At 40.2% G+C, this 288,358-nt stretch overlaps 1 protein-coding gene and 1 pseudogene across 2 annotated transcripts; both read right to left on the reverse strand.

The window, feature by feature from the left end:
- Positions 1 to 67,650: 67,650 nt before the first annotated feature.
- HIVEP1 (HIVEP zinc finger 1) lies at positions 67,651 to 232,348 on the reverse strand. Its single transcript, XM_080655043.1, has 9 exons — positions 232,220 to 232,348; positions 228,946 to 229,088; positions 135,759 to 135,812; positions 99,088 to 105,035; positions 95,863 to 95,996; positions 94,956 to 95,131; positions 90,406 to 90,507; positions 71,370 to 71,875; positions 67,651 to 69,357 (listed from the first exon to the last, which is right to left on the reverse strand). The coding sequence occupies exons 2-9, from the start codon at positions 228,983 to 228,985 to the stop codon at positions 68,182 to 68,184; spliced, it is 8,136 nt and encodes a 2,711-aa protein (XP_080511169.1). The 5' UTR covers positions 228,986 to 229,088; positions 232,220 to 232,348; the 3' UTR covers positions 67,651 to 68,181.
- Positions 116,302 to 117,565, reverse strand: LOC308241533 (pre-mRNA-splicing factor RBM22-like; annotated as a pseudogene). The gene has a single exon. The product of its transcript is annotated as a pre-mRNA-splicing factor RBM22-like (transcript).
- Positions 232,349 to 288,358: the final 56,010 nt, after the last annotated feature.

The raw sequence follows: 288,358 nt of genomic DNA on the forward strand, positions 1-288,358 counted from the left end.
GCCAGTTTGGCTCAGTGGATAGAGCATCGGCCTGCAGACTGAAAGGTCCCAAGTTTGATTTTGGTCAAGGGCACATGCCCAGGTTGTAGGTTTGGCCCCCAGTGGGGGGCATGCAAGAGGCAGCCGATCAATGGTTCTCTCTCATCATTGATGTTTCTATTTCTCTCTCTCTTATTCTTTCTTTCTGAAATAAATAAAAGTACATATATATTTTTTAAAAAAAGAAGAGGAAGAAACAGACTCTGGCTCAATGTCCTAAACCATATTGTAGAACTAGAATCATATGTCCTCTGCCAGAACCACAGCCTGCCAAATGAACTCCTTTATCAACCTCTCTCTACTCATGCAACAGCATGTAAAAACCACCTCCCACATATATGTCTGGTAAGCAGAAGCCAAACCACTTCTAGAACCCAGCTTCATGGGAGCCTGGGAAAGGCAATTTTAACCTAAGTTCCTGACTTCTGGAAAAAGCCCAGAATGCATGTCAAGGAAGCCCACCAAGCCAGCCATAGCCATCAAGGAAAAAATAAGAGAAATCTAGGAGGGGATAGCATGAGATATCTACTTTAGATTGGATAATAGAGAAGGCTTTTTGAGAAATCTGCCTCTAAGGTTGAGTGCTGAGGAAGGAATAGGATTTAGGCAGTGTGTGCAACGGCCCTGAGGTAGGAATTTGAGAGTGACAGCAAACCAGAAAGTAAAGAAGGAGCCCTTGGATGGGGAACATAACGCCAGGCCTGAGAGTACTTGGGGAGGTGGAGGGGTTGATTGTGCAGGGGTTGGTGAACCAAGGAGAGGACGTTGTACTTTATTCTACACAAAAGAGGAAGCCCTGAGAGACCTATAAAAGGTGAGATATAATTATGCATTTCATAACAAATATGTTGTAATTTATTGTTAATGATCTCTGCTGTAAGAAGCAAAATACCTGACTAAAAGAGACGTAGATAAGTTCATATTTTCACCTAACATGAAGCATAGAGAGACAATTGCAAGACTAGTTCAGTTGCTTGGTGATGTTCAGGATCTGGGTCAGCATCTTTAGAATCTTTGGGGCTGTTCCCACAGTCACAAGGCAGTGGCTGCAGTGTCAAGCATCATATGCTTCTTTCATAGAAGTAAGGAACGAGGAGAAATTAGGAAAAGACAGAAATTTCTCTGAAAGCCTCAAGTTTCTGTGGCCAGGATTGGGTGTCATTGCTCTGCTGAGCTGCAAAATACACCAAGAAAATGATTATCTGACGTTTTCAGGAGGCAACCTCTGCCAAAAAAAGGGGAAGAAAGGAGTAGGTTTTGATGGGGAGCTGTAGCAAATGCCGGTTATATTTTATTACAAGAGTAATACTCCACACATACTCATGTCATCCACAGCGAATGAGCATTTCAGATTGGAGCTGATTAAGAGCAAGAGTGATATTAGCCTAGACTTGCCTGGCTAGAGAACACGGGAAACTCCCTAAGGCATAGAATGGGATGGTTAACATAAATCCTCACTTGCATAAGTCAACCATTTTCCCTGTGTAATTGTGCTACTTATAAACTTTGTCCGTAAATGTTTCTACGAGCATATTCATAGTGAAATGCATATCCATGGCACAGTGCTTGTAATATACTCTGCCTGGGCATTAGACACAGGACTGGGCAGAGGGACACTTAAATGCAACCCTGTGTCTAGCTGGGGGCTTACACATAACTTCTCTTAGTCTTCTTGGGTTACTGTTGTACCATTTGCACACATTTGTGTGTGCCAGACGTCCTTTCCCCTCTCTGACAGGATGATAGTGTGAGAAGATTCTACCTGGATGATTGTACTCTCTGCAGTTAAGTGTTAATGAAGATGGATCTCTTTTCTCTTTTTCAGGCCCAGAAGAGCATTTTGATCTCTTCATTGAGCTCCATTCTTTCACCGTCTCAGAACAGTTCCAAATTTCTCTTTCCCTCCTGGGTAGGGGACTAACTCATATGTTCCAGGTGCTGTTTGCCTAAGACAGAGGCAGGCAGACTCACCCCTGGATATTTTCTGCTTCTCTCTTGTGCTCATTGGAAATATGCTAATGACTTGCCAGGCTTCAGGCAAGGACAAATGGAGTGCTTCACTCTTGCCCTCTAGGATGGAGAGGTGAATAGTCATCTGCTCCTTTTGTTCTCACCACAGACTTGCCTAATGTATTCCCAACTCCCTCTACTAAATCCCCACTCCGGCTGCTCTCCATCTGGGAGAGCAAGACTTACAGCTGTCGCTGTGTCTGACAGTGAAGTTCTGTGACTCCAACTGCAGGAGGGGCTTATTAAGTGGAGCACTAGACTCCACTCCAGAGACTTGTTTGTGAAATGTCTAGCAGAACATGTAGAGAAAAGGAAGGAGACAGAGGGATAGATGAGCAGAGAGGCGAATTTCTTTAAAACCCTTCAGCTAAATTAAAGAGAAATCGTAGAGTCGCATAAGCATAATGTGCCTTAATGTTGAAAAGTAAGTGTTAATTCTCCTGCTCTCTCCCCTGGGGCTGTGATGCAGTTTAAAGCTTCAGTGTTAAAAATCTAACTGAAGGCCCTACTCCCTCTGTGATTCCAAAGGCTGGTATGAAAATGGAATGGGGGTAGGAGGAAGGGAAGAGAAACTTCAGGTGAGGTGAGGAGAAAAGGAAAATGGATATAGGACGAGAGGGAGGGGAAAGGAAAAAAATAACAGGATCATGATTATAAGTGTCATGGGATGAAATTGCTGGGAGAAAAGGATTAGTTCAGATTGAAAACCCCCCTGGTATCCTGCACTTAAGTGCCTACTAAATACCAGTCACTCTACTAGACACTGAACACTGAATATACAGTGATGATCCAGAAAAAAAAATGCCCCTGCTCTCATGGACTATGCATTCTAGTGAGGGAGACTGAGAATATGCAAATAAATAAGTATATGATAGAATATCAGGAACTAACAAGTATTGTGAAGGAAAATAACACACAGCAAAGAGATGGAGGGTGATGAGAGGGTGGAAGGAGACAAAAATCTAAGGAGGTGATATTCGAGAATAAAAAGGAAATGAGAGAGCAAGGGACTGAAATAACTGGGGAAAGAGAATAGCAGGCTTGGAAGAACACAGAGCGAAAATGCCCAGAGGCAGAAACACGCTGAGTAAATGCAATGCCTTGGTGGAGCAGCCAGGCTGGCAGAGCAGAGGAGGAGGCAGGAGCAAGGCCTGGGCAGACAAGTCCTGCTGTAAGTGTGATGAGAAGCCACTGGGAATTTTCACCAGGAGAAGATGTGCTTTGACTTTTATTTTAAAAAGAGTGCTGTGACTCTAAAGAATGACTAAAATTAAAGTGTTAGTGAAGATGTAGAGTAACTAGAATCTTGATATCTTAGGTGGGAGTGTGAATTGGTAAAGCCATTATGGAAAACCAACTTGCAGTATCTACTAAAGCTGGTCACACATATACCTTTGACAAAACAGTTCCACTCCTATGCATATATCTAAAAACAAACAAACAAACAAACAAACAAACAGCTTATGTCCACCAAAAAAACATGCACAAGTACATTCATGGCATATTGATTAATAATAGCCCCAAACTGGAAACAACCCAAATGTTCAACAACTGTAGAACTGATAAATGAATGGTGATATATTCATACAATAGAATATAACACAGCAATGAAAAATAGCAAGGTATAGCTGTATACAACAGAATGAATTATTCTCACAGACCTAATGTGTTGGTGAGAGAGGCCAAATGTGGAAGTATACATTCATATAAATTTTAAAGAGCAAAACTAATCTATTATGATAGACTTCATAAAAGTTGTTATATTTGGGGATTATTGACTGGGGGTTAATGAGCAGGGCTTTTGGGGTGCTGGAAATGGTCTTCATATGTGGGTCCTTTCATGGGTAAATATACATATGTCAAAATTAAGATTCGAACACCTTACTAAATGTAAATTTTGCCTTAATAGATGTTTTTAAAGGGGAAAGAAAACAATAAATCATTAGTCTGATGTTCTGTAAACATACTGTGGGATCAGAGTGGAGGCAGAGAGACGTTTAGGAGGCTACTATAGAGATTATAATGGCTTGGACTAGGATGTAGTGGGAAAGGTTCTGAAAATGGTTCAGATTTAGGAGATGTTTTTAAGTTTGGGATGATAAGACATGCTAAAAATTTTGTTATGAGATGTGAGAGAAAAAGAGGACTCAAGGATGACACCTAGTTTGTGGCCTGGGAAACTGAGTGGAGGGTAATGCTATTTGTGGCTGAGGATAAGACTAGGGAAGTAGGCTTGAGGCAAGCATAATCCAGAATTCTGTTTTGTATTGGTAAGCTTAGAGGGGCCTGATGGGTATCCCTGTGGAACTGTGGAGTAAATAGTGGGACATATCTGTGCCTCTTAAAGGGGATGGTAGGTATACTCTTGGGAGTTACCAGCATCTCAATGGCATTCAAAGCCATTGGACAAATGAGGTCTTCTTGGAGGCTGACTATACACAGGGAAGAAGCAAGATCTGAAATCTGTGGTGCTTAAACCTTTAGAGGTAAGGAGGGAAAGAGGATCCAGAGATGGAGAAGCGGATCCAGTGAGGAGCTGAACAACAAGGAGAATGTCTGAAAAGCCAAGTGAAGAAAGTCAAGTAGAGCCACATATTCTAGACTGAACTTGCAGACTGACTCCAAAATCCACATCTTAGACCTGGATCAGCAACTGAGCTCCTGCCTCTGCCAACATTAAGAGACCACTGACTCAATTGTTCCTGGAAGCTTGATAAGTACTGAGAGCGGACCATTAGATTTGGTAACACAGAGATTATCGGTGGCTTGGCAATTGTGGTTTCACTGAGTAGGTCAAAAGAGATAGGATGAAAAAGTGGTGATAATCCGTTTTAGATAACTCTTAAGGAGTTCGCTATAAAGCAAAGCAGATAGCTGAGGACATGAAAGACAGGAACATGAGAAATTTCCTTTTTATTTTAAGACTGAAAATATTATGTCATGTCTGTGTGCTAATGAGAAAGATCTAGCAGAGAAGGGAGGCGGGAAAATAATGATGTGGGAGAAATGGAGAACATTAGAGTAGAAAACCTTTAGTTAGGTCAGAGAGAAGGGATACAGTGCCTCAGAAGACAGGTTGGCTTTAGATAGGACCAAGGACAGGTCTCCTATTTTGGCAGGTGGGCAGGCAGAGTGTACGGATACAGGAGCAAGAAGGCTGACACACTGGGAAGTGGGAAGATGCAAAAAGTTCTCCTCTGATGGTTTCATATTGTGAAAGGAAAATTATAAAATTCATTGTTTGAGAGTGAAGAGTTAGAAGTGAAAGAAGGAGCAAAAGAGTAGTCTGGGAGAGGGAACTGACCAGGGAAATGCAGTGGATGGCCTGGTAGAACTGAGGGTGCTCCAGAGTTGCATAGTTGCACAGGTGAAGTGGGTCCTTCAGCAGAGTTGTGCTGTCTGCTAGGTTCAGCTCAGAGGGAAGAGCAAAATAATAAGGATTTGATTAAGCCAAAGATGGGGTTTTTCTAGTGAGATTAAATGAAAGGAAAAAAAAGCAGGTTGGCCATACTATATGGAAGGGACTAATTTATTTATGGGTCAGGAAATCTGAACTGGGTAAGAAAAGAAAGAAGGACAAGATCTGTTTAATGGGACATAAAAGGTGCTTCAGATGTTTTATTGAATATAGTTTACAATGAATGTTTACAGAAATGAACTTCCCTAAATAAATAAATTATTGATAATCCACTTTATTCCATGCCTAGCATTATTTTTTTTCCAGTGTAAAATAACAGTGGTATTTTGGGCATTATTCTGTTGGACACACACACACACACTCACACACACACACACACACACACACACACACACACACGTCTATCGTGTACAGACCATTGTGTCCTTAGAAAATAACTCATAAGTAATTTTACTTCCACAAAGGAAACAATTACTAGTACATATGTACATGATTTTATGGCTGACTGTCACCTTCATGTTCATGCCTACAATTTTATGTCAAATGAAAGCATCTTGAACCAAGAGAGAGGACGAGTGTGACAAGTGACTCCTGGATCATTTGTGCTGACTACAGCATCCAGACTTACAAAAGTGGGGGTGGGGGGACCACAAGGCGTTGTGTGGTGGGAGAGAGGAGACCTTTTGTAAAACTACACTTTAAAAGGCACTTTATAGTAAAAGAAAATGTTCAGAGAGAGATAGATATAATTTTTATTCAAAGTTGCAAACAAGTGGTGATCAAATATTAAAATCTGAATATTCTTTTATTGGGTAGTTTTGAGCCTGAAGAAGTGTTCCCTTCCTGGAGCTCTAGTCACTAGTCCAAGTCTCCTTGCCAAACCTGGAGACACACATTTTCACCCACCGTGAAACCCAGCACCTAACACAGGTAAGCACAGGTTGATGTGCTTGTGAAGTCCTGGGGAAGGACTGCTTTCAGGATGTGAAAAGCTTCTTTGCTGACCACCAGCAGCGTCTCAGTCCTATTGCTCCAGGCAGCATACTACTTGTTGAGTTTGATCTATCTGTGATCACAGAAAGCACAATTCTAAACACCAGGGATGAATGAGGCAGGAGGAATAGATATGCCAAAAGGTTGAGAGGTTTCTAGTTCCTTGAAACACTTAAAAGCTTTCCGAATTGATCTCTGTAGTCTTCAGTTACATTATCTATCAGATGAAAGAATTAACTGATCTGTAAGCTTTAAAAAATATTAAATTCCACCTGGCTGGCATGGCTCAGTGGTTAAGCATCAACCTGTTAAACCAGAGGTCATGGTTCAATTCCCTGTCAGAGCACATGCCCAGGTTTCGGGTTTGGTCCCCAGTATGGTTTGTGCAGGAGGCAGCCAATCAATGATTCTCTCTCATCATTGATGTTTCTATCTCTCTCCCTCTCCCTTCCTCTCTGAAATCAATAAGGTATATTTTTAAAAATACATTAAATTCAAAAAATCTAACTGGAGACACCATTATTTAATAATGCAAGATATTAATATATAGTGTATGTGGCTATACAAACATACAATTATAGCCTCATGATATAGGGTAGCATATGACTGCTAAATTAATGATATACTTATAATTAATATTATACCTGAGAATTTATGAATCATGCTATTTGAATAAATAGAAATTTTATGTAACAATTTTTTGGTAGAATTTATACTAGCTTTAAAGTTATAGTATTCAAAAGAGTATGGTACTAGCACAGACACATAGATCAGCTATTTTCCATCTTTTTCATTTCATGGCACATGTAAACTGATTACTAAAACTGTGCAGCACACCAAAAAAATATAGGTATAATTTTGATTCATTCACACTGGAAGGCTATTGTTTTGTTGGCTGTTGTCATGTTTTATTTGACAATCTAAGGGAAAAGAATTCAGTGTTTCTGACTAAATAGTCAGGAATTGCATGTTTTAAAATTTTTTGTTGCACACTGGTTGAAAATCGCTGACAGATCAATAGTATAGAATAGAGAGCCCAAAATAAACTCACACATATATGGCTATTTAAAATATGGCAAAGGAGGCAAGAATATACAACGTGGAAAATACAGTCTCTTCTAAAAATGGTGCTGGAAAACTTGACAGACACATGCTGAACATGAAATTGGACCACTTTCTTACACCATATAAAAAATAAACTAAAATTGATTAAGGAGTTGACTATAAGACCAGAAACCATAAAATCCTTAGAAAAAAAAATAAAAAACAGGCAGTGAACACTTTGACATCAGTCTTAGAAATATATTTTTGGATATGTCTCCTCAGGCAAGGGCAACAAAGCAAAAACAGACAAATGGAATTACATCACACTAAAAGGCTTTTGCACAGTGAAGAAAATAATCCACAGAACGAAAAGACAACCTACTGAATCTGAGAATATATTTGCAAATGATATATCCTATAAGGAATTAATATCCCAAATATATACAGATTGTACAACTCAACATAAAAGGCACACAAACAGTCCAATTAAAAAATGAGCAGAGGACCCAAATAGACATTTCTCCAAAGGTGACACACAGATGGCCAACAGACACCTGAAAAGATGCTCGACATCACTAATCATCAAGGAAATGCAAATCAAAACCACAAATATCACTTCACACATGTTGGACTGGCTATTACCAAAAAGACAACAAATAACAACTTTTGGCAAAGGATGTGTAGAAAAGGGAATTCTCATGCACTGTTGGTGGGAAACAGGATGGTGGTTTCTCAAAAATTTAAAAATAGAACTACCATGTGATTCAGCAATTTCACTTCTGGGTATCAAAGAAAACAAAAACACTGATGTGAGAAGATCAGCATGCCCCTATATTCATTCCAGCATTATTTACAACTAGAGGCCCAATGCACGAAAATTCATGCAAGAGTAGGCCTTCCTTCCCCTGGCTGCTGGCACCAGCTTCCCTTTGGCATCCAGGACCCAGGCTTCCCCCTTCTGGCCGCCAGCAGGCACCTGGGACCCAGGCTGGCTTCCCTCAAGCCCCAGCTTCATCAGGAAGGATGTCCAGAATGAAGTCCAGAAGATGTCTGGTCTAATTAGCATTACCCTTTTATTATTATAGAAGATAGTCAAGATATGGAAACAACGTCAGTGGCCACTAATAATGAATGGATAAATAAGATGTGGTATATAGACAAAACAGAATATTACTCAGCCATAAAAAGAAGGTATTCTTTTTTTAATATATTTTATTGATTTTTTTACAGAGAGGAAGGGAGCGGGAGAGGGTCAGAGAGTTAGAAACATTGATAAGAGAGAAACATCGATCAGCTGCCTCCTGCACACTCCCTACTGGGGATGTGCCTGCAACCAAGGTACATGCCCTTGACTGGAATCGAACCTGAGACCCATCAGTCCTCAGGCTGATGATCTATCCACTGAGGCAAACCGATTAGGGCAAGAATGTATTCTTGCCATTTGAAAAACATGATGGAACTAGAGGGTATTATGATAAGTAAAAGAAGTCAGAGAAGGGCAATTATGATATAATTTCACTTATGTGTGTAGTCTAGAGAACAAAACAAATGAACAAACAAGACAAAACAGAAACAGATTCATAGATGTGGAGAACAAATCAATGATTGTCTAAGGAAAGGGGGTGGGAGGAAGGGTGAAAAAGATGAAGGGGAATAAGAGGTAAAAAAATTCCAGTCATAAAATAAATGTCATGAGCATGTAATGTACAACATAGGGTATATAATAAAAAATATTATAATCACTTATCATGGTGTCAGATGGGTACTAGACTTATCATAGTGATCACTTTTTTAGGTATGTAAATGTCAAATCACTATGTTGTACACTTGAAACTAATATATTATTATATGTTAACTATATTTTAATTTGAAATTTAGTTGAGAAGATTTTCAGATAAATATGGCTAAATGACATGGGGTTATAGAAATCACTTTCTCTGATACCTTTTAAATAAAAAAACAGTTTTTAAAAAGGCAAAAAAGGAGGAGGAAAATGGCGGCGGAATAGACAGACGTGTTCTGAGCCTTGTCCCGGAGCAGAAAGAAAGAACAGCTGAGGGTCGCACGAGGAGTGTTTGTTGGCAAGTTGGGGGACAACTGAACTCCAGAAGAAGGTGGGAGACTGCTAGACGGGGTTCCCCTGACCTGGCAGCCCCCACTGTGGCTGGGTCCCCTCCCGGAGCTGCGGGCTTGGATGCGGAATCTGCACCATCTTGAACCGGAAAGTGGGAAAGTGGAGCTTATCAGAAGCCTGAGAATCCACAACTGCAGCACCCACGGAACAGCTGCGAGCCCCAGAACACCGCTCCCCAATTGGCTCAAACACACGGGTTCAGAGGAGCTCTACACTCCACAACAGAAAGGTCAGATTTCGCCTGGGATAAGGTGAGGTCTCTGGTCCCGGCAGGAGAGAGAAACGCGTGTTTTGCGGGAGCTGGATGACCAGGGAAGTCTGTGCCTAGAAAAATCGGTGGCTGTTGGGGCTGGCGTGATCTGTGAATGTGGAAGGGGGTCCTCAGAGCTGCTAACGGAAGGGCTCTCTAAAAAGGAACCCATTTTGATCTGACGTGCAGGGACACCCTAAGAATTTTAGGGGTGTGCCGGCTGCCTAGACTTACGCACAGCCCCGAGTTCGCACACTTGGGCTTTTTCCTCTTCAAATCCTTGCTTCTGATTACTAAGCCCAATACATAGGATCACCCAGTTAGGGACACCCTGGGAGACTGCAGGGGAAAGTGTTTTTCTGGAACCTGGGGATCGGAGCAGGGAATGACCATCAGAGAGCCAACTCTGAGGCAGCCCACTCCCACAAACCGGTAGTGAGTGCCACAGGGAAAGAAGACTCTAACACTGCCTAGAGAGGTCATAGATAGACCCGGAAGTCAATGCAGAAACACTGCCACCCAGGGGCTGAATCACAAATTGACTCTTGTGTAATCAAAAATAAAGGAATACGAGAAATTAAGACAAACCGCCTGCTTAAAATCAGGACTGGCTTACAACACTGAAGAGCAGTGGAACGCAGGGAACTGCAATACTGTCCGGACTGAGAAACAGGCGTGCTAAACAGAACAACAGAGGAAGTGAATGACATTCACTACTCCACATTTTATTTTTATTTTTTATTTTTTTATTTTTTTATTTTCATTTTTTGCATCTTTTACTCAAGAAACTAATTTTTTTTCTTTTTTCCTCACTTGATTTTACCTTTTTAATTATTACATTTTTATTTTCAATCTGTATTATTACTACTGCTATTTTATCTTTTTTTTTTAAAGTGTCATTTTATTTTCTCTTCATTTTATTGTGGGATTAGTGTTCTACATTCTATTTTTATCTTTCCTTTAGCATCGTTTTACTCTATCTCAACTCTACCTTTATGCCATCACTCTCTTCCTAACCTTCCTCTTTTCGGTGTCCTGTTTATCTTACCTCTTTCCTGCTTTAGATTTTCCCTATTCTTTCTGTTTACCCCTTGTTAAAATTTCACCCTACTTACATATCTAATCTCCAATCCCCTGCTCCAAGTCCATACACACCTCTCTCTTCGCTGTCTTAACTATCCAAAAAATTGTTTTTCTCTCTGTCCCTATGTTGTTGTTCGCTTGAATGTAGATTATATCGAATTTTTATGCTTTTTTGTGAGATTGTTTTGCTTATCCTTCTTTTGTTCATTTTTTTGTTTGTTTTGTGCTTCTGTTTTCCCTTGCCTCACTCAATATTAGTTGGTGTTGTAGTTTGTATTAATCCCCAGGTACTTGTTGCTGGCATTTGCTGGGATTAGTGATTGTTCTATTGGAGTTTTATCCCCAATATATATAGTCTGTTCCCCTTTCTCTCATAGTCTCTTTCTTGTCTCTCTTACTTTTTTTTCCCCTTTTCCCAATTTCATTTTGACACTCCTTTCTTCTTCTTCTTCTTCTTTCTTTCTTTTTCCTCTTCTTCTTTCTCTCCTATCCCCTAATTTGCCTTTCTCTGGTGGTCATCTTTATTGGAGGTTATTAATATCGTGAATACATTTCTGTTCAGTGCCTTGTGTGTTGTACCTGGTAATGCTGTATTTTGTGCCTTTAAATCAACGCAGGAGAGAGAGAACTACATAACCAGACACCCAGAGAAGAGAGACCATGGGGAGACAAAGTAACAGCCCACATATGAAAGAAAAGCAGGCATCACCAGAAAAGGAAGTAAACAAAATGGAGGGAAGCAACCTTCCAGAAAAAGAATTCAGAGAAATGGTCATAAGGTGGCTGAAAAGAATGGAAGACAAATTCGACAATATGAGTAAGAACCAAGAGGAAATGAAGAAGAACCAAGAAGAAATAAAAAAATGACATTGCTGCTGTAAAGAACTCAATAGAAAGCATCAAGAGTAGACTAGAAGAAGCAGAAGACCGCATCAGTGAGCTAGAACACAAGATGGGAAAAAATACCCAAGTAGAGCAACTTCTAGAAAAAAAAATTAAAAGGCAAGAGGAGAGCCTAAGGGAACTTTGGGACAACTCGAAACAAAACAACATCTGCATAAAAGGGGTTCCAGAAGGAAAGGAAGCTGAGAAAGGAATAGAAAGCCTCTTTGAAGAAATAATGACAGAAAATTTCCCTGATATAGGGAAGAAAAAACCCACACAAATCCAAGAAGCTCACAGAGTCCCAACCAAAATGAACCCCAAAAGACCGACGCCAAGGCACATTATAATTAAATTGGCAAACACCAACGACAAAGTAAAAATCTTAAAAGTGGCAAGAGAGAGACAGAAAGTTACATACAAAGGAACCCCCATCAGACTAGCAACTGATTTCTCAACAGAAACTCATCAGGCCAGAAGGGAATGGAATGAAATATACGAAGTCATGCAAAGGAACGGTCTGAATCCAAGAATACTGTACAAAGCAAGGCTAAAAATCAAAATTGAAGGTGAAATCAGGAGCTTCACAGACAAAAAAGGACTAAGGGAATTTATTACCACCAAACCAGCAATGCAAGAAATGCTAAAGGGTCTGCTGTAAAAAAAAAAAGAAAAGAAATAGCAAGCGAAGAAGGAACACAGGCGTAAAGAATAGGAATGGCGACAAATAAGTACCTATCAATAATAACTTTAAGTGTAAATGGATTAAATGCCCCAATCAAAAGACATAGGGTAACGGATTGGATAAGAAAACAAGACCCATATATCTGCTGTCTACAAGAAACCCACCTCAGAAAAAAAGACGCACGCAGACTGAGGGTGAAGGGATGGAAAAAGGTTTTCCAGGCAAATGGAACTGAAAAAAAGCTGGGGTAGCAATACTTATATCTGACAAATTAGATCTCAAAGTGAAGGACATAACAAGAGATAAGGAAGGCCACTTCATAATACTAAAGGGAGCAATCCAACAAGAAGAAATAACTCTGGTAAACATATATGCACCAAATACAGGAGCACCCAAATACATAAAAAAAAACTCTTGGAGGATATCAAGGGAGAGATTCACAGCAATACAATCATAGTAGGAGACTTTAATACCCCACTATAACCATTGGACAAATCCTCTAAACAAAAAATCAGCAAAGAAACATCAATCCTAAATGACTCACTAGACCAGATGGAATTAATTGACATCTTCAGAACATTTCACCCCAAAGCCACAGAATATACATTCTTCTCAAGTGCACATGGGTCATTTTCAAAGATAAACCATATGTTGGGACATAGGCAAAGTCTCTTCAAATTCAAGAAGACAGACATCATATCAAGCATCTTCTCAGACCACAGTGGCATGAAACTGGAAATCAACTACAATAAAAACAACCCAAAGAAATCAAACACATGGAGACTAAACAGCATGCTATTAAACCATGACTGGGTTACCAGAGAGATCAAAGAAGAAATAAAAAACATCATGGCAACAAATGACAATGAACACACTATAATCCAAAATCTATGGGACACAGCAAAAGCAGTCTTGAGAGGGAAGTTCATAGCTATACAAGCCTACTTCAAAAAACAAGAAACAATGGTAATAAATTACCTAACCATACAACTCAAAGAGTTAGAAAAAGAGCAACAAGAAAAGCCCAGTGTAAGCAGAAGGAAGGAAATAATAAAGATCAGAGTGGAGATAAACGACATAGAGACCAAAGAAACAATACAAAAGATCAACAAAACCAAGAGCTGGTTCTTTGAAAGGATAAACAAGATTGATGAACCTCTAGCCAGGCTCACCAAGAAGCAAAGAGAGAGGACCCAAATAAACAAAATCAGAAATGAAAGAGGTGAAATAACAACAGATCCCACCAAAATACAAAGGATTGTTAAAAAATACTACGAACAACTCTATTCCAACAAACTGGACAACCTGGAGGAAATGGACATATTCCTAGAAAAATATAACCTTCCAAAACTCAATCTGGAAGAATCTAAACAGCTCAATAGGCCAATAACTATGGAAGAACTTGAAGCAGTCATCAAAGAGCTTCCGGCAAACAAAAGCCCGAGGCCAGACGGCTTCACAGGAGAGTTTTACCAAACATTCAAGGAATAACTAAAACCTATCCTCCTCAGACTATTCCAAAAAATTCAAGAGGAAGGAACACTTCCAAGCTCCTTCTATGAAGCCAGCATCACCCTAATACCAAAACCAGATAAAGACAACACAATGAAGGAGAATTACAGGCCAATATCCCTCATGAATGTAAATGCCAAAATCCTGAACAAAATTCTAGCAAATTGGATCCAGAGGTACATCAGAAAGATCATACACCATGACCAAGTAGGGTTTCCCCCAGGAATGCAAGGATGGTACAATATCCACAAATCAATAAATGTGATACATCACATAAACAAATTGAGAGATAAAAATCACATAGTCATATCAATTGATGCAGAAAAAGCATTTGACAAAATCCAACACCCTTTCTTGATAAAAACTCTCAACAAGGTGGGAATAGAAGGATCATACCGCAACATAATAAAAGCTATATATGATAAACCCATAGCTAACATCATACTCAATGGGCAAAAACTAAAACCATTTCCCCTAAGAACAGGAACAAGACAGGGATGCCCACTCTCACCACTCCTGTTTGACATAGTACTGGAAGTATTATCCACTGCAATTAGACAAGAAGAAGAAAAAAAAGGCATACAAATTGGAAAAGAAGAAGTAAAGCTGTCCTTATTTGCAGATGACATGATATTGTACATAAAAAACCTGAAAGACTCCATCAAAAAACTAGCAGACTTAATAAATGAATTCGGCAATGTAGCAGGATACAAAATTAACGCCAAGAAATCTATGGCATTTCTATATACCAACAGTGAACTTACAGAAAGAGAGACTAAAAAAGCAATCCCATTTTCCATCGCACCAAAAAAATTAAGATACTTAGGAATAAACCTAACCAAGGAGGTAAAAGACCTATATGCGGAAAACTACAGGACACTGAAAAAAGAGATAGAGGAAGATGTAAACAGATGGAAGAACATACCATGTTCATGGATTGGTAGAATCAACATCATTAAAATGTCCATACTACCCAAAGCAATCTATAGATTCAATGCACTCCCCATTAAAATACCAACAGCATATTTCACAGACCTAGAAAGAACTCTCCAACAATTCATCTGGAATAAAAAAAAGACCCCGAATAGCCACAGCACTCCTGAGAAAGAAGAATAAAGTAGGAGGGATCTCAATACCAGATTTCAAGCTGTATTACAAAGCCACTGTCCTCAAAACAGCCTGGTACTGGCACAAGAACAGACATATAGATCAATGGAATAGAATAGAGAATCCAGATATCGACCCAAACCAATATGCGCAATTAATATTTGACAAAGGAGGCATGAGCATACAATGGAGTCAAGACAGTCTCTTCAATAAATGGTGTTGGGAAAATTGGACAGATACATGCAAAAAAATGAAACTAGATCACCAACTTACACCATACACAAAAATAAACTCAAAATGGATACAGGACTTAAATATAAGACGGGAAACCATAAAAATACTAGAGGAATCCACAGGCAGCAAAATCTCAGACATATGCCAAAAGAACTTTTTCACTGATACTGCCCCTAGGGCAATGGAAGCCAAAGAGAAAATAAACAAATGGGACTACATCAAAATAAAAAGCTTTTGCACAGCAAAAGAAACCATCAACAAAACAACAAGAAACCCCACTGTATGGGAGAACATATTTGCAAATGTTATCACTGATAAAGGTTTAATCTCCAACATCTACAGGCAGCTTATACAACTTAATAAAAGGAAGATAAATGATCCAATAAAAAAATGGGCAACAGACCTAAATAGAATCTTTTCGAAAGAAGACAGAAGGAGGGCCAAGAGACACATGAAAACATGCTCAAACTCACTAATTATCCAAGAGATGCAAATCAAAATGACAATGCGATACCATCTCACACCTGTCAGAATGGCTATCATCAACAAATCAACAAACGACAAGTGTTGGCGAGGATGCGGAGAAAAATGAATCCTCGTGCACTGCTGGTGGGAATGCAGACTGGTGCAGCCACTGTGGAGAACAGTATGGAGTTTCCTCAAAAAACTGAAAATGGAACTCCCATTTGACCCAGTAATCCCACTCCTAGGAGTATATCCTAAGAAACTAGAAACACCAATCAGAAAGGATATATGCACCCCTATGTTCATAGCAGCACTATTTACAATAGCTAAGATTTGGAAACAGCCTAGGTGCCCGTCAGCAGATGACTGGATCAGAAAACTATGGTACATCTACACAATGGAATACTATGCTGCCATAAAAAAGAAGAAATTACTACCATTTGTAGGCACCTGGATGGAATTAGAGAACATTATGCTAAGTGAAATAAGCCAGTCAATGAAAGAAAAATACCACATGATCTCACTCATTTGGGGATAATGAAAAACATTATAAATTGATGAACAAAAAGATAGATACAGAGGCAATAAAGCATCAAACAAACTGTCAAATTACAGCGGTAAGGTTAGGGAGAGGTGGGGGAAATAAGAGATCAACTGAAGGACTTATATGCATGCATATAAGAGTAACCAACGGATGCAAAACATTGGGGGGTGAGGGCATGTATGGGAGTGGGGGGGGCAATGGTAAGATATGTACACATATAATACCTTAATAAAAAAATTGAAAAAAAAATAAAAATAAATAAATAAATAAATAAATAAATAAATAAATAAAAAGGCAAACAATTCTTCAGCAGCAACCAAACAAGGGCATAGTATTATGCCAGGAACATTAAAAAATCATGGTCAGAAACAGAAGCAGAGGGTTCTGAAGTGCCATGGTTCTTAAGCACACCTCCATCCTCAGAAGTACTAAGGAAAGAAGAGGATTATAATACTCTACAATTTTGAGAAAAGTGGATTAAGGGGGATAAAGTCTTGAGATAAATCAAGGGGAATAAAACTAGAGTTCAAATCTTCCAAAAATAGGAAGCCAATCCATCTCATCTAAAACTGAAACACATAGTTAAAAATATAGTCACAGTTATAAAGTATCCAATCTCTTAATGACATTCATAAATTTATTTCTGGAGTTTAGAAAAATTTTTGTTGGTGAAGAAATGCTTAATGCAGGTCAGCAACTTTTTAATTTTAATATCAGTTTATTTTTCTTCTACCAAGTTTAAATAAAATTGTGATTTTAACAAAGAAGTAGCATCTATAAGATCATTTTATTTTGAAATAACTATATGCTGGTTACTTTTCTTTTTATCTTTCTTTTTCTTTTTCTTTTTTTTTTTTGACTAATCCTCACTTGAGGATATTTTTCCATTGATTTTTAAAGAGAGTGAAAGGGAGAGGGAGAGACAGAGAGAAGCATCGATGTGAGAGATTGGTTGCCTCCTGTACACACCCCGACCAGGGTCAGGGAACCTGCAACCGAGGTACATGCCCTTGACCAGAATCGAACCCAGGACCCTTCAGTCCATGAGCCAACGCTCTATCCATTGAGCCAAACTGGCTAGGGCTATGCTGATTACTTTTCTACAGGCCTACCTATCCATCCAACTATCTATAACAAGTATCAGTCAGCAAGCTACATTCCATATTTCATTTCGTCTGCACAGTATTTTCAAGCCCTTATGAGAAAATACTTCAAAGTGAGGAAGCTTCAAGTACAAACACACATGTCTCACATGTTCTAATGAATCAGAAGGTCTGACAGCACTGGGGCCACATTCCCACTTCTAACAATCTGGTCCCCCTGAGTGACACATTCCTACTGCCAGGCATTCCTCTCCAGTTGGCCACCGCTTCCACCACTCCCAGCTCATCCCCAGCAATGAGGAGAGCTTTGCTCTTATTCATCATTTCACTTTCACTTTGACTTTTATTAAAGTACAGAAATAGTTCTTAACATCCATGTGGAAAATCCAAAGGAAGACAACAGTTGAGTGAGTTTTCTTAAACACAGCCCATCTCAGTCATTGGAGCTCCATTTGACCCAGAAGACATTTCAGTCTGCAACAGTGGCTTAGAGAGAGATGTAGAATGATGTTCACCAAGTGCCAATACTGAGTTTTTGTCCCTTGGGAGGTATGATTATATGTGAATTGTTACTTTATTTTTATCTTTAAAAAAGGCATTATATTTGAATATATAGATACCTACATGAATATACATATATCATACATAATTACATGTTTATATACATACTAGTGGCCCTGCGCACGAATCCGTGAGCAAGTAGCTCACTGCCGCTTGCCTCAGCTACCCCTCCCACCACTGCTCATAGCTCTCTGCCACACATAGCTCACATAGCTCGCTGCCCTGCCTTCCTGCTGATAGATCATGTCATGGCGTAACGACCATTTGCATGTTACTCTTTATTATGTAAGATAAATGCTGCAAAGTGGTGAAGGAAAATGATGCAAAGTATTCTTGTAAGAAAGAAGAGTGCAGACCCTTGGAGACAGCCTAAGTACTTTGCCCTGAGTGAAGCAGATGGATTTTATTATAATCTTCAGACACCAGGGAATCCTCTCTCCTATACATAAAGGTAAATGGAACTTGTATATGAAGCATTTATTTATCAGGCATTAAGACTCTTCAGGATTTCTAAACAGCAGCAGAAAAATAATATTTTAATAAAAAGGTCAATTCCAGTGGAAACCACCTAGAATTCAAATTAGGGAGATATTTTTTTCTTTCTTTCTTTTTTCCTTTTTGAAATTTTAGTGGTTTTTTTTCAAAATTGTATTATTTTATTACTTTTTAAAATCCTTATTGTTGAGAATATTACAGATTTCCCCTTTATTCCCACAGTTGCTCCCCTCCACCCAGTTCCCACCCCACCCCAGGCCTTCACCACCCTACTGTCTGTGTCCATAGGTCAGATCTTGGGTTAATCTCTTCCCGCTCCCTCCCCTCCCCCTTCCCTCTGAGATTCCTCAGTCTGTTCCATGCTTCCATGCCTCTGATTCTGTTTTATTCACCAGTTTATTTTGTTCATTAGATTTCTTATTCGTTTATTTTGATTTTTAGATTCAATTGTTGATAGATATGTATTTGTTACCATTTTATTATTCATATTTTTAATCTCCTTTCCTTCTTTGTCTTCTCCTTCTCCCTCTCCCTCTTCTCCTCCTCCTCCTCTCTCCTCCTCCTCCTCCTCCTTCTCCTTCTTCTTCTTCTATATAAGGTTATTTCCAGCTGCCCCTGTGTCTCTCAGCCACAATCCCTGCTGGTTTTTATAGCCCATAGTTACAGAGACTTCTCTTCACAGCTCCAGAACCCTAGGCTGGAAGTCTGGTGTGAGGCTCAGACCCCTTGCTCCTCCCAGGAGGCCTCTGCAGAGATGTCCTCCCTCCCAATTAAAAAAAATGGCCCACGTGGGTGTCGGACCAGCATGTTCTGGGCCTCCACCCCTCCTACCAGTCTTAGTGTGCTTTCCTCTTTACTTCTCTAGTTGTAGGACTTCCATTCAGTCAGATTTCAGATGGTTCTGAATGATGGTTGTCCTGTATTTTAGTTATAATTTTGATGTGGTTGTGGAAGGCGGTGAGTACAGGTGTTTACCTATGCTACCACCTTTGCATTTGAGTCTCTTTCCTTTTTTTTTTTTTTTTTTTTTTTCCTCAAGAAAGGCTGACAAGGAACTTTGGTTGTATAATGAGGTTTTAGTTAAGTTCTATTTGATTAATCTTCCTGATGATTGTGTTTCACTTACAAATTCATATTGAAAGGGGGCTTCCATTCAGCCCCCTGGGGATGGAATTGAATTTGGGGAACCAGCTAGTATTGTAAGAAATACTAATCATGCTCTGTTAACCATAATTGTTTTATTCTGATCAGAGAAGGCACAATTCTACCCTGGCTGGAGCTGACCTGGAGATGTAGCCCTTCCTCCCCATTTAGAGCTGCCTATTATCATGAAAAAATTAACGAAGATTTGCTGCAGAAACCAGAATCGCCAGCCCTTTGAAGATCCCCCAGCCCTTTTTGCATACCTGCAGGCCTTTGCAAACCTCCAGCCTGCTTACCTGTTAATTTTGGTACTCCCTTTGTTTATTTCCTCTGGTAACTCGTCCTTGCATATCACTAAACCCTTTAAAGACCCCTAGTCCTTTTGCATATCTGAAAACTGCCCTTTTGCCTACTTTTCCTTTGTGCTTTTGCTATATAAACCATTGGCTTATGGTGAGCTGCAGAGCAGATTTCAGTGGACGACCTGCTGCTCTCCCACACTGCTGGCAATATTGGAATAAGCGCTCCAATATGATTCAACCCTGTCTCTGCTTCATTTGGCTCAAGTAGTGACAGCACAGACCCATTGTTTGTCCAGTTACAATATTATTTCCCCTTTTAAATTATTCAATTCTGTCCCCAGGGATTGTAACCAACATCCTGTAGCAGATGATGAGAACACCCATTAGGAGGAAAGGCAGCACTTTTCACACCTGTTGTGCTTTAAAATTATATGTGTTTCTTTTTTAAAAAATCTAACAGTGCTCTTGATGTTTTCTGCATTATAATTGACCTTAGCAACTGTAAACTACTCTAACTAGGTAATAAATAAGAATCACAAAGCAAAAAAAAAAACAAACAGAAATTGAAATTTAGTGTTTCCAAGATATTTGCTTTAAAATTACACCAGCTAATCAAAGGGCATTTCCTATTTTGGTAGTTATGGTAAGAAAGGTAAGGATTATTTGGACTATGGCATAATTTTATACTTTTTAATTCAGTCTTCATGTTTCTTCTCTGCATTTTCTCCTTTGCAGACTATGTTACCCCTTCTCTTCCTAGTCCCCAGGCTGGACTTCTTCCCACAGAGTGAGTGCTCAATCTTTGGTGTCTGATAGACACCAGGTCCCATTTCTCATAATCTCCTTTTGAGAAGATAAATCTTTCTTTGTCTTGGATCAAGGTTTTCCTATAAAGTTTCCCTTTATCACCAACTCTTCCACTTTGAATGAATACCTTAGCCTCTCTATTTCTTACACTCCCATAATATGCATTAAAGAGAAAAATGTCAATTTTTTTTACCACAGGAATATTTTGATTGTATGCAAGAGGCAGTTATATGTCATATTGTATGTAATATATTAAATATATGCATATTTAATAAATCATTACATGTAAAGAACTTGGTATTTGGCACACATTGCTTAATGCATGTTAACTGTTAATATTATTTATACATCTATTCCACAAATATTCATTGAGTGTCTACTACATACTGAGCACTACTGCTGTAGTGCTGGGTATATATCAGTGAATAAAATAGACTCTCTTGCTTCCTGAAGCTTATATTCTAATGGAAAAGTCAACCAATTAAATAAGTATATTATATTGGATAAGCACTGTAGGAAAAACTGGAGCAATAAAGAAGAGTAAAGAATATTGAGGGAGGGTAGGAGGTAGTTGATTTGTAATCTTGAATGAGGTGGCCAGAGAAGGCCTTGCTGAGAAGGTAAGATTAGAACAAAGATGTGAAGGAAGTAAGAGAAGGAGCAAGAAAGATATCTCGGAATGTATGTTCATGGGAATAGCACGTGCAAGGAACAGTGAGGAAGCCAAGGTAGCTAAAGCAAAGGGAACATGGGAGCAAAAAGAAGGGTTTCATTCTGTGAATGAAATGATTATGTAAACCCAACACCACAAGGTTAGATTGCTAGGGCTGCCATAACAAAGACCCACAGATTGGATGGTTTATACAACAGAAATGTATTTCCTCACAGTCCTGGAGGCTAGAAGTCTGAGATCAAAGGTTGGTTTCATCTTGGCTTGCAGATAGCCATGTTCTCCAGTGTCCTCAAATGGTCTTCCTCTGTACATGTCTGTGTCCTAATCTCTTCTTGTAAAGACACCAGTCCCATTGTATTAGGGCCCTCCCCAAATACCTCCCCATTTTAAATTTAATCACCTTGGTATTTATTTATTTTAAAATATTTTTTATTGGTTTTTAGAGAGAGAATGGGAGAGGAACAGATGGAAACAGGGGAACATTGATCGCCTACTTCTGCACACCTCCTACAGGGAATAGAGCCCACAACCAGGGCCTGTGTCCTGACTAGGAATCAAATTGGCAACCCTTTGGTGCATAGGACAATGTCCAACTAACTGAATCACACCAGCCAGGGCTTAATCACCTTTTTAAAGGCCTTATCTCCAAACTAGAGGCCCGGTGCACGAAATTCATGCATGGGTGGGGTCTCTCAGGGTGGCCTGCCAAGATTGGGCCCTAGCTCACACCCCCAGCCTCGCAGCCCCGCAGCCCCTCCTGGCACCATGCCTTGGCCTGGTGACACCCACTCATCCTGCCCCCTCCCCCCCCCCCCCCCCCCCCGCCGATGCTGGTCACCATCTGCAGGACAATCGATCTGGGCCCCCACTTGCACCAGCCTTGGCCTGGTGCTGCCTGCTCACCGGCCCCGCCCCCTGCCGCTGCTGGTTGCCATCTGCAGGGCTATCAATCGGGGCTGGGCCAGGCGGTGGTGGCATAATCTTTTGGGGCCCCCACTTGCACCCACCTTGGCCTGGTGCCATCTGCTTATCTGCTCCACCATTTCACCGTGGTCCCACTCTCATCAGGGCCCATTGGGGCCGGCAGTGCCTCGACTACTGCCTGCTGCCAGCACCAGGGGGGGCATTGCCTATCCCCACCATGGTCCATGCCGCCCCCTGGTGGTCAGTGCATGTCATAGTGAGCAGCTGAACTCCTGGTTGGTCGAACTCCCAAATCAATATACAATTTGCATATTAGCTTTTATTATATAGGATATAATCACATTATGAGGTGCTGGGGGTTTAGACTTCAGCATATAAATGTGGAGAGGGGCACGCAATTTGCATAACAGTCCACAACACCCACAGTAATTTCCTTCATGGTTACACATACTGTGGTGGAATGCCTTACAAGGACAAGGTTTCCTGCCTACTTCCAAGTCTGGTTGTGGGATTCTAGTGTCAGATGATCCCACTACCTCACTTTGCACTTATGGAATTGCTTGAAAGTTAGCATATATTTTCTGACTGCTCTCACCAAGTTTAGGAATGTTTCCAAGGTTCACAGTAGGAAAAGTTGAGGATCATGAGTTGTCTATGTGAAATGAAGCCATATATAACCTCTGTAGAAATGTAGGAAGGCACAAAGACAACTTTTGAGAGAAGAGAAAGAATGTAGTTGTAAGGGAAAACAGCTACTTAATAGGTTCCTAATTTTTAAGACCGGTACTAAAAAAAAAAGTTCTAATTTAACAGCCATAAATTCAGCACATGAGCAAAGTGCTTGATAAGCTTTTCTCTTCAGAATGTGTGACAAAAGTCAGCCGTCTCAAATTCCATGCCTTCCACTCTCTCCTGCTTTGTGGAGCCCGGGGAGTACTCATTCATCAGGAGCTCTAGCTGAAGGATTGCTTTTCACCCTGTTAACGGAGCCCAGAGCTCATGCTCTGAACAAGCATGGTCTAAATCACACCATTTTTTGGGATCTTCCCTTCAGTTTGGGGTGAGCCTTTGGCCCTACAAGTTCTGCTCTTACCCACCACTCCTGGGTTCACAAAACTCTCGTTTGTCTTTTTCTTTTCTCTGTACTGATTCCTTAATTTGAAAAATACCTCACTCCTACCTTCACTCCACACATTCAGTGTGTCAAAGCAAGTCCAACTAAAATAAAATTAAAAAGTGCTAAGTTTGTAAACCATTTCTTTGGGATTTTTGCCCAAATTTATTATATTCTAACCATGTGATAAAAGGTGCACACAAGCTCCTCTGGGTTCTGGTGCTTTGCCACTTACCCGCTGTGTGTGACCTTGAGCAGGTTACCTAAGCTCTTTGTGCCTTGGTTATCTCATCTGAAAAATGGGAACAGATGTGCCTACTTCATAGGGTGACTTAGGAGGATTCAAAGAGTAAATATACGAATTAGTGACTGGTCCTGGCAAGGAGTATAGAAATGTTAGTTGTCACTTTATTATCTTTTTCTGGGAAATTGTCAAAAGGCAGAAGGACATTGGGTGTTGCAAAGCACACATCTGAGTTAACGGAATGTGTAAGTCAAAGAATTGGCAAAATTAACTACTACTGTTAATTATTATGGGCTTCCCTTCTTTTGTAATTAACAAATGCTTCTTAAGAGGAAAAATATATTTATTATTATTATTATCTTGGGGGAATAGCTTCAAAAGGTATTTCTAAAAATGTTAATCAGTTAATAACAGCTTGTAGTGAATAATAACTACACTAGCTACCATTTGAAGAGTGATTGTTCAGTGTCAGGCACTTTACATATATCATCTCATTTAATTTTCAGGAAAATTACAACAGAAATATTATCATCCTTATTTTACAGTTGAAGAAACAGAAGCCCAGGGAGATTCAATAACCTGACCAATAACTAGTGAGTGACAGAGCTGATTTCAAATCAAGTCTGTAGCCTTCCACACCCATGATCCTTAAACTTAGATTCTTGATTGCAAAGTAATGAAATTACTAGACAATGGCTCTGATCTTCCATTGGTTGTCCCTGTCGGCTTCAGAGGCTGTTTCACAATAGTTACAGGGCAATGTTTCAACTATTTCTAGAAGAGTGTGCAAACTGTAGGAATGCAGTGGAAATCCTTAGTTCATTATTAACATAAAAATTTTAAGTACTCCAGCCAGCCTGGCTCAGTGGTTGAGGGTAGTCCTATGAACCAGGAAGTCATAGTTCTATTCCTGTTCAGGGCACATGTCTGGGTTGTGGGCTTGATCCCCAGTAGGGGGCATGTAGGAGGCAGCCAATCAATGATTTCCATCATTGATGTTTCTATCTCTTTCTCTCCCTCTCCTTTCCTCTCTGAAATCAATAAAAATATATATATATTTTAAATTTAAGTGGCCTATGAGAGGAGATCAAGGTTGAGGGAAAATATTAAGTGTAATCATAAAAATTTTATTTATTAAGCGCTCATATGCCACTGCTCGGTACAAATGTTTAAAAAATAAAGACGCGGTCCCTGCAAGGTCTTTTTAACAGAGAGCTTAGGGTGGTAAACAACCATCCTCGGCTGGCACATTACCTGTCACTGTGCATGCTGTAGGAATCATTTGAGGGAATTAAGCTCTCAGACTGAAAGGAAACCACACAATGGGCAATTAAAACAAGTTGCCACCAGACTACCCAGGTGCCAGCAATCTTGACTCATCAGGGATGATATGTCTTACTTAAAAAGTCAGCAGAATAAGAAGAGATTGTTTTAAATGCTTCTGATACTTGATGTGACATTTTCCCATGGGATCCAATTTCCTCACTTTTACTTGATCAATGTTGGCAACCCACTAGGTCTATTAACAGGAGGTGCTGACAGGTTAATTATAGGAGGAAATTAACGCACATCAGAGGCCTAGGTCAGTGGTTGGCAAACTCATTAGTCAACAGAGCGGCAAACCGCGGCTCGAGAGCCACATGTGGCTCGTGAGCCACAGTTTGCCGACCACTGGCCTAGGTCCGTGGTCGGCAAACTGCAGCTCGCGAGCCACATGCAGGTCTTTGGACCCTTGAGTGTGGCTCTTCCACAAAATACCACGGCCTGGGCGAGTCTATTTTGAAGAAGTGGCATTAGAAGAAGTTGAAGTTTAAAAAATTTGGCTCTCAAAAGAAATTTCAATTGTTGTACTGTTGATATTTGGCTCTGTTGACTAATGAATGAATTTGCCGACCACTGGTGATCACTCCTACTTGCAGTCACCTTGCTTTGTAGCTGATTTGCTACATCATCTACACCTTTTGGGCAGTGCTTGGAACACAATGAAGTTGCATAGACTCTGGACTCTTAGCTAGGACTATGCCTTTGCTAGAAACTTGGCAAGGACGCATGTGAGTGTATAAGACATTAACAATAACCTAAACACAGCATATTAGTTTCCTAGGGCTGCCATAACGAAGTAGCACATGTTGAGTGCTTTAAACCACAGAAATGTATTGTCTCACAGCTCTGGAGGCTCCAAGTCTGAGATCAAGGTGTCTCCAGGGCCTTGCCCCCTCTAAAGGCCTGAGGGCAGAATCTGGGCCAGGCCTCTCTCCTAGCTCTGGTATTCCTTGGCTTGGGGCTTACAACTCCAACCTGTACATGGTGTTCTCCCTTTTTGTGTGCTCTATGTCCAAATTTCCCTCATTCTAAGGATACTCTGATGACCTTATTTAACTTGATTACATTTGTAAAGATCATATCTCCAAATACAGATACATTCTGAGGTGCTGGGGGTTAGGACTTCAACACAGGAATTTGGATGGGGGATTCAACCCATCACACACAGTGTTACTATCCCATTAATGATGTCTCTGAAGTTGCTGAGGGAAAGGGGCAGGTACCATGTTGTGTGGTAAAAGGTGGGCTTCAGGTTCACGAAACCTGGATATAAATCCTGACCTCGTCTTCTATGAGTTGTGGCCCTCGGGAAGTTATTTATATTACTTGCTGAAAGGTGGGTAATATCTACCTTGCAATTATTTTTTAAAGTGATCCTTTAAAAATATATTTGTTTTATATACTTAACAAATGTGTAGTTTACAAATATTTATATGATCCTTATAACAGCCCTAGGAGGTAGATACAGTGGTCACATAGAGGGCATGCAAAAGCCAAGTAATGTATCCTCAGTCATACGACTAGCAAGAAGCAGAGGCACATTAGAAACTAGCTGCCTGGCCCAAGAACTAAGGACTTCACGAGCAGCGCCAGTTCTGCCTACCACAAATGGCCCACTGGGCCTTCACATTGCATGTAATACATCATTAACTTTGATCTGACTCAGAAGGAAAGCCCAGGTCCTGACTATGGCCTGCAAGGCTCTGGGAGATCTCAACATATGGGCTTTGTGACCTCATCTCCTGTTATCCCCCTCATTCTTTCTGCTCCACCTAAACTGCAGTTCCTCAGCACTCGGGCATTCTGACTCAGGGCCATTGCCTTCATTGTTCCTTGCTTTGACTGTACACTTTTCCCATTATATTTTCCACAGGATTTCCTCCAGTCCTTTGCTCAAAAGGCACCCATCTCTCCACCTGGCCACCTTCTATGCACCGTATGCTGTTTTACTTTTCTTTATGTCACTCATACCACCTACTGTAATAATGTTATTGTTTGTTTGCTTATTGTTTCTCTTCCTTCATGAACATAGATAATCTTTGGTTGTTTACTCACTGTTTACCCAGTTCTTAGTGGAAATCAGATGCTCAATAAGTATTTGTGAATGGATAAATGAATCAATGAATTAGGTGACACTTGGAGGCCCGATCATATTTTATAAATAATAATTGCAATTCTTAATTTAGAAACACAAATCTTTTGAACATGGTAAATAATTGGGCTGCGAATCAAATGATTTTGGTCAGGCGATTTTTTTTTTAACATCTAGGAGGATGCATGTTGCTGAAACTCACCATGTTTCAGGCTCTCCACATTGTACCTGGGCACAGCTCCTGGGATATAAGAGGACTCAGTCCCTAAGGGTTGAGGAAGAAGGATCATGATAAGAAGAGAAAGAAAAGAACAGAGGAGGAAGGGGTGGTGAATGACAGCAAAGGAGAAAAATAGGGAAGAAAAGAAGTTTGAACGCCCACCTGTGCTGAGCAGTATGCTTGCTATGGTGCTGGTGATGAAGATGAAAGACCAGGATGGGCCAGTGAGACGCTGTCCCTTGGTAGATGGTGCAGTGTCTACCTCTGTTGGTCTGGTTGTCTGCAGGGAAAAGGACGCTGAGTGCCTCCGTTCTTTGTTTCTCCTTTGTGAGAAGACAGGATTTTCTCAGAATCCCTGAGCAGCATTTCTCTAAGCCTCAGCAGTACCAAGATCCGCAGTGAAACTTTTAGACATGCAGTCACCTCCGGGGGCATTTTCTGTCCTCAGTGACAGGGCAAGTTGCTCAGCCTTGTGTCAGTACACTTTCTTATCGGCTTGCAAAAGTCTAGATAAATTACTCTCTGAAAGGCTTTTCTGTCTCCAGCTGTTCTCAGCAAAGGAAACAATAGCTTACTAGTGACTCTGTGTGCCTGTGTCACCCCTATAATAATAACCTGCCACTTGGAAATGGTAGCAGAGGCAAACTCACTCCACGGGAAGGGCATTTTGGTTTGCAACTCCAAATGTTATAAAGAAAAAAAAGCCTGGCCCAGGTCATAGCGTCTATGACTAATGAAAACTACCAGCCACCACTCTCCACTGGACTGAAACAAGAGCCAGTGTTTATGGGTGACTGTGCCGCAGTGATCCTTCCTCAGCCGGACCCCAGCATTCTCCTGAAGAATGTCCCTATTGGCCTTATTAGTCGCCACATTCCATACTGATCTTCCTAGCAAAAGGGGTGTGAAGCAATGCTACTATTTAAGGTTATTTCCAGCTGCCAAGGTGGTGCTTTCATGACAAAGCTTCGTGTGTCGGACCATTCTCCCCCCAAATCAAGGGCAAGAGGGAGAGATCTCTTGGAGGAGATCCTTTGGGTGTGTGACCACAAAATGTAGAAATGTGCTGCCAGTAATGATGTCTGACATCAATGTGTATTGGACATTCAAAAATGCATGCCCTTTTTTTGGAATCTAGAAAGACAACTCTTTGGGGTCACAGATGCACATTCTATACTTATATTCACTGTATAGATGTGAAAGGGTGCCCCATGATTACTTCATTTTCAGAAAATAGAAAGAGGACAGAGTTCTGATTTCCAGTTTAATTTTTTATATTTTTATTGATTTCAGAGAGGAAGGGAGAGGGAGAGAGAGATGGAAACATCAATGATGAGAGAGAATCACCAATTGGCCTCCTGCACACCCACTACTGGGGATCGAGCCCACAACCCTGGCATGTGCCCCTGACTGGAATCAAACCCAGGACCCTTCAGTCTGCAGGCCACACTCTATCCACTGAGCCAAACCAGCCAGGGCTCCAGGTAATTTTTTAGTAACTATCTTTCCTGATATTTAACTCAAGGTTCACACTATGGAGGATGGATCAAGGGAGGACACAGAAATCCAACATCTGTTGTATCTGATGCAGGTTGTAGAGAGGAATGCATTTACCTTTCTTGGGGTAGATTTTTAAATTTGACATTACAATGAATTCATCAGCAACACATTCTGCTGGCGTGAAAGGTTTGAAGGAAAGAGAGAAGATGCAGGAAGGGGAAAGTGATCCAGAAATGCCCTAATTAAATTATGGGGAATAATTAATACCAAAAAAAGTCAATAACTTTGTATTACTGAAAACAGAGCATGAAAATAAAAAATGTATTTTAAATGGTGAAAAGTAGAAAAAAAATCTTTCAAAGTAATAATAATAAAAAAACCCTCTATGAGAGAAAATAAAAAGTGTCCCCTGTAGTATTTAAAGTAGTTTGAATTTATTTTTACTCCTAGGCAATACTAGAAATTACTGGTTTAGATAAGAGTGTTTTTCCAAATCATTGAATTACAGAATACACACACACACACACACACACACACACACGTGTGCACATCCAAGCAGACACACACATACTAATGGTTCTATTTCTCTGGAGAACTTTGACTAATATAGCCTCCAATAGTCTACCCTCAACTCAGTCATTAAACTGATCCTTAAAATCTGTCGAACCTTGTTCCTCCTCTGTTCGCCTCCCAATGGATCCCATCTCAGTCAGAGAAAAGGTCATGCTTCTTACAAGGACTTACAACTCTCTGCACGATCTCTGTACCTGTCCGGTGCAGTCTGCCCTCCCCACACCCCATTCTGCTGTAGCCACACTCCTGACTGTTCCCCGCGACTCAGATTATCTGCACTCACTATTCCCCTATCTAGAACATTTCCCCCAGATGTCTGCATTACTCTCTCCTTCATCTCCTTCAAATTTTTGTCAGCTCCTCAGGATTCCTCCTTAATCACTATTTAAATCGCATACAAAAACTCTCGCTGCCACACCCTGACCTCCTGAAGCAGCCTTATTTTTCTGTGTAGCACTTGCCCCCTTCTAACATACTTCTTGCTGGCTCTCTCTTGTTACCACTGGAATGTAAGCTGCATGAGGGCAGGAATCTTTTATCCCTAGACTAGAGGCCCGATGCATGAAATTCGTGCAAGGGGCTCGACCCTCACAGCCCCTCACAGCCCCTCGGCTGGCTCTCACAGCCCCAGCTTCGTCCGGACAGTCATCAGGATGGTTGTCCAGAATGTCATCTGGACAGTCGTTCTGCTGTTTGGTCTAATTACCATATTAGCTCTTTAATATACAGGATTCCTAAAGGCCCTTAGTAAATGTTTGTGGAAATGAATGAATGTCTTCTGTCCTCTCAGAAAAATTTCTCTAGCACTTACCTGGTCTCCTTTGTATTTTTGAATTTTCTCCTTTGGCTATTTCCTCTCAGCACTAAAAAACCCCAAAAAGTTCCTGCAAAAGCCTCCATATTAACAAAACAAAACAGTAAAGACCAACCATGAACTTTCCCTCTGCTCCATTCTGTCCTCTGCTCTACACCACTCCCTGAGTCACTTCATCAAACCCAAAGTTTCAGCCATGATAACAGGTTGATGATATCCATCTGTATCCACACCTCTAGCCCAGCCCACTCCCCTGGAGTGGCAAGTCCTTTGGGACAACTGCCTAATACACATTCCCCCACCTGTGTTTCACAAACATCTCAACATTTCCAACACTGAGCCATTTCATTCCCCAAACTTACCCTTCTCATGTGTCCCCTGTATGTGTTATTCTTGTCCACCTAACTTACCCAAGCCAGAAACTCAAGTTCCTTATACCTCCTCCCCATTCCTCACCCCCAATTACACATTTTCATGAAGTTCTTTCCATTGACTTCCTAAATCACTCTAAAATCCATCACTTCTCTTCAGGGGCCTAGTTCAAAACCTCACCACTTTCTGTAAATATTACTAACTAACCCCTCAATGGTCTTTCCTTCTTCTTGTCTTTTTCCTGCTATCTTAATCATCCGTGGCTGCCAGAAGTAGTCCCTCAGAAAAGCAAATGAGATCCTATCATAGCCCAGCTTAAAGTCCTTCCTTGGTTCCCCACAGCAATAAGAAGAAAATTCTAAATATTGCATGATCCAAAGCCCACCTACCTTTCTCACATTTGTCCCTCAGCCCTCCCGACCTACACTTTCCCTGTGGCAAACTGAATGCAGTTCCCAAAATGTCACCTCATCAAGCCTCTTGCCCTTATTCATGCTGACACTTCCTTCTGGAAACCCATCTCCTTTTTATTTACACACCTGCCTTGTACTCATTCTTAAGTCTCACTTGTGCACAGCCTTCAGCAGTCTGGTTTAGAGACTCTTTCTTTGAGCTTACAGCATCACATCTGTACTTCTACTAGCATCTCCCATGTATTTGATTTACTTTACTTCCATCTTTCTAAACTTACCAATTTTTGAAGGCAAGGAATTTGTCTTCATGCACTTTTTATTCCTCGTTCTTACCTCAGTTCCTGACATAGAATAGCTGTTCAATGGATCTTATTTAAATGAAATGACCAATTTTCTTGTCAGTCCCTAGCTAAATAAATCTAATTAAATGAAATAAATGGACTGTGACACTCAGACAGCTTGTGATTAACTAAAAGAGTGAGGCTACGTTCACCGGGGGCCGAGGAAAAGGATTCTACCATTGATGGAATGAGGGTTTCTCCTGGATCTCCACTAGCGCATGTGTCGGAAATGGAAAGGGCGATAGAGGTGGCTAGTGATGATGGAGGTGGGGGGAGAGAAATGAATGATTTGGAGCCAGGAGTTGTGTCATTGTGACAGCAACTAAACCCAAAGTCACTGCAATGTCAGTTCCCATTGGCAGGAAGAATAACAGGGCAGTGGAGATATTCTAAAGTGGTCAAATAGAGAGAACAGGACTCTGCAGCTGGAGAGGAGAATGCTTGTCCACATCCAAAAATCCTTTCTGGAGTAATGATAGGAATGAGGAGACTAAGATTCTCTTGATTCTTTCTTGAGGACTACAGAGCCCAAACTTTCTGAGAAGTGCACATGAAGATGCATGGATTAAACATCAAAGCAGAATGCACCTTCCATAGAAACTCCATTCAGGGCACTTTTTGTTGTTCTATAGGAAGTAGAAGTAAAAAAAAAAGGGGGGGGATACATGTAAATGGGAATGTATAGGTTAACTGTCCAGTATAGGAATTGATATAAAATTGTGTCATCAGCTGAAAATGAGAATGTGATTAGCCTCATAAAAATGAGCTTTATGCCATATGACTTCCTTTTAGTTTCATATCAGTTCATTAATTCACACTACTTGGGGCCAGTGGTTCCACATACTACTAATTGGTCAGATTGTCACAATCCAGCCTTAGCTGCAAGACTTGTAAAAGCAACTTTATCACTTGACCTGCTGAAATCTGATTACACTTTCATTATGGCAATGGATTATGTTCTGCAAAGGTGAATGGGTAGCTATTTGGATAGGCCTCTGAACCTCTGTTTCATGCAGAATAACTAGAAAATTCTACTAGGAACTTCTTTATATATTCAGATTTGGGGTATTTCCCTGCTTTTTAAAAAATTGTATAAATTTATTATCTATGGCATCAACCAATTTAGCACCCTGATTTAAAAGGAAATTAGGAGAGCCCTTGCTGGTTTGGTTCAGTGGATAGAGCGTCAGCCTGCGGACTGAAAGGTCCCAGGTTCGATTCCGGTCAAGGGCACATGCCCAGCTCGATCTCCAGTAGGGGACATGTAGGAGGCAGCCAATCAATGATTCTCTCTCATCATTAATGTTTCTATCTCTCTCTCCTTCTCCTTTCTTCTCTGAAATCAATAAAAAATATTTTTTTTTTAAAAAAGGAAATTAGGAGAGTTTAGCACTATCATTCTTATTGTGAATATGCCAGTTCAAAGTAATCATTTCCCTTTCCAAGGACAACTAATAGAGTGAAAATAATGACTTTGGAGTTAGTAGGTGTGTTTTGTGTGGCAAATTTTCTGCTTACCAGCTAGATGAACTGTAGGCAAATTATTTAACTTCTTTGGGTCTCAGGTTTCTTATCTGCCAAATGTGTACTAGTATAACACCAATTAATGGCTTTGTGGATTAAACTAGGTGTACAATTCTAGAGGAATCCTGGCATATCATGAATTTTTTTTAGTAAGCCACGCTAAATTTTTTTCCACTATTGACCTCTTGTTTGTATAATCTAGACAATCCAGAATTCTCATTACCCTCATTTTGAGGATCTGAATATGTTTCCAGTTTTAATTATCTGTCAATTCTATGTTCTCTGCTCATTTATTTTGCAAGTATTTACTAAGTACTTGTTATATGCCAGTCAACGTTGCAGTGAATAAAAGAAGTCAAGTCCATGTTCTCAAAGAACTGATAATCTAGTAATTGGATGAATTCAAATTTGGAACAAGTCAATTACCAAAGACTACTGATGATTTCATTACCCAGAAATAAAATTTTTCTGCAATTAGAGACAAACACTTATTTTTAACACCTGGATGTTATCAAGTGTCTCTTTTTTTATCTTGAGTTCATTTTTCTCTTGAGATTTTGTCTCTGGTTTCCAGATTGAAGATCATTCTTTTTAGGAGAAGCAAAATTGGGGTTGCATAATTCTATCTTCTCTCTCTCATCTAAATACAGAAAAGGCTAATATGCTAAGTGTCCCTCTGATCGTCTGCTATGATGCACACTGACCACCATGGGGCAGACAGTCAATGCAGGATCTGCTGTGATGCTCACTGGCCGGCACCATGGAGCTGGTGCCGACAAACCAATACTCGGCTTCCTCCAAGTGGGACACAGGCCCCGCCACCACCCCAGAGTGACAGCTCACCAAATTGCAGCCAACGCTGCCAAGACCCCATGGTGCAAAATGCAGCCTACAGCCCAGCCCAGACCAAAAACGGTGGCTGTGGGCACCAGGTAATGACATCACGTAGCAACACCCAGCTTCCTCTCCCCAGCAACAGGCCATTTAACAATAAGCGGCACTATGGACCTGGCCCCCACAAACCAACACTCGGCTTCCCCCAAATGGGACATAGGCCCCGCCACCACCCTGGAGCAATACCCCACCAAATTGCAGCCAATGCTGCCAAGACCCCATGGCACAAAATGTGGCCCACAGCCCAGCCCAGACCAGAAATGGTGGCTGTGGGCACAGGGTAATGATGTCACGTAGCAACGCCTGGCTTCGTCTCCCTAACAACTAGTATCCTTGAAGTTTCTTCAACCCAGGAACCCTACTTGCTTTATAGCCAGGTGCAAATATTTTACACTTTAACCAAATGTTTGTGAAGCATTTTCCCATGCTTCATCTCATTTGATCTTCACAGAAGTCCTGGAGTAGGTAGATAGGAGACTCGGTAGAATCCTATTTTCTTTTCGTTAGCCAGAAAACGGAGATTTAGGAAGTTTAGAAACTTGACCCGACGGAAAAGAAGTAAGAAATGGTGGACCTTGAAAATGACTTCAGGTTTTCTCACTGTGCAGAATATAGTCAAACACTGCTGCAGTTAAATATTTTACCCTTTGTTCTCCTTGCGTGATCTACAATAATAATCAACTTTGTGTTGATATTTACTGCTATGTTGCTGACAATTACCTGAAAGAGAAGTTGGGGTGCTTCACTGAGCTGGAAAAAGTTTAGCTAAATCAGAAAGCAGGTCTAATTAAGTAAGTTTATTATATATATATTAGTGGCCCAATGCATGAAATTTGTGCACAGGGTGGTGTCCCTCAGCCGGGCCTGCACCCTCTCCAATCTAGAACCCCTCAAAGGATGTCCTACAGCTGGTTTATAGGGATCAGGCCTAAACTGGCAGTCAGACATGCCTCTCGCAATCCGGGACTGCTGGCTCCTAACCGCTCACCTGCCTGCCTGCCTGCCTCCTTGCCCCCAACTGCCCCGTGCCACCAGCCTGCTCACCCCCAAATGCCTCCCCCACCAGCCTGATCACCCCCAACTGGCCCCCTGCTGATCTGCTCACCCCACCTACCCCCCCCCCACTGGCCTGATCACCCCTAATGGCCCCCCACTGGCCTGAGCAAGCAGGAGGCTTGGGTTGCCCCTGGCACTGGAGGAAGCCGAGCTTCCCGCCCACTCTGGCTTCCGCTCAAGGAGTGGCTGGGGGCCTGGGTCGCTGGGAGAAACCCAAGCTTCCAGCCTGCCCTGACCTCCGCTCAAGGAGTGGCTGGGGGCCTAGGTCGCTGGGGGGCGTGGCCAGCCTGAAATTGGCCCTCAGCCCCTTACCCAGGCTGAACACACCCCAATGTGGTGAGGGTTCCCACTGGGGGGCTTGGCCAGCCTGCAAACAGCCATCAGCCCCTCACCCAGGCTGGCCAGGCACCCCAGCAGGGTCCCCCATCCTGAAGAGGGTGTGGCCATCCTGCAAACAGCCATCAGTGTCTCACCCAGGCTGGCCAGGCACCCCAGTGGGAACCCCCACCCTGAATGGGGTGTGGCCTGCTTGAAAACAGCCCTCAGCCCTTCACCCAGGCTGGCCACACACCCGCAGCAGGGACCCTCACCTTATTGGGGCATGGTCGGCCTGCAAACCACCACAGGCCCCTTGCCCAGGCCGCCCCATTCCCCAAGGGAATCCCTTCCCTGATCTGGGACACCCTTCAGGGCAAACCAGCTGGCCCCCACCCATGTACCAGACCTCTATCTATACTAATAAAAGGGTAATATGCTAATTAGACTGGGAGACCTTCCAGGAGACCTTCTGGACGTTCGTCTGGACAAAGCCATGGTGGCAGTGCCGAGGTAGAGGTGGTTAGAGGCCAAGAGGGGAGGGCAGTTGTGGGTGATCAGGCCAGGATGGGATGGCAGTTGTGAGTGATCAGGCTGGTGGAGGGCGGGGCTGTTGGGGGTAAGCAGACCAGCAGGGGGGCCAGTTGGGGGCAAGCAGGCTGTCAGTGGGGTCAGTTGGAGGTGATCAGGACAGGGGAGGGGGCAGTTTGGAGTGAGCAGGCCAGCAGGGCGGGCAGTTGGGGGCAAGCAGGCCAGCAGGGGATGCAGTTGGGGGTGAGCACATGGACACAGGGGGCAGTTGGGGGTGATCAGGCTGGTGGGGGGGCATTTGGGGGCAAGCAGGTCGGCAGCGGGGGGCAGTTGGGGACAATCAGGCAGGCAGGCAGGCAGGTGAGCGGTTAGGAGCCAGCAGTCCCAGATTGCGAGAGGGATGTCCGACTTCTGGTTTAGGCCCGATCCTTGTAAACTGGCAGTAGGACATCCTTCAAGGGGTCCCAGATTGGAGAGGGTACAGGCTGGGCTGAGGAACACTCCCTCCCCCATGCATGAATTTCTAATATATACTAGAGGTCTGGTGCACAAAATTTGTGCACAGGGGAGGGAGTGTTCCTCAGCCCGGCCTGCACCCTCTTCAATCTGGGACCCCTTGAGGGATGTCCAACTGCCCTTTTAGGCCCGACCCTACTGGGAGGGTCGGGCCTAAAAGGGCAGTTGGACATCCCTCTCACAATCCAGGACTGCTGGCTCAAAACTGCTCGCCTGCCTGCCTTCCTGATTGCCCCTAACTGCTTCTGCCTGCCAGCCTGATCACGCCCTAACCACTCCCCTGCCAGCCTGATTGATGCCTAACTGCTCCCCTGCTAGCCTGATTGCCCCTAACTGCCCTCCCCTGCAGGCCTGGTCCCCCCCAACTGCCCTCCCCTGCCAGCCTGGTCACCCCTAACTGCCCTCCCCTGCAGGCCTGGTCACCCCTAACTGCCCTTCCTTGCAGGCCTGGTCCCTCCCAACTGCCCTCCCCTGCTGGCCATCTTGTGGCAGCCATCTTGTGGCAGCCATCTTGTGTGTTGGAGTGATGGTCAATTTGCATATTACTCTTTTATTTGATAGGATAAAGGCCTGGTGCATGGGTGGGGGCCTGCTGGTTTGCCCTAAAGGGTGTCCCAGATCAGGGTGGGGGTTCCCTTGGGGCATGGGGCGGCCTGGGCGAGGGGCCTGTGGTGGTTTGCAGGCCGGCCACACCCCCAGGCAACTCAAGCGGAGACCCTGGTATCTGGGATTTATTTATCTTCTATAATTGAAACTTTGTAGCCTTGAGTGGAGGCCTAGGCCAGTCAGGGTGTGTGGAAAGGTTGGCTTCCTCCATTGCCAGGGAAACCCAAGCCTCCTGCTCTCTCTGTGGCCACAGCCATCTTGGTTGGGTTAATCTGCATACTCGCTCCTGATTGGCTGGTGGGCGTGGCTTGTGGGTATAGCAGAGTGATGGTTAATTTGCATATTACTCTTTTATTAGATAGGATATGGCTAAGTTGACTCGCACATACACAATACATATAAAGCTCCGCTGGTGCCAATCGCACGTGTGTGTTTCGATCTGTCATTGTTGATCGTGAATTTGGTTGACACTTCTATTATAGAGAAAGGGCAAATAGCGATATTAAAATATTTCTTCTAATTCATTTCCTTTCAATGTGCATGAATACATGCACCAGGCTACTAGTATAATAATATTTTCCCAGCGTTTCTAGCCAGTATCTGTCCTTCTTTGCTCTTTTTGGTTTTCTGGACATAGTTTTCAAAGCCCCTTTGGCTTGTTCTAGCTCATTCTATGTAAGAGTCCTGAGAGTAGCTGGTTATGTTCTTCTATGTTTGTCTTTTGTATTTAAGTCCTTTAAAATCTGAACTTATGAACAAATATCTAAGCTCACCAGAGCCCTCCTTGCTGGCCATATTGGTTGCTGAATGCCACACTCTTTACTTAATTTAATTACATGGTGCATTCAGTCTCTCTCTCTTGAGTCCTATACCCATTTAGGTCTCTGGACCAAGTACTGAAATTTTGTAAAAGCTTTTCTAAAATCTGAGATTGTAATGATTTTTTAGACCTGGACTGGTCAACTTGCCATATATGCAATTATAAATATTCTAGCAGCCACATTTTAAAAGTAAAGTAAAATGAAACAGGTAAAATTAATTTAATAGTATGTTTTATTTAACCTAATATATCTGAAATATTAGCATTTGAAGATGTAATCAATAAAAATTATTAATGAGATGTTTACATTATTTTTGCACTAAGTCCTCATAAGCAGGTGTGTATTTTGTACTTTCAGAGCATCTCATTCAGACTAGATCCCTTTCAAGCATTCAATGGGTCCCTGACCTACTGACTACCTTATTGCCCAGCACAGCTGTGAACCCATCATGCAGAACTTATTCATGTATTCATTATTTTCTTTTAATATTAAGTAATTCCTTTACTTAATGCATTTGGTTTGTAAAAACTTTGACAAAGGATAAAAGTACCTTAAACTGAGCCAATTAGAGGTAATTTTCACTATATTATGAGCTCAAGTCTTGTGATTTTTGCTTCCTCTTTCTCATAATTTGCATATTAATGTATCTGACAATATTATTTGAAATAATCAACAGCCTTGTAAGGGGTCAGTAATCATTTCTGCCTCTGTTTTCTTCATCTCCACTCTCCATTGCTTTTCATCTTTAGTATCTTAGCTTGTCATAAAAAAATAGTAGCTTAATCTAGCTGTAAAAGATATCAGGTAAACAAACAAATTGGAAAATGGTTGATCTCATTAATAAGCAAATAAATGCAAAATAAAAGAACATTTGGGAGCTATTTTGCCCATTAAAGAAGTGATTTACTTTTAAATGATAATACCCAATGAGAATAAAACCTTGTAAACTGTTTCTCACACACTATTAGTGATATTGACACATCCTTTGAGGTAAACCCTTTGACAATGTGAGTCAATGATGTTAAAAATATTCATTCCATTTGATCCTCTAATCATCCTACAGGGAATACTAATCATAATACTCAGAATTATTCATAAAAGTGAAAACAACCTCAATGTCTAAAATGGGAATGAGATAAATTATACTATGTTCATTAGGCAGCATATTAAATATATATTAAAGTGATGATTACATAAATCTTTCAAGAATAAAAATATAAGAATTACATGTTAAGAATGAAATTATATATGTATATACTTCTATGAAACATGCAAATCAAAGAAAGATACTAGAAAATAATATACAAAAATGAAACAATTGTTCTATTTCAGTAGTGGGGCATAAATGATCTTTTTATTGCTTCATGGTCCATGTTTTCAGAAAAAAATTTGCAATTTATTTAAATAAAATAGTGCATTTTAAAAGTCATTAGTATGGTGTTAAAGTGTTGCAGAAGCATGTTCAGTCATTTTCCAGTTGCTCAAGAAAGGACCTGAATCCAGAGCCTAATGAGCTCTGAGACCTGAGCTCACCTTTATCATGATTCTTGGCCTCAGCTTTCTTCTCTATACAAGCAGCAACAGAATTAAATGACATTGTAGATTTTTCAGCTCTACTAGCAAAATTCTATGATTTTCCAAAAGCATGGACCAAAATGATCTCTGCTGTTTGTTTATAATGAGAATCAAATGAGATAATGTTTATGAAAGCAATTTAAACTATAAAAAGCATTATACTATTTTACATTGGTACTAATCATTCAAATTTAGCTCTGTAACTGCACTGTGTATTGGACTTTGGCAAAATAATCAAATATTGAGTGTCAATTTATGTACATATTTTATTGTTTCCTTTTTCTTTTTTTAATATATTTTATTGATTTTTTACAGAGAGGAAGGGAGAGGGAGAGAGAGTTAGAAACATCAATGAGAGAGAAACATCAATCAGCTGCCTCCTGCACACCCCCTACTGGGGATGTGCCCGCAACCAAGGTACATGCCCTTGACCGGAATCGAACCTGGGACCCTTGAGTCTGCAGGCCGACACTCTATCCACTGAGCCAAACCGGTTAGGGCTATTGTTTCCTTTTTCGATTGGATGACAATAAAAGGTGCTCAACAAATTGATGGAGATGAAATAAGTGCCCTCCTATACAAGTGTGGTTACTTCACAATCTACATACATCAGCAGGCCTCTTACTCCACTGCCATAGGAAACCACATTTCAACACCAGTGTACCAATTAGTAAGACATTTATTCTAACTTGTTGTAAAACTTTTGGGTTTTCATGCATAATTTGTTCAAGAAATGTATGTATTACAACCATGTTGGAATGTGTCAGGCACTATCATAGGTTTTCACCAGAAAATAAAATAGAAATGGTGCCTCATGCAGTTTATAGTCCTGAGGAGTGGTGTAGGAAGGCACTGAGCAAGCCAACCAACAGATTAAAAAATCATATGTATAGTATATATGCTACTCTGTTATAAGTTTGAATAGAAAAAAATTAGTTGCCACAAAAACATGATTCAGAGTGGATGGTTAAGGATGGGATGTCTCTGAGCAAGTGACCACCAGAGCTGAGAGAACGAGGAAGAAAGGCAGGCAGCCACATAGAGTTGGGGAAAGGAATTGCAGGCAGAGAGCAAGCCCAGCCGGTCTGAAGGAGGATAACTGACTTAGTTCAAGGAACTGAAAGTAGCTTAGCATAGCTGAAAACTTCAGTGTGAGGAGGACAAAGAAACAAGATGTGATTGAAGAAATGGGAAAAGCCAGGAGGTCTGGACCTCTGGAAAGAAGTCTGACTGGTACTCTGGGTGTGATGTAAGCCACTGAAATGTGAAACTGTGCGCTTTCTGTGGCTCCGGTTACACATATGTCTACCACTTGATGTGTCTCACAGGCCACTTAACTTTTAAGAAATATTTTTTTTCTGTGTGTTTAAATACAGATTTTCTGAATTAAATTTACAGTTACTTCCTTCTGTATTTTCCAATCTGCTGTTCATCCCATTTAGTGAAATTTTCATTTCTGACTTTTTGTTAGTTCCAGATTTTCCATGTATTTAATTTTTATGATTTTGATTTCTCTGTTGAAATCCACCATCTCTTCATCTAAAATATCTGTTTTCTTTTTTATGTCTCAAACATATTTATAATACTCTTTGAAAGGTTTTATTTCATAATTCTACCTTCTGGGTCATCTCAGGTCTGTTTCTATTGACTTTTTTGCCTTCTGATTATGGCACGCATTTTCCTGCTTCTTTGCATGCCTAGTAACTTTTTATTATATGTTGGGTATTACAGTTTCTATTTTGTTTGGAGTCTAGGTTTTGTTGCCTCCCAAATAAGGTTGAGCCTGGCAGGCAGTTAATTTACTGGTGGATCAGATTGACTTTAGGCTGTTTAGAATGGCTTAAGAGTGGCACTTACTCTTTGGTTAATACAGACCTATTTTTTTTAGCAAATCAACAATTTTAGTAAATTTATATAATTGTATCATTATCACCACAATCTAGTTTAAGAACATTTTCATTATCCCCCAAAATTCTTGTGCCATTTATAGTGAATTCTAGCTTCTACCTTCATTCTTAGGAAGATACTGACCTGCTTTCTAACTACAATTTTGCCTTTTTTAGATATTGAATATAAATTAAATAGTCTTTTGAATCTGGCTTTCATTTAGCAAATTTTCAGCTTAATATATTTTATAGCATATATCAGCAGTTCATTCCTTTTAATTGCTGAATATAATTTCATTGTATGCATATACCTATTTTGTTTATCCAATCACCAATTGATGGACATTTAGATTGTTTATTGTTTTCTGGCTATTATTAATAACTAGAGGCCCAGTGCATGAAATTCATGCACGGGTAGGGTCCCTAGGCCTGACCAGCAATCAGGGCCGATTGGGGCCTTCCTTCCCCGGCTGCTGGCCGGGGCCTTCCTTTGTTCCATGCCACCCCCTGGTGATTAGTGCACATCATAGCAAGGGGTCAAACTCATGGTTGATCGAACTCCCAGTTGGACAATTTGCATATTAGCCTTTTATTATATAGGATACTGCTATAAACATTCACATACATGTCTTTGTATAGATCTATTTTTATTTTTCTTGGGTAGGTTTCTAGAAGTGGATTTGCAAGGATGAATGGTAAATTTATATTTAACACTTTCAGAAACTACAGAAATGCTATCCAAAGTAACATTCTCATTTTCACCAGAATACATGAATTTTCCTGTTTCTCCACATCCTTGCCAACATTTGGTAATGTTATACTTCTCATTATAGCCATTCTAGTGGATATGTAGTGGGGTGCCTTTATTATTTACTACATCTGATTACTAAGAATGTTGACCAAGTTCTTGTGTGCTTATTAGCCATTCATATATCTTTTTTTTAATGAAATATATATTCAGATCTTTTGTTAACTTTTTGATTTAGTGGATAGTGCTACTTTTAAGGTGTGGCTTTTCTATGATTTCAACAGAATGCCTAGGGTACTCAGTGATGTAACTGCACCCTGACTGGTCAGAACTCCAGGGCCACCCTGCACTGTGTAACCTCCAGTATCCCAGTGCTCACCCTTTGGTAGCTCTTCTTGGCTGGTAATCATGGAGTTTCACCCTGAGCAAAGCCAGGTTGGTACTGGAAAAACACTCAAGGAACCTATATGCAGATCTCTAACACTGCTTCCCTGGGTAACTATTTCCTCTCTCGATACTCTTCTCCATGAATTACAGTTGCCTCAGCAGCCTTGAACTTTGATATCCATCTCCTCCACCTAGCAAGACCACTGTTCTCAACCTTGTTTGGAAAAGTGCCCCAGGCAGAAAGCTAAGGAGAATGTAAGATGTTATCTAAATTCACATATTTTCCTTTTCTTAAAAATGGCAGACCTGTGTGGTATATGGTCCAACGTCTGAAAACAGTTACTTCATATATTTTGTTCAGTTTTATAGTTGATTACTTTGGGTAGTTAAATCCAATACCTATTACTTAATTATGTCCAAAATTTTACTGAAATATTTTGAAAATTTCCACTGCTTTTATTTAAAAAAAAATAATGCTTTCTTCTGGGAAGAGTTTGAATTTTTCAATAAAATAATAATGCATGTCACTTTCCAGCTGAACCTTTGCTCTATGGGACAATTAAATTATCATTTGCAAAAGTCTTGATTTAATTAATGGAATTTAAACTTATGATATGAAGTGACTTTATTCTAACTGCTTCATAGATACTGAAAATGCATGCCAAATAAAATGCATGATCTCACAAAATTTGTGAGATCAGATTGATGCACAAAAGGGCCACAGTTCAAATTTAAGGCGCTATTAAAATGGAAAATGGAAGAAGCCATCAATAGCCTCATTATTCTAAACACAATGAAATTCAAAATGTAAATATAGTCTGCCAAAGTGGAATTGTTTGTGAATGCCACAATTATAGATGGCAATGAATGCAGATCAAAACAAACTTTGTGGCCCTGGCTGGTGTGGCTCAGTTGGTTGAGCATTGTCCATGTAATGGAAAGTCCAAGATTCAATTCCCATCAATTCCCCATCAGGGCACATGCTCAGGTTTCAGGTTTGATCCCCAGTTGGGGTGCATAAGGGAGGCAACTAGTCGATGTTTCTTTCTCTCTTTCTCTTTCTCTCTCTCCCTTTCCCTTCCTTCCTCTCCCTTTTTCTCTAAAATCAATAAAAACATACCTTTTAAAAAAGCATACTTTGTGTGAAGCTCTGAAATAGAGGAATGAAAAGACGTTTGTTTAAGGCCATATTTAGTCTGATGATACTATAAATGTAAGTTGTGTTAAGAAAAAAATTGTATATTTATGCTAAATGTTATTTCAGGGATTAGTATCTAAATATTGTAGGTAACATTCTAGAAAATTCTACATCAGCCCACAAAGTAGAAAAAAAATATCATCTGCATTCTCAATACAAAGGATCTTTGCTGAAAACACTCTGCCTATAGTCTCTGGAAGCCAAAAAAGAAAGGGCATCCCATTATCACGGATAAGCATTCCCAGTGAAAGTTAACATGACAGGATTCTCACTGCCCCCTGTTAAATTCTGACAAAGAGCTCACAGTTCTCCAAAAGGTTATGTATCTATCTATTAATATTAATAAGGGTGATTTAGTCTAGAATCCCTGCCACTATACTTTCTTAAAGTAATGTTGAGTATAATAATCTAAAATTTTAAAATTTTTATTTTGTTAGCAATTTATATTTCAAACTTTTTTCTCTGCACATGGAAAAATAGAAGCATAGATTCTATCCCTTTTGTTTGTATCTCTAATCTCAAGGAATATACAAAATTATCAAGATATAATTAATTTTTATTCATGTCCATATATTGGAAGTTTGTGCTGCAATATAATTTTGAGTAGTGATGGCTAGATAGTATCCAAAAATGGATTTTAAAAACTGTCTAATAATTAAATGATCATATCTCATAAATGTGAAAAATGATGAAAGGCAGCAAAAAGATTAGGAATCTGGAAATCTGCATTCTAGTCCAAACAGGACAAGATCAAATGGAATGATTAAAGCTTAGTTATCTCAGTTATCCTTCTCATCTAAAAAGTACAGGCTTTATCAACAAGATCACTGTAGAGCACATAATGCAGCCTGCAGCTCAGACATCTGCATGGAATAGCTAATAAGCACAAGAGGGTGCTGAGGCCAGAATTTGCTCCACATAAGAAGCTTATCCTTTAATTCTCTCTCTCTCTCTCTCTCTCTCTCTCTCTCTCTCTCTCTCTCTCTCTCTCTCCTCTCCCACCCCCTCTCTTTCTCTGGCTCTCTCTCAATTCGCCCTGAATGTTTAAAGTACCTGATTAATACTACAGAAAACATTAAGACCAGGAAAAACAACAGCTTTGTTTTATGATATTTATGAATTCATTTTTTCTCAGGGTTTCCTGTTTTTCAAATGATTTAAACTAGAGTTGGTATGCTCCTAATGTTTCTTTTGTTTTCCTTTGTCTTAAAATTTTCCTGGAGTTTTCAAAAAACCCCATCTCTCTTAGCTGTTCTACTTGAAAATAAATTTTCTTTTTAATAAAGTTTCTCCTCTTAAATGTCCTGTGACATAGCCTCCCTCACAGGTAACATTACATTGTAGTTTGGTCTCTGGTACTGTTTTTGCATCTTCACTTTTAAAAAGTAGGTCTCCTTCTGTGTTAAGATGTCACACTCATTAGTAATCACAAGGGAATTCCGATATTAACAATGACATTTTCTACTTGTACAGTAGTGAATTTTTTTAGGTGATTCTAATATATCTCTTCATTAGATCTTTCTCACAAGGCTCTTTTGGGGCAGGCATGGCAGGCATTACCCTTTAAGAAGGAAGAAATGGAAGATGGAAGATAGTGAGTCCCAAAGAAGGTAGACTTGGAGGGAGAACCCACATTCTCTGTGGTCCCTGGTCTGAGACTCAATCCACTATCCCAACTTGTCCCTCTAAAGAAACAGGCGTTTCATTTCCTTCAGCCCTGAGTTAAAGTGAAAACTGTATTGGACACATCTGTGAAATTCCTGTTTTCATTTGGCTGTCACTTGATCGGAACTTTTGCTACTAGTTGGAAGAACAGCAGACCTCTACTAGTTGCCAATAATCTGCTTGCTTGATGATGGGCACACAGATTGCTCTTATCGTTTTGCTTCACACCCCTGAGACATGAGGAAGCAGTTTCTGAGTGTGGTGTTTCATATACTGGTGAGTGTTTTCTTTGTTCTAGTTTTTTGTTTTCTTTAAATGAAATAGAACAAAATGAGGGGGTGAGGAGATGGTACTGACATTTTATGTATGAATTGTTCTCTCTGACTTCTCTACATGACAAGTTCTAAAATAGATTTCTAAATATCTGACTTAATCAGCATCTTAAATTGCCTTCTCTCTTGTGTAATAACTTTGTTCCCTATTATTAATGCATAAAGCAGTGGAGCTTTGGGCCCCGGGTATAAGCAGTCTAATCCCCAAATTTTAGGAGCTCTAAATAAATGACAGCATGATTGGATTTGGGTATCTGGGGAGTCAAGTTTTAGGAGAAGAACATGAGGTAACTCATAGTTTCCATATCTAGCTTTGATTATAATCCCAGTCTTTGGCAGATGAAAGAGTAGCTTCTTTTGTGTGTACCTCAGAATATATTATAATTTTATTTAAAGAGGGGAAAAAGGGAATTTAAAGGTGAGTCATCAAGCTAGTAGCTTCCATATTTTATGATATAAGAACCAAATCTGCGCTTGGACAAACATAAGCTTTGCACCCTTGCGTCAGCACAGTGTCACCCAGGATGACATCCTTGTTTTCACAAATGGACGTTAGCGAGGGACTTATGCTTCAGCGTTGGGTGTATATCCGTTGGCTTGAGAATCTACTGGAAGTCCCCAAATACTTTTCTTTCAGATTATCGCAGTTCTTCTCTGGAAAAACAGATTAGGTAAAGTTCACAGCCAAGCTAAATAGATGAACAATAGGAATTATAAAACAGTCTGCAGGTTCAGAGAACCAGCTCTTACCTGACCTGACATACCTTTGTTGGCCGCTGCATCTGACCAGGCGGCCATCATTGCTATCCAATGATACATACCCTAATGAAGCACATTTTGTTTATGCCCATACTTTATCTATCCTCTCAAGCTTAATAATGTTAAACAGCATTTACAATAAAACAATCCTTTACTGCAAATAAAATATATGTTCATGTATTTGAATATTAATCTTTTGTGTAAATTTCCACCATCACCGTGTAAGATCTGAGGTAATCCAGAAGCACAGTAATGTGTGTCTGCTTCCAGTACAGCCTCGTGTGGCCTAACACTGTTTCATATCCACAGATGGAAATTGTGGTGACTGGAAATTTACGATGTTTGTGAAATACAGGAAACACTGAACATCTTTCTCATTTTTCATACCAAAACATCTATTTATAATGACTTCTGAAGAAATTTAGGAGATAATAGTAATTTTGGAGAAGCTGACAATTAAAGCAAATCTGTAGGTGATTATTAAATACCTACCATAAACAGATACATTTTTTCCTCTAAAAATATTGAAGTCTTCTAATTATAGTTTATAAGAATAAAGGACTCTCTCTTCTCAGTAGATATTCAAGTTTGTGAATTACTGCAAATGGATATGCCAAGAAAACAACTTAATTTATTTTAATTTAAAATGCATATATTCAGCTTACTCAATGATGGCCTGGACACTGGAAGAGAATATGGGTGAAGAACAAGAGAGGTAAATACGTAGTTGAAATGGGCTCAAATTTTCTGGGACCTTGAGCAAATATTTAACAATTCTAAGCCTTCATTGCCTTAACTGAAAAGAAGCGCTGACTCCATAGTGCTAATAAAAGAATTAAGTGGGAAAAGTAAAAACATGTAAAATACATAACAGAGTACATGGCACACAATAAGTGTTTATACATTTTAATAATTACTGTTTTATTATTTTGTAAATTATTTCACATGTACTTTTTAATACCTTGAATGTATATCGACATTGATTTAAAGCTTATGAAATTCTGTTAAATTTCATAGAAATTATTTCTAGTTTATTTATTTATTTAAAAAATATTTTTATTGAATTCAGAGAGGAAGGGAGAAAGAGATAGAAACATCAATGATGAGAGAGAATCATTGATCGGCTGCCTCCTGCACAATCTGGGGGATTGAGCCTGCAACCAGGCAAATGAACTGGGACCTGCTGGTTTACAGGTCGACACTCAACTACTGAGCCATGACAGCTGGGCTATTTCTAGTCTTTTGAAAGAAAACTCATGCTATAGCTACCATTTTGTTTTCTATCTTAGTTTTTATTTTATTATGTGAATGTAACATGAATATATTTTCTACTAGGAAGCATTAAAACGTTAGTTATATGTGACTGCTGTTTGGCCGCAAGCTTAACTTCCAGTGTAGATTTCTATTTAATGATGGCTTTGTTCACTTGAGTTACAAGAATACATTTCCTTTTTTTTTTTTATGCATTAAAACATTGGTTGTTAGCAATACTGTTAGGGGAAACACATCACCCTCAAAGAACATTGTAAGCGTAACAGTAAAAGCAGCAATAATAAGAGCAGTCTTGCCTTGTGCCCTTCCATCCTCACTTCTCCTGAGGCTCAGGAGAGAACTATGTTACCTAACTGCTGGGTGACAGCCATTGGTCCATGTTTTTAAGTAAGGTGGAGCCAACCTAATGAAAGGTTATGAAATTGAAGAACCAGTCCCTTCATTCTCCTTTCTGCTCTGAACAATATGACATTATGCAGAACTAAGCTCCCCTGCAGTGGACCTTCCCAGGGCTTAGACTGGTGTAAAGAGGGGACATGCAGGGGAAGTAAAAGTGATGGGAGGTGGGGGAGCAAGACCTCAGCAAGCCCATTTGGTTATGAACCTAAACCATCTGACATTTTTGTCCCCATCTATATATTAGTTTGTTCTCAAATTGGGTAGAAAAGGGTGCATTATTTCTTGGCCCCTTAAAACCCAATCACTCCCTGAACACCTTTCCCACAATCCTTAGCTTCTCTTCAGTGATGTCCAGTGATATGCATTGTATTTATCATCCAATGCCTTTCCTATGCTTTGACGTCAAGACAGAAGACTCCAAAAATCTACACTCTATTTGTTTACATCTATTTATATTTTATTAGGTTGTACCTATTTTTAATCATTTGAGTTTTTAAATTTACAAACTATTCTAAAAGATTATTTATTTATTTATTTATAAACCTTTTGATTGCCCTTCACCCATTTCTCCCACCTCAAAACTCCTACTTCTGACGACCACAAATCTGTTCTCTGTATGAGGTTTTTTGTTTGTTTTACTTCATTTTGTTTTGAATTCCACATATGAGAAAGATTATATGGTCTTTGTCTTTTTCTATCTGACTTATTTTACTTAGCATAATGTCCTCGAGGCCCACTCATGCAAATAGTAAAATTTTATTCTTTTTTATGGATGAATAACATTCATATATATATCATAATTTATTTATTCATATATTGATGTGCATTTAGGTTTTTTTTTCCATGTTCTGGCTATTGTAAATGTGCAACAATGAACATGGGGGTATATATGTCTTTTCAAGTTAATATTTTTGTTTTCTTCAGATAAATACCCAGAAGTTAAATTGCAGGACCATATGGTAATTCTATTTTTAATTTTTTGAGGAACCTTTATAATGCTTTCCATAGTGGCTTCACCAATTTGCATTTCTAGCAACAGTGCTCAAGGGTTCCCCTTTTTTCCACATTCTTGCCAACACTTGTTAATTCTTGTCTTTTTGATAATAGCTATTATAACAGGGGTGAGGTGCTATCTCATTTTGTTTTGATTTGCATTTCCCTGATGATCAATTATGTTCAGCATCTTTTCAAGTAACTGTTGGCCATCTATCTGCCTTCTGTGGAAAAATGTCTATTCAGATCTTCTGCCCAATTTTTAATCAAACTGTTTGTAATCTTGCTACTAAATTATATAGGCTCATAAGTTTTGAATATTAACCCCTTATGAGATACATGATTTTCAAGTATTTTCTCCCATTCAGTAGGATGCCTTTTTATTTTGTTGCTTTATTTCAGAGTGCAGAAGTTTGTAGGCTTCATGTACTCCCACTTATTTTCACTTTTGTTGGTTTGACTTTGGATGCTAGATTAAAAAAATCATAGCAAAGACCTATGTCAAGAAACTTAGTGCCCATTTTCTTCCAGAACTTTTATTGTTTCAGGTCTATATTCAAGTCTTTAATCTGTTTTGAGTTAATTTTTGTGTATGGTGTAAGATAGGGGTCCACTTTCATTCTCTTATATGTGGCTGCAGGTTTATCAACACCATTTATTAAAAAGACTATCATTTCTCCTTTGTATGTTCCTGGCTTCTTTGTTATAAATTAATTGACCATATATGCATGTTTATTTCTGGGCTCTCTACTCTGTCCCACTGATCTGTGTTTTTATGCCTGTACCACACTATTTTGATTATTATAGCCTTGTAAGAGAGTTTGAAATTAGTGAGTGTGTGGGCTCCAGCTTTGTTCTTCTTTCTCAAAATTGTTTTGCCAATTCAGAGTCTTTTGTGGTTCCATGAAGATTTTAGGATTGTTTGTTCTGAAGTATATCCATCGTATGAATTTTTCTGTTTATCTTAAGATATGTGTTGGGGATTTATCTAATGCTTTCCTTTTTATTCATGCTTAGAATTCCAGAGAAAGAATATAATATGGTTTATTTGGGCATTTCTCTACTGAAAGACTTTAGGTTGTTTATAATTGTTCAAAATAGAAAAATATCACATAATTAATTTTTCAGTTCATGTCTCCTTGCTACATGTTCTTCTATGGCTGATATGGAGAAATGAGGCATAGACCACATTTTTAGTTCTAATAAATATTGCTAAATTGTCCTTTCCAATATCTCCATCAACTCAGATTCTGTGAACTGGGTTTGAAAATTCTACATCTTCCACAGCCTTACCCATACCAGACATGATTAGTAAAAAACCATATCTCATTTTTATTTTTTAACTTTATATCATATATTAATTTCATAAAGCCAGGGTCAGTGTTCTGGGCCTTTAGGAATCTGCGTTTTTAGTTTTCTTTACAACCAAGGAAAGCCTCTAACCCAGCCATGGGCAAACTACAGCCCACGGGCTGGATCCGGCCCGTTCAGCTGTTCTATCCAGCCCGCGGAGCCAAAAGAGCAGAGGGTTCTCTTGCTCTCCCCTCCGCTCCTTTACTTTGAATTTATATTAGTTCACACAAACACTCCATCCATGCTTTTGTTCCGGCCCTCCGGTCCAGTTTAAGAACCCATTGTGGCCCTCGAGTCAAAAAGTTTGCCCACCCCGGCACTAACCACTATTTAATATTTTAATATTTGTATCATAGAACAAACTCCTTTATGCTGTGAATCATAGTTTTATGCAAAATAGAGCTCATTATAATGCCATAAATGTTAGCAGAATTCTCCTCAGATTAACTAGGAAGCAGCTCTTAATTCCAGACTAATGAGATATATTAAGGCATATTCTTATTTATAAATCATTATTTTCCTTATTTTTTATATATTTTTTATCTTTATTGTTGAGAGTATTGCAGATGTCCCCCCTTTTCCACAGATGGCCCACTTCCACCCCAGTCCTTCACCACCCTATTGTCTGTGTCCATGGACAACACATATCCTCCTATCTAATAAAAGAGTAATATGCAAATTGACCATCACTCCAACACACAAAATGGCCACCCCCATGTGGTCAAAGATGGTTGCCCCCATGTGGACACAAGATGGCCACCACAAGATGGCCAGCAGGGGAGGGCAGTTGTGGGTGATCAGGCCTGCAGGAGAGGGCAATTGGGTGGGACCAGGCTGGCAGGGGAGGGCAGTTGTGGGGGACCAGGCCTATAGGAGAGGGCAGTTAGGGGCAACCAGGTCAGCAGGGGAGGGCAGTTAGGGGCAATCAAGCCACAGGGGAGTGGTTAGGGGGTGAGCAGGCTGGCAGGCAGAAGCAGTTAGGGGCAATCAGGCAGGCAGGCAGGCAAGCGGTTGGGAGCCAACAGTCCTGGATTTTGAGAGGGATGTCCGACTGCCCGTTTAGGCCCGATCCTCCCAGGACTGGGCCTAAACAGGCAGTCAAACATCTTCGAGGGGTCCCAGATTGGAGAGGGTGCAGGCTGGACTGAGGGACAACTCCCCCCCCCCCCCCTTAGTGCATGAATTTCATGCACTAGACCTCTAGTATGCATATAAATTCTTTGGTTAGTCTTTTCCCACCAAAATAAACTGATGCATAAAATAGAACCAGTGGCATGGAAACATGGGACAGACTGATGAATTAATTTGCATTTTTAGATTTCTATTGAGACTGTACATTTTAAAATATATTTTTGGTTATTTAGTTATTTTTACTATGAATTTCTTACTTTTACCTTTTGAACATTTTTCTACTGGGTCTCTTGACTTTTTATTACTGACTTATAAAATATTCTAAATACTTTTTTTGGATGAGAAGCTTGTTAGTTATATAAGACAAATCCCTTTCCTTATCTAAATTGTATCTTTTTAAATATATTTTTATTGATTTCAGAGAGGAAGGGAGAGGGAGAGAGAGATAGAAACATCAATGGTGAGAGAGAATCATTTATTGGCTGCCTCCTGCATGCCCCACACTGTAGATTGAGCCCACAATCAAGGCATGTGCCCTTGACCAGAATTGAACCTGGGACCCTTCCTTTCGCAGGCTGATGCTCTATCCACTGAGCCAAACTGGCTAAGGCTAAGTTGTATTTTTTTTTTAAAATATATTTTATTGATATTTTACAGAGAGGAAGGGAGAGGGATAGAGAGCTAGAAACATCGATGAGAGAGAAACATCGATCAGCTGCCTCCTGCACACCTCCCACTGGGGATGTGCCCGCAACCAATGTACGTGCCCCTGACCGGAATCGAACCCGTGACCCCTCAGTCCGCAGGCCGACGCTCTATCCACTGAGCCAAACCGGTTTCGGCATAAGTTGTATTTTTTAACAGTTTAATGTTTCTGTGTTGAACCAAAGTTTTGCTTTTTGATGAACTTGAATGTGTAAGTCTTCATGATTTTTTTTGTTTGTTTCTTGCTAAGAGCCCTTTCCTACCTCAGTGTCTGTCATATAGTATCATATTTTTCCTAGATTTATAACTTTCCTTTTTCAGTTATACTTTGAAATATTATCTTAAGCATTTCATATTAAAGTCACAAAAAACATAAACCCAACAAATCCTTTCAAACAACAATTAAGTTATTGTAAATACTTAACATTACAAGCATAACTTTTATGTATCTAATTCTGTCAAGTACATCCAATACTGACCTGGGAGACATACAAATTAAAAACAAAAACAATCCTAAGCATAAAAATTCTCCTTATCATTAAGCTAGCTTATTAGAGGTTTAGAATGACAGTTTCAGAGCATGAAGGGATGTTTGATTTACAGTCATTTTCTTCTGGTTTCTTTCTAACTGTGATTTCCCCAAAATAATGCTAATAAGTATAATTGTAGTAGTAGTAATAATAAAAGTAACTTTGACTGAGTCGCTTATTACAGCAAGGTAAGCCCTTTACTAAACATACTGCTTTGATTCCTTACACTGACTTCTGAGGTCAGTATTGTTGTGTTATCATAGGTAGCTAGGTATTAATAAAGGAAAGGAGCAAATGGAATCAGACATTATTAAACATAATCAAGTAGGGAGCATAAACCTGCTTGCTTCACACACTCCCCAGGAACCACTGGGCATTCCCTGCAGATTACTGAGGGGAGAGATGGAACAGCACAGGGGAAGTCTCTCTCTGGGTGCATGCTCAGTAGAAGCCAAGATGGCACAGGTGGAGGTGCTTCTACTATGGGGCATGTGCGGTAGGAACTAAGATGGCAACCATAGAGGCCTGTCTGTCTAGCCTGGAAAAAGGATCAGATTGGAGAAGGGACACAGAATCCCAGAAGATCTAGGGAGTGGATTGGTTAGGGGGAGGATCCAGCACAAGCCTGTGAAAGCTTGGGAAGTTGATTGGTTAGTTATAGAAGCGCCTGGTCCTTCCCAAGCCTGAGATAATATCACCCAAGGGTAACAAAGCTCTCTTGGTCCTGGGGTACCCTGTTGGTGTGCTCATTTTCTCTCCATAGTAGCATGTGACCCCAGCAGCCACCTGGGGCCTGAGGCAGACAGTGTGACTCTGGGTACATCAGCACCAGCCAGAGCACAGCTGGGAACAGACTAGCTAGCTGGATGGGGACAAAGACTACACTGGACTAAGCTTTAACATGGACTGAGCCAATGGTGCAAAATATCTGGACACTGGCCATATTTCTGGGCTTGATAAAGACAAGATTGGATTTTTTCTATGGCTGGACAGAGGAAGATGAGACACTGGGAACCCAGGGGCAGTCCTTTGATTTTGCTTCTACAGTGAATTTTACCATGAAACCTCAACCTCCTACACCTGAGTCTCCTGAAATGCTTAGCTTGAGACTGTAGAAGGACCCCATTTCCACCAGCAGTGATTATACTCATTTTATAGATCAAGAAATTGAGGTACATGGCAGTTAAATGACCTTCCCAAGTTTAGAAAGCTTGTAGGAAGAAGAAAGATATAATTTTAGACCAGTGGTCGGCAAACTGCGGCTCGCGAGCCACATGCGGCTCTTTGGCCCCTTGAGTGTGGCTCTTCCACAAAATACCACGGCCTGGGCGAATCTATTTTGAAGAAGTTTAAAAAATTTGGCTCTCAAAAGAAATTTCAATCGTACTGTTGATATTTGGCTCTGTTGACTAATGCATTTGCCGACCACTGTCTTAGACACTGTCTCCAGAGCCTGAACTGATGGCCATGCTGTGGTGTTCTTAAAGGATGTACAGATAAGCCTCAGTTCTTGAACATCTCCCATTTTGAACAATTTGGTTCTCAACTAAGTTGTTCTGGGGTGGGGTGGGCTGGGGGAGTACCTTGGTTGTCAAACAAAACTTTGGTTCTCCACCTGACAATCCTTTCATGCTGATACCTATCTGATCAGTCACGTGTCTCTCAGGTGACAAACAAAGGAGATAATGCATGAGTATGAGTCAGTTTACCACTAAGCCTCATGTTAATATCTCAGGAAATTGTGCTATGAATTTCTTCTTCTTCTTTTTTTCTTTTATTGCTACTTATTACTATTCCTAAGAAGGCTAGTGATAGTGATAGAAGTAAAATGAAAAGGAAAGTTGTGAGAACAACAATAGAGCTTTAAAAAGAAATAATTGCAAAGTATGACAGAGGTGTTTACATGTCTGGTCTGCTTACTGAGTATGACATGGCTAAATCGATGATTAGCACAATTTTAACACATAAAGAGGCCACCAAGAGTGCTGATGTTGCCAAGAGTGTGACATGCTCATAAAATAATGATCACAGGTTTAATTGAGAAAGGTTAAAACATGGAATCATTTGGGGGTCTGGAACAAATGAATGCAATTTACATTATTTCTAATGGAAAAAAATGATTCCATTTTCGAACAAATCGCTTCTCAAATAGCCTTTCAGAACAAATTAAGTTCAAGAACTGAGGTTCTACTGTATTTCCCTTCTTTATATATAATTTTCCTCACTTATTAAACGAGGAAATTGGAGGCATTATCTAGAGTTACTTCTGACATCAGAAATTTTATGGTTCTTAAAAACACTCACGACTTTAAAAATAAAATTATCGAGATCTACCACATAGCTCTCTGACTAATCAAATGTTTCCAATCCCTGCGTAACAATCTGCTTCCAATATCCTCCTGCCCCAATTGAGAGTAACCTTGAAGTTGCCAGGCGATGAAAAGCAACCCCAATTTCAGCATAGCTAGAAATGCTGACAGGCACCAGCCGAATTCTGCTGACATGGGTTCCCCACGCTCCAACAGGCTTAATCATTATTGCATGCTGATGCTGTGGGCAGGCCTGGCATCCACGGAGGGCCCAGCTGTGAAGAAAACTCTCTGTGCCCATTCCTGCTAGACTCCGCCAAGAGCAAGGGCAACCACAGGACAGCCTGGGAAAGGTGTACCTTCCCTTCAGCATCTGCAAATATCACACACACTTTTTTTTGCCAGTTTACAGCCTATCTTCTTTGTAAGAAAGAACAGGAATACTCTTTCAAACTATTAGAAGAGTTCCTGTAAGCTGCTGGAGGCGACCTGCTTGGTTTACTCATTTTACTTCCATCTTGTCCTGTTTTCCTGCAAAGCAAAACAACAGAAAACATTTTAAACATAGCCCAGCATTTAAAAAGGGTGCAAATGGTTTTCAACATAGTCTCAGACGAAGATCTGACCAATGTCTTGTATCATTAAGTATTTGTTGGATGACTTATCATCTGTCCTATTGCAAAACATATAAAAAATCATTGGACAGCTCTAATAGTCAGTGCTAATATTTATTCAGATATTACTATGCACAAGGAATTGTTAAATGCACATACTGTCCACTTTAATTTTCCCCCAAACCCTCTGCGTTGGATACTTACCTCTGACTGAGGCAAGGAAACAAAAAATTTGACAATTAGCTGACAAATTGTCAACCTGGGATTTGAATTTAGACAATCTGTCCTTAAGACACTTGTTTCCATATGCAATATGCTGTTTCCCTATGTAATACTTAAAAATAAGCACCAAAATTTTGATGCTTTGACAGATAAACTATAGAACACCAGCACTATCTATACTAATAATATTGTTGCAATGTGTAGATCACAAAGCTTGATATATTCTTTACAAATTCATTTTCTCTTGTCTATACCACATTGAGTCATAAATTTGTGAGATGATTGACAACAGTAGAAATAAGCCTTGTGCAGAGTTTAAACTAAAGGTTCAATCACACTCCAGCCAACAGGTCTATTGTCCCTTAAATCTGGACTGAATTAATGAAACATGTAGGTTTTACAAGTCATTTATTTACAAATTATTTCCATTACATTACAAATCATTTACAAATAAATCTAGCCTGTACTCTACATGCTGCAGACTTACTTAAATAGCAGCAATAAAAACAACTGTACAAAGCTGTATTTCTAAGAAACAATAATGAAAGTCTGTCATGAAACATTTTGTCTATTCCAGCTGAAATTCTAAAGAATATGACTCTACCTATAGCAACTATTTTAAATGTTTTGTCGCCTGAATCTATTTTGTCTTCTAAATCTCCCCTTTTTTGAAGGATTTAGAAAAATGACAACAAAGAGTTCACAGGAATTTGTTTAGTTACAAAAAAGAAAAACAAACAAAACATTTTCCAGGGTAGGCCCCTGGGGTCCTCCTGTCAGTTCAGATCTTTATCTCCATTTAAAGGGCCTTCAGCAGAACATTAACCTGCAGGCATGCAGGGTTGCTTAAGCATCAAAGAGCATTGACAGACTATGTACTAAATATTTTGCAACTATTTCCAACAGAGGCTGAGACAAAGAAAAATATCTCTTATTAAGGATTTAACTTGATGGAAATTTACAAAAAGAAGTTACTAGTGATTTGGTTCTGAAATTAATAAAAAAACAAGTTTTAAAAATTAGTTTTCCTCCTCATAGATTGGGTTCTGAAATTCAGTTTCTTATTATCAACATTATAAATTAAAAAGGTTGGAGCCCGTTGTAGACTATGAAATGATGCAAGTTAAACTATCAGAATAGTTAATATATTTTTAATGAAACTGGATCTTTTGATCAATAATCCTTATCCTGTACACGGTTAGTTATATATAAGCAGACTCTGAATGACATTGTAAACTACTTCTAGGTATTGACTTTTAAAGAACTGAGTATCAAAGTAATAAAACATCTCAATGTATAATGTATAAAGGTGTTCCAAAATAATAAATTCAAAAATGTCAAAGGGTACAACTGCTGAACCCAAACCAGTCTTAACATTTGACCCTTCTGGACAAAAATAAGCCTTGCGATTAGCAAAGAAAACTAAGCATGCCTGGCTAATTGACTGATCCCAAAGCTGGCTTTTCTTCCCATGACTGACTTCCAGGAATGCAAAGTCCTGCCATCTTTCACCTAACATGGTTTCTTTAGACCCTATTTGGAAACATTCATAGATAAATAACTAAATATATCATCTTTCAAGTCACTAAAAACAGATAAATGAAAGATGTCTCAAGCAAAACCAACAACATAACAAATGTCCTTTAGTCTTCATATCTTTTTAAAACCCACAAATATATGGACATCATAAAAGGTATCTAATTATTTACCTCTTTATTCCAGATGCCAAAAGTAAGAATTAGAAGAGAAAAAAAGAGCTGTAAAAAAGAGGGATCTCTTACCCTTTGGGACAGCATGGATGGACCTGGAAATTATTATGTTAAGTGAAATAAGCCAAACTGAGAAAGACAAATATCACATGATCTCATTTATTTGTGGAATCTAGTGATTAAAATGAATTGATCAACAAACTAAGAGCTGAAGCAGGGAGGCATGGAATAGACTGACATAACTCGATGTGCAGTTGGGGGACAAGAAGAGATAAACCAAAGAACTTACACTGAGTGGCCAGATTATTATGATCTCTGAACGCATAATATTCTGGCCACTCAGTGTATATCCTATATAATAAAAGGCTAATATGCAAATTGTCCCCTTGACCAGGAGTTCAACCAGCAGGCAGGCCAGCCAACCGCCCATGTCCCCTCCCCCTGGCCAGGCTGGCTGGACCCCACCCATGCACGAATTCATGCACCAGGCCTCTAAAAATATATATACTAGAGGCCAGGTGCACGAAATTTATGCACAAGGGGGGGTGTGTCCCTCAGCCCAGCCAGCACCCTCTCCAATATGGGACCACTCGAGGGATGTCCGAATGCCCGTTTAGGCCTGATCCAGGTAGGATCAGGCCTAAACAGGCAGTTGGACATCCCTTTTACAATCCAGGACTGCTGGCTCCCAACTGCTTGCCTGCTTGCCTTCCTGATTGTCCCTAACCGCTTCTACCTGCCAGCCTGATCACCCCCTAACCCAGGGGTGGGCAAACTTTTTGACTCGAGGGCCACAATGGGTTCTTAAACTGGACCAGAGGGCCGGAACAAAAGCATGGATGGAGTGTTTGTGTGAACTAATACAAATTCAAAGTAAAGGAGCGGAGGGGAGAGCAAGAGAACCCTCTGCTCTTTCGGCTCCGCGGGCTGGATAGAACAGCTGAACGGGCTGGATCCAGCTTGCGGGCCGTAGTTTGCCCATGGCTGCCCTAACCACTCTCCTGCCAGCCTGATGGATGCCTAACTGCTCCCCTTCTAGCCTGATTGCCCCTAACTGCCCACCCCTGCAGGCCTGGTCCCCACCAACTGCTCTCCCCTGCAGGCCTAGGTCCCCCCAAAATGCCCTCCCCTGCAGGCCCGGTTGCCCCCAACTTCCCTCCTCTGCCGGCCTGGTCACCCCTAACTACCCTCCCCTACAGGCTTGATTGCCCCCAACTGCCCTCCCTTGCAGGCCTGGTCCCTCCCAACTGCCCTCCCCTGCTGGCCTGATCACCCACAACTGCCCTCCCTTGCAGACCTGGTCCCTCCCAACTGCCCTCCCCTGCTGGCCATCTTGTGTCCACATGGGGGCAGCCATCTTTTACGACATGGGGGCAGCCATCTTGTGTGTTGGAGTGATGGTCAATCTGCATATTACTGTTTTATTAGATAGGATAGAGGCCTGGTGCATGGGTGGGGGCCAGCTGGTTTGCCCTGAAGGATGTCCTGGATCAGGATGGGGGTTCCCTTGGGGCGTGGGGTGTCCTGGGCGAAGTGTCTGTGGTGGTTTGCAGGCCGGCCACGCCCCCCAGGGACCCAAGTGGAGGCCCTGGTATCTGGGGTTTATTTATCTTCTATAATTGAAACTTTGTAGCCTTGAGTAGAGCCAAGCCTCCTGCTCACTCCATGGCCGCAGCCATTTTTGTTGGGATGTATTTATCATCTATAATTGAAACTTTGTAGCCTTGAGTGGAGGCTTGGGCCAGCCAGGGTGGCAGGGAAGCTTGGCTTCCTCCATTGCCGGGGAAACCCAATCCTCTTGCTTGCTGCAGCTGCGTGGCCGCAGCCATCTTGGTTGCATTAATTTGCATACTCGCTCCTGATTGGCTGGTGGGCGTGGCTTGTGGGTATAGTGGAGGTACAGTCAATTTGCATATTACACTTTTATTAGATAGGATACACACACACACACACACACACACACACACACACACACACACACACACACACACTGAGTGACCAGATTATTATGCGTTCAGAGATCATAATAATCTGGCCACTCAGTGTATATGCTTAGCCCATGTACATAGCAATAGGGTAGTGAAGACCTGGGGGTAGGTGGGGAGGGGATGGGAGGAGAAGGGAGGAGGGGGGAAGGGAATGGGAGATATCTGTAATACTATCAACAATCAAAAATATATTTAAAAAAATAAAAAAGTTAAATTCTATATAGTTACCTCTATTGGCTTATTCTGATATGGGATCATTTGCTAAATAGGTCAATGATTTCTTTTTCTCTCTTATTGCTTTCATAAAAGAATTTATAAATGTCTTAATTTCCTATATTTGCTTTCTTTACATTTATATTTAAATGTACACAGTAAAAAAATAGTATGATTTCAAGTCCCCTCTTATAGAAGAAATATGTTTAAATAATTTTATTTTCTATCAAAAATAATGGAAAATTGCTTTATTTGTTTTTGGAAATATTTCCAAAAGGATCAAATCCAGAGACTTTAGAGTATTATGGTATCTGTGCTCATGCTTGTCTATATCCAAAGCAATGCTCAGCTTTCACTTTTTCAATCTAACTTTTACCAACAGAGGATGTGTAACAAAGACATTTTTCTGAATAATGATTAATAATTGAAACATGATATACTTTGGAAATTTACATTTTATACTTGGTTAGGATTATCACCTTAGATTGCCATTTTACCTCCTGCTATATAAATTAAATATTTCCTCACTGAATCTTTCCATGGCTCCTATTATATCAATTATGAGGAAGGTCGTAGAAAAAAAGTTATAAAATCTATTATCCATACAAATATGAATGGCACTGGACATAGTCAATTCAGTATGAAGTTAAATGGGATATTTTATGAATAATAAGTAGACTTTCACCTAGAAATGAAAACAGCACAGTCCAGTTACCATAAATCATTATTAAAAAGCAGCTTGGCACATTAGGAAAAAAACAGACCTCACTAGTTTTAAATTCCAGCCTCACTATTTAATTTGCTTTGTAAACCTGAGACAGTTTTTCAACCAGAAAATGGGGATAACATCATCTAGTATTTGTTATAATTGTTAAAATTAATATACTATATTACATATTATGTGACTTGTTCATAAAATACTCTGTTATTGCATCAATGGGCATGACCTGCCTATAATCTCAAAACTTAAATCTATGCAAATACCTTGATAGTTCAAGAAAATTTACCTAACTTAAAAAACATAGCATACTTTTTTTAAAAAATATATTTTATTGATATTTTACAGAGAGGAAGGGAGAGGGATAGAGAGCTAGAAACATCGATGAGAGAGAAACATCGATCAGCTGCCTCCTGCACACCTCCCACTGGGGATGTGCCCGCAACCAAGGTACATGCCCTTGACCGGAATCGAACCTGGGACCTTTCAGTCCGCAGGCCGACGCTCTATCCACTGAGCCAAACCGGTTTCGGCCATAGCAGATACTTTTAAGCCAGAAAATTTTCACACTTTATTTGAAGCTTCATTATAGTTACCTAAGTCAGTTATATCTTTTCAGAATTTGATATATGACCTGGATGGTAGGGAAATAAAATTGAAAACTTACCTAGATACTTAACATTCACTTTTCCATTATTACCCCAACATGTGGTCCCCACCTCGACCAAAATCAGTGCCTCAGAGGAATAATTCTTCAGTGTGTTGGCATAAACCCTTAATTTATAATGTAATCCTCAGGCATTATGGAATGAGATAGCCCTAAATTCTTAGGGAACAAAAGCAAAATAATAAGAAAACTTTCGTTATTTGTCATAGGCACTTAAAAAAAATTCTAACTTGAGGATATGTTTGTTTGTTTTTTAATTTATTTTAGAGAGAGGGAGGGAGAGAGAGAAATATCTGATTGGTCGCCTTCACCTGCCCTCCCCCTCCCCCTTCCCCCTCCTTCTCCTCTCTCCCCTCTCCCCCCTCCCAACCCCCACATGTAACCTCACTCCAACGGGGCATTGAACTTGAAACCCAGGTATGAGCTCTGACCAGGACTCAAACCCTCAACTCTTTGTGGAGTAGGGAAGATGTCCAACTGACTGAGCCATGTGACCAGGGCTGGTCTAGGCACTTTTTATTTGATAAACGACCCAAACTGCAAAATAAACCGAATAATTCTTGCCTTTGAGAGAAATATCTCCTTGGTCCTTCTCTGGATATTAGCACGCGGGTGGGCCACCCATAGGGCCTGGGGCTGGCGGCTGCCTCTGCTGTCCCAGAGCAACCTGGCCCTGGGCCAGGGAGAGAAAGTACTGCTCTTCAGAGTCAAGTAGAGGGAAGCACAGATAAGCATTCCCACTCCTGGCTGATCCCGATATCTTAAAGGATTGGTGTGAAAAATACTAGAACCTTCCCTCTTGCAGTCTCTCTTGCAGATAAATAGGTTTCTCCATATTTATGTCTGACTATTATGCAAATATGAGTTTTAGTTTGTGAACCTTGAATTTCCATTAGCTCCTTGCTGAGAGGTTAATCCTGCTTTTATACAAAAATTAATAGAGACTTTCTCTTTTCCTAATCCCCAAACTCTCTGCACTACTGGAAAGATAACTTACTTATTATTCTTTATTATGATTATTCTTTCTTACCTCTGCTGCTGTGACTCCCCTGAAGTGCTTTTTCGCTGTCTTCACGAATCATCCCAGACTGCCTCCCAGTCCCCTCGTGGGGACCATTCTCCAGGAGTGGCCTCCAGGGCCTGATGGCCTCGAAATGTCCTCATTTGTCTCTATTTTGTTCAAGCTTAGAGTCCATTTATGAAGGATACTCCCATGATGCTCTGTTCATGAGGGAATAGAGCTTGGCTATCTTTTACCTGGGTCTAAATAATCTATTTCTAAAATCCCCAAGATGACAAGGTAATGCTTTGAGGAGGGAGGAGGGTGAGGATGGCAAATATTGAACCGAGTGTAAATGAAACTGTTATATTTCTAATAAGGTTAATTTTTTCAACACAGGTGCCAGAGCATCTTGTTTCCCTGCTAAATTTTGTCTTATATCCGGCTCATCTCTCCAGTTAGTCACATCTTCCTGGATGCTGATCCTCACCTATTCGGATCAACAACAAATGACTCCTATAATTTTGTTGAGTCCAATTAAAAAGAAAAGATACTGTGGTCAGCTTGGTAATGGATCATTTGTGTTTGCCTTCTATATTCCTAGCATCATTTCCCTCTCCTTCTCACTTTTGCTGTTCTCTTATTGCCACCACCCTATACATCAAATTATTACCACATTAAAAAAAAATGACACTTCTTTTTCAGCATGACTATGACTCACTGGGTAAACTTTCACATGAAGAACCCACACAGTTCTAATCAGCTTTCAATCTATCTCTTGTAGTATCATGGCTTTCTCAGATGCTTGCTAAATCCCCCAAATATTGTTTATTCCCTTCATTGCAGTATTTCTTCATGCTTCCTGCACCTTTCTTATGTTTAATGCTGTTGCACCACACAATCCTGGGTTCAGATACCAGTGGCTGCATCAGCATGAAGAGGATCCAAATGGCTGACATGCAACCTCCTTGTCAGTAAAATGGGAGAATACTTGCTTAGCGGATTAGATGACATTACAAATGACACGTAATAGGGATAAATATTGGTCCCCCCTCCCACATCCCTTGTGTCATCCCTTACATCTGTCAACCTCAAGACCGAGCTTAGATGCCACAAACTCCATAAAGCGTTCCCTGATCAACTCAGCCAGGGGAGCTCCCTTATTTGCACTATTAACACTCTTGGTTGAACTACTTTTATGTCACTTAATATACTTTGCATCTTGTTGTATTTACTCTTTTTTTTCTAGATGATAAGCTCATAAATGGTAGATGTCATTTAATTGGCATTAAATTTACATCTAGGTATGTTCCCTGGAACAATCTATATATACAAAACCCTAATATGCAAATAGACTGAACGGTGAAGCAACCGAACAACTGAACTACCAGTCACTATGGTGTGCACTGACCACCAGGGGGTGTGCGTGGACCATGGCAGTCCTCGGCTGGGGTGGGATGGTTGAGCAGGTGAGTGGGGGCACCAGACCAAGGTGGGGCTCCAGTCGCTGTCATCGGGGTAAGCCTCTGGTGGTTACTGAAAATTCTTTGCTCCCACGCACTGCGGTCCCACCTGGTGCTCGCACCTGCTGCTGGTGCTGGTCCCAACTGCTTGGCACCATCAGCAGGTACAACTGGTAGCTGCCAGCCCCGATCGCCCCTCAGGGCTTCTCTACCTCCCCCTGCTCCTGAGGGGTGATCAGGGACAGCAGCCACCACATGTATCCACTGCTGGCGCTAGCCCCACTCGCACCCGCTGCTGGTGCCGGCCCCAATCACTCCACGCCACCAGCAGGTGCGAGTGGGGTTGGTGCCATCAGCATGTGGGAGTGGCGGTGGCAGGAGTGGGGCTGCCAGCAGAGAGGGGACCAGGGCCACGGTGGGAGGGGCTGGGCGGGGGTGCGGAGGATAGGCTGAGACCCACCCCTGTGCCCACCGCAGCCTTGTGGCCCACAGTTCCTTTTAAAGTGCATGAATTTGTGCACTGGCCCCCTAGTTTTAAATAACATTCATCTCAAACTTCATTAGTCTATTTTTGTTCTGCTGCTTAGCATTATTTCTGTTATAAAGCCCAAACACCATACTTCCTTCAAAATACAGCAAATTTTTAAAATACTAAACAAATGTACAAACAAAACAAGCAGACTCAAAGATACAGAAAACAAACTGATAGTTGCCAGAGGGTTTGGGCGGGGGCGTCAGAGGGCAAAAACGTGAAAGGGAATGAGGTACAAACTTATCGTTTTAACATAAGTAAGTCATGGGAATGTAAAGAACAGCATAGGGCAGTGGTCGGCAAACTCATTAGTCAACAGAGCCAAATATCAACAGTACAACAATTGAAATTTCTTTTGAGAGCCAAATTTTTTAAACTTAAACTTCTTCTAACGTCACTTCTTCAAAATAGACTCGCCCAGGCCGTGGTATTTTGTGGAAGAGCCACACTCAAGGGGCCAAAGAGCCGTATGTGGCTTGCGAGCTGCGGTTTGCTGACCACTGGCATAAGGAATACAGTCAATAGTACTGCAATAACTTGTATGGTGACAGATGGTTACTAGACTTCTTGTGGTCACTTTGTAAGATTATGTATATATATATATATAGTCAAATCATTATGTTGGCACCTGAAACTAATATAATATTGTATGTCAACTACACTTTGATTAAAAAGAGCTTTACCTTCCATAATGAAAATTAAAAAAAATACACCAATTCCCAACATATAAAAATTGTCCTTTAATTACTTAAGACAATAACTTTCTTAACTCTTGCAACATTTATAATCTAGTATGTAGTATTATTACCTAGTTTTTATGGCATAAGTCTTAAGCAGACATGCTTCTTCAAGGTAGAATGTGTGCCTTCTAATTGTTTTTGTATCTTGCGTAACAGTATTGGGGTTGGTTGGTATTTAAACTATTACTGGATTTTGGTTGTCTATCTTCTTCAGGTCCACCCCTGATTCAGAGAACAGTTAACTCTTAAGGGAAGGTTATGGCTCTGCTTTAACTTATTCCTGCAGTGCACAGAACTTGCATGCGCAAGGTTCTTGCTGATTCCAATATATGCAATTAAGGGCCTCATGATTTTCAGATTATACAATTTGTAGAGAAAAATATTTTGCTCTTCTTGTTTTAAATTGTTTTTTCTTCTTTTGCAATGATAGTAGGGAGTTACTGTCATTAAAACACTATATCACTGAATATTAAATAGATAATTCTTCAAAGTCATGGGAAGTCAGTTTGGAAGAAAATTCGTATTATAGGGAGCTTTAATATCCTGTGTTTAGGATTATGGATTGTTTTCAAACAAAGTTACTCCAAGGAAAGTCACTTTTTGGTGTTGCTTAAGCTTGATCTCAAAATGTAATGTTAAAAAGAGAAAAGTCAAGCCCTAACTGGTTTGACTCAGTGGATAGCATGTCAGCCTGGGGACTGAAGGGTCCCAGGTTTGATTCCAGTTTGATCCCTAGTCAGGGCATGTGCGATTCCAAGGCAACCGATTGTTTCTTTCTCACATCGATGTTTCTTTCTTTCTCTTTCCCTTCCTCTCTAAAAAATCAATAAAAACATATCCTTAGGTGAGGAAAAAAACAACTATATGGCCCTATTAACCAATTTCATCCTAATAAATTTAATAACATTTAAAAATATAAACTAGAAAATCCTCAGTGCTAAAATTCTGAGCATTACTTTTGTTGTTGTTAATCCTCACCCGAGGATATTTTTCCAGTAATTTTTAGAGAGAGTGGAAGGGAGAGGGAGAGACAGAAACATCAATGTGAGAGAGACACATCAATCGGTTGCCTCCTGCATGCTGGGGAACCTGCAACCAAGGTACGTGCCCTTGACCAGAATCGAACCTAAGACCCTTCAGTCCGCAGGCCGACACTCTGTCCACTGAGCCAAACCAGGTAGGATGAGCATTACTTTTGAATTAGAAGTCACATAGACTTAAACTAGGACTATGGAATAAGAATATGCTTATTATATGCCTTTAAAATTTTAGACCATAAAGGCATGACACAAACATTAATTTTGAAAAACTTGACAGAGAATAGACCTCAGTTTCTACAACTGTTTTGATAGAGTAATGCAATTTCTATAATAGGAATTTCCAGAATTATCTTCAAAATCTATCTTGAATACAAAATGCAGTGTTATTTTTGAAATTTTTGTTGCATAATCTGTGGGAAAGTGTAAATGTAAATTAAAGTATGTATGGAGAGCATGGCAGATCCATCAGAGCCTGCTGGTGCTGGAGCACATCCTAGAGATTACAATTAATGGTCTCCAAACTCCTTAGAATACTTCCCCCATGCTCTTCTTTTTCCCATCTTTAAAAAGATATATTATCTTAATTTTTCAATTACAGTTTATAATAATAATTCAATATTATTTTGAATTAGTTTCAGATGTACAGCATAGTGACTAGACATATACTTTACAAAGTTGTTCCCCTTGGTATTTCCAGTACTCACCTGGCACCATAGTTATTACAATATTATTGGCTATATCCATTAAACTGTATTTTATATCCTAGTGACTATTTTGTAATTAATTTATACCTCTCAATCCTTTCTCCTTTTTCACCCAGTCCCCCAAGTCCCCTCCCCTCTGGCAACCATCAGTCTGTTCTCTGTGTCTACGAGTCTGTTCACTTCGTTGGTTTATTTATTATACCCTTTAGATTCCACATATAAGTGAAATCATATGGTATTTATCTTCCTGTCTTGACTTATTTCAGTTAGCATAATACCATCTCAATGCATGCTGTCACAAATGGTAAGATTTCATTATTTTTTTATGGCCAAGTAATACTCCATTGTATATATGTACCACAACTTTTTTAACCACTTGTCTATTAATGGGCATTTGGGCTGTTTTCATATCTTCGCTATTGCAAATAATGTTGCAATGAACATAGGGGTCCATATTATCTTTCAAATTAGTGTTTTGGGTTTCCTTGGATATATACTCAGAAGTGGAATCACTGGGTCCCCACGCTCTCTTGTTTCACCAACTTCATATCCCTGAAATTTTCGCAGGCTTTTAAAAATATAAATACATTGTTTTAATGATGTGCTAAGTATTCAAATTCCAACATTAAAATATTTTCTGACAAACCTAGCATCTGTAATGCTTAGTTAACAATGCAAATCACTGCAGTGGTAACTGTAGGCTCCCCGCCCAATTTTTCTGAATGAGTAGGGATAGGTAAGCCTCCCAAGACAGGAAGAAATCATGTCTAAAGATAGTCATTAAAGTAATTTAAAAGTTTTGTAACTTATTTTACATTTACCAGAATTCATCAAGATTGAGGGACTTTGCCCACTTCAGACTATATGCTATAAATATGTAAGTTCTTAAATACCAAGTCTTCTAGTAAGTTAATAGCTACAGGATTACTCATCAGAAATAAGAAAATAGGCCTCTCAGCTGCCTGGATTGCGGTTTCACATGGTGGTAACACCACTGGCGTCCTGGTTTCTCAAATAGGGTGGAGGTAAGTGTGGAAAGAATGTGACCTAAGGCTATTTTCTGACTGCAGATGGCTGGTCACTCACCAGATGATGGTAAAGAAAGAACAACTAAAGCAATGTAAAGTCAGTAAACAATATTTTACTGAAACATTTCATAACACAGAAAATCTGTTTGAAGTGTAAAGTTACTGTCTTACATAAGAAGGACAGACTCATTTCAAAGACTAATATGAATACAATAAATATGGAGTTTACGTACTAATTTTACAGACACTCTGCCCCACAGCCATAAAAATTTATACTTAACAGTGCAACATATAATTTAATCAGTTGATTTATTTGACAGGTTTTTCTTACTAAACACAAATAACTACCTGGTTTTCATATATATAATATATTTTTATATATATAGATATTCAACAATCTGTACAGTTTCTAAACATAAAACTCCTAAAAGGCACAATTGTCTATACAACATGTACAAAAATGGCTGGAGCTGACACAAAACAACAATTATTGGTCAAAGTTCATGATTGCACAAAGATTAGTCATGAGTTTATGTCAGAAAAATGTGCTTTAGGGGAAGGAGGGCTTTCAAAAAAACCTCTAAGTGTTATATAAAAAAAACAAAAACCCCAAAGAAGCAGCCACTAGGTTGCTATCACAAGCCGGTCCTCGTCATCGTCACTACTCACGTCGCTGAACTGGGCAGTGGCCTGCCTGCGGGGCACGGCCGCGGGCCTGGGCACCGGCCTGTCTGGAGCGAGAGTGTGCTGGCCTGACCGCTCCGGGAAACCTTCAGGATGTGCCTTCAGCAGAGGCTCTGCCGTGGCTGCTGGTTTGCCCTGAATGGGAGGGAGTTCATGCGTGGGCTTCACCTGACTGACCGAGGCAGCCTTCCCTGTGTCCATTTTACTAGCGCCATCAAGCCTTGCACGGTCTCTTGCAGGGGCAGGTGGATCGAGCACTTTTTTTGCATTTTCCCGCTGGACTTGAGGTGACCCCTGAGGAGACGCGGTCCCGCTGCCCTGGTTCCCACTGGCTATAGAAGTTGGCTTGGGGAGCACCTCACGTGCCCTGTTTTGGGAAGCTGGTGTTTCGGGGGCTCCCTGTGCATCCATGGTTACTTGACTAACAGAGGGAATTAAAGTAGGCAATGCTATGTTCAAGATCTGGAGGCCGGGGATGGGTGCCTGAGGGGTGGTGCTGCCCTGGGATGAAGGGTTTGCGGTCAAAACCTGCAGTCCGACAGCATTGAGAGCCAGCCCTGGTGGGTGCCCCTGTGGGGCCATGTTGGCATTGGCGAGGCCTAAGATGTTGACTGTTTCCATGCTCAGTGACGGAAGTGACTGCAAGCCCGGGGTGCTGAGGTTCTGAAGGCCTGGCACACGAATTTGGCCAATGGGAATACATGGCACGACACTGCTTAATTCAGCCACTCCAGTGGGATTTGTAGTGCCAGAAACTTCTGAGATCGGATCCCCAGGAGTACCCACAGTTCTGTGAATTACATTGACAGCAGGAATTGTAAGTTGCATTGGCCCAGCTTGGATGGGTACAAAGGTAGAATACGTGAGGCTGGCAGGTACCACATGGATTCCCCCGACTGGAACCATATTATAAGGTGTCCTTGACTGCTGCTGGGAGTGCAGAGGAAGGTGGCTAAACAAATGAGTCTGGGGAGAAGGCAGGCCTGGAGTCGGTGGGAGAGTTATTTGCTGCTTCTGTTCTTGAGTGTCAGGATGAGGTGAGGCCCCTGGAGGACTCCCCGTGGCCATCTGGAGGCTGAGCTCGGCTGCAGGAGGAAGGCTCACAGAGGATGTTTTCTAAAAGACAAGAGAGACGAATCATTCAGGACAGGGCTCTCTTAGGCACTCAATTAAAATGCTATTCTTCCTAATGAGGTGAAGGAATGCATATTTGTATTTTATAAAATTATGAGTTTGCTAAAAATTCTATTTTGGTTAAAAATATAAATTTCCAATAGAAAAAAAAAAGATTGCCCTTTTAATCTATTTTCTAGTACAAATAGCAGCAGCACATTTTTGTACAGTACTTTGCATTTTTCACATTTCCTGGATATCACCTCTTTTATACTGTAATTGACCCTGCAATGTGGCCATAATTATATTCAGCTTTTTGTTGTTTTTATTGCTGGCACCACCTGCTCCACCCTATTTTAGAGATGAGGAGTCATTGAGAAATTGAGATATTAGTTGGCAATAAGTATAAACTCAGGTAAAAATTAACTGGAGAATCATCTATATATATAAAAGCCTAAGCGACCATTGCAACCGAATGGATGACCGAACAGGCTGTGTGGGGCAACCAGGCCAGCAGGGGGGTTAGTGAGGGATGACCAAACGACCGAGCAGCAGGCTGCATGAGGTGACCAGGCCGGCGCGGGGGAGGGGCAGTGAGGGGCGACCAGGCTGGCAGAGGAGGGCAATGAGGGGCGACCAGGCTGGTGGGGGGGGGGGCAATTAGGGGCAACCAGGCCAGGGGGGGGGGGCAGTTGGGGCAACTAGGCTGGCAAGTGGGGGCAGTTGGGGGTGACCAGGCCAGCAGAGGGGGCAGTTAGGGGCGATCAGGCAGGCAGGCAGGTGAGCAGTTAGGAGCCAGTGGTCCCGGATTGTGAGATCGGGCCTAAATCAGTAGTCGGACATCCTCCGAGGGGTCCCGGATTGGAAAGGGTGCAGGCTGGGCTGAGGGGAACCCCCACAATGGACAAATTTTGTGCACCGGGCCTCTAGTTCATTTACAAAATAAAGAGTAGCCATGGATAAAAAGTTCTGTTGGTGGTTCATCCATTTACAAGTCTATGAATTGTCTACTGAAAAGCAGGTTTCCAGGCACTGGCTGGCTGTGAGAGACTCTGGGACAGAGAAGCTTAAACCCATATGAAAGTAATGAATGTTAGGAGGAAGAAATCTTGTCTATCCTCTCATCCATCCAAGATTATCATTTAAATATCAGCTTCTTCTAGATATGTATATCACAGAGCTGCATTAACTTACATAATAATTTACTCTAAATATTTAATATTTAAATGTTAATTTAATTAATTTAGGGTAATCTACAGCAATGCATGCTTTCAAAGTTTTCATTTTTTTCCAGTGTTACCTAGTAAACCAACATCTGCCACATGAAGAAATAAATCTTAGTGCAATTGTCAATATATGCTAGAGGACAGAGACCTGTCAATGGCAGGAGAATGCCTTCCTCACAGAATTAGACAGGGAACCATCACAGCACCTGCGTGACTTTCCTGAGGCCTGTGTTTGGCCCTGAGCTGGTTCTTGGGCAGAAAGCTTTCCCAAGTGACCACAGTAAGTTGATCATTCAAGCAAAGTGAATTTCTTGATACGTTTGTTTGGGTCACATTAACTTTGCCATAGAAACCGGTAGCTGTTTTGCCAACAGGGAAAAGTATTAAACATTTGAATAATCTAGGGCAAATCCATCAGATCGATGTCATTGAAAAAACAACTCAGAACAGCCACAGATAAATATGTCCAAGACTCACATTCTCAATAGGCACATACACGTTTTTATTTCAAGATGTTAAAAAAAAGCAAATAAAAATAAATGATTATATTTTAAAAGATCCATTTGGTTCTTTCACAGATTTATAATACACTATGTGAACTCTGACTAAAACACCTAACCAGAATCAGAAGGAAATAAATATCCTTTGCCCTTAAATAAAACAAAGTAACAAAAAGGCTTAAACAAACTGATTTAGCCATAAATGAATAATTTGAGTACATTATTTTCTTAAGCTATTAGGCTCCCATATTAAATGGGTTAAATAAAAGGAAAACAACAAACAATTTACCTGTGTTAAAGCAATAGCCTTTCCGGCCACAGAACTCAGAATTTCGTCTGATTCCGGGTAGTCCACAGACATTTGATGACATGGAGACCTAGGTGCAGCTTCAGGTGACCGAGAAGAGTCTACAGGAGTAGGTGTCCCATCCTCCTTGTTTGCATGCTGCCTGGTCCTCAGGGGGGACTCTGCCTGCCTGCTGCGGTCTGACTGCACTGTGCTAAGTACGGTCATCTTAGTGGGCAACGCTCTGGGCAGAATGTCCATTGGGTCCATGTGGACCCCAGAAAAGCAATCGGTGATTCTGATGTCCTCGTCAGCACCCACAGAGTCCTGAAGGCTACTTCTAGATGGAAGATGCTGTGGGCTTGCCGTAACGGAGGGAGCTGCCGAAAGAACGGATTCTGCCTGGCTGTCTTCATCATCATCTTCATTTTCATTATCATCCTCATCTAGGCCATCAGACTCCTCAAGATCGTATCCAGACCGCTCGTAACCGAATCTTTGTCTATCGTCTAATAAAAACAACCAAGAGGGTATGTTACAGAATGTTTTACAACTGGACAAATGCAATCTTTTATTTTTTTCATAAGCTTGGCAATACTGTGAGGAATATAAAAGACAAGGACTCTACCCACAAAAAGCCTGCAATTTAGTCAAGGAGAATGACATGGGGCAAAATGAATGAGTCAATCAGTGCAGCAGGAATCAGAGAAGTGAGGCACTAATAGAGAGTGGCATGGCCAGGGCAGGCTTTGTTGTGGATGCAGAACATGAAATGAACTTCGAAAAAGTAGGCAGAGGGTCATATATAAAATACATCAGCAATAAAGATCTCAAATATTATATTTATAAAATTCCCCCAAAAAGACTGAACTGTATTAAAAAAATTTAACAGATTTCAAAACAATTCTTTTCCTGAGTTCTTTTTTTATATATAGGTTTTTGTATTTCCCTTTTATTGAACAAATTAAAAATAAACGAAACAAAAATGAAATGGCATTTCATATTTATAAGCAAAGTAATTTTCCTTAATACTTGAATAGTATTTTTGACATGTTTGCATTGTTCTCTGATTAGTAATACTCATATTTAAGTCTCCTTTTACTTTCTTTTACTTAGGTAAAATTTTCCCATCATTTTTGTTCTATGATGATTCAACCCACCCCTCCCAGGATGGGGAATCTTTTTTTTTTTTTTTTTTTTTTTTGCAAGCAGACATTAAGATGTTTGGATTTTTTTTTTTTTTTTAGGCAGATATTAAGACATTTGGATTATTTATCCATATATTTGACTCAATTTAATCATTTTTCAAATAACTGCTCCTTTGAATTAAATTCTTGCTTCATTTTAAAAAAAACTGGTAAAAACACATGAAATCTACCCTCCTAACAAAATTTTAGTGCAAAGCACAGCATTAACTATAAGATCTCCTTTCTTTTTTTATTATCTAAAGTTTTACATATGTCTCCTTTTCTCCCAATTGATCCCCCCTCCCCCAGCCATTCCCACCCCAGGCAATCCCCACTGCCCATGTCTGTGTCCATTGGTTATGCCAATATGCATGCATACAAGTCCTTTGGTTGCTCTCCAACGCGCACCACCATTTGTCTCTGGATCTATTCTTGTTTTTCAAATTATGTTGATCATTATATCCCACATATGAGTGAGATCATGTGATATTTATCTTTCTCAAACTGGCTTATTTCGCTTAGCATAATGCTCTCCAGTTCCATCCATGCTGTTGCAAATGGTAAAAGTTCCTTCTTTTTTTATAGCGGCATAGTATTCCATTGTGTAGATGTACCACAGTTTTATAATCTACAGGAAGGGGAATCTTAACTAAAATTCATTCACAACAGCTTCAGAAGGTCATGTGAGACTGTGTCCAACAAGAAATTTTCAAGATGGTCCAACAAAGTCTCATAATTTTCATTAGATCATAAACTTTATCTAGTCAACATCTTGCAAAGTTAGAGGCTCTTTCCCTTAGAAAATGAACTTTAAAAGTTAAATAGGAAAAGAATACAAAACACCTACGGGCATTTCTTCCTCATTGAGCTGAATTGAGAAGATACCAGACCGTGTGCAGCTTCGCTGTGATACATTGTGCACTTACATGTACATTTTTAAAGAGAAGAAAATGTAAATAAAGAAATACGCAATCGGTATATCTCCTGGCTTCCCCAAATGGTCTGTGTATTCATTTATTTTACCATTTTTTTTTCTGTATTACAAAGATAAGTTCCTTAAGAAAAGTTTCAAAGGCTCGGCACCAACATTTGCAGATAATAATTTCTAAGGTGGAGCAGACAGCAGCTTTTATGTTGTTTATCTCAAGCATGTGTTACTTTTATCATTAAAATGATCAAAGATAAAATATATGCATATAGGTTCATTTAACATGTGATTTCATAAGCTTTTTGTTTTAAGGGTTCTACTATTTTGTTGTAAAGTAATAAATAAATAATACTAACTTATTGAGTCCTAGTAGGTGCCAATGCTGGAAATGGAATGGGTGATTTCTGGCTAAAATCCTGATCTCTGCTTCAATAATACCTCCCCTATACTGTCTGGTATTTGAAATTCTAAAATTAGAGTCATTCCCAATTTGTTTTAAATTTGCCACAGTAGTGCCAAATCAGGTATATTTTTAGAGACCTTTTCTTTTAAAGGGGAAAGTAGAAAATAACAACAGAAGAAGCTGGATGACTGGGAGGACAGGGAACCACGAGGGGGCTGATTTCATTACAGACCAACCTGCTGCAAAGTCTAAGTAGGCAGTTACTTTACCTTAAAAACTACTAAGCGGACCTAACTTTAAACTTATGACTTTTCTAAAACTCATCATAAAGCTCAGGTCCCAGGTAATCAAATAGCTCAAACTCTAAGCAGAGTCAGTGTCTATAGGAAGACTGAAGACACAAGCTTCTGTCATTGGGGGTAGACACAACAGGATACTGGGCAATGGAAGTCTGCTAAGTAGCTGAAAGATTGGTCAGAGTCAAGTGTGGGCTGGCAGGATTGTGTACATCCTGGGGCTACACTCTCTTGCAGGCTCAACGCCATGAACCCCACTGAAGTGTTCACAGAAAAGAGCACCAAGTGTCCACTGTGATCCAGAGCAAGGAGAAAAGGAGCAGCAGCCACACAGGAGGTCAAGGAATTCCATCTGGATCCATCTCCTCTCTCTCCACTAGAGGAGAAAAACCTTACCCTGTATTGGGAAAGGCAATACACATGGTTGCCCTTAGCACATCGGTGAAAACTCACTGTAATGAGGAAGGGAAATGAATAGGAGGGAAGATACAACACTACTCCTTGAGGAGGAATAGATTACTAGCTGAAGGGGGGATAGGAAGGAGAACAAGAGGGCCACAGCCCAGAAATTTAAGAACACAGTACCTGTAGAAGACTGAGGTTAGATCAACACAATGATGGCATACAATCTCCTCATCACCCCTTAATGCCAAACTAAAGAACTTTATGTGACTAGTGACCACAAAATACTGTTAGGAGAGAGGCAGCAGAACAACAATGTGTAGAGCAACCCTCTGTGAGGCACTATACAAAGAGAAGACTTAAAACTAGAATTAAATAGGCACTGGTCTTGTAATCCATCTTCCAATATAAACACAAAGTGTCTCTACAGGAATTTGATGCCTCTGGTGCACTAAGGGTAGCCACATCAAACAAGAAATCTCTCAAACCCGGTCCAACTAGAAAAATTCCCACACTAGGCCTAGCAGAAGGAGTGGCATGCCCATTACCAGGCAAAAATACTATTTACATTAGTCTGTACCACCTTGTACAAGATGTCAAACTTTCAACAAAATTACTAGGCACACAAAGGCAAGGAAAAAACATTGCTTAAAAAAGAAAAAGCAGTCAGAACCAGTCAATATGACACAAATGCTACAACTGTCAGATAATTTAAAATAGCAGTAATTCGAATTAATATGTTAAAAATGTGAATGGAAAAGGTGGACAACATACAATATCAAATGGGAATTTCAGATGAGAGATGGAAACTACAAAAAAGAACTAATGAAATGCTACAAATGAAAAACACAGTAACAAAAGAAGTCTCAAACCCAGAATTCTATCCCCATTGAAAATAATTTTCAAAGATGAAAGTAATTCAGATTTTCTTAGAAAAACAAAAGCAGGAGATTCACTGCCAGCAGACCATAATAAATGTTAAAGAAATTTCTTTAGGCAGAAAGAATATGGTAGCAAATGGAAACTTCGATCTACACAAAAAAATAAAGAGCATCAGAAATAGAATAAATTAAGGTAAAATAAATTTTTATAAATTTAAATTGCTCTTAAGCTAACTGAATATTTACAGCAAAGCAGTAACAATGTACTATATGTTCACAGCATTACATGCAGATGTAAAAAACAAGACAACAATAACACAAAAGAGGGAAAGGAACTGTGAATATACTGTTATAAAGTCTTTATACTACATGTAAAACAATGTAATATTACTTAAAGGTAGACAACTAAAATTTTTAAAAGGTATAAATAACAAGTCAATAAAGAAGATAAAATAGAATCATAAAAATGCTCAATTAAGGTATAGAAAGAAAATGAATAAAAAATAGCTGGCAAGATGGTAGGTTCTAATCCAAATGCATGAACATTAAAAGGAATGGTCTAACACATGAATTAAAAGAGCTTGCCAGATTGGATAAAAAAGTTAAGTTCCAGATATACACTATGTACAAAAACTCCATTTTAAATATACATATATAAACAGATTAAAAGTAAAGTTTGGAAAAAGATACACTTTAAATCAGCGGTTGCCAACCTTTCGGATCTCGTGGACCACCAGTGTTCCACGGACTACCAGTTGGTGAAAATCATTAACTAAATGGGGAGACAACCAAACAATCCCCAGAGGAAAGAAAAATAGGAATCTCCAAGAAAGAAAATAAGTGAAACTGAGGCATGCAATATGTCAGAAAAAGAATTCAGACTAAGGATAATATAATTCATAGACTGGATGGATAAGAAAATCACCAACCTATGCAAACATCAAGAAGATATCAAAAGTGATATAGCTCCAATCAAAAACACAATGGAAGATTTCAACAGTAGACTAGGAAAAGCAGAGGATCAAATTAGTGAGTTAGAAGATAAGGAGAACAAGCCCCATCTGAACAACAAACCGAGAAAAATATTAAAAGCAGGAGGAGAGCCTAAGGGAATGTTGGAACAACATGAAACGAAGTAACATATGCATAACAAGGGTGCCAGAAGGACAAGAAGAGCAGCAAGGATTAGAGAACCTATTTGAAGAAATAATAACAGAAAACTTCCCTGATATGGGGAAGAAAAAGTCACACACAAGTACAGAGAATCCCAAAAAGATAAACCCAAGAAGACCCACACCAAAGACACATCGCAATTACAATGGCAAACATTAAAGACAAAGAGAGAACCTTAAAGGCTGCGAGAGAGACAGAGAGTTAGCTACGAAGGATCTCCCATCAGGTTATCAAATGATGTCTCAACAGAAAAAAATCAGGCCAGAAGGGAATGGAATGAAGTATACAAAATGATGCAAAGCAAAGGACTGAATCCAAGAATACTCTATCCAGAAAGGCTATCAAACAAAATAGAAGGGGAAATCAGGAGCTTTGCAGACAAAAAAAAGGCTAAAGAAGTCTATCACTACCAAGCCAGCAATGCAAGAAATGCTAAAGGGAATGCTGTACAAACAAGAAATAGAAAGGAAAGAAGGAACACGGGCATAAAGAATAGAAATGGCTACAAACAAGTACCTATCAATAATAACATTAAACATAAATGGACTAAAGGCTCCAATCAAGACATAGAGTGGCTGAATGGATAAGAAAACATGACCCATATATATGCTGTCTACAAGAGACCCACCTCAGAACAAGGGACTCACACAGACTGAAAGTGAAGGGATGGAAAAGTATCTTTCAGGCAAATGGAAATGTAAAAAAAAGCTAGGGTAGCAATACTTATATCTGACAAAATAGACCTCAAAGTGAAGGCCATAACAAGAGACAAGGAAGGCCACTTCAAAAATCTAAAGGGATCGATACAACAACAGGATATAACTCTGGTAAACATATATGCACCCAATGCAGGAGCACTCAAATACATAAAAAAACTTCTGGAAGATATCAGGGGAGAGACTGACAGCAATACAATTATAGTAAGAGACTTTAATACCCCATTGACATCACTGGATAAATCCTCAAAAAATCAGCAAAGAAACAGCAATCCTAAATGACTCACTAGATCACATGGACTTAATTGTTATCTTTAGAACATTCCACCACAAAGCTACAGAATATACATTCTTCACAAGCACACATGGGACATTTTCAAAGATAGACCCCATAAGGGGACACAGGCAAAGTCTCTCTGAATTCACGAAGATTGAAATCACACCAAGCATCTTCTCAGATCACAATGGCATAATAAAAATAAACTACAATAAAAACAATCACAATAAAAACAATCACAAAAATTCAAACACTTGGAGGCTGAATAGCATGCTATTAAAGAATGATTGTGTTACCAAAGGGATCAAAGAAGAAATAAAAAGCATCAAGGAAACAAATGACAATGAAAACACAACAATCCAAAATCTATGGGACACAGTGAAAGCAGTCCTCAGAGGAAAGTTCATAGCATTACAGGCCTACCCCCAAAAAACAAGAAAAACTGGTAATAAACAATCTAATTATGGAACTTAAAGAATTAGAAAGAGAGCAACAAGAAAAGCACAGAGTGAGCAGAAGGAAGGAAATAATAATGATCATAGCAGAAATAAATGACATAGAGACCCCCCCCCCCCAAAAAAAAATACAAAAGATCAAAAAAAGCAAGAGCTGGTTCTTTGAAAAGATAAACAAGATTGATGAACCTCTAGCCAGGCTTACCAAGAAGCAAAGAGAGAGGACCCATATATACAAAATAAGAAATGAAAGAGGCAAAATAACAACAGAACCCACAGAAATACAAAGAATCGTAAAAAAATACTATGACCAACTCTATTCCAACAAACTGGTCAACCTAGAAGAAATGGACATATTCCTAGAAAAATATTACCTTCCAAAACTCAATCAGAAAGAATAAAAAAATCTGAATAGACCGATAACTAGGGAGGAAATTGAAGCAGTAATCAAAAAACTTTCAACAAACAAAAGACCTGGACCAGACGCTTCACAGGGGAGTTTTACCAAACATTCAAAGAAGAAATAAAACCTATCTTCCTCAGACTATTCCAAAAAAATTCAAGAGGAAGGCACACTTCCAAGCTCTTTCTATGAAGCCAGCATTACCCTAATCCTAAAACCAGATAAAAACAATACAAAGAAAGAGAATTACAGGCCAATATCCCTCATGAACATAGATGCCAAAATTCTCAACAAAATTCTAGCAAATTGAATCTAGCATTACATTAGAAAAATCATACACCATGACCAAGTGGGATTTATTCCAGGGATGCAAGGATGGTACAATATCTACAAATCAATAAATGTGATACACCACATAAACAAATTGAGAGACAAAAATAACAGAATCATATCAAGTGATATAGAAAAGGCATTTGACAATATCCAACACCCTTTCTTGATAAAATCTCTCAGCAAGGTGGGAATAAAAGGATCATATCTCAACACATAAAAGCCATATATGATAAACCTACAGCAAACATCATACTCAATGGGCAAAAACTAAAACCATTTCTCCTAAGAACAGGAACAAGACAGGGATGCCCACTCTTACCACTTCTGTTTGACATAGTACTGGAAATACTAGTCATAGCGAACAAACAAGAAGAAATAAAAGGCATCCAAATTGGAAAGGAAGAAGTAAAATTGTCCTTATTCGCAGATGACATGATATTGTACATAGAAAACTCTAAAGACGCCATCAAAAAACTACTAGACTTAATAAATGAATTCGGCAATGTAGCAGGATACAAATTTAATACCCAGAAGTCAATGGCCTTTGTATACACCAATAATGAACTCACAGAAAGAGAAACTAAAAAAAACAATCCCATTTACCATTGCAACAAAAAAATGAAGATACCTAGGAATAAATTTAACCAAGAAGGTAAAGGACCTGTACTCAGAAAATTACAGGACGCTGAAAAAAGAGATAGAGAAAGACATAAACAAATGGAAGAATATATCATGTTCATGGATTGGTAGAATCAACACCATTAAAATGTCCATACTACCCAAAGCAAAGTATAAATTCAATTCAATACCAATTAAAATACCAACGGCATACTTTAAAGACCTAGAACTCTCTAAAAATTCATCTGGAATATAAGAAGACCCCAAACAGCTGCAGCAATCTTGAGAAAGAAGAAAAAAGTTGGAGGGATCACAATACCAGATATCAAGCTATACTACAAAGCCACTGTTCTCAAAATTGCCTGGTACAGGCACAAGAACAGACATATAGACCAGTGGAACAGAACAGAAAACCCAGAAACTGACACAAGCCATTGTGCTCAATTAATATTTGATAAAGGAGGCAAGAGCATACAATGGAGTCAAGACAGTCTCTTTAATAAATGGTGTTGGGAAAATTGGACAGATACATACAAAAGAATGAAACTAGACCATCAACTTACACCAAAAATAAATACAAAATGGATAAAGGACTTAAATGGAAGATGGGAAACCATAAAAATCTTAGAAGAATCCACAGGCAGTAAAATATCAGACATATGTTATAACAATATTTTTACCCATACAGCTCCTAGGACAATGGAAACTAAGGAGAAAATAAACAAATGGGACTACATCAAAATAAAAAGCTTCTGCACAGCATAAAAAACCATCAACAAAACAACAAGAAAGCCCACTGCATGGAAGAATATATTTGCCAATGTTATCTTTGATAAGAGTTTAATCTCCATAATGTACAGGGAACTCATACAACTTAACAAAAGGAAGTTGTTAAACAATCCAATCAAAAAATGGGCAAAGGACCTAAATAGACACTTTTCGAAAGAGGACATACAAAAAGCCAAGAGACATATGAAAACATGCTCAGTCACTAATCATCCGAGAGCTGCAAATCAAAACAACAATGAGGTACTATCTCACACCTGTCAGAATAGCTATCACCAACAAATCAACAAACGACAAGTGGTGGTGAGGATGTGGAGAAAAAGGAACCCTCTTGCACTGCTGGTGGGAATGCAGACTGGTGTAGCCACTGTGGAAAGCAGTATGGAGTTTCCTCAAAAAATTAAAAATAGAACTGCCATTTGACCCAGTAATCCCACTTCTAGGAATATATCCCAAGAAATCAGAAACATCCATCAGAAAGGATATATGCACCCCTATGTTCATAGCAGCACAATTTACAATAGCTAAGATTTGGAAACAGCCTAAGTGCCCATCAGCAGATGAGTGGATTCGAAAACTGTGGTACATCTACACAATGGAATACTACGCTGCTGTAAAAAAGAAGGAATTCTTACCATTTGCACAGCATGGATAGAACTGGAGAGCATTATGCTAAGCGAAATAAGCCAGTCTGAGAAAGATAAATATCACATGATCTCACTCATTTGTGGAATATAAAGAACATTATAAACTGATGAACAAAAATAGAGAGACAAAGAAGCATCGAACAGACTACCAAATTTCAGTGGGAAGGCAGGAGAGTGTTGGAGATGGGTAAGAGATCAACCAAAGGACTTGTATGCATGCATATAAGCCTAACCAATAGACACAGACACTGGGGGTGGTGAGGGCATGTGCTGGGGTGTGGGGGAGCCCGGGGGAGGTCAAAGGGGAAAAAGGAGACATATGTACTACTATTTGTAATACTTTAAACAATACCAAATAAATAAATAAATAAATAAATAAATAAATAAATAAATAAATAAATAAATAAATAAAATTATAGCCAATAAGCTAGCTTATAAATATACATGAGTTGAATTAGGTACAAACATTAAAAGCTTCATATAATTTTTTGATTATGAATAGAACATATGCAATGCAGCCTCTGTACGCGTGTGGCTCTCTGACTGTAGTTGTAGATAGTTTTACTGGAACAGCCAGGCTCGTTAGTTTATATGTAGTCTATGGCAGGTTTTGCACTATAACCACAGTTTAATGGTTACAACAGGCTTTTGTATGGCCCCCAAAGCCTAAAATAGGTGCAATTAGGTCCTCTACAGTGAAAGTTTGCCAACATCTATACTCTATTTCATGATTAAACCTTACAACCACCCTGTGATGGAGCTGAAATCAAACTTACACAAGGAAGTGAAGGAATTTATATAGGACTAGAAGACATGGAAGCCAGAATTTAGAACCAGGTTTTTATATTTTTAGGAATCCTGTCATTAATCCAATTAGATATGCTGACTTTTCAGCATTATATTACAATTGTTCTTTCTTGGCTTATACAACAGACTGTAAAACTGCAAGAGGATAAGCTGGGTTAGCCCCTTGCATCCCCCAGGCACTCGGGGATGGAAGGAACCCACACACTTGCTTAACACATTCATAAATACATGGCCCTTTAAAGTTGTATTTAATTTACAACCTTCAAATACATTCCCCTTCGTTATAAATAAATCCTTTCAAAATGCAGTATAATTTTACGTAAGTTAAATTCCTTTATTTTTGTGTGAATTAAGTTCACGAAGAAAAAGAGCTATGCAATGCAGCAATACTGTTTCAAAAGCAAATGTTTTGATAAACTTATGTCAAATATCTTCCTAAAGATGTATTTCAAAAGTATCTTTTGAAGGTCAGTTGGATGAACTGCACCCTGCCCTCCCAGCACTGCCGGACAGTGACACCTGCTGGAAGAGTCTGATCCAGAGGCAGCACAGGAAGCCTTTCAGGACAGGCTGCACAGGGTCCTCAACACTGTCCCCAGCCCCAGCCCCAGCCCCAGCCCCTGCCCCTGCCCCTGCCCCCAACTCCCAGCCCCAGCCCCTACCCCCAACTCCCAGCCCCAGCCCCTACCCCCAGCTCCCAGCCCCAGCCCCTACCCCAACCCCAGCCCTAGCCCCTACCCCAGCCCCTACCCCAGCCCTAACCCCTACCCCAGCCCCCAGCTCCCAGCCCCAGTCCCCAGCCCCAGCCCCAGCCCCTGCCCCCAAGCTCCAGCCCCAGTCCCTGCCCTCAGCTCCCAGCTCCCAGCTCCCAGCCCCAGCCCTGGCATTCTTTGTTGTAGTTTGCTTGTTTTTGTTTTTCTCATCTGTCTAGAAATATTACTTTGAAATCCAGATAAAAACAAAAGCAACCCGAGAAAAATAACTTTTTAAAAGCATATAACTGCTGGAGTAATACTTTTTTTGTTTTTAAAGATGAAAAAATCATTAAGAATAATGGGCCAGAGTTTAATGTTTTTCACTTTAGGAAGTAAACCATAATAAGACTATCACATATTTGTCATTCATTAATGATATAATACTTTATTTTAACTATAACTCCTAAGGCCTATCTATTAGTTTCATATTGTGCATGAAAATTTTTCTTAAAAGGAATAACAGTTTTCCATAAAAACCCATTCTATATAAAAATAAATTCTACAGCTTTTATTTGGATGTTTTAGAAACATCACTTAGATTATTTTTAAGGGCCAGTGTGATGAAGGCTTTAAATCCTGTGATCTAAGATCATCATCTTACACACATTATCAAGAATGATGTTTCTAGTTATTCTGCCGTGTTGAATGGCTCTCTCAATTTGACAGTTGAAGGCACATTATTAACATTCCTTGTTTTGAAGTCTGCATTCTGTTGACAAAAACATTCTCTGGATCAAGGCATGAAAAGTAAAAAGCTGGCAGTATGACTTTTGACACAAAAAGTGAAAAGGAAAAAGTTTTCCTAATTCCCCAAGAACACGGGAAAAAATTCCCCAGACTATATAATTTTTCATGGCAAGAATACAGGGCATGTGCAGCTGGGCTGGAAGGATTTCATAAGCACATACTATAATTACAGCTTGAATTGCCAGTTTTAAACTAAATGGAAACTTCTTTTAAATGCCAAAATGTACAGACTTCAATGGCTGGCTTACAAAAATGTCTAATTCCCTCCACTTAATTCAAAATAAACATTTCCTAATGTCTCTAAATTTAGTCCATTTAAAAATTAGAACAGGAACTCATCTGCTAAAGGAAAAAGTAGATAACCATTCAGCCCGCTGTTGCCAAAGGTAATGAAGCAGTAAAAAGACCAAGGGTCTCCTGAGTCTTCTGGCCCTTCATCACACAACTTGCACAATGACCTCTAATAAGCACTCTTTATCACCAGGGAACTTGCACATTATGCTGATAAATGACATCCTGGGTATTGTGTGGTTGGTACAGTGGAGAATGAGTTTAGGATCCTTAAAAAAAGGAAAGACTGTAGACAATGCCAGGAAAAGAAGTATTGAAGTCATATAGAAATAAATCTGGAGTAAACCTTTGGTAAAAATAAAACAAGGCAGATATAAAGTAATAACTAAATACAAATGCAGCATAAAAAGACTTAAGCCATAAGCTGACCAAGACATTACCAAATGGTAATGATGTTTACAAAATAAACATTATGATGGGATACTGTGTAGCAATACTCTCTGGCCTTTGGTGAGCATTTAATGAATTTTGTTGAATGACTGAAAGCTCAAGAGATGAAATTTCTTGGTGATGATTATGTGTGTGCTACAGAAAAGATCAATTAAATGACCAAGCCCCAAAATTTATCCTATAAGCCTAAAAACACTGTCCTTAGGTTTCTGGGTGCTGTTCTGTGAAGTCTGGCAGGGAAGAATCCTGTCTCGCAGATAACACTGTGCTGGTGGTGGTTTGTTTTTTTTGTTTGTTTTGTTTTGTTTTCTTTGAAAAGATTTACTCATTCCCCAGATGTCTGAGATAATAAAAATTTAAATACATGTAGCAAGTTCTTGTAGATCTCATTAGTTGACTGGATGTGTGACTGTCACACAATGTGTCAAATCCACCATTTCTTCAGAAGGTGCTGCAGGACTCCACTGCTGAAACTCCCACCACATTTTAAATGTGGAATGGGAAGTGTGGCTAGCAAAGCTACGTAGGAATTTTATTCAGTGTCCAGCGAAGACAGTGTCACAAGTTTTCATGCAATTCAAGTCTTAATGTTTTACAGTACTGGTTTCCTAAAAGACACATGGCTCCTGAATTTGGCTACTTATTTTTCTTTAATGATTCTGTATTATTTAAATGGCATCTGTAACCTACTGGCATAATTAAAGGACAAATTTCAACTGTCTAAAAATAACTTGGTGGTAAAAGATATTCTGTCCATAGTTTTTTTCTTAATTATTTTAGACTCTCACTTTTCACGTGGCTAGCCCACGTCCCTTATGAAATTAAGTGCAGTTGTGGAGGCATAACAAAGGCATCCAAAAAGCTGCTGTAATCACTACCCTTTTGGGATGCAGGTTGGAAAGTAAACGGTGATAACTGCTGGGCACCTTAGCATGTTCCTAAATTTTGACTAGACCTGCACCAAATGGAATCTTAGTGTGACTTCCAGGAGTGTACTGTGAGGAGGGCTGAAGGTCAGGTTTGTGTAATCTAACACAAAATATGAGAAATGACCTCATGACCCCAGGTTGCCACAAAAGCATTTGAGAAAACTGTTCACCATAACAGCAAGTTATGTGTCAAAAGATCCTACATTGCCCAATGCAATTTTACCACTTATTTTCACTTACTGGGCTAAGAAAATGGAGAATACGTTGTCAGGCAGGAACTTCACTATGGAGAGGATCCCATGTGGCGGCTGAAGTCTCAGAGGAGACGCTGCCATGCACCTGACTGTAGACAGTGAGTGTGCCTCGTGAGCAGGGGGCAGAAACTCCCATGGGCAAGGAGCATGCAGGGAGGAGAACCAGCATACAATGTCACCTGAAAATGACCAGCCTCTGAACTCCAAAGCTTTGTCCCCCAAGCAGACACATATTTCAAAACTTTAAACTATAAACTTAAAACTGTAAACTTAAAAATATTTTCTCCATTCTAATTTTTTAAAAGCCAGCCACTTCATCTATTACTATACCTACTTATAAAAAAACTAGTGGCTCAGTGCATGAAATTCATGCACGGGGGAGGGGGGATAATCCCTCAGCCGGGCCAGCACCCTCTCCAATCTGGGACTCCTTGGGGGATGTCCGACTGCCAGTTTAGGCCCAATCGCTGTGGTAACAGGCCTAAACTGGCAGTCGGACATCCCTCTTGCAATCCGGAACCGCTGGCTCCTAACCACTCACATGCCTGCCTGCCTCATCGCCCCTAACCACTCTGTCTGCAGGCCCGATTGCCCCCAACTGCCCCCCCTGCTGGCCTGCTCGCACCCAACTGCCCCCCTCCCCCATCGCCCTGCTCATCCCCAACTCTACCCCCCTCCACTGGCCTGATCACCCCCAACTGCTCTCCCCTCCTGGCCTGATCGCCCCTAACTGCCTCTGCCCCGCCACCATGGCTTTGTCCGGAAGGTCTCCCGGACTAATTAGCATGTTACCCTTTTATTAGTATAGATGTGTATTTTTTCTTGGAAAATGAAATTGAAAGTAAAATTGAACACTTCATAACACGTTGCTAATCCTTTACTGTCTTTATGGAGTTAATGAGAGCAATGTTTTAAGACATATGGAAATATTGAAGTAGAAATAAATCAAGTCCTTATCATTCATGATAGTTTATTCTATGAAGAAAACTATACCACAGTGATGCTGGGCCAGAGTAGAAATTAATTCCAGGGGGAGTAATGCCCCCTAATTTAATAAATGAAGAGTGAGGTTTCTGAAAGTTGCACCAAACTTTCCACCCAAACTTGTAAACTCCATCTGGGGGAGAGTGAGGAATGGACTTTGTTTATAAAAACACCCTTCCAGACAAAGATTTTTTTCTCTATGGCATTATTTATTTTTGTTGGTGGTGAATATAACTTAATGAAATCACGTTTCTTTTAGTCATTATTGTCTAAATTCCCACCACAAAATAAAACAGAAGTGGGAGGGAAAAAATGCAAAAACCATAGCAATGAAAATTCCAGGATCACAGATTATCATTTATTTCCTTGTTTCAAAAAACATTTGAGAAAATAATTTGGATTAAAAATCAGAAATATATGGGCCTAAAAGAAATGGCTTTAAATAATACACATGAAAAACTCGGGCTTTCTTAAAAAAGGAACACTGTATATCCCTGAATGTTTACAAGAATACAAATACTAGAAAAATCATACCTAAGAGATAATGACTTTCAAGTGTCCAAACATCAAGAAATTGATATAAACTGCCACGGCAGAGACTGGCTATATCTAAGGAGATGTGAGTATAGCTGAAACCTAGAATGATCGTTTCCCATGCATAGGATGACCTATTCACCAACCACTGTGCCAGGGTGTGCCCTGTCCAACTTTCTCAGCCTGTGCCATTTACACTTTTAATGTCCTATTCTTGTCCAACCTCTGGACATTTGCTCAAACAAGTCCAGAATACCTGCCTTCCTTTATCCTATCCCAGGGGTGGGCAAACTTTTTGACTCGAGGGCCACAATGGGTTCTTAAACTGGACCGGAGGGCCGGAACAAAAGCATGGATGGAGTGTTTGTGTGAACTAATATAAATTCAAAGTAAAGGAGCGGAGGGGAGAGCAAGAGAACCCTCTGCTCTTTTGGCTCCGTGGGCCGGATAGAACAGCCGAACGGGCGGATCTGGCCCGCGGGCCGTAGTTTGCCCACGGCTGTCCTATCCCCTCACTGATACCTTTTGAAATAAAACAATGTATGAATAAGTAACTCCATTCCCTTTCCTCTGGGACATACTTAGTCACCCTTCTGCAACCAACTAGGCTGTCACAGCTCCCTCCCTGATCCCAGGCTTGGGACGTGAATCCTGCCAAGTCAGAGCAAGCTCCAACCTCACGGCCAGGGCGAGGAGCTCTTGGGGGCATGACCACACCTATTAAGCAGTGCTGGAGTGCTAAATAAAGGAAGGAATCTGAAAGGGAATTAACTTTTCTTCTCTGGAACTACTGGAAAAAAAGGAACAAATTTTATCAATCTGGAGAGATCATTATTGAGGATGCAAAAACGGAATAATCAGATAACTTAAATTATCTTCTAGTCTTCTAAGCCAATGACCAAAAAATAAGAAATTACCAAACAAATGCCTACACTTTAACAATATCTATATTGACTTTGGCCATATCATGTGAACACTATTTGTAAGTGAAGGCATTAAATATTGTATTATAGCCACCATTTGATTTTAGTAAAGGAAGTTAATGGATCACTAATATATCAAATTCTAAAAATAATCTTGAATTATTTCCTGACAGACTGTAGGTCATTTGTTCCCAGTCATACATTCAATCGATAATTATTTACTGTTATCACTAGTTGCTAGGCACAATCCTAAGGTGCTGGAGACGGAGCAGTAAACACAATGATATCCCTGTCCTCCCCTCTGGTAGCACTCAGGGGGTGGCGCGAAACGCAGGAAGGCCCCAGCCAGCAGCCGGCAGCTGGGGAAGGTAGGCAGCCAGAAGGCCCCGATTGGCCCTCATTGCCGGCCAGGCCTAGGGACCCTACCCATGCACGAATTTCATGCACTGGGCCTCTAGTATATATATAAAAGTCTAAGCAACCATCCAACCAGTAGCTATGATGCACACTGACCACCAGGGGGCAGACACTCAACACACAGGCATAGAAACATGGAACAGACTGATAAATCTCAGAGGGAAGGGGGCAGGGGGAAGGGTGGGAAGAGATTAATCAAAGATCTTATATGCATACTAGAGACCCAGTGCACCAGTGGGGTCCCTTAGCCTGGCCTGTGGGGATCAAGTTGAAACCGGCAGTCTGACATCCCCTTAGGGGTCCTGGATTGTGAGAGGGCTTAAATCCGTGCACCAGGCCTCTATTTTTATATAAGATCCCTCTTCTTGAAGAAGTAGAACATATAAGAGTATATATAATAATACCTTTCATATTTACATATGTTCAGGCATCAGTATTTCATATTGCAACCTCTATGCCTTTTCTCTTCTGAGGGTAATAAACATACTTGCTGAAACTGTTACTCATTTTTCCTAGCCTTTTACTTATAAATGCTCAGCATAATAGAGACACCGATACAGAATTAAACAAAGACACTGACACACAGTTAAATTCCTAGCAATTAAAAAATTAGCTTTTATATATGGAATTAAAAATACCAAAAAGCCCCCAAATAAAAAAACAAACCCATAGAAAAAGAGATCAGGTTTGTGGTTACCAGGGGCAGGAGGTGAGGGGAGAAGGAATTGGAGAAAAGGTGGTCAAAAGGTACAAAGTTCCAATTACAAGAGAAGTACTAGAAGTACAACATGATAACTATAGTTAATAGTGCTACATGGTATATATGAAAGTTGTTAAGAGAGCTATTTGCTTTCTCTTTTTGTTATATCTATTAAGAGATGATGAATTATAAATAAACTTATTGTGGTGACCACTTCACAATATGTGTTTAAGTTAAACAATTGTGCTGCACATCCTAACCTTACTCAGGGATTTATGTCAGTTATATTTCAATAAAGCTGAGGAAAAATCAGCTTTTAATAAATATGTTCCTTGGACAAAAAAGTTACACGTTAATTGGGTATGTATTTTTAAATCCTAACTTTGCCATCCTCAATATGTATCAAAGCATCAAATTGTACATAAATCCTAAAAAGCTCCATATTGTCCTAAATTTGTTATGATTATCTTTTTTCTTCTTTTAAAAATACATCAGTTTATTCTCCAAAAAAAGGGTTAAAGGCAATCCTTTCCCATGCTTACATATTACATAATTTCAACTGTACCACTTAAGATGTGAGTCCCTTTTCTAGCATATTTGGAAATTAATTCAGACTGATTCATTCAGTGTGCTACTGATTGTCAAGTGGAATTAGATGCATTTGGTTTGTTACCTATATTTTCAATGATGTCCTCACCTTTTTTTTCTTTGGAAAACTTATCTATATCAAATTAATGTTCATTAAATAAAACAAGCAAGCAGGTAAATGTTTAGGACATTTTTCAAAAAAGCAGTTGGACAACTTTTTTCTTTTGTTAATTTCTTGGGTTTAAAAATGTCTTAGGAAAGAATAATTTTATTCTGTGATTGGTCAGAACAGATAATCAGGTTTACTTTGCTTCAAAGTTGATTAAAGATAAATACTTTCATTTGTTGAGTTAACATTGTTAAGAAAACAACTGGTTAACTTTTCCAAAATAGGAAACACTTTGGGAAGCAAGCAAATGTTTTATTCCACAAATATTTCTGGAGCAGCTACTAGGAGCCAGGCACTCCGCTAATAGCTGTGGGTGAAGCAAAGATTATTCGGTCATTGATTCTGCTCATGTACGCTCAACAGTTTCAGGGGGGAGGTAAGGTAAGCATGTCAATCATCACAAAATAAGGCAGAAAGGGATTCAGTGCTTTCAGGAGGAAAACGAAAATATTTTAGGAGTTCAGAGAAGGGAAAAATTGCTTCCCCCAAAAGTAGTGTGAAGGGAAAATCAGAGAAGGCTTTGTGACAGCAGTGGTATGAGCAGATCTTGAAAGAAGAGAAGACTTCGACCAATGCAGACTGGAGCCAGGTTTGTGTGGGGAGTGAGGGCAGGGTGCAGGGAGAGCTGAATCAATGACAGGTAAGCAGGAAATCCAAGCATTAGGGTAGGTAAAAGAAAGAAAGGAGAAAGAAGGGTGAAGAAGGACTTAGAGGCTATAAAGTCAAGTGGCTCATACTTTATCTGGTAGGCAAATAAAAACTAATAAAGACTTGAGGCAGAGGAGTAATATATTCAGACACATGCTTCAGGAAGATTAATTGGACTGTGGAAGACAAATTAGAGATGAGCAAACTGAGGAGTCTATCGCATAATATAATGAGAAAATAGAAACTAAGCAGTATCGGTGGGAATGGGAAGAAGAATATGGATGCAAAAATAGTACATTATAAATAGCATTTATGAAAAATATGGAATAAAGCCTTACCTGATTCTTCTGTATCTTGTTCATCTATTAAACCTACTGAGACGCCTAAATCCACACATTTCTTGCTATGTGTCTTGGACTTCATGTGTTTTGTCAGATTTCCTTAAGGGAAAAGAATATTTACTAAGCTTACATAGTATTATTTTGCTATTGCATTTGTCAACACTGGCAAATTCCATTCCTATTTCAAGTGAAAGTACAGGTTGTGGTCATACAATTCCAATGATTAAAATTTGGAAAAAGAAAATATTGGTATCTATATGCTGTAGAAACCTTGTTATTTATTAGTAAGAGTTTCATTTTTCAAATCTGACTCTTCTACTTTGAATAATGTCTTCTTTGGGTTAATTTTCCAATTGCTTCTGCTTGGGACATAAACTGTTTCATACCACTGATTCTGGACCTTGTTTTGGCACAGGTATAGGGTTTTGCTTTTCAGCAGGTAGCTTTCCCCCAACATGGTCCACAGTCACTGGACAGGGGAGCCAGGCTTATTTCAGAGGTCTTGAATGCCACTTCAGCACCAGCATTAAAACTCCCAAGTCTGTAGGCATATATCTGGCTTTGATGTCCCTATGGGCTTTTTTTTTTTTTTTTTTAAGCATCTGTTCAACATGCTATCTTGGAATTTCTTTTTTATTTTTGGTAGCTAGGAATGAGACTTTTTCAACTTCGAGCTTGACTATTAGAAACTATATTTGGTTGTTATTACATTATAAATAGTAATTCTCAGTGTTTGGAACCTAAGAAAAAATTCCCTGCATTAAGTTCACTTCACCATATTGACTACAAGTCTTACAGTAGTATCTCTAAAGGTGTGTTTCCTCAGGCAGCTGGTGTATGGACCTCTGTAAGTATTACCAGGATAAGTGGGAACCACTGGGCATCTTGCCCCAAGCGATCATTAGTGCAGGGGAAGAGCTCAGATTCCTCTGGGGATACCAAGCAGAAGACCACACACACACAAAACTGCCATAATGGGAAAATCATCTCCTTTGAGAAAATAAATATCTACATACTGAGTTTGGTAAGCAGGGCAAATTAGCATTTGAGAATAAGTTTTTAGAAGAGCTAAAAATGTCTGAATCATCGGTCTAGGTGTTGGGTTTGCAATAGTTGAAGGACCTGCAAAATTGCTATATTTACAGAGCCTTGGTTCCACGAAAAATGCACTAAGCCCATGGAACTGGTCACACTTGTTCAAGCCAATTGTTGCACTAGATAGTATGCACCACATCCCATAGCTTAGGGCAGTGGTTGGCAAACTCATTAGTCAACAAGCCAAATAGCAACAGTACGATTGAAATTTCTTTTGAGAGCCAAATTTTTTAAACTTAAACTTCTTCTAATGCCACTTCTTCAAAATAGACTCGCCCAGGCCATGGTATTTTGTGGAAGAGCCACACTCAAGGGGCCAAAGAGCCGCATGTGGCTCGCGAGTCGCAGTTTGCTGACCACTGGCTTAGTGCATCAGGGGTTCAAGTGTAAGAGGGTGCCCAGGCCAGATAATGTCTAGGATTCATCAAACTCTGCCTAGCTCTATGATTCCAGAGATAACACCTGGCTTAAATAGGTTGGTCACATCTGACATTTACTTTAAATACATTTAAAAATAAAATATAAAGCAAATATGACAAAGTGTCAATAATTATTTTAAATGATGGGCATATCAGTGTTTATTATACAAATCTCTACTTTTTTGTATGCTTTAGAATTTTCACATTAAAAAATTATAAAAATGGTTTGGCCATGTTAATTGGCTGAAATTTCCACTTATAAGTCAAAATACTTTCTAGTACAATAAAAATATTACCCAGATACAACATCCACTAATAATTTCCTTTCAAATGCTTTTATTCTTTAAATAGATAGCCAAAGAAGGGTATTTCCTTTCTAAAAAGTTAATGTATAATTGTAACTAGGCATATTTGGGAATATAAGTTTTTAATAAGCAAATTTTCTCATAGCTTGAGCTATTACTATTAATCAATTTCTTAAATAATTTTAAATAAACAAACAATTTGCATTTAAATAAGCGTATTAAAATGCAAGTATCCCCTAGCAATGCTATAAACTTTGTGCATTAATTTAATAGATAAAATTATCAACAAATTTAATAAACATTCATCTAATTCCTCTGGAAAGTATGAGAGATTTAGTTTCTGGGTTCCTATAGCTACAAATAGAGTCTAGCTTTCTATCATATACATGGAACTAGCTCCTACAGAGATGCAAGCTCACTGTGTAGTTCCTGCTGACTGACCTTTAAAGCAGAATAGTGAAAGCAAATAGATTATTTTGAGAATGTACTCATAAATAAACTATGAGCACAAATGATGGAGGATAGATTTCTAAGTGTTACCACCAGAAGCATCAATTTCTAACACTGCAGATCATTCCCTTGGTAGTATTTTGCTCTCTTTGCATATGCATGTATAGCTCATGTTATTTCATCACTATTACTTTTGCTTAATAACCAGACACGTTCAATAAGTAGAGTGGAAGTGGCTAAGAAATAAAAGTAAATGAGAGTAGGGCAAAATCTACAGCCTAATATAAAATAAGTCTATTATTATTTAGCTACCTTTAAAAGGTACTGTGGAATCTCTTTCACATGTATTTATAAAATCTAGACTGCTACCAGGGAAACTGATCGTCATGGCAAGGAAGGGGAAATACTGAATTTCTAATATTTTCTTTACCAGTCACAATAGCTAGGGTCACTTTCTTCAAATAAATATTTAGCGCATAATACCTATGAATTATCTGACAAAACAAAAAATTTAATGTGAATTCAGATATGCGGCATATTAGAGAAATGAGAGACATGAACACTGCTAATATACAATGATCACTTCTCAGGGTCATTACGCTCTGTCTACCATTTAATAAACATTTATCTAAAATTGCACATTATGTTGTTTTGAGTTATTTCACTAAGATTAATATACGTGGTGATTTATAATATTCTTCTTTGCCAAGAAATCTCTATAGTCTCATTTGCTTTTCCACAACTAAGTTTTCCTTCCTTTCTTGACCTTATTTTATGAATATACTTTTTTTTTAATATCCTAATTCCTTTCCCTCCTATTGAGAAAAACCCATTTCATATTAGACTTTGATTCTCTTTATTGGTAACATCATTCTGTACTTGGTAATTTTTTATTAGTTATATTGTCCCATTATTAGTGTTCTGATCTCATAATAGAAATTAATGGGTGTTTCTTAACCACAGAATTAAAACCAGTGAAAAAAAGCAATACATTGGGTTAAAGATCAAAGTACTTTATCCTATTAAAACCTTCATACAGGACCAGAAAAATCATCCCGAAACCCACCCTCCACTTCCAGAAGGATCTAAATCACAACCAAAGGATTATAGAACTACTATTTAAGAACTATTTTGAAGCTACTTAGATGTTACATATTATAACTCTCTTTAAATGCCAATAGATACTAGTCAAGCAACATAGTAAATTTTGCTAAAGAGGTAATCAATCTTTAAGACAAAAGCTGCAAAGACAACCAATAAAAAAGCAAAACAAATGCTAACTCCAAAGAGATAAAAATTGATTCTGTAAAAAATTATCAATTAAATATTTTTACAGATATAATCCTTTCAGACAGATAATTTTATAATTGCATTGTTTTAGAAAGATTCTTACTTTTTAAAGGGTGTTAGATGAAATTACAACTTTATGTAACAAATTTTCACATAATGATTCATGAACAAGAGGCCTAATGGAGAAAGTAAACATTTTATAGTATTCATTATATGCACCAGAAAATTTGTATAAGGTAAAATTACCTTATTTATAATAAAGGCTTATAATTTAAGTAACATACAAGGTGGGGCAAAAGTAGGTTTATAGTTTGTGAGTACACAAAACAGAGTTTATTTGTGTATTACTTATTAATTATTGTATTATTTTCCATGAGAACAACTGTAAACCTACTTTTGCTCCACCGTGTATAAAGAATACAGAAAGAGTACTAAATATAATTTTAATGACTAGTTATGAGTTCTATAAACATTGAAGAGTACAAAAATTAGAAAATTTTTGAAGCTGAGATTCAACAGAATTTGGGTTAAAAAAAATCATGAAAAAGAAATGGCTGCATGCCTAAAATCAGATAATAAAACATGAATGTAATCATAAGTATAATGCAATTATTATTTAAAATGTTTCCAATCTCTTAACACCTAAGTAATCAAGAAAATTGTAATCATGAAAATTTATTTTTCTTCTTCAGCCCCAAATTAAGTATTTTTGAAAATGCCTTAGTCATCATACTATGCAACTGTAATTTGGGGAGTAAAATAAAAGAAGGCAGTTGCTCCTTTTAAAATGTTATTTTTATTACATATATATTCTAAAAGCATGTAATTGAAACTTTTTTTTCCCCCAAGAGGTCCAAAAACATAAAGAAAAAAAGCTACAATGTTGACAGGATACTGCATCCCTGGTCAAAGAACATATAAAGTTGCTTCTTAGTGCAACTAGCTCAATGCATATAAAAAAGAACCATGAAGGAATGTCATCTCGTACCTTTTGTCTTAAAGGAGAAGTTACAGTAAGTGCAGTGGTAGGGGCGGACATCTGTGTGGGTTCGTATATGTTTCTTTAACATACTAGGTTTCTTACAACGTATTCCACATTCTTCACAAATGTACTTTCCTCTTCCCCTGCCTCGGACATATACATACTCTTCATTTGATTTATATCTAATTTAAAGAAAGAAAAAAGAATAGGGAAATTGGATACTATATCTCTGAGAAAATATTGATAATTAAAATTCAACCTAAAAAATAAAACAAGGCATAATTTTTAGACTCAGGCAATATAAATTTTATGCATGTACAGTAACACGATATTCCAGCTTTTCACATCAACACTCAATATTCTAATAGCTAATTCTAACCAAACAACCTTATTCATCAACACTAGACTTAATTTAAAAATATTTCCTCTTTTAAGTCACTGGGTTTAAAAGTATTCTTTTAAACTTTTAAATTCAATCACAACAACTATAAATACTGAAATTTTTCTGAGCTTCACAATAACTACAATTGACTTTTACCTTTTGGGTTTCTCAAAACCAAATACACAAAAACATCAAATAGGCAATAAGTTCATCTCTCTTAAGAGCAGGTATTCCAAGTCATTCTTTATTATAAATCAATGTGAACCACAAGGTTCACTCTGAAAACTTTGTTCTTAGCTGCCTCCTAGGATCTACAATGTTTCCTAAATAGTTCTTACTTCCTTGAACAAAATGGAATTATTTTACATAATACTAAATATATATTTTGCCATGAAGATTCTGTTAATAAGCTGAGATACCTTATAATCTTTATGTAAAACTGGCACTGATAATTCTTTATTCACATGAAAGCAAATGTACATTTAAAAAGTAAGTTTAAATGTACATTTAAGAAGTAAAATTTGTACTTGCCCTCCATCAAATATTTTAATTCTTCTTGGTTCACTTTTGATTAAGGAATTTTCTTTATCTTGCTCACTGTTAATTTCAGAGGCATCTTTATTGCTGAATTCAACTACTGTGGACTTTTGATTACCTAATGCTCTCTGGAAGGAAAAAAAAAAGAGAAACTAATTTAATAAAACTGAAAACACAAACACGCTAATTTTTCACTTGGAAAATAAACAGTGTACACAGTTAACTTCAGGAAACACATTCCAAGGAAGTAAGAGGTTAAAGGTTATCTGCTTTATCTCCTCCCTTATCTTTAATATATCTGTGGTAAATCATAGCAAACTGATAAATCTTATACTATTTTAAAATCCTACCACAGTCCACTGACATCCCAAAATGAAGGCTTTACTCTGGCACAACATGAGTTTAACAGGAACCTTTTTAATAGACTAAATATATCTTCTTTTTTAAAAAAAAATATTTTATTGATTTTTTTACAAAAAGGAAGGGAGAGGAATAGTTAGAAACATCAATCAGCTGCCTCCTGCACACCCCCTACTGGGAATGTGCCCGCAACCAAGGTACATGCCCTTGACAGGAATCGAACCTGGGACCCTTGAGTCTACAGGTCGACGCTCTATCCACTGAGCCAAACCGGTTAAGGCTAAATATTTCTTCTTATATCTAACTAACCACTCATACTGCAATTTAATTGTATTTCTCAGAGTTTGTTCTTTGGAGATGGCAAAGAGCTAGTCACCCCTTGTGGTATAATAATGTCTTATACTACCAAGAAATATGCCTAAATCCCCTTCAAATTCAATGAACTGCTAATTTAAAGCAGTTAAGCCCCACTTCCCAATATTTTATTCTTTCCCTTCGTAATTTAAACCATAATCATGTTTCCTCTCTGTATCTTCTCCAAAATTCCTGAGTACTGAGAACTATGAGACACAGAAACTGGTTGGGTTTTGGCTTGATAATAATGAAATCTCTAGAGAAAGGTAATGAACTCAAAATGATTACACTGTGCACTCTTCTATAGAAACATTATGGTAACACCACCTTAATTATAACTCTACACAACCGCACCATTCACAAGTTTCCTCAGTCCTCACCCCATTCCACTCTGACATGTCTGTGAGGCAGGCAGTGCAAGGAGATTATATAGTCATTGTCCAAGGTCAAGTGTTAACAGCAAAGGCTTAAACTCCAACCCCCTGGCCAATTCCAAGGCACAACGTTTCTAATGAAGGGCCTCTTTGTTACAAACCTGCTTTAAAAATTATATCACCATGTGGACAGCTATCTATCTCACCAAAATGACTCAATAGTAAGTGATCATGGACAGAGGGCCTCTGTGGCCTCAGAAAGAAGACCCTGGAAAGCCCCTGCTATTATAAAACCTGAAATAAAGTAAAGCTGCAGGACTGAGTTTCTCAAAAAAGGCTGTAACACCTTGTTTCTCTTAGTAATCCTTTTACTTTAGCATTTATCTGCTCTTTTCCATTTTGAATTATAAGCACATTATTAACATTTGGGTTGTGAATTAACAGTCAACCCAAGAGCTAACTAATCCTCCATAGCCACTTTCCCATATGACTCAAGTCTCCAGTGGTATTGGAATTGCTCAGTCCAAACACCGTGTTAGTCTTCACATTTATTTGACCTCTCGGCTTAAACAGCTTTCCTTGAAATACCTTCTTCCTTGATCTGCATGATACCACTTTCTCATAGCTCTCCTCCTTCCTCTATTAACAATCTCTTTCAGTTTCTTATGTGGACCTGCTTCATCCATTCAAACCCTTTACATAGTAGTGATTCTCTAATCCATTCTAGGCCCTTTCTCTTTACATGTTCCCTGAGCAATCTCATTAATTACACCTACACACTGAAAAATCTCCACACCTTCTACCTGAGCTCTCTCCTACTTCCAAATCTGGATATGTGCATTTCCAGAGGCATTCCTACCAAGGCCCTTGGTACTGAAGAAAAGCTACTGTTCAAAGGCACTTCAGGAATATACATGAAGCTCTGTTTAAAGTCTCATGATCAGGTCTCCTCTTCCAAGATTCTTATTTAGTACATCTAGAGTAGAGTCTGAGCATTTAAAAATTAAATTCTGAATGGTTTGGATGCACCCTCCTTCACTGAGAAAGTATCAATAGCTCTCCACCACCATACATATTCTTTGGTTTTTACCTACACTTCCAACTTTGAAGTATATCACCGTTTCAAACTTACAACACCTTCTAGTCATGACAGACTCCTCACAGTTCTTTAAATGAACCCAGTTCCTTCTCACTTCCATGTCATTCATCAGACTATCAAAATTTCTCATTCTTATTTGCGTAAAAAAAAAAAAAAAAATCCCCCCCCCCCGTTTTTTTTTTTAAAAAGACTCAGCTAAAGTCTTTTGGAATACTCCTCAACCTAGTGGTAGTATCAGAGACTTCCTTCTTTTAAAGTTGTGCATACTTCTATTATAATGCTGAACTATGGAATTTTCCTATTGATGAGCATATTTCCCTAATTTATGAACCTATATTATATGCTGTGAACCTGCAGAAGTCAAGGTCTTAAAGTACAATTCTGAATGTTCAGAGTCCAACACAATTCTCTATCTACCCATTTATCTATTTATCCATCTATCCTTAATCACTTATTTTTCTTATTTTATAAAGCCAACAACTCCAATAAGACTGAATCCACCTTCCTCTATAAATCTTGAACAAATCAAGTAATTATCAAGTGTATGAGTTAGTTATGTTGGGAATCCTCTCTAGCACTAAGATGATTCTGAGAACTGTAGAATGGCTGTCTGCTTATATTTCAAAATGATATATAACTATTTTCAATTACACCTCTATTTCCCTGCATTAGTAAGGGTAAAGCATAAACATAATCTCCTCCTACTTAATAAAAATAAAACCTTCATGTAGGAGGAAGATGACCATGATTACTGTACCATTAAGTAAAGATTTAAATATTCATCTGAGAAAAAAAAAAAAGTACTCAGGGCAAGTTATAATTTTCAAAATGTCTCGAAGTAGAAAGGACTCCAGCCAACCCTTATCAGTATAACTCCTGGAGCATATCCATCATCCTTTCTTCCAAATAACTACACACTCATGAAGCTCAATGTGTCATTCACAACTTCTAATTAAAGAATTTAAAGGCATTAAGACATGTTAAAACTCATTTGCACAAACTATTTTTAAAGATAAATAACATTTCGAGTACCTTGCTTAAGTTGCTTTTCCACTTGCTTGAATAGACCAATAAATCTGATTTGGAACGGGTGGTTATTGCTTGACAATACAGTGATTTTCCAATCTTCTGTTTTGAATTCAGGAGGGAAAGAGCAACTTTTGTAGGCAAACCAAGTGGATTTGGATTACTGTCGCTCACTGTCCAGTCGGTATAGGCTGACGTTTTCTGGTCAGTCTGAGGCAGATGCAATGTTTTCTGTCTCAGCAGATAACACCATGTAAAGCTGGTTGTGGTCTTCAGGCTGGGAAAAGACAGCTGCTGCATGTCTCCGGCTTCCAACCCTGAAAGAGTGGTGGTTGTAGGTTGATTTTGTTCTTGGATGTTCAATTTGTCACCTTGACTTTTAACCTCTGAAGACTTCCTTTCTTGGTTATTGTCTACACGTTCCAAAGGAGAAATGAGGGTATTTTCTGAAGAAACAGGTGAATTTCTAGCTGTAAGAGTTAATGATGTGGATGACTTGATGTTTTCAAATTCTTGCAACTCTTTTATAGGTTCTATAACTACAGACTTAGAGTGCCCTGATGACAGATTATCTGCTGGTAAAACATCTGTCAAATTAATAGCCTCACTACTAATTTCAGGTTGAGAAGAAGTACCCTGTTCCAATGTCACACCATCAAGGGGCTCTGTAGTACAAACCTGCCTCACTAACACAGGTTTCTTCTGCTTATTAACTTCATTAGCTCTTGAACTCAAAAGTTCGAATGGTCTAATATCTGTTGCACAAACAGCTCCATATTCATCTTTAGCTCGCTTTTGGTGCTTTTCCATAGCAATGTCCAGACTATTTGCTGGGGAAAGCATCCTTTTACTAGAAGCTGAAGGTTCTTGTTGGGGGGAAAGTCTACCAATAGAAATTTTCTGAGTTTGAGGCAAGGATTCTGATAGAAAAGAATTTTGGCCCATCTCTGAAAAAACATTTTCACAAACAAGTTCTTCCTCTGGGTTTGGCAAAGCATTCTGGTTAACTTTTTGCAATTTTGGCTGGGAATTTTGTTCTTCACTGATTGGCACCACACTACAATTAGCCTGGCAAATAGGCTGACTAGACAGATCCTGGGTCACAAGGATTTGTGGCAGAGGTGTGACTGTGGCAAAGCAATACCCTGGAACACTACTCTGCAGATGCACAGGCAGCGCAAACGAAGACGGCACCTCCTGCACCTGGCCACTGAGCGGCCCGGGCTTCAGTGGCGGTGGAAGACATGAAGCAACCATGGCATCTACTCGTTCAGTTGATAATGCTAATGAATTCATTCGATGATCAGCCCCAACTGGATTTGAAAGAACTTGCTTTGGCAGAGAATGGACAGGATTAGAAGAGCAAGACAGGCTTGAAGTGAAAGCCTGACACTGCAATTGGTACTTGGGAGCAAAGCAATCCTCACTTTTGGAAGATACACACACACTGGGATTTGCATCTGGTTTGACACTCTGTGCAGACACTTGCAGAGACATCTGTGTGTTTTGGTGGCTAAGGGGTGCATGGATTTGATTTACTAATTTAAGACCAATAAGCTGTTGAACAGGAAAGATGCTAGTAGAGTTGGAATTTGAAGATTGTGTTTGCAGATCCTTAACTTGAGTCTGGGTGTGCATAGTATTTGTGGGAAACTCGGCTAAGGATGTATTAGTGAGCTGAGGCCCCTGAAGTGGCACTGCATTCACACCAGGAATAGCAATGGTTTGGAAAGATGATGGGTTCCCAGGAGACAGGTGACTTTCTGGAGCAATGTTTAAAGATATCTGCCGTATCAGTGGGCCCCTCCTTCTTTCTAAGAGGGGCACATGTCCGCTCACCCCCGTGCCAGAAGGGGAGGCTGAAGGCTGCAAGTCAACAAGTGGCGTTGCCTGAGGTGGAGTTATGCTTCCGCAGTCGAATGACTTACTTCTGAAGTCAGAGACCTCCATGGATGTTGGCATGCAACTAATCTGTTCTGAAGCTGCTCGCCTCATTTCCCGGTGAGCCCCAGGAATGCTCAGTGTATGAGAGCCAGCTGGGATCATGAGGAACTCTGTTTTATTGAGGAAAGAGAATTGGGGGGAGGCCTCGGTTTTAGAAACGTCCTCTACATCTAATGAAGCTGAGAAACTTGAGGTGTGAGATAAACTACTCTCCTTACTCAGACTCCTGGAAAGAGTGGAATCAAAGCTGGACTCAGTCGAAGAATGCTCTATCTCAGCAAGACGGAGCCTCTTCTTTTTGGGTGGCAGTTTCTCTGTCGGCAGCTTTGACAGCGTTTCACTACGCTGAGGCCAACTGAACTTCTCTGATTTTTCCTGATCAGGAACTTGGGTTCCAAGGTCCCGATCTGGCTCTTCTGTGACCAGAATTTCTGGGACTTGGATGCTGAGTTGCCGAACAAGTCTTGAGGGCTGTCCTAACACATGCCGTTCACTGGAAATCTTTCTTGAACCTTCCTGAAATTCTGCTCGAATAACATCTAATAGTGCAGGCTGTTGAGGATGAGATGTGTTCTGAGAAGGGTAACCTTCCTCTTGGGAAATTCCTATCACTTTCAGGGACCCAACCTTCACTGTTCTACCGAGTTCCTGGAAAGAAGCTGGAGACTCAGGCTTGTCAAGCGAACTGGGTCTGCTCAGTGAGTTGGTGTGCTGGATGACTGAGATCCCAGCTCCGTGTCTCTTCAACTCTGCCTTGTCCTGGGTCGCTGAACCTACCTGTTGTTCCATGATGGTAGACAGCTTTGGATCCATGATCTGGTCAGGGCCCCTGCCAATGAGCTGTATTTGGGGGCTTTGCAACTGAATATTTCGATGCTGCTGCTCACTTGTTAAGACAACAGTATGTTTAGGCAAACTGGAAGCAGAGCCCAGAGTATTGTGAAACTGAAGGCCTTCAGAGCTTTTTGGAGAAACTCCACTTTCATTTTGCTGAACTTCATCATCATCTCCAACACTTTTCATTTTCCTCCTTTTCCTGATCTGGGGCGTCTGTTCCCAGGCCCCCGTGGAACCAGCCACTCTGTAGTGCAGAATCTGGGGTTGTGTGCTGCTGGGCAGAGGGCTGTGTTCAGGTTCTCTCACAGCTACCTTCGTTTTTGGTCCGTGTAATTCTGAACAGTAAAATTTCTTATGATTTTCAAAATTTTCCAGTTTTCTATACCTGTTTCTACAAGTTTCACACTCAAACATTGTCCCTCGCCCTTGATGAGACTTCTTTTTCTCTACATGTGAGCCGGGAGCCAGGGACTTGTTCCTTGCTGCCCCAGTTTCGTTTGTGGCACTGCATCCCTGATAGCTCTCCTCCAAGGACTGCCCAGTACCCAGCACCTGGTTTTCACTTGCTGAAGAGTCTTCTACTGCTGCCTGTCTGACAAGGGTTCGGGGATGTCCACTCTGGGGCACAGAAGTGCTAGGTCCTGATACAAAGACATCATCACAGAGAGCGCCAATTTTGTCATCAAATGACTGACTTCCTCTCAGTGGGTGAGGGGGAGGTATTATGTTTGTAGGTACTGCTGAAAAACCTGTGGTAGGCACAGAATTACTTCTCGTAATAGGTAAACAGTCAAGGGAAGGTACAGACAGAAGAAACACTTGCTTTGATTTCTCAGTAGGGGTGAAAGGGGACTTTGGTATATCAGAGCTTGAACTTGTTCTCCGTCCCATTGGTTTTAAATCAAACTGGAAAGAATCCTTAAATATGTATGATTTGGGGGAATCGATACTTCCTCGTCGTGAAAGAGAGGTTCTCCGTGGCTTCACACTATCCAACTGCTTATCATCTACCAAGGCTTCATTGTCTGAGATAAGCTTTGATATCCGTTCTTCAAGTGTTTTTGTTGCCAAAGGTGGGCGCATCTGACCTGGTAAAATCAGTGCTTTTTCACCTGCTGGCCCTGTAGAAAGTGCTGGTGGACTAGCACGAGGTGCAGAGAGCCCGTTATTCTTACTTGAGTCTTGTTCCGTAGAAGGTAATGTTCTGGTGAAGGGGGCTGGTGGACTCGCTGTCTGATCAGCACTTTCGGACCGTGAAAAGTAACCAGAATCTGTACTTCCTAAACTTCGAGGACTCAGAAGTTTGCCTTGTTGCTCTTGGGAGTAATCGGTAGCCTGCTGCCTTTGTAGTTGGGCATGTACTGTTCCTACGTGGGATTCTTGCTTTGCCTCTGGCTGACTCATGTCCCCTTTCTGACGGGACTTTTCATCAGTCTCCACGGAGGACGTCCAGGATGAATGTGACCGTACACTAGTAACCTGAAGGTCCTTCTGTTTCTGTGCACTGGAAAGTTCAGGCTTACAATCCGTAAACTTCAGGCTGTCAACTCTCAAAGGGGTCACATTGACAGAGTGGACCACAACTTTTGGTAACTCTGTCACAGTTTGTGATTCTGAGGCTTTGTCGTGCAGTAAAACGTCACCTACCACATGATCTAGATTGCCTGGAATGGAACTTGATTTTGGTAAAACTTCAGAATTTGATATCATTTTCATTAACTGCCCAGGCTGCAGGTCCACAGAGCCTGGCTCATTCTGTCTTTCATCAGCAGCGCTCTCGTCATCGCTGTCCCCGCTATCTTCTGCATCTGAATGGATACTAAGTGCTTTGGGGGACTCGTGTGAAGAGAACAAACCACCAGCATCTGGCTGCAAGACAAGACCCAGCTTGATAGTGTGTGCATGGGATTTTTTGTGCTTGTATAGATTACTTTTAGTCTTAAATGAAAATCCACAGGTCACACAGGGATAGGGCCGCTCTCCAGTGTGGGAGCGGATGTGCTTTAGAAGCACACTCGGCTTTGCACAAGCTCTATTGCAATACTCGCAAATATATTTTCCTTGCTTTTTTGGCTTCTGATCTTTCAGAAGTAGATTGCACATTTGCTCTACGCTGTGATTCACAACAGAGGCGACAGGAGTTGAATTATACACTGGAGTCGGGGGTGACTGTGTAGAGTGGGCTGGACTTATTGACATGGGCAAAGCAGAATCCAAGTGCTGGTTTTGAGGAGTAACCTGAGTTCTACTGGAAGGTGAAGTTAGACCTACAGATGATGTCACTGCTATATGATACATCTGTTCAAGCCTGGGGTTCTCTTGACTGTGTAGGTTTGTCAGTGGTTTTGTGAAACCTGCAGAAGCTGGAAGCTGTTGATTTTGTTGGTTAGATTTAGAAACAAAGTGTTCATGTGGATTATATGAATGAGAAACTGACTGAACCGATGCTTGCCCATTCTTCTGAGCAGCAGACACATGCACTGTGTATGAGGTACAAGAAGACACTGATTCAGAAACAAATTCTTGTGAAGTCTGATGTGGGGCATCTATTGAGCTGTTTTGTAATTGAGAGGGGATTGGTACAGTTTTATTTGGTCTTAGTTTTTCTATTTTAACTGCACAAGATGAGCTCTTTTGTGACAAGGTACTCAGTTCTGGCTCCATTGCTTTCAGTAAGACATCGAATGCGGTATTTGCATATGAGGAGGAAGTAGGACTACAATTAGAGGAGATACATTCACTATGGTCAGTCCTGGTTTTACTTGACAAAAAACTAGAGTCACATTTTCCATGGAGGAAATTTGACCTGGGGTCAGAGCCTTCCGAGCTCCACCTACGCAGTTCAGAGGGATGCTGCAGAAACAAGGGCTTCTTTGGGGAGACAGGGTCTTCGGACTTGGCGGCCTCGCCAATCATCCCAAGTGTTTCTCCATTTTGTTTAGTAAACTGCTTTCCATTTTTTACAGGACTGTGATTCTGTTTTTTGTGAGACTCTGAAGTACTCTGAAGAACAGTGAGAGGTGACTCTTCTGTATTTTGTTTATGTTTTGCCTGAAGAGGATTTCTCAGGGGAGATTTTGGTATTTTTTTCAGGTGATTCTCAGCTACAATCTTTTTTCGTTTCACACCTTTAAGTGATTCGGAAGTTCCTTTAATACCAGCCTCCAAGATTTCTGTTAAAAAAGAAAAAATAATTGGTAAAATGGTACATAAACCAGCTATATATATTTTTTTAAATTAAGGTTACATCAAGAGAGTGTTATGACAATTGAACAAGGTAGTTTAAGGAAAGCCTATTTTGGATAAAACTTCATTCTAACGTTTTTAAGAATGTTGTCAATCAAAACCCATTAAATCAATTGCACAAAGACCTTAGCATTTCTAGAATGCTGTATGAAAGGGCGGGGAGACTCCATGTTCCTTTTGTTCCATGTCTTCCACCTCGTGGAGTCAGGTTCCCGCCCTAGAACCTCTCTAAGAGCCCAACCCACACCTTTGAATTAGCCAATAGAAATGCAAGGGAAAGTAAGCCGCGCCCTGCCCCCATGTGCAACCTGACCCCAACCAATCAGCGGAGGCCACACTACCTCACCCCTCCTACCTCTCCCTATAAATCAGCGTGTTTGGGGTCTTGGGCTCTCTCTCTCTCTCTCCACCTCGCCGCTGTGCCAGTGTGTGTGTGGGGGGAGACTGGGCTCGAGCTAGCTCGATTAAAGGCTCTTTGCTTTTGCATCAGACTCGGCTCCCTGGTGGTCTTTGGGGATCATGAAATCTGGGCATAACACTGTACCACTCTCTTGACCACCTCCCTCCACACCAAGCCTTGGAACCAGATCTTTTTAAAACTAAATTATGCTCCCCCTTTATATTCGGTGCAGAGAACTCTGTCTAGACAGAGTGAGCTGGCCCACAAATAAGAAACCTTTTTAATGCAGCGTATCTGACCATCTTATCATAGTTTCTTTTAAAGCAAACTTCTTAGCAAATTTTAAAATAACATTATTATTCAAACTATGCAATACTGATATTCTTATAAGAAAGAGGACTACTAATACATAATCATTTTTAGAGCAAGCATACCAAATTATATCTCAAGATAATCATGAGATATTACCAGAGGAAACCATGATATATTGCTTTATTAGCAATTATATCAAGAACAGAAATATAGGAAAGTAAAATAGGCCATTTATTTTTTGGCTCTTCACCAACAAATTAAAAAGTCATAATGTTGTAATGTCCCTCAGTTTAAAAAAAGTCACCAATGTAACTGAACAAAATATACAATGACTATGTTTCTTTGTCATTAACAACAGGTAAGTAGGAGGTACATAGATAGGTAGAGCTTATTGCAGAAAAGGTAAAACCACCTCCATTTCTGGCTGTGCTGGAAATAAATCATTATTTAAATTGTATCAACAACCCAAAATTTCTCCCAACTATTATATTTTTGAGCAATAATTACTTGCCATAATTTAGTTTGCTTCCATTTGTTGACTCCTTAGGCACATAAGCAAAAATTATTCAAGTTCATATTACTTATTTGTGGAAGAGCCAAATACTCTAATTTCTCATTATTTTCAAATAGCAGTTACAATGTACATAATTGAAATTCATATTAAACCAAAATTTATACACTATAATAACTACTTTGCATTTACTAAAGATACAATTTACATAAAATAAAAAACATTTTGGTCATCTTGTGACAATTTATGTGCTATCATGCATTTGTTTAATGAAAAAAATACTACTAATCCGATAAAGTTACCTCTTAGCAAACTCTAAATCATAATCTGGTTATGCCCACCATAATCAGAAGAGCAAGAGAAAAAAAAAGGTGGCAGAAATAGGGTGTCATAACTAAAATGTTTGAGCTAAAGAATAGAAAATAGTATCAGTATTGTTGCTAACTCTACAAATTGATGTTGAGTTATTTTTTTTCAATCCACTCATTTATGAAATGCTGTCTTTCCACTGATTTTCCCTGTTCCAGATGAATGCAGCGAAGTCATCATGTACTTCAGACCTCTCATTAACTATATCAGGAAAATAGGCAAAAGGAAAAATGATGATCATCCAGGGTGAGTAGTTTTGCCCCTCAATTCCAAAAAGCTTGGAGTGGGTGATAATGAAAATGAAAGCCACTAGGCTGTTAAAATAAGTATAAAAACAGAGAAGAGAAACCAACTGGGAACACCAGTGCCCACGCCACGCCCCGTCCAGAGCCCTGGTTGGGGTAAATATGTTTATTTGTTATGTTTTACATACTTTTTAAAATTAGCTTTTATTTTTAGATAAACTTATCTATAAAAAAAAATAATCTCTTATATTAAAAAAAGCAAAAATTCAACCCACATGCAGAACATCTAGAAATATCACAATGTTTTAAAGAAATTGTACTATTAGATGTTTTAAACAAAAAGAGTAAATTATAAATTACGTCTTTGTACTTAAATGTAAATTAAGCTGAAGTGAAAATAAAGGAAATACTAAACTGAAGATCCATATTTCTTTAGCGATACTATTTCGTAAAATTTCCTCTGGAGTTAAGAATTTGAAAAACCCTATCTTAAATAGATTTTTGAATGACATGTATCAGTTTTAGGTGAAGACTGATTCATCTTTCTTTTGTCAAAGTTTATGACATTTACATTCTATTTGTCTAATTATTTATTCTTAGTTCTCTGTTTGAATTTTAACATTTACTTGGTGTTAATAGACTATTTCTGTCCTTCAAAATTTTGTACACACACTCCTGTGCCTTCTGGCAATGATGCTCATGAGAAGCCTGGTGCCGGCCTGACTGATAGTTCCCCCTCTTTGAGGTGATTTTTGCCTATTTTTCTTTATAGCTACAGATTTTTTTTTTTTTGAAGTCTTTATAAATACAACTAGGAGCCAGCTCAGAGTTAGTCAATGTACAACTTTTAATTTTTTTCCCCCTAGAACACATAATCTTCTAAGATTAGTTTAGTATACATTAGAAAATTTTTCTTTTATTATATCTTCAAAAATATTTTCTGGTCAACATTTTTTTAAGAATGAGCTTCCTTACTTTATGAACATCAATTATCTTTATGCTGTACCCCCATTATGATGATTTATATTGCTTGCATCTATTTCTTTTTTGCTTTTGCTTCTAGAATTATCTAAAGTTTTTCCCTTATGACAATTCAATTTCCAGGGCATTAAGTTCCACACTGTTTCAAATTTATTTTAGTTTTGGACTGATGTTGCTTCATTCTCATTTTGTTCCCTTAGTTCCATATTTCCCACTTCATCTCATTTTATTGCCTCACATTATGTTTGAGTTCTTGTTTTAATAAATGTATGATATTATTAAAAGTTCTATGCTTAAAAACTTGTTTCTGAGGTAATGTTTTCTTTAAGGCTGAGCTTTTCGTTTGTCTTTTCATGTTCCCTCTGCTTTCAATTGCCCAAGAAAAAGGGAAATGGTAAGGGGGTGGCATTCAACTTAGAGTATGTTCCTAACAGTCTTTTTCTGAGTTTTATTTATTCCTTCTTCTAAGATTTTGTTGGATCTCTTTTAGCAGGGTTCACTCTCCTTGAACAAGGGATAAAGCCTTTGGGTGGGGATGACCTGGGATGTTAGACTGGTCTGTAAATTCATGTTGTTACGAGGCCAAAGGATGATGGAGGGAATGAGAGATAGATGTAAAAACAGGGAGGGTACCAGGCACATAGATGAATAACACACTATCATTCTAGAGGTTGACTTGAAGGAAGTTTCGTGCCTCACTACTGATTGTCAGACTTCTTCCTTAATTCTCCAGATTTGGGACCTTAGTGTACGAAGTGGGTAGTTAAACCATCTAAGAATTAAAGCATCTGACTAAAAGCAGTGTCCTCTTGGGAACTAATGCCCTAGACCAGGGGTGGGCAAACTTTTTGACTCGAGGGCCACAATGGGTTCTTAAACTGGACCGGAGGGCCGGAACAAAAGCATGGATGGAGTGTTTGTGTGAACTAATATAAATTCAAAGTAAAAGAGCGGAGGGGAGAGCAAGAGAACCGGATAGAACAGCCGGATCTGGCCCGTGGGCCGTAGTTTGCCCACGGCTGCTAGACTATGAGGTGCCAGACCCATGGGTCTTCAAAGAATGATATACCTGGAGTAGTATTTTAAACTCACCTTACTCTTGATTAATTTCATTCTAACAGGGGTCCTCAAACTACAGCCCGCGGGCCACATGCGGCCCGCCGAGGACATTTATCCGGCCCGCCGGGTGCCGCTGCCTATCCTGCTTAGCAGCCGACTCGTCCAGGGCCTGCAGTGCGCATAGGAATTTGTTCATAGTTTTTTTGTTAAAACTATAGTCCAGCCCTCCAACGGTCTGAGGGACAGTGAACTGGCCGCCTGTTTAAAAAGTTTGAGGACCCCTGCGAGAATGACTGATGTTATTTTCTCCTGCCCACTTCCTTATCTACAGAAAACAGCACAATCATCAAACATTGTAACTGTATCTACAACATCTAGCATAGAGTTACCATAGGCCATAGAGTTTAGAAGATGTATGGACCAGAATGCCTCAAAGCACAAATACAATTATATAGTTGGAGCAGAGGAAGGTGGGAGGGAAGCAGCTATTTACCATGATCATTTGAGTTTTTCAATAATTTTCAAGACACCTTGTTGTTATGATAAACTAAAATAAAAATAAATTAGAGTAAGCAGAGAGAAACACAAACCATGCAACAAGTGATAGAAGACAGCCCAAGAAGGTGTCTCTTTAATATGCTCACTCCCTCCTCAACCAGTACACACACAGGCCCAACTTCTGCCTTATAGAATGGACACTGCTTTATATTTGTCACCTTATGATTACGCAGTGCTTAAAGAAGGAAAAGAAAAACAATACTGCCCTGACTGGGTGGCTCAGATTATTGGAGTGTCATTCGGTACACCAAAAGGTTGTGGATTCAATTTCCAGACAGGGCATATACCTAGGTTGCGGGTTTGATCCCCAGTCAGGGCATATATGAACCAATCAATGTTTCTCTCTATATATACGCCCCTCTCCCTCCCTCTCTCTCTTTTTCCCCATCCCTTGCTCTCTCTCTCAAATCAATAAAAACATACCCTTGGGTAAGGATTTAAAAAACAACAATACTAGGGTTGGACATGCTTGGTGAATATAATCCTGTGTGTAAAAGAAGAAACACAACCCTCTTTCCTTATGCAGCAAGAACATACAGTCAGATTGGAAAGCAGGTGGGAAAGGCTCAAAAAAGGAATCAACAACTGCTGAAAATTATATTCTGGTCAATGTGCTACTGGAAATGGCTGACAAGCAGGCAGAAACTCTGAGACATCAAACTGTCAGAAATTCAAATAGGATTTCACATAACACACACAAATCACACTCAGAAGAGGAACCAAAGGTGGCAGTGTTGTCACCTTCAGAATATTCTGATCTATTGGGCTTTGTAAAAAAAAAAAAAACACCAAGAGTTCTCCACAGGTTGGCAGTAGATGACAGCTTGGAAGAATCTGAGAGGCCACTTGACTGGAGCAAGGTGAATGGTAAGGATACTATGAGCTAAAGTTCCTCTGTGTCCAAGGCACTGACACTTCATTTTCTCAGAACAAGCCTAATCATTATTAGGGCCCCTATATTTTTTAGAGAGGAACCCCAAGGAGTTTAGAAAAGCACCCCCAGCTGGTTCCCAAATTACTTCTACAGAATAAAAGATGAAAAAACGAGCAACTTTCCTGGCTCAGGAGAGTATCTGAGTTAAGTGTGACAAAGAATATTGTCAAGGTTGGTGGTAGGCAGGTAAAGTACAACCTAATACTGTGTTTAAAATCCTGCCTTGACTGAAGGTGAGCTTCTTGTTTAGCTTTACTCAGAGACACATCAGTGTGAAAGACTTTAGATCTCTTTTGGGTCTTGGCGACATAAGGATGACATGTTTTCTAACAATTGAGAGCATGTTGGGTCAGAGAGTCAAGAGGTCAGAGAGGGACCATTTAGAAGGCCTTTCAGTAGCTAGGTTGACCTACCTGAGGTCAGTGTTGGCTGACTCAAAGCAAGGAAACCTGAAAAGGGTTTGCCAAAGACTTTCCCATTTTTATCAGGAGAACAGAGCTAGTTTGGGAGAGGGGCGGAAATCAATTCAGGAGAACAGAGGTAGTTTGGGAGAGAGAAAAAAAATAAATTCACTTTCCATTCCACCAAATCTCAAACTCAGTGTACATGTATAGACTTATAAATTGTAGCTGCAAGTCCAGGACTACAAATTTTCAATAGGGAAATGATTAGGCTAATTATGACATAGCCACTTAACATGACATTATACAACCATTTAAAATAATTATGAAAAGTACATAGCTATATGAAAATTATAACTTATTAAATACACTTGCATTTTCTTTTCTTTCCTAGAGAGAATTGTGGGCTCCAGGCACAGATCTGAGAATACACAGTGATAACTATTCTTGTAAAAGTTCATAAATGACAAGCCAGAGAGAACATACAGTAGAGAGAGAAATCAGCCCTCAGAAACTTGGGTAATCCCTATATTTAGGAGTGAGCTAAAAATGAAAGAAACAAGGGGTAATAAGAAAGATAAGACAGAACATGTGAGAGTGAAGTGCCCAGGAAGTCAGGGTTTATGGACTTACAAGATGGAAGATGCGGCCAATAGTGTTAAAGCTTACATTCAGATAAACAGGACTAACCCAGAGGGCGCTGGATTTGATGGTCACTGGGACTAGGAGGACATCTCAGAGAGCAGCTTGTCAGTTAGAACGAGGGTAAAAGCCATATTACAGAAGTGTACAGAGTGATGGAGGGCATGGTGACACACAAGAGTCAGCAAATACAGACCACTCTCTAAGAATCTGGCTGTGAAAAGAGAAAGGCAGGAGGTCAGTAACAGGGGAAGAGGTTGAAGGAAGGTTTCTTTATGATAAGGGGAACTGACTGTGCTTAAAACAGGAAGTAAAAGTCAACAGTGAAAAAGAGATTGAAAATGAAATATAGATAATAAATTTATGTGCGATAAAGAATTATTCCAGGTGTATAACAAGAAACTACCACATGGATGTGAGAACAACTAATTTAATTTAGCAAACAACAGGTACCAAGCGATTCATCCCCAAGTTCTTCCCATTCCCCATGGAATGTAATTCAAATATCTAACTTGGCCGAAGATGGCATGGTCATCTGGCTCTGAGCACCTTTCCAAACGCCCCCATACCATTTCCCTCTTAGTCACTGAGTTTCAGCCACGTGGGTAAACTTTCTGATCCTCCAACAGGCCTATCTCCTTCCTGCCCCTGGGAATTTGTACTTGCGATGTCTTAAAAAGCCCTCTCTACTCTCAACTCTTTAAATTGACTGGATCATTTCCCACCTTTAACTCTAACACACACATGTTACTACTAGGCTGTTCCTGTCCACCCTACTGCCCACCCACCCTGTTGATTTCATTCTTAATTTCGATAACAATCTAAAATATTCTCTTTATCTATTTACATATTTTGTCTACCTTTTGATTAGTAAGATCTATAAGACCTTATCTTTATTATTCACTCCTATACATCCAGCCTTTCTTTGCTAATGAAAGAAGTCTTCAAGTAAGAGAAACTAAGGAATGATATTAGGCAACCTAATGATGTATTCATATTAGGAAATATTAATTAGAAATTCACATGACCATTTTAAATAAGGATGAATAATATTTAATAAAATTCAACAATCATTCCTTATTTTAAAACAAATGAAAACAACTCAATTTGCTTCCAGATGTAAAAGTTAGAAAAAGTATTGCTCCTACCCTAACAATAAAAAAGCCAGAAACATTACAAAAAATCAAACTTCTCTTGAGTCTGTCAGAAAGCCAAGGCCACAGAGCAACCACACAGCCTGAACTCCATGGAGACACATGTGGACTGGGTCACTGGGACTGAGCAGGGCAGAGGATGTGGAGGAAGGCAGGGCAGCCATGCAAATGAATGAGAAAATATGCACTAAAATTGTAACAAATACTGGAGGCTGGACTGGCCTGGACTCAGACATGATAAAGTTCACCCTCACTCCCAGGCTCTATTCTGTGGGCCCGCAGCAGGTGCTCACACAGGTATAGGGCAGGAGACCAGGGAAAGAAGTCCTCCACATGCAGACATGCAGGAGTGGTCAGCTGCCATTGTGGAAAAGGCACAGAGCCCCAGGGCCTGCTTGAGCAATTCTCTCATACTGAGCAAAAGCCTTAACCTTTAAACTGCTGTGGAAAAGGAGTTACAGATATGCCACCCACAGGGCATGGGCAAAACTCACTGTGGCTTGGGAAAGGGTAAGCACTCTCTACTCCAGGGGAGGTAGGAAACTGTCCTAGTACCAGAATCCCATACCAATAACAGAAGTGTGCTACCATGGGTGAGGGGCAGGAAACACTAGAACTGCCGAAGACAGGCCAGACCAGGATAACAGCAATCCTCACCTATCTCTACTACCAGCCTAGCACTGAGGAAGAAGCAAGTCGGCTGTTAGGAGAGGGACAGGAGGATGGAGACTCCCACTGCCACCAGTGGCACAGGCAGCTGAAAGCTAAGCATGCAGCACTAACACAGAAAAATCCTCCAGGTCCCCAGCCCCACAATAAGCACAAGGAAATGGCAGGTCATCACTATGAGAATTAGAGGCCAGTGTGATACACTGAAGATGAACATAGCAATAACCTAGCCCAGTGGTCGGCAAACTGCGGCTCACGAGCCACATGCGGCTCTTGGGCTCCTTGAGTGTGGCTCTTCCACAAAATACCATGGCCTGGGCGAGTCTATTTTGAAGAAGTGGCGTTAGAAGAAGTTTAAGTTTAAAAAATTCGGCTCTCAAAAGAAATTTCAATTGTTGTACTGTTGATATTTGGCTCTGTTGACTAATGAGTTTGCCGACCATGACCTAGCCCGACTCCTGAAGAGGCTGCCTCAACTCCCTGCCTGGTGACCTGACAGAAGAACAGTGCCATTTGCAGCCATTAAAAATTACTGACCTCAGTATCTACTGTTATACACACACCCAAAATTCAATTAAAGTTTAAGACACACACATGCATGCATTTAAAAGCAAACCACTGTCAAGAGATAAAGTAATCAAAAGAACCATATTCCAAGATGATTGAGAAGCTGGAACTCTCAAGGAATCTACACTAATAAAAGAGAAACATGCAAATTGACCATCACTTCACAATACCCACCAGCCAATCAGGACTATGCAAATTAACCCAACAAAGATTGTGGCGGCCCCGCCCCCCAGCCGCTCTGGGCCTCTGGGCAGCACACAGGCAGGCGCAGAGTGGCCAGGTGGGGTGGGACCCCTGCTATGAGGGAGAGGGCGGGGGTGGAGGGAGCTACAAGAGCGGTGCTTTGGCTGGAGCAAAGACTGAAGACTCCAGCCGTAGCGAAGACGGAAGGCAGTGGCCAGAGCAAAGGCCTGGGTCCCGGGTGCCGGAGGAAAACTGGTGCCGGCAGCCAGGGGAATGAAGGCCTACTGCACGAATCTTTGTGCAATGGGCCTCTAGTTTAAAATAACTGTTATTAATATGTTAAAAAATCCCGAGGAAAGGATTGACAACATGCATTCAGAAAAGGGAATTAAAGCAAAAAGGGAGGGAAAAATGAAAATGACAGAACTAAAAGATAAAGAAAGCCTTTGATAACTCATTAGTAGACTCAACAAAACGAAGGAATCAGTGAACTTAGAGATAAACCAATAAATATTAACCAAACAAAAACATAAGAAAAATAATATAAAAAGAAAAGTGCATCCAAAAGCCACAGGACAATATCAGATGGTCTAATGTGTACCATGGGACTGCAGAAGAAGAAAGAACAGAGTAGTAGGAATATGTGAAGAAATAATGGCCAAGAATGTTCCAAAAATAAACACATAAGCAATAGAACCAAAATGCTTAGACAACCCCAAATGGATAAATAAAAATAAGAATAAGGATAAAAAAGAAAAAACCAAAAGTTAAGTTAAAGAAAAAAACACACCTAGACACAGCATATTCAAACTGCCAAAAAACAAAGATAAAGAGAGAACCTTAAGGAAACCCATAGGGTCGAAAAATGTGTTACTTACAGAGAACCAAAGATAAAAATTAAAGCAGGCTTCTCAATGGAAACTATGAAGTAACATTTTAAAACTATTGTGAAAGAAAAAATAAATTGCTAACCCAGTATTCTTTTTTCCTTTTTTTTTGACATTTGGAAAATTGACCTGTTTTAATTAAAAAACAAACAAACAAACAAAAGAAACAAACAAACAAAAAAAAACATAACATCAAATTATGTTTTACCATCTACAATTCAGTTATATCCAAACATTCTAAGACCAAACAGAGTTCCCTGCCAGAGTGGGGCATTAAAATGAGACACACGAAGGTGAATGCTGAAGATCAAAGTTCCAGCCGAGGTCACAGTCTTCCATTCAAACACACTCCAAAGCTTTTCGCTTCAGTCTGTTAAAGTGTTTTACAGGAATTTCTCTTTTGTTTTTTAAATATATTTTATTGATTTTTTTACAGAGAAGGGAGAGAGATAGAGAGTCAGAAACATTGATGAGAGAGAAACATCGATCAGCTGCCTCCTGCACACTCCCTACTGGGCATGTGCCCGCAACCAAGGTACATGCCCTTGACCGGAATCGAGCCTGGGACCTTTCAGTCCAAAGGCCAGTGCTCTATCCACTGAGCCAAACTGGTCAGGGCTACAGGAAGTTCTTTAAAATAATTTCATCCGAGTCACCACGTTTCTTCATTGATACACAGCTTCATGACATTTGTTTCCATCCAAAAGGAATACAAAGTAATTTTTATTTTTGTCTCTTTTGGTAGCATAGAGAAGTAAAAGTATCAGCCAGATTCCTTTAGTAACCCATGAGGGAAGGAGAGGTTTAGAAGAGACCTGGGCAGAGCTGCCTGCTGGATTCCACTTGTCTTTCTGAGGGTGTGACTTCAGAAGTGTTAAATCACACTTATGCCACTACAATGATTAGTACTAGTAATCTTTTTTATGATAAAAAGGAAAATACCTAATGGACATAAAAAATTGGTCAAAAGATTCTTTCCGCAGGTTAATGCCCCCCCCCCTCCAAAAAATAATACAAAATGAACATATAATTGGAATGGTAACTCCATTAGATACTCCAATTCACCCCATTGCTTGCTCCCCATAGAAGAGGAACAGGCATTAAATTTTATTAGTAACGTTATAGTAGTAACCAGATGTGTCAATGGCAGCTTAAGGTCCATCAATCAAAGCATGGCTATTGTTTTCTGACTGCCAACATCTGAACACATTCAGCTACTATGGAAACTACAAAGGAAGGAAAAATGTATTTATTCCAAGATTCGTTTACTGAGATTTTTAAGCGCCCTGTCTTCTGTAGAGCCCAGAATGGTGATAATGTGCTAGGGGCTGCTGTGTTTCCCAGCATGAGCTCCCATTCTCGGAGGGTCCACAGAAGGATAGTAGATTGGTCCTGGATCCCTCATGAAAGGAGGAGGTGGTCCCATTGGGTGGAACATATGTGGCCCAAAACCAGGGGGTGGGGTTAGGGGTGGGGCAATTCCAGGGGGTGGCGGCAGGGCGATGTTCACCACAGCTGGTGGGCCACTAGGGGGCAGGTTGAAGTAGTTGGCAGAGGCTTCTTCCTCTGCTGCAGGAGGAGGAGGAAGAGCTCCTGGCGGGCCTGGAACAGGCTCCAGCTTGATGCCAGAGTCTGTGTTCCATCTGTCTCTTTTTCTTTTCCTTGGGCTGCTTGGGACCTTCCCCATTTCACATTAAGTCAAAGGCCATTGACAATTAGCTTATTAAAGGACTTCTCCGCAGCCACTTCTGCAGCCTGCCTTGTGGCAAACTGGATGAAAGCACATTACTGTCTCTGCACCACGGTGACTGGCCGAATCTCTCCAAACTGGCAGAAATGATTTCTTAGATCTGTCTCAGTAATGGTATCGCCCAGACCACCAACATATAGTGTGGTGATAGTCTTGTCCTCTGGTGGGTCCAAACGAGGCACTGTTGAAGCCCGCTTTAGAAGCTTATCTGCCACAGGGTCATTTATTCCATAATATCAGTCTTTAATGTTCTGATAAGCAAGGGGGTCATCTGGATCTGTAGGCTTCTCATGTCTGTATGGACACTCCTCTCCTCTCTTACATTCTTTCACCTAGAAGGAGCGTATGTGGGGTCGATTCCTTCTGTAATAGGGTGTGGTCCAGGCCAGTTTGAGCAGCATGCCACTGGTGGATGTGGCTTTCCCCAGCATGCCAACTGGCCGTGTTCCCTCAGAGTGAGAAATCTCCCTCTCCATATTCCGTGTGTAGTACTCTTTGTTGACATCTGATTTTGGCATGTCATCCTTAAAAGACAACCCTGCATCACGAACCTGGATGGCAGGCCATACTCTAGATCCAAGAGGCAAGTCTCACAGACATTCTTCAATTTACTACAGGTTTGGCACACTTCAGTCTTCTTGAAATGCATGTGGACTCCGGGGCACTAGCAAAACACTGTGAATGGCCTGGCACAGATTTTGCATTCCTTCCCATACTTTTCTTTGGTCATTCGGATATATGGGTTTTCTCCAAGACACATCTGGCACAGAATGGGGAAGTCCGCATCCTCCCAGTTCTGCCTGTTGTAGGTGTTGGAACCCAGAGAAGTCGCCATCTTGAGAGCCTAACCCAGTATTCTTTATCAAGAAATAACAGCTCTCAAAAATGGTCAGTGTTACTCAGTGGTTAGAGCATCGGCCCACACCCCAAAGGGTCTCAGGTTCGATTCCCAATCAAAGGTACATGCCTGGGTTGCAGGAAGCAACCAATCACACTGATCTCTAGCTTGCTCTCTCTCTTTCCCTCCCTTCCCCCCTCTTTCTTTCCTTCCCTTCCACTCTGTCTAAAAATCAATGGAAAAAATATCCTTAGGTGAGGATTAACAAAACAAAAAAATATTTTTAATGAAGGCAACTTAAAATTTTTTCAGAAAAACCAAAGCTGAGAAAATTCATTCCAGTAGACCTGCACTGAAATGTTAAAATTTTAATTTGGATCAACACATCCTATATAATAAAAGCCTAATATGCAAATTGACCGAATGGCCGAACAACTGGTCGCTATGACATGCACTGACCACCAGGGAGCTGCCCCCTGGTGGTCAGTATGCTCCCACAGGGGGAGCGCCACTCAGCCAAAAGCTGGGCTCACAGCTGGCGAGCACAGCGATGGTGGCGGGAGCCTTTCCTGCCTCTGCTGCAGGCGGGCGGTAAGGAGTGAGGGGTCCTGGACTGTGAGAGCCCTGGACTGCGAGAGGGATGTCTGACTGCCAGCTTAGGCCTGATCCCCAGGGTTGGGCCTCTAGTATAAATGAAGAGCTCTGAAAAGTAATAACAAAGGGACATTTAAAAAATACTTTTAAAAAATGTCACCACTTTAAAATACAGGCAGTCCTCGGGTTACGTCAGACTTGACGTACATCATTTCGTGGTTAAGTCGCCATCTCCCATTTATTTATATAAAAAAAAAAAGTTCCATCATTTCAACATATGTACATATGTGCTTTATTTTTTTTATTATTTATTTACCATAAGTAAAGGTCAGGAATTGTTATCTTTATTTCAATTTTTTTTTTTTTACTGTTTCACTTCATTACTGCTGTGTATGTGCTCCACATGAGTGATGTAGGTGCTTATGTAGGTGGGTTCCGACTTACAGAGAAAATCACATTATGTCGCGCCATAGGAAAGGATCTCCAATGTAACCCGAGGACCTACTGTACTAGTATAATGCAGTATAAAGCTGTTTTGTCCTGTATGGCAGAATGAGAGGCAAAATAATGGCTCTGCAAAATGTCCACACTCTATCCCCCAGAACCTGCAAACATCACCTCATGTGGCAAAGGAGACTTTGCAGATCTGACAGGGTTATGGACATTAAAATGGGGAAACTATCCTAGATTACCATAGGACCCCTTTAGATTTTTTTTTGAATATATTTTATTGATTTTTTTTTACAGAGAGGAAGGGAGAGGGATAGAGAGTTAGAAACATCGATGAGAGAGAAACATCGATCAGCTGCCTCCTGCACGCCCCCTACTGGAGATGTGCCCGCAACCAAGGTACATGCCCTTGACCGGAATCGAACCTGGGACCCTTCAGTCTGCAGGCCGATGCTCTATCCACCGAGCCAAACCGGCTAGGGCTAGATATTTTTTAATGTATATTTTTATTGATTTCACAGAGGAAGGGGGAGAGAGAGAGAGAGAGAAACATCAACCATGAGAGAGAATCATTGATCAGCTGCTTCCTGCACACTCCCTGCTGGGGATTGAGCCCGCAACCCAGGCATGTGCCCTTCACTGGAATCGAACCCGGGACCCTTCAGTCCACAAGCTGACGCTCTACCCACTGAGACAAACCAGCTAGGGCTAGATTTAACCAATCAATAAAAAAGAGGCAATAGAGAGTTTTGAAGTGTGAGACCTGACCTGCCATTGGTGGCTATGAAGATGAAGAAATGGGGCCATAATCCAAGGAATGCAGGTGGACCCTAAAAGCTAGGAATGGTCTTCAAGGGCCAGCCCGCCAGGAACTCAGGCCTACAGCTACAGAAATTCAACTTTACTTAGAACCTGAGTGAGCCAGGAAACAGATTCCCCCCTACTGCCTCTGAAAGACATGGCCTGCTAACATGTTGATAGCCAGTGAGACTGAGTCAGGTTTCTAACTTACACAACTATTAGATAACAAACATTTTTTTAAACTAAGTTTACAGTAATTGTTACACAGCAATAGGAATCAAATACACAAAGACACTGGGCACATGTGACTATTTAAATTTAAAAATGAAGTGTGCTGCTCAAAAGAGTTAAAAGAACATACAAAATTTCTGAAGACAACAAAATTAAACAAGAAATAAACAGCAGAAAGATGTCTGGAAAATCCCAAATATCTGGAAATTAAACAACGTATTTCTAAATTGTGTAGGGGCCAAAAAGGAAGACACAGAGAAATTAGAAAAATCAAAACAAAACTTTACGAACTAGAAAACATGATAAAAATATTTACCATGCCAATGACTCAGAATCAAACACTCAAAATTAAACACTAGAGAAATCTCCTCTGAAGTCTGAGACAACGAAAGGATTCTTTCAATAATCACTATTTTCAGGCTTCAAACTATTTTGATAATTTTTCAAACATTTAAACCATATTCAAAGATAATCAGAAAAAAATTCAGCATGAAAGAACCAACATTACAAGCAGATTGATGGGTTCAATATATTAGAATTAATATACAGGCACTTTAAAATGCTTACAGTATTTTGTTCAAAGACAAGCATATTGAAAAGCCCAGAGAATTGGAAAGTATAAAAGAGATAGCATATTTGAAAAGCCAAATATAAATTACAGAATTGAAAAAATTTAAAACTCTCTGGATGGATTTAAATTCTGATAGAACAATTGAAAACAATAGTGAACCAGGAGATAAGGAAAAAAAAAAACAAAAAAAAACAAACAGAATAAAGTACTAGGAGAAAACAAGACACAAACTCCAGAAATGATGTTCTGAAATAAAGAGGGTAAATTGCAACTGGACGCTCAGAAGGTAGGGAGGTAATGAGTTGGGTACAAGGTCTAAAAATTTTAGAAATAATAAAACACATGAATCTATAGATCAAGAGTGCTATCAACCATAAGGTATAGAGAAGTTACATCTATATGCATCACTGTCAAACTGCCCAAGTCAAAAACAAGACCAGAAACCATAAAAGTACCAGAAAAATATATTCATAAAAGAAAGATTATCTTCAAACAAGCAATTAGACTTAAATTGCTATCTCAACAGCACCAATGTGCTCAAGAAAAGAATATGCCAAACTAGAATTCTATGCTTCTGTATTTAGCAAAACATTTTTTCAAGAATAAAAAGAAATATTATTTTAAATAAATGATACTTGAAATTATTTGTCACAACAAATAATTTAGACCTGCTCTAATGGAAAACTAAGTACTATTCTTCAAGTAAAATAAAATTATCTCAAATAAGAAATTAGAGATGTAAGACAAAATGATGAGCAAAAAAAAGTGCTTAATATGTGGATAAATCAAAATGAGTAGGAACTGTACGAAAAATAACAAAGTGAATAGAGTTCAAATACATGATAATAAGAGCATGAAACCCCAAGCAGGGTAAAAGGATAAGCCCATAAAAGAGGAAAGAACAAATGTATGAAGAGCCTTGAGAGCTGGAGTCAGTATATTGTACAACAGCAACCTCTGAGGACATCCCATGCCTCATTAAAGGTGCATCAAGCATAGGATCAGAGCAGTTCTTAGTTTTAAAAAGGCAAGATGCAATATTAAACTTTTACAACATAACAGGTAACAAAATACATTAAAAAAAACTGTTCAAAAGAAACAGAAAAATAATTATGGGGTGGGGGGGAAATTGGAATTCATGATTAACAGGCTAAAGTTAACAAACAGAAAAAAGAAATGTAGTAGAATAAACACATACTAAATTCCACATCTTACAAACCTTTATCACAAATATAAAGTTTCCAAAAAAAATTTAAACACTATGGGATTAGAGTATGGGATGGCATGTGAGGCCTTTAATTCAACTCATCTAAATTCATTGTGCACAGATATAAATGTGTAATGAAGTACTTGACACTAAAGTAGATCAAGATCAAGTAGCAAAATAAAAAACCAACAAATAACTGCTTATTTAATAATTGAAAATAGCACATCAAAATCTAGTAGATATAACAAAATAGATACTAAAATATTTGTATAATAAATGATTCAAAGGCAAATAATACTCTGGAACATTTTATATGTAAAAAATGTGCTAAGCAGTCAATACTCTGATTTCAGAGAAATAATTAGACTGTAGGAATATAGAAAAATAAAATCAAAACAAAATTAAAATAAGTAAGTCAAATTGAAAAATTTTTAAGTAAAGTAAGTAACACTTATCTTTGAAAAACATTTTTTTCTCAAGTATTTTTATTGATTTTTAGAGAGAGAGGAAGGGAGAGGGAGAGAGATAAAGAAACATCAAAGTGCGAGTGGAACATATATAGGCTACCTCCTGCACATACTCCCACAGGGGATGGAGCCCGAAACCCAGGCATGTGCCCTGCCTGGGTATCAAACCAGCAATATTTCAATGCATGGGTCAATGACCAACCAACTTAGCCACACCAGCCAGGGCAATCTTTGAAAATTTTAATTAAATATAATTGCAACACTAGAACAAAATGGCTACACCAGTATTTCAGCATTTATTTTCTATAATACTAAAAACTGAGTAAATTGTATTCAAGCTTTAAACTAAATTTTTAATACTCTTCTAATAAAAGCAAATCATAAACATATTTTATTTGATGTTTTGTAAGAAGTTTATAAGAGCTAACATTATTCTGATATGTTCTATGTATTACAATATTAATAATTACTTAAAAGAAACTGAACACTATTAAAATAAAGAATATTAAATTAACATAAAAAACAAATTAATACTCAATCTCTTTTAGAAGTATATCCTTAGGAAATAACAAAGTAATGACACTGAGTCACAAGTATATTTTCATCCTGAAATTTCAAATTGCTAAAATGTTCTGAATCTACCTTACTCAAAAGAAAGGGTAGAAAAGGTGAAGGAATTAAGCAAAAACAAAAATAAAAACTGACAGACAACAGTATGGTGATTACATGAGGAAAGGGACATGGAGGTTGGCAGCAGAGGGTAAAGGGGGGATAAATGGTGAATCAAAGGAGACTTCACTTTGAGTGGTGAACAAACAATACAATATACAGATGATGTGTTATAGAACTGTACACCTGAAACCTATATAATTTTATTAACCAATGTCACCCCAATAAATTTAATTAAAAAATTTTTAGAAGGAGACAAGACAGTTATTCCAAATATATTTCTCTATCTTCAAATTCCTCTCGATTACTTAAGGAAATGATTCTGAACAACTTTTTGTTCTTTTATAGAAATTGTAGTCTTGAAAAAAAAATTCTCCTTTTGTTTCAAAGAAAGGATTTTCATTGGGCCATATCTTTGTTTCCTCATGTATAGAGAATCTAATGTAGGATTCTTTTTATCAATTTCATAGCAATGTTCACAGTCTACTTGTTTTGAAAATCTGAATCGTTTGCACATAAAAATACTATACTTAAGTTTCCTCCTCCTCTGGGGGATTACACAGGACCAGAAAAACTTTCTCACTAAGTACAATTTTTGTTACTGATTTCTAACTTTGTTACATAGTGGTCAGAGAACTTTGTGTTGTTTTAGTCCTCTTGAATTTATTGGAAAATCATTTTTGGACTAAGTTATGGCTTATCCTGGAGAATGGTCCATCTTCACTGGAGAAGATTGCGTATTCTGCTATTGCTGGTGGAATGTTCCATAGATGTCAGTTAGGTCTAGTTGGCTTATTTTGTTAAGTCTTTTATTTCTTTGTTGATCTTCTGCCTATTCCATCCATTATTGAAAGTGGGGTACTGAAATCTCCAATTGTACTGCTGAATTTTCTATTTCTAACTTCACTTCTATCAGTTTTGCTTCATATATTTTGGGGCTCTGTTGTTAAGGGGATATATGTTCATAACTGTTGTATCTTCCTGAGAAATTGACTCATTTCATTTGAAAATGGAAAATGGTTATCTCTAGTATCATTTTTTAAAGTCTCTTTTGTCTAGTATTAGCATAGCTACTCCAGCTTTCTTATGTCTGTTGTTTGCATGACATATCTTTTTCCTTCTTTTTACTTTCAAATCCAGTAGTGCCTTGAAATCTAAAGTGTGTCTCAGTGTAGACAGCATATAGCTAGATGTTGTTGTTTTTAATACAGTCTGATAAGCTCTGCCTTTTGACTGAATTTAATCCATTCACATGTAATACTATTAGACACAGCTGAATTTATCTCTGTCATTACTTTTTGTTTTCGATGTATCTTATGTCTTTTTGTTCCTATACTTCTCCTTTACTGCTTTATAAGTGAATATCTTCTAATATAACATTTTAATTTCTTTAATGGTTTTTCCACTAATTTTTTTAGTTATTTCCTCTTTGGCTTACCTTACATTTTAACTTATCAGAATCTACATCACATTTATACTAACTTAATGCCAGTGAGACATAAAAATGGTACACCTACAAAGCTCAATTCTCTTTTCCCTTTTGTGTGGTATTATACATACCACATTGAAAAATATCACACTCCAACCATACATTGTTATAATTACTACTTTACATAACATCTCTTTTAAATATGCCACTAAGAGAAGAGCAAGTAAATACAACATTTATATTAACCTTCTTATCTACCCTGTAGACAAGCACTTTTACCTGACTTCTAAGAAGCACCTCAAAGAAAGTGATAAGAACCTTGTACTTCAAGTCACTTATTTATATAGAAAATGCCTATGCCAGTGGTCGGCAAACTGCAGCTCGCGAGCCACATGCAGCTCCCGAGTCGCGGTTTGCCGCTCTGTTGACTAATGAGTTTGCTGACCACTGCGTAAGGCATTAATCTTACCCAGAAGTTTTGACTTCAGGTTAAAGACATTATTAGTACATTATTAAAATGTTTTTAAGTGTTTTTCCCTAAGGCAGTGGTCGACAAACTCATTAGTCAACAGAGCGGCAAACCGCGGCTCGCGAGCCGCATGTGGCTCGCGAGCTGCAGTTTGCTGACCACTGGTAAGCATATGCATGAGGTCAGTTACCTCAGAATTGAAGAGAATAAATTGTACATAACCTATTTTCTTTACAAGATCATTCTTCTATGAACCCCCAAAATGCATTCCTTTGTTTTTCACAATCCTCAGGGACACTGTCCTCAAAGCAGCTCATATCCGCACATAATTACCTGAAAACCATTTCATCTCTCGTCAAAAAATGAAACACTAGATATAAATACATACTTTATACAATCTCAAAAAATGTGTTTTGAACATTTTATTCTCCCTGAAATCATGATGCCTCATCTAATCAATTTTGAGAGCACAGTGTCATGACAACTGGCAGTGGCTTTCTCCCTTTCTAAATGGTGTATGAAATTATTGCGCATCTTCCAATCAATAGCATTTTTAAGTCATTGGAATGTGCTATAATAGCACAAAGGATGAGAGCCTTTCTATAAATCCTATAAAAATAAAATGTTGGTAGCTATTTAAGTCTCTGACTCAAAACTTATTATTAAATGGATAGTTATCAGTAACACTATTAGAAAATATTGAGAATTTTAACTTCTCATATTTTGTAGGAAGCAAAGTTTTAGTGTTTTGTATTTAAATACGAGGACAGAATACTTAAAGACACGTATTTTACATTAACGCACTGAAAATGCTTTATTTATAATAATGCCTATCAACTTCCATAAAGCTGGCACAGTTTATCTGAAAGGCAATGATATCTTGGGATTTTTAAATCTTAAAATATTGACAGGATTGACATATGATACCTTTAACTCATACACATGGTACAAATAATTAAAACAATACTATTTCCTGTAATTCAAGCAACTAGCATTGTCTATCATGCTAACAGAACGCTTCACGAGACCAGACTATTTAAATTTGAGATTCCAAGTAATATTATATGGAGATGGATTTCTTTAGTGAAAAATAGAAAATCTGTTGCTGTTTTCCCCAGGGAAATTTGTTAGGCACTGCTGCCGGTCTCCATAAAACCTCATGAATTTTGATTCTACCAATTCAGATTTTATGATAATTTGGGCAGAAACTGAGCTAAAGCTTATGGGTTCCTTTAGGATTTAGACTTTTGCTTCCTATCTATTTGCCAGGGCTAAAAAAAATGGCTGATACATAATAAAAATTTACTGAGTACAAGATTGAAGTAACAACTTTACAAGAAAAACATGACAAATTTTCTAGAACGCTTAATATTAAGAACATATAAACATTTTATTTAAAATAAATACCCATTAACATGCTTATTTTAATACACTGTTCCCCAGTAATTAATTTATAAACCCAGGAATAATGACTTGTCAAAAATATACATTTAACTAGTTAGCATTCCAATAATCTATCTATATAAAACCCTAATATGCAAATAGACCGAACAGAGGAATGACTGGTCACTATGACACACACTAACCACCAGGGGGAAGACATTCAATGCAGGAGCTGCCCCCAACCCACAGGCCCCGACCAGCAGCAGCAGCAGGGGCGGGGGCGGCGAGTGGGTGGTGCCAGGCCAAGACAGGTGAGAGCAGGGACCCCAATCACCTCGCCGGTCGCCCCACAGATCGGCCCTGATCCCCGGCCAGGCCTAGACACCCTACCAGTGCACTAATTTCATGCACCGGGCCTGTAGTATATACTATATGTATAGCAGAGGCCCAGTGCACGAAATTTGTGCAAGAGTAGGCCTTCCTTCCCCTGGCTGCTGGCTCCGGCTACCCTCTGGCAACTGAGACCTGGGATTCCCTCGCAGCCCCAGATTCGTCAGGAAGGTCATCCAGTCTAATTAGCATACTATGCTTTTAATATTATAATGTTAGTATGTACTCAGTCCCAGGCTGTTGGTTATTTGTTTTCTTATTGTTTCAAATGTATGTTTTGTTCTCCCTTAAACCCATGTTAAGCTTCGTCTTTTATTTCTTAATAAATATAATTAGTATAATGAAAGAAAAATAATAAAATTACAAAGTTGGCTTCAATTTCATACTTTTACAATGGGCCAGATGTTCTCATTATATTTCCAGTTACCCCAGATATGTACTCTATGAACTTAAAAAAGTTATATTATCTAAGATGGCATAAAAAATGGCCATTGAAAAACTTACGTTCAGAATTTTTTATTGAAATTTTTTTTAGAGAGAGAGAGAGAAAGAGGAAGAAAGAGGAAGAGAGGAAGAATGACAGAGAGAGAGAGAGAGAGAGAGAGAAACACTGATTTGTTGTTCCACTTATTCATGCATTCATTAGTTGATACTTGTATGTGCCCTGACTGGGGATCAAACCCACAACTTTGGCATACTGAGATGATGCTCTAACCCAGTGGTCGGCACTGCAGCTCGCAAGCCACATGCGGCTTTTTGGCCCCTTGAGTGTGGCTCTTCCACAAAATACCACGGCCTGGGCGAGTCTATTTTGAAGAAGTGGCGTTAGAAGAAGTTTAAGTTTAAAAAATTTGGCTCTCAAAAGAAATTTCAATCGTTGTATTGTTGATATTTGGCTCTGTTGACTAATGAGTTTGCCGACCACTGCTCTAACCAAATAAGCCCAGCCAGGGCCCCAAATTTTATTTTTTTAATGCAACAAAATATTTCCAGTTGAATTCAATCTATGATAGATTGGTTATATAACTTAATTAAACAGATCTTTAAGATGGAGTAGAGTTATGGAGCAACACTCTTTATGTGGCATAAAAAATTAGACACTCAGAAAGAAGGTGGTCTGGATGAGTTATCAAGAAAATGGCCTTTGTTAGCTGCAAGATTTTTGCCTGCATAGCAGGACTTTGTGGGTAAACAAGATCTACTCGAATTGTTTGGGTCTGATAGAATCACCTAGATTTGATTACTAAATTGAATTCACCAACAGATTTCCAGGAAACAGGATCACTAGAAACATCAAATACAAAATAATCTATTCCTATAGAGCAGTATTAAAATATTTCTTGGGTTAAACCGCTGAAACCAAAGTTTCAAAATGCAACAGCTCAACACTAAGAAAGTTCAAGTTGACTCCAGTTCACCATGGGTGCTCTGTGCTCAGTTCCATGCACCTTTGCAAGAACCTGGACTGATGGCAGCTTTGACATCTTCAACATGCGGCTTTCAGGGGTAGTTTGGTATCACCGGCCCACTTTTCATCAGTAAAGTGAAAGAGTATGAAGGAACAGTTGGGTTGGGGGAGGGGTGGTTATACATCAGGCTTGGAAGCGGCACACGGTACATATGGCCAGTCCATGACCATACCTAACTACAGAGGAAGCTGGGAAATATATCTAGTTGGGTGCCCAGGAGAAAGGGAAGAAGAGATTCAGGTGAACAGCTAATGTCTCTGTCACAAAAGTCGTTCAACAAGCAGGTCTTCTATAGCCTCTGTAATGTGAGCCTCAAGTCTTATGAAAACAAAAGGGCAGTTTGGAGGAGTAGCAGTTAGGTTTTGGGAATCAGATGGCATTAGGCTGGGTGACCTTGGCAGGGTTTGTCCCATCCTTTTGGGACCACAGCTCTTTCAACCAGAGAAGAATTCTCTCAGAGTTTTAGCTCCTGCTGTTCCCTATAGACGTCATTGCAGCTGCCTCAGCTATAGCACATTAGGAGCTGGGACTGAGCACAATGTAAAAAACCCACACAAAACAGTGATTTCTCCACCACTCTCTCTGGTTGTTGGGAGACCTTTTTCCTTCTCTTCAAGCCCAAACAAGAGGACTTCTCCTGGAGCTCTCTGTTGGCACCTATGTCCATGTCCACGGTCTCCGCTGTCCTGAGCCCAGCCCAGGAGACACAGAGAAAAAGGCATGGGACACTAATGGCCTGTTTGATGGCACTTCCAATTGTCATCTTCCTCCCCAACCAACCAGCTCCTCTTTCCTCTCCAAATTCCTCCCTGCATGCTAAGTTCAGTGGCATGTGCCATAGGAGACACTGGATGAAGGATGTTCACTCCATCTTACCCTAAACTGGACCCTGCATTATTAATTTTATACTTGCTTAAATTCTCATCTATAATAATAAAAGCATAATATGCTAATTAGACCAGAAGTCCGTCTGGACGACCTTCCGGATGAAGCCGGGGCTTCGAGGGAAGCCTGGGTCCCGGGTTCTGGCAGCCAGAGGGAAGTCTGGGTCCCGGTGTCAAAGGGAAGCCAGTGCCAGCAGCTGGGGGAAGAAAGGCCTACTCTTGCACAAATTTCATGCATCCGGCCTCTAGTTTAAGTATAAAACAAAAGCAACAACAAAAACTTCAAGAAATATGCTGTAGTTTCCTTAAGTATTCTTAACGTCAAGATGAAATAATATTGTGTAACTGGCAGCAGTTGGGAAGGAAACGGGAGGGGAGGAAGTTTAAATATGCTGATTTTCTCATTTTTCATAGTTACAAATATATCTGAAGTAGCTAAAATTCAGGAAGAATCCACAGAGAAGCTAATAATGATGGTTGCCTGATCTCACTCAGCTTGTGTTAGACTGCATTAGTTGTTCAAATTATTTGTTGCTTCCACCTATTCTCCTTTGCCATTCTTCCCAGTAGACCAAATATATTTCTTTATTTTATTCAGTTTGGGTTTGACCTTTCTGCTTTGACCAAATAAATGTGAGTAATGACATGGACCATAATGGAGCATAAACTTAAAATGCACCTGCATGGTTTGGCCCTGCCTCTCTTCTTCCTGCCAGGACTGGGTTCTAGGTGGGTCATAATGTATTCGTTGTTAGACTTGGGGTAACAAACCAGGAACTACACTGTAAGGGGTGATAGCTTGGAGAATTTGGTAGGCAGGTGGTATGAATACATAGATGGAGGGAGAGCACAAGAATGAAGTAGAAAATGGAGATAGAGGCACATGTCCTGACTCTGGATGACTGTGGGTGGAGGTCCTATCCCACTGCCATTAAAAAGCACTCTCCTTCCTTTTCTGGGCAGAGCTGGATCCCTCCGAAGCCTCACATCATTAGCTTGGTACCCTAGGTGTACCGTATGTTACTGAGGAGACAAAACAGGGCATCCTATATAATAAAAGCCTAATATGCTAAGTGTCTGGTTGGCCATTCAACCAATCAAAGTGTAATATGCTAATGATATGCTAAGACTGCTCAACTGCTTGCTATGAGGTGCACTGACCACCAGGGTGCAGTCGACCAGGTGCTATGACGTGCACTGACCACCAGTGATTTCAATAGAAAAGAATAAAGGCTTAAGAATGAATAAGCCCAGTTTTCAACTTAAGAAATTTGATAACAGAATAAACCCAAAGAAAAACAGGGGAAAAGATAATAAAGACCAAAAAAATTTTTAATCCTCACCCAAGGATATGCTTTAAAAAAAAAAAAATTATTTTAGAGAGGGTGGGGGGAGAGAAAGGGAGAGAGAGAAACATCGAACTGAGAAGGAAAAATGATTGGTGGCCGTCCACAGGAGCCCAACAGGGGATCAAACCCAAAACCTGGGTATGTTCCCTGACCGGTATTCAAACATGAGACCTTTTGGTGCAGGGGTCGATGTTCCAACCAACTGAGTGCCACACCAGCTAAGGCAATAGCAAAATTTGATAAAACTGAAAAGGATGATACAAGAGAGTATCAAGAAAGTCAGAAGTTGATATAACAAAAAGGGGGTAAAACAGACAAACCCCTGGCAAAACTAATCAAGAGAGAAAAGGCATGAATGAACAAAACTAACAAAGAAAAAATGGAGACATAACTAGAGATCCATCGGAAATAAATGAGAGTAGGAGAATGCCATGAGTGATTTATTGTCACTAAATAGAATACTTAATATTATACAAAATATATAATTTATTGTCTGATTGAAGAGAAGAAAGCTTGAATAGTTCTGTATCATTAAATACACTGACATTGTACTTAAAAATCTATCCTCAACCCCTCTGAAAAGTCAAAATATATTCTAAAACATGCCTATAAAGCTACCATTTCAATATTAAACAAACACCTCCAGGCAGATACAGTTCTCCGATAACCTTAACACAAACCAGACAAGGACAATCATAAGAAAATAAAGAGACTCATGTTCAGTATCTCTTGAACATGAATACAGAATTCAACAAATATTAACAAATCTATCAGTATGTTTAAAAAGATCAAACATCAAGACCAAATTGGTTTCATTTTATTTAAAAAACGCAAGGTTTAAACATTAGAATATGAGAATAAAGACCATAAGATTACTTCTACAAATGAAGAAAAAGCATTTAAGAAAGAGCCCCTTAAGATGTTTTAAATCTCATAAAAAATAGAAGATAACCTCCTTAAACTATTAAAACAAACAAAAATACTGAATCCCCCTCCCATAAAAAGACACCAAATATTTTAATGTTGAAATTAGAAGAATTCCCTGTAACATTAAGAACAAGTCAAGAATGCCTACCATTCTTTTGGCACTCTACAGGAGACAATTGGGTAAAACAAGAAGAATAAAAGAAGTGAAAAAGAATTACTATTTTAAAAAGGAAGAAACAAAGCTTTCATTACTCCTAGATGATATGACTGTTTATAAGAAACTCTAAAGCATCTGTGAACAAATTTTCAGAATGAATGAGGTTAGCCAGGGGGCTTGAAATACGATGAATATACAAAAATGCTGCACTTCTATTTGCCAACAAGAGCTAGAAAATGATTTCTCTCCCCCCCCAAACACACAATTAATATAACCAGCAAATAAATAAATAAAGTCCTAAGAAATATAAGGAATAATTGTAAGACATTAAAAAATACAAGTATTAAAAATATACCATCTACTATCTTTATGGATAGGAAGGCTGAAAATTGTGACTATAGTCAGTTTGCCCCAAATTCAATGCAATCTCAAGCAAAGTTCCAACAAGTTTTTTAAAAGCTGATTCTAAAATTTAAACGGATAAGCAAAAAACTAGATATTGGAACCCTAACTCACACCATACTTTTAAAAAATCAACTCCAGACAAATTTTTAATGTGAATGTGAAAATATTTTTAGAGAAAACAGAAAAATATATAAGATCTTGTGGTAATAAAGAATTTATTAAGATAAGCACACAAAAATCCACCCCCCCAAAAAAAAAAAACTAATGGTAAAAGAAAAAGATTGATAGGTTGATAATATTAAAAACCAAGAACTTCTGTTTATTAACAGGGACTCTAAAGAAAGAGAAAAATCAAGCAAAAAACTATAGCACATAAAATGGATAAAGGGTTATCTAAAATATATTAAAATTTTTTAAATGCATAAAAGATACCAGCAAGCATTTCAAGAAGTGCAACTAAAGGCATGTTTGACATTACAACATTAGTATTCAGGAAAAAATAAATCAAGAGCAGAACAAAATAATATTTTATATTCACTCAACTAGTAAAAAACAAAAAAGACAGACAATATGAAGCACTGAATAGCACAAAATGAATTCTTACACTCAACTTTTTGTAAAACAATTTAGCATCACCTTATGAAGATGACTACCGACATTCCCTAAATAGTCCACACATGTGCACTGAGATATGAGAATAATCATAGCTGCAGTGTTTGTGACAGCAAAAAGGTAGAAGTAATTTGAATCCATCAACAACAGAATGGAGGAACAAATCATTGCACTGAATGAAGTATTATTCAGCAGTGAAAAGAAACAGCTACATCCAACAAAATGTATGAATCTTAGAAACAATGCTGAGTAAAAAAGTTGTTACAATTATGTAATTTTATTCTTCAAGCTCAAACTCAGCCAAAACTAAAAAGTAAACTCTTCAACAATATATAATTAATTCTCAGAACCACTAAAATGATGAACACTAAATTGAGGACAGTAAATACCACTACAGAGCAGGCAGTGGGCTACGATAAAGACTAGCATGCGGGTTTATGCAACAGTATTAGCAATATGCCAGTTCTTAAATTGGGTATTAGCATCAAAGACTACCATGTTATTTTTATGTTTTATAATTTCAGATCTTACATATGTTAATTTTTATGTAAAATACTGTATGATAAACTTTAAAACAGTTTTGAAGCTTGATTCAAGAGACAGCACATAAACATTCTCCTAATAAACTGATCTGTATTTCTTCCCGGTTTATCTTACACATATTTCTCCAGTACCACGTCAGTGACATTCACTATCTTATTTATTTATTTATTTATTATTTTTATTTACTGATTTGAGAGAGGAAGGGAGAGAGAGAAACATCAATTTGTTATTCCACTTATTTATGCTTTCATTGGTTGACCTGGGATTGAACACCCAACCTGGGTATATCTGGATAATGTTCTAACCAACCAAGCTACCTGGCCAGGGCCTTCCTATGTTATTTAACTGATGCACAATAATTTTATAAAGAGTGTCAAACACACTGGATATTAAGAACAAGTAAATAGCACTGTAAGAAATAATGTAATGACAATTAGGAGAACTGTGTGAATGTTGCATGCTACATTTTCCCCAAAATTGATTAAAATCAAAATAAATCAAAGTAATCTGATTTTCATTCATGAACACAAAGAAAGAATAAAATACATTAGCACAATTTAGTTCACTTCTACATTCTATTGGTGTGCAATAGGCAAAAGTAAGTTTGACAGTATATTACACAGATTAACCTTTCCTTAAAACTTTAGAAAACAGGAAAGAGAGCCATTACAATCTATCAATGAGCAAGTTTTTTGTGTTTTCTTTTTAAAGTCTAACCATTATGTTAACTGCTTCTGAAGATAAATTAGCTACTTGTCCTAATGGTTTAAAAAAAAAAGAGTGGAGAAAGAACCTTAAAATAAGTTAAAGACCACAGAATCTACAATGCAGACAAAGCCTTAGAACCTTCTGTGAGCACTGTAGAAAAAAAGCCAGATGTAGAAAAAAGTCAAACTTGCAGAGAAAAATAAAAGCACTGAAGAAATACTGGAAAAGTGATCTTAGATGAGTCATTTTAATCAATAACAATAAATAACTCCATTTTTAAGTATAGTCTTCAAAGGAAGTAATAAACTTCTTTTAATAAAATAGCTCAGCAAGCAAAGATGTGAGAAATCTCAACACCTATGTTACGAAAAGATTTTTATCCCATGGTGTTAAAGACAACACCTTAACACAAACTCCTTAATTATTTGAGAGAAAAACTATTTTATTTTTAATTTGCCCAGAATGTGTATGTAAAAATGAAAGCCAAATAGTAATTCTAAGCAGTGAATTGCACAGAACAATGCTCATTTGGTATTCATCCTAGGTCTTAAGTAAGTATAGCCTGCCAAATGTAGCTCACTAGATTATTCTAAACCTCATTATCCACTTTCTTTTTCTAGAACCTTTGTTCCATTTCCTCCTTCCCACCAGGCATTTAGTTCACTTTTCTTCAAACTGTCACAGGAGTAAGAAAGAAGGAAAAAGAAGATAAGCACACATTTATTTTGCTACTTGAAGCAGCTCTAAGTCATTACTAGATGTGAAAAAGGTTAACTATGTAAAGGGAAGTTTAAGATCTATCATAGCCTAAGTATCTTACATGCTTTCTGCCTACAGCAATGTGGGGAAGGGATCTATAGTCAGCTTTTCAATGGGACAGCATGGCTATGGTGACTTCTCTGCTCTTTCTAGATTTGCTTTTCCTCAAGAATGTCATTAAAGATCCTATTTGACATGGACCTTCCATAGATTCCATGGAAGGAGGAGATGGGGGCAGAGGAAAAAGGAGAAGGAGCACACTTCTTTAAGGTTGCTGCACATCACAGCATAACTATTCATACCAATACCAAATAATCTTGGGGATTTCACAGCCTGGTCCAAGGGATGGAGAACATGGGCAGACAGAGATTATTCCCACTAAAAATACCTAGTTAGGAACCTAACCAGATTTTAAGATATTTTTCTTAAAAAAGACTTTCAACTGAAATCCTACATGGCTAATCCATTCACTCTGTCAAAATATACCACTCTAATTAGAAGATCTAACAGGGACAAAGTAATAATAAATCATGAAATATAAATACCATAAAGAAAACTTTCTATCCTTTTAATCAATTTTACTCATTAACAGATAGTGCTGGAACTACCCACCTTACTGTCTTCCCTCCCCACAAACTGTTGTACGTGGAATTTTTTTTCATATTACTTGGACAAATAATACGCTTTCTATGAGGAAAACCAATTTTTGCCTTTAAACTTATTTTTTATACAAAATTATACCCACTAAAATTAGCAAAAGGACACAAAGACATATAAATAAAATTTTATCATTGAACAGATATATCTGTATATAAATCTTTTCAAACTTGATCAAATCCTATATATGGATGTGTATGTGTGTGCACGCGCATGTGCATGTGCTTTTGTATGCTTTGGATCCAACAAAAAAATTGTATCATATTTTACATGCTATATTGCAATTTCATTCTCATTTAGCAACAAATTCTCACAGTCAACTTAAATAACATTTTAAAAAAGCTGTATAACATCCAACATATTAATTTACTACAATGTATTCAATTTCTCCTACACTGGCTAGCATTTAGGTTATTATAGTTGTCTTAGGTCTTGGTCATTTCAAAAAATACTGCATTATATTAGCGTACAGTACACACACACACACATGAACACAGTCATTAGCATCCATTATACTGTTTCTATTACTGCTATGGGACAATCTCACAGACTCTCAAAAGAGCTGCAACAATCCTCACTCATACCAGCACTTTCACTCCTGCAACAATCGCACTCCTATCAGCAACACATTAATATGTAGGAAACTATTGTAGAATATGCTATGTGGCTAAAACATCTCATAAAGCAAAGTCACATACTTTTAGGTATCAATTTTTTAAATATATTTTTATTGATTTCAGAGAGGAAGGAGGAGGGAGAGATAGAAACATCAATTATGAGAGAGAATCGATTGACTGCCTCCTGCATGCCCCACATTGGGAATGGAGCCAGCAACCTGGGCATGTGCCCTGACCGGGAATTGAACCGTGACCTTCTGGCTCACAGATCAATGCTCAACAACTGAGGCATGCTGGCTGGGCTAGGTATCAATTCTTTTAAAGTGATTTTTAATTGTGTGATATGCTTACACCAATTGATTTAGCAAAGCTGCAGTTATAAGGTGTCTATATAAGAATCTCTGCAAGAATAAAGTTTATACTGGAGTTGATTTTAATTTACCTTTTTTTGATACTTCTGCCCCATTAAGTTCTTTTTGTGCTTCTTCAATTTTGTCTAAGAAAAACAAAGAAAATTTTGTAAATAAACTTATCATATACAAATAAGAAGTCAGTAAAATAAACATACTTCCTATAAACAGTTCCTAACACACAGGAATAAGTATTTGTTAAATGGATTATTTATGAAACAAATATGCATAAACTGGTAAAGTAATGACATATTTTCTTTTAAAATTATACTTACAATTTAATCGTCTTAGTCACAAAGACCACTTCCAATTAATTAATGTTTCCATGATATGAATAATTAGTGCATTTAAAATACTGAACTACAGTTAAAAATATGTAGTTGCTTAATAAAAGTAACAAAATAATACTTTCCTGATGAAGATATGTAAATGCCCAAAGGGATTTTAGCAGATAACAAATGCCTATTAGCTTAGAAAAGTCCAAGCAAAATCCACAGATGGCCTAAGACCTAAGTCGAACATGGAAGAAAGAAAAATAAAGGAAATGAGCTAAATAGCGCACAACACCCATCACTTTTGCCAACTCCTGATAACAGGACAGATTTATCTATGAATTGTGTGGTTAGAATAGTGCATTAAAGAGATACTATAAAAAAACTAATGACTACATTCATGAGAAATTCCAAGCCAAAACCTCCTGTCTATGCCACTTCTGAAGTCCTGTTCTATAGGAACAGAAAATAAATGTTTACTGGTGTTTTAAAAACAATAATTAATGACTAAAGAACTGTTACCTGTGCACAAAGTTTGAAAGATTAGGTATAACCCAGGAGCAATAACTAACAAAGACTTGGGAGGGCTGCTTAAGGAAGGAAAGGGAGAGGGCGGCAACTGAGGGCCTACAGTTCTTCCATCTAAGGCTTGGCAAACTGGATTTTGTAAATTAGTACATGTTCTATTTGGATAACAATTAATTTTAATTTTATAAAGATATACATATTTGATGACTATGACAGTAACCAACACCAAGTTTTCAATACAGGGGTCTATGTACTAACTATAATTGTAAAAGTTATAAAAATTCCCAAGATACTATTTTGTACTGAAATAAATACAGTACCAATAATTATATAGTATTTTAGATAGTCCATGGAAGTATAGTTTAAATGCTTTCAAAATACTGATACTTCAGCCATTTATGCCTTCTGGCATATACAATCAGCCCTCAAATGATCTCTGATGATAAACCTACCACTACCAGCCATAGTAGATGTTACCTCCAAAATGACATCCTTCCAAATAAATAAAAGACACAGATCCCACCAAAGGCCCTTTCAACTTTGGACTACCTGCCTCTTCCCCCATCAATCTTGCTGAAAAGGCCAGAAATTCAGAAAACCTTTGATATACTGATCAAACTTCTTTCAGTTGCATATTTCTCCATCCAGTATGCCACATCAAGGGAGAGGTGGAGCAGCAGAATAAAGGAAACAAGCTAGTTTGAAATATTAGACACTACATATCAGCAATGATCAAAAGCAACTACATTTTAATCCTGACAAATGCATTCCCCACAGCAGTGTCTACTTGCTTCCTGCTAATTATCAGAACAAGAATAAGATTTGTAGAGACAACCTTATGAGATAATATAATTTTTCTTATTTATACAGTTCATTTATTTCTCATGAAATGATGAGTGAAATTGAAAACAGCACTAAAAGAACTTATTAAATGTAGAAAGTGGATCCTACATTCAATAGCAATGTTACTTCAAAGAGAATAATACCAAATACATGGATGAAATCTATCCTATATAATCCTATATAATAAGAGAGGAATATGCTAGTTATCTGTTACTCCGTGATGTCAGGACCAATATACAAGTGGTGGAGAGCTATAGGAGGGTGGGGCAGCGAACTACAAGCAGAGAGAACTACAGGGGGGCGAGGTTGCGAGCTAGGAGTGGGGCCAGCAGGTGGAGAGCTACAGGAGTACAGGGCAGCGAGCTATGAGCAGTGGAGAGCTGCCAGCGGTGGTGGGCGGGTAGCCAGCTGAGGCAAGCGGCAGCGAGATACTCGCGCATGGATTTGTGCACAGGGCTACTAGAATTAATATAAGTAACAAAAGGACAAGGCCCAGTTTTTAAAAATACAATACACTACATTGTAGACTTTCAATATGTAAATAAACACATCACAAAACTTAAATACATAGCCCTTGAAAAACACAAAAGGGAAAAACACTATTATTTCTATGCCAGCAGTTTGTCCAAACTTAGGAACCATAAATAATATGTATGTATATATTGCATATAGTCATAGTAGTAATACTGTGTTTAAGAGTTTATGCAAACATAAACTGGCGTTATATAATAAAACATTTTATTAACAGAGTCAATTATGGCTCAAAGCAACAAAAATCCACAAAAACATGTATTAAAAGAATAGCTGCTATTTGTTTAGTATATTGAGGTTTGGCCACCTTCCATTTGTATTTTAATATAACAAATTCTTACAAAAAATGACTTCAACTTACATTTGATCACTAAATTCTAGTCTTTGTTTTTAAATTATTCAATTAAGTTTCCTTTTTCTCTTTATAATAGTAGTGTATACTAGTAAATCAGTAGATTCGTGTTATCTATTATGTTAGCTATATGCATCCACTTCAACGCTCTCACCTAGAGTGCCAGTTCAATAGGTAATACAATCTTCAATTAGCAAGCTTGCAACCAGCTATTACTAAAAGCTTTTGCTTCAATTTTTATAAAAGTCCTGTTTATCCTTAACCTTTATTTTATGATTCTCCTGGTAAAATATAATGTTTTGAAGACCCACTCAAAACTAGAGGGAAAGTAGTCATTTATTACATGCTCCTAATTGGTTTACACAGGCAATTTACTCATATTAAAAGCAATATTTATCATTTTTTCACTATGACCCCGAGCAAGAAATATATTTTACATTTCAGCCAATTACACATGCATATATATGTCTACACATAAATCAGAAACAAACTCACCCACACTCTACTTTCTGTCCTTTCCTATTAAAAATGAAAAATGCCATCCTGCCCACTACACTGATTTCACAATCCACTGCTGGATTGTAAACCTGCAGCTTGAAATTCACTGATATAAGAAACAGTTATCAACATTTCTTTTTAACCCTGTTCCCTTTACCAAACCAAGGGTAACACTACCCAGCAATAATACATCTCATTACAAGCCTTGATTGTGGGGTTGGGGGTGGCATGTTGTTTGAGATGGAATCTCAGGTTCTGAAACATCTTCCATCATGCCCTCCCCAATGGCACTGTTCTCTCAGGAGGTAACAATTTCACAGAGAACTATACATTTACAAATAAATAGTTTCTCTGTTGCTGTTGCTTATAAATACATATACATGCAAAATGGACACTCACACCTTGCTAATAAACCTACTAGTAAAGTAAGCAATGCATTCTAACTGTAACGAACTCTTAAGAAACAACCTGTCTATTAGGGTTCAGGGAAGATGAACAAATACTCTATAAAAAATTATTTAATAAAGCAATCTTCAAATGGGCAGTAAGCACATGCTCTCCAAGCACTTTCATCCTATGGTGAAAGGCCTCCCCTCACCATCTCAGATGCCTAAACACCACTCTGTGAGAGACTTGGGATCCAGGACATTACAGCTTTGGGGACCAACCCACTAACCTGTTATGATAAAAACACAAAAGCTGTGTGTTTTTATTGTATTAAGTGTCTACCCTGTGTTGAGTACAATAGAAAGAACTAGAGATAGTAAGTAAACAGAATGGCTCTCCTGGAGGGGCTTACAGATTATTATATCCTTCAAACAGTCATTTGAATATCAATTTGATCATAAATATAGAGCGTGAATTTCCATGTAGCATCAAAGTTCTTTGTGATCCCACAACCTCTCTGCACCCCCCATCCCGACTCCCACCTTCAAGATGTCACCCATTTAGGACATCTTCTCTAACACCCTCATTGAGAGCTTGTCCTTCCCTTCTCTGTCACCACCAAATCTTGCATCCAGAACTCCATTCCTCTATAGGTGCATATCTCATGATCACCAGCAATAATGACATAAGATGGACCTGAATAATTTACTGATGGTATAAATGCTGACAATACCTGTCAAGTGACAGAAAGAAACACTGATACTTTCTGAAAAAGACAAAAAGGAATACCTGTACATAGTCTTGAAAATTGGCATTGGCTGGTTTCACTTAAGAGCCTAGCAATGCATTCTCTTCAACATTATAAATAATTTTTATGTTTGGGAAACACTGAAAGCACCTGAATAGACATTACTTCATTCAATCTATCAATTTACGTTATTTCTATCTTAAAAGTGATTTAGAAGTACAAACTGAAAGTTATAAAAATAGTCCCAGGGATGTAAATTACAGCATAGGTAATATAGTCAATAATATTGTAATTACTTTGTATGATGTTAGATGGGTACTAGACTTATCAGGTTGATCACTTCATAAAATATGTAAATATCTAATCACTGAAACTAATATAATGTTGAATTTCAATTGTAATTGGAAAATAAATTTTTTAAAAAATGAAATAAATAATTTCTACCTTGATTCTATCAGCTCAACCTTTCTTCTTGCTATTCTGATAGACACCCATCACCTCTGTTCTAACACTGCCTCTCACCACAGTCCTGAAAACACAAAGTGGAAATGCTAACCAGAAATTCTATGAAGTAGATCCTAATAAACTGTAAAAGGCCTTTTATTTACTGAAAGAGATACCATCTGAATGAAAAAAATCACCATATGTGACTGTACTATTTTTACTACTGAATAAGCCTAACTCCTACGTCCCCTCATTACACATCGGTACAAGCTCCTTACTCACTGTTAACTGTGGGAGCTATTTTACTAAGGCTAAATATATGGCAATGGTGTAATGTTAAAAAGGCATCCAATACCCATAAACCTTTATAGACGCTCTTCTAAATGAAGATTATCCTAGTGTTCACTACTAAATCAGCTAAATAAATCTACCAATATAAGAAACACATTTGAACCTAGAAATTACACATCTTACACATCCCTCTAGACCTATGTCACTGAGAAAGACGATACTTTACTATAATGTCAAATGTAATGTGATCATCTAGCCTAGTAATATTTCAAATTGAAAAATATTATTTCAAGTGAAAAAAATCAGACTCAACTCTATGCTAATGAATTTGAAAATTGTAACTAGTAAAAATTCTAGAAAAACATAAAATTACTCAACTTGATCCAGGAAGAAAAGAACTCAACTAGGTTAAGAACAATGGATGAAACTGAGAAATTTACCAAAGAGTAACAAAGAATGACCTTTTGTAAGGGTGCCAGGCTAGAAGGTTTTATTATCAAATTATTTCCAATTCTGAAGACTAAAGCATTTCTTAAACTGAACACAAGATAACAGAAAAGGAGTTCTAAATAATTTCATAAAGCTGGGATAACCTGATACCAAAATGTGAACAAAGAGGCAGAAAAACAAACACTATAGACAAATCTCATGCATGAATAAGGATGTAACAATCTTTATCAAGAACTATATTCAAAGTTAAAAAAGTCATGGCCAAGTAGGGTGTAAATTAAATATGCAAAGGTATTTCAATAGCAGGAAGCATGTCATTATAAGCTGTAACAGCAAATAAGACAGGGGAGGGAAGGTAATCTAAATAATGTACAAAATGTACTTTAATAAATCATATCTATTTCTAATGCAAAAAAACCCAAAAACCTTCAACAATGAATATAGAGGGATATACTTCATCATATCTATAAATATAAAAAGCCAGTGACCGTAACGCCATAATGACTGAAATGACCAGTTGCTGTGACGCCCATTGCAGCCAGCAAACTGGCCTGATCTGGTGGTGGGGCCAGCCAGCCAACCTCCCACGGCCCCTCCCACAGCTGGCCCCGCCCCGGTTCGGCCTCTTCCACCCCAATCTCCCATGGCCCCTCCCCACTGCCGGCCCCGCCCCTGATGGGTCCCCACCACCCCAGTGGGTTCGCAGGCCCTATCCCTGACCAGCCCCACTCCTGATCAGCCTCTCCCACTCCACCGAGGGCAGGGCAGCTGGCCAACCTCCCATAGCCCCTTCGCCAGCCACTGACCCCCAATCTGCCCCCCATTCCATTTGGGGGTGCGGCCGGCTGGCCCATAGCCCCTCCCCTCAGCCAGCCCCACCCCAATTGCCCCCCACCATCCCAATCGGGGGCAGGGCGTGCTGGCCAATCGCCCACGGCCCCCACCCCAGCCAGCCCAGCCCTGATCGGGGCCTGATCAGGGCTCGCTGGCCAGCCAACCTCCCGCTGTCTCCTCCTCCCAACAGGCCTGGCCCTGATCCACCAATTGGGACCAGGCCTGCCAGACCCCACCAGTGCATGAATTCGTGCACTGGTCCTCTAGTTAATCTAATAAGAATCCCCAAAGAAATGAAGAGAATGAACTGGGGGATCAGAGAGAAACATGTCCAGGGAAGGTTGTTTGGTTAGGTGTGCTTTCAAAGGTGTTTATAAACCCAAAGGGAGGAACCAATAAAAAGAGAGAAACACTTCCCTATCTGGTTTGGCTTAATGGATAGAGTGTTGGCCTGTGCTGAAGGGTTCTGGGTTCGATTCCAGTTAAGGGCACATGCCTGGGTTTTGGCTCGATCCCCAGTAGGAGGTGCAGGAGGCAGCCAATCAATGATTCTCTCTCATCACTGATGTTTCAATCTCTCTCTCTCCCCCCTCCCTTCCTCTCTCTGAAATCAATAAAAGTATATTTTAAAATATTTTAAAAAATGAAAAAGAGAAAAGATACAAGAAAGAGTGGAGGATAAAAGGGGCAAGTTCTGGAGACAGTGGAAGACAACAGGCAGAGTCTAGAGCAGTGGTTCTCAACCTTTCTAATGCCGCGGCATTAGAAAGGTTGAGAGAACCACTGGTCTAGAGGGAGGGTTGGTTCTAAACAGGGAGATACACAGGGCGATTCTTTGAGGTCTGAGAAAAGAAAAGGAGGTAGGTAGGTCAGCTGCACAGTCTGCTGATGAAAAAGATGAGTTTGAGGGAGATCAGATTCAATTACCCAAATTTTACTGAGATAAGAGGCATGGTTGTCCACAAAGAGAAAGGAGTTTAGTGTTTGTGTAAGAGGTCTCAGAGACTGATAAGAAGTAGGCAAAGTTACAGTGAGAGTGGAAGAGCTGACCAATTTGAAGGACAAACGAAACACTAAGGAACAGCAACCAGGGGTCTGTAAGTGTGGACAGTCACGAATTTTTGGTGGCTCCAGTGTTCAGAGCAGTGTTACTTATTCTAACAAAGTTTGGCAACCTGGATGAAGGAATGGAGAAGGAGTGTCAAATATGGATTTTTCCAGAAGGACAAAGAATTCAGTAAGATGAGGTACTGAGAGCCATTTATGTGATCAATCAAATATGCAAGGTGGGTAAGTGGCAAGGAAGGAACTGAGAAAGGAGATACAGGTTCTAAGAATAGGGGAGGAGAGCTGAGTGTTTGAGGGCCCCAAAAAATCTGGATAGAGGTTGTAATCAATTTTTGATAAAAGGCTTCAAGGGTTATAAAAAGATCCAAACTAGCTATGGGAAAAGGTAGAGATGAAAGACATGAACAGTCTCCTAACATCTCTATATATAAAACCCTAATATGCAAATAGACCGAACGGTGGAACAACTGACCAACCAAACAACCGGTCGCTGTGACGTGCACTGACCACCAGGGTGCATGTGCAGAACATGGCGGGTGTCAGCAGCAGGCGGATAGGGGAGCAGGTGAGCTGGGGCACCAGACCAAGGTGGGGTGCCAGTTGCTGTCATCAGGGTGAGCCTCTGGTAGTTACCAAAAATTCTTTGCTCCCACGCACCACAGTCCCACCTGGCGCTCGCACCTGCTGCCGGTGACGGCCCCACTTGCACCCACTGCCGGTGCCCAGAGCCAGCCCTGATCGCTCGGCACCATCAGTGGGTGCGAGCAGCAGCTGCCAGCCCTGATCACCCCTCAGGGCTTCTCCACTTCCCCCTGCTTCTGAGGGGCAATCGGGGCCAGCAGCCACCACTGCTGCTCACACCTGCTGCCAGAACCGGTCCCACTAGCACCCACAGCCAGTGCCACTGCTTGCACCTGCTGCTGGCGCCAGCCCCAGCCCCAATCGCTCCGCGCTGTCAGTGGGTGTGAGTGGGGTCTGCACCGTCAGCACCTGGAAGGAGCGATGGCAGGAGTGGGGCTGCCGGCAGACAGGAGACCGGGGGCTGTGGCGTGGCGGGAGGGGCCAGGCAGGGGGCCTGGATGATGGGCCAAGACCTGCCCTGTGCCCACTGCAGCCTCACGGCCCACAGTTCCTTTCAAGGTGCACGAATTCATGCACTGGGCCCCTAGTATTATGATAATGAGTTAAGGAATAGTAAAGAAGATTAGGAACAAAATATGCCATAATAACATGTAAAGTGCCTACTCTTGTTATACTTTTATGGCTTGGCCTTTGAAAAATTGTTCATTTATCCTTTTCAGAAAGCATGTACCCACTGTGATACTGAGCAAATTTAACAGTTCAAAGAGAAAAGTAGACATAAGCTCCAACGTGCTTTTAAAAATATGAATCAACTAAGTACAATGTTTCTTCCATAAGAAAATTATATTGATATCAAAACTGACCATGAAAATAACAAAATGAACAGAGATAAAATAAATGTGTGATACTGAGCCATCTAAGGCTTTTAAATTATTTTTTTGCCCCTGTAATAACATCTGGTTTCACTTTACAGGCAGTTACTTAGTTGTGATCATAGAGCTGAGAACTGTGTCTTGTCAGGCCATTGCTCAAATGCTGAGCTTTTAAAAGTGGGGTAATTATACCTTTTTATCCCTAGAGGGCGCTAAGGCCACTAACTGTTATGGTTGGGCACACATTTCCTAAGAAGTGAAAAGGAAAGCAAACTCCCAGTCTCCTTCCCAGAGCCTCACACAGGATGGGAGGGAGCCATGCCAAGGAGGTAAAATGGGAGTTGAAAAGTTGGCCATGTTACAACACCCCAAAACTCAAACTCTGCTGCATATGAAAAGTCACATAATATTAGAGGCACTTAAACATCCTAACACTGAGCCTGACCCCACACCAATTAAATCAGCATTAAAAAAGTTTCCCAGGTGATTCCAACATACAGCCAAGCTTGAAAACCAATGTTTAAATTACAGATATTATCAGATCTTTAAAATTATACAAAATGCAAATAGGGGAAAAGTCTCATCAGCCATCCCTTGGCAGCAACTTTTTATCCAGTAGCAGGGGCAGCAGCAGGGACATTATCTGTCTGTCGGATCAAAGGAGCTGCTGAGTTAGTGGCTACCAAGGAGGATAAGGAAGGGAGAGCTCCCTGTGCGCTTTGGGGCTAAGGATATCAAGTTAAACTTTACTTCTGAAAAACAAACCCAAAGCACAGATTCTTCATAAGTATAATACCCAAAATAGGCCTAATGTTTACTATTAATGTAAGCCCTAAACTAGAAAATCAATTTCAACCTAAAAATTCAATTTTTGAAAAATTTAAAACTATTTAAAAATAAACTATTAATGTAATAAACTATTGTGAAAAGATACTGAAAATTAACATAGATTAATACAGTTTTCTAATAATCACATTAAAATACTCTGCCCATTGTGATTTAGATATTATTATTAGAGTATGACAGCACTGGTTTCCTCTTCCCATTTGAAATTTTTGATGTACTGACTGGAAGGAGGTAGTCATGGTAACTATGGTGGGAAGAGAAAGGAATATGAAGACAGAGTGTTCTTATACTGAGAGGCTAAATGCCAGATTTATTTGGGTTACTAACCCAGTAACAGATTAACACAGGTACACATTCATGTGTGTACCCCCATGTGTGCATGCACATGTATACACGCACGTGTGCACACACACACACACATCCTGAACTCAGGGCTAAAGATGTAGATGTAGAAAATTTTGAAGGAGACCCAGGAGGTGTGGATCTCAAAGACTGAAAATAACTTTCTGGCTCTTCAGTCTGGCTTTGTCCCCCACCCCCAGTCAGCAAATAGCATATCCATTCTTCCCTACAACACATTTTCTAAAGGCCCTCATTTAAAAAATGAAGGAAGAAAGGGAGGGAAGGAGGGAGGGAGGGAGGGCGGGAGGGCCTTAAATAAAGGTGTTGCTATTTTACCTAGAGAAAAGATATAGAAATGAAGCATAGTGAACTCTAGCTAGCTGACCAACTGCATGCTGCCACCGTGTGTGTGCCTGGGGGCCCTTCTTGGCACAGCTTCAGCTCCTGGAAGCCCACTCATCATTCATTCATCATCAGGAAACAAAGCTGAGTGTGCCAGGAACTGTGACAACTGTACTATGGATTGGGGTAAATAATATCTTGGTATTTCAGATTTCTGATTTCACTGGTTGCGTTTTGTTATCTCAAACTACTATAGATACAAATAAATTTATATCCTTCAAGAAGTGAAAAAAAAGAAAGAGAGATGACAAAGATGAGAAATGTGGGGGAAGAAAAAGGAAAATGGTGGAGATGACTGTACAAACCCCTTTGAGTAAGAAGAATATTTAGAGGCACAGAAGACTGGAAGGGAAAACAGCAACAAAATTTTTTTAGATCTAAATAGATGAAATATCATTTGGGGGTAAATAATTTTTCAATATTTCCGTTTTCTACTACAGACCCCGCAAACAACTATGACTTATGATCTTCCCAGCTACCTGCCCCTAATTGTATCTGGTTTTTGTCTTTTTTTTATTCCAAAGAGCATGTCATATTTCAAATCCACTCAAATATATATAAATGGTAACTCATATAAACCAAGCCATAAATAGCTATGTTAGACAAAAAAAAAAAAAAAAAAAAAAAAAAAACAACACCATGTTCAAATATAATCTAATAATATCTAAAGAATATCTGGAAATTAAAAGCAATCAGTTAAAACAATCTTTAAAGAAATCCATTTATATATTTGACCATCTAAAAACAGACCAATGGCCCACCTGGTGTGGCTCAATGGTTGAGCTTCGACCTATGAACCAAGAGGTCATGGTCTGATTCCTGGACAGGGCACACGCAGGGGTTGCAGGCTTGATCCCCAGTGTGCAGTGTGCAGGAGACAGCCAAGCAATGATTCTCTCTCATCACTGATATTTCTCTCTTTCTTTCTTTTTCCCCCTCTCCTCCTTTCTCTCTCTCTCTCTCTCTCTCTCCCCCCCCCTTCTTCTCTGAAATCAATAAAAATTTATTAAAAATTAAAAAAAAAGAAAACCAGACCAATGGTAGAAAATTCTGTAGAACAACAACAAAAGTTTATTTGACAAGTAATTTGCAAAGAAAAAAAGAGACTTGGAAATATCTATAGATCAGAAGAACATAAAAGACACGAACCTATAAAATATGTAAAACTTATTTGTCCTGAGTTTAAAATATTTAAAAATCATCAGACTGCAGAAAACTGGAAATTAAAACACTTAGAGGATATTTGATCACTTAAGAAATTGCTTTTTTTCATTTCTTAAAACTATTGTGATTAAATAAATTTTTACATTCCTTATCTTTTAGAGCATATAGAATGAAAACATATTAGTGAAATAATATATCTGAAGTCTCCTTTGAAATAGTATGGAGTGGGAAGTGCTTAGGATGGTAAATGAAAAAATACTAGCTATTGCTGTTAATTACTAAGCTGAATGACAGGCAAATCAAGGTTTATTACACCATTTTATTTTGTAATCATTTTGAAACTTCCACAATGAAAAGTTTAAAAAAGGAACAAAAGAAGCCCAGTTTTTAAAAAAAACAACTAAGTTTACAAAAATATTGTTAATGTATTGTTACAGTGTTATAGTTCAAATAGTAATGTTAAGCAAGAAATGATATATAACAATATTTAAGTAAATAAAGCGAAGTATCTAAAGGCAAAGCACATAGTAGGCATTCAGTAAAGGTCACTGCCCCCCCCAAAATAATCACAGCCAAGAGGAAATTAAATAATTTCTGAACTACCACTAGGAGTCAGGTTTATACATACCAAAGCTGAAAAGAATAACAGTAAGATTAGAAAATTATTTCTAGAAATATGATAACCAGTGCTTTTTTTTTTTCTTGATAGTCAGTGTTCTTAATTCCTTTTGGTAAGGCAGGGGAAGGGTACAAATTTGAAGACTGAAAAGCTTTACAAGATACCAAGTTTTTTAAATAATCAAAAATCAAAATCCCAGGAGAACCATGTATATCATTTACTTCCATTTGTGTCAAAATATAAAAATGAATGTGGGTATGAAAGGATACATGAGTCAGTGCTGCTGGTATGTACAGTCACCCCTGGAGAAGAAAGATGTCTATTTCACTGTACTTTTTACCTGTCTTTCCTGTTTGAATCACTTAATATAACAAAAAATACAATATATGAAATAAAAATTCTCTGGATGGTATTAATAGCATATGAAACACTGGGGAAGAAAAGCTTAGTGAACTTGAATACAAATTAAAACAAGTTATCCAAACAGAAGCACAAAGCGAAAAGACTGAAAAATAACACAGTTTCAATGACCTGTAGAGCAGTGTGAAATAATCTAACATACATGTAATTAAAGTCCCAGCAGGAGAGGAGAGAGAAAACTGCAAAGAAAGAATAGCTAAAGAAATAATGGCGGATTTTTACCCAAATTTGACTAAAAACATTAACCTACAGATCTAAGAAGCTCACTGAACTCCAAGAAGAATGACTATAAATGAAATAACACATAGGCATGTCACAGTGCAAAGTGAAGAATATTGGGGTGTGGGGGTTGTGACAACAGACTTTTAGAGTTCTGGAGAGAAAAAAAATGCCAAACTAGAATTTTCTATTTAGCAAATTTATCCTTCAAAAATGAAAGCAATAAAGATATTTTCAAGTAAACAAAAAGTTGAGAAAATTTGTTACCAATACTATGAGCAATGCTAAAATTACTGAGTTAGACTGATGGAAATGAAAGCAGATTAAAGTACGTATCTTCATTTAATACTAGTGGCCCGGGGCATGAAATTCATGCACATTAAAAGCGAATTAATTATAGGAAATACTTTAATATTGCGGGTATCTGGCTCCCTCCTCCCTCCTGTCAAGAGTCTGGGCCGGCACCCAGGGAAACACAGCATCAAGTCCCTGCCGGCACCCCAAGACCCAGAGTCAAGTCCTGGGTGCAGGTATCCAACTCCCTCCTCCCTCCTGTCATAGAGTCTGTGCCGGTGCCCGCGGGGACACAGCATCAAGTCCCCACCTACTCGTGTGAGCCTCACCGCACACGCAGCCCCGCCCACCTGTACAAGCGGACTGTGTGGGGAGACCAGGCCGGCAGGGGGGTTAGTGAGGGATGACCAAACAACTGAACAACAGGCTGCATGGGGTGACCAAGCCAGTGGGGGGGGGGGGGGGTGGAGGGGGGCAGTTAGGAGCAACCAGGCTGGCGGGAGGTGCAGTTGTGGGCAACCAGTCCAGCAGGGGGGCTGTTGGGGGTGATTAGACTGGCAGGGGGGACAGTGAGGGACAACTAGGCCAGTGGGGAGGGGGCAGATGGGGGCAACCAGGCCAGAAGGGGGGGAAGTTAGGAGTAATGAGGCTGGCAAAGGGGGACAGTTGGGGGTGACCAGGCTGGCGGGGGGGGGGGGGCAGTTAGAAGCAACCAGGCAGGCAGGGAGGGGGCAGTTGGGGGTGACTTGGCAGGCAGCGGGGGGCAGTTAGGGGTGACCAGGCCGTCAGGGGGGGACAGTTAGGGGTGACCAGGCAGGCAGGCAGGTGAGTGATTAGGAGCCAACAGTCCAGGATTGTGAGAAGGATGTCTGACTGCCGATTATCCCCCGAGGGGTCCTGGATTGGAGAGGGTGCAGGCTTCGTTGAGGGAACCCCCCTCCCATGCACGAATTTCGTGCACCGGGCCTCTAGTAGAAGATAATGATAGATAGCAATGGGCCCTTCGTATATTAACTGGTTATGAACAAATATTTATTTATGATAAATTTTACAGAGCATAAAATTCCCGATCTAAATCTTTATAATCCAATCACTTAAAAATCACATGCTTTAAGCAACTATACAAAAACAAATGTCATTTTTTTTTTCACAAAGAAAGTAGTTAGCCAACTCCCACACTTGCAAGAACTCTCACCAAAAATAACATTAATTAGGCTTATAACTTTATGTATATGGATGTGATCTATTCAAGCTAAAAATAGCTTTCTGGTCATTTATCATCTATTGTCATTCTCTAATTTAAAGGCTAAATGCATCATACAGACCACGTTAGGCAAATCCTGGTGGAAAACATACTAAAATATAACTGAACTTAAAGAAAAGTTAAAGTTATTTCCAGTTACAATATTGGAGCACAAAGAGATAACCATGACACAATTATTTTGGAATGCTAATAAGATTATTTCTTAAATCCCTAAAATATATGTTTTAAATAAACTAGTAAATCATAATTAACAGACATATACATTTTTAAAACTGATGCAAACACCACAAGTCATCCATTCCAACCCATCACTAGAATTCCTCCTCTTGAAGCTTTCCTCTGGAATGAGCAACACTACCTTTCAGGAATTCGGCAACACACAGCTTGCATTCCTCCCACCACTGCTTCAAATTCAGTGTTCCTTCTTCTGAGAACTGCCTCCCAGTGCTCCCCTTTCATCTGCCCTCATCTTCCTTCAGACCCTTTTAGGGAAAAATCTATCAATAACAGCTAAACTGTAAGTACTTACTACATCCTGACACTGTTCTAAGGACTTTATGTGTACTAACTCATTGCATCCGCACAAAAAACCTACCTGGGAGGAAGGAACTGCCCTTGATCTCCATTTTACAAAGGAGCACACTGTGGCACACAGAAGCAAACATCCCAGGGCTTATAAGAAGTGCCAGGTTTGAGCCCAGGCAGACTGCCCCCAAAATGTGAACTTTTTAACACTATGCTACACTAGTTCTCTGTATTATTTACATACACCAAAGGAAGGTCCTGTCTGAACTAGCAGTGCCTCATCTTTCAAGTCTGAACTGGAATATCACATGCTCTTGAAGCCCTTTCCGGATCCCCAAACAGGACTATGACTATGTGAGTCAACAGTACCCAAGCTCCTCTTGCATTAGATGCATGCATGGGTTTGAGTCACTTATTTCATGCGCATATCACCTGCTAAACTCCATGATCAAGATTTATCACAGTCACTTTATTATCCTTGTCCCCAGTATCTATATACAACTGAATGGCCAGATTATTATGATCTCTGAATGCATAATAATCTGGCCACTCAGTGTATGTCCTATATAATAAAAAGCTAATATGCAAATTGTCCCCTCAGCCAGGAGTTCGACCAGCAGGCAGGCTGGCCAACCGCCCATATCCACTCCCCCTGGCCAGACTAGCCAGACCCCACCCATGCACGAATTCATGCACCGGGCCTATAATACACACACACACACACACACACACACACACACACACACACACACTTAGTGGCCAATATTATTATGCGTTCAGAGATCATAATAATCTGGCTACTCAGTGTATATAAAAGGCTAAGTGTCTGACCAGTAGCTATGACACGCACTGACTATCAGGGGGCAGACACTCAACACAGGAGCTGCCCTGATGCACACTGGCTATCTAATAAAAGCATAATATGCTAATTAGACCGAACAGCCGAACGACCTTCCGGACGACCTTTCCGGCCAAAGCCGGGGCTGGGAGGGCCAAAGCAGTTGCCACGGCTGCGAGGGCCAAGGCAAGCCACTGCGGCTGCAAGGGCCAAGCCCCTTGCATGATTTTCATGCATCGGGCCTCTAGTTTAAAAATAAAAGGCACCATGGACCTGGTGCCGACAAATCAATACTCCACTTCCCCCAAGTGGGACACAGGCCCAGCCACCACCCAAGAGCGACACCCTACCAAATCACAGCCAAGGCTGCCAAGACTCCATGGTGGAAAATGCAGCCCACAGCCCAGCCCAGCCCGGAAATGGTGGCTGTGGATGCCGGGTAATGATGTCACATAGCAACACACGGCTTCCTCTCCCTACCGACTAGCATCCTTGGAGTTTCTTCAGCCCAGGAACCTGACTTGCTTTATAGCCAGGTGCAAACACTTTAGTTTAACCAAATGTTTGTGGAGCATTTTCCTGTGCCTTATCTCATTTTATCCTCACAGAAGTCCTGGTGTAGGTAGTTAGGAGACTCGGTAGAATCTTATTTTCTTTTCACTAGCAAGAAGCGAATAGCGGTATTAAAATATTTCTTCTAATTACTTTCCTTTCAATGTACACGAATCCATGCACTGGGACACTAGTTTATCTATATCTCACCATTTTTCATGATCTAGTTGAAATCCCAACTCTCAGAAACTTCTAATAAATCCAGAAAAGCAATAGTTTCTTATCTTTCTATACAACCCACATAACTTTATTCCATACTATTATAATAATAAAGTATCTTAATTGTGTCTCTTTGCATCCCATTTGCCATTATTATTTGTGGTCTCATTTATTCCTTATGTAAATCTCTTTCCCATCTCTGAGATTTTTAAGCTACCTGATGATAGGAAAACCAATCCCCAGAGCACATGCACAACCCTGAAAGCACAGTGTGTGCTCATATGTGGTTGAATTCATATGTGTTAGAGTGAATAAAAAGACTAAACATGTCTCCACTGTTTCAATAAGACTCACAGAGAAGACGACTCACAATGGATAATTGAGGTAAACAGTCCTTTTCCCAGAGGAAAATAAAGCAATCAATAACTGATCAACAGAACTGGAGTGAAATGTGGAGAGGAAAGAGTACAAAAAAGGAAAACCCCTCGGAGCTGTCAGGAAAGCTGGCCTCTCTCTGCTTTTCTGTCTTCCTCTAGGTGAGACCTAAGCATCCACAACCACAGTTTGGCTCAGAAATGAATTTCCATTTTATTATAATAGAAATCACTGACAGACATACTCAGATACACACAATTTCCACAACTTAAATTTGAGAGGGGAAAAGTTATCATCACTGCTGAGGTAACTGACATTACAATCTTACAAACCAGCATTTAAGTTTCAATTACAACTCTGTGATTTTACCCACTGTTATTAAAAAAGTTCATTAAGTTATGCTATGATGATCTTACAAAAGTACCCTAGAAAACAGAATGTTGAGGTTACTTGCTGCAGAAAGAAATTCCACCAGGTATCCATGAATGCCATGTCACATAATGGGTCTGGAATGCACAGTCCTTACCATTTGTAATACTTATGCATCTACTCTACCTACTACAGGGATGTGCTGCTTTAGAAATATGTAAACTTCATATTGGAACTCAAAAACATGGTAAGTATTTTATAGCCAAAGAATTATTTACTTTACCAGTGGAGGCACTGGAGGAAATGGCACCGGAGGAGAAAGCTGGGTAGACAGGAGACCAGGAAGAAGCAGTGGTATGCACCAAGGAGTGCCACTTGCAAAAATGTGAGACCTCTCATCTCTCAAGATCGCATCTATTCTATAAAGCAAGGCAAATCATTCAAGTTTTGGCAGTCACAATCTTAAGACTTATGGTTTCCAAAATTCACCAAGGTATAGGACATTTGGTAATGTCTAACTTTGCTGAGAAACACATGTGAATCCCGGGCACAGCCAAGCTGGAACAGAGGGTTCACTCAGTTGGTGAGTCAGCCCTGCAGTCTGCCAAGTGCCCACCTCGCAAACCTTCACTGTTCTTTATTCTTTGTTGTCAAGAGTGTAACACTCTAGCAAACCCCAAGCCATCTGATTCTCCATCCGAAAACCTCTCCCAACTGTCCACATCTACCACCTGGTCCAACCCATCACATCTCACTGAGACTTCTGCCACAGCCCCTGCACTGGCCTCCATGTCATTTCATGCACTTCCCTGCTGTCTAACCCACACCCATCACAAAGCCAAGCCTGCTCCCTTGCATTATTCTCAGTCTTTTCCAACAGTGTCAGCACCAAGTTCTATAACTACATTACGTGTACTTCATTAATGTCGAGAGAAAGAGAGAGAGGGAGAGAGAACCATATATATATATACACACACACATACTAGTGGCCCGGTGCACAAAATTCGTGCACATTAAAAGGGAATTAATTAGAGGAAATATTTTAACATTGCTAATTGCCCTTTCTCTATAATAGAAGTGTCAGAGATGAGAGAAAATTAGTAAAATGTATATGAAAATCTCCCTCCTGTCAGAGTCTGGGGCGCACCACATATCTAGAGTCAAGTCCCTGCCCACCACCTACACATGCTTTGAAAATGCAGGAGACCCAGAACCAGCCGGCCCCACCCCCGTCAAGCCCCTATGGACAGGGGGTGCAGCCTCAGGTCCCCCAGCCCAGTGCCGGGCAGGGGCGCAGTCTCAGGTCCCCCGGCCTGGCACCAGGTGGGGGGCACAGTCTCAGGTCCCCAGTCAAGCCCTGCCAGGCGGGGGGGGGGGAGGGTGTGGGGCGCAGCCTCAGGTCCCCCGGCCCGGCACTGGGGTGGTGGGGGCATGGCAGGAGGTCTCCCATTAAGCCCCGCCAGGCAGGTGGTGCAGCCTGAGGTCCCCTGTCAAGACCCACGGGGCAGGGGGCGCGGCCTGAAGTCCCTTGCCCCAGCCAGGCACCATGTAGCCTCAGGTCCCTGCTGTTTGGTCGTGATGTTATGGCATCCCAGGTTATTTGCATATTCCTCTATTACATAGATAGATGATTGATAGATAGATAGATAGATAGACAGACAGACAGACAGACAGACACTCACACACATACTAGAGACTGGGTGCATGAAATTTGTGGGGAGTGGGCCTAAACCAGCTGTCAGAAATCCTTAGTGCTGCCATGGAGGCAGGAGAGGCTACCGCCACCACCGCTGTGCTCGCCAGCTGTGAGCCCGGCTTCTGGATGAGCAGCGCTCCCCCTGTGGCAGCGCACTGACCACCAGGGGACCGCTCATGCGTTGAGTGTCTGTCCCTGGTGACGAGTGCGTGTCATAGCAACCTGTCATTCCACCATTCAGTCAATTTGCATATTAGCATTTTATTATATAGGATGGTTTTTAATCAGGGGTGATTCTGCCCTTTGAAGGACACCTGGCAATGTTTGAAGACATTTTTGGTTGTCACAATCAAGGGGCAGGAGTTACAGCTATGGGTAGAGGCCAGGGATGCTACTAGGACATATAGGACAGCCCCCACAACAAGAAATTACATAGCCCCAAATATTGTTAGTGCTGAGACTGAGAAACCCTGCTGTAAATTACCAGACATTTGAGTGAATATCTAAAAATGGTTCGCTAATACTTTAATCATATCTTTTACTTCTTTTCTATTCTATTAACTAGAGGCCCGGTGCACGAAATCCGTGCACTCGGTGGAGGGGGTCACTCAGCCCAGCCTGAGCCCTCTCACAGTCCAGGAGCCCTGGGGAGATGTCCGACTGACAGCTTAGGCCTGTTCCCCGTGGGTAGCCATAGCACTGCTGCAGAGGTGGGAGAGTCTCCCGCCACTGCCACTGCGCTCACCAGCTGTGAGCCCGGCTTCTGGCTGAGCAGCACTTCCCCTGTGGGAGAACACTGACTATCAGGGAGCAGCTCCTGCAATGAGCGTCTACCTCCTGGTGGTCAATGCGCGTCATAGCGACCAGTCGTTCTGCCATCAGGCCAAAACTGGCTCTCCGACATCCCCTGAGGGTTCCTGGATTGCGAGAGAGTGGAGGCCAGGCCGAAGGACCCCACAGGTGCACGATCAAGGCTGGGTAGGGACGTGGGAGGTTGGCCAGCCGGGAAGGGACCACTGGAGGGCTCCAGAGCGTGTCTGGCCCATCTTGCTCAGTCCCAATCGGCCGGACCCCAAGCAGCAAACTAATTTACTGGTCGGAGCATCATCTCCTGGTGGTCATTGCATGTCATAGCAACTGGTCAACTGGTTGACTGTATGCCCCCTGGTGGTCAGTGCACATCATAGCGAATGGTTGACTGGACAACTGCTGCCTGGTGGTCAGTGCACGACACAGTAAGCGGCCTTAGTATATCATTAGCATACTAGAGGCCCGGTGCATGAAATTCGTGCATGGGGGGGGGGGTCCCTCAGCCCAGCCTGCACCTTCTCCAATCAGGGGCCCCTCGGGAGATGTCCGACTGCCGGTTTAGGCCCAATCCCTGAACTAACTGCTCACCTGCCTGATCGCCACTAACCACTCTGCCTGCCTGTTGCCCCTAACTACTCCCCTGCCTGCCTGATCGCCCCTAACCTCTCTGCCTGCCTGCCTAATCCCCCCTATTTGCTCCCCTGCCTGCCTGATTGCCCCTAACTGCCTCTGCCTGCCTGCCTGCCTGATAGCACATAACCACCTCTGTCTGCTGGCCTGATCACCCCTCACCACCTCTGCCTACCGGCCTGGCTGCCCCTAACTGCCCTCCCCTAACTGTCATCCTCTGCCAGCCCGGCCACCCCTAACTGCCCTCCCTGCCAGCCAGGTTGCCCTAACTGCCTTCCCCTGCCAACCTGGTCGCCCCTAACTGCCTTCCCCTGCTGGCCTGATCGCCTCTAATGCCGCTGCCTCGGCCTCCACCACCATGGCTTTGTCCGGAAGGATGTCTGAAAGATGTCCGGTCTAATTAGCACATTACCCTTTTATTAGTATAGATTACACTTTGATTGGTTGACCGGATAACCAGACATTTAGCATATTAGCCTTCTATTATATAGGGTCATTTCCAAAGAGAGCAATAAAACACAATTAAATTACTATCTCATATTTTAACATTATGAATCATAATACATTTTAGTAATAACTACTACCAGCGGGTGGGGTGGGGGAGCAGACATCACATTAGCACTAAAATTAAAGTATATGATTTGAGAGAACTGAGATGGCAGATTAGGTAAATGCTGGTACCCGCCACCTCCCACAACCACATCAAAATTACAACTAAAATAGAGAACAACCATCATTCCAAACCACTTGAAAGCTGGCTGAATGGAAGTCGTACAATTAAAGAAGTAAATAAGAAAGCATATTGAGACTGATAGGAGAGCTGTGTGGGAACCCCTTTCACATCCCGTGTGGTTCAGGGTTCCGGTTCAGGGTTCGGTTCTGGAGAAGGCCACACACAAATGAAAAGAGACTTAGAAAAGTATTAATTTGGGAATATTGGGGGCCAGGCTGGAGCCCACCTCTAGGGGGAGGACTACCACCCGCTCTGGCTTTGCTATCCCTTTTATTAAGGTTATGGGATACACCCATATCCTTTAGGCAGGAAATTCCAATAATAGCCAATCAGCAAGAATTTACGTAAGAGTAACAGGTGGAGGCTGCTTCAACTACCAATATTTCAACTAAACAATGAGTGATTAGCTCCGACCTTTCAGAGCAATTAAGGTTGACCAGCCTTCCAGATTCCCTTTCCACATCTCTCTATTAGTGGGACAATGATCCGTTTCTGGCAGAACTGGAGGCACGGAATAGGCTGGTCTGACACCCATGTATGGCGTATTTTTAATTGGGAGGGATATCTCCAAGGCCTCCTGTGAGAAGCAGGGTGTCCAAGGCCCAAACCAGACACCCAGCCCAGGATTCCAGAACTGGGAAAAACGAGCAGGGATTGTGGCTGAGTGACACAGAGGCTGCTGGAGTCCCAGGTGTTCCTCTTAAAGGGCCCATGCAGAAACTTACCTGGTCCCACTTCCTCTAAGCATCAGCACCAGGTGCAGCATTGGGGAAATCAAGGATCATATGGGGAGGAACTGCATTGTCTTGCATAGGGGCAGGAACTCGGGGGCAGCTTTCTCCCAGACAGGGATGCTCGCAGGGGTCATTGTTCCTTGTACTGGGGCCTCCCCCAGAGCTGACTGGCAGCTATATCTGCGTTTCCATCAACATGGCCCACATGGCTCACTCAACCATGGTGATCCCCTGAGACCCCACCCCATCCAATTTGGAGCCCCACCCAAGCTGTTTACAGTGACTGTTCCTTATGAATGGCCTGTCCTGGCTCCACCTTCAGACTTTGCTAAAATCTATAAAAGAAGTTGCAGGTGGAATCAGTGTGCCCTAAACCTATCAATAAAAGGTCCAATACCCAGCACTAGCAGCAGCCTACCTTGCTTCACATCTGGGCCTTGCCTGGGTACTTCCTAGCTCAATAAAAGTAGCAACCATCTGCAGATCACTCTGTAGATCCTGCTGGGAAGCCCCAGGCAGTGGCTGACTTTGTACCTCCTGGGAGGCCCCAAAGCTAGTGCACCTGGTGGACACCTTCAGACTATATCAGATTACAACTCTACACATCCAGAGACACACTCAAGGGGCAGATTCAGCACCAGTACCAAAGCCCCACTGAAGCAAGTCCTGCTCCATAGAGGTGTCTCCTACACAGCAGCTCTTCCATTGTAGACACAACTGGTCCTCACAGCCAATGGCCTGCAGTCAATTCCTCCCAGTGATGCCAACAGCAATCAAGGCTCAACCACAGCAAGACTGTACACACAGTCCACACAGGGACACACCTAGAGCACCCAGCTCAGGTGACTGGGGAGGCTGAGCCACTGGCCCCTACAGGACACCTAATACATAAGGCCACTCTACCAATTCCAGGAGACATAAAAGCTCTATTTAATACACAGAAACAAACACAGGGAAGCAGCCAAAATGCATAGAAAAGAAAGCATGTCAAAAATGAAAAAAAATGGAAGCAAGCAAACTATTGGATACAAAGTTCAAAACAATGGTTATAAGGTTATTCAAGGTTCTTAATGAGAGCTTCAAGGGACTTAATGAGAACTTCAAGGAACTTAGTGAGAATGTCAAAAACATAAAAAAGGACAAGTCAGAAATTAGCATACACTAACTGAAATAAAGAATAATATACAGAGATTCAACAGTACAGTAGAGGATTCCAAGAATCAAACCAATGATTCAGAATACGAGGAAGAAAAAAACACCCAATCAGAAAAGAAAAAAGAATTTTCAAAAATGAAGATAATGTAAGGAGCTCTGGCTCACCTTTAAGAGTAGCAACATTCACATTATGGGGGTGCCAGAAGGAGAAGAGAGAGATATTGAAAACCTATTTGAAGAAATAATGACATAAAACTTCTCCTCCTTGGTGAAAGAAATAGACTTACAAGTCCAGGAAGCACAGAGAATCTCAAACAAGAGGTACCCAAAGAGGTCCACACCAAGACACATCATAATTAAAATGCCAAGGGCAAAAGACAAAGAGAGAATCTTAAAAGCAGCAAGAAAAAAGCCGTTAGTTACCTACAAGGAAGCATCCATACAACTGTCAGCTGATTCTTAACAGAAACTCTGCAGGCAAGAAGGGAGTGGCAAGAAATATTCAAAGTGATGAACAGCAAGAACCTACAACCAAGATTACTCTACCCAGCAAAGCTATCATTTAGAGCTGAAGGTCAGATAAAGAGCTTCACAGATAAGAAAAAGCTAAAGGAGTTAATAACCACCAAATCAGCATTATATGAAATGCTGAAGGGTATTCTTTAAGAAAAGGAAGAAGAAGAAAAAAGATCAAAAATAGGAACAATAAAATGGCAATAAATACATATCTATCAACTATTGAATCTAAAAATCAAAATAAACAAACAAGTAATCTAATGAACAAAATAAACAGATGAATAAAAGAGAATCAGAGGCATGGGAGCATGGAACAGAATGACAAATCTCAGAGGGAAAGGGGAGAGGGAGATGGGAAGAGATTAACCAAAGAACTTATCTATACTAATAATAGAGGAATATGCAAATTGCCCAGGATGCCATCACAGTAACAGTAACGACCGGCAGGCTGCCTGGGGCAACAAGGCTGGCAGGGAGGTTAGTGAGGGATGACCAAACAACTGAACAGTAGGCTGCATGGGGCGACCAGGCCGGCAGGGAGGTTAGTGAGGGATGAGCAAATGACTGAACAGCAGACTGCATGGAGCGACCAGAATGGCAGGGGGGTTAGTGAGGGACGACCAAACAACCGAATAGCAGGCTGTGTGGGATGACCAGGCTGGCGGGGGGGTGGGGGGGGGGGGGGCTAGTTGGGGGTGACCAGGCCAGCAGGGGTGGCAGTTAAGGGGTGACCAGGCCGGCAGGGGGGGCAGTTAGGGGCGACCAGGTCAGCAGAGGGGGGCAGTTGGGGGCAACCAGGCCAGCAGGGGGGGCAATAAGGGGCGACCAGGCTGGTGGGTGGGACAGTTAGGGGCAACTAGGCTGGCAGAGGGGGGCAATTGGGGGCAATCAGGTTGGCAGGGGGACAGTTGGGGGTGACCAGGCTGGCAGGGGGGGGGCAGTTAGGGACGATCAGGCAGGCAGGCAGGTGAGCAGTTAGGAGCCAGCGGTCCCGGATTGTGAGAGGGATGTTTGACTTCCGGTTTAGGCCCGATCCCCAGGATTGGGCCTAAACTGGCAGTCGGACATCCCCCGAGGGGTCCTGGATTAGAGAGGGTGCAGGCTGGGCTGAGGGGACCCCCTCCCGCGCCCGTGCACGAATTTCATGCACCGGGCCTCAAGTATGTATATAAGCCTTACCTGTGGACACAGACAATTGGGTAGTGAAGGCCTGGGGTGGGCAGGAATGGGTGGAGGAGGGCACTGGGGGAAAAAAGGGGTCATCTGTAATATTCTCAACAATATTTTTTTTAATAAAGAGAAAAATAAAATATATGATTAATTACCTATGGAAAAACAGGCATGAAGAGGTATAACTGCTTCTATGTCACTCAACTAAGATAAGGAAAGCTGGGATTTCATCCCAGGATACCTGAAAAGAAAGCTTTTCCCAATATGCCAAGTTGTAGTTCTTACTATGCAAGAAATAGTTTTAACCACCAAGAAAGTGTGGTTGTTAAAACATCCATGGCTTCAAGTCCTGGTCACCCCTTCTTATCTCTATGACACTGGACAAGTTACTTTACCTGCTAAAATTCAGTTATTTCATTTGTAATATGGGTAAAAAAACAACACCCATCTCTCAAAGTTATAGGAGATTCAGAAAAGGCAAAAGTGTAAATGTTTAGAAAAGTAGTTAGCTTGGAGTGGACACTCATTAAAAATTACCTGTTATTATCTAACAAATACACAAATACTTTACACCACATAGCTCTTTGACTTGAATGAATACTGGAAAAAAGTAAATTTGTTTTCCTTGTTGAGCAGGTATACCTTAGAATTAATTCAAAAATAAAAATGTCAATTTCATTAATATCTGTACCTAATAATTTGTAAACTTTTATGCCTTTAAATATATTTAAAAAGTAAAAAAAAAATTAATCTTAATATTACAAACATAGTAAAAACTAAGGTTATTATCTACAGAATACTTGCACATATAATTTCCAATAAATATTTACTGAACTATTTCTGAAATATCTTGAAGTAATGCTTTTCAAATAAATTCTGTGACAAATTTGTACATTTTACAAAGCTTTTCAATAGTACTGTGTACCACTATGAATGACACTATGTCTAGATTTTGCATAAAAGTATCTTTATTTAAGAAACACTTGGTCCCTAACTGGTTTGGCTCAGTGGATAGAGCGTCGGCCTGCGGACTCAAGGGTCCCAGGTTCGATTCTGGTCAAGGGCATGTACCTTGGTTGTGGGCACATACCCAGTAGGGAGTGTGCAAGAGGCAGCTGATCGATGTTTCTCTCTCATCCCTGTTTCTAACAGGGATGTTTCTAACTCTCTATCCCTCTTCCTTCCTCTCTGTAAAAAATCAATAAAATATATTTTTTAAAAAAGAAACACTTGATTTGGCGTTTCTTTCATGAATTAAATTAGGCAACTATTTATCTTTTTTATTGTAATATGCATTAAGTAATCAAGGACTGTAACAACCTTACAATGTATTCTCTACCTAAACCATTTCTGACTCAAACACTATGAAACAATATTATAAACAATATAAATAAAAGAGCTCTCATGCAGGTATCATCAGAAAACTGAGAGGTCAAGTAAGTTTCTTTATATTTATTTGGTAAATTGAACACATTATATGATTTCCTCAAGAGAAACATAGCTTTACTTAGAAATATTTTAAACAGTAGTTCTGAGTTTTAAGTTAAAATTACTAATCACATTTGTTTTTAAACAAAGGCATTATCCATCCACAATGATATCCATGAGAAAACAAGACTAATATAATAATATTCAATTTACCATTTATGTTAAAAAAAAAACAAAAAACAAAAATATTTCAAACCCATTAACAATGTTATATTTGATATAAAACTATTCCTTAAAATATATCTTAGCAGCAATGACAAAATTCCTAAAATTCAGCTCTTAAGCTACAAGCATATATATCAACAAAACACACAACTGATTTCCTTCTTATTGTGCAGAAAAATTCTTACAACTTTCATTATTTCATTTTTCTTGTATTATATGGCGACATCACTCTATAACATGCATATATTAATGATGCCAGGTTAGTAACCCATTCATGTCTGGTTACAGTTTAACCTACCATATTAGCTTTCTCTGAGTGCATTATTCCCATCATAATTTATTTGACTTGCTGTTTATGTCATTTATCTGTATACAAACATGCCGATTGAAGTTAGTCACTTTCTTGTAACAAGGGTATACATTTTGTGTAATATGTTTAGGCTCTTTTAATCAAATCTCAAGTGTAAGAAATCATATGAAGGGTGGAAATACATACAACATTACAATCCTTTCACTTCACATAGAGAATCCACAGGCACTTCCACAAACATGTCTGTCACACCCAGGGGTATCTGCACAGTCACGTTACCAGCCATGACAGGTCAGCCAGCCCCCATAATCTGTGCTGCCGTGGCACACCTGAGCTCCCTGCCCCTTCCCGTCATATTCAGGAGCAGCTCTAAGACAGAATCGCTCTCACAGGCTGCGGTCCTACAAGTCCTCCCCCACTACCTCTCCATGGCAACAGCAGCTACAGAAAAGCCAGTCCACCTCTTACGCAAATGAAAAGAGGCCACAAATGTCAGCAGTCACAACATCCCCCCCTTTCCCTCCCTATTTCATTTTCTTCTTAAAGTAACAGTAGTACATTCTTCTCATTTTGCATTTTAGAACACCTTCCACCATTTAATGGATAGGAAAGCAACTTAGAAAAATTAGAGTTAAAAATTCATCTGTACGACCACTTACATAATGTGACTGAGAATCCAAAGACGATTATGATTTGCTGAGTAGCATTTACCAAGCCAGTATCTCAGCAAGTCTCCTTTGTATCTGAGCATACTAGTATTTGAGATAAGAATCCTTTAAGAATATTAACTATCCTGTAATTCAGCTTTCTTAGAGACAAAGAGACAGAGAGAGAGAGGCCATCCATTATAATTACCAAAACACACTCAGTACTCCATATGCATGGTTTCTTTTCCAAGTTCATATCCTATATAGTAAAGGGCTAATATGTAAATTGTCCCCACGAGTGGGAGTTCGACCAACTGGGAGTTAGACATGTGTTGGCCACCAGGGGGCTGCATAGAACATGGCAGGAGTCGGCAATGCAGTGCTGGCAGCGGGCAGCAGTGGAGGCGCTGCCGACCCTGACCACCCCGCCAGTTTCCCCACAGATCAGCCCTGATTGCCAGCCAGGCTAGCAACCCTACGTGTGCACGAATTTCATGCAGCGGGTCTCTATTTTATTTAGAAAAGGTCAAGGGTGTTTTTTATTTGTTTTGTTTTTACTTTTTAAACCAAATAGTCAATGCTCTATTAATAATCCTAAAGGAAGGAAAAACTGAAAATTATTCTTTAACTGTAATCAGATTTAGCTTGTATTATGATTACTTGAACAGTTTCCTTTCCTAAATTAAAAAATAGCCTGGCTGGAGTGACTCAGTAGTTGAGCATCAATCCAGGAACTAAGAGGTCACCAGTTCGATTCCCAGTCAAGGTATATGACCTGGTTGTGGGCTCAATACCCAGTAGGGGGCCTGCAGGAGGCAGCCAATCAATGATGTTTCTCTCTCTCATAGATGTTTCTATCTCTCTCTTCCTCGCCCTTCCTCTCTCGCTAAAAATAGAAACATTTTTAAAAAATAAACAATAAACATAATGTCTAGTTTATACTTTTTATGGCTACAGAGAGTGAAGAGCAGAAGTAAGCCCCATCCATAGGATCATGACTAACAAGAAGACCACTCAAGCATAGTGGGAGCTGTCTCTCAACCAGCCCAGCCCAGATGTGAAGCTAAGGATGAGGCATGGGTCCACAGCAGAAGTACAGTCAAGAGATTCCAGTTAAAGTATGAAGACTGAAAACAACTCATCAAATAAGGCCAACCATTAGCAGGTATGCAGCCTTTATGAAGTTCAAATGTAAAACAGGGAGCAAGAGAGGTGAGATCATGAAGGACTTAGCACCATGAAAATCATCTAAGTCTTCATCCTGAGGTCTACAGTTAGAGTATAGGATTGTAGGTAACACAATGAGATACGCAGATTAAAAAATTATTGCCCAGCTGGTGTGCTCAGTGGTTGAGCATCCACCCATGAACCAGGGGTCATGATTCTATTCCCAGTGAGGGCACATGCCCAGGTTGTGGGTTCTATATCTCCAGTAGGGGGCATGCAGGAGGGCAGCCAATAAATGATGTTTCTCTCTCATGGATGTTTCTCTCTATCCCTCTTCCTTTCTCTCTCTCTCAAAAAAAAAAAAAAAAAATTACTCAAATTATCCATTGCTTGTATTCTAAATGTTTAAAGAGATCTTCCCACCCAACAAAAAGTGTGGGATAAGAAAGTAGGAATATCTATGTATCTCAAATTAAACAGCTATTAACTGCAAATAGCAAGCTACTTTTTAAAAAGGTGCTAGGTGAAATTTTCTTTTTCAAAGCTTAACAGGAACCCAGCGTGAACCAGATCATCAAACGTGTATCAAGAGTCCAAGAAACTAGTCTCAGCAATACCACCATCATTGGGGAGCTGTATGTACCTGAGCTGCCTGCCCAACTGTGGGAGTCACACCTACAAAATGGAAAAATCCACGTATTGCCTAAAAGTTCCATTTCAGAACTCATTATGCCAAAGTAAGTTCTTGGTTCAGGTTATGTCTTCCAGGCTAAGAATTAATGGGAAAGGGCCTTGTTTTATTCATTTTTATATCTCTAAGATCTAACACAGTATTTGTTCCATCAGAAATGACGAAAAATATTTTGACCAAATGCTTTCCAGGTTCCTCTCAGCTAATAAGAGCAATAATTCTAGAATTTTCTTTAAGAATTGCCTTCCAAAGAGTTAACCAACTTGGGTGTGAGCTTAAAATGTAATGTAAATCATCCATTGCTTTCTTTAACCTTCATTGACTATTTCCAGTTCTCTAAGCACAGGACTGGTGAATGCTATTTTCAAATAACTAAAATTTTCAGAATTACTATTAAGCAGTTTATAAATGCAATATATGTAAATTATATACAACATTTTCCAAATCACTGCAACACTGAGAACTGGCAAATGCTCCCAGATCAAAGTCCCTTACATTACTGCAGCATTCTGATTTTAAAATGATCTTCTATTTAGAGTCTACACATACAGCTTCTGGATAATGTAAAAGGAGAAAGGAATACATCCAGACCTGCCAAAGATACTGAGGCATTTTAAAAATAGATATAATAGCTATGATAATAAATCTAGTTATCTATATTCCTTCCTTCCCACACTAACAAGACATGACAGTTCAATATGCTGGCTTCAGGGGTTTATTAACACTAAACCTAATATTCTTCATATTTTATAATGATTGTATAATGATAATTGATTATTAGGAGGGATTCTAAAGAAAGACCAACTCCCCTCCCATCCTCCAAATATTTCTTAATTTTATATTCACCATTCTGGTCTATTTAAGACTAGGCCAGGAGGATACATTGATTAACATCAAGATCATCTCCAGACAACACATTCCTGAAAAACTTACCCCGATGAAGGCAAAGATGAGCATGAAATTCACTTTTAAATATCTAGATTACTGATTCCCACCATTTCAAGTGTTAGGATGTCTTTTTTTAAAAAATAATTGTATATTCCTCCCAGTGATTATAGTTATACTTTTACTCTATATTGAACTAGGAAGCATATAAATGATAAAAATATATAAAAGAAACGCTTTTAAATAAATACGTATTTTGTTAGTCACAATAGCATCTACATCCATTGATCTATTTAAAATATAGTAGCACCAAAATATATTAAATTAAAAGATCATTACCAAGTCAGATCTCATGAACTGTAAGGACAGCTTGATGTCAGAAAAATCTATTCTGAAAATTCATTACATAGATAATATTAAGGAAAAATATACGATAGAAACCAAAACAGAGTAATAAAAATACCATACCTATTCCTAGAAAAATACCCAGAAAGTTATGATTAGAAAATAATTTCTGAAACTATGTAAAGAATATTCCTGAGAAGCAAACTGCAATCATTGAATTTAATTGTGCACTATCAGAAGTATTCCTATTGAAGTCAGAATTTTATCAGTGATACTATTCAATACTTCATTAGAGGTCCTGAACAACTTACTAAAATAAGAAAAGAAATTTTAAGAGATATGAAAATTTTAAAAGAATAAACAAAATAATTTATTTGCAGCTATGTGATCATCTAATTAGAAAATCCAAGAAAATCAGCTGAATTGGTAACAATTAATAAAAATTCAGTCAAGTGGCCATATACAGAATCCCATATAATAAAAGCATAATATGCAAATTGACCTAATGGTGGAATGACCAGTCGGCGGGGCCAACAAGCAGGTGGCGCCTGGCCAGCCAAGGCATGTGCCAGCGGGCAAAGGGAGGGGACAGTAATCAGGGGGCAGCGGTGATCGGGGGACACTAGCAACCAGCGGCGGTGGAGGGGATACCTGGGGGTGGGGCCAGCTGCTCGCCAGCTGGCACTATCTCCTGATTGGCCCATCCGGTCGCCTCCTGCAGAGGGAGGCCAGACTGCGGCTTAGGCCCACTCCCTGTCAGTCAGACATTCCCTGAGGGCTACCAGACTGCAAGAGGGTGCAGGCCAGGCTGAGGGATCCCCCCCGCCAAGTACATGAATTTTTGTGCACCAGGCCTCTAGTCAACTTATAAAAAGCAACAGTTTTAATGTACTTTCAAATGTATTACAAACAAAACCAAAAATAGTACATATAGAGAAAGGCAAATGTGACAAGATGTTAACAGCTGTGAATTTAAGTGAAGGAAACATGGGTATTAATAATATTAATCTTATTACTTTTAAGATTATCACACTCACTCAGTCTAAGGCTCCATACAACATGGCAAGTAAACTCAAGACATTCCTTTCTTCAAATCCTCTTAAGTTGCCCAGTTACACTACTGGCAGTTTACCCTATTTTACCTTCAAATAAATGCCAAGGCATTTAAAATTCTTTTCTGCTCTGTATCCTTCACGTTCGGTTCTTCATTAATTAATCATTTTATATCTCAACTTCTCTTCTGACTTTTACACCAGATCAAGGTTAAATCTAATCTACACCCCTAAAACTCTTCTAATCCAATATCTGACTCTTCTAACTAAAATGTTGAGCAATCAAATCTATAATAATAAAAGCATAATATGCTAAATACTGGACGTCATTCCAGACGACCTTCCGGACAAAGCTGGGGCTGTGAGGAAAGCCCGGGTCCCAGGTGCCTGCCAGCAGCCAGAGGGAAGCCCAGGTCCCAGGTGCCTGCTGGTGGCCGGAGGGAATCCCAGGTCCCAGGTGCCTGCCAGCAGCCAGAGGAAAGTCCGGGTCCTGGGTGCCTGCTGATGGCCGGAGGGAAGCCTGGGTCCCAGGTGCCAGAGGGAGCCCAGGTCCCGGGTGCCAGAGGGAAGCCGGTGCCAGCAGCTGGGGGGAGGGAAAGCCTACTCTTGCACGAATTTCGTGTGTTGGGCCTCTAGTATATAATAAAAGAACCAAATGTTAATTCATCCTTTCCATGAATATTCCACAAAGTACAGTTCCCCTAAATGATGTACAATATCCCTCCATGTCTCACTTGTATTAACTTTATAAACAGAATTGGCTTAATAAGACCCCTGTCCTAGGCACATTTTTATCTACATCATTTTGCTTATTTTGTGCTTAACTTACTTTTTGAGCAGGTCAATGCTTTTTAATCATGGTTATGAACTCTCATGCTTCAAAACCATAATGCTGGCTGAGAGAATTCAACTTACACCGTAAAATTTGCTGGCTTGGGAAAAATTCCAGCTCAGAAGTCAAATACTCAACCAAAAGGATTAATGGTTTCTTTTCCTCTAGACTGGTTATTTGGTGAGAGGAAACATATAGTCTGTATTGTATTCTTTGGTTTGTGGCAGCTCCTCAGATCAAGCACAGAGAAAGTTTTCTATTTTAAATAGAAACCACAAAAGATAATAAAATTAATGAGGATGATTTTAATTGAAGAATTCTCCTTTCTTCCCAGTTCAGATTCCTCAAGTATATGTTCTTATGACACACTGTAACCGTTAGTTTATAACATATGTTGCAAGTGTAATCCTATAATAATTTATTTAACATTACACTCTTGCACCATGCAGTAAACTCTACAAGAACAGGACCCGTGTTCTTCTTGTTTTACACTGTAGTTTTAACCACCTCCATTAACACACTCAATGTACGTCTCATGAAAAAGTGAATGAAAGCAGATAAAACTGAAACGAACAAAGATAACTTTCTAAAATAAGTATTTAAAATACAAAGAATTTTTTTCTAAAAGTTACTGAAGGAAAAACACATAAGTGAAATATTACAATCCTGAATTAGGTTCTCAATGCTCAGACTTTAATGACCAAGAAGGAAGACACTTCCTATTAAATACTATGCTACATCATCAAAGCATGCATGTTAATTAGCAAAGTAAAAAAGCATAGAGGTTCCATGATAATCATCACATAAAATAGAAACAAACTAATTACACAATAACAAGAGAATGTTAATTATGGCAAAGTAATATGATGCAATATCAAGTACTCATTTGAAACTGTTGTCCATAGGGGATTTTAATGACATTGAGAATTACTAGTAACAGGTTCTATTAAAGGGGACACCACAACATATATACCATATGATCCCAATTGCATTTTTAAATTCATACACATATACTTATATGCTTACATGTATATTTGTGTAAATGTGCATGTATAGCTCTAGATACACATACATACACACATATGAAACATTCAAATTATTAGTATTTCTGGATGGACAACTGAGTGACTACACTTTGGGCGAATATGTGGATCTTTTCAACTTTCTGCAACAAACATACATTAACAAACAATATTATTTGTGTAAATCTATCTATGGAGGGGGAGAGAAAGTTGGCTATATTCTGTTCTGCATATCTTATTTTCATAGCATAAATGTTGGTATCAATCCAATTGTTTACACAGTAATTAGTCAAATGAGTGAACAAATATAATACTCCAAAACACCTCACACTGGCATCACAACTGACAAGTTAAAGCAACAATACAGAGCAGACACTTTTTGTAGTTGCTGAGAGCTATGACCTATGAGAGCTTGAAAGCCATTTGCTTTCAAGTACAGTAGACTCTACCTGAAATGCAGAAAGAAAAGATAAGCCATATTTTCTGATACTAACAACTTGTAGCTCCTATTTCTCCATGGAGAATGATAAAAAAGGTACATTCTCTTTCTGTTTATCTTACTTTTTTTGGGGGGGGGTGTGCGGGGAGGGAAGCCCTAAATATGGAACAAGCACTACACACTAAGATATTCATCATAATAGTACTTATGATCGTATTTATTCTGGAAGAGAATTGGAAGCCACCACACAACAGAGCTTTGTGTGGTTATCTCTAGTGTTTTTATGTCATCCCTGTTTTGTTTTGGATTTGATAAGGTTGGGGAAGGAAAACTGTCATTTTCTTTTCTCTCCAAACTTATCCTGGTTGAAGGAGTATATAAGCACCACACACAACATCCCTTATCCCCTATCATCAACACTTTGGTTTTGGTCAAGACATGGAGTCAACTAGACTACAGAGTTTTGAGAACTCTTCCCTTAGAATATTTCTATTGGTCTCTGGATCCTAAGACTTGTAGGTATCTATTTATGTTTTTGTTATATCCAGATATTTGTGTCAATTTCTCATTGAGAATGTTTTCTTATGGTAACTTTTCTTTTCAGAGCTTGTAACACATTTCCATGATGCTTCTCTTAATTTTTAACCTTGGTAAACTTTATCTTCCAACTTGACTAAGAAAAACCCCACTCTTCTTTTAAACCATAAATTGACATCAGCACATTTCTATGTCTAAAGACAAGAGAGTGAAATCTGTTTAGACATGCCACAGAGCATACCAACACATAAAAGAATACATGAGAAATATTTATAATAATTTTATAGCTTATCTCCTGCAAAGCTGTATTCTGCAACACCATATAATCTGGACACATACGCCTTTAGATTTTCTCTAAAAATGGGTATATGATTTAAAGTAACTGCACAGAAAGTCTTCTGATCTAGGGGAAAATTATAGGTGTAATAGGCACATAGTCCAATTACAAGAACTATACAGTTTTTCCAATAATGAAAATCAAATTATTTCAAAAACTGTGGTGATCAGAATCCCCACCCCTCACTCCAAGATATTACTGTCTGAACATTTGTTACAAGTCCTCAGAAGGTACTTTTCCTAACCATTTCGGCATCCATTTTTAAATAATGGAAACAACTGTTATATCAATAGGTAGCCCTTTAAATATGTATTTACCTACTTTGGGTGTTCCTGGTAAAATATATTTCATTATTTCTATGTGTCCTTTTAGGTAAAAGATAAACTAAAGGAAAAGAATAAATACATTCACAATCTGAATGGATATACCATGGTTTTGTTACCATCAGAAAACATTTCTATATTCATCTAAAGCTGTGTGCAATTGGAAGCTAAGAGTTTCCAAACACTGTACCTCTTTTAACCCAAACACATGTTTCACACGTTTGCAACAGCTGTTGCAGTCTCTTGGATTTTTACTGGCTAACCACACACCATGGCATGCTTTACTCACTTGGAAAGTCCCCCTACACAGTGTTTGAACTAATTTTGAAACCACAGAGGACAGTTCCTCCTATAACTCATCTGGGCGACTTCACATAAAAGAACAATTTTTCAGAAAGCCACAGAGGTTCTCTTCTAAGACTGTTGAAGCATAATTATGAGCAAGTGTAATTATGGACCGAGAAGCTAATCAAAAGCAAAGAAAGAGCACACTGAGGAGACATAAAGAATGAAAAATAAAAACGTCAACCCTCCAATAAGACAAATTTAGAATATCCACTCATGCACAGTCGTCCATACAACCTCCCTCCTCCACAACAGGGAAAAGGTGAAAAAAAGGATACAGTCTGTATACTAATGTGTAAAGTGTAATTAAACTAGTTTCCTCCTCTCTGGAAATATACAGCATAAGTGAGTGTACATCTACATATACCTACATTTTTATATTTTACTTATAAATTATGTAATACATATGTTTGCACACATATGCACACATACACACACAGTAAGACAAAAATGGAAGAATAAAGCATGCATGGTATTTTTAAACTAGAGGCCTGGTGCACGAATTCGTGCACCCGTGGGGTCCCTCGGCCTGGCCTGCACCCTCTTGCAATCCAGGACCCCTCGGGGAATGTCAGACTGCCGGTTTCAGCCCAATCCGCGCAGGCCAGGCCAAGGGACCCCACCAGTGCACAGATCCGTGCACTGGGTCTCTAGTATGCATATAAGATCTTTGGTTAATCTCTTCCTGCCCTCGCCATCCCCCCTTCCCTCTGAGATTCATCAGTCTGTTCCATGTTTCTATGCCTGTGTGTTGAGTGTCTGCCCCCTGGTGGTCAGTGTGTGTCATAGCCACTGGTCTGACAGTCAAACAGCAGCTTAGGCTTTTATATATATAGACTAGAGGCCTGGTGCACGAAATTAGTGCACTGGGGGGGGGGGGTGTCCCTCAGCCCAGCCTGCACCCTCTCCAATCTGGGACCCCTCGGGGGATGTCCAACTGCTGGTTTAGGCCTGAAACCGGCAGTCAGACATCCTTCTCACAATCTGGGACTGCTGACTCCTAACCACTCGCCTGCCTGGCTGCCTGATTGCCCAAACCACTCTGCCTGCCAGCCTGATCACCCCCTAACTGTTCCCCTGCCGGCCTAATTGACACCTAACTACTCCCCTGCTGGCCCGATCACCCCCAACTGCCCTTCCCTGCAGGCGTGGTCCCCCCCAACTGCCCTCCCCTGCAGGCCTGGTCACCCCCAAATGACATCCCCCACCAAACATCTTGTGACAATGTGGGGGCAGCCATCTTGTGGCAGCAATTTTGTGACGACATGGGGGCAGCCATCTTGTGACACGAGGGTGTGAGGGTCAATTTGCATATTACTTCTTTATTATATAGGATGCTGTCTCCCATGTAAGTAAAAAATATTGAAAGTAACTCAGAGCATGTTATTCCTCAGTTAAAAACCTGAGATGACTCCCTTTTTGCTCAGAGTGAAAACCAGACTCTGTATAATGGCTGCCTGGACCCAATGCCTCCTGCCCCTCCTTGGCTCTCCCCTCTTCTCTTCAGTTTTCCCTCAATGCCTTTGGCTGTCTTCTGCTCCTGGAATGTTCCAGAAGCCCTCCTTTCTGACGTAGGGGTTTGGGGGGCTCCCCTTGCTCCCTGGGACTTATGGGGCTGACTCAATTGCCCCCTTCAAGGCTTTGTTTCAACCTCACCTCTGAGGCTTTGTCAGGCCAAGTCTCTGGAAAGTTGATGGCAATGTGGAGTTAGGCATACAAGAGTGAGTGGGGGATGCACCTGTGTAGAATAGAGAGCAATGTGGAGTTAGGCATACAAGAGTGAGTGGGGGATGCACCTGTGTAGAATAGAGAGCAATGTGGAGTTAGGCATACAAGAGTGAGTGGGGGATGCACCTGTGTAGAATAGAGAGCAATGTGGAGTTAGGCATACAAGAGTGAGTGGGGGATGCACCTGTGTAGAATAGAGAGTAAGGGAAGAGGAGCAGGAGAGACAGGCCTCAGGTGCCCTGTGGAGCACACACCTGGGAACAGAGGGGGGCAATGTGCCTGGATGAGCCTCAGGCTGCAGTGCAGCTCTGAGAAGGTCTTACCTGGGCCCATTTCCAACTGCGTGTCCCAAGCCGGGCGGAAACCCACCAACGATAGTGCTACCATCACGCTTAGTCATTGGCACTGAGCTCCTGAGAGTGTGTTCCCTCTGGGGTCAAGGCTGTGGCGAGGGCAAAGGCAAGCAGCTGAAGGCTCTCGGCCACGTACACTCCATGGAGCAGGTTACCTTAAAGGGAGATTTGAGTGGTGCCCCTCCAGGCCCACAGAGCTGACCCTAACTACCGCGTATGACACTACCCACCACCACTCATCCCTCCCAATTACGGGTGAATGGTGTGATCGTTTATTTTTGTTATTTGAAATCTTAACGCTAAGGCAGTTGCAGGAGAAAAAGGCACAGCCGGTTCATAGAAAATAGCAAATCAGAGTGCTATCAAAGACAAAAAATGTAAGAGGTGAAAAGACCTTTAGAATTAGAATCGGAAGTTATATCTTCCAAGTAACACTGAGACTAGTCACTCATTTTCTGAGTCTCAATGCATTGATCTACAAAATGACTGGGTTGAACTCAGTCCTCACTGTATATTTCCAGGAAGTTTTTATTTATTTATTTATTTATTTATTTATTTATTTTTAATTTCTTTCCTGATCTCATTGGTAACCCATTCATTATTTAATAACACTAGAGGCCCGGTGCACGAAATTCGTGCACGGGGATGGTGGGGGTGGTGGTGGTGTCCCTCAGCCCAGCCTGCACCCTCTCCAATCTGGGACCCCTAGAGGGATGTCCGACTGCCCGTTTAGGTCACTGGGATCGGGCCTAAACAGGCAGTCGGACATCCCTCTCACAATCCAGGACTGCTGGCTCCCAACTGCTTGCCTGCCTGCCTTCCTGATTGCCCCTAACCGCTTCTGCCTGCCAGCCTGATCACCCCCTAACCACTCCCGGCCAGCCTGATTGATGTCTAACTGCTCCCCTGCCAGCCTGTTTGCCCCCAACTTCTCTCCTCTGCCGGCCTGGTCACTCTAACTGCCCTCCCCTGCAGTCTTGATCGCCCCCAACTGCCCTCCCTTGCAGGCCTGGTCCCTCCCAACTGCCCTCCCCTGCTGGCCATCTTGTGGTGGCCAACTTGTGTCCACATGGGGGCAGGATCTTTGAACACATGAGGGCAGCCATCTTGTGTGTTGGAGTGATGGTCAATCTGCATATTATTCTTTTATTAGATAGGATAGAGGCCGGGTGCATGGGTGGGGGCCAGCTGGTTTGCCCTGAAGGGTGTCCCGGATCAGGGTGGGGGTTCCCTTGGGGTGTGGGGCAGCCTGGGCGAGGGGCCTGTGGTGGTTTGCAGGCCGGCCATGCCTCCTGGTGGCCCAAGCAGAGGCCCTGGTATCTGGGACTTATTTATCCTCTACAATTGAAACTTTGTATCCTGGAGTGGAGCCAAGCCTTCTGCTTGCTCCGTGGCGGCAGCCATTTCTATTGGGATTTATGTATCTTCTATAATTGAAACTTTGTAGCCTTAAGCGGAGGCCTGGGCCGGCCAGGGTGTGCGAAAGCTTGGCTTCCTCCATCACTGGGGGCAACCCTAGCCTCCTGCTCTCTCCAGCTCTGTGGCTGCCGTCATTTTTGTTGAGCTTTATTTATCTTCTATCATTGAAACTTTGTAGCCTTAAGCGGAGGCCTGGGCCAGCCAGGGTGTGCGGAAAGCTTGGCTTCCTCCATCGCCAGGGAAACCCAAGCCTCCCTCCTGCTCTCTCTGTGGCCGCAGCCATCTTGGTTGGGGTTAATTTGCATACTCGCTCCTGATTGGCTAGTGGGTGTGGCTAGTGGGCGTGGCTTGTGTGTGTAGCAGAGTGATGGTTAATTTGCATATTACTCTTTTATTAGATAGGATGGTTACTTACTAAAGAGGGGGTGACAGAGACAGAAGCTGAACTTCTTTGACAATATCTTGTTTTCTAGATTATACTTTGGAACCATGTAAATACCTTATATACCGTAACTACAAATAAAAATTTAACCAAAATCATTCCTAAAAACAAAAACATGTGGCAAATGAATTTCAATATGTACTGAGTGGTGGCATAACTATATAAGAAAAGTGACACTAAAACACAATACTTTAACTACATATCCCTAGTCTAAGGACAAAAGAAAATACACACACACAAATGCTGATGGTGGTATTGGTATTATTATTCTGAAACTGTTTAGTATCCGGGGATAAAGCAAGTAAGTGATTTCATCATACCAGGAATCACTGAGTATAAGGTTTCTCATTGAGAGAGAAGGAGGTGTAAGAGCAAAGAGATTCAGTAAAAACCCTGTAGTCCTGACTTTTGTCTTAAAATATACATGTGTATTTCTGGATATATGTACATGCACAGAGAGCTTACTGAATAGGCTTAGAAACAATGGCCAACCCAGCAGCAATGACCACACCTGGCACCTAGACTTGGTTCCCAGAGATTTTACCTGACAGCACATCTGGGCTCCATCAAAAGAGCATTTTGACTACTGACAACCAAAAGCAAGAGCACAGCTGACTATGGAATAGGATGAACAAAGACTTGAAAAAATAAAGGAACACACAGTCTGTTTACATGAAGTACATGGCTCCACCTGGCCAGAGAGGAAGTGGGAAAAACAAGAATATAAACCCAATAGTGGTTCCCTAAACACAGGTTTGCTCCCCAAGGCTGGTGGAGTAGGTGCCCCTGTGTTCAGGGCAGATAATAGTATCAGTATAAGGACAGGTTACAAGTGACAGGCTCAGGCCAAGCTGATCAGATAGATAGGAGGCTTCAATTTTCTCAGGAGCAACAGGGACAGACATTGAATGTGTACTGACTTAGACCCTACATGAGAGCCCACGACACACATCAAATACCTAACATTCTCCCAAGGAATACCTGACCATCCTCAATTTAATGTTACAAACTAATTCATCAAATTCCACCTATCTTTCTCATTATAATAGTTACATCTAAAAAGAAAGCAAAATTTCACCAAAGAAATGTTCCCTCATCTATAGTAATAAAAGCGTAATATGGTAATCAGACCGGAGAGCCGGACGACCTTCTGGACAAAGCCAGCTGCGAGGGCTGAGGCAAGCCACTGCGGCTGTGAGGGCCAAGGCAAGCCTTGCGGCTGTGAGGGCCAAGCCACGTGCACGAATTTCGTGCATCGGGCCTCTAGTTATATAATAAAAATTGTTAAAGTCCCAAATAGAGCATGCTAGAAAAAAGGAAACTTATTCAGTAAAACTACTCAAACTTGCCAGGAAAGTATACACTCATTAGTTGGATATCCACAAATATAATTTTTTAAAATAACCTTTTGGGATTTTGTGGATCTTGATTTAACAGACTTTGGATTTAACAGACAAAATTTCCAGTCCATATGTCATATGTGAAAATTAACACCCTGTCAATTTTAAAATGCTTTTAACCAAGATTTACTTAAAATTAAATTAACAGGTTATTTTTTATTATTAATTCACTGTTATTTTTAACAAATTTTAGTAAATAGGCCATATGTTGGAAAAAACACTGTAGTAATTTCATCAATATCAATAAATATTACATATCTACAACTATAGTCCACATATTTTGTTTTGTTCATCATTACTCGAGGATATTTTTCTATTGATTTTTAGAGAGTAGCAGGAAGGGAAGGTGGCAGGGTGGGGGAAGTGGGAGAGAGACAGAGACAGAGTGACAGAGACAGAGAGAGAGAGAGAGAGAGAGAGAGAGAGAGAGAGAGAGACAAAGAGACAGAGAGAAACCTCGATGTGAGAGAGACACATTGATTGGTTGCCTCCCACCCATGCCTCTATAAGGCTGGAGAACAAACCTGCCTTGACCTGGAGTCGAGTCTACATATTTAAATCCAAGAGTCACCGCTCAAAAAATGTACTGTGAATTATTAGCATGTGATCACACCACATCATGTGCAGTAATCTGTTATCATGAAGTATGCACAACAACAGATTTCTGCAGCAATTTTAAAGTGTGCTGGCTGATGTTCCCACGTACCCTAAGCCATGCCCCAGGCTTGTTCATTTGTTGACTTGTGGTGACTGGTAAATGCATGCATTTACTAGACCTTTCAGTCAGTATAGATTTAAAATTACAGTAATACATATAGGAAACTTTCCTGTGAAATTAAGCTTTTCATACATGCTTAATTTTATTTATACAAACATGTATACATAAGTAAAAATAGGTAAACTAATTTGTCAAATTTTTAACGGAGGCATTAGGAAAACCTACGTTATTATATAACAGACTTTTGGCTTTAAGGGATATCTCCCTTGCCCAAATTGTCTTTTACAAAGGTTTTACTGTACACATAAATGGTGTTTACTACCTGAGGAAGCAGAAAGAAAAATACCTTCTTTCACTACTTGTGTTAACTTGTGAACAGAAAACTGAGTAAAGTTTATATAAAGTGGGACAAAAGTAGGTTTACAGTTTGTGACTATGTGAAACCATTTATTCTCATATCATGATGTAATTATATTATTTTCTATACAAACTGTAAACCTAATTCTGCCCAACCCTATATATCAGAAAGCACTTGTTAGACTTTAGTAGTATACAGTCATATAAATAGAAGCAATCTATTCAGACAGAACAACTAGCACAATGGTCTGTGCAAAGCCTTACATTCCACTGAACACGGAAACCAAGCAGCATCACACCACAAGCTGCCTGCTGAAGTCCAATACCACTGGGCTCCTATTCCCAGGTGATGCCCCATCAGGTGACTCTTAGAGAAAGAACAAGAAATAGAGAGAGGAGAGTGGGCACAAAAAGAACCCTTCAGATGGGAGGCTACCTGTGATGAGGGCATGTGCCAAAATCACCTTGCACCTTGAATAGAGATGAATAATGCAGTAATAATGCCATTAATCTCAAACTACCGTATGCCAATATTCGCATGTTAGCACCCATTTCAAAGGTACTTCTGTTACTTGATAATATAAACCCCATGATAAATGTTGTTATAAATGGTTTGGGAGAATCACCCTGAGCCACTCACACCCCTCACCGCCCCCCCCCCACCCGCCCCAAAACACACACACAGCTTATTTTGTATTCTCACTTCTGCTTTTCTCCTTTGGATAACCGCTAGATGGCTATCTGTTGGAATACAAAATTTTATGTTACACAGTAAACAGCTATTTTAACATTTTTTCTTACTGACATCCTTATTAAATGCAGTAAACAGCCAGTGTGCTCAGTGGAAATCACATAAACCACATCAAGGCTTGATTTTGGTTTGAACTGAGCAAACTAATGATGAGAAAATACAAAAATGTTCCCAAGCAGAAAGAACAGCTCCACCACTTTGCTCAAAAGCCAGTACCTGGAACACAAGCCTGTTTGCCATTTTCACAAAGACTGCCGATCTCTTTACTTAAATTATATTTAAAAAGAGAAAAATCTGTTTTTAACTTCTAGAGTTCTTCAACTCAACTAGAAAGATACTTTGAAAAATATTCTATTTTGGACCTTTATATTGAATTTTCAAATACAGAGTGTATCCTGGTACCATTAACAATATTCACCATGCATGTGTTGAAATATCCTGTGAATCAAAAGTAACATCTTGATTGCTTTTTTTAATACATGTTTATTGATTTTCAGAGAAAGAAGGAAGAGGGATAGAGAGATAGAAACATAGATGAGAGAAACATCATCGACTGGTTGCCTCTTACATGCCCCCTACTGGGGATGGAGTCCGTAACCAGGGCATGTGCCTTGACCAGTAATCAAGCCATGACCTCCTGGTTCATAGGCCAATGCTCAACCACTGAGCCACACTAGCTGGGCTGATTACTTTTTTTAAAAGGTCAGAATTTGGGTATCCAAGATGGCTATAGAGTAGATGGAAGCTGCACACACCTCCTCCCAGAGCCAAACAGGATTTGTAGCCAAACTGTAGAGCAAAAAACCTGAATGACCAACTAAACAGGAGCATTTTTATCCAAGGATTTATAGGAGAAGCTACATAGAGACAGGTAAAAAGGGCAGAAACATGGAGAGGGCTGGCCTCTGCATTCAGGTGCAGTGGCTGAGAAGCTGGAGGGATATCTCGGCTGTAAAAGTCTCCCCTGAGGACCTCCAACACAGAGCACCAGGCCTGGGAGGAGGAGCCTGCGTAGCATCTGGCAGTGAAAAATCAGTGTAGAATAGGAGGGAGCCTGCTAGAATCCCAGGTGCTCTTCTAAATGTCCAAGGTACAGGAGCTTGCTCCCAGGCACTCACCCAGGGCTCTGGTAGAGGGAAAGTGACTCAGGGCTTCTGGGAGTCATAAAGAAAAGGTCTGGGTGGCATGGCTCTGGAGAGAGTTCTGGAGGGTCAGCTACTGAGATCCTGGTCCTGAGTCAACATCCCACACTGCCCTTAGGTGCCATCTCCCAGGGTCAGGCACTCCTATTTTTCCAGCACTTGCTAGGGGAGTGCACTAGCTTGGTCCTCCAAATACTGGCGACACCACCCTGCAAAGCTCCAGTCGGCAGAAAGGACTGTTGGCTGCACATAATAGGGACTTGTGAAGCACTCTTTCCCTAGAGAAACTACAAGCAGATACTCAAGACAGTCACTGAACTATGTGGCTTTGGTCAACCTTTCCCCGTTCTCACGGGGTAGGCAGACACCACCCCCAATGGAAAACTCCCTTAATCTGTTTTCCCAAGTCCTGGTGTCCCTGCCTGCTGAGCTCAGTTCCTCAGGGAAGCGGATGCCTTTCAGAGCTGGGACCCTTGGAGCATGTATCCCTCAGAACTTTCCATCAGAGTCTCTGACTGTGCAGTCATAGAGCTAAGGGGAGACATGTAGCTCGTTTCCCTTCCATGGGCCAGCAGCAAACCCAAATGGAAGACTCCCTTCATCTGTTTTCCCAAGTCCCGGTGGCCCTGCCCTACACCCAACTTGAACCTATGGTGTGCTCCCACTGGGGAAGCTAGAATTGGAGATACAGCAGAGATTGAGTAGTATGGCTCTGGCAGGGGCCACATTCTCCCCACTGAGTGCCTGACCACACCACCCCCAAGTAGGGGACCCACTAGCCCCATCCTTTGGACCCAGTCACACTGCCCTATCAAGTGTGAAAGTTTTAGTTGAGCACAACCAACTTGGGCCCACTCTTCAGTCTTTTTTCATAAGACTATGGATGAAATCCAGGCAACCTCAGGGGGTGGCAGTGTAGCCAACAGGTAGACGTTGACTTCAGGGAGCCTTGGACCTTTTATTGATCTGCCCCCAGCTCAGAGCTGCAAGAAGCTAATCCTTGTAAAAAGCATGGCCCCTCCCATACACAACCAGGCCCCGTGGATGAGGTCACAAACATTGAATAACATGGTATCTCCAAACAAGTAGCCCCAACGCTGGGTGCACACAATGTTTGACATCAACCTGCACCAGAACCCTGGCCAAGTGGGCCCAGAACCAACACAACCAGTGGTGGACTTCAAACTACACCAGAGCTCGATCCAAATAGCCACAAAAATGGCATAGCCAAAGGGGAATGCCAACAGGCATCCAAACTTGCTGGGAGGAGCCCCAGAACACTGACTCATAGACAGTAAATAAGGACTATCCTTACAGTCAGCTGTACCCACGAATGGGCCAACAGCATTCATGACTCAACTATATCAGGAGGGACATGGAACCCACACGAGAATCATTTCTGGAGCTCCTAGCTCAAATGATCTATAAGAATGCACCATTGAGACTCACAAGGCACCTATATCAGAAAGCCCTCATAACAAGCTTGGAAGTCATAGCAGATCTACCTAATACACAGAGACAAACATAAAAAGGCAGACAAAATGGGGAAATAGAGAAATACATCCTATAGGAAAGAACAAGAGAAATCCACAGAAAAAGAATTACATAGAATGGAAGCAAGCAAGATACTGGATGCAGAGTTTAAAGCAATGGTTATAAGAATACTCAAGTACCTCAGGGGAAGACTAGATGATCTCAGTGAGAACTTAACCCAAGAGAAAGTAATATTTAAAAAGGACATAGAAACCATGGTAAGCTTTAAACGAGAACCAGTCGGAAATGAAGAATACCCTAGAAGGAATCTACAGCAGGTTAGATGAAGCAGAAGATCAAATCAGCAATTTAAGAGGACAAGATAATAGTAAGTACACAAGGAGAACAGCAAAACAAAAAAGAATTTTTTTAAATGAGGAAAGTCTAAGGGACCATGGGGACGACATCAAATATAACAACATCAGCATCATGGGGTACCAGAAAAAGAAGAGAGCAAAGGATCAAGAACCTGTGTGAAGAAATAATGGCTGAAAAACTAGCAAACCTCGTGAAGGAAAAAGTCATACAAGTTCAGGAAGCTCAGAGAGTCCCAATCAAGATGAGGTCAAAGAGGCCCACACCAAGACACAGTATAATTAAAATGGCAAAGGTTAAAGACAAAGAGGGAATCTTAAAAGCAGCAAGAGAAAGACAGTGAGTTGCCTACAAGGGAGCGCCCATTATGCTATTAGCTGATTTTTCAACAGAAACAACACTTCAGGCCAGAAGAAACTGGGATGAAATATTCAAAGTGATGAAAAGCAAGGACCTACACACCCAAGACTATTCTATTCATCAAGGCTATCATTTAAAATTGAAGGTGAAATATAGAACTTCCCAGACCAAAAAAATAAAATAAAAAATAACCTAAAGGATTTATTATCACCAAACCAGTATTGCAAGAAACATTAAAGGGCCTGCTTTAAAAAGAAAAAAAGAGTAAATGAAACAGAAAGAGGAACACAGTTATAAAAAATAAAATGGTGCCGAAACCGGTTTGGCTCAGTGGATAGAGCGTCAGCCTGCGGACTGAAGGGTCCCGGGTTCGATTCCGGTCAAGGGCATGTACCTTGGTTGCGGGCACATCCCAGTGGGAGGTGTGCAGGAGGCAGCTGATCGATGTTTCTCTCCCATCGATGTTTCTAGCTCTCTATTCCTCTCCCTTCCTCTCTGTAAAATATCAACAAAATATAAAAAAAGAATAAAATGGCAATAAGTACCTATTAATAATAACTTTAAATGTAAACAGATTAAATGTTCCAATCAAAAAACATAGGATAGCTGAATGTGTAAGAAAATATGACCCATATATATGCTGTCTACAACAGACCCACATAAGAAAAATAGATGCACACAAACTGAATGTGAAAGAATGGGGAAAAAATATATCCCATGCAAATGGAAATGAAATTAAAGCTGGGGTAGCAATACTTAGACAAATTAGACTTTAAAACAAATACTATATAGTAAGAGAAAAGAAGGACACTACATAATGATAAATGAAGCACTCCAACAAGAGGCTAACCTTGTAAACATGTATGCACCCAACGTAAGAACACCAAAATATGTAAAGCAAATCTTGATGTACATACAGATAGAGATTGACAGTAATACAGTCATTGTAGGGGGTTGAAACACCCCATTAACATCAATGAATAGATCTTTCAAAAAAAAAAGGCAACAAGAAAACAGCCACCTTCAGGGGTGGGCAAACTTTTTGACTCGAGGGCCACAATGGGTTCTTAAACTGGACTGGAGGGCCGGAACAAAAGCATGGATGGAGTGTTTGTGTGAACTAATATAAATTCAAAGTAAAGGAGCGGAGGGGAAAGCAAGAGAACCCTCCGCTCTTTCGGCTCCACAGGCCGGATAAAACAGCTGAACGGGCCGGATCCGGCCCGCAGGCCATAGTTTGCCCACGGCTGCATATGGCTTTATTGATATCTTCAGAGCATGACACCCCAAAGCAACAGAAAATACATTCTTTTCAAGCGCACATAGAACATTTTCTATGATAGATCACGTTAGGAGATAAAAACAAGTCTCAATAAATTTAAGATTAAAATCTTATCAAGCATCTTCTCTGACTATTATGGTATGAAACTAGAAATCAATTACAAGAAAAAACTGAAAAAACACACACACATGGAAGCTTCATAGCATATTATACATGCAATGAATGGGTTAACAACGAAATCAAGGAAGAAATCAAAAGCTACCTGGAGACAAATAAAAATGAACACACAACAACCAAAAATCTATGAGATACAGTGAAAGCAGTCCTGGCAAGGGTAACTCCTAGGTTTACAGGCCAACCTCAAGAAGCAAGAAAAAAATCCCAAATAAACAACCTAACCCTAAATCTAAAAGAAGTAGAAAAATAACAAACAACAAAGCCTAGAGTAAATAGAAGTAAGAAAATAATAAATATTAGAGTGCAAATAAATGGCATAGTGCATTAAAAAAAATTACGGAAGATCAATAAAACCAAGAGCTAGTTCTTTGAAAAGATAAACAAGATTGACAAATCTTTAACCAGACTCATCAAAAGAGAGAGGGGGGGGGGCAAATAAATAAAATTAGAAACAAAAGTGGAAAAGTAACAACTAACGCCACAGAAATAAAAGGATAGCTGAATGGATTACATAGGATTTTAAGAAAACACTATGAACAACTATATGCCAACAAATTAAAAAACCTGGACAAAATGGACAAATTCCTAGAAACATATAATCTTCCAAAACTAAATTAGGAAAATCAGAAAATCTGAGTAGACTAATTACAACTATTGAAATTGAAGCAATAATAAAAAAAAAAAAACTCCTAGTAAACAAAAGCTCTGGTCCAGATGGTTTCACAGGGGACTTTTACCAAACACTCAAAGAATAATTAACACCTATCCTTCTCAAACTATTCCAAAATATCCAAGAGAGAGAGGAACACTTCCAAGCTCTTTACAAGGCCAACATTATAGTAATCACAAAACTAGATAAAGACACTACAAAAAAAGAGAGAATTACAGGCCATATCCCTGATGAACATAGATGCTAAAATTCTCAACAAAATATTAGCAAACCGTATCCAGCAATACATTAAAAAGAACATACACAATGATCGAGTGGGATTTGTTCTGGGGATACAAGACTGATACAATATTCACAAATCAATAAATGTAATATACCACAAAAACAAAATAAAGGATAAAAATCACATGATCATATTCATAATTGCAGAAAAAGTATTTGACAAAATCCAGCACCCATTTATGATAAAAACTCTCAGCAAAGTGGCAATAGAGGAATCATATCTCAAATAATAAAGGCCACAAGCCAACATCATACACAATGGGCAAAAACTGTAAGTGTTTCCCCTAAGATCAGGAAAAAAGACAGAGATGTCTGCTTTCACAACTCTTATTCAACATTGTACTGGAAGTCCTAGCCACAAAAATCAGTCAAGAAGAAGAAATAAAAGGCATTAAAATTGGAAAAGAGGAAGTAAAACTATCATTATTCATAGATGACATGATACTATACATAGAAAATTGTAAAGGCTCCACAAAATCCTACTATAACTGATAGATGAATGTAGTAAGTAGCAGAAAACAAAATTAGTATTCAGAAACTGGTGGCATTTTATACACCAATAATCAACTATCAGAAAGAGAAATTAAGAAAAATGCCATTGACTATTGCATCAAACAAAGAATAATGTACCTAAAAACAAATTTAACCAAGGAGATTAAAGACTTATACTCGGAAAATTAAAAAATACTGAAGGAAAAAACTGAGGACGATACAAAGAAGTGGAAGCATATGTGTTCATGAATAGAAAGAATAAACAAGCAATCTATAGATTCAGTGCAATTCCTATTACAATGGAATACTCTACAGATCTAGAACAAATATCCCCACAATTTATATGAAACCACAAAAGGCCCCAAGAAGCCTTAGCAATCCTGAGAAAGAAAAATAAAGTTGGAGGTATCACACTACCTGATATCAAACTATACCACTAGGCCACTGTAATCAAAACATCTTGGTACTAGCATAAGAACAGACATATAGATCAATGGAACAAAGAGCCCAAAAATAAACCCACACCTTATTTAGTTCATTAACATCACAGACAGAAAAGGAAGCAAGAGCATACCATGGAGTAAACACAGTCTCTTCAATTAATGATGATGGAAAAATTGAACAGGTACATGCAAAAAAATGAAACTAGACAACCAACTTAAACCATATAAAAGAATAATCTCAAAATGGATAAAGGACTTAAACATAAGTCATGAAACCATAAAAATCCTAGAGGAAACCATAGGCAGTAAAATCTCAGATATCACTCATAGTAATATTTTTGCTGATACATCTCCTAGGGGAAGGGAAACAAAGAAAATAATAAACAAATGGGACTAAATCAAACTAAAAAGCTTTTGCACAGCAAAGGAAACCGTCAACAAAATAAAAATGGAACTCATTGAGTGGGAGAACATATTCACTAATGATACATATGATAAGGGGTTAATTTCCAAAACATATAAAGAACTTATACAACTCAACCCTAGGAAGACAAACCACCCAATTAAAAAATGGACAAAGGCTCTGAATAGCCACTTCTCCAAAGAGGACATTCAGATGGCCATTAGACATATGAAAAGATGCTCAACGTCACTGATCAACAGAGATGCAAATTAAAACCACAATGAGATATCACCTCAAGTCGATCAGAATGGCTATCAATAAATCAACACACAACAAGTGCTGGCAAGGATGTGGAGAAAAGGGAACCCTCATGCGCTGTTGGTGGGAATGCAGACTGGTACAGCAACTGTGGAAAATAGGATAGTGTTTCTCCAAAAAATTAAAAATGGAATCACTTTTTGACCCAGCAATCCCAAGAGGTATTATAGCCGAAGAAACCCAAACACTATTTCAAAAGAATGTATACACCCCTATGTTCATCAACATTATTTACAACTAGTGGCCCAGTGCACAGATTCGTACACATTGAAAGGAAATTAATTAGAAGATTCGTGTGGTAATTACGTTACTGCAAAAAATTACACGTCAAAATAGTATCTTTATACATCAAAGCCTAAGCAACAGTCTGACGGGTAGCTATGACGCACTCTGACCACCAGAGGGCAGATGCTCAACGCAGGAGCGGAAACCGCAGGCATGGAAACATGGAACAGACTGATGAATCTCAGAGGGAAGGGGGGGAGGGCGGGAAGAGATTAACCAAAGACCTTATATGCATACTACAAGCCCAGTGCATGGATTTGTGCATCGGTGGGGTCTCTCGGTCTGGCCTGCAGGGATCAGGCCGAAACGAGCACTATGACATCCCCCGAGGGGTCCCGGATTGCGAGAGGGCATAGGCCAGGCTAAGGGACCCCACAGGTGCACAAATCTGTGCAACGGACCTCTAGTATATAAGATAGTATTATGATATTAAAACACGCGTGCGAATGGCACCAGCAGGAGCTTTATATGTATCAGGCATGTACGACTCAACGTTTATTTTTAAACTACCAGTGCACATCATATGTACAGGCAGGTATGTTGGTCAGATGGGCAAAGAAAAATCGCGATGTGGTTCACATTGAATGTCAACAAAGACAACCAAATTCACAATCAACAACGATAGATCAAAACACCTGTGTGGGATTGGCGCGAGCAAGAGCTTTATATGCATCGTGCATGCGTGAGTCAACATTTATTTTTAAATTGCCAGTGCGCGTCATATGTACCGGCCAGTTGGTCAGAATGTCAGGCAGATGAAGGATCGGTCACGTAGTGTTTTATATATATACACTAGAGGCCCAGTGCATGAAATCATGCAGGTAGGGTCCCTAGGGCTTAGCCTCCTGCGATCAGGGTCATCTTCTGCCCGTTCACTAGTCCTCAGGTTGAATGCTGCCACTGCCGCTGGGCTATCTGGCCATTGGGATCACCAGTTCATCCCCGGCTGCTCGGGGGCTCAGGCCTGCAGGAAAGCAGGCACCGACAACTTTACCTCCATGCGCATGTCGGGCCAGCTGCTGATGGAATGCACTGCCTGCTCAGGGCCACTCACATGGGCGCCACCACCGCTGCCGCTGGGGCTTGAGGCACTGACAGAAGCTTCGGAGCGTGCCTGCGACCTACCCACCATGGTGTGAGCGGCCCCGAGTAGGCAGCGCGTTCCATCAGCAGCCAGCCAGGCGCACGCGCATGGAGGTGAAGTTGCCGACGCCTGCTTTCCTGCAGGCCTGAGCCCCAGAGCAGCCGGAGATGAGCTAGTGATCCCAACAGCCTGACAGCCAGCCTGGTCCTCTCACCACCCACCCAATTCCCCCGTTCACCATCGCTGATCCATCAGAGCCTGCAGAACGGGGGCAGGGACCAAGAGGTCAGCGGTTCAGCCCACTCGCTAGTCTCCAGTCCCATCTCGCCCCGCTCATGGGCCAAGAGGGGAGGAACCAAGAGGTGCTCAATGCACCTCATGGTGACTGGTCATTTGGTCCTCACGGTTGTCACAGACACTGGCTTTTTATATATATAGATAGCCAAGATCTTGAAACAGCCCAAATGCCCATCAGTAGACGAGTGGATAAAAACTGTAGTACAGATAAGGATCAAGATGGCAGCTGACAAGACTGTAATGAAGGAGAGTGTGTGAGTGAGTGAGGGACCGAAAGGGGAGTGTGTAGACTTGTGTGGGATGTGTGTGTGTGTGAGTGAGGAATAGTTAGATCCTGCAGAACATTTGGGGGCTGGTCAACCGAGCTCTCTTAGGTGGGGAGCCCCCACTACCACTGCAAGCACTCCTGTGGGCATAAAGAGAAACCACGCCATCTTGAAGGGAAGAGCTACTGTGACTAGGAGCCCAGCCTCACCATCACCCAGACTGGCCTCAGACATCACCCAGTACCCTAAACCCACTCTGGCCAAAGACCTGCTACTGCAGCTGCAGAGCCACGGACATGGGGACTCCAGCTTCCCCACTTGCAGGCTGCTGTGAGTCCCAGAGTGCACAACCCTCTCTCTGACCTGCCGCCGTGGGCAGAGGCTCCACAACTTCCAGCGCCTGGGCTCTCCGGTAACTCTCGGGGCACACGACACTCCCCCACACCGGCAACAGTGGGCTACAGGCCCCGGGCGTCCCGGCGCCTGGGCTCTCCAGTGACTCTCGGGGCACACGACACTCCCACACACCAGCAACAGTGGGCACAGATCCCAGGCTTCCTGGCACCTGAACTTTCTGGTGAATCACAAGGTGTGAGACACTTCCGCTGACCCACTGCCGTGGGAACAGACCTCACGCTTCCCAATGCCTGGGCTCCCCAATAACTCTTGGGGCACACAACACTACCACCGGCCCACTGCTGCAGCCACAGGCCCCGCGCATTCCAGTGCCTGGGCTCCCCGGTGATTCTTGGGGCACAAGACCCTCGCACTGCCACGCCACCATGGCCAAAGGCCCCGCGTGCCCTGGCATCTGAGCACTCCAGTAACTCTCGGGGTGCGCAACCCTCTTGCCAAGCCCCCCGCTTCAGCCACAGGCCTCGCACGACTTGATGCCTGGACCCTTCGATGATAGCAAAAATGGGAGACAAAAAAACAACCCCCAAAGGAAAGAAAGGAGGAATTTCCAAAAAAGGAACTAAATTAAATGCAGGCATGCAATATGGCAGAAAAAGAATTCAGAGTAAGGGTCATTCAGTTCATAAAACAGATACATGAGAAAATTAACAACTTACGTAAGATCCAAGAGGAAGTCAAAAATTATATAGCCACAATAAAAAACAAGATGGAAGATTTCAACAATGGACTAGAAGAAGAGGAGGACCCAATTAGTGAGTTAGAAGACAGGGCAGAGAAATACACCCAATCTGAATAGCAATTGGAAAAAAAAAAAAATTAGAAAGCAGGAAAAGAGGCTAAGAGAGCTTTGGGACAACATGAAACGGAGTAACATATGTATAATAGCTGTGCCAGAAGGACAAGAAGAGGAACAAGGATTAGGAAACCTATTTAAAGAAATAATGACAGAAAACTTGCCTGATTAGAGAAGAAAAAAGTAATAAAAGCAGAGTCCAAAACAACATGAACCCAAAAAGACTAACACCAAGACACATCGTAATTACAATGGCAAAGTTTAATTACAAAGAGAAAATCATGAAGGCTGCGAGAGAGAGAGAGAGAGAGAGTGAGCTATAAAGGATGCCCATTAGATTATAAAATGATTTCTCAACAAATACACATCAAGCCAGAAAGGAATGGAATGAAGCATACAAAGTGATGCAAAGCAAAGGACTGAATCCAACAATACTCTATCCAGCAAGGCTATCATTCAAAATTGATGGGGAAATCAGGAGCATCACAGACAAAAAAAAAAAAAAAAAAAGGCTAAGGAAGTTTATCACTACCAAGCCAGCAATGCAAGAAATGCTAAAGGACTGTTGTACAAAGAAAAAATAGAAAGAGAAGAAGGAACACAGGAATAAAGAATAGAAATGGCTACAAACAAGTACCTATCAATAATAACCTTAAACGTAAATGGACTAAATGCTCCAATCACAAGACATAAAGTGGCTGAATAGGTAAGAAAACATGACCCATATACATGCTGTCTGCAAGAGACCAACCTCAGTACAAGGGACTCACACAGATTGAAAGTGAAGGTATGGAAAAATATGGGTCATGCAAATGGAAATGAAAAAAAAAAAAAAAAAGCCGGAGTAGCAATACTTGTATCTGACAAAATAGACCTCAAAGTGAAGGCCGTACAAGAGATAAGGATGGCCACTACATAATATTAAAGGGACTGATACAAAAAGATATAACTCTGGTAAACATATATGCACTCAATGCAGGAGCACCCAAATACATAAAAAATCTTCTAGAAGATATCAGGGGAGAGATTGACAGCAATACAATCATAGTAGGAGACTTTAATACCTCATTGACATCACTGGATAAATCCTCTAAACAAAAACATAAATCCTAAATGAATCACTATATCAGATGGACTTTAATCAACATCTTCAGAACATTTCACTGCAAAGCTTTAGAATATACATTCTTCTTAAGTGCACATGGGACATTTTCAAAGATAGACCACATAATGGGACACAGGCAAAGTCTCTCCAAATTCAAGAAGATTGAAATCATATCAAGCATCTTCTCATATCACAATGGCAAGCATTACCCTAATCCTAAAACAAGATAAAGACACTCAAAGAAAGAGAATTACAGGCCAATATCTCTGATGAATAAAGATGCTAAAATCTAAAACAAAATTCTAGCAAATTAGATCCAACATTACATTAGAAAGATCATACAAAATGACCAAGTGGAATTTATTCTGGGGATGCAAGGATGGTACAACAACCACAAATCAATAAACCTGATACATCACATAAACAAATTGAGAGACAAAAATAACAGAATCAGATCAAGTAATGCAGAAAAGCATTTGACAAAATCCAACACCCTTTCTTGATAAAAACTCTCAGCAAAGTGGGAATAGAGGGGTCATACCTAAAATAATAAAAGTCTTATATGACAAACCTACAGTGAACGTCATATTCAATGGGCAAAAACTAAACCCATTTCCCCTAAGAACAGGAACAAGACAGGGATGCCCACTTTCACCACTCCTGTTCGATATAGTACTGGAAGTCCTAGCCATAGCGATCAGACAAGAAGAAGAAATAAAAGGCATCCAAATTGGAAAAAATAAGTAAAACTGTCATTATTCATAGATGACATTATATTCTACATAGAAAACCCTAAAGACTCCATCAAAAAAATACTAGATTTAATAAATGAATTCAGCAATGCAGCAGGATACAAAATTAACACCCAGAAATCTATGGCCTTTTTATACACGAATAATAAACTCACAGAAAGAGAAAAAAACAAACCAACAACAATCCCATTTATCATTGCAACAAAAAAATTAATATGCCTAGGGATAAACTTAACTAAGGAGGTAAAAGACCTGTACTCGGAAAACTACGAGACATTGAAAAAAAGACAGAAAACAACATAAACAAATGGGAGAATATACCATGTTCTTGGACTGGTAGAATCAACATCATTAAAATGTCTATACTACCCAAAGCAATCTGTAGATTTAATGCAATTCCCATTAAAATACCAACAGCATATTTCACAGACCTAGAACTCTCCAAAAATTCATCTGGAATAAAAAAATACCCCCAATAGCCACAGCAATCTTGAGAAGGACGAACAAAATTGGAGCGATCACAATACCGGATATCAAGCTATATTACAAAGCCTCTGTTCTCAAAACTGCCTGGTACTGGCACAAGAACAGACATATAGACCAATGGAACAGAACAGAGAACCTAGAAATTGACCCAAACCATTATGCTCAATTAACATCTGACAAAGGAGGCAAGAGCATACTATAAAGACAGTCTCTTCAATAAATGGTATTGGGAAATTGGACAAATACGTACAAAAAAAATGAAACTAGAACACCATCTTAGAACATATCCTATATAATAAAAGCCTAATATGCAAATTGTCACCTCGGGTGGTTATTCGACTGTGAGTTGCACCGCTCACTATGACGTGCACTGAGCACCAGGGGCAGCGCGGAACATGGCAAGTGTCAGTGACGCAGCACTGGCAGCGGGTGGCAGTGGAGGCACTGCCAGCCCCAATCAGCCCTGATGCGAGCGGGACCGCGGCGGGATGGTGGAGCAGGTGAGCGGGCGGCGCCAGGTCAAGGCGGGTGCAAGCAGAGGCCCAATCACCCCGTAGACGGTGACCAGCGGCAGCGAAGGGGCCAGGGCTGCTGCCCGGCTCCCAGGCATTGAGGGAGCCAGGAAGGGCCCGGCCTCAATCGATCGCCTCGTAGGCAGGATGATGGAGCAGGTGAAGGGGTGGCGCCTAGCCAAGGCAAGGTGCAAGGTGGGGCTGCCAGGCTGAGGGCATAAGTTGGGGTTGCAAGACTAGGGAAGTGTGCTGAGGCTCGAGCTCTGCAGCCACCCCGAGGGAACCCACCTGTGCACGAATTCATGCACCTGGCCTCTAGTAGAAAAATAAACTCAAAATGGATAAAGGACTTATCTATATGTAAGACAGGAAACCATAAAAATCTTAAAAGCATCCATAGGCACCAAAATATCGGACATATGTCATAGCAATATCTTTACTGCTACATCTTCCAGGTCAATGGAAATTAAGGAGAAAATAAACAAATGGGACTACATCAAAATAAAAAGCTTCTGCACAGCAAAAGAAACCATCAACAAAACAACAAGAAAGCCCACTGCATAGGAGAACATATTTGCCAATGTTATATCCGATAAGGGCCTAATCTCCAAAATTTATAGTGAACTCATCACACATCTTAACAAAAGAAAAATAAACAACCCAATCAAAAAATGGGCAAAGGACTTAACCAGACACTTTTCAAAAGAGGACATACAGAAGGCCAAGAGACATGAAAACATGCTCAAAGTCAATAATCATCTGAGAGATGCAAATCAAAATGACAATGAGATACCATCTTATACCTGTCAGAATGTGGAGAAAAAGGAACCCTCTTGCACTGCTGGTGGGAATGTGGACTGGTGCAGTCACTGTGGAAAATAGTATGGAGTTTCCTCAAAAAATTAAAAATGGAACTCCCATTTGACCCAATAATCCCACTTCTAGGACTATATCCCAAGAAATCAGAAACACCAATCAGAAAGGATATATGCACCCCTATTTTCATAGCAGCACAGTCTACAATAGCTAAGATTTGGTAACAGCCTAAGTGCCCATCAGCAGATGAGTGGATTAAAAAACATCTACACAATGGAATATTACACTGCTGTAAAAAAGAAAGAACTCTTGCCATTTGCAACAGAATGGTTGAACATGGAGAGCATTATGCTAAGTGAAACAAGCCAGTCGTAGAAAGATAAATATTACATGATCTCACTCATTTGTGGAACATAATGAACAACATAAACATAGATCCAGAGACAGAGAAGTATCAAACAGACCATCAAACTTCAGAGGGAAGGCAGTGGAAGGGAGAGGAATTGGGTAAGAGATCAACCAAAGGACTTGTATACATGCACATGGGCATAACCAATGGACACAGACACTAGGAGAGTGAGGGGATGTGCTTGCGGGTGAGAGTCACTGGGGAGAGCTCAATGGAGGAAACAGGAGACATATGTAATACTATATGTTATACTTTAAACAATAAAGAATTTAAAATTTGAACAAAAACAAAACTGTAGTACATTTACGTAACAGAATACTACTTGGCTATAAAAAAGAAGGAAATCTTACCTTTTGCGACAGCATGGATGGATCTGGAGATTATTCTATGTGAAATCAGTCAGTCAGAGAAAGACAAATACCATATGATCTCACTCAGATGTGCAATCAATAAACAAAATAATTTAACAAACAAAATAGAAACAGAACTATAGATATATAGAACAGACTAACAGAGGTCAGAGGGGAGGGGCATTGGGCATCTAGGTAAAAAATGGTGAAGGGATTAAGCAAAAAATATCTATGTATGACACATACACACAGACAAAATGATGACAGCTTGAGGGAAAGTGGTTGGGGAAGGTGGAAATGGATAAAGGGGATATAAGTAGGGACAGAAAGAGACTTTATTTTGGGTGGTAAGTTCACAATACAGTATGCAGATGTTTTATTGAGTTGTCCACTTGAAACCTGTATGCTTTTATTAACTAATGTTACCCCAATAAATTCATTGAAAAAAAATAAAAGGTATGAATTTTGGGAAGGATAGTTGTTCTTTTTAGTTGGAAGGCCAAGATATATTTGTATTCAAGTATTAAAAGTATTTTAAAAATGATACTAAATGATCACTTCATGTCTGGGTGACAGAATTCAGAAAATTATTATAATGCTTTATTCAACCAAAATGTTATGCCCTTACCCAAGGAGTAGAAAAATTTAGACTCTTGAGCCTCTGAAATAGGCTGCTTCCAGGCAGCAGAGAGGTGCCTTCCCACAGCCAGATATATGCTCTGCACAGCCCACCTGCTCTCACCAGTGGACTCACGTACCTAGAATTCATGACTTTTTAAGGGAAACAAATAATTACCTGAAATTAGGATGCATACTTAAATTGATAGCCTAGAAAGAACTTAAGACATTCATGGGCAAAAACGCTACTAAGCAAATATCATAACTACTAAAGAGGAAGATGAAGAGTCAAGCATCAAGTCCACTTATAACTCAGAGGGCCTCCAGCCACATCCCAAAACTATGCCAACTGCTCAAGTACTCAGATTTTAAAAAGCAAGAAAGCACTGTTCTGAATAAAAGAGTGCAATGAACCCAAAAAAGGGGGTCTGAAAGTCTTTCCTCGATGGCTTCCTGAGAAAACTCAAGTTTTCCATGACTGAAAGTAAACACTTCTTACAATGCAGAGAGCAGTAAAGTAACATGCTTCCTAGTCAGTGTACCAATATATAAGGTGACCTGCATGGAATGTACCAATAGCATAAGGTGGCCTGCATGGAATGGCCTAAAGCTTCATAAACTTAAGGATGAAAACAAAAGGAAACACCATCTTCAGACAACAGTGCAAAAGCAATTCGCTGTGACAGTGAAAAAAAGATGTGTCGGTATGTATATGATCTGCAGCTGTAACAATTCTGCCTCAATGAGTGATCTGGGACAAGTTACTGGCTGCAAGGGGCTGTGAAGAGCCTGTCTCCCAGTACTGTGAGCACTAAGATGTGGCAACACATGGCCCAGTGTCTAGCACAGTGCCTGACATAAAGTGAACACTCAGTACAATCCTTCCCCTTTACTTTCCCAAGGATTCCTTGCAGAAACAGTGTTTCACCCACAGCCAACTGTATAACTTCCTGATTCCTTTCACAATGATCTCAGCAGACTGGCTCTCATTTAAAACTGCCATCTCTTCATGTCCTGGTACATTACTGTACATGAGTTATACTTTACAACAGCATGTCCCCAAACTTAAAATGTTAAAGACTTACACATATATCATAGGCATTCGGAATTATGTTACTACTAGTGCCCTGATGTACAGATTCGTGCACATTGAAAGGAAACTCATTAGAAGGCAGCGGGCGGGGCAGGGCGGGACTGGACGAGGGGCTGGACATGCCCTGGAGCCAACCTCCCTCAGTCCCTCGGCCGGCACTGTGGATGGAAGGGTGTCTGTGGAGTGAGCAGGGTCCCTCTAGCAGGTGGGGTTCCTCGGCCTGGCCTGTGGGGATGGGGCCGAAACTGGCTCTCCAACATCCCCCAAGGCGTCCCAGATTTCGAGAGGGCGGTTCTCGGGTGACACACCCCGGAATCAGGCTGCCTCCTCTCTGGTTGCAGGGTGCGTCATCCAAAAACTGCTGCTGCCAAGTCACCGCAGCTCGGCAGCTCCTGTGTTGAGCGTCTGCCCCCTGGCAGTCAGTGCGCAACATAGCTACTGGTCAGAGCATCTGCCCCCTGGTGGTCACTGAGTGTCATAGCTACTGGTCAGATGGTTGCTTAGCCTTTTATATGTGTAGACTAGAGGCCAAGTGCACGCATTTGTGCACCAGTGGGGCCCCTTGGCCTGGCCTGCAAGGATCAGGCTGAAACCGGATCTCCGACATCCCCCGAGGGGTCCCGGATTGCGAGAGGGCAGTTCTCAGATGACACACCCTGGAATTGGGCTCCCTCCTTTCTGGTTCCAGGTGTGTCACCCGAGAACAGCAACTGCCAAGTCACTGCAGCTCAGCAGCTCCTGCGTTGAGCGTCTGCCCCCTGATGGTCAGTGTGCGTCATAGCTACCCGTCAAATGGTCGGCCAATCACTTAGGCTTTTATATATATAGATTATGTCATTTATAAATTACTGTGAAAAGTATTTGAGTAGCATTTTATGAACTTAAAAGTGAGGCAATTGTAAAGTTGGGTAAGACACCAGAATTCCATGTCCAGCCTCTGCTCTGATGTTCAATTCCAGTGGGACCCATGGTCCTTGCTCACATATACCTCAGTTTTCCTCTTTGTGAAATGGGAACAACACAAGTACCAGATTTAGGATTTTTTTGAGGGTTAAATGTGGTAATGGGATTAGGACAGATCCAAATCGTATATAATAAAGAGGTAATATGCAAATTGACCATCACTTCAACACACAAGATGGCCACCCCCATGTGGTTAAAGATGGCCGCCCCCATTTGGACACAAGATGGCTGCCACAAGATGGCCAGCAGGGGAGGGTAGTTAGGGGCACCCAGGCCAGCAGGAGAGAGCAGTAAGGGGCGACCAGGCCTGCAGGGGAGGGCAGTTGGGGGGGGACCAGGCCTGCAGGGGAGGGCAGTTGGGGGGGACCAGGCATGCAGGGGAGGGCAGTTGGGGGGGACCAGGCATGCAGGGGAGGGCAGTTAGGGGTGACCAGGCCTGCAGGGGAGGGCAGTGGGGGCGATCAGGCCGGCAGGGGAGGGCAGTTGGGGGCAATCGGGCTGGCAGGGGAGCAGTTAGGCATCAATCAGGCTGGCAGGGGAGTGGTTAGGGGGTGATAAGGCTGACAGGCAGAAGTGGTTAGGGGCAATCAGGAAGGCAGGCAGGTGAGCAGTTGGGAGCCAGCAGTCCTGGATTGTGAGAGGGATGTCCGACTGCCCGTTTAGGCCCGATTGGGATCGGGCCTAAATGGGCAGTCGGACATCCCTCGAGGGGGTCCCAGATTGGAAAGGGTGCAGGCTGGGCTGAGGGACACACCCGCACCCCCGTGCATGAATTTCATGCACCGGGCCTCTAGTATATATAAGAACTTAATAAATGTTGGTCATTATTATATACAAAATATCATTACTATATGGTTAACTTTGAAACTACTACTCAAGTGTAGAATATCAAAGTGTTTGCAAATATAAAAAAAAAATTTGAACACAATCTAAAAGTCCATAAAATCTACAAAAGTAGTTCAGATATTCAGGACAAACAAGGTAAAATTTTTCCAGTTTCTCTGTGACTTAAATCATCAAAACTGCTCCTGGTGAAGTCTGGGTAATTTAAATTACATGTATTTTGTCTCTTTGGTCAATGTTTCACAAAAGATACTTAAAGTTCTTTTGAAAATCACATTCATTTCTAAACAGAAATTTCAAGTACTAAAAATAAAAATTAACTGCTGGGTTTCAAATTAGTGGATTTAAAAATAACCATTGTAAACCATGGCTTTCTAATCTTTGTATATGCTATAATCAAGTTTTTATTAGGCATGTTTGCACCACTACAGATATTACAGAAAGCATTTAGCAGGTATGCACTGTTAAAATTATAATGCATTTTTAATTGTTAATAAATGAGGGTTGAGATCTGTTATAAAAAGGTGTTTATACGCTATAAATACCATGGCTAACACAGGCTCCAAGGCTAGGTAGGCCAATCACCACTGACACCAGTCTCTTCACATAGAGGGGTACACTTCATTAGCAAGCATTAACTCACCACGAGTTTCCTGATAAAAATAACTGCTAGATCAAGGTTGTACCCACTGCACAATCCCAAGGGATCCATTCACATACTCTTCTGGAGTTGGCAGCACAGGGGCCCTGGGCCACCTTGCCACTGTGACAGGAACCTTGAAAAATGTTCCTGACTCATGAAATGTTAAAGGAAGTGTACAAATCAAATAAATCTCCCTTAGCATGCCCCACCTTCCTTTCAGATTAATCTGACATGTCAGGAGCCAATTCTAATGTGGAACAAAGCTTTCCTGCTCCTCTATCTACCAAGCAATTATTGGGACCAGGGGCTGAGCTGCTTGTCTGAGGTGGATGATGGATTTAGTTGCATCCACATACATGTCCAATCTGACTTCTGGACAATGGTATGTATAAAAAAGCCCAGTAGACAACCAGGGTTAGAAACAGAGATGAATGTACTAAAAGAAAGCCAAGATCCACACAATGTTTCATCACCCTGGTGATCTCATTAGCCTAGTGTTCTCAATAACTCAGCTAAATAGCCACAGAAGCTTTAATAAGCTGGAACATAAACATGAACTCTCTCACAAAGCAAATTCAACTTAGCTGCACAGATGATTACAGGTAAGCATCACAGTGGAGGCTCCGGAATGATTGTATAGGAAGGATGAAGGGCCAGTCAACTTGAGACACGTTAACTACAAACTGTCCTTGCACAGCAAGCACAAGGCTGTAGTCAGAGACGTGTAGTCAGAGACATGTGGTTAGGGGGAGCCAATCAGGTGATGAGACAGGACAGGGGTGGGGTGAGGTAAGGTGGGGTGAGCCCTAAAGCTTCCAGAGGTATATTTTGGTACCTGCCCTTAGTCCCCAATTAAAAAGCTGCGGTTTTAAAGTTGAACTGAATTTTTTTTTTGTTTAGAAATGAGAATATATTTCCCATTAGAAAAAATATATATATACATGTTGGTGGTGTGTTGACTAGCTCATTTTAAAAGTCCATAAATTTGCCCTCCAAAGTGATGACATTAATACAGATCCCAATTATTTATTGTAACAATATTTTTGGGGGAAGGCAAATTCATTTAGAATTTTTGTTCAGGAAGCCAGAAACCCATTTTCCGGGGCTACCATTCAGGTTGCTAAAATAGTAGTCTCAATAGGGGCAGGCCCAAACCAATGAATGCTTAATTTACATGTATGGGGCATTACACACACACACACACACACACACACACACACACACACAAATCCCAAATATATATATAAATAGAGAAAATGGTATAACCACTTATCTTCATTCTCACACATCTTCAGCAATTATCCATACTCCACCACCCCGAGATCCACCCCTTGGACTACTCTGAAGCACAACTCTGTGGGAAATTTTGTTTATCATATTAATTGAAGTGCCATGGCATTTAAAGAATAGACAACAGACTTGTTAGAAATCCCACAAAGCCTAGAACAGTCTCTAACTAAAAATTCTAGATATGCAAGTAATAATATAGCAAGAAAATACTGGTAAGTGTCTAGTTCAAAAGGAATCTCTTCTGCACTTGATACTGAAGCAACCAACATCTCCCAAGCTACAACCAAATCCAGTAAAATGGGAAATGCTGTCTGTCACATGACACTCACAGGCATGCAGACAGCACAGGAAACGCCTAGCTAATTAAACATTTTTTAAGGAAAGAGAATAGCTAAAAACAGACTTTACAATCAAAATTTAGGATATTTAAAGCAAACATTAAGAAATGTGATTTTTTAAAAGGATAGTGAAGCTTAATTTACCCTTTTAGAATTTAAAATTCACTCAAAAGCTCATGTCAAAAAATAGTATGGTATTAGCACAGAAATAAGTAAGTTAGTAGACCAGGCCAGGAGTCCAAGTATATATGACAATTCTGTGAGAAAAAGATTCATTTAATAAACAATCCTGGCAAACTGACTTTATTCTTAGGAAAAAAATAGATTCTCTACCTCACAATATATACAAGTAAATTAAAGATCTAAATACAAGAAATACCACATTTTACTGAAATTCAAGGCATCAATCATAATGCAAACCATTATTTTACATGCCACTGAAAGAAAAATACACTACCAGTTAAAAGACGACCAATCTAAGAGAAAGCGAGTTAATATGAAGAGGTAATAGAGGATGAAAGAGAAATAACAAATAAATATATTAACAAGTCACCATTTTTCACCCTTATAGTTAGCTATAGGTGAAATCCAGTGACAACTAAGATAATGAGGAAAAGGAAGAAGAGGTGCTGCTACAAATTCTTCATCCAGAAATCTAGCCATTTTTATTAAAACTAGAGGCCCGGTGCACGAATTCGTGCATGGGTGGGGTCCCCAGGGGGGTGCAGGAAGGGGAGCCAGGATGCAATCGGCCCTCCGGGTGAGCAGTGAGATGCCCTTGCCGGCCTGGGAACCAGATCTGTTCCGCTGACGTTCCTGCCAAGTTGTTGGGAGCCACCTGGCGGCCGCTTTTATATCTTTTCTTCCTTATGGAGCGTCTAGGGAGGGGAAGCGGCCATGGTGCTGGAGGCCGACTTCCAAGAGGCAGGCGGTGCTGTTGGGATCGCACTGGTCTGTCAGAGTCTGACCCATTCTCCAGAGACTGGACATGCAGGACTACTGAGGGAATGGCTGCCACAGGGCCAGTGGGCCGCTGGGACAGGTCTGTCAGCTGAGCAGCACTCCTACTGTGCGAGTACAGTGACTACCAGGGGGCAGCTCCTGCATTGAGCGTCTGCTCCCTGGTGGTCAGGGAACGTCATAGTGACCAGTCGTTCCAGTCATTTGGTCACTTAGGCTTTTATATATAGATATAATACTGTGGATGTACTTTGACTTAGTAATTATAATTTGGGAATCTATCCTAAGGAATAAAAGCATTAAAAATCAGTAAATAAAATGTACATACCAAGCATGTTTACAGCAGCAGTTTGTAAATGGCAAAAACAAAATCAACTTATCCTATATCATAAAAATCGAATATGCTAAGTGTCCGGCCATTTGACTGTTTGACCAGGGGGCAGATGCTCCACCGGTAGGTTAGCTTGCTGCTGGGGTCCGGCCAATCAGGACTGGGCAAGACAGGATGGACGTGCCCTGGAACCCTCCCGTGGTTCCTCCCCAGCCCTAATTGATCGTGCACCAGTGGGGTCCCTCGGCCTGCCCAGCACCCTCTCGCAATCCAGGACCCCTCAGGGGATGTTGGAAAGCGGGTTTCGGCCCGATCCCTGCAGGCCAGGCCAAGGGATCCCACCGGTGCAAGAATCCATGCACTTGGCCTCTAGTGTGTTCAATAAAAAATAATGGAATAAATTAGGTAAATTTGTATTTTAGATTACATAACTAATTCAACTATGAATTAGGAACTATATGTGATGAGCTTAAGTATGTCCACATCAAACTGTTGAATAGAAAAAAGCAAACTAGAATGTAATGTACATATTATCCCATCATTTTATTCAAAAAAATGAGCAAACCTCTCTGAGTATTTACTTCTAAAGACAGAAAGATGTAGGAGATACAGCAAGCTGATAACAGCTCAAAGGGGGAAAAACAGACCCAACTGATCTATGGGTCCACTGCCCAATCAATTAGATCTTTTACCTGAATGAATAAAATTAGAATTCCCTTTCTGCCTTGAAAGAAGGATATCCTACTCTGCCACCCTTTCCAGGTCAGAATATCTAGATCTGAGATACTACTCCACTTCTATCTAGCCAATGTATGTTTTCTAAGTCTTTGGCTAGAGTTGTGTTTCTTATGTAAAAACTAAGAAAACTGAACTACATAATCCATTTTCAATATTCTACTCTTTTTTTAAACTGACAAGAGTATTATAATCTTTCAATTGTTTACATGATTTATTTTTCAGTAAAACACAAACTTTATCATAAAACAGACAAAAACACAATTCTGCTTTCTTTCTCCTTCTAAACACAAGTTCAAAGAAGATACAATGGAAATGTATGAAAATAAAAGAATTCATTTCTGTCTAACCTGAGAAAATGTCTCCATAAATTAAATTGTTTAGGGGCAGCACGAGCTGTGAGGCAGAGAATCTAGTATCTTCAATCTCACTCTCTGGGTTCAAGGTCAGTCAGTAAGGTGCAATTTAAAAGCATATTTAAGTTCTAGTCTTTAAAACAAATGTGTGTACAAGAGAGTCATTTGCAATGCCTCTGGAAGCAAAGTATATACATTGACCCTAATTACGGACAAGCCACAAATAAATTTGTAAAAATTCAATTCACACAAGTTTTCTGCATCGAGCAAAACGTTATAAAAACTGAATGTTTCTTGCTTCACTCATAAAGAACATGAAACAATCAGTATGTTAAACATACTACTTTTCCCCAGTTGTCATAGTTTGTTTCTAGAAAGAACAAAATACTGTGGTAGTCTCAAAATCTATGGGTAATTTAAATCAATAGTCAACATTTAAGAAGCTATATAAATCCACACATTTCTTTATGAAAGATAAGAATCAGATCAATGATCCTTTGCTTTGTGAAAGAACTAATTTCTTAAAAGAAAAAATTTTATTTAAATTTTTTTTATCTTCTAAGAGGATTATCTTCTGTGAACATCATAAAGGATTTGCACCACCTGGTGGAAAAGCAAAGATTCAAACACAGTTAAATCTCTTTATTACAGAGCATTTCTTAGGTCTTCTTGGATCAAAAACCCTCTTAGGACGCTGATGAAAGCCCTGGGTCCCCTCCTATCCAAAAGCAGGCCACTGCATGCATACTCACAGCAGGTGCACATTCAAACAAGCAAATAATAAGTACTTTCAACAGCTCCTGCATCCAGCAATAGAAAACATTCATCTTTCTTTTGGTTTATATTTCCTCTTAGCTGCCCAGAATCTGAATCCTTACTCTACAGTTGGAAAATCCACTACTGGGGTGTCCTAGTGGGCAGCCAGGCCCTCCTTCCTCTCCCCAGGGCCACAGGCCAGATGCTCTCCCTCCCTGAAGTCTGGCCACAGGGTGTGTTCAGGCAACCAGTGGGTGCTCCTGCACACTGTACCCACAGCAGATCACTCAGAGGACTGGTGCTCCCCACCACAGGCTGCTCAAGATCCAGGAGTGCTCCTTACCATGACCCTGCATGTTTTGGCGGCACAAACAGCTTCCTATCTGTCTTTTAAAATAGATGTCCGCCTGTGTTGGCCATTATGTGAGCTATCCACTATACTTCTGATTAATTCCTTTCCTGAGCCAGAGTCTATTTTTTACTCTTTTGCAATCACAAATTTCTACTTTATTATAAGCCTCTCATCTCCAATCAACCAATCCTATGGCCCTCTTACCAATTTGGAGCCAATGGATGAAATGAGATTTAAAGGGCTATTGGAAATGAAGGTAAGGGAGACAGGATGACCACACAAATGCAGAATATTGTTATCAGAATTTAAGCAGGATTCTTATAAGCCAACCCAAAAAGGCTTGTTTACCAGGGTAGCTTCCATATGGCTCTAGCTGGTATTTGACACAACCGGCATGGTTTTAACCAAAGGTGATTGGCAAACATTTAATGAAAGAAAACTGGTAAAGAAAAGCTAAGTGTCATAGAAACAAAGCACAATGCCCATCAACAGGATATATGCATTTCTTTAATCACCAGAGCAGAGGTCTGTGTCTTCTTCCCTTTAGGGATGCTACATGAGCACAAGTATATCAATACTCCCTATGACCAAGCATTCCTTTTGAAAAAGGCAACCCTAATTTTCAAAATTATCTCAGAATTCCTTTAACTGAAATAAAAATAAGTCTAAATCCTTTTAGTTCAGATAAATACATGACAAAGAGCAAGAAACGATAAATAATTGCCCAAGGTCACACAGCTAGTTTCTGGTGAGAGTTAGGACCCAGAGGTAACAACATTTATTCTATATTCCAATTACCCTGCTAAGTATATTAAGTATAGCATATGTTTTACTAGTAATCCTCATCATAAACCAGTGATGGATATATCTTAGTCATTTTATAACAAACAATGAGGGTCAGAAGTTAAATGCCTCATCCACAAAGCTCTTAAGAAGCAGAGTAGAGATTCAAAACTCTATTTGTTAATTTCTAAAGTTCATGCTAGTCTGTTCCTTTCCCAGCTTTGTGGTTTGGGGTGAAGAGGGGGGAATGTTCTTAACTTTCTGTTTATGCTATATTTGTCTCTGCAGTCTAGTAAAATCTATGGTCCTCTTAAAGAGTGCTTTTAAATGCCTTAAAATATGTACAATAAAAAAATAAAAAAAAAACAATTACACCAAAATACAGTTCTCAAACATTAAAAAATACATTTGAGAAATTGTGATACCTCTGCTTCATTATGAAGGCATCTAGTGACTACTGTTATTTGCCTTCAATAGAAAGGACATTGATAGATCAAAACATTAAAACACAGTACATGGTATAATGTCCTAAGAGATATACCATGTTTCTTAATTGTTCCTATATAGTATGCTTTAAAAACAAACAATAAATGGCAGGTCTTATCATTTAGATTTTATAATGTTGGAAAATTTAAAGAAAATAATACTACTACAACCTATTACCGTATTTTTCCGTGTATAAGACGTCCCATGTATAAAACGCCCCATGTATAAGACGCCCGCCCTCCCCCCCCCCCCCCCGCCCCAACTTTTCCAACCCAAAATTAAGAATCAGTATTTTAAACATTTTGCTGGTTTTCCTCTTAAGGCCTTCTTCTTTTTTTTGGCATCTTAAGGAGTTGTTCTTCCTGTTTTCTCCACTGCCTGATCATACACTCAGTAGGAGATCCAAATTGTCTCTCTGCAGCTCTATTTCCATGCTCTTTTGCATAGCTAATTACATTCCGTTTGAATTTTTCAAAATAAGACAATCGCTTACTGGTGTTTTATCTGTTTATTTTTTGACATCTTTATGGGATCAGAACATTTTGGTCCCTGTTGCATCTGCGCACTCTCCACCTCCACCTCCAATTACGACATCAGCTGGTGTCAGTAACAATAAAGCTCGTGATTGGAGGAAGCCTGTTTGACAAGGTATGGGCAGCTATGCACCCGTACAGCTTCCTCCTCGGCTGACTTCCATGTATAAGAGGCCCCTTGATTTGCAGTCTAACGATTTTAGAAAAAATAGTGTCTTATATATGTAAAAATATGGTATATACACAGGATACTTTCCTACAATATCCAATAAAACTTGTTTCCAACCACATAAAACTGTATTATCCACAAGTACAAGGTGGGGCAAAAGTAGGTTTATAGTTGTTCATATGGAAAATAATAAAATTAATAAATAACAATACAATAATAAAATCTGTGTTTTGCATACTCACAACTGTAAACCTACTTCTGCCCCACCCTGTGTGTTCATATTCAGCCATAACCGACAGCTCAGCAATAAAATGCAGAAAGGACTATAGTTTCATAGATCAGGAGTCAAGAACATTTAATTTTTGCCACTGATTCATGTACAGTCTCAAGATGATCAATATATGAATGACCACTACAGCAAATACACAAATGTATACAGACAAGTGTGTTTTGGTTCTGTGCACTTCATTTGTATATGCTGAATAGCATACAACCAGAACTGTTCAACAATTATAAGAACAGAGCACAACTAACAAGACCAATAATGGGTACTGTACTCTGAAAGAAGAAGGAAAGCTGCATGAGGTGAAAATAAGGTAGTCCTTTTCCATCCTTTAAATTGCATATACACCTTCTATGACCTGGTATTCACCACCCACTCTGTGCCCCCTATCCAACTCCTCCCTGTTAAATTCACCCTGGGAATAAGAAGCTCCTGCAACTACACACATCCCCTGACTCACACATCACACCTTTATCTCTACAGTCGCCTCTGCTCAGATGATCCTCCCAGATGATCTGGCCAAATTCTAATCTTCTCTAAGACCCCACTCACATATCCTCTTCTCTGGAAAGCCACTCTTCTAAAATGTTGTTAGCTCTTTAAGTATCCATCTATCTGACCATATAAAATCACCTAAGAAGCTTAGCATCTCTGGGTTCAAGAGCAGTGCCCAGAACACAGTGTGATGAATTAGACTGAAGAGTCACTTAGCAAATGCTCAATGTCTAAAATAATTTAAAATTCTCATACTGCTGCCACCCAACAAAAGTATTTCCACAAAGACCATATAATTATACATTCTATACTACACACATATTTTAAATATAGCAATCATTTTTTCATATTTCCACACAATCTCAAAAACTATCATTTTAAAAGTCTGTGGGTACAGAGGACCAATTTACTATTCTAATTTAAAGGGCATTTCCACTATTTTGCTACTAAGATAACACTAAAGTGAATATCTCTGGGAAAATATCATTTTGTCTCTATTTCTTTGGGATATATTTCAAGAAATAAAACATCTGCATTAAAAGGGTACAGGGCTTCACCATGTCATCAACAACAAATGACTACATTGTTCCACACAACCTCAGGATAACTGGTGTAAAAATAAGTGTCAAATGCATTGGTGAATAAAAATTGTTATCTCCACACTGTTCCCATTTTCACATTTTATTACTGAGTAATTTTTCCATATATTAGTTCACCATTTATAATTTCCTTTGTCTATTTACCCATTATATATTCTCATATATTAGAATAAGCTATCTTTTTAATATTAATTTCATCTATCCAGTATGAGATACATTTTTATTTCTGCATTATAACTCTCTACATCTAAGAGAGGAAGCTCTCCAGTGGTCTGAATGTTCTTTTACATTTTCTACTTTTTTTCTACATTTTGATTTTATATCCTATCTAAGAGTAATATGCAAATTAACCATCACTCCACTACGCCAAAAGCCACGCCCACTAGCCAAACAGGAGATAGTATGCAAATTAACCCAACCAAGATGGCTGCACCCATGGAGAGACCAAGAGGGAGGCTTGGGTTTCCACAGCGATGGAGGAAGCCAAGCTTTCTGCACACCCTGGCCAGCCCAGGCCTGCACTCCAGGCTACAAAGTTTCAATTATAGAAGATAAATAAATCCCAACAAAAATGGAGCTGGAGAGAGCAGGAGGCTAGGGTTGCCCCCAGCGATGGAGAAAGCCAAGCTTCTGAAGCCCTGGCCTGCCTTGGCCTCCACTTAAGGCTACAAAGTTTCAATTATAGAAGATAAATAAATCCCAACAGAAATGGCTGCCGCCAAGAAGCGAGCAGAAGGCTTGGCTCTGCTCCAGTCTACAAAGTTTCATTTGTAGAAGATAAATAAATCCCAGATACCAGGGCCTCCACTTGCGTCGCCGGGGAGGCGTGGCCAGCCTGCAAACCACCACAGGCCTCTCGCCCTGGCCGCCCCACGCCCCAAGGGAACCCTCACCCTGATCCAGGACACCCTTCAGGGCAAACCAGCTGGCCCCGACCCGTGCACCAGGCCTCTATCCTATCTAATAAAAGAGTAATATGCAGATTGATCATCACTCCAACACACAAGATGGCTGCCTCCATGTGGTCAAAGATCCTGCCCCCATGTGGACACAAGATGGCCACCACAAGATGGCCAGCAGGGGAGGGCAGTTGGGAGGGACCAGGCCTGCAAGGAAGGGCAGTTGGGGGTGATCAAGCCTGCAGGGGAGGGCAGTTAGGAGTGACCAGGCTGGCAGAGGAGGGAAGTTGGGGGTGACCAGGCCTGCAGGGAAGGGCAGTTGAGGGGACCCAGGCCTGCAGGGGAGAGCAGTTGTGGGGGACCAGGCCTGTAGGGGAGGGCAGTTAGGGGTGACCAGGCCTGCAGGGGAGGGCAGTTAGGGGTGACCAGGCTTGCAGGGGAGGGCAGTTAGGGGTAAACAGGCTGGCAGGGGAGCAGTTAGGCATCAATCAGGCTGCCAGGGGAGTGGTTAGGGGGTGATCAGGCAGAAGCAGTTAGGGGCAATCAGGAAGGCAGGCAGGCGAGCAGTTGGGAGCCAGCAGTCCTGGATTGTGAGAGGGATGTCTGACTGCCCATTTAGGCCCGATCCCACCAGGATCGGGCCTAAATGGGCAGTCGGACATCCCTCAAGGGGCCCCAGATTGGAGAGGGTGCAGGCTGGGCTGAGGGACACCCCCCCCCCCCGTGCACGAATTTCGTGCACCAGGCCTCTAGTGTGTGTGTGTGTGTGTGTGTGTGTATATACACATACACACATACACACATACACACACACACACACACACACACACACACTCTCTTTTTAAATTTTATTTTAACTTATGGGATGAAGTTTCAGTACTTTATCCCCTAAACCACCTACTCAGTTAATCCCAACATTGTTTTTAAATGATCCTTCCTATTTATGTGTGTATGTTAATGTATGTATAAGAGCAATTCCAAAATTATAAATATTAGAAAATAAAATTCCCATTAGAAATAGATTTTGGAAACAACCAATTTTACTGGTATACACACGAGACCACAGAACAAGGAATACATGAAAAGTAAAATAAACTATACACAATTTTTTCATTATAATTACATTTATTTTGATATACCTACCAATGGATCCTGACACTCCATGTCTCTGAACTGTTATTATATCGCTAAAAAATAAAAGAACCTGACCGGTGTAGCTCAGTGGTTGAGCATCGAACTATGAAACAGGGGGTCATGGTTCGATTTCCAGTCAGGGCACATACCTGGGTTGCGGCTCAATCCCCAGAGGGGTTTGTGCAGGAAGCAGTCCATCAATGATTCTCTCTTATCACTGATGTTTCTATCTCTCTCTCTCCCTCTCCCTTCCTCTCTGAAATCAATAAAAATATATATTAAAAAAGAGAAGAAAAGCATGATCATAATTCTTTCCTAAAACAATAATGTATATAAATTTGAAAATAATGAATTATTTAAATGCTACCTTGTTTTCACTTCAGTAAGTCCTATTAGCAGAATTCTATAGAACAGATATGAATACATTTGGAAAAATTTAGCTGTTCAACTGGACATATTCCAACTTTTTCAAATATCTTGGACACATGATGAACAGCTTTCACTTTCTCAGATTAAATTCTCGGATCAACCTGAGCCAAGACCATATAGTATATGTACTCATTCATAGACAGACTCTGCTATATGTGCTTACATACTTTATATCACTAAAAATAATAATATCCACATCCATGAGGTGTCAGTAGTTCTTCATACATTTGGTAGCAAGGTCTTGATTTGCACAAATGGTATTTTTTCCAGATCTAACGTGTCCAACCCCTGAGCTTACTAGTGTTTTTTTCCAGGATATTTTTGTTGAGATCCTGTACTTACAGGGCTTTTCCAGTGACATGTTAGGTCAGATGCCACATGGAGCCTAGCCCAACCCTCAAATGGAGAAACCACACAAATTGTCCAAGCTACTCTTAGCCAAGTCTCTCACCACTGAATTCCTCTTTCTTCTACTCCAGGCTCCCAAAATGAAGGGAAATTATTATTTTTTTTTTTAAAAAGTGTGTGTGTGTGTGTGTGTGTGTGTGTGTGTGTGTGTGTGTGTAGGTTTTACACACTAAAATGGGGACTCCGAGAATTAGTTCAATACAACAAAGAAAGTAAACAGAATTCTTGGGGTTTGAGGGTAGCTTTCACATTGAATCAGAAAGCACTACTTTCCTTCTCAGTCTCTCCTGGCAGCTCTAGTTGCCCCATGAGACTTACCACTTTGTATGTGTAATGGTCAGGAGCTTGTCTCACCACTCCTATTAAACAGCATGCCTTGAGGCTGGCATTTCTGCCACAGTCACTTTGGCATCCTCCACAGCACTCAAAGGGCATGAAATCTTGCAGTTTTCCTGAGTGAGCAAGGAAAACTATCCAATCTACACAGAGAAGTCTAAATCCTTACTTCATTTAATAAAACTCTTTTAAAAAATTTATCATAGTTACTGCCAAAAAATATCATTGCCAAAAATATGGTTTTGAAAGCCTAAGGGAGGAAAAGTAATCATTTTGTAAACCTGCAATAGACCTGTCTCAAGAGACAGACTTGTATCAGTATTTCATAGAAATGACATGCATATTATAACTCCACACTTCATTATTGCAACAAATGCAGGTGCTAAAAGGCCATTTACAAAATCTATTACTGCACTATAGAACTTAGGCTTTATCATGTTTGTTAGGGGCATGTATGAGTTGTTAAAACAGACCTCATTCCAGACAGCACAGGGCTGCAACTCCAACTGCAGTGCAGGGTGATTGCCTGTAAAACATCTGCATAATCTCATCCACCATGTAACCAGCAACTTCCTGAGTTCACTTCATCATAAAGAAGTTCTGAGTCCCCATTTTCTGTATGTCTAGATTCTGCAATGTCAATACTGTGAAATTTATAGCTATCCAAGTACTTTATTTTCAAGAATTACTTTTGATAAGCACATTATCCATAACAAACACATTCTTTAGAAGAAATTAAAGGCTTCCAAAAAGAAAAGGCAGTGTCTAAAAATTTGATTTTAAAAATGTAATAAAAAGCATATAAAATATTCTGGCATAAGGTACTTGCTAAAGTTAAAATGTTAAGAGGAACTGTTAACTTCTCAGTTCTAAGAATCATATGAAAAAGTATGATTATTATTATGAGGATCTGAATGTGCCATAGTCCAATCATATCCTCTCTAAAACCAAAAATGACATTAGAACCTGAAGTAACTCAAGTTACCAGTTCCTCCACATTAACTTAAATATCATGGGACAGAGCCTCCAAGGTTAACCAGAGTGAGCTCTGGTCCAGCAAGACCCAAGAAACTTTCTATATCTCTATTGTAAGCCACTCTGTGGCAGATGATCCAAACTGTCTAACAGGGGTTCTCAAACTACGGCCCGCCGAGAACATTTATCCGGCCCGCCGGGTGCTGCTGCCTGTCCTGCTTAGCAGCCGACTCATCCCGGACCTGCAGTGCACATAGGAATTTGTTCATAGTTTTTTTTTATAAACTATAACCCGGCCCTCCAACGGTCTGAGGGACAGTGAACTAGCCCCCTGTTTAAAAAGTTTGAGGACCCCTGGTACAAATTGAACTTACTATAGCAACAAAGTCTAGCCTATTTTGATATGCTCTCCTCTTTGAGACAAGCCATTATATAGACTTAATTTAAAAAAAAAAAAAAAAAGTATTTATCTCTACCAGAGACCTTGTTTTGACCCTTCCAATCATGTCCTGAATTGTCTAGATAATGAACTACTACTATTCTTTCATTTTATAGACCTTCCCATGAGACAATCTTATACACAGTAAATCACTTAACATTATCAATAGGTTCTGAGACTTTAAGCAAAGGATGATAACAAAACCAATGTTACTATAGACCAGTGGTCGGCAAACTCATTAGTCAACAGAGCTAAATATCAACAGTACAACGATTGAAATTTCTTTTGAGAGCTAAATTTTTTAAACTTAAACTTTTAACGCCACTTCTTCAAAATAGACTCGCCCAGGCCGTGGTATTTTGTGGAAGAGCCACACTCAAGGGGCCAAAGAGCTGCATGTGGCTCACGAGTCACAGTTTGCCGACCACTGCTATAGACTGATACAAACAAGAGTTATTCTTAGAGCATCTCATCAACATTGTAACCAAACTTTATTCAGGGTCCCACTGTATATATGAGCTCATTCACCATAAAGTGGCCATAAAAAGTTTCATTGTCACTTATAAGCACATAAAATTTAGATTTTAGAAATAAAATAACTATAAAATATTGGCAACACTGGTATATCTGGAAAGAGCATTGAACCAAAATGTACAGTGTATGCTTTAATTACTATACAAAATACCAAGATTATTCTATAAAAAGAAAAGAAAACTTAAAAGCAAAGCTAGGTAAAGCAAGAAGTAGATAGTCTGATAAAGAAAAAGTTACCAAAATTATATTCCCAACCACAACAGGTTGGGTGGCTATACTACCATTTACTGAATACTTACTACATACCAGGTATTATATCTATGTTCTATTTATTCTTCACAATAAGTCCAGGTAGATATTCTTATTCACAATTTAAGGTGAGGAAGCATAGACTCAGAGGGATCAAATAACCTGCAACTGACCGAACTAGTTAGTCACAGAATCAAAATTCAATCCCAATTTCACAACTCCGAACTCAAAAATTCTTGCTTGCCTTTTTTCCCCATTAAATCACACTTTCAACAACAGAAGCTTTGGTACAAAAGTTATCAGTATAAGTAGTATGAATTGAAAATATCAATAATGGCTGCAACAATATTCTGAAAGCACAATCACCTTACTTTTTATCTTTTAAAAAGTAACTAACTAGATTTTGGGCCAAATTGATGGGTCCCTATGAGCAGTCCTCAGTAAGAAGCTTGTCCAAATACACTGTGCAGTTTGATGTTCTCAGGGCCTGTCCAGGATGGTGCCTGCCACCAAAGGATGCTCAGAATACCTTCAGAGAAAATGTAGCAATGGCAAAACAAGGATGTTGACAAGTCCCCTCCCTAAAACAGAACTTATGATGCTAGACAAAACTCAAAAACGACCAGTTTAGCATTCTGAAAACCAACCCAAGCCATACACAAATCATGAGCTGTACTTTCTCCATGAACTTCAGGTAAGATCAGCACAAAACAAGCCTATGTATGGCACTACTGCATGAGGCTGCTTCCATCCCCTTGCTGCCAGCTCCATCAAGTGCAATAGTTCAACTGAGAGGGCGGAACTGAGAACACTAACAGCTTCACTGCCAGGCCAGGCTCACTAGAAATGGAGCACTGTCCCTTAAAGTGGCAATCCAAGCAACAAGAAAACACAAAGGCTAGCAGCCGTGGGCAAACTACGGCCGGATCCGGCTGTTCTATCCGGTTCTCTTGCTCTCCCCTCCGCTCCTTTACTTTGAATTTATATTAGTTCACACAAACACTCCATCCATGCTTTTGTTCCGGCCCTCCGGTCCAGTTTAAGAACCCATTGTGGCCCTCGAGTCAAAAAGTTTGCCCACCCCTGGGCTAGAGGTTCTGCTAGCCTGACGCTGAAGGCTTGTTAAAAGCAAGAGACCAGGAAACTAGCCACATTTCAACAGGGAGTCTGGGAGGTGAGACACCATAGTGCCCTTGATAAACTCTCTACAGATATCCCAGGATGACCAGAATTCTGCACATTCATCACATACACCAGAGGGGGCTCATACCATCTACATCCCTTGCTGACAGAGATCACATCTACATACACAAAGATGATGCCAGGGGGTCCAGCTAAAAGTAAAAGACACAGCAGACATGAAAGTGCCTGAAATATGAATGTGTTCCCCAAATCTACACACGGATCCATTAGCAGAGAGTGAAAGCTTTACTGACTTGAAGTCAACCTCTGACCAATCTTTGGCTGAACACAAAACTATGCTTCCTCAACGGTGAACCCTAAAAAGCTAGGCTTAAAAGCAACAAGAAAACAAATAAAAAACACAAGAAAAAATCAGTACAGTTGATGATAGCTCAATGGAGTTTAAGCAATCCAAGAAACAGAGAAAAAAAAGATCAAAGAAAAATTAACAGAGCCTCAGAGAGCTGTGAAACAACATCAAGCTTACCAACATATTTGCAATGGAGAAGAGAAAGTGCCAAAAATATCTCAAATATAATGGCCTAAGACTTCCCAAATTTGATAAGAAGCAAAATAACTAATCTTTATTATCCAAAAAGTTAAACAAAACTCAAAATGGGTTAAATACCAAGAGATACACACCTAAATACAGAATATTCAAACTGCTCAATGACAAAGAGAAAAACTTGAAAGCAACAAACAACAACAAAATTCATCATACACAGAGAAGAACATTATAAACAGCTGGCTTCTCCTCATAAACAATGAAGGCCAGAAGCAGTGAAATGTCCATAGTGCTGAAAGGGATGTGGGAGGGGGATTATCAGCCAAGAATTCGATAACCAGAAACTACTCTTCAAAACTGAAAGAGGAAAAAAAGACATTCCATTAAGTTTTTTAAAAGAGAATCTGTTGCTAGGAAATGTGCCTTACCAGAAATGCTACACAAAGTCCTTCATGAGACACATGGATGATTAACTTGAATCCACAAGAAGAAAATAAGTACCAGAAATGGCAAATATTTAGTTAGATATAAGACACCATTAAGCCCTGGACGGTGTTGCTCAGTAGTTAGTGTCGGCCCACACATTGAAGAGTCTCAGGTTCGATTCCCGGTCAAGGGCATGTACTGAGTTGCAGGTTTACTCCCTGACCCTGGTCAGGGCACATGCAGGAGGCAACCAGTCTCAGATCGATGTTTTTCTCTCTCTTCTTCTCTCTCTCTCCCTCTCCCTCTCTCTCCCTCCCTTTCCTCCCTTCCACTCTCTATGAAAAGCAATGAAAAAAATATCCTCAGGTGGGGATTAACAACAACAAAAAGAAGACTCTTAATATTTTTCTCATTTCTTCTCTTAAACTCTTTAGAAAACATAAGATTGCATAATTTAATATTGTGTATAGCTAGGTTTAAAACATACAAGGATCAAACATATATGACAATAAATTGCATAAAGGAAGGGGAAAGAAAAAGAGACAAACTACCCTAGCCGATTTGGCTCAGTGGATAGAGCGTCAGCCTATGGACTGAAGGGTCCTGGGTTCGATTCCGGTCAAGGGCACATGCCCAGGTTGCAGCTCAATCCCCAGTAGGGGGCGTGCAGGAAGCAGCCAATCAATGATTCTCTCTCATCACTGATGTTTCTATCTCACTTTCCCTCTCCCTTCCTCTGTGAAATCAATAAAAATATCTTAAAGAAAAAGAAAAAGAGACAAACTGGGACAAAGTTTGTATATTTTACCAGAGTTCTGCTAGTATTATTCAGCTAGTAGGTAATAATAAACTAAGGTACATATTACACTTTGTAGAACAATCACTAAGAAAATTACTCAAAAGTATAGCAAAAACAATAAAAGCAACACAGAAATCAGAACTGTATAATAAAAAAATGAACACAAAAGAAAGAAGTGACATACAGATGAACAAAAGTATAAGGCAAATAAAAAAGAAATAGTAGAGAATATTTTATGAATTTGACCCCAAAGGCAAGAGAAGGCAAAAATAAATGAATGGGACTATATCAAACTCAAAAGCTTCTTCAGAGCAAACACAAACGACAATAAAACAAAAAGGCAACCAACAAAATGGGAGAAGGTATTTGCAAATGACAGCTCTGAGAAAGGGTTAATTTCTAAAGAACACATACAACTCAACACCAAACAAACAATCCAATTAAAAATGGGCAGAGAAACTGAACAGAAACTTCTCCCAAGAGGTCATACAAATGGCCAACAGATTTATGAAAAGATGCTCAACTTCACTAGCTATAAGGGAAATGCAAATCAAAACTATAATGAAATTATCTCACACCTGTTAGAATGGCTATTATCAACAAGACAAGTATTAACAAGTACTGGAGAGGCTGTGAAGAAAGGGTGGGTGGGAATGTAAACTGGTACAGCCACTATGGAAAACAGTATGGCGATTGCTCAAAAAATTAAGAACAGAGTTACCATATGGAACCAGCAATCCCCCAAAAAATCAAAAAAATGTATTCATAATGACATATGTACACTTATGTTCACTGCAGCATTATTCAAGGTGGCCAAGACATGGAGACAACCGAAGTGTCCTTCGATAGATAATTTGGATAAAGATGTAGTAAATACAAACTATGGAATACTACTCAGCCATAATAAGAAACAATGAAATACTGGCATTTGAGACAACATGGTGGGCCTTGACAATATTATACTAAGCAAAATAAGTCAGTCAGAAAAAAACTAAGAAGCATATCATTTCCTTCATATGTGGGATATAAAACTGAAACTCAAGAAACAGATAACAGTACAGTAGGTACCAGAGGAAAGGGGATAGTGAGAAGTAAAGGGTAAAGGGGGCCAAAGATATGGTGACGAAAGATAATTTGACTTTGGGTGATGGACACACAATGCAATAAACATATCACTGGAAACCTGAATGATCTTATTAGCCAATGTTACCCTAATAAATTTAATTTTTAAAAAATTAAAATATAAAATAAAAAGTAAAATAAAATAACAAAATAGCAGACACAAATCCAACAACAATAATTACATTAATGTGAAAGGAATAAACACCCCACTGAAAAGACAAATTGTCAGACTGGATAAAAGACCTATTCCAACAGCATGCTATGCACAGGAGGCAAACCATAGCTTCAAAGTAAAAGGGTAGGGAAAGATATACCATGCAAACAGCAACCCTAAGAGAGCTAGAATCTCATAATTATATCAGGTAAAACAGATGTGAACAACCAACTTGACCTAAGTGACATTTATAGAATATCCCAGCTAACTGCATGCAGCCTTGGACATGATTGCTTACATTATTCATAATAACCCAAACTCAAAACCATTCAGATGTTTAATAAAGAATTATTAAAAAAAGAAAAGAATGATAGTAACAGATAATTCATTTAAAAAAATCTATCTATAATAATAAAAGCCTAATATGCAAATCGACTGAACAACCGAACAGCAGAATGAATATCCGGATGACCTTCCGGATGACCATGCTATGACATGCACTGGCGCCAGGCCAGCCAAGGCGGGTGCAATGCAATTAGTCAGGGGGGCCCCCGCCATTGCCCCACGATCGCCCCACAGAGGGAGGCCCAGGCCACCCGGCTGGCAGTGCTGTGGCAGGTGGGTGGGCCTCCCTCTGCAGGGCAATCAATCTGGGGGCCCCGCCATCGATTACCCCGCAGAGGGAGGCCCAGGCCAGCCAAGCAATCACATCCCACGCCTGTTGCCACTAGAGATGGCAAGCAGTGGCAGGGGCGGAGCCAGCTGCCAGCAGCCAGGGGAAGAAAAGTCCTGATAGGCCCTGACCGTCAGCCAGGCCTAGAGACCCTACCTGAGGGGTCCCAGATTGCGAGAGGTCGTGGGCTAGGCTGAGGGACACACCCCCCGCCCCATGCACAAATTTTGTGCACTGGGCCTCTAGTTAAAAATAAAAAGCCAGAAAGCAAATCAGCAGTTGCCCAGGGCCAGCGATGACAATGAGGATCGACTACTAACAAGCTCAGAGAAACTTTGGGAATGATGGATTGTGTTAAAGCCTACACAATGCTGTAACCTTACTAAATATCATTGAACTGTATACTTATAATGGGTTAAATTTTATTGCATGTAAACTATATCTTAACAAAGCTGCAAGAGAAAAAAAATATTGTGCAATGATTTGACTCAGGCAACTGTCTGAAGACTGAAAAAGTCATTCCACTTCTTCTTGGAAGAGCATATCACCAAATACAAACTTAATGCAAACTCTAGCTCATCCAAGATGCTCATGTGAATGCTATCCACATTGTTAACACATCACTTACTTGACATTAATTCCATCAAAACATAATGCATTAACTTAAATATCAACATACAGAAGGCCAAATAATGGATTTAACCCCTCTGCCATGCAGTCACACATCTGCTTATACACGCTAACTGAATAGATGTGGCCAGAGTGGCCCTTTGTTTTCACCTCGCTTCATAACCACAATGGACTCTCCTTTCACGGAGAAAGGAAGCATGTTAACAGTTACTGAGTCTCATAGCACTTCTGAGCCATGCTAACACTGCCATGTATCAAACTACAGAAACTAATGTTCCCATGTGTCTGTATAGAACTAACATTGCTTTTAAAAGTATTTCTCAAAATACTTGGTTACCATGAACTCAATCAAGCCTATCCTTAACATAAACTTAAAAATAAAGTAAAATAAAACCAGAACATAAAAATATCACTTTTTCTACTTACTGTCATCACACAACCCAAACCACAAAGCAATAAAGAATTACTTGGAGATTAAAGAAAGTATTGTAGGAAATAGAGAATTCAGACATACCAGAAATGTAATCATGTTTCCAAAAACCTAAGTTCAAACTGTAATACCTGATGAGTTAATAGCAGCTGTCACTCAGATGGCCTATCCCTTGGTCATGGTCTGCTCTCAGAACAACACTCATCACTTACAACGACAGGGCTGCCTCTGAGGGAGCATGTTTTAGAAGGCACTGCCCTCAAAGACGGCTCCATTTTCCTGAAGAAAAATCCTTCACAAGCTGTTTGGTGTACAGCATTGTAAACCATTGCTTACAGTATTTTTCTGTCGCTGTGATTTAAATCTAGCGGGGGGACTAAATTATAAAAAGGTCAGCACTCTTATCTGATGTAACAGCAAGCTCCCTGACAACCTAGGCCTTTCGGTGGGGACCCACAATCTTGGCATTAGAACATCAAGAACAAGTGAATTTTTCCGGTGAGACCAAATCAACCTCTAAGGTTCTCCCTTCCCCTTAAAACCACAAGCAAAGGGACTTCTTCCCAAACACATTGGATTCCTTTGTCGTGCTTGGCAGGCAGCAGAGGCTCACATACTAGAGCAATAGCACTAGGTTCCCCTGTATTTCATTCCTACAGTGTCCTCTACAGAAAGATGAAGCATTCTTACTTATTCCCAAACATAAAAGGGTTTTTAAATAAGTAATCCAATTCTCCTCAATTTCCTAGAAGTCAGTAAACTCTTTCTGTAAAATGTTAGGAAAGTAAATATTCTAGGCTTTACCCAGCCACTTGCAACCACTGAACTCTGCCTCTATAGCAGTCCTAGACAACATGTAAATGAATGGGCATGGCTGCATTCCAATAAAACTGTTTTTATAAAAACAGGTGGAAGACCAGATTCAACAAGTAGACTGTAGTTTGCTGACCTTGTCCTAGAATAATAGCTATTAAAAGCTAAAAAGAAAATTACAGATCAGTATAACCCGGCTTCCAACCCCCGCCCCTTCCCATGCCTTGTTCCCAACAAGAAACTAAATTCAAGTAATTTGCTCCAGGTCATATAGTACTCTTTTGCTGCTCTTTTCTTAGGTAGGAAGATGATTTTCTGAAATAAAAAGACTGAGAGACTGCCTCATTCTTTCAAGCTACTATCCTATTTCCTGAATATCAACAAAACATACTCAACATGGAGGTGTTACTGTTTTGTTTTTGTTTTTTAAATATACTTTATTTTGCAGGGTGGTTTTAGGTTCACAGAACAATTGAGAGGAATGTACAGAAATGTCTCATATACTCCTTCCCCCACACAAGCATGGCCTCCCCCACTATCAGCATCTCCCACCAGAGTGATACATTTGTTACAACTGATGAACATACATCAAAATGTCATTATCATCCAGAGTCTATATTTACATCAAGGTTCACTGTTGGTGCTGTAAATTCTATGGGTTTGGACAAATGTATAATGACATATATCCCCCATTATAGCATCATACAGAGTAGTTTCACTGCTCTAAAAATCCTCTGTGGGGAGGTCGGTTTTTAATTTCAAAGGATTATAAGATAGTTCCTGGTCTCTGACATATCTTCTGTAAATACTCAACTTAATAAATGAATTCAACTTAGTAATTTTATAAATGTCACAAATAAAACTTACACATATCAAACGTAAGGTTTCCTTTCCTCTTCCTTAAAGTTTCAAGGTCACTGAGAAATCCGCTCTAATCAAGCAAACTAGACCAACAGCCACTTCTATGTGATTTCCCTCCATTCTTTCTTCTGCCAAAGTCTCAGAACAACTTATTTTCTCTGCCAATCTGTCCTTTCTTTCTTTAAAAACCCATCTCGGAACTCTGCCTTATGCAGGTGTTCACTGAGAAAACATTAATACCTCCAAGTATTTTCTGATTGCTTTTATCCCACCCAGTTTGGCTTTTTTTTGTTCCATTGTTCCTTTGAGAATCCCATACTGCATTACCGTGTTAATATGAAATTATATATTTATTGCTTTATATTGCCCTTATATCTTTTTCATGTGTTCAGAGACATATTAAAAACTCTTAGAGGCACGTATGAGGTTTTATTTCTAAGCATAGTTTATTAGCATGTTCATTGTTTGTACAATTAAAATGGAAGACTAATAAAATCTAACCCTGATACCTTAAAAGTAGTTCTTCACTTGCCCTTTATCTACATCTGAAATCTGGAAGTGTCCACATATATCTAAAATAGTACACTTTTTCTATATTCTGTACTTATTGCATGAGAAAAATTATAAGATGTTCTCTTCTATAATTTTATTTAGAATTTTTAATGTTTTCATATTAGTTTTCCCAGAAATAATTTCTAAGTTTTTGTGTCCCAAGTTTCAACTGTTATGCTGAGGCTCACATTTAAATACTGCCATTCTCCACTTCAAACAAGACATCTCTACTTTCAACTATACATTACTGAGCAAACATGTAAGCAAACATGATGGAACAACTATTTTCTCTCTCTTGAAGAGCTTGGAAATTCCCTTAATTGTCTGCAACAGCAAATTCAACTTAGAGTAATGTATACATACACAACTCTGAAATGGAGTTCCAACAATTAAAGGCATAGCGGGGGTGGGGATGGGTGGGAGAGTCCTTCAAATTCAGACCCCCTTAGTAATCTCGGCTCATAGGTGCCATGTCTGACAAGCTTTAATTCATAACTGGGATGAAGAGCATTTCCAGGCTCTTAGGAATCAGGAAAGCTCTTTCTACTGGCAACATTAACAAGTATAAGCTTGATAGTCCAAAGCAAAGGCACCAGAGACGCCTAGCTGTGGGAACCTGGGCAAGTAGCAACCTCCCCCTGCCTCATCCCCAATGTCTATAAAATTGAGTCAATAATAATCCCTATCTCACATGGTTTTTAGGATTAAATGAGCAAATATTAAAAAAGCACTTTGAATATTGCCTAGTACACACACCTGTGAACAGCTTTGGTCTTTCCATCACCATAAAAATAACATAAAACAACTTTCCTCTTGCCACCAGCCTACAATAAACCATTACTATGGAAAGCAATATGATTTTTTTTTTAATTCTAAAGACCACTCCACAAATACCATCTCAAACAAAATACAAAAAAGTTGCTCAAAATCAATTCACCTAAACATCTCTGGCCAACTTTCTCATCTGTAGTGAGGAAGATTAACTAAATGACCTCCAAGGTTGTCCTTCCCAAATGTAAAACCTGAGTCATTCTCTTGGAGAAACATGTAAGACACTAGCATCATAAGAGAAAACTACCCGGTATACTGGCATCATTTAACTATCTATCAGTTCAGTTCATTTTTATTTAAACTATCAAACACTGCCCCAATTTTATGTTTAATCTATTTCTATTTGGATACTATAACTATTAAGCAGTTATATGATGATCTCATCTTCTTCCTCACTGGCCAATCTGAAAGAGTTAGGAGCTAAGTACATATAAACATATTTCAAAATGCAAAACAAGTATATTTGAGTAAATTCACACTCTAATCATACAGGCATCCAGAAATATTATGTGTATATAAGCACCTAAGTACCACAAAAATCAATCTTTGCATCAATAAAGCAGTTTCACACTTAGCAACTTGATGATGTTGTAGATGAAAAAGGGATTTGATTCTAATTACATTGTAGCCAACTACTTTATCACTATATATTTTTTAATATATTTTCATGGCAGCATAGCCATAGAATATTTTCTAGAACAAAACTCATAGAAAATTTCTAAGAACTTTCTGAAAACTTTTCATTTTAAAGTTAAAGAAATGTCAGAATGAATGCAATGCTGTACCATAAGCCTAATGGTCAAGGCCTTCCTTCTGAAAGACTGGCTGGAATATTGAAAAGAAAGTTTCTGTGCTATAGTGAATATGAATAATGGCTCATGGTATTACAAGACACTTAATATATTCATAAAATGTTTTTCACATAACACAGTCAACTTTAACCCAGACTTGTTCACATTACATTACGTTCTAAATATGGTGCTTAAAAATGTATGTATATGATAGGAGATTTTACGCCCATTATGTTTTTTTCTACTCTACGGTGAGGTACAATTATACCTCCTATAATTTAGAACATATTTTGTACAAAGATGTTCTAAAATAAAATCATTGCTCTAATTATATTATATTTCATATTTGTTTTTAAAAAGAAAAAAGCATTTGGTTAATAAGCATTCCAAGAGCATCAAGTAAGCTCTCAACATGAGCTGAAAAATAATTATCTGAAAAAAAAAAAATGGGAGGCTTGCAATATTAAATTTTTCTATTTTTATCCTAGTCAAACTGAATAATATCAGCTACTTACATGATAGCTCCTAATAATTTCAAATCCCTTTTTCACCTACATCATCAAAGCCATTTTTAAAGTTATTGCTTATTTCCTTTCTAGCTATAGTCGTATACAACTTTTTTAAAATAAGCCCTGGGGTTCTTTTCTCTACAAGAGTTCTGACTTCTAATGTTTATTGCATGTAACATCATTATACTTAAAATCTTTCTTGGGGGAAAAAAACAAAATGTGCACTTCAGAAATAAAGGATGATATCTTTATCAGCATCAAAAAAGAAGAAAAAGAGTTCTGACTTCTCAAATCTCAAGGCCGTCAGCATCGAACTTCTGACCTAACATTCAAATGTGAAAAATAATGCATAAACAGCTGGAACTCTACCTGAAAATCATCAAAATTAATCCTCTTCTACTCATAAACTGAACAAGAAAGTTCTACATAACAAGAAAATGGAAGATTTCATTCAATGTAGATGGTTTTATAAAACAATCACTGGAGTGGCCCCACACATTGATAACAAATGAAAATATTCACATTAATCTAATTAGTGCTACACTCTGTTGGGTTTCTCTGGTCTTCACACAGGAGGTGAACAGAGGATGAACAGAAGGTACCATCTCAGAACCTAAATAACAGTGATGACTAGAGCACCGGTCAGCAACCTTTTCGGACCTCCCGGACCATCAGTGGGTCCGCGGATCACCGGTTGGCGACCGCTGTACTAGAGCACTTCATTTCAACCCCATATGATTGTGACATGGACATTTTTTATAACAGTTCAATAATAATCACAATCACTTTCCTGAGAACTAGATGCAGACAGAATATTATGTTTAACTTCATTCAATGTTGTCAAAAAATGAGGCAAGATCTGAATGAGCTCAGGTGGACAAATCAAGAAGGCAGCACAATGAGTATGAATTTTCCTTCCAAAATCATCTCTTTTCCAAATCCCAATCCTCGAGTACTCAGGGCAAGAAAGAGACATATCAGTGATCAATGCTGAGTTCTTTACGCAGCATCAAAATGCAGACACACGTTTTATATAGGTATTCCTCTCGTCCTCTGTTTGCAAAGCATATGCAACCCAAGAGTTTGACATAAACCAGTTTTTATAGAAAGTGACTACTCTCTATACTGAGTGTTTACCCTGTGTCCGGCTTTGTGCCAAGTGCTTATACTTGCCATGTCACCTAATCTTCACCCATTATCTTTAGTTTACAGACAAGGAAACCAACAATCCAGCTTGCCGAAAGCCACACAGCTAGCTAGTCCCTGATAACCTAAAGCCAAACACTTTACCATTACATTAATTAAAGTACTGAAGAGATAAGCAATAGGAATCCAATGGCAAACGCTCATAGAAAACAAGATAAATAATAACTACAGCATATCCTTGAATAACCTCGTGTTGTTCAAAGTTTTTTCATTATAAATTTTTTTTTAATCCTCACTGGAGGATGTTTTTTGTTGGTTTTAGAGAGAGGGGAAGAGAGAGAGCGAGAAACATGAATCCGTTGCCTCCCATAAACTTGCAACCTGGGCATGTGCCCTGCCTGGGAATCGAACTCATGACCATTTGGTGCATGGGACGACATTCCAACCAACTGAGCCACACTGGCCAGGGCTTATTACAGCTCTGATGAGATGCTACAGGAACTTAACTCTTGTTTATATCAATTAGCCTATGTAAAGTCAGTTTCATTATAGACAGTTTTGCTTAAAGTTGCAGAACCTATTGAGGATGTTGAGTGAGGATTTACTTATCTGTTCAGGCAACTAAAATTTTGCATTGTAACAGGATTCTCAATCACTGGCTAGCAATTACTGGAAGAAGCATTTGCCACTCAAGGTTCCAAATGTAAACAAATTTCATTAAGAGAGATCATCTTTAACCCTATAGTTTGCTAGAGCTAACATAAATATTGTTTTGTTGTGCACAGATAGATGATGAACACAGTCTCTTTAGACATATAACTGATCTATACTAATAAAAGGGTAATATGCTAATTAGACCAGGAGACCTTCTGGACAAAGCCATGGTGGCGGGGCCAAGGCAGAGGTGGTTAGGAGCGATCAGGCCAACAGGGGAAGGCAGTTGGGGGTGATCAGGCCAGCAGGGGAGGGCAGTTGGAGGCAAGCAGGCTGGCAGGGGGGGCAGTTGGGGGCAAGCAGGCTGGCAGGCAGGTGAGAGGTTAGGCTGGCAGGCTGGTGGGTGGGGGGCATTTGGGGACAATTAGGCCGGCAGGCAGAGTGGTTGGGGGCGATCAGGCAGGCAGGCAGGTGAGAGGTTAGGAGACAGCGGTCCTGTGGGATTGGGCCTAACCCAGCAGTTGGAAATCCCCCGAGGGGTCCCAGATTGGAGAGGGTGCAGGCTGGGCTGAGGGACAACCCGCCCCCCCCCCCCCCGTGCACGAATTTCGTGCACCGGGCCACTAGTATCCAGATAAAATGATAGACCTGTAGGAGAATGATTATGATGCAATATCAAAAGGAGAGTAAGACACCTTGTAGACACAAGCAATGGAGGCCCACTGCATGTTGGTGGAGGGACAAAAGGGGGAGAAGAAAATAGGAAAGGGGGGAAAAAACTCAGAGAAGTGAAATCTTCTTTGGCAGAGAAAACTCCCACACAGAGTAAGAAAACAGAGTGGAAATGGAAAGGGGAAGAGAGACTTTCCAGAACAAAGAGCAAGCACAGCAATGCTGGATTTGCATGCAGGGCTCCTGAAGTGGCAACAACCTTTCATCAGAAAGACTGGAGAACATGAAGATCAAACTGTGCAAAGTCTGTCCCAGCCAAACTAAGGACTTTGGACTTCATCTTATAAGGCACTGGGCATCCAGAGACCCCCACACGTGGATCTTGGCTATGTTCTGATCACACCAAGTGCTACTTCTCGCACTGTAATAAAACTGGCTCTCAGTGAAAGAAAATAAGCTCTTTTTTTTTTTTTTTTTTTTTTTTTAGTTTTTGCAGTGTGTTCAGAGCTAAATGCACTCAACCAATAAAAATGAAAAATTACACCAAATTCTCAAAATACGTTTTTCAAAAGGTTAATATTTAGTGTTTTCCACACTGATTTCCAATCTTAAAGCAGATGAGTCTTTGAAACCCTAGACCCAAATTCAACTAAAATAGGTAACAACTTTTTTTTCCAAAGCTCTGAAACATATTCGCAATGATGCCTGACACAGCACGAGAAAACCCTTTATCTAAGGGGACTGACATGGAGCCCCTGCCAGTCCCCAAGTCCTCGGTCCTATGTTACCCAAGAATGCAAGCAAAGATTTGGAAGGCAGTGGGGAACTAGTGATCAGTAAGGAATGACTGGCGCTGCTCGCTGCCACAGCCACATATGGGCAGCCCTGCAGTTTGCCACATAGTGTGTCCTGGAGACCTCCTAGTCTTTATTCTGAACGCCAACCACGTGCTTGTCTCATGCTCTTCTGAAATTCTTATTCAACCTCACAAAGGACATGTCAGTGTTAAACTCTATCCACCTGAATCATGTGAGCAGACACCAAAGACAAAGGTTCCATCTAGTTTATATGGCTAAGGATGACAAGACTAGAATTCAGCAAACCGCACTCCTACAGAAAAAACTAAACAGATCGCCCATCAAGTCTAACTCTGTTCTCACTTATGCCCCAAATTCATATCTTCCCCTTAACAATCCAGTTCCTCTCATGCTTTTCCACTAAAAAACCTCTATCAGGGAAGTATAAACTCCATCTCTTTATGGGAGCAGAGCATGCGCATGCCAAATTTTAAATCCATGCAAGTTCTCTATACTCCTCCAGGACAAACCCCTACATTGTACTTTTTACTCGCATACTACTTGAATACGTGAATACACACATGTATACATATTCTCCCTGAAGTAAAAACCATATTCCAGAAAGTTACATTATGTTTACCCGTGGTTTTGCATATCTAAAGGATTATACCAAGCCCAGCTGAAGAACCAAGAATAAATCAAACAAAAATTATATTTTTGGAATTAAAACTACCATTGAAATATAATAAATTATAATCTCAGAAATTTTTAAAAGTATAAATCTTCTATTACTGACCTAATTACCAAACACAAGACAAATACTTCACAGACTATTTTCCAAGGAAGCCAAAAAAGAGGCCATGTGTTTAATGAAAGCCTCTAGGGCCAGCATAAGCAGTACGAGCAGTGCACTCATCACAGCAAACTGGCTGGGAGGGACTCCCTCTGTCTTCTGGTTTCCTTTCTCCCCATTTCATAGCTCACTTGATGAGCTGGGTCTTCTGTAAGCCAAAGCAGTGGGTCACCAGTAATACAAAACAAACAGGATATTCCAACTGTCAGTGAGATACAAAATTAATGCTAAAAAAATTCATTTTAGTAGCTAATGTCTCCCTTGCTTTAACCACCAAACCGTGCCTAGGGAGAGTCCTCAAACACATTTTTAGAAGGAAAGCGAAAAAAAAAAATTTTAAGTCACACCTTAGCACTTTCTTACCTTTGTTTACCAGATTTTTCCAACCAAAACAGCTTTCCATCATTCTTTTCTGTCCAGTGAGCTAACCACCTGGCTCAGTTACCTCCCCTTCAATGAAGTCCTCCCCACCCCCAGTCAAGGTGACCCTCCCCTGGGTCTAATGAGGCTGCAGGTCTCACCAACATGGCTTTGGTAGGATGTCCTGTGTTAATGTACTCTGATCTCTTTCCAGATCTTCGTTCTGGAAAGTCTCCCTTCCCCTTTCCATTTCCACTCTGTTTTCTTACTCTATATGGGAGTTGTCTCTACCAAAGATTTCACTTCTCTCAGTTTTTCCCCCTTTCCTATTCTCCTCCCCTCCCCCCTCATCCCCCCCAACACAGTGGACTGAGAGTTCATAACTGCCTTAGTCAAGCAACTTTCTAAACTCTTGCTAATGGGCCGAAATCCAATTTATTTCAAGTTCTCTTAGAAAACTTTGAAAACACCACAAGTTTACTATTAAAATGTTTAACTACAGCCGAAACCAGTTTGGCTCAGTGGATAGAGCGTCGGCCTGCGGACTGAAGGGTCCTGGGTTCGATTCCGGTCAAGGGCATGTACCTTGGTTGCAGGCACATCCCCAGTGGGGGGTGTGCAGGAGGCAGCTGATCGATGTTTCTCTCTCATCGATGTTTCTAACTCTCTATCCCTCTCCCTTCCTCTCTGTGAAATATCAATAAAATATATTTTAAAAAAAATGTTTAACTACACATACTAAATTTTGACTCAGTTTTGATGGACCTTCAGGATCTAACTCCTCCTAATTCTCCTACTCCAATCTCCTACCTCTCTCCCTCTTTCCTCCCCGCCTCCCCGAATGAAACTTCTTATGCACTAGTAATGGAGAATTAAAACTACCATTGAAGCATAATAAATTATAATGCTTCCACCCCAGCATGAAATGCACTCACCCTACCTTGTCAGTGTCTTGGATAATTTCTCACCCTTAAGAACCCAGTTCAGATGATACCTTTCCTTCCCTAACTCACCATCCTGCCCCATTCCAAACTGGCCCCCCACAGCCAGGGCAAAATATGATTCCCTGTCTCTGTGCCACAGCCCTCTGTTCTTCATTCACTGTGGTAGCACAGTTCTATGGTTACCTGTCCCCCCCCCCCACCCCTTTCAATTCCATACTCCTTCCAGGAACCAAATCTGATTACCATTTTATCAATATCACCTAAAACAGTGGCACATGAAAGTGTTCCACAAATATCTGTTGAGTTGTACACCTATTTGATACAGAAAGGAAAAGTCTGTGGCCTAAAAATATGCACTTCTCAGGATAGTCATGTTACCTAAATTATAAAGTACAGCTGGCCCTTGAACAAAGCAGGAGTTAGGGGCACAGACCCACTCCTCCCCGCCAGTCAAAAATCCAGGTAACTTTTGACTCTCCCAAAACTTAACCATTGTTGACTAAAGCGGAACCGATAACATAAACAGCCGATTAACACATTCTGTATACATATGTACTACATACTATATTCTTACACTAAAGTAAGCTCAGAAAAGAAAATGTTAAAATCGTAAGAAAATAATTTACTGTACTTATTGAAAAAAAAACCCTCTGTAAATAAGTGGAGCCACACTGTTCAAATACAGGTTGTTCAAAGGTCAACTGTATGTATTTTAAATATAAAAAACATTTAATACTCTGACCTAATGAATAATACTTCCAGATCAATCATGTATTCATTCCTTCAACAAATATCTGGGTTCCTATTAGCTGCCACAACTGTGCTGGCCAGAGCACCTGCTGGCCCTGGGGTGCCTTGGTACATATTAGAACGGAGCCCTCTCTGGGCAGGCGAATTACAAAAGCTGGCCCCAGGCCTCCAAATGACCACTTCAGATGGCACCTGTGGGTGTGGAGGCCCGGCCTACAGTCATAAATGAGAGAAAGCCCCTACTTTCTGGAGGTCAGATTCTAGGGAGAGGGAAAGGCAAATATATGGTCCAATTTCAACATTTCCTATATGACTCTGAAAAATCAGACTTTGACACACAACACTTTATGTTCTCAGTTTAACTCCTCACCTCATTAAACACTGGTATTATAATCATCAATTTGAACTTGGGCGGAGGTAGCCACCTATGCCAGCAGAGTTCTAGTATTCTTAGGCAGCACACAGCACTGTTTCCAGATTCAAGCAGGCCACAAAACTGACCATATTTCCAATTATCACTTTCTGGGTGACTGGCCAAATTTATTTCACCAAGGAACATTTTTAATTCATGTTTGATTTTAAATCATTTTTTACCTTGTATGTGCTTGAGAATTTTTTTTCTGTAATAGTAAATATTTTATAAGACACTTAACTCAGTTTGAAATTATTTGCATTAACAGTTCATTGCTTGACACTGCTACACTCTTATTTACTAAAGTTAAATATAAAAGATAACAGCTATTCCCACTTGATAAAACACATTTGAATACAAAACGTTTTTAAAAATAAGCTAAGTTTTCTAATATTAAAATTTCTCTTCACAGATAATGGGAAACACTCATTTTTGCATCTGTGTATAAAATGTATATTTTATACATATTTTTGACCAATTGCTTCCTCAAGAAAAATAGGTCAATTTATTCCAAATTCTGCAAATAATGGTCTGAGTTAGTGTCAACTACAGCTGTCTTCACTTCTTGTTACTCTACTGTATAGAGTAGTACAAAAATAAATCTCAAAAGAAGTATGGGGTAGGGGTAAAAGAAATTCATCGTGATCCAGTTGGCAAAGAATATCCAACCATTCATTTCAAATTCCTCAATCAAAATATGGTTCCTGTTACAAGATAGTAAGTCTCAGACTTTAATACCAACATCTAATGGTTGGGAAGGCATTGTAATTTTGTTAAATTCAATTAATTCGTTTAACAAATGTTTATTAAGCAGTTCCTAAGAAACCAGAATTGTGCAGGGCAAGTGGAAATGAGCAAGAAAATGGAACCAGCACTCCTGGAGCTCACTATGAAGCAAGGTCAACATCTAATGAGCTGCCGTTCCTGTTACCAAATACTTTATTATAAGATTTACTAGCCATCTGACTTCTCTTTAAAGCAAAATCTCACCTCTTAGGTTTCTGGGATGAATCTGCTTAGTTCGAGGCATCTTCTTTGACTCAGGGGCCCTTTTTTCTTCTTAGAAATTGTAGAAAGAGTAGGTCACAAAAAGGTAGTTCCATAAACTTAATGTCCATCAATTAATCCATGTGCTGAAAAAGAAAAAAAAAATCACATTTTACTACCATCAAAGGAAAAAGACACTTCAAAGGTAATGGCTTAATACAACACTATCCTAACTAAAGGTAACCTAGCTGGAGACTACTGCAAAAGGTTATTTTCTAACTCTTAATTAAACACAGGACACATCATTTTGCCAATTTGGGCTTTCTCATCAAGAAAACAGGAAAAATTCTTTTTCTCTCTTTCCTCCCCTCCCCACTTGCCTCCATTTCCCTCTACCCACTAAGTCAGCAATTTTTCAACCAGTGTGCCATAAGAAGTTTTAAACCATCAATACCTGACTAGTCAGGGGCACTGACCTAGATTATCAAATAAAAATGACAACAGCCAACACACACAAAAAAAGAAAACAGGAAAAAAAACCACAATGTACCATTATCAAAGAGTGAAAAATCCAATGAATTGTGTTTTAAAGTAACATTACCAGGTACAATTAAAGAATAGCATCAGCTATAAGAGGCATGCTGTATACAGTACATGTCTACCCAATCATACATTCTCGTTTCACTGAGTTAATTCAGTTAATATATGTGGATACTCCCCATTATTCCAGTTCTTAGGCTCATGGTGGGACTGTACTTTCTGCCTCCCTGTGGTTAGCTAAAATGTGTGACCAGCTCTGGCTAATGACCTGGGAGTGGAAGAGGCATACATTGCTTCAAGGATGAAGCATTTAGTTACAGAAGCAAGATCCTCCAGAGCTCCTTTCCCTCTGCCATGGGACAGCCACGATTCCAGCCAGTACATCCGACACCACAGAGCTGAACTCCCACTAACCCAACATGGTCATATAGCGTAAGAGAGAGACCTTTGTTGTTTTAAGTCACCAAGGTTTGGGAATTTGTTATTACAGCATAACCTACTCTGTCCTGACTTAGACATTTTAAAAACAATGATCTGAAATAAAATGTCAAGAGAGTAATAATCTAAAACCTAATTATCCTTCTCCCTAGATCAGCTTCCTGGCCTCCTCTTCCACAAGGTCCTCAAGAATCACTGAGCTAAAATTTTAGTTTTAACTTCCTACAATATGGCTGATAAATGAAGAACATTATTATGATGTTAAACACAAAATTTTTCATCATTAAGCAGAGACCAAAAATAGGAATGCTTTGTTTAAAACTTTTGTTATATCCTGTACTGTAGAACAAGAGAATACTTATTGAACACCTACTGTGTGCCTATATATTTTCTACACATTATCTAATTTAATTCTAATAACTGATAAGGTAGCTATCACTTAGCCATTTTATAAAGAAAATTATTAGTAAGCTGGGGAGAGGTTAACTAATGTGTCCATGGTCAGCCACTAAGGAAAGTGGCGCCACGTGACTCGGTTACTCCGGTGCCTATTTCCTCAGTGGAGATAATATCTATTGTCGGGTTTTATTAAAGAGGCTGGGTAACACAAGTCATGACTATATATTTTGGTGTCAAACTAGTCTAGCTTCAAAGCTAGGCTTTATGCCTTACTGTGTAGCCTTGTTCAAGGTACTTAACCTCTCCAAAGATCAGATTTCCCAATTGTAAAACTAGGGAACAGTATCCACCTCATAGGATATAAGAGCTAAACAATCCCCCAAAATACTCAAATATTAATCCTCCTTAAGAAAGCCTTTGTGGAAAAGACTATATCTAAAATATATACCCAGGATATGGTTAAAGAAATTTATGGTTTCATTGTAACAGAGAATAAATAGAAGGCTACAAAAAAACTTCAGTATCACTTCAGTATCTTAACCCTGATATGGCTAAATGTGGGCACTGCCAAAAATATGTACAGTATTTTTAAATGCATGGGGGAGAATGTAAAATATCATGGTCCAATATTATGTATGTACCTCATCTAACACTCTGCTAAATTATCTACAAATATATGGTTCCTCAATTCCCTGCATTAATGACATCCACCATTCAATGCATGAAGCTTCTGATTCAATAGAAAATTTAGAGACATTAGTGCCAAATAAATTCCATGCTTAAGTACGTTCCCTGTTAAACTTAAAGCTCTTCTTAAAAATAACAATAAACTTGAAGCTTTTAAATGGTCATATTTGGAAGTTTTTAAAGCATGAACTCGGACTGTAACAGTCACATGACTCCCATAAGATCTGGAGCTTAAAATGTAAAATATGCAAATTCCCAATCAGAAACAGCTTTCCGCTACCCCCTTCCCTGCCTACCCACTGTCCCTAGCTGTCCATCCCTTGTTTAAATCTTTGTGGGAGGGGAACAGTGGCTATTTTCAAATACTACACCAGCACTGTAGCTACCAGGGCCAGTGACAAATCATTCCTTTTCGGGAAAGAAATAAATACCACATGGAGCAAAAACATGACATGATCAAAAAGCGTAAAGACAGTTGCAAGGAGAAAAAACATGAATGAATGTGGAGGGCGGAGCCTGGGAAAACCCCTCTGCAACGCTGCACTGAACAAAGCACTTCGCACGCCAGGAGGAGGGGGGAGAATGGAAGTGCCAGCTCAGGAAGGAGCCCCGAGTGGAGAAGAGCAGGAGGACGGCGAAAAGAGGCGAGCGCAGCAGCCCTGAGCCTCCTCCTCGCCGCCAGCGCCCCCTCCTCTACGGCAGCAACTCCTTCCCCAGCCCGACCCCGAAGGAGCCAGATCCGACCCGCGCCTAAACCCACTGCCCTCTTCCCAACTGCTGCAGGCGCGTAGTCCCAACCCGGAAAGAAACTACCCAGGTGGCTGCGAGTAAACAGGCACTTAGAGCAAAGAACGAAAGGAAAAGAAAGCCACAAAGCCGGGAGGTTGGGAAGCCGAGGCCTGGTCTCCCTCACCCCCACCCGCTTGCAAAATGCGTCTGCGGCTGGAACGCGGGTGGGGAGGCTGGGTCCCTCCGTACCTGCTCAGCTCGCAGGACCGCAGCTCGGGCCGCTCGCGCGCGGCGAGGGCGCCCAGAAGTGGCAAGCGTCTCCCACACGCAGCCATCCCCTCTGCAAGGTCGGCGTTTGCACACACACGCAAACACACGCGCGCCCGCACGCCCCCCGCCCGCGGAGGGGGATGTGGTCCTGCCCACCCCACCGCTCCCGCCGCCCTTCCCGCTGCAGCGCCCCTGCCGCGGACCCGCGCCGAACCTGCTGCCAGGACGCCGGGCGGAGCGGCGGCCGCTGCAGCCGGCCCTGGAGCTGCGCTGCTGATGGCGGCGGCCGGAGCCCGGAATCTCCGCGACCCCCGCGCGGCGGCGGCGGCGGCGCCAGGGATCCCTGCTTCACTTGACAACCCCAAACACAAACATAACCTCCTCCTGCGGCGGCTCCCGGCCCCTGGCTCCGTCCCTCCACCCCCTCCTCGCCGCCGCCGCCGCCCCAGCAGCAGGCACGCTAAAGGCCGGCGACTGGCACTCACACCACCCAGCGCTGAAATATTAAACAGGGGAGCCGGCCGGGGGGCGGGGGGAGCGCGGAGCGCGCGGGCGGGGGCCGCAGGCGCCGAGAGGGGAGCCGGCCGCGCTCGCCGACGCCCCCGGCCGCAGCAGGACAGCCGCCGGGGAGAAGCGTCCCAGGGGCCGGACGGCGAGGCCGGGGGCGCGCACAGGCGAGACGGGGCGGGCGGCCCCTGGGACCGTGGGACCGAGGCGAGGAGGGCGGGGGCGGGCTTTACCTCTCCCCTGGACACAGGAGGGCACGTTTAGCGTCTTTAGGGGCGACGGGAGGAGTGCGGGCTGGGCGGCGCAGGGGAGGGAGGGCGAAGGTCCGAGGCTTTCCCGAGGGTGGGCGGGGCGGCAGGGGATCCCCGGGGGCGGGAGCGGGGAGGCGACCGGCTGCGACGCGGGCGGGGAGGGGGCGTCCCTGGTGGGGACTGAGGGGCAACCCTGCGGAAGGGAGGGCGGGGTCGCCGGGGCGCGGAGGCCCAAGCTGGACAGCGTGGCCGCCAGCCCAGCCTGGGACACGGGTAGGTGGGTGTCCCGCTCCGGCCGCGTGGAGCCCGGAACCTCGGGTCTCCCCGGCGGGGCGGGCCCGAGAGCGCGTCTCACCCAATTGCCCGCCCGCGGCTCCGCCCCGCCGGGCCGCCCGGGGACGCGGAGGGGGGCGGAGAGCAGCGGCGGCGCGGCCCGAGGGGAGGGGCGGGGCTGGGCTGGGGACCCGAGGGGCGGGCGCCCAGGTCGCGCAGGCTCCGGGGCTGGCGCTCGGCGGGGGCGGAGGGGCGGGCGCGGCCGGTCACGCGGCCCCGGGAAGGCCCGGCCGGTCGCGCAGTTGGGGCCGGTTGGTTCCAGAAGAGGGGCGGGGACGGCGGGCGGTAGTTCCCTTTACCTTCCCTTTACTTTCTGAAGCAGGATGTGGGCCGGCCGGTGACGTCATGGGGTCTCCCAGCCCCGCCCCCCGCCAGGGCCGAGTGGGGGTGGGGGTGGGGAAGGGAAAGGGGGGCACCCCAAGGGGGTTTCCTCAGCAAGGCGTTGAGGGAAGGGTAAAGTCATTGTGAAACTTGAAACTCATTAACTTTGAAAAACAACTTTTTAAAAACAACGGGCCTGGGGCCGGGGTTGTAGGTTCGGAGAGTGGAAGGGGACAGATTATTAACCCTGAACTGAAACCACTTTTTGGTGGCGGATGTTCTATTAAAAGATTGAGGAAAGCCCAGGTTATTCCAGAGGCCGCTCCAAAGCCCGCTGGTGGTTCCCAGAGCCCGGGCGGCGAGCGCGTTAACCCTTGTCTGCCCGCCTGACAGCCGGGGCAGGAAGAGGAGGGGTGTTTAAGGTCAAGAAAGCGGGGTGCAGACCTGGGCAGTGAACCTGCTCCAGGGACGCCGGGCAGAAGAGATGGGGGTGGGGGGGAGAGGAAGTAATTACCATAAACTAGAGTTTGACCCCGGCTGCTAGAAAGCGATAGAGGAAGCAAGGAGTGGGAATTTATGGAAAAGAAATCAAGAGGGGCTGGACCATGCTAACGAACGAAGAAGGTTTTCTGGAGATAGACCTAAAGAATGTGAGAAGTTTGGGGATCAGAAATTCTACATGTGCACCTGAGGAAGCAGGCAAAAGAGATTGGTTTAGGGGCCATGCTGAACTTGGGAGGAATAAAGTAAAACAAAAATTTTGATGCAGAGAGATTTCTCAGATTAAACCAAACTTCTTTCCCCTTTTAAGGAATAAACATGCTAAACGACCGTACACCCACTTCGCTGGCCATCTGCAAAGTTGAATTATGTTCCCTGAGGCTTCCATAAAGACGTCTGGGTTTTTCCTGCTAGGGTTCACCCCTAAAATTCCCCTGAGGATATCCTATCTCTAGCTCATTTGTGCTAAGAAAAGCTTAATGCACAAGAATGGGAATAATTAAAAATGGAACACTCACTAATGGCGAGCTTGCACCCCAAATGTTATGTACAATGGGGAATGTGCCTATTAAAAACTAACTTTGGTCTTAAAAGCAAAGATCATCCAACAACTGCCTAAATTTGAAATTTTGTTTAGCACAATATGCTTCCAATCTTGCAGTGAAATAATGCAGTTTTTCATTTTTGATGTGATATAATCATCTCATAAAATGAAATCTAATGGGTTGCAATCACAAACAGCGTGCAACATAACTTCCCAACTGTGTACTTAAATAAAAATAAACATTTACTTACACTTGAAAGTATACCTAATCTGTCAGAAGATAAAGATTAAGGTAGCTCCATTATTATTAATTCTGCTTTGTGTAACTTGTTAAGTCAAAAATGGTAACTGAGTGAATATAATTTTAACCAAATAGTTGTTGAACATAACAGAAATACATATTGTAGACAGTGTTTATAAGGGATTTGGCATTGCTATGAACTTTCTAACAAATTAAACATGCAATTTTGTCATTTCAATTGTTAAACAACTTTTTTTATTAGATTGCTCACAATTTAATTCTTCTGAGCAGTAAATCAATATTGAACTTTTCTTTTAAATGTATACAATATTGAACAGCTTCCTATTTCCTATTTGTGAATTAACTTTCTAAATGCAATTTCTTTTCCTAATTTTGCCTCCAATTCTAACTTCCTAGTTACCAGAAAGCAAGGAAAGCCAGCTAAACTATAAAGTAGTTTCGGCTTGTTTTGTGGCAAATTTAAATAGTTTCTCAAATTGTATCTTATAAATGGAATGTGGAGAGAAAAACATTTTGAAAAAGACAAATGTGAGTGGTAGAGAGCAGTTTGAACTGTCAAAAATTCTGTAATTAATGGGGGTGGTCATCATACTCTATTAAAAAAGGGGGTGCGCCTTGGGGCCCATTTCTCTCTGTCTGCACCCCTACTGGCCAAGTGAACTGTTTTGGAACCCCCTTTCTGGACCGGGGCTCAAGTGAGGGCAGTGTCACTGAAAAGTTCTACACACGTTTTCCTTGCTGAGCAATTCTGGGAGGACTGAAGTGCACCCCGAGGCTGGTCGCCGGGCTCCGCCGTCCCACCGCGTCCACCGGGCTCCGCGCCACCACCGCCGCCCGCGCGTCCCCAGCCTGGGTTCCCACGCGGCCGCCGGCCCGGCCCCGCTCAAGCTCCCCCCTGGCGCGGCCCCGCGGCCCCGGCCCTCCGCCCTGCGCGCGGCCGGCAGCGCCTCCGCCACGCGGAGATCCCGGAGGTTCCTCCCCGGCGGCCTCCGGGTCACGCCGCCGCCTGTCCCGCCCTCCGCCCTCCGCGCGCGCTGGGCTTTCCTGTCCACCGGCCGAATCCCCTCCTCCTCGGGGCGACCCGGCGACAAAACCTTCCCGCACACCCTGCCAACTCTTCCCCAGCCAGATGCCAGACAAAAGGACCGAGAGAAAACTTACCCGAACTGCAACGCAAAAGTCTGATCCAGAGCTTCCAGGATTTAACTTTTAATTTTAAAAACAACAAAAGCAGAAACCAAAAGCCTCCTAGGTTGGAAGGGGCGTGAGAGGAAATGCTAGGGGGAGGCGCTTGGTTCCCCAGGCTGTTTGTGCCCCCTCCCCCTCCTGTTCTGGCCCCTGCCTCGGGCTTTGATGTTATCTAGTGCACCGCCTACGTGGGTTTACACCGTGGGCTCTGCGCCGAGCATGATGTACAGATATCTGGCACTTTACACGCTGGTTTGAAGAGAAGGAAGCAGGTGGTCACGGTAAAGGAGCGTGAGTTCTTAGCCCGGCAGAGAGAAAGGGGCTTTGCCCTGTCTTCCCTTTGTTACCTGGACTGAAATGAACGATCCATCTAGCTAGTAGTAACCCTGGAGATTTCACTTCCCTCCACTGTCAGCACAAACTCAGAACAAGGTAGTATTGTATGTTTTCTGAGTATTGTATGTTTTCTGAGTATTGTCTGTTTGGCTGTTAGAGTTCGGTTTTGAAAGTAGATGTTATTTCCCTCCTTAGATAGACCTGCGGCCTTGAAGAGACAAGAATATACCTCTGAATGAAATGAACTCCGTAATAGCCTCCATTCCTATAGGGCACCCTCCCCCTCACGTTATGGAAAGCTTGTAACTGTTGATTTTATCTTAGCTATCTGGACACTAGCAGAAACTGGATATATTTCTACATTACATTAGCAGTCTCAAAACCATCACAAACAAAGCACTAACAAAGGGTGCTTTTTTTCTTTTATTTTTTTTTTTAACAGATTAGTAATGAAGAAGGATTGCACTGTACCATTCAGCCCTAACTATTCATCCACTTGATGCCAACACCAGCCTGCGTTCAGGCCTTGCCCTCTGGGAGTTTACAAGTTAATGGAGACGGGATAAACACATGGAAAAGTACCGAGAGGGGAAAAAAAAAGATACAAGGAGCAGCATATAAACGGAGCCAATTAAAGTTATACAGAGTTATTTACATGATTGCTGAGGGCTCTCTGGATTGGATGGAGGGCAGGATTATGAGAGTTCCACCCTGAGACTGAGTTCTGAGTAGGATTTTGAAGGAAAGTTCATGATTTGGCAATAGTATGAGAACAGCATTCCAGGCAAGGGAAATAGTTTGATGGTGAAAGCAAGTAAACTATGTGTGATGATTTTTCTGGCTAGAGTGGAGAGTCAAAACAAATGTGAAAAAAAAAAATAGGGTGACCATATAAATGTAGCATCCAGATTGGACTTTTGAGAGGGAAAGAGAAACTATTAATAACTATACCCAGATGAGAGACACACACCTGGACTGTCCTAGGCAAACAGGAAGGGTGGATTCTCTAGCAAGGAGCTATGAAAACAGAATGGGCAGGCAACGGGCAAAAGGAAGGACTTAAAATGGAATTAAGGAAGGAATTAAGATATGATACTGCAAATAGAGGCATATTTATTACATTTTGCAAATATTGTGTTTTCGTCAGCATTGAGGCAAGACCCTCCACCAGCAAAAAGATTATGAGCCAGTGAAGGCTCAGATTATAGTTAGCATTTTTAGCAATAAAGAATTTTTTAGTTAACGTATGTTCATCTCTTTAGCCATGTTATTACACGCTTAGTAGATTACAGTATCATGTAAACATAACTTTATATGCACAGGAAACCAAAAAGTTCATGTGATCGCTTTATTGTGACATTCACTTTATTGAGGTGGCCTGAAATGGAACCTGCAGTGTAGCTGAGGTATGCCTGTAGCTGGTAGTCATTTGGAGACATGTAGACTGAGAATAATCTTTTTAAGGAAAATTATTGTCACTGATGGATTTAGGATCCATCATCGTAGTATTTTTAATGGAAGTAGGAGTAATAGTAGCATTGGTATCACCAGAAGTAGTAATAGTAGTAGTAGTGGTAGTGGTAGTAATTGACAGTTGAGAGTTTATGACTTGCCAATCTCTGCTATATAAACTCATTTAATCCCCACTATAAACCCATACTATAGTTGAAAAAGAGATTTAGAAATGCTAACTAATTTGCCTGCAGCTAGAGAACCCAAAGAATGTGGAGCTGCTCAAAGTTTAAAGATTATATTTTGTGAAAAATATTATAATAACTCTAATGTTCTATATCTGTGGAGTAAAGAAGAAAAATGAATGAAAAAATAACAGTCCGTAGTTTCAAGTTTTGAAACTTGGTAGATTGTGTGATAAAAATAGGAAAGTTGGGATGGTGTGATGTTTGAGGTTTAAAAAGGATAATTTAATTCACATTTATGCCAATGTTGACATTACTAACATTACAGGATACACAATCTAAGGAAACTGGTTTCTAACTTTATTTAAAAGTTCAGCCCAGCTGGCATGGCTCAGTAGTTGAGCATTGACCTATAAACCAGGAGGTCACAGATCAATTCCCAGTCAGGGCACATGCCCAGGTTGTGGGCTCAATCCCTAGTGGGAGGTGTGCAGCGGGGAGCCAATCAGTGATTCTCTTTCATCATTGATGTTTCTATCTCTCTCCCTGATTCTCTTTCATCATTGATGTTTCTATATCTCTCTCCCTCTCCATTCCTCTCTGAAATCAATAAAAATATATTTTAAAAAAGAAGTTCAATGCCAATTAATAATATAGTTTAAAGAATATTATTTGGTGTACTACCTCTTAAAGAGGTGAAAGAGTGATAGAAGCAATACTTGCAGTTCCGAGGAGGCAACAGCGTTCAATTAAAACAATTAAACTTTATCCGTGCTCTGACAATGTGGAAACAAGTGTAACTATAAGACATTGTATTAGCCCAACCTAAGACACTGTGTTAGTCCAGCAATCTAATACACTGTATTAGTCAACTCAGACTGCCATAACAAAGTACCATGGACTGGGTGACTATAATAGAAATTTATTTCCTCACAGACCTGGAAAGCCAAGATCAAGATTCTGCTGATTCAGTTTCTGGTGAGAACACTCTTCCTGGCTTGTAGCTGGCCAGCCACCTCCTTACTATGTCATCATATGGTCTTCCCTCCAGGTGTGCCCAGATACCAGAGCTCTCCGGTATCTCTTAGACACTAAGCCCATGGAGTCAGGGCCCCACCCTTATGTTTCATTTAACTTAGTTACCTCATAAAGACCCTATTTCCACATGCAGTCACACTGAGGGTAAGGCTTCAACATATGAATTTGGGAGTCAGGGTAGGGACAGCAGACAAGAGTATTTTCACATGGAAATGCAGAGTGAACTAATACCGACCTAGGAAAGAGGCTTGTCAGGTGCTTGTAGATAAAATAAGTTAACATGGGTTTTGAGCTCAGACATACCTGGGTTTCAGTTAGAGGACTCTGGTGACTATGGGAAAGGTCACTCGCATCTCTTTAAGCCTCAGAACATTCCTTGTAGGGATGAACAGAGGACTGAGTGAAATACTAGATGAAAATGCCTGGAAGTGACTGAGTACTCAATGAATGTTAGCTACGATTATAACTATCATTACTATTTTAATAACACTGCTGCATTAAAAAAAAAATGGAAAGCTCTAGATTAGACTGCAGTGTCCTTTATCCAAGCAAAATACTGCTGGGACATGCTTAATTTTATTTTTTCTTAGCCTCGGAGGGCCAAAAAGACTTCATTCTAGTCTCACTTATTTCCAGGAATAATTACTCCTAAATAACTTTTTTTTAATTATTGTTTTCTTTATTAAGGTATTACAAATGTGTCCTTACTAAATAACTCCTAAACCTTTAGTATGTACTCTACTTTTTAACATTTCTAGTAAAATAGTTGTCAAACCTTCTCTGGAAAGCTGTTTTGCTTTCTGCACATTTACTGCATTGTATAAATAAAGCCATCTTATTGATTGCCAAAGGATTTAAGGGTCTTGTTTCCCCCAGTGTATTCACAATCAAACATATGTAAATTAAGCTTTCTCTATCCATCCTATCTAAGGTGTGCATATCACTTCCCCTACCCCATACTCTCTGTCTCATCACTCCATGGCTTTCCTTTATAACATCTGACACTCTGGAATTATCTTACTGGTTACTTGTCTCTTATCTCTCAGTCCTCAAGTAAAATATGAGGGCCGTGATTAAAGGCAGCTTGATTTGTTCCCCACTGAATCCCCAGTCCCTGGAACAGTGTTGCTATAAATGTTTGCTGAGTAGATGAAGGAGAGGAGAACCATGACTTCTTTACAAGTGCGTGCAGTCCTGCTAGTTCGTTACTTTCAGATTCTGCTGTTTTGTGCCCAGGACCTGCTCTCAAAATGTCCCCAGACTAACAGCTCTGTTGTAGTCTGAGCCCTGCTCATCTTGCAGCTTAGTTACTAAGGCTTTCATGCCAGCTTTATGTTTTCTTACTTTTGCATTTTCATTTAAACAACTTGGAATGTTTAATTTCTGGACTTGATGTTACATAATATGGTTAAAAGGGAACTGCCTATCTGACAGATTAGGAAACTAAAATATGAAGTGGTCATGTGTATTATACAATGTTACCAAGCTGGCTCCTGGCAGAGCTTGACTGGAGAACTTCTAGTCAATCCTCCTCCCCTTCTTCCTGCTCTCAAATCCTTTTCCTTTTGTATCCTTGCTCGATTTCTTAACCACCAGCAACTCCATTGCCTTTAGCATACTCTTAATATACATTCCTAAATTTTTTAAAAAAAGAGTTATTTCTCCTTTGAGAGAGAGGGAGAAACATTGAGGTGAGAGAGCAACATGGATTGGTTGCTTCTCATACACACCTGACCAACCAAGGATTGAACCTGCAACCTAGGTATGAGCCCTGACCTAGAATTGAACCCACAACCTTTTGGTCTATAGGACAACACTCCAACCAGCCAGGGCTCCTCTGCTATAATTTTGATTAAGGTTTTGTGGCTTAAGCATTTTATGTTGAAAGGAAGAGAAAGGTGTGTATGTGTATAAAATTAAGAAAAAATATGGCAGAGAAAACAATATGGACTTAGAAGCCAGCAAACCTGACCTTGACTGGGTAGTTTAGTTGGTTAGAGCATCGTCCCTATACACCAAGGTTCTGGATTCCATCCCTGCTCAGGGTACATACAAGAATCAACCAATGAATGCATAAGTAAGTGGAATAACAAATTGATGTTTCTCTCTCCCCCCGCCCCTCTAAAATCAATCAATAAATTAAAAATGTTAAAGAAAAATATAGAAGCCAGCAAACCTGGATCGGATCCCAACCCTGTCAAAAGAGTAATACTAGGCAATTTATTTGACCTTCCTGTGCCTCAGGTTACTCATCTGTAAAGTGGGTGTAATTAGAATCTTCATAGAATCATGATGATTAGATGTACAGGTATTTCTAAAGCGCTTAGAACAGTGCCTGTCACATAGTTATAGCTATATATGTGTTGACCAATTCCTTATTGCATTTCCACACTCTACTAAGTGTGCTTTAACATTCATTACCTTTTAAATCTTGAAATAAGTCTCTGGAGACTCAGGAGACATGATAACTAAATATAACATGGTGCCCTGGATGGGATCCTGGAATAGAGAGGGGACATTAATGGAAACACTTGGTGACATCCAAATAAAGTCTGGAGTTGTGTGAATAGTAATGTACCTGTAGCAGTTTCTCATTTTTGACAAGTGCATCATGGTAATGTAAGATGTTAACAGTGGGAAAAACTTGGGGAGGACATATGGGAGCACTCTGTACAATTTTTCTGTAAATCTAAAATATTCCAAAATAAATTTTTTAAAAAAGGGCTGCTTCAGTGCTGTTGTTATCTACGTGTTACTGATAAAGGAACTCAGACTTAGAGAGGTTAAGTAAGATATCCAAGGTACAACCACACAAGGCCTCCCAAGAACCCTCACCATCTGCAGAGCAGACTAGTCCTGAGCCCCCCAGTGAGTGCAAGCTTTCCTTTGCCCTCTCACTGGCTGCAGTCTGGGATCTGAGAGAGCAGGTGGGCCTTAAACACTGCTTTGAAGCGACAGCCTTTTTCTTCAAGTTTCCTTCTCTTTGAGATTTTCCACCTGATGACCTGTCTAGTAGAACTTGATATAGGTTTAGAGTATTATTTATTTTATATATGATAAATATATACCACAGGGGTACACTAGGTATGTGGATCAGGATACAGGACAGGAGTCAAAAAACATTAGAGCATTTCAAGTTTCCCTTCTAAATCAATGGTTATAAGTAACTTTTCCTTCCTGTACATAAACTGCCGACCCCACAACTCCACCCCCACTAGCTTCAAAAGTGTTCTCTTTCTCCAAACACATCTTGATTCCCAATGTCTACCTGCTACACTAACATCTCCGTTACCCACAACCTAACCAGGACCCAAACTCACCAGCTCCTGGCTTTTAAAATATGTAGTTGAGCTCAAAAAGTTTTCTCTAGATGCTTGCTTATTGAATTTTGCGACTGAATTGCTTTTAGTAAACAACTCTGAAACCCATCATCTTTTCCTTCCTTAAATTTAATGTGGTAGTATTCTGTACTATTTGGTTTAATTTTCTGTTTCTAAAAGCTCATGGTTTAATTTATAATTTTGAGTGTATTGGTACGTTCTTTTTATGGTAGTTCCTATTATGCCAAAATGCCTACAGGTTTCAATATAAAGGAACCTAAGAATCTAAAGTCAAAGTCCAAATTGGGCAAGTTGGAGAAAGAACAATAGACAGAATGGACTTTATAGAGACTAAGGAAAAGGAAAGTAATATTAATACACCAGTAAGAGATAAGCAAAGAAATAAAAGACAAGAGTAAGCCACTAAAAATAGGCCATTAAAGCTCACGATAGACTTTAACATGTTTGGAGTGCTTTTGAAGGTTCAGCTATTTTCATTTCTTCAAGAAGAGATGGAGCTTGATTTATAGTAGATGATTGGAAATGGAACAAGGGTTATAAAAAGGCATCTGAATAAGGCTGTGTGTATGTGTGTGTGTGTGTGTGTGTGTGTGTGTGTGTGTGTGTGTGTTATCAGCTAGCCAGATAATTGTCTAACCTAAAGACAGTGTAGATGTTATTGTAAGATTGTTTTGCTATTAATGGATAATGCATAATTACATAATGGTAATTGCAAAAAATATTGATGCAAGCAGGAAATCTTGGCACAGTTCTGATATGTAGTGCTCAGATCAGGAGTAACAGGACACACACATTTGTCTTCTGCTTGCCACTCATACAACTGTCATTCCCAACTGTTGTGGAACCTTCTGGTTGCAAAATTCCATCCCTCACATAGTAACAAGAGAGTCAAAACAGTTCCTCCCTCCTGTTCCCTGATCACAAAACAGTTTCGTAACCACGTTCTCTCAGAAAGTTCCATAGTTCACCACTCTGGAACAAAATAAAGTGATTTTCAGAAAGGTAAAGCAGACACTTTTCTAACAGTAACTCTCCTGCTATTTGCCTTATTCTAAAAGCATAATTTTCTATTATACTAAAATCTGATAGGGGAAAGTAGGTCGTTAGTTTTTTGGATTTTCTTTAAAGAAATATATTTCTTACCATCTCAATAAAGACTATTAAGTATTTTGAGCAACTGATGATCTTGTATCCATTTTGATACCATTAAAACAAACTCACACCATTTTTTTCATTTGAATTTTTAGTGAGATTTCTTATTAAGAAATCTTTTATTTTCTTAATTAGAAAAAAAAGTATTGTCCCAAACCAATTATTTTTTTTAAAGTTTTCAATCATAAGTTACTTTATGACAGTGGTCTGTGCTTCATATTCCCAGAAGGCCAAGCTGTCATTCTGCAATAAGTCACAAGAAAATATTTGGTGTGTGTCTGTTCTCACTAATTCAAAGAAAGCCAGAGAAAAATGTGGCCACTACTTAAATAAGAAATTCTGGAGTGCTGCAGAAATATTAGCAGCTGACTTAATAGTATGGAATTTTTGCTACTAGATTTCCTTGAAGCTTGCTCAATTTTTCTGGTAATCTAAAATATAACACAGTATTGAGATGGCATCGTGGAATATTGGCCAGTTGTGCAGCAGATAAGTCAAAGGAATCATTCTTCTAGGTTAAACTAAAGATCCTGGAAAAAAAAAGAAAGAAAGAAAGAAAGAAAGAAAGAAAGAAAGAAAGAAAGAAAGAAAGAAAGAAAGAAAGAAGAAAGAGTAATGTTTCTTATTGTGGCCAAATTACAATTCAGATTCATTGTTAGCACCCGAAGGTTAATGTGCTAAAGGACTAAAGGACACTGTAAAATTTACAGACACTGGTCTGTAAAATGGGGTGATAATCATAATCTGCTTCCTAGGGATGCTTTATAGGACAGTGAGTGCTTATTAAATGATCTGAATGTATCTACTTTATATAAGTATCTAACTAAACTGCTCCTTTTTATTCTCCCACTATGCGGAATATTCTTTACTTTTTTCTTCCATGTCTCTTCATTATCTCCTCCCTTCTTTTTTTCACTTACATAATAATTGGCTTCCTTTCCAAGGAAGCATTTCTTTCCTTACTTGTAACTACTTGCCATTTTCTGCTCTATTTTCTTTCTCTTCTTTGCTTCTGAATTTCAAGTGAATGGCTTATTCTTAATCCCAGAGCTATATTACTTTTAGATTCTATGACGTCTGTGAATTGGACATCTGTCCTCTTAAATTCAATAGCAATTACTTCTTCTATTAATATTAACAAGTGCATTGAATTCCTTGGATGGAAAATACTTCACAATCTCTCTTTTTTTCTAGTTTATACTGCCCTGACACCTGGTTTCTTGAATACAGATTCTCTAATTAAAATCTGAATTAGGTCTTTACAACCACCATAGCCTACAATTTTGACATCATTTCCAACCACATTTTTCTAATTCCTCAATTTTCTCTTAACCAAGAGCTTCATGCCTGTTTCCTTAATGCCAACTCCCTGTTTTTTCACCCACATTTAGAAGATTTGGATTTCACTTTTATTACCCTAAGATGTAGAGGTGTGATGGGATACATTGAAAATTTTTTTTTCCTAATTCTTCTTCAAAGATTGCTACAGATGAAAAGCAAATACACTCTACATCACATGTAATGAAAAGCTGCTCAGTAATCTAGTCCAGTGGTACTCCAATGCTGCCAATATTAACATTAGAGAGTGTCTGGGGAAAGAAAGCAGTTGTCCACCAAGGCATCAACTTGGAAGAAGTAGGGCTGGAGTCCAAACATTCCTAGCTTCTCTTAATCAAGCACACCACCCTAATTATCTTCTAAAAATAACGCTTTGATCATATAACTCCCTTACTCCAGAAATCAAGTAGCTGCCCTCTAACTATAAGATGAAGTTTATATTCTCTGCTTTCCATCCACAGTGTGACCCAGGTGTATATATATTGCCAGCATTATTGTCAGCTGCTTCCTAAATAAAGTCATTTCAACTACATGGTTCCACTAGCTGTTTCTGCAGTAAGTCTGGTGCTTCCCTGCCTCCCTATTTCCAACTGCTGTCACTGCATGGGATGCCTGCCTCTCTACTCTGCTCACCAAAACCCTCCCCGTTCTCTAGGATCTCGCTGAATTGTCCCTTTTTTGTGACCACTTTGTGACATGGTCCAACAAGCTCATATAAAATTGGCATATTCCCAATTAGGTAGTTAATCATGCCAGCAACTTTGAAGTGCTATTGTTGCTTTATTTTTTCTCAGTTACTATCTTATGCTCTAAACTGTTTCTAAAACAGGTAACTCTATCTTATTATTCTACATAATCTTTCTTATTAATTAACTAATTAATTAATAACCAACTCTGAACATTGGCTGTGAACCATCCTTTCATGGAATTGAAATCCATATACTTTACTTGTATCCAGTACTGTTGATATGTGTGTGAGAATCATAGATAGGTGGTACCTTTTATCACTAACATAGACACTTCACTGAGTTTTAATTTCTACCTGTAATGTGATGTGTTAAACTAGCTTCCTAAAGTCTATTTTAGGTTAAAGAGTCTATAATTTTGTCGGTTATACTTCAAAGACGGTGAATTTTCTAATCAGGTACTTTGTGACAATATAAACTTTAATCACAGACCTCATCTTTTTTAGATTTTTTAAAACCTATTTTCTTTCTATGCACGCCTTCATTCTTTCCTTTTTGATTATGATCTACTTGAGATGTCATTGTAAGAATCACATATTATTTCAATATAGACAAACCTTCAAAAATCAGTTACAGTATTTAGATTATATACTTTAGGCTCTTTTAAATCTGAGATAATATGCCAGGTGTAAATACATTCACTGTAAAATATTTATTTGAAAACAAAATTAATCTATGTATTTTGTCCCTTTTCTACTATATCATTTTGTGATAGCTACAAAAATTACATGATAATTTCCTCAAACCTTAATGCATTTAGGTTTAAATTATTGAATTTCAGTAAAAATTTAAATTTAAAAATATCTTATGTTACTTTTCTCAGGTAATGTTGAGATATGATTAGAGGCCACTGGTTGTAAATTTTTCAAAAGGTAGAATAAAAGTAAAAAGATCTTTTCTATAATTGCTTTGAAATCTTAGATAAAAATCACCTATCTAGAAACAATAGCACAAATTCAAAATCTAAATGTTTAGTTAATTCTTTGAAAGTTTTTCTCAACTTAAATATTAACAAATCAAAACTACTTTCTAGGTAGTACAATTAAAAATGGTAGAACAATGTCATCCCAATAAGTTCAATTAAAAAAACAACAACAATGGGTTCCATAGAACTGTACAACACAAGGGGTGAACGCCAATGTAAACTATAGACTTTACATAATAATAATTTATCAATATTGGTTCATCAAATGTACCACAACTAATGCAAAATGCTAGTAATGAAGGGTGGGAGGAGAAAGAGCACTTTATTTGGTAAACCTAAAACTGCTCTAAAAAATAAAATCTTGATTTTTAAAAAAGGTATGGGTTCTAAATAACTTGTCTGTATACTCTTTATAAAGCTATTGCCTTCTCGCCCTGGCCAGTGTGGCTCAGTTGGTTGAGCATCATCCCGTGCACCAACAGGTTGCTGGTTTGATTCCAGGTCAGGGCACATCCAGGGTTGTGGGCTTGCTCCCCAGTAGCAGTTCATGCTACACTATCGAATCAGTGTTTGTCACTTTCTCTCTCCCTCGCCCTTCCTCTCTGTAAAAATCAATGAAAATATTAAAAATTAACAATAAAACTGCCTTCTCAATGCAATTTATTCTATGTCTTCAAAGATAGAGCACACTACTTTTCTCTGTCTCATTACTTTATCCAGTTTTTCACTTTTTATTCTCAGCTGAGATCTTGAAAGTCCTCTTCTTCTCCAAGGGAAAATTACTTATTTTATTTTCAAATCATTCTAAATTTAAGCATGTTACAACCTCCCTTTACTCCAATTTATGATGTTTTAATTATGAGTGAGTTAACATTAAACACCCTGCTTTCAACATCTCCTGTCCGCAAGATAGATTAACCATGAAAACATTGCAAAGTAGAAAAGATGACAATAAGATTTTTGTGCAAACATGCAATTCTAATCTGATTGGTGTTAGAATGGTCTCTTTAAAAATTTTTTTTTTTGCCAAAACCGGTTTGGCTCAGTGGATAGAGCGTCAGCCTGCGGACTGAAAGGTCCCAGGTTTGATTCCGGTCAAGGGCATGTAACTTGGTTGCGGGCACATCCCCAGTAGGAGGTGTGCAAGAGGCAGCTGATCGATGTTTCTCTCTCATCGATGTTTCTGACTATCTATCCCTCTTCCTTCCTCTCTGTAAAAAATCAATAAAATATATTTAAAAAAATAAATAAATAAAAAATAAAAATTTTTTTCTATGCAATTGTTATGAAGTCTCTGTTCATTCACTGCAAACACATACTTTGTGTAATACTGACCAAAATAATATTTTGGATAATAGTGACTTTATCTCATCCCTGTGAAGCTTTCCACTTTTCTTGCTAATCAAGGAACATTTCATAACATAAATAGGACGATTTCTTCCCACTAATGACCAAACCTGATTAAAATTTTTATAATGTGAGACAAGAATTTTCCTGCCCCGTCATCCTGGGCAAGTTATTTCTTTCTCAGCTTCAATTTCCTTATTTTATAATGTAATGATAGCATATGAAGACTAGTGAGATAATACGTTTGTTTGTTTTTTTAAAAAAACTATCCATAAAGCATAATATGTTATATAAACCGTGACTGCAATATATGATGTTTCTTTGGTCTCAACAAGCTTGGGTATATTTATAGTTGACAGTCCTCTTATGCTGGTTCTGTATCTCTGCCCTCTAATGACTGGAAACTTGTCTGCTCCTCCCCTCACCCACTCACTTACCTTGCTTTTAGCCAAAGCCCTTCACTAGCCTGTGGAGAAAGAGAAGCCCATTAACCCCTGATGCTCCACAATTTCATTGTTACTCCACCTTCCTCTGCTCTTCTACTTTCCTCCTCCTCTGGAGGAAGTGGAATCTATTCTCCACTTAAGGCCAATTTTCTTCCCACTGACTATGCCTCCTTTGTTCTCTTCCAGTGGGAGCCCAGGCGTGGCCCTCTCATTATTCTCTCTCTCTCCTACTTCACAGACTCTTCTTCTGCTACAGATCTGCTCACATACCTCCTAGATTAAAAAAAAAAAGTTTTCTTAGATTCATTTTCTCAACACTATGTATATCCTGTTTCTCATTTTCTCTTGAACTCTAAACTTCTTAAAAGCTTAGTCTACAACTCATGGCCTCTGCACCCACATCATGCCCTTTCCTCTTATCCCCTGGCAATATCTTTCAAGCTTCCAGGAAATCAGAAATGGTGTAGGTTAGCTGCACCTATTATTTGGATAGCTCTTTGTAATGTGCAACATGCTTTCACATCATTTTGTGTATCACAGTGGACTTTAGCTTCATCCCTAGCTTTGTTTTATGTACCCACTCATGTTTTCCTCTTTTGTCCCCATCTCAATTTATTTATACTGCCTTAATGTGTTTACATATCCATAAAAGTTACCTAATACCTTTAAGACAACAAATGAAGGATTTAAAAACATACCCGATTTTACTAATAAGGACTCTAAAAGTTTCTATGACTTGTTGGGATTTTCACACATATTAAATGACCCAGACTGGATTTAAAGTTAGATTTTCTGACCCCCAAACTTAGTTCATTTCCATAAAATCATGACTAGTTTCTATAATAACCTTTCTTTTTTTTTTTCTTCCTTTCTACTTCAGGGCTAATGGATATAATTCAAACTTTTATTTTTCATGGTTTCCTAACCTAACATATCTTGTTTCCAATTTATCCTGAATTCAGCCATGAAAATTAGAACCATGGCAAACCTCTCCTGAATGATTTTATTACTTATAGTCTAAACTCTTAACATGGCATCAAGGCCCTTTGTTACAAACTCCTGACTTATCTTTCCAATCTTATCAAACCATCCATTGAGCAACTATTTATTAACTAGTATGTGCCAGGCAATGTTCTAGGTGTTCAGAATATAGTGATAAACATGGCACACAAGATCCCTGCTCTCTTCCAGTTCACATTGTCATTCTTTGTCCTCCATTATATTGATTGATTTGCAACCACCCAAACTTGCTGAAACATTTGCTTTCTTTATGGTTTTGCTCATGTTAGTACTATCTGGTCTACCTCCTTCTTCAGTGTTCAATTTCAATTGCCACATCAAAATAAAGAGTTCTGAACCTATTTCTTTCATACTGTCTTATGTCATTCCTTCACCTTCAAACTAGTCCCTTTTTCACTGATTCAAATAAACATGTAAAAACATGTTTCACATACCTTTCCTATTTGCAAATCATATTGTGAGGGAAAAAATATTGTACTTCTTCCTATTCACATTTTCCATGGTATCTCACATGGCACCTTGTAAAAATATGGTCATTTAACAAATACTCGCTCACTGTATGATTCTTTGAATGAATAAATAGAGAGAGATCTGCAATTTTCATTAGATAAGTCATCCATAGCTCTTGAAATTAGTTGCTCAAGGATTTTAGGAGCAACTTTTAACCTGAACTTTTTTCTCCTTTTAAAATTAATGTACAAATTTTCATTGAAATTTAAAGAGTCAGAAAATTATTATTCTTGTTATGAAAAAAACTGCTTTCTATCATCTCCATTATCATCTTTTCCCACCCTTTATTTTATTTAATTATTTATTTTTAATAGATTTTTATTGATGTCATAGGGGAAGGGAAAGAGAGAGATAGAAATGTCAATGATGAGAGAGAATCATTGATCGGCTGCCTCCTTCACAGCCCCTACTGGGGATCAATCCTGCAACCGGGGCATGTGCCCTTGACAGTAATTGAACCTGGGACCCTTCAGTCCATAGGCCGACGCTCTATCCACTGAGCCAAACGGGCATGGGCCCCACTCTTTTTTTTTTTTTTAATAAATCTTTATTGTTCAGTTTATTACAGGTGTTCCTCTTTTTTTTCCCCCATATCTCCCCTCCACCTGATTCCCCACCCCACCCCACCCCCATGTCCTTACCCCCCACCACTGTCTTCATCCATAGGTGTAAGATTTTTGTCCAATCTCTTCCCGCACCCCTCACACCCCCTTCCCCCTGAGAATTGTCAGTCCACTCCCTTTCTATGTCCCTGATTCTACTATATTCACCAGTCCATTCTGTTCTTCAGATTTTTTATTCACTTGATTTTTAGATTCACTTGTTGGTAGGTATGTATTTGATGTCATTTTGTTGTTCATAATTTTTATCTTTACCTTTTTCTTCTTCTTCCTCTTCTTAAAGAATACCCTTCAGCGTTTCATGTAATCCTGGTTTGGTGGTGATGAACTCCTTTAGCTTTTTCTTGTCTGTGAAGCTCTTTATCTGACCTTCAACTCTGAATGATAGCTTTGCTGGGTAGAGTAATCTTGGTTGTAGGTTCTTGCTGTTCATCACTTTGAATATTTCTTGCCACTCCCTTCTGGCCTGCATAGTTTCTGCAGAGAAATCAGCTGACAGTCATATGGGTACTCCCTTGTAGGTAACTAACTGTTGATTTTCTTGCTGCTTTCAAGATTCTCTCTTTGTCTTTTGCCCTTGGCATTTTAATTATGATGTGTCTGGGTGTGGTTCTCTTTGGATTCCTCTTGTATGGGCTTCTGTGTGCTTCCTGGACTTGTAAGTCTATTTCTTTCACCAGGTAGGGAAAGTTTTCTGTCATTATTTCTTCTAATAGGTTTTCAATATTTTGCTCTCTCTCTTCTTCTGGCACCCCAAAAATTTGGATGTTGGTACGCTTAATGTTGTCCCAAAGGCTCCTTACACTATCTTCATATTTTTGGATTCTTTTTTCTTTTTGTTTTTCTGGTTGGGCGTTTTTTGTTTCCTCATATTTCAGATCCTTGGTTTGATTCTTGGGGTACGTTGATCTACAGTTGAATTTCTGTATATTCTTTATTTCAGACAGTGTATGCTTAATTTCTGACTGGTCCTTTTCCATTTTTTTGGCATTCTCATTAAGATCCTTAAAGGTCTCACTAAGTTCCTCAGTGGTTTTTAGAAGATTCTTGAGTAACCTTATAAATGTGGTTCTGAACTCTATGTCGTCCAGTTGTTTGCTTTCCTCCATTTCTTTCATTCGTGACATGTTTCTTTGTCTCTGCATTTTGGCTGCTTCCCTGTGTTGATGGAGTGGCTTTGTATGGTAGGTGACCTATAGGGGCCAGTAGCTCAGCCTCCCCAATCACCTGAGGAGGACGCTCTTGGTACACCCCCTTGTGGGCTGAGTGCAAAGTCTTGGTGTAGTTAAGCCTTGATTGCTGTTGGTACACTGGGAGGAATTGACCTCCAGGCCAATTGGCTGTGAGGACCCGCTGTGTCTATAATGGACGAACTGCTGCACTGGAGACACGCTTATGGTGCAGGACTTGTTTCAGTGGGGCTTTGGTGTTCACTGAGTCTGCCTCTTGAATGTGTCACTTATGGATGTGAGGAGTTGAAATCTGGTGTCTCACACTGACCACTAGGTACACTGGCTTCTGGATCTCCAATGGGGTGCAGGTCAGCTACTGTCTGAGGCCACAAAGCAGGAGCTACAGCGAGAACTACAGTTTTCTCCTCTTTGCTTGGGGTTTGGAGGTTTTGGAGCTGTCTGACCTGGGCTGCAAGTTTGCTAGCTTAAGCTGCGATAGGGCAGGCCATTCATATGCTAAAGCTGCTGCTTGGAGCTTGGGTGGGTTTGTAGATTGTGCAGGGCGGGGTCTCAGGGCGTCACTAGGCTAGGGCGTGGCAAACAGCTATGGCTGCCAGTTAGCCGGCTCTGTGTCTCCGACCGCGTCCCCGCGTCTCACGCCCCAGTGCAGTAAACAATTATTCCTGTGCGCAGCCCTGCAAGCAAGCCACTCTCACTTTCTGACCCGATGGCAGACAGTCCAGCTTCTCCCAGTAGGAGTTTGGGTCCTCCGCGTCTCCCCAGAAACTGGAGTTCAGAGTAATCGGGAGCTTATCTCCCTTTGGGTTGAAAAAAGCAGTGCTCCCTGTTGCCTGCTGCCAGCCCGATAAGCGCACCTCCGTACCTCAGCTTTTCAGCACTTGTGCACGTCTCACTGCTCTTTTCTCTTTCCTTCTAGTTGTAGAACTTCCACTCAGCCAGCTTTCCCATGGTTCTGGGTGATAGATGTTTTGTCTTTTATTTGTAGTTTTGAAATTGTTGTGCGAGGCAGCAGTTTAGGTGTTTACCTATGCCGCCATCTTGGATCCTCTGTGGGCCCCACTCTTTAGACACAAATATTTCCTTTTTTTTTTTTTTTTTTTTTTGCCAATTCTTTAATATTGACATTTGTAACTATAAATAACATAAGCATGTTGCAAATTTTTGACTTTTCAATTTAGAAATTACCTATTGACTTTTCACTCTGAAATGTGAGGCTTTACCTTTTTTTCTTCTCCTGAACTCACTCTCTCCTGCAGCGAAGTTACAATGCCCATCCCCTTAGGTGTCCCATGTAGATTATAGTCTTGCTTAGATCAGCAGTGCTTACAGGTTCGTCATCACTATGACCACGTGTGTTATTATAAACACTACTCACAGCTAAATCATTTAATACACATTTATCTTCATCTCCCTGCTGAAAATAATTGCCTAATTTGTATGTTTGCTTGGCTTTCTATGTACTTATTAATTAAATCTAAGATGGGTAAATACCATCTTAATCCAATCAAGCTTAATCAATACAATACTAATTTGGTCTTATTGAATAGCTCTCTCCTAGAGCTTTTTGACTTATATTCGAAAGTCACCCTCTAGGCCTGACATAACACGGTTCCCATATATCCCTTTTACCGTTTTCCTGAGGATTGCCTGTCCTGTTCCTCAGGTGGGACACCATTTCCAGGGGCTTTTTCTTAGTTTATTCCCTTACTCGAGTAGTACCCATCCTCCAGGGGCTACCTAAGAAAGAATGCATGGAAAACAAAACTATTTGAGACTTGGATCATCTGAAAATATCTTTTTTCTATCTTCACACTAGTTTATAGTTTGTCTGAATAAAAATTCTAGGATGAAAATGACATTTCTCAGGATTTTGAAGGCATTAAATTCATTGTCTTCTAGCTTCCAGCATTACTACTGAGAATATTGTCTGGCTACTTGCACTAGGAATTCACACTCAAAACTGATTAGATGAGTGAGTGGCTAGTTTTTATTAGCCACAGACTTCACTGTATGGTGACGTGGCTTTACTTTTCCTTGTGGAGCCCTCAGTGTCAGTATTTTCAGATCTTTCTTCTTAGACTGGTCAAATTCCCCAGAGAAGACGTCCAATCACCTGCCTGGACGTATGTGTCTGTGTGCGCAGGTGCGTCTGCGTTCGCTTGCGGTGTTCACTAGCATTCCAGACCAGAAAAGAGCAAGAGATAATGGAAATCCTAGCAGTCAGTATGTAAACTCAATCTTCCTGTTTTTAGTATTGTACCTTCGGCATGTCTGCTTCCAGGAAATAATTCTCTCCAGTCGTTTGCTGGAGTGTATAGTTGACCTGTGGCAAGGGATAGGGGAGGAAATCTGGAGGTCCAGCTCCTTCTAAATATCTGTACTTGCAACAAAGCGTCCAGTGGTACCTGGTAATGCTCATTCATGGATTTTTATTTGAAAAATATCAGGCTATTTCTCAGCTTTTCCAACAGCTGGCTTAAATTTATCTTTCTTAGATCTTTTCTCAACTTTCAAATTTTTGTTGCTGTTATCTCCATTCTTGTTTATTTTGTCTTTGTAAATGTGTACCTTTCAAGAAAAAACCAGCAACATTACTATCATTTGAGGTGCAAGAAATGAGCTAAATGCTAATGGTTAATCTGCCATCTTTAATATGTCCTAATTATTTACTCACAGTGGAAAAATGATCCAGATTTTTTAAATGTATCTTTATTGTTGAAAGTATTATAGATACCTGCCTGTTTCCCCATTGACCCCATAAACCCCGCCCCTGAAAGGATTATTTTTAATAATGAATATTTTTTAACATGAGCTTCTATAGAAACAGAACTTAAAGAAATGTGCAGTTATTCTTGTAATTCATATTTTCTCTGGGCAGGGGGGGAGAAATCTGCTGTGCAGCTACCATAAACAAGTAAGAATTCAAGAAAAGGAAACAACTTTTAAAAGTTTTTATAAAATAATAAACAAATTTCTTCTTACATCTTAAATTTTTGTTAATAGTTAAAAATTTGCCCTGATTCTTGTTTTAGTTAATCTGTTTCTTGTTAAGCTGGGCCTTCTTGGCCTTTCAGCTGGCTGGCATTGCTATTCTAAAATATACCTATGCCTAAGAGGTTCCTGCAGGTTAGTGTTTGCTGCTGAGGAAACTGCCATTACTAGCACTGAATTTCAATGACTTCCTGCAGGCAAACACCTGGAGGCAATTACCTGTACTTGTCTGCCAGCAGACACAAATATGCTTTAGGATAGAAAAACTGTATGTCTAATATTTTAAAAAATGAGTCCAGCTCCTTTGTGTAATATTTTACTCGAATCTGAATAAAATGCTAGGTTATCCAGCCTAGGAATTTATTCTCTAACCTAGTACATGTTGATCAATGCTTTCTTTTTCAGCACAGAATTTTTTAACCATTAGAGATTTTTTATTATCCTTACCCTCCATCTGATGTGAGAGATATTTTGCTCTCTTACAGGTTATAGGTGAGTGAAGAAAAAACAAATCAATACCTTACATTTTAATGTAAAATGACAACACTTTAACTTGAGATTCTTTAATAACAGACTTCCTAGTCTGTTGAAAGGTCAGGGTGTAGGATGAAGTTAAAAAACATGCAAAATTTATCACACTTTATTTTAATATACATGTGAACTTAGTAATATTTTATATACCTAGAGACGGTCTCTAGAGACAATCTTGGTGATGACTACTACTTTAACTAAACCATAAAAGTTTTGCACTTAAATTTAAATGTAGATTTAAATTGTACTTTTAGAGGCATCAAAACTTTCATCAAGCCTGGCTGGTGTCGTTCAGTGGTTGAGCCTTGACCTAGGAACCAGAAGGTCACGGTTAAATTCCCCGTCAAAGTGTCCTGGGTGTGGGCTCGATCCCTGTGTGGGGTGTGCAGGAGGCAGCCAATCAATGATTCTCTCTCATCATTGATGGTTCTATCTCTCTCCCTTTCCCCTGCTCTCTGAAATTAATAAAATATATTTTTAAAACTTTCGTCAAAATATTTTTTAGCCCACAATTATGCAAGTTGATAATTTGAGTGAGTTCAGCTGGGTGGTTCTTCTGGTCTTGGCTGGGTTCACTTTTGTGTATGGTCAGCTGATGGGTTGGCTGTGGGTAGCTGATCTAGAATGGCCTCAGCTGTCATGCCTCATTTCTTCACACGGTTTCTTGACCTCTAGAGAACCAGCCTGATCTTGATTCAGTGGCTCTGCTAAATTCAAGAGAAAGAACCAAAATGCACAAGACCTCTTGTGGCCTTGGCTTAGAATTAGAACCTGACTCTGCCATATTTTGCTTGTCAAAGAAATTCAGTCAAGATTGAGGAGAAGATAAGTAGATGCCAACTCTTGATGGGAGAAGTTACAAAGTCATACAGCAGGAAAGTGAGTATTCAGTGAGAGAAATAATTGCTTCCCAGTTTTTATGCAATCTATCAAAGCGCCCCACAGAGCTTCAAGGAAAACCCATCTAGACTACCAATATTGGACAGATAAAGACATTCCTCCACAGAGAATAGCTAACAAGAAACATCACCAAATCATCAACATAGGAAAAGACTTGATGATTCCGAAAAGGGGATGAACTTGAGATAATAAATTAAATCTGTCTTCTTTACTGATCAAAACTCTTTGATCTGTATTCTCAATATAATCTGAGAGTAACATCACATCTATTACAGTAAGAGTAGGTAGTAATAAAAAGAGAAGAATCTGAGAATAGGAGAAATAGAATTAAAGTGTTCTAATGTTTTTGAATTTTCCTGAAAAAAGAATAAAAGTCATAAATTAGTACTAGCCTTTGAAATAGCAGGAATGCTTGCTCTAATTTCTAGGCTAATGACTAACAGAATAATGAATGATTATATTGCTTCCAAACTAATAGGGGATAAATCAAATAATAAAAATAATTAGTCCAAAAGAAGTAAAAAATAGAGGGCAGAAAAGAACATAAAATAGATGAGACAAGTAATAAAGCACTCAATATGATGGTAGATTTAAAAGAATATATTGGTAATTATATCAAATGGAGATGGACTAAATGATCCAATTAAAAGATAAAGATGTTAGACTGAATAAAAATGTAACACTCAGCTACTTAGATAAAACACTTCTAAAATATAAGTGTATATAATTGTTGAAGATAAGATAATAGAAAAAGATATTGTACATAAACTGCCAACCTCAAAAGCTAGTGTCCCTAGATCTATATCAGTCAAATGAGACTTTAAAGCAAAGCCTAATCTCTTTACCAGAGATAAAATGGTGCACTATAATGATAAAATTTCAATTAACAAAGAAAATATAAAAAATTAAACTTGCATATACCCAATATTGGCCCCAAAATACGTAAAGCAAAATTGGTATACCTATAAAAAAGGCACATCTTAATCTTCCATCATACTCAGAGATTTTAGCATATTTCTCAATGTTTTATAGAACAAACAGGAATATAGAAAATGTGTACTATACAATTAAAAAACTTGATCTGATGAACACATATGAAGGACTGAATCAAATGACTGCAGACCACACATTCATTTTAAATGCATGTGGAACATTTGCATTTAAATGAAAATATAGAAATTTTGAAATCATAGTGAAATCATATAGTGATTTTTGTCTGACTTAGTGCAATTAAATGGTACAACCCAACAAGATAAATAGAAAAATTTGAGTTTGGAAACTAAGAAATTAAGAAATACAAATCTGCATAACACATGGATCAAAAACTATAGCACAATGAAAATTATAAAGTTAAAGTAAAATATTATCTATTGGCCATGGAGGGTCAAGAGGGAGATGTAGGTAAGTTCAGTACTTGTATCCTCCCCCAACCACATCAAAATTACAAATAAACTACAGAACAACCATTATTCAGAACTGCCTGAAATGTAGCAGAGCACCACCCAATCACCTCCATGAGAGACACACTTGGAGAACAGAAGTCCCAAAATTAAGAATATAAAGAAGAAGCCACATTGAGACTGGTAGGAGGAGCAGAGACACCAAATGAGCTGGTCCCACACCCACATGTGGTGGTTAAAAATATGGAGGATATCTCAGCTGCTGAGGTCCCTCTGAGTAGCAAAGAGTCCCAGTCTCACACCAGGATTTTCAACCCAGTGCCCGGAAGGGAAGTCTCTATAATTCTGGCTGTGAAAACCAGTGAGGTTGTGGGCTGAATGAGACAGAGGGCTGCTGGTGTCCCAGGTGTTCCTCTTAAAGAGCCCACACAGACTTATTTGGACTCACTTGCTCTGAGCTCTAGTGCTGGGATTGCAGCTAGAAAGGCATGTCAGGGACATATGGGAGGAACTGAATTGTCTGGCCTTGGGGTAAAAGTTTGAGGGCCAGCTTTCTCCTAGACAGATGTGCTGGCAGATGTTATTGTTCCTTTGCTGAGCCCACCCCCCCACAGAATAGCCCACCCCCCACAGAACCATATATGAGTCTCCATCAATCTGGCTCATCCTGTTTGCCCTTCCCTGGTGATCCTGACCCACCCAACTTGCAGATCTACCCAAGTCATTTCCAGGGGCTTTTCCATACAAACAGCCTGTCTTAGCTCATGCTCTGCACTTTCTCAAATCTCTCAAAGTTTCACAACCTGCAAACAAGCAACATCTGACCACCTGTGCCCCATTCCTTTTACTAAATGGTCCCAGACCTGGTACTAGGCTGCTGGTTTTGATTCACAGGTATGGCCTCTCCTGGGCACCTCCAAGCCTAGCACAAATAGCAGCCAACAGCAGATTGCTCAGTAGTTCCTGTCACTTGGCCCTGGGAAGAGCACAGATGGTGGCTGATCTTGGCCTGCACCTCCCATGAGGTCCCAGAGCCAGAGCACCCATTAATCAGTTTTAGAGCATGCCAGAGCACCACCCAACCACCTCCATGAGAGACACACTTAAGGAGTGGACTCATTAAGCACCAGAGCCCTTCTGAAGTGAATTTTGCCCTCTGAAGTGGAATTGACCCCTGCACAGCAGCAACTCTGCTATAGTGGCAGCCATTCCTTGCAGCCCTTCAGCCTAGAAGTATATTCTTCTCATTGATGTATCAACAGCAATCAAGGCTCAACTACAACAAGAGGGTTTACACAGCCCACATGAAGGAGCGGGTACCTAGAGCACTCAGATCAGGTGACTGGGGAGGCTGTGCTGCTGGGCCCTACAGGACACCTATTACACAAGGCCACTCTACCAAGAATGAGAGATGTAGCAGCTCTACCTAATACATAGAAACAAACACAGGGAAGCAACCAAAATGAGGAGACAAAGAAACATATCACAAATGAAAGAACAGAACAAAGCTCAAGAAAAAGAACTAAACAAAGTGGAGACAATCAACCTACTAGATGCAGAATTCAAAACATTGGTTGTAAGGTTGCTCAATAAACTTAGGGGAAGAGTAGATGAACTTAGTGAAAACTTCAACAAAGAGATAGGAAACATAAAAATGGAGATTAAAAAGAAAAACATAAAAAAGAACCAGTCAGAAATAAAGAATATGATAACTGAAATGAAGAATACATTACAGGAACTCAACAGTAGCGTAGTGCTGGAGGCTCATTCCAGCAGGTCATAATTATGCAAGAAGTTCATCAGAAGGCTGATGGATCTTGGGGCTTCAGCAGGGCTGAAAATCTGCATATATTATTACCTGCTGCTGGAACAGCTGTAGACATTCCCCCTAACCTGATAATCTTTTCCTGTTTATCAAACTTTACCTGTTTGCATTCCTAAAGGGCCAATGTGTTTCCCAGCAAGTAAAAAGCCGTGTGTCCGGACTTTTGGAGAGCCCACTTCACTAGAAAGTGGAGCCTCCCCTGGCTCCCCCATGCCTCCCAAATTTATATTTCATGTCTAGTCTCTTTATTCAATTTACGCGCAGCCCTTCTCCAGATTCCTGGACCCTTGCAACTGTGGAAAGACCCCAGCAGAGTAGATGAAGCAGAAGATCAAATCAACAATTTAGAAGATAAAGAAGCAGAAAACATCCAATCAGAACTGAAAAAGAAAAAAAAGAAAATGAAGATAGCATAAAGAACCTCTGGGACAACTTCCAACTTCCAACATTCACATCATGGGGGTGCCTGAAGGAGAAAAGAAAGATCAAGGAATTGAAAACTTATTTGAAAAGATTACAGAAAACTTTCTTAACCTGGTGAAAGAATTAGACATACAAGTCTAGGAAGCACAGAGAGTCTCAAACAAGATGAACCGAAAGAGGCCCACACCAAGATACATCATCATTAAAATGCCAAAGATTAACAACAAAGAGAAAATCTTAAGAGCAGAAAGAGAAAAGCAATTAGTCACCTATAAGGGAGCTCCCATAAGACTGTCAGTTGATTTTTCAACAGAAACATTAGAGGCTAGAGGGGATTGGCACAAAATATTCAAAGTAATGAAAGGCAAGGACCTATAACCAAGATTATTCTACCCAACAAGGCTATCATTTAGAATTGAAGGACATATGAAGAGCTTCTCAGACAAGAAAAGTCTAAAAAAGTTATCACCACCAGACCAGTATTGCAAGAAATGTTAAAGGGTCTTCTTTAAGAAGAAGAAGGAAAAAGTAACATAAAAAATATGACTAATAAAATTCCAATAAATACATATCCAACAACAAGTACTTTAAAGACAAATGGATAAAATGTTTCAATCAAAAGACACACAGTGACTGAATGAATAAAAAAAACATGACACTTACATATGTTGTCTACAACAAACTTCAGATCAAAAGACATACACAGACTGAAAGTAAAGGGATGGAAAAAGATATTTTATGAAAATGGAAATAAACCAGAAGTTTGGGTAGCAATACTTATATCAGACAAAATAGACTTTAAAACAAAGGCTATCACAAGAGACAACAAAGGATCAAATAATTCCACTTCTGGGTATTTATCCAAAGAAATCCAAAACACTAAATCAAAAAGATCTATGCATCCATGTGTTCATAGCAGCATTATTTATGATAGCCATGATATGGAAACAACCTAAGTGTCCATCATTGGATGAATATATAAAGAAGAAGTGGTGTACATATACAAGGAATATACACTGAGTGGCCAGATTATTATGACCACCTGATGTTTGTAGGCAAATTAGCCATACACTGCATAGTATGGGATATGGAAGCCGAAGGCCTGTTCGAACACCTTTGCTGTCTGCAGTTACCAAGATAAAACGTCTCCAATTCACACAGGAATACAAGGTTTGGACAGTCGAGCATTGGAAAAAAGTCATGTGGTCCGATGAATCACATTTCCAGTTGCATCATGCACATGGTAGAGTGAGAATTTCGCGGAAATAGCATGAAAGCATTCACCCCACATGCATGAGTACAACCCTTCAAGCTGGTGGGGGCAGTGTTATGGTTTGGGGCATGTTTTCCTGGCATGATTTGGGCCCTTTAATTCATGTGGAACAACGTCTGAATAGCACAACATACCTAAGTATCATTGCTGCTCAAGTTCATCCTATCATGTTGATGGCATATCCCAATGGAGATGGCTTCTTCCAATAAGACAATGCGCCATGCCACGGTGCTCGTACTGTGCAGGAGTGGTTTTAAGAACATGAGGGAGACTTTACCTTGCTTAGGTGGCCCTCATAATCACCAGATCTCAATCCAATCGAGCATTTGTGGGATGAAGTTAAAAGAGCCATCAGGCAGCTGGTTCCACAACCATCAAATCTCACAGAACTGGACAGTGCTATTCATCAGGCATGGTGTCAGATTCCTTGCATCACCTTTAAACATCTCGTGGAGTCAATGCCAAGAAGAATCGCTGCAGTATTGAAGGCAAAAGGTGGCCCAACAAAGTACTGATGGGGCGGTCATAATAATCTGGCCACTCAGTGTAATTCAAACATTAAAAAAATAATGAAATCTTGCCATCTGCAACAACATGGATGGCCCTAGAGAATATTGTGCTGAGTGAAATAAGTCAGAAAAACAATACCATACGATTTCATTTATATGGAGAATCTGAAAAACAAAATAAACGAACAAGTAGATATAGAGAACATTTTGACACTTGATAGATGGGAAGAGGTTTGAGAGATGAGTGAAAAAGTGAAGGGATTATGAAGTACAAATTGATAGTTACAGAATTCATGGGGATGTAAAGTACAGCATAGGGAATATAGTCAATAATCTATAATAATAAAAGTGTAATATTCTAATTAGATCGCATGACCTTCTGGATGAAGCGGCGGCGGCAGTGGGGGCCGAGGCAGAGGCAGCCGTGGTGGTGGCAGGGGCCGAGCCCCTTGCATAAATTTCATGCATCGGGCCTTCGGTGTAGTAATAACTATGTATGGTGTCAGATGAGTACTAGGTTATTGGGGTGATCACTTCATAGGTTATATAGATGCCTAATCATTGGGTTGTACATCTGAAACTAATATAACATTATATGTCAACTGTAATTGAAAAATAAAATTATTGTAAGTAAAAAATACAATGTATTAAACTTGTGGGTTGCAGTTAATGCTATATTTAGAAAGATTTTTATTGCTTTAATTAGAAATGAAGAAATGCTGAAATTAGTGAGCTAAATATCCACCTTAAGATGTTAGAAAAAAGAACAGTAAGTTAAACTGAAAAAAATAAGAAAAATGGATGAAGTTAGGCAGTCATAAAGTCATAGTGGTCATGAAGAAGATTTTTTTTGGTAACTGCAAACACAAAGACAGGCCAAATCCCTAATCTTTTCTTTCTCCAGTAAAGAGGACACTCTGTTGACTGACTCTAGGGTTGGAAGATCTGTAATTTCAAGAACCTTTTCCTAAGCAAGCGCTTTATTGTTTAACCTTTGGTTAAGGACAAGAATCTGAGTCTCCTTGGTAGGTGAGAGGAGGTGAGACTTTCACTATGGTGAGTGTTGACATTATTGCCCTTGGTTTTTCCTCACTTTCAGTATATTGGGACATATTTAGTTAATAAATACTTAGCTAAATTCAGACTAGGTTATTTAAAATAACTGAATATAATTCTCTGAAATTAGATGAGGAATGACCATGAATATCTTTTGTTTTCCACCAAGATTCCCCAGTTAGCTTTGGCAAAGTATTTAAAATATTAACCTTCATACTTGGCTAAGTAGAGTCTTTTAAGAAGGGGGTACAATGTGGATAGTTTAAAGGACTCAATATGCAGAGCACAAGTTTGATATTATAGTCTTCTCTAGTATTCTGTGTGCCCTCTTTTTCCTTACCTCTCCTTTCAAATAACCTTGTCCCACTTTACAAAAGAAAGCTGAATTGGTCAGGATGCTCTGGGAAGCAAGCCACCCAAAATCTCAGTGGCTTAAAACATAGATGATTATTTCTCATTTAAGATGCCCATTCAACCAGGGAAGATTTGAGTCTTTGGATCATGTTGTCCTCACTCTGCAACACAGATAGTCACTGGCTAGAAGGTTGCCAATCATTGTGGCAGAAGGAATAGAGAACTCTGGAGGGTTTTGCAGTGGCACTTAATGTTCCAGCCCAGAAAGGACACACATCATTTCCCTTTACAATGCAGTGGCCAGAACCAATGGGTTGATTCAGATGAGCAACCATGAGCACAGAAAGTAGAAAGCCTTGGTGGTTTCAGTGAATACCGTTAGGACTATCATGAGAGATTTACCCTCACCCCTCCTGAATTTTACCATAGTGGTATATGGCTCCAGAATGTAATAAATTTCCAGGTCACACACACACACACACACACACACACACACACACACACACACACACACAAAAGGACTTCTGGAAATATTATATTCTGGGAAACCTCCTTTTATAATTAGTCCCTGGATCAATAAAAGCCCACAGGGCTTCTAGTCTTTCCCTCTCTCATACACATTTCTTTAAAGGTACAGCCGGTGTATTAGAAACAAGAGTCTTTTTGCCTCTGGTAGATTGTTCTAAACGCTGACTTTTCAGGGAGAGGGGATGTCTTTACAACATCCCCTCTTACTTCTCAAAAGGACTATCAAAAGTACCTTGCTCTCCCTTAGGAAGAGTTTAAGGGACATTACTTAGATATATTCATGCTAAAAAATGACTTACTTTTCACTTTCATTTATTTAAACATAAGCAATTTCCTTCAGTTGCTCTCAACACTCATCCCTAGGTTGTGTCGTTGTCTGGAAAGAAAAGCATATTTAAAAAATAAGTACAGGCCCTACCTGGTTTGGCTCACTGGATAGAGCATCGGTCTGTGGAATGAAGGGTCCCGGGTTCAATTCCGGTCAAGGGCACATACCCGGGTTACAGGATCAATCCCCAGTAGGAGGCGTGCAGGAGACAGCCGATCAATGATTCTCTCTCATTATTGATATTTCTATCTCCCCTTCTCCCTTCTTCTTTGAAATCAATAAAAATATATTTAAAATATATATATGTTTATAAGTACAGGATAGTGGCACTAGTTGCTTTAAAAGTAACTGGGGTTCACATTTTTCAAGTTAACTAAATTTTTTATTTTTATTTTTAGTTTTAGTGTGTATTGTTCAATTGTTGTTTCAAACCTGTTTTGTCAAGTCATATCTTAAAAATATTTTTATCATCTTCTAAACTGTTTTTCTACCTCATTTAAATTTTAAGAGATCAACCAATGAACTTGTATGCATTTATGCATAACCCATGGACACAGGCAATGGGGTGGTAAGGGCCTGGGAGGGGGCTAGAAGAAGTTAATGGGGGGAAAAAGAGGACCTATGTAGTACTTTCAACAACAAAGATTTAATAAATAAACAAACAAACAAGCTGACATATTTAAAATTTTTTAATTATTAGGATAGCTGCTGAAATAATTAACTTTTTAGTAATATATAAAACCTTTCATAAAATGTAGAAAATGTTTGCTCATGATGTGAACAAAATTAATGAATCTTTTTTATTTTTACACATGATTTTCAGTTAATTATTTCAAAAAGCCAGTGTCAAAGACTGATACATATATGTACACAATATTTAATAAATAGCATGTTTTTATTAGATTCCTCCCTTCATAATAATATCATCTTAGCTATACATTGCACGATATTGTTAGAAATTAAGATATAAACACAGTGTATAGATTTATTCTTGCTTTTTAAAATAAAGCAAATAAATTCACTGTATTGAATATGCACACTTTTAAGCCACTTTTAGTCAACTATATCTACAAAATGCACTGCATAATTTATTTTGTAGTCTTTTAAAAAATAACATTCCTTGAAATAAATATTTACATTTATTTAAATTGAAAAAATGCAGCGAGTATTTTTGTAATGCAAAGTAAATGTGATTTAGTTGATAGACTTGAAAATGAGGAATGGCTTTACTAATTAGTTTTCAAAGCAGACATTGCCCATAAGTTAAATGCCCTAAATCTACAACTCTAACAACATTAATAAAATAAATATTTAAAGCTTGTGATAAGTTAAAAAAGGATCCATTTAAAAAATATGACAGTGGAAAAAGGTTTTGTAATAAAAAAGAATTAAAATTTTTCAACTTTTTATTTAAAAATAGCTTTTTTGAAGTATAACATACATGAAAAAGTAAATAGATAATGGATGCACAGTTCAATAAATTATCACCAAGTAAACTCATCTGTGTATCCACCACCTGGGTAAAAAATACAATATTAAAAGCATCTCAGAAGCCTCCCTCAGTCTTTTATTAATCTACTAACACTTTTAATATATTGTGTTGAACAAGTTGCCACTAAGTAAAAATTAAATCCCAAATGAAAACAAACAGCAACAAAATAAATTCCTACTAGGTGTGGTAAATTAGATTATTGGTCAGCAAACATTCACGCCTCCAACCCACATATCCATAAGACGATCCCAACCCATTAAAGTCCATCTTGGTCATCGGACATTATCTGGCCAATAGAATGTGGACAGAGGGGTACCGTGCCAACTCTGAGCCTAGGCTTTAAAATGAAACACATACTTCTAACCACTGGCATAATGAGTGCATGCCCACTGAGCCTTCATTCTGCACCCTTGAAGGAGACACGTGAAACAGACCAGAATTGACGTGCAACAGAGTTGCCTCAGTTGACCTATGCACATGCCAAGGAGAGAAATAACTGCTTTATGTTATATGCCACTGAGATTTTGTTGGTAATGCAGCAGGGCTGACTAATATAATAATTACTAAGTAGGTCTCAATAAAGCCTAACTGAAGAACTCCAATGACTATTCTTTGCTTTCAACAAAATTGAAGAATGAATTAGAATTGTTAAAAAATAGGTTATTAAAAGTAATTTCATCAGTGAGTGACTTTTTGGCATATGATATAGAAGTGGTTAAATGTGCCGTGTCAGCACAGCCAAGGGTTCAGCGAGCCTGAGGGAGGGCTGGCGAAGGATGAAGAAAAGACAGACAAAGAGAATAAGCTGGGTCTAGGTGGATCTTCTGTGCATGACTGAGACCACAGATCAGATCCAGACTGCAAGCTGATGCTTTATTTTACAGTCAGAGGTAAACAAGGTAATTTACAATGTTCTTGTAAGTTTCACTTGTTTTGGCAGCACTTGCTGCACCTCCCACAGCTCATTAGCTACTCAGGAAAGACTAGGGAGCAGTCACAAGATCAAGCTTAATTATGCTAAGAGGGCTGTGCCCTCTAAGCTGGGACTTGTTTGCAGCTTTGCCAACAGGTCAGTCTGAGGCTTAACCCTATAACCGCTCCCTACATCTCTCCCTTCTTTTAATTTTAAGCTACTAACAATGGAAGTAACACTTAAACATCAAGAACGAAGTTCTGACTATTAAAATATTAACAAAACAATGCCAATGCAAAACCCAATAACAAAACAATGCCAATGTAAAATCAAGACATGGTTATTAATAAAACAATGCCAATGCAACACTACAATAATAGAGAAATCAAACTACAGTAACATTTTTCTACTAAATGAAAGTTTCTTTTGCTGATTTACTCAAGAGTCCTCGGACTTGGCTGCGCAAGAGTTTGCAGAAGACTGGCAGCTAACCAATGGTAGCATGGCCAGAAACATGATTGAGGGAGTAGCTTCCACTTCTTGCTTTTCTGCCATCTGCTGGGCCTCAGTTGTTAACTTCTTCAGCTGACCCAATTTGGCATCTAGGTCTTTTGTATAGCCTTCGTCATCTCCCTTTTCCACTTTGCTGCCATTGGGGCAACTCTCAGTCTTTTGAACGATGGGACAAGGAGCTTCTCTGGGTCCATTGTGGTGACACACATAATGCTCTGGCACCCAAATTGGCTGCGCTGCTCCTTCTGGAAAGATACAAACACAACCTCTTCCCCACATCATTACTGGATCTGGTCCAAATCATTGTCCAGTTTGTGCATCCTTCCATCGGGCTAACCCCGCAGAGGCTATTGTACAGGAGGCCTGATGCCTTTCGGCTGCTGTATGACCCTCTGCATCACAATTCAAAAAATTTAAAGTATAAAGAACATGAATGAGTTTGTTTTGAGGTGACACATAACATCCGTCTCCCCCTTTCTGTTTTAGTGATTGCATTTTAAGGGTATGATTTGCTCTTTCCACTATTGCTTGATAATTTTTGGAAGTCACTTAATCTAAGTAAAGTGTCAGTCCGAATTTTAATTTTCTGGGGTTTTATTGTTTTTCCCTCAATAATGCTGCCAAGATAAGAAAAAGGAAATGTCCTTTGAACTTTTTCAGGTGCTATGCATAATCCAGCACAATGCAGGGAGTCCTGCAAATCTATATAGATATTATTTAGATGCGTTTCATTTTCATGAGCTAAGAGAATGTGACCCATATAATGAATAATATAAGCCTCAGGATATTTTTTCCTTATATGATGTATGGCTACAGCCACAAAATCCTGACGTAAGGTAGGACTATTGGCCATGCCCTGAAGCAATACTTTAGCATATCTCCACCCCCCTCATCCCAAACGCACCAGTGCTGTTCCCTTGCTTCCTCCAATACTTGCTCATATTTGGGAGGAAGCGCATCGTTCAGAGGGCTCTCTCCCACAGGAGCTATAGCCCCAGGGACTGGAGGAGGCAGTGGAGGCGCCGATGGTGGAGTCGAAAGCCTTTGGCAACCTTCCCCTATCTGTCTTGATTCCCTGCCACATTCCTCCACTCCCCTTCTGGAGTGGGCTCTAGGCAGTCCCGAATCAGGGACCACAGACTGAAAGTAGAGGCAGGCATTTCCTCTGGACCTTTAGCTATATAATGATCGTGAAGTTGTTTTCCTGCCTTCTCCCATGCCTATATATTTACCTTTTCTTCCTCAGAAAACCATGGGCAGGTTTTACTCATAAAATCCAAAAAATCGAAAAGCTGTTCACACCTCACAAAACAGCCCCTTGCTTGGAGCATAGCCTTAAGCATGGATACGCATACATTCTTTCCCTGCGATCCTGAATTTCCCATGTTTTAACCCTAGCTAGCACTACACCCCTACCTTACTTACTGCATGTGCATGCCTTGGGGCCACCTTTCACCTGACAATTGCAGTTCCCTCACATTCAGGTCCGCATTGAGTGCCATTTGGGCCAAACTCAGCCCCACGTTGGGTGCCACTTGTGCTGCGCCAGCACAGCCAAGGGTTCAGCGAGCCTGAGGGAGGGCTGGCGAAGGATGAAGAAAAGACAGACAAAGAGAATAAGCTGGGTCTAGGTGGATCTTCTGTGCATGACTGAGACCACAGATCAGATCCAGACTGCAAGCTGATGCTTTATTTTACAGTCAGAGGTAAACAAGGTAATTTACAATGTTTTTGTAAGTTTCACTTGTTTTGGCAGCACTTGCTGCACCTCCCACAGCCCATTAGCTGCTCAGGAGAGATCTAGGGAGCATCACAAGATCAAGCTTAATTATGCTAAGAGGGCTGTGCCCTCTAAGCTGGGACTTGTTTGCAGCTTTGCCAACAGGTCAGTCTGAGGCTTAACCCTATAACCGCTCCCTACAGTTAAACATATTGAGCAGCATTGCTATAACAATTGCTACTATTTATATTAACAAGGTTTCTCAAGGCTTACCTCAGGAAACATAAAATAGATGAGAATTTATGTAGGCCCTGTCTCATTCAAGCCACAAGCAGTACTTACTTATCCATGGATACATAAAAAGAACCCAACCTCATTCATATCATTAAGAGTTTTTTTAAAAGGATTAAACATTTAATGGTTATTTATAGAAATGTGTAACATAGTTAAATTGTTTGACCAATTATGTACTACTAATAATTTTAATAATAGCTCTATCCAAGAGGCAATTAACACTTGGAGCCTTATGTTCACAGGTAATTACAAAATTAAACTTTAAATTACATGCACATTTTTGTTATAGTAAATAATAGTGATTAACATAGAGTTTCAAAAATAAACATATATTTTAAAGAATGCTCTGAGGGAGGGGATTTTAGAAGCAGGATAGATCTAGAAGTCCCAGAAAAAAAGAATGAAGTACAATTTTCAATTGTTAAGTAAGCTTTGATTCACATATTTTTAAAAATGGATGGTAGTGGGTATCAAATAATTATGGGGTTGGGATGCCATTGGATAAGGTGTGATTTAAGTTTTATTTTATTTTTATTATTTTTTTATTCCTTATAAGGACAAACAATTTAAACCACATCCAAGGCCTTAACCTAAAGACACAAAACAAAGTAGGCATTTAAAGCATTAGGGTTTTTTGGTTTGTTAGTTTTTCGTTTTGGAGCTGGGAGTTTACTTTTTTTTCTTTTGTATTTGCATCTAGTTTGCTGAATTCTTTTTTTAAATTTAATTTTATTTAATTTTTCCCATCACCATTTATCTCCTTTATGCCCTCTTCTACCTCCACCCCTCTTCCCCAATCACCATACTGCTGTCCATGTCCAGTTCTCTCTCCCTTTTTTATTCTTTTTTGCTTAATCCCTCCACATCCACACCACCTCCCCCACATACACTAGAGCTGTCTGCCTGATCTTTATCTATGAGTCTGTCTCTATTTTTCTTGGTAGTTCAGTTTGTTCATTAAATTCCACATATGAGTGAAATCATATGGCACTTGTCTTTCTCTGACTGGCTTATTTCACTTAGCAGAGTGGTCGGCAAACTCATTAGTCAACAAAGCCAAATATCAATAGTACAATGATTGAAATTTCTTTTGATAGCCAAATTTTTTAAACTTAAACTTCTTCAAATGCCACGTCTTCAAAATAGACTCACCCAGGCCGTGGTATTTTGTGGAAGAGACACACTCAAGGGGCCAAAGAGCCGCATGTGGCTCGCAAGTCACGGTTTGCCGACCACTGACTTAGCATAATGTTCTCCAGATCCATCCATACTATCAAAAAAGGTAACATTTTCTTTCTTTTTATGGCAGCATAGTATTCCATTGTGTAAATGTACTACAGTTTTTTGTATCCACTCATCTATTATTGGACACTTGGGCTGCTTCCAAATCTTGGCTATTGTAAATAATGCAACAGTGAACATAGAGGTGCATATATTTTTTCAAAATATTGTTTCAGGCACCACCTATCAGAATAGATATCATCAATAAATTAACAAACAACAAGTGTTGGCAAGGATGTGGAGGAAGCAGACCATTGTGCACTGTTGGTAGTAATGCAGATTGGTGCAGCCACTGTGGAAAGCAGTATGGAGTTACCTCAAAAAATTAAAAATGGAACTGCCTTATGATCCAGCGTTTCCACTTCTGGGAATTTATCTAAAGCGTTAGATATTGAGGTACCAGGCATACAATATGCTTCGTCATCTGAAACGTACAACAAACTGCTCAACTGATAGTTGAGCTCTTGCTAGAACTTGGGTGTGGTTGAGGGTGAGTATAGCTACAGAACGGAAGGAGAACAGCTGTTTTCTACAAGTACTGAAGCATTTTAGAATGCATTAGTAGGGATTTATTTCAATGGTGAAGGGAAGATGGGAAAAAAGCTAAGTCCCTTCCCATAGGGCATTAGGCAGCCCTGCAGAGGGCCACAGCAGAAAAGCAGACTTCCCCTTGCTCATGCTCAGTGAACTCCCTGTGGTCCTTGGCCATGTCCTGCAGCAGCGAGTTCTCTGCACTGGTGCCATGGTTCAACAGAAAAGGCATTCGCCCATCAAGTTCCTAGAGGTGGCCATCCATGTTGTTAAACAGAATAAAATGAAAGTTCACTTTGTCATCTACCCAACACTGGCTTTCTTGTGCCAGGCTTCATGGGCTGCCTGTATGGCCTCATTCTTTCCAAAGGATTTTGCTCTGTCTTCAGGGGACAACTCCATTTCAGAAAAAAAACTGTTTAAGAACTGACCCATCCTCAAATTCCAGTTTGTCTTGATTATTGGCCACTGCATGTCTAAGTCCGATGGTACCACAGGAGGTCCCAATGGTCTCCCATTTGATGAGCATCCATATGACCATTGCTTTGATTTCTTCATCAGGCAAATTACTTGTCTCTGTTTCATTAGGATTTTATTCTTTATTTTCATTTGAAAAGTATTTCTCTCTCTCTCCTCATTGTGTTTGACTTTCTGTGTTGTTTCTGTGAATCAGACAAAACAGCTCCCTCTCCTGAATTTGAAGTGGTGGCTTTGTGTAGGAGCAAACTCTGTGTAGACTACATGTGCTGTGTATATTTAGCAAGCTGGCTGGATGGAGCTGAGGTGGACGTGGTCTGAAATGTGCAAGGGTGCATAGTGCTGGGGTGCTCTGCCAGCAGGCTGGCCAGGTCTGGGTTGGCACAGAACAAATAGGCCTGTGGTGTGCTGTGGCAGCCTTGCAGTTGGCTAGCGTGCTTGAACCAATCTTCTATCCATGGTGTCTAGGTGGAGGGAGATCATAAATAATGGTGCTTGCCAACACCTCTGGTCCCATGAGTTCTTGCAGATTCAAGAATGTTCTTGCTGCCCTAGCTGGTTTGGCTCAGTGGCTAGACCATCGGCCTGCGGACTGAAGGGTCTGGGGTTCAGTTCTGGTCAAGGGCACTTGCATGGGTTGCGGGCTCAATCCCTGGTGTGGGGCGTGCAGGAGGCAGCCGATTGGTGATTCTCTCTCATCATTGATGTTTCCATCTCTCCCTCTCCCTTCCTCTCTGAAATCAATAAAAGTATATTAAAAAAAAAAAAAAAAAGGATGTTCTTGCTGATCCCTACCCAATTGGCAGGTGACTTGGGGTTAGTAAATGGACTTTTTAGGTGCCTTTTAAATTACTGATTTATTGCTGCGCTTCAGTACAAGCAAGTCTGGAAGTGGGTCCTTCAGTGATATTCTTCCCTCCTGTAGGTTGCCCCATCAGGGTAGTGTTCCCATGGTTACCACATCTTTGTTTCTCCTACCCTTCTCTATGTAGCCTCAACTCTCAATTATTGTCCTGAAGCTATTCAATCAGTTCTCACTTGTTCTTCAAAAGGAAGTGCTTTGGATGTAGATGTATATTTGATGTGTCCAGGGGAGAAAGTGAGTTTAGGGTCTTCCTATACCACCATCTCGGACTAACTTATTCTAAGTTTTGTTTTAAAAATGTAAATAGTTACCAAATTCCATAAATCATATCTTTGCAAATTTATGGACCTTTGATGAAAACTATGAAATATCAACCTACAAATCAATGAAGTACATGGGATTTTATGTACCCTTCTTAGAGGGTATCTGGGATTAAAATTTGATAACACCAACTTTATAGGTGAGTTATGCATGTTTTCTTCATCAAGAAAAGTATTTCAAAAGAGAAACCAAGATGGCGGCATAGGTAAGCACCTAAACTGCTGCCTCGCACAACAATTTCAAAACTACAACTAAAAGACAGAATGGACATCATCCAGAACCACAGGAAAGCTGGCTGAGTGAAAATTCTACAACTAGAAGGAAAGAGAAAAGCTCACAGAGAATTGGAGGTACGGCAAAGGGTCTTTGTGCGCGCAGAGAGGAAGGGTGGCTGAGAGCCTGGCTGACTTTCTCTGGCGAAAGGGGGAAGGAAGACCCCGACCGCACTGAACCCCAGTTCTGACTGCACTGAACCCCAGTCCTGAGCGAAACCCCGTGGACCAAGGCTCATACAGGGGGTGTCTGGACTGTCAGGTAGAGAGAAAGGTACCCGGAGACTCGAAGACCCGGGGGAGACCCGGGGGAGCCCCGGTGGGCAGGGGTCTGGAGATGCACGCGCCAGTGTGCACAAAGGCTGCGGAGGTTGCCACAGGCTTTCCCTAGCAGAAGGGAGTCGGAAGCACCTGACTGCACTGAGCCCCAGTTCTGACTGCACTGAACCCCAGTTCCAGGTGAGCCCCTGGGGACCCATGCTCTTGTGGGGGGAATCTGGACTTACAGCGGAGACTTGGGAGCCAGGGAAGGCAGAGGTCTGGAGGCGCGCGCGCAAGGGCAAGGCTGACTGGAAGCCAAGACTGTCTGCTCCGCCCTGAGACTCCATCCCATCCAAACTGAGCACAGAGGCTATTGCAATTTGGCAAGTCTAATCCTATAAGGCTGTCTCCAACACCGAACTTCTCCCAGCGTAGACACGGCTGATCCTCACAGCCAACTGGCCTGGAGGTCAATTCCTCCCAGTAATACCAACAACAATCAAGACTTAACTACAAGGCTGTACACACAGTCCACAAAGGGGTGCACCAAGAGTGTCCACCTCAGGTTAACTGGGGAGGCCGACCCACTGGGCCATATAGGAAACCTAGCACACAAATCTACCCTACCAACTCAGGAAAGCAGTGAAAATGTGGCGTCAAAGAAACAGATCACAAACGAAAGAAATGGAGGAAAACAAACGACTGGATATAGAATTCAAAACCACGGTTATAAGGCTTTTCAAGAATATCCTAGAAAAGGCCGATAAATATAACGAGACCCTCGAAGATGTGAAAAAGGACCAACTAGAAATTAAACGTACACTGACTGAAATAAAAAATATTATACAGAGACCCAACAACAGACTAGAGGAACACAAGAATCAAGTCAAAGAATTGAAATACAAAGAAGCAAAAAACACTCAACCAAAAAAGCAAAAAGCAAAAAAAAAAAATCCAAAAGGTTGAAGATAGTGTAAGAAGCCTCTGGGACAACTTCAAGCATACCAACATCAGAATTATGGGGGTGCCAGAAGAAGAGAGAGAGCAAGATACTGAAAACCTATTTGAAGAAATAATGACATAAAACTTCCCCCCCTGGTGAAAGAAATAGACTTGAAAGTCCAGGAAGCGCACAGAACCCAAACAAAAGGAATCCAAAGAGGACTACACCAAGACACATCATAATTAAAATGCCAAGAGCAAAAGACAAAGAGAGAATCTTAAAAGCAGCAAGAGAAAAACAGTTAATTACCTACAAGGGAGCACCCATATGATTGTCAGCTGATTTCTCAACAGAAACTATGCAGGCCAGACGGGAGTGGCAAGAAATTTTCAAAGTGATGAATAGCAAGAACCTACAACCAAGATTACTCTACCCAGCAAAGCTATCATTCAGAATTGAAGGGCAGATAAAGAGCTTCACAGATAAGAAAAAGCTAAAGGAGTTCATCACCACCAAACCAGTATTATATGAAATGCTGAAAGGTATTCTTAAAGAAGAGGAAGAAGAAAAAAGTAAAGAGAAAAATTATGAACAACAAATACATATCTATCAACAAGTGAACCTAAAAATCAAGTGAATTAAAAACCTGAGGAACAGAGTAATCTGGTGAATATAATAGAATCAGGGGCATAGAAAGGGAGTGGACAGATAATTCTCAGGTGGAAAGGGGTATGGGGGGTTCATGAAGAGACTGGACAAAAATCATACACCTATGGATGAGGACAGTTGGGGGGAGGTATGGGCAGAAGGTGGGGTGGGAACCGGGTGGAGGGGAGCTATGGGGGGGAAAAGGAGAAACAATTGTAATAATCTGAATAAAGATTTATTTTTTTTAAAAAAAGAACAAGGACATTAATGGGAAAATGGTGAAATCTGAATGAAGTCTAGTATTTAGTTAATATTAAAAAAAAAAAAGTATTTCAAGTTTGCTGTCTTTCTGCACAGGTAAATGACTGTGAGTTTTATCAACCCAGAAGTCACTGAAAAAGTATTAGCATATTCTACTTTTAAAAGTAAAGATATTGTTTTTATAAGGAAACACAAAGTACCTACTTTTGAAAGAAACTTCTGCTTTGGAAACTGGATTTTGAGAAACAAATGTTTAGAAATGTTTTCACTATCATGTGATTTTGTTGCTGAAAATGTTATTTGTCATTTATAAAATTTTTATGTCTGGACACCAAAAACCTAAAATTCTTTTAGTATACTCAAAATATACAGTCCCAGTGATTTTAAAATTTATTTGTTAAAAATATAAAAATTCAAAACTTTTGATTATTTTAAAAGATGAATTGATTGCTTCTGGAAATGTGGACATTTTCTAATATTTCAATACAAATGTATATTATTGGTGAATGAGAATAAACAAATGACTATAAAGAATTGGGAAACTTGTCAATTATATATTTATTTTTCCACTATTGTTCTGTGTATTTGTGAGGTTATCTTTATAGTTAGGATTGTTATTTTAAACAAATATAAAAAATGAATTAAAAAATATCACAAAGTATTAAACCAAGATTTTAAAAAAAGAATAAAGTCGCCTGGCCAGTGGTAGAGTGTCGACCTATGAACCAGGAGGTAACAGTTTGATTCCCAGTCAGGGAACATGCCCAAGTTGCGGGCTCGATCCCCAGTAGGGGGTGTGCAGGAGGTAGCCAATCAATGATTTTCTTTCATCATTGATGTTTCTCTCTCTCCCTCTCCCTTCCTCTCTGAAAAAAACAAAAACAGAAAAAAAGCCTATTTAATTACATGATACTCACTAAAATATAGACCGTTTATACCAGGGGTTTGGATGTAGGGAAATGGGGAGATGTTGGTCCATGTTTAAAAACTTCAAGTTATAAGATGCATAAGTTCTGAGGAACAGATATATATCATGGTGATTATAGATCAGTGGTCGGCAAACTCATTAGTCAACAGAGCCAAATATCAACAGTACAACGATTGAAATTTCTTTTGAGAGCCGAATTTTTTAAACTTCAACTTCTCCTAACGCCACTTCTTCAAAATAGACTCTCCCAGGCTGTGGTATTTTGTGGAAGAGCCACACTCAAGGGGCCAAAGAGCCACATGTAGCTCACAAGCCACAGTTTGCTGACCACTGTTATAGATAATAGTACTATATTACATATTTAAAAGTTCCTAAGTGAGTAGATCTGAAATGTTCTCACCACAAAAAGAAATGGTAATTATATGATGTGATGGAAGTGTTAGCTAATCATTTTGCATATATAAATGTGTCAAATCAACAATTATATGCCTTACAATTACACAATGTTATATGTCAATTACTTATCAATAAAGCTGGTAAAAAGAGACAACTTTAGAAGAGCAAAATGATTTTTTATTCTATTATGAAGTTAAAGAACCAAAAATATTTTAAAATAGTTTATTTCCTTTCTATCTTATCCTTCATATTTTTCCATTGCTGAGTTTGTTTTATAATAATTGTAATCCATGAGTACAGTAGTAAATATATACAAATATTAAATAAGTAAATTGGGGTGCTTACTCAAGCATTTTTAATTGACAAAATGTAAGGACAAAACATTAGAAGGCACTTCTCTACAAAACTTTATTCAAATGGGAGAACATATTTGCAAATGGTATCACTGATAAAGGTTTAATTTCCAACATCTACAGGCAGCTTATACAACTTAATAAAAGGAAGATAAAGGATCCAATAAAAAAATGGGCAACGGACCTAAATAGAATCTTTTCGAAAGAAGACAGAAGGAAGGCCAAGAGACACATGAAAACATGCTCAAAGTCACTAATTATCCGTGAGATGCAAATCAAAACGACAATGCGATACCATCTCACACCTGTCAGAATGGCTATCATCAACAAATCAACAAACGACAAGTGTTGGCGAGGATGCGGAGAAAAAGGAACCCTCGTGCACTGCTGGTGGGAATGCAGACTGGTGCAGCCACTGTGGAGAACAGTATGGAGTTTCCTCAAAAATCTAAAAATGGAACTCCCATTTGACCCAGTAATCCCACTTCTAGGAATATATCCCAAGAAACTAGAAATACCGATCAGAAAGAATATATGCACCCCTATGTTCATAGCAGCACAATTTACAATAGCTAAGATTTGGAAACAGCCTAGGTGCCCATCAGCAGATGACTGGATCAGAAAACTATGGTACATCTACACAATGGAATACTATGCTGCCATAAAAAAGAAGGAATTACTACCATTTGTAGGCACCTGGATGGAATTAAAGAACATTATGCTAAGTGAAATAAGCCAGTCAATGAAAGAAAAATACCACATGATCCCACTCATTTGGGGATAATGAAAATCATTATAAACTGATGAACAAAAAGATAGTTACAGAGTCAGTAAAGCATCAAACAGACTGTCAAATTACAGCGGTAAGGTTAGGGAGAGGTGGGGGAAATAAGAGATCAACTGAAGGACTTGTATGCATGCATATAAGAGTAACCAACGGATGCAAAACTTTGGGGGGTGAGGGCATGTATGGGAGTGGGGTGGGGGTGGGGGGCAATGGTAAGATATGTACACATATAATACCTTAATAAAAATTTGAAAACAAAACAAAACAAAAAAAAACAACTTTATTCAACTAAGTTAGAATACTATGATGAAATTGTCAGCATGGGATATATAAATAACCACAAGTGGCTCAATATGTAGAATATGCACCAAGAACAAAATTGAAAAAGTTGATTATTACCTCTCTCCAAATTTGCCAAAACTAGATGATTTTATGGATGTTATTTTAGTCTCTGAAATTATAGAATTCTTTTACAATTTAAAATACACCAGAGAATAAAGATGGAAATCTTCCCAGTTTATTTTAACACTAGAGGCCTGATGCACGAAATTTGTGCAAGAGTAGGCCTTCCTTTTCCTGGCTGCTGGCACTGGCTTCCCTTTGGCACCTGGGACCCGGGCTTCCCTTTCAGCCCTGGCTTCATCCGGAAGGTTGTCTGGAAGACTGTTTGGTCTAATTAGCATATTATGCTTTTATTATTATAGATTATACCAAAATCTGATAAAATTATCACAATGAAAGAACACTACACCTAAATTTTACTTATGATTACAGAGGATAAAAAAACTCCTACATAAAATAACACCCCTGAGGATAAATCTAAGAAGGCAGCAGAGTAGATGAAAGCTATACTTACCTCCTCCCAGGACCAAACTGGAATTACAACTAAATTATAAAAAATCATCCTGAATAACCAATTGTAAGCTAGGTGAAAAAAAATATACAACTAGGTGAAGAGCAGTCTTAGAAACAAGGATTTACAGAAGAAGCCACATTGAAACTGGTAGGAAGGAAACTGGTGTGTCTTGGTGTTGGGGGTCATTCCCCACACTTTCCTGTGAACCTGACTGGTGCTTCCCCATCATGGGAAATGGTCTAGAACCAACTTCTGGAATTTTGGCAGACCCACCTTCCTGCTCTAAAGGCCCCACCCACCAGATTCCTAGTGGCTCTGCCCTGCTGAGGTCAAGGCAAAATCCAGAACAAACTGAATTGTGTGGCACTGGGTCAGGAGCCATGCCCCTACCTTTCACTAATCCTGAACAGCACTTGTCCCTCATGGAATATCCACTAGCCCTGTCCTCCTGACTCCTTGCAGGCCCACCCTGCTGGGCTTCATCTTCTCCTGGCAGAATCTGGGACAAACTGAATTATGTGGCTCTATGAGAGAGGCCATTTTTTCCTTGCATGCCCAACTGTAGCAAAGCCCTCCCTCCATAAGGCCAAGTCTTGGTCTGTTGGACCTGATAAACTCTGCTTGTTTCACCTTGATGACTCCTTGAGACCCTACCCCAACACAAATGTGCGTGGGCACCCAGCAGGTGGCAGCTAGACTTGGTATATCCAGAGACATCTGATGAGTGGCCTCATATCCAATACTTGCATAGAGTTTGAATCTGTATCCATCTGGTGAACACCACTCAGCCTTACTTGGTGACTCACTGTGAACCTACCTCATACAACTCTAGTACCACCAGAGGGTCTTTCAGTGACTGAGCCTAATAGGCAACCAGCAGGTGAAGGCAGGTGGAGGCAAATCTCAGGGTGCCTTGGGACTTTTGCTGACTTGTTCCTGGGCCTGGTGCTGGTAAAGACTGGCCTTGGGGAGAAACCAAGATGGCGGCATAGGTAAACACCTAAACTGCTGCCTCGCACAACAATTTCAAAACTACAACTAAAAGACAGAACGGACACCATCCAGAACCGCAGGAAAGCTGACTGAGTGAAAATTCTACAACTAGAAGGAAGGAGAAAAGCTCACAGAGAATTGGAGGTACGGCAAAGGGTCTTTGTGCGCGCAGAGAGGAAGGGCGGCGGAGTGCCTGGCTGGCTTTCTCTGGCGGAAGGGGGAAGGGAGCCCCCGACCGCATTGAACCCCAGTTCTGACTGCACTGAACACCTATTCCGGGCGAGCCCCTGGGGACCCACGCTCTTGTGGGGGGAGTCTGGACTCTCGGGCGGAGACTCGGGAGCCGGGGAAGGCGGAAGACTGAAAGTCCGCTCGCGCCAGTGCGCACAAAGGCTGCGGGAGGCTGCCACAGGCTTTCCCTAGCGGAAGGGAGTGAGAGGCTCCTGACGGCACAAAACCCCAGTTCTGACTGAAGTGAGCCCCAGTTCTGACTGCAGTGAACCCCAGTTCCAGGCGAACCCCCGGGGACCCACGCTCTTGTGGGGGGAGTCTGGACTCTCGGGCGGAGACTCGGGAGCCGGGGAAGGCGGAAGACTGAAAGTCCGCACGCGCCAGTGCGCACAAAGGCTGCGGGAGGCTGCCACAGGCTTTCCCTAGCGGAAGGGAGTGAGAGGCTCCTGACGGCACAAAACCCCAGTTCTGACTGAAGTGAGCCCCAGTTCTGACTGCAGTGATCCCCAGTTCCAGGCGAGCCCCCGGGGACCCACGCTCTTGTGGGGGGAGTCTGGACTCTCGGGCGGAGACTCGGGAGCCGGGGAAGGCGGAAGACTGAAAGTCCGCTCGCGCCAGTGCGCACAAAGGCTGCGGGAGGCTGCCACAGGCTTTCCCTAGCGGAAGGGAGTGAGAGGCTCCTGACGGCACCGAACACCAGTTCTGACTGAAGTGAGCCCCAGTTCTGACTGCAGTGAACCCCAGTTCCAGGCGAGCCCCTGGAGACCCACGCTCTTGTGGGGGGAGTCTGGACTCTCGGGCGGAGACTCGGGAGCCAGGGAAGGCGGAAGACTGAAAGTCCGCTCGCACCAGTGCGCACAAAGGCTGCGGGAGGCTGCCACAGGCTTTCCCTAGCGGAAGGGAGTGAGAGGCTCCTGACGGCACCGAACACCAGTTCTGACTGAAGTGAGCCCCAGTTCTGACTGCAGTGAACCCCAGTTCCAGGCGAGCCCCCGGAGACCCACGCTCTTGTGGGGGGAGTCTGGACTCTTGGGCGGAGAATCGGGAGCCGGGAAGGCAGAGGACTGAAGGCACACACGTGCTAGCAAGGGCAAGGCTGATGGGAAGCCAAGACTGAGACTCCACCCCATCCAAGCAGAGCACAGAGGCTATTGCAATTTGGCAAGTCTAATCCTATAAGGCTGTCTCCAGCACCGGACTTCTCCCAGCATAGACACAGCTGATCCTTACAGCCAACTGGCCTGGAGGTCAATTCTTCCCAGTGATACCAACAACAATAAAGACTTAATTACAACAAGGCTGTACACACAGTCCACAAAGGGGTGCACCAAGAGTGTCCACCCCAGGTTAACTGGGGAGGCAGACCCACTGGGCCAAATTGGAAACCTAGCACACAAATCTACCAACTCAGGGAAGCAGTGAAAATGCGGCGTCTAAGAATCAGATCACAAACGAAAGAAATGGAGGAAAACAAACGACTGGATATAGAATTCAAAACCACGGTTATAAGGCTTTTCAAGAATATCCTAGAAAAGGCCGATAAATATAACGAGACCCTCGAAGAGATGAAAAAGGACCAACTAGAAATTAAACATACACTGACTGAAATAAAAAATATTACACAGAGACCCAAAAACAGACAAGAGGAACACAAGAATCAAGTCAAAGAATTGAAATACAAAGAAGCAAAAAACACTCAACCGAAAAAGCAAAAAGCAAAAAAAAAAAATCCAAAAAGTTGAAGATAATGTAAGAAGACTCTGGGACAACTTCAAGCGTACCAACATCAGAATTATGGGGGTGCCAGAAGAAGAGAGAGAGCAAAATACTGAAAACCTATTTGAAGAAATAATGACCGAAAACTTCCCCCACCTGGTGAAAGAAATAGACTTACAAGTCCAGGAAGCCCACAGAACCCCAAACAAAAGGAATCCAAAGAGGACTACACCAAGACACATCATAATTAAAATGCCAAGAGCAAAAGACAAAGAGAGAATATTAAAAGCAGCAAGAGAAAAACAGTTAGTTACCTACAGGGGAGCACCCATACGACTGTCAGCTGACTTCTCAATAGAAACTATGCAGGCCAGACGGGAGTGGCAAGAAATTTTCAATGTGATGAATAGCAAGAACCTACAACCAAGATTACTCTACCCAGCAAAGCTATCATTCAGAATTGAAGGGCAGATAAAGAGTTTCACAGACAAGAAAAAGCTAAAGGAGTTCATCACCACCAAACCAGTATTATATGAAATGCTGAAAGGTATTCTTAAAGAAGAGGAAGAAGAAAAAAGGAAAGATAAAAATTATGAACAACAAATACATATCTATCAACAAGTGAACCTAAAAATCAAGTGAATTAAAAACCTGAGGAACAGAATAATCTGGTGAATACAATAGAATCAGGGGCATAGAAAGGGAGTGGACTGATAATTCTCAGGGGGAAAGGGGTATGGGGGGGTTCATAAAGAGACTGGACAAAAATCATACACCTATGGATGAGGACAGTGGGGGGTAGGTAAGGGCAGAAGGTGGGGTGGGAAATGGCTGGAGGGGAACTATGGGGGAAAAAAGGAGAAATAATTGTAATAATCTGAATAAAGATTTATTTAAAAAAAAAAAAAAAAAAAGACTGGCCTTGGTGCACAGCTTGGTCCTTCACAAATGCACCTAGGACTTGCAGAGGCAGCCACAAAATGTGGATCGCTTGAATTCAAAAAAGGTTGCCTAGAGCCAGTCACAGACAGTGTCTGACATTGGCCTGCACCAGAGTCTTCCCAAGAGGCCCAGAAACAACACATTCAGTGGCCAGCTTCAGACAACATCAGAACAAGATTCAATAACCTTCACAAGTGGCATGTTCAAAGGGAGAACTTGGTAGGCACCAAATTCTCTGAGGTGAATTCCATTTTGTGTAGTCAGCACTGGCATAGCAGCTCACATACTGTGGTCAGGGTTGAGGCTTACAGTCAGCTAGTCTGAGGGTTGATCCCATGCATGAATGGTCCAATAGCAATCAAGACTAAATCACAAACCCACACAAGGAACATTTCTGGAACAAGGAAGGACTGCAACACTGGACCCCACTAAACACCTACTACATAAAGACACCCTACCAAGACTGGGAGTTATAGCAGATCTATCTAATGCATAGAAATGAAAACAAAAAGGCAGCCAAAATGGGGAGAGAAAGAGACATGCCCCAAATGAAAAAACAGGAGAAATCTTCAGAAAATGAGTTCAATTTAATGGAGGCAAGCAATTTATCAGATATAGAGTTCAAAGTAATGGTAATAAAGGTGCTCAACAACATGAGAAAGGATATAGAAACAACAAAAAAAGGACCAATAAAAAGTGAAGAATATTTAAATTGAAGAATACACTGGAAAGAATAAACAAAAGGTTAGATGAAGCAGAGGATCAAATAAGTGATTTTAAAGACAAGGTAGAGAAGAACACCCAATCAGAGTAGCAAATCTGTATATACTAGAATATAAAAGCCTAAGTAACTGTCCAACCATTCGACCTTTTGACTGTTTGACCAGTAGCTATGATGCGCACTGACCACCAGGGGATCAGGCCAAAACTGGCAGTCTGACATCCCCTGAGGGGTCCCAGATTGTGAGAGGGCACAGGCTAGGCCGAGGGGCCCCACCAGTGCACAAATCCATGCACCAGGCCTCTAGTAAATAAATAAATATTTAAAAGTTAGGATAGTTTAAGGGAACTTTGGGACAACATGAAGTATACCAATATCCACATATAAAGGTATCAGAAAAAGAAGAGAGAGAGCAAGGGATTGAGAGCCTATTTGAAGGAATAAAAACAGAAAACTTTCCAAACCTGGTGAAGAAAAAAGAGACACAAGTCCAGGAAGCACAGAGGCCCAAATAAGATTAACCCAAAGAGGCCCACACCCAGACACATTATAATTAAAATGGCAAAGGTTAAAAACTAAGAGGAAATCTTAAGAGCACCCCTATGTTCATTGCAGCATTATTTACAATAGCCAAGATTTGAAAGCAGCCCAAGTGTCCATTAGTAGATGAATGGATAAGAAAGCTATGGTACATTTACAAAGTAGAATACTACTCATTCATCAAAAGAAGGAAATCTTAACTTTTGTGATACCAGGGGTATACCTGGAGATTATTATGCTAGGTAAAATAAGCCAGTCAGAGAAAGACAGGTACTATATGACTTCACTCACATGTGGAATCTAATGCACAAAATATAATTTAACAAACAAAATGGAAACAGACTCATAGATAGATAACAGATTTATAGCTGTCAGAGGGGAGGGAGGTTGGGGGCTGGGTGAAAAAGGTGCAGGGAGTAAGAAAAAAATACCCCAAAACCTCATAGACACAGACAACAGTATGGTGATTATTAGCAGGAAAGGAGTGGGGAGGTAAAAGAGGGTAAAGGGGGGATAAATGATGATAGATGAAGACTTGTCTTGGGCTGGTGAACACACAATACACTACGTAGATGATGTATTATAGAACTGCACACCTGAAACCTATATAATTTTATTAACCACTGTCACCTTAACAAATTCTATGCAAAAGAAAAAATACCACCAATTCAAATGTATTAAAAAAAACCAACAAAATACAACCACAGTAGGGTTTATTTTTGAATCAAGGATGGTTTAGTGATAAATCTAATAATGTAATGGATGCAAGTGATAGAAAGTAAAATGATTATACAAATAGATGCCTTCCAAAAGTACCCAGTTTACCTCCACATCCATGTTTGACAATGTATTTAAGGAAATTAGAAAGATTATTTCTTCAACCTTTTATATATATATATATATATATATATATATATATATAGTCACACATACACAAATATATATATATATATATATATATAGTCACACATACACAATATATATATATATATATATATATATATATATATATATATATATATATACAGCTATGCAAATAGATACCTAGATGTGCTCTTTCTCTCTTCCTTTATTTCTCTCTCTCTCTTTTTTAGAGGCATTCCTAAAGAAATCATAAATAACTGATCTAAGTAGTTTACTATTTTGTGATGGAATCTTAGCCAATATGAGAAAAGCTAAATAAATTGTTAAATATTTACATGAGAGTATCAGTGATATCAATGTTCGCAGCTGAAAAATTCTTAAAATAAACAAGAAACTTCAGTATAATGGCCATTTACAAAACACATAGACCTGTTAATTATAAAACAGTTATCTGACAGTATCCAAGCAGAGAGTCTTTCACAACAGCAACAATAAGACTAAATTACCTTGACATATACTTAATTAGAAGGATGCAGGATCTATAAGGAAAATATTTATAACATTTTCCAGAGGACATGGACAACTACACAAAAATGAAGCTGACTGATAAGAGAACTCAGTATTGCTAAGATATACGTTTTGTAAAATTATTTACAAGTTTATCAGAATTCTAGTCGACTTCTTTTTGTAACACATGATTGAGCAATTTAAAAGTTCATGTAGAGAGAGAACCAAGATGATGGCATAGGTAAACATTGGTACTTGCTGTTTCCCACACCCACATCAGAATTACAACTAAAATACAGAACACCCATCATTCAGAACCACATGAAGTCTGGCTAACTGGAAGTCCAACAACTAGAGAAGTAAAGTACGTACACTGAGACTGGTAGGAGGGGTGGAAGCATGGAATGGGTTGGTCCAACATAAGTGCCTTTTTTTTTTTTTAATTGGGAAGTGTGTCTCCACTGCAGAGGCCTCCCGTAAGGAGCGAGGGGTCCCAGCCCCACACTAGACCCCCAGCCCAGGGTTCCAGAGCTGGGAAGAGAAGTCCCCATAACTTCAGGCAGTAAAAACCAGCAGGGATTGTGGCTGAGTGACATGGAGGCTGCTGGAGACCCAGTAGTTCCTCTCAAAGGGTGGCATATGAACTTAAATGGTCCCACTTCCTCTGAGCTCCAGCACTGAGCAGCAGCATTGGGGGAACCAGGGACATATGGTAGGAACTGGATTGTCTGGCATTAGGGCAAGAACTTGGGGTGGCTTTCTCCCAGATGGGGGTGCTCACAAAAGTCATTGTTTCTGTGCTGGGACCTCTCCTGTCACAGAGCTGACTGGTAGCCATATCTGAGTTTGCATTAGCATGGCCCACATCATTCACTCCACACTGTTTGCTCTGCCCTGGTCATTCCCTGAGACCTGCCCCATCTAATTTGCAGCCCCTCCCAAGCCTTTGTAGCAGCTTTTCCATATGAATGGCCTATTCCTGCTCAGGCTTCAGACTTTGCTAAAATCTCTCAAACAAGCAGCAGCTGGCATCAGCATGCCCCAAACTTATCAATAAGAGGCCTGAGACCCTGAGCACTAGCACCAACCTGTCTTGCTTTACAGCTGGGCCTTTCCTGGGCACTTCTAAGCCCAATAGCAGCAATTTACAGATCTCTCTGTAGCTCTTGCAGGGTGGCCCCAGGCAGTGGCTGACTTTGTACCTCCCAGGAGACCCCAGAGCTAGTGCACCCAGTGGGCAGCTTCAGACCATACCAGATTACAACTCTACGCATTCACAAATGACACACTCAAGGGGCAGACTAAGTGAGCACCAAAGCCCCACTGAAACAGGGGTGTCTCCTGCATAGCAGCTCTTCCACTGTAGTTACAGCTGGTCCTCACAGCCAATTGGCCTACACATCAACTCCTCCTAGTGATGCCAACAGCAGTCAAAGCTCAACTACAAGACTGTGCACACAGCCCACAGAGGGGCACTCCTAGAGTGCCCAGTTCAGGTTACTGGAGAGGCTGAGCCACTGGGTCCTATAGGACACCTACTACACAAGGCCACTCCACCAATTCCAGGAGACACAGCAGCTCTAGCTAATACTTAGAAACAAACACAGGGAAGCAGCTCATATGCGGAGACAAAGAAACATATCAAAAATGAAAGAAATGGAATCAAGCAAACTACTGGATACAGAGTTCAAAACCATGGTTATAAGGTTACTCAAGGAGCTTCATGAGATTTTCAAGGACCTTAGTGAGAATGTCAAAGACATGAAAAAGGACCAGTCAGAAAGTAAGTATATACTAACTGAAATTAAGAATAGTTTACAGGGATTCAACAGTAAAGCAGAGGATTCTGAGAGTCAAACCAATGAATTGAAATATGAGGAAGCAAGAAACACACAACCAGAAGAGCGAAAAGAAAAAATAATCCAAAAATATGAAGATAATGTAAGGAGCCTCTGGGACAACTTCAAGCATACCAACATTAGCATTATAGGGGTGCCAGAAGGGGAAAAGAGAGCAAGATAGTGAAAATCTATTTGAAGAAATAATGACAGAAAACTTCCCCTAAATGGTGAAAGAAAGAGACTTACAAGTCTAAGAAGTGCAAAGAGTTCCAAACAAGAGGAACTCAAAGAGGACCAAACCAAGACACATAATAATTAAAATGCCAAAGGTTAAAGACAAAGAGAGAAGCAGCAAGAGAAAAGCTGTTAATAACTCCCAGGGAGCACCCATATGATTGTCAGCTGATTTCTCAACAGAAAGTTTGCAGGCCTGAAGGGAGTGGCAAGAAATATTTAAAGTGATGGATAGCAAAGAACTACAACCAAGATTACTTTACCCAGCAAAGCTATCATTTGGAATTGAAGGTCAGATGAAGAGCTTCACAGACAAGGAAAAGAGAAAAAACCAAAGGAGTCCATCACCACCAATCCAGTATTATATGAAATGTTGAAGGGTATTCTTGAAGAAGAAGAAGAAGAAGAAGAAGAAGAAGAAGAAGAAGAAGAAGAAGAAAAGAAATATGAACAATAAAATGGCAATATATATATCTATCAACAATTGAATCTAAAAAATAAATAAACAAGAAATCTAATAAAATAAATTGATGATTAAAATAGAATCAAAGGCATGGAAACATGGAACAGACTGACGAATCTCAGAGGGAATAGGGGAGAGCTTGCAGGAATAGATTAACCAAAGATCTTACATGCATACTAGGAGCCCAGTGCACAAATTTGTGCAACTTGAACAAAACTGTGGGCCGTGAGGCTGTGGTGGGCACAGGGGCAGGTCTTGGCCCATCCTCTGTGCCCCTGCCTGGCCCCTCCCACCACATCCCTCAGGCCCCTGTCTGCTGGCAGCCCCACTCCCACACCCTGATGGCGCCAGCTCTGCTCGTACTCGCTGACTGTGCGGAACAATTGAGGCCGGTGCCGTCAGTGGGTGCGAACAGCAGCTGCTGCCCTGATCGCCCCTCAGGAGCAGAGGGAGGTGGAGAATCCCTGAGGGGCGATCAGGGCCAGCAGCTGCTGCTCATACTCCCTGACCACCAGAGGTTTGCCCCGATGACAGCAACTGGCACCCCGCCTTGGTCTGGCACCCCCGCTCACCTGCTCCACCATCCCACCACAGCTGATGCCTGCCATGTTCCATGCACACCCCTTGGTGGTCAGTGCATGTCATAGAGACTGGTTGTTTGGTTGTTCTGCCATTCGGCCTATTTGCATATTAGTGTTTTATATATATAGATATGCATTATCTATGAACAGAGACAATGAGTGGTAAAAACCTGGGTGGGGCAGGGGGGACTGGTCGGGGGACAATGTGGAGAAAAAGGGGGACATCTGTAATACTGTCAACAATAAAGATTAAAAAAATTAAAAGTTCAAGTAGAAAAGCTACAATAAATAATAAAATTCTGAAAACTAAGAAAGACTTGAGATTTTTCTGTATTTTTAAAATATATTATAAAAAATAATAATTAAAACAGTGGAACTGGAATAGATAAAACAATGAGCAGAATAAAAATCCTAGGATTTCAAGCATACTCAAGAATTTAACATGTGCTAAAGTGACCTTTGTTGCAATAGAAAATATAGATATAGATATATGTAGACATAGATGTAGAGATATACAGATATATAATTTTAAAATGGTGTCAAAACAATTGACTAACAATTTTGAAGAAAAAAGGCAAATTTTCCACTCCATACCTAATTGAAAATACATTCCAGACCTATTAAATATTATGAATATAGAAAATAAATCATCTTTATAGTTAACAAGAGTTCTCTAAGCACAATACAGAGGTTGTATCCAAGTTTTGTGGGGCTCAACCTTAATTAATTGGAGAGTTTTCATTACACATATTAATGTAAAATATGAATGAAGAATTAGAAATAAAGTGAACATCTGTTTAGAATGAGAAAACAAAGCTGATAAATATAAAAATCACAAGATGAAAAAAACACAAGATTTTTATTAAATGACACACTCTGTAACACTTTCCCCCTACATTTTCTTGGGCTCTGTTACCTCTTAATATGCCAGTGA

This window comes from Plecotus auritus, assembly GCF_963455305.1.
Source record: "Plecotus auritus genome assembly, chromosome: 2".
In the NCBI taxonomy this organism is placed as follows: Eukaryota; Metazoa; Chordata; class Mammalia; order Chiroptera; family Vespertilionidae; genus Plecotus; species Plecotus auritus.

Bases quoted from the DNA above. Each gene is read 5' to 3' on its own strand.
- HIVEP1 (XM_080655043.1), bottom strand. From the start codon at position 228,985: ATGCCTCGAACTAAGCAGATTCATCCCAGAAACCTAAGAG. The intron at 71,876-90,405 runs GTAAGGCTTTAT...TGTTTTTATTAG, and splicing joins ACAAGATACAGAAGAATCAG to ACGATAGACAAAGATTCGGT. The intron at 69,358-71,369 runs GTAAATTGTTTG...CTTGTCTTTTAG, and splicing joins AGGCTATTGCTTTAACACAG to AAAACATCCTCTGTGAGCCT.